Here is a 288,358-nt window from a genome sequence, read left to right as displayed (position 1 = left end):
ATCTGCTAAATGCATAACTGTAAATGTAAATGTAAATCTACTCTACCCTGCAGTAAAAATCAGTTTAAGCCAGGTTCCCCATACGATTCAAATGGTCTTCAGCTATAATTCTCCAAGCGCTTACAACCCCTCCAAAACCAGACTGGTAGACCAGTTAAGACCAACTAAATAGACTGGTGAGCAGGTTACTGCATACAGGATTACAAAGAGCTTCCAATAGCCTAGACCAGTTTGAACAAGACTTGATGTTGTAGTACGATATGTGCAGTGATGCTGTTTCGAGATGTTCCTGAATAATTAATTAATCTCTGTTTACGGGAATAACATTGCTTACCGTTTTAGATGTGGTATAAGGAGCTAAACAGGCCTGGAGTGAAGTTTTAGTTATCTGCTATTTGTATGTATGCATTCAACTGACTGACTTCCAAGAAGTTGGAACAAAAGTTTTGGCTCTTGGGTCTCACTGGGACACACTTTCTGCAGGCTGCAACAAAGCCAGGGGCAGGTGGAACATGAGGCTATTATTCCTGCTTTAGGGCCGGCCAAAAAAGTAATTAATAGGCACATGACAAAGACACGTAAATTAGGATGACTCCTTTACAAATGCAAAAGAGTGGCGTGTGCCTCACTTACCAGTCTTTGTGTCTGTGGGGGTGGTGGGGGTCATGTTTTGCTTACATTGTGAGGACCAAATGTCCCCTGCTGGATTGATGGATGGAACATGGTAGCTGGTTTGAACTGGAGCAACAACCACAAAACAACTACCTGAAGTCACCTGCATTGTGAGGACCAGCCCCATGATGAAGATGTCCCAAATAAATATAATAATTAAGTATTTTTCTGTGAGGGTTACTTAGATTAATGACACATATAGTTAAATCAATATATAAAAAAGTAAGGGTTGCGAGTTAACCACATTAATTCTTCCATTAATTCCATCTTCCTAGATGAAGGATTAAGTAATAAAATGATCTCAACAACTTCACGCGGTTTGAACTCAAGAGCACGAGCCGTGCTTTGTGTTGTTGATAGAGTGATATTTGAGTGAACACCCACGTGGGCTGTTTACAGTCAAGGCGCTTGCATCAGTGTAGTTTGCATACACCCGTGCCGCCATCCAATCAGAACCGGGCATGAGCGGAATGCCCGCCCACTGCCGAGAAACTCGGAAAATCTCGTATAAAACACGGCGAGCGCTTAACACGGCATCACAAGCCCACAGCTCACGGTAGAGAAAACGCACGCGAAACACGACCTAACGTGGATTTAAACAATGACTTTTGAAGAACTGAGTGGACAAGATAACGCAGCTGCTACTGGCGATAGGTGAGTTTCTTATTCAGTTGATGTTTTTTTCTTTTATCAAGTGAACACTACGTAAAGTATATGGACTAATGCGCCAGTTATGTTCTCCAGAATGCAGAGTGCAGGAACGGCTCTAGAGGAGCTTCTGGTCTCCGCTAAGAAGCAGGACTGCCTTACCGTTGGGGTGTATGAATCTGCACAAGTTATGAATGTGTAAGTTTCTGTTTATTTATCACTAAAAGTGTTGCTTTTAGTATGCATTAGGTCCTTAGACACTCAGAGGGTGGCATATGGAAATGGTTTTTAATTACCTAGTCTTCTTAATAATGAATAATTGGATGCATCCTTATGTATATATGCAAGCAGCACACTTGAACCGTTCCCTAATCAATTTATTTCTTTTATGCAATCTCAGTGACCCAGACAGTGTGGCTTTTTGCGTCCTGGCTACTGATGAGGAGTATGAATGGGACATCGCCTTGCAGATCCACTTCACTCTCATCCAAGCCTTCTGCTTCGACAACGACATCAACATTGTTCGTGTGAATGACATTGAACGTCTTGCTGACATTGTGGGCAGCGATCAGGATGAGGAACCTAAGGACGTACACTGCATGCTTGTAACGGTGAGTTGCTCAACTCTTTTCTGCATCTTAACCTACACTTTGTCAACGCCTACATTTGCACTGCATCTGCATGTCATACTAATATCGCTTCTTCTTTTTTTTTTTTTCAAAGAGCCCCAGTGCTGACTCGTGGAAAGATTCTGCTCTTGAGAGATTGGGCTTGTTCTGTGAAGAAAGCCGCAATGTCTACGAATGGGTGCCTACTATTACTCTGCCGGAGCGCTGATAGGAGATGGCTTTGGCACGTGAATGAAACCAGGAACAAGTCGAAGATATCCATCCTAAAGGGTACACCGGTGCAAAGCAAGAAAGCTTTGAGATATTGTCTGGATTACCCTCACAACTGGGAAGATAAAAGTGGACTGACCCAGCGTACAGGTTGGCCGTCCTGGAAAAGCTGATGTTCAGAATCTTTTTTTTGGACGAGCATGGAAAAGTCAAGTCTTCTGTGCCACTCAAGTCTGTTGTAGTGGAGCCAATAGGACAGAAAAGGACAGGTGGACTGTGAGAGCACGTTTATGAGATTGACGCCGAAGAAGAGCATTGGAATTGGTGTTCTTGAGGAAAGAGATGTGGATTTTAAAGAGGAACTATGTTTAAGTGACATTTTGAAGATGTTTTGAGGTTTATTGGGCACTTGGGATGTTGTTTAAAAAAAAATGACATGGACACTAATGTAACTTGTCTTTTGTGATATCCTGGGGGAAAAAAAGATGGATCTTCTTATGAAGTTGTGCTTTTTATCAAATATTTACAATGCAATGTAAAAATTGTGGTGAAGAAGCCACCATTTCTTCAATAAATGTTAAAAATAAATACCTTAAAAATGCAATTATGGTATGTTTCTTTTCAAAGTTGTCGGCTTTCAGCAATGTGTTTTATTTTCACCCAGTTACATCAGAGGATAGAGTTCAGGGCAGTTCAGTAACAGTCTACAAGAGAGAAAGAGAGGTTGCGAATGCACTAGAGAAACTGGCATCTCTCCAAGCTCTTCCTGACCTTTCACCACCCATGCACCAGCTGCTTTCTTTAAACAGCTTGCTCAACTGAAGGACCCCCTTTGCAATGGGGGACTGACTTCTCTCATGTGTAGGTTTTGCACCATCCATTTGGAGCAGAGGCAGGGTAGAGCCAGACCTGTTAAATGACTAATTGAGCTGAACTCACCAAACACAACAGTTGAAATTGAGCTGTATTGACAGTGAAGGTTACAATACAAGGGATGATTTTAAATATGCATTTTATATTGCATTAAATAAAATTATAAAATTTAATAATAAAAAACATTTTGCACAAGATGAAGTACATTAGCAGCAAGTTAGCAGGAATCCCATTTCCTAGATTTACTAAGTCAATTCAACTTATTCATTGTGTGCATATGGTTTGTGGTTTACTTGAGAAAGGGTGCTAAACTACCAGTAAGACAGATACTCATTTGTGGTTTGTTTGATCTCTAACTATGCTGTCCAATCAGCCTCATGCTCAGTCTTCCAAAGTTACATCACTCGAAATTTTCTGAACAGAAAGCTGCATGTGTTTAACAGCAAATACTTGCACCAGGTGTTGTATACTGATGGCAAATGCCTGAAGCATGTGTATCCAGACTTTTAGGTAGTGCCTGAAAAGTCTTTGTGCACTTGAAAGTCAACCGACAAGAAAGCTAAGCTCATGCACGCACAAAGCAACACACACCTGCTTTTGAAAACAAAGAACAGCAGACAGAGGTTTAACAAAGAGAATCTACACTCCCTTGGATAGTAATTGATCTTTGCAGTTTACTTTCATTAACTAATGACAGCTAATGCACTGAAGTCAAGAAACAGGGTACCATGGAGATCCCCTTTAGGTCATTCTAGTAACAAACACCCACAAACTTTTTCTTTGAAAGGAGTTTCACGTGCCTTGTTTCTACTCTAATACAACTTCAAATATCTTAATTGTGTAAGTGGGAATATTAAATATCACTGTGTGCATCCTAACTACATGAACCAGAGAGCAATTAAAAACCAATCAGACAGACAGTGAAAAATGGGCTGTTGTCTTTTTTATGACAGCTGTCCAAGTTTTCTCAGAAACAGACAGGCATTTCAAGAAAAAAAAATCTTTATGTATCTGTTTCAGAGGGGCAATTCATATTTTTCTGAACTGCTTTTTGTGGGGAGAGGACAGTATCTAATCTAGACTTCATTTCCTTTAAAATATCAGACAGATTTCACACCTTTTTTTTAATACATGTTGTAATATGTCTGCCTTCCTCTGTCTGGTCATTTGTTGCATTCATTGCATGACTTAAGCAACTCACACATCTGTCACCTGCTCAGTGGAGAGTGCACTGCATGTGACTAGCGACAGGCCCTCACATGCTCTCAATATGAAACGCATTTCTCATCATATTTCCGCCCAAAGCGTAGCGTTTTTCTCAGAGACCAAGAGACCTTCTGTGAAAACCACACAGTAAAGTTCCACAGTACTTTTCAGGAAATGTGAGTGAAAGGTCACCAAACTTCCCTGTGCACAAAGTGTGTTTCAGAGTTTCGGCATTAGACTACTCACCACCTTATAAGCAGCAATGAATTGTTGCTCCCCACCGATTAAAAATTTTGTCTTTTATTTTGTGTTCACAGGTGCACAAGGCTTCAAAACACAAAGAAAAAAACACTTCACCCTGAAAACCGCTTTGCAGCTGGCTTGATGTCTGCAGTGCACACACGTGTCCCTCCTTTGTAAGCCCTGCAGCTAGTGACTCAACCCAGACAGTAGTACTGGCATCTGTTAGCACTAACGCTCGCTCTGATCACCAGCCACAGACATAGTGTTCTTTGTGTCTAGTGAGTCAGGAACAACGAGATGTGAAAGTATGAAAGTTGATTTTGGGTTTGAGAGTAGACAACAGAGTAGAAAGTAGATATGAGAGTAGACATCAGCTTTTTCTGAAAGTGCTGTTTTGAACTTATCGGATTGTAGATCCCCTTCAGTGTTACATTTTCACCAATATGGTCATGATGGTAGACTAAAGGTAGCAAATGCAAAATTAGCAAAATGTCTGTAAAATTTTCACAAGAAAAAAAATTAGTTGTCTGTCCTCAATAATGTAGATGTATGAAACACAGCTTACACAGAATCACTATCAAACCAAGCAGCTTTCTGTTTGTCAATGTACTTATTTGTGTGACCAAATTAATCTGCTGCGAAATTTGCATGTGGAATTCTTTCACACTCACACAAATCTCTATTGAAATTTCTAGATTTTGCAAGTGCAAATTCGTAGAGTAACAGTAAATCTAACTACACTTTAATTCCTTGAGTTCAATGATTGTGTATGTGAACAAGCTCTTCAGAGTTATGGGCTGTTCACACAAAGGGTGATAAATATAACGATAATGTTTTAATTATTGTTCTGATTCTTTAAGAATAGGGCAGTCCACACCAAAACTATGATAAATGATGAAAACATTGACAGCCAATCAGAATTCTCCTGACTTTAAAAAGCTCAAGCATTTAAAGCTGCAGATGACAAAATGCACCATGTGCTTATATATAAACAGAACAATATTGTGCATTGGTGTGGATGCTAATATAATTATAATTATCTTTCCAGTTATCCTTCCTGGCATAGAAAAGAAAGTTGTTTTATTTTCCACAGAAGAAAGAATTTCACACAGGTTTTTTTGGGGGGGTGGGGGCTGTGAACTATCTCTTCACAGTTTTTAATATTGCGTACACTGAAGAATGTAGTGATTTGTGCATATTATACATTGTTGTGAAACAGATAAACAAACTGCATGCTCTTATTGAATAAGCGGTACTTTGTTCATTCTAAAGAAGTATGTGATCTCCCTGATTATGATTGGCCGCTCTTTATGTAACCTGTTCTGAACTCAGAGTACATGACCTAACAGGCCCAGAATAGCATTGTAGCGCCTGGGTATAGACACTACATTCAGGCCTGAACTGTGTGGTATGAGTGCAGGGCACACCAGGATATTCACGGGTCACATGCTGCTCAGATTGTTCTGCATTCCTTTTCATTGATCTACTATTAAGGCAGTACTGCAGGGTGGAAGACAACATCAAAGTTCCTGGCATTTTTAGGTTATCTTTTGTAGTCATGTGTCTGTGCTATGCTGTCATTGTGGGAGAGGCACGGTCACAAATTTGGCAGCACTGCTAATGTTCAAATATGATGCCTAAATATGTTGGTATAAGCATGTATGCCAGAAATTTGAGAATGCATATCTGACATCCACGAAATATCAGAATCAAATGCAGAACTGTACAAACACAAATAGTCTGTACAGACATGAAATGCAGTAGTTATGTTGTGATATTGGCACTATGTGCCTCTCCACATGCCTCAGATATCTGAAAGTCTGTGGCAGATGCCACTGCAGGTACAGCAGATTACCAAATGTGAGCTACATATGGAGTTTAAAGAAAAAACTCTCACATAGCTTTCATACAGAAATGCAAGAAATGTCTTCAGGATAATTCAGAGGCCGAGAAAGAGACATATGAGGTGAAATTCTTGAGGTGTTATTAGAGTGACTAAAGCTCTCAGGCACAATGATCTTTTGTTAGTTGAAGGTGCTGTATATAAGATTTTGACTCTACTACAGCATAAAAATACCATAATATGTTTGCAGATATTAAAGAAACATGCTAAGTTAACATACTTGTTTATCTGAAAAACAATGCTACAGTCAGTTATTCTCCTTTGAAAATGTGCGTTCGGGGCCAGAATGTCGTATTTGTTTTGGTTTGTGAAACCCGCCCACTGCCAATTTACCCAATTGTATTTCGGCATTCTGGGTTGCCAGTTGGCAGAAAATACAGCGTATTTCATTTCATTCATCGTCAAGTGTGCTTGTTCCTGTATGTGTCGTCAATCTGTCAACCTATGTGTGCGTCAAGTCTGAGGAGGAGATTCCAGGTGAAAAAAATCCTCTCCAAATATTTTGAATTTGGACTGCAATACCTCGTTCAACCACTCGGTGTTAATCCTATACAGCACCTTTAAACTATTATAAGCTATAAAGGTGCAGATATTAGCATCATTTTAGTGAAATTTCACAGGTACAAAATATCCAACATTGTTGCAATGTATTTCAGCCTCACACAAAACTCCTGACTGTGCAGATTCCTATTAAAATGACTGTATTTCTCCAAATTTCTCCCAAATAATTGTGAGACCTTAAAGCATTCACACTACACTTTGAGAATGCAAAATTTTGAGGAATGGACAATAATGCATGGTTTTGAGACACGCTGTTAAATAAGTACTTGACAGTGGACCATGGAAAGCAATGCAGTCGAAATGTTAAGAAATGTTCTACTTTATGCATATAAGGAGGGGATCGGCAGCAAATATCTAAGAATGTCTTGAGCAATTAGAATATGCAGATTGTGCTGGGGTTTCTACTATACTTATTGTGTATATCATATCATTTACACATTGGATGCATTTCAGTTGTTATTTGGGTGTTAAATATTACAGTTTGGATGCTTTGATTGCAAACAGACTTCAAAAATGTATTAAACTGACACTGAATCTTTACTATGGTCATTGCAGCGGAGGTGTTATAGCATTTTTCCACTGCAGTATAAATACACCATTAAGTGCAAATGCCTTTGATGTGAATGGTCACATAAGGAAGCAGAGAAAAGAGAAAGTGTCAGGATAAATTTAGGTGAAGAGTTTTTAGCAGCTGTGTTACCCAAACCATTCTGACTTACTCAGCTCATAGCAGCAGCACACTGTAAAATAGGAAACCGCTGGAGAAGCTCCAGGCATACTTTTAAAAAGGAGAGAGTCCATATCAGACAGATACCAAACATTAATGCAAAAAACTTCAAATACAAAGTTCCTTGAAAACATAATAGAATATTTGAGTCACATTTTTACAGTGATAGCATCTCCATCCAGCATGCTGTATTCTATGCAACAATTGATTGTTCCACTGCACAAACATATGCACACAAGAAAAAGTCCAGTCCGTCAGATAAGAGGAATATTTAACTTAACAATATTACAGTATCACTAACTGATTTCTAGTTCACTTGCTTCAGTGAAACAGATTAAAGGGCCTCTCCAATTCACAAGGGATAGTTCCCTAATCCAAAAGGATAAGATAGAACTGTCTTAGTGCAAGAAGCCATAGAGTTTAACAGGATTACACAGGGGTATCAAAGGAGTCTAGGAGTCCTCACTGACTCCAGATCTTTATGATGGTCTAAGCTCTATAAATGCACCTGCTTGTCATCAAAGACATTTGCTACATGACAAAGAGACAACAGAAAGACAAATACAGAGAAACCTTTTAACCTGTTAACTGTCACCCTGTACTGTTAAAAATTATTTAGGAAAAGTAATAAATTAATTTATGACAAGAGTGCACCCTCAAAAATCTACATCATAACAGGAGTTCTGACCTTGTCAAAAAAAAAAGTATTCTTCATTGCCTTTTTCTCTGTCACACTTTAGAAATAATCAGAAATGACTCACCTGTTGAGTTGAGTTGAATTAACTGAAAACTTAAAATCTCAAAATTCATTTTTTAAAACCCATTTTAAAATCAGACATTGCATTACCACGAAAATGGTACATCAATATCATGTTATAAAATGTTTTTGTTCATGAATTATAAAAATTTTAGTTTGGAAAGTGCACTTTCAAGTCTATGTTCAAAAATGTGAGTGACAGTTAAGGGGTTAACAGCTAGGCCATTGCAGTGTGATCAACCAAATGACATGATTCATAGGTCAAAACAAAAAGACTTACAGGTGACTTACATTCTTTTGATTTTATTCTGCACCTTTTGCACACAGTCAAGGGTACAGAGCACAAAGCAAACAAATAAAATAAAATGGGTCACAAAGAAAAAAGGGAGCATGACATTTTGAAGCTGCACAGTGTGGGATGGAAAAAGTTTTGTTTTCCTGACAGTTGGATCTGAAAGTTCAGGGTCACCAACTGATGCCCTTCACATGTCCAAACAAGAAGTAGTAAACAGTGAGACACTCAAAGCATGTTCTCTCACCCTCTCTTTCTCTCTTTCTCTCTCTCTCTCTCTCTCTCTCTCTCTCCTTTCCAGCAATGTCAGCAGTCTGGTACTGACATAGATCCAGCGCAGAGAGGTTCCCCTCCCTTTAGTTAGTAGCTGTGACATCCTACTACGACTAGTCAAACATAGATATTGCTGCATATGCTGTACAAAAGGTAACATACAACTACTTACCAGGCTTTTTGCGCACAATTTATTAGCACTGTTAATATTTTAATTAAACTTTTAAAATTTTAGCTTTTTAATTAGCAATTCCCAGTTTGTCTGATTTTTTTATAAATAGAAATAAAATAGAATATGCAAAATATGCATATGCAACTTATATAAATATGTAACGGTTCCCAGCTGCCCCCCGCCACCTCCAAAAAAAAGTAAATAAAAAAATAAAAATAATGCTAAGTAAATAAAAATTCATTTAAATAATAGAAATAATGTTTACAAAATTGACATTTACTAAAATGCAATGAATTAAAAATAACAAAATATAACAAACCAATAACAATTAATTCACAAATCCTATTCAACACACAATACTATGTTCTATTTACATGAAAGTTCAAAGTTCTAACATTTTTCAAGTTTCTTTGGTCTCTGAACAAAGTACACATGAATCATTAAGTATATTTATTTGATACTGCACCATCACATGCACAGGAAGAAATTTAGTTTAATATGCACTACCAATCAGATACTTTTTTTTCTGTACGTTTGAATCATAATGTATCTGATGCAACACCCTGCTTTCAGTAGCACATATTATACAGTATTTCACCCGATCTCATCATTCCTGCTTCCTCAAAGAACTCTGTAACCCTGGCAACAAGGATTCGCCCTATTACTTTCCTCTTGCCTTCACAAGACTCTCTCACCACCAAATAGCAAAACACAGCCCACTGTTGTTGAGTGGAGCCATGCTACTGCAGGAAAACAAAGCTAAGCTCTCCTTGTTTTGATGATGTTGCTTAATCTGTGTGGATGAGAGAGAGTCAAGGGAGGAGCTGCCAGCTGAGTGCTCATGGAGTTTTTACCAATCAGAAACCTGGATCCATTGCCTTGTTGGTGTATGGGCTGTTGCTGGTGGTAACAGAGCTCTGATTGGTTGTTGAAAGATTGCTCAACTGTGTCAAGAAAAGGAGTTTTGAACAGTTATTATTGTTTTGGATCAAAGAGGTGTTTTGATTAAGCTTGTTTTTTATTTGGCTCAAAAGGGGTGAGCAGAGTTTACCACCCCTGTGATGTCATTTGTGTTTATCATCTACCTTTTGCATTCTTGTGATCAGGTCCCATGTCAGATGAATCGCCTTTGATATCCTGAATAAACAGGGTCGTGCGCCACAGGTCAAATTGCAGTATTGATTTTGGATATCTCTCTCATTCTCAGTCTTCAAAGGTGTCTCTAAAACGGTCACTTTAAAAACATTTAACTTAGGTTAATGCATAACTTTGTGTATCTTTAGGACACAAAAACGTATAAATGACAACAGTCATGTTAGGGTTCAATACAGTTTTTTCTGGCTGCCAAAGTTCAAGGGCATTTAATGCATAAACTTAATCTTGTTTTCTCTGAGACAAAGCACACTGAAGATGAAGATGTCTTTGTCCTGAGATACACTGTTGCTTTGGAGACAGGCTAAGCTGTTAGCCAATCAGAGCTTAACTGTAGGACTGTTGCAACTTTTATTGTACCCCTCAGAGTACAGATCCTGCAGTACAGTAGTAGACATATTTAACATAGGGATAAGTTGAGGTAACTGTACAGTTTCTAATTTACTAGTCAATAACATTTAGGAAAGGTATATACTTTATCTCTGATATATTACAAAAAATTAATTATTTAAATCATGAATCATATTTGAATTTGATTTTATATTTGAAAATATATACCATATAAATTGTACACATTTTATTATATTTATTTTATATATATATATATATATATATATATATATATATATATATATATATATATATATATATATATATATATATATATATATATATATATATATAATAACAATTTAAACTTTTTTTGCATCAGCTACATTAGTTTCAGCTGTGAAGCATGTTTACAAAATGACATTATGAAAGCCTTGCAGGAAAAGTGCCATGTGACTCACAGTCTAGAGTCCACAAGTGGGAAGTCATTTTATAACTTTCCTTACACTTACACTTAGATAATGTACTTCACACTGAGTAAACTACAGGCTGTCATAATAACAGTAATGCCAACAACAACAACACCAAAAAAGCTGCACAAACTAGAATACTCCCTCAATATGTCAAAATCGCACAACAGCATTATAAACAACCCTACTGCTGCTCTGCAGTGCATGATGTTGTGAAGACGCAGGTGCTGCCATGTGTGTGAACGGAGATGTGTGGCCACACACTGCTTGTGTAAACAACGACCAGCACCCGGCTTTCAGACACACAGGATGCAGCTGGTAGAGCTGCACCTACTGAGACCTGCAACACCATGCAACTAAAAGAGACGGAGGAGAGTAAATGACAAAATGCAAGAGAGATGCATGAGAGGAAGTGGAAAGGTAAACGAGCTGCACTGTGGTAAAGTGATAGCCATCCTGGTTGCTGGGTAGAAGTGAAACTGTTTCATCAGCACACAGCTTGTAGTGGGGGGATATGCTCTAGCAGAGAAAGGGTGGGTTAGGCTTCCCCTGCTCCTTCCTCCAGAGCTAAAAGATGGAGCACAAAGGCTTTGCCTGTGCCTGAGGGTCTGCAGTGGGCTGTAATGTCCTCCAAATTAAAGAGCCTCTAGTGCCTCTGTGATGGAGGGGTGGGCTGAGAGGAATCCTCGGACCGTATTAATGGCTGTGGATGTGACTGTAAACCACAGTCTCTCTTATTTTATGCAGAAGCTCTATCAGCAAGAAATGAACACTAAGACAAAAGTGTGTTTTGTTACCATTATCTCTTCATTATTCCTACTATTTGAAACCTCTGGATTTTTAACTGACTTCCCACAACATTGTATAATGACATTCTTCTCAACTGTAGTATACAGAGTTATAATATTCAATTATATGCTCTCATTTTCTTCATTCTTCTATTATATTTGTTTGATATGTGAACCTTTATCTTCCATCCCAGGCCCTCCTCCCTTTGCACTCATTCACATTCATCCCTCCCTCCCTTCCTCCCTTCATGACATTTGGGGGTCCCCGGGAGAAGCAGATGGGGATACGGTTCCACTAACGTTAGTCTGGAGCCCGAGGGAGAGAATCCCCATTCAGACCCACACAGACAGTCTCCACTCAGAAAGGCTCTTCAAAAGGCACATCAAAAGCAAAACATATCTCTACCCACTTACATTTCACCTGTTTTAAACCTAAATACACACACACACACACACACACACACACACACACACACACACACACACACACACACACACTTTAAGCTTCCTGAATTTGGTGTGTTTTGGCTGTTAGATGCATGAATGACATCAAGGGCTGAATCACAGAACACAATGACTGATTTTATACCGCAATACACATTATTTATATTGGAAAATAATAATAATAATAATTTAATAGGCTTTTAATTCATGTTTTGGACTTTTTTCTAGTAAAAATATGTTAAAAAAATAAATAAATAAACTTAAAAAAATAAATAAAGAGAAGTACTGCATAATATGGTTAATACAGTAACACTTTTCATACATTGTATACTGAAAATAAGTCTTACTGTATACTTAATATCTTGTGCAGTCTTGCTTCTCAAATACATTTATCTTTTTTCATGAACTTCATATATTTAAACTAGAAAACAAGGCATAAATACTCACGTAGAATCAGATTTTTTGTTACAGTGCAGACTAAACAAGAATATACTGTACACTCTTATTGTTTTAATAGAAAATGATTTATTTATTATTTTATTTATTACTTTATTTTTGCAAATAAGCATGTTTCTCTATAGGAAGATTTTGAAGATTTCTAATTTATTTTAAGACAATTTTGTACCTAAAATTTAGTACACACACAATGTTGATAAAATCCATTCACACGTTAAAAATATATATATATATTTTTTTTGAAGTTGTACATTTTAGAGGAATATACTATTTCAGTCTTTCTACTTCAAAATTTGCTTTGTTAAATTTCCGTGTAATTAATTAAATTTACTTGCAAATTCTGAGTTAAAATTCTATACCAATTTCATTTTTAAGTACAGTTAGACATCTCCCTTTATATCCAGCGTTTTTGTTTGTTTGTTTGTTTACTGTTATAATATCCAGCTAGAGGGCAGAAATTCAACGAATACACATGTAAAAACTGTTTTTAAAACATTTTCACAAAGAAACTCTGTTGTCACGTCACAGATAATGTACATTAGCCACATTGCACATTATTAGCAAGGTGATCCTGTGCAGAAGGGACAATCTAGTGCCATACAATCATTACATGGATAAAGTACATGGATACACCAATTTCCCAACCACATGCCCCACAGCACTCTTTAACCCAGCAGCAGTATAACAGTATGTGTAGCTGGGTCTATCAGTGGCCTGCTTGATGAATGCTTTTCCAGGTGTCAAGTATTGCTGCAATGTGTATTGCAAACTGTTGCTGAAAAAGTGGACATTAAAGTGAATTTGGGTCCAGTGAGGGGCCTCTTGACCCTCCAGCTCTATTGTTCCTAATGAGTGTCAGATTGAGGGAACTGACAGCTGTGCTCGCTCGCTCTCTCTCTCTGATTCCCTCCTCCTCTCCTTTTCCTCGACAGCTGCCCTTGCCTCAGGCCTCGGTGGGTTTGGCTCATGTTAGCACGTGTCCAGTGGCTCCAAAGACAATGCATAGACCCCCCCCACCCCTGCCACATCTCTGGCTCTTTCTCTCCCTGGCTTGTGTGCCCAGCAGAGCAACAAAGACAGCCAGCCGGGCTCCCGTACTGATCCATAGAAATGCTTCAGCTAAAGATACATAGCAGGAAGGACAAAAGGAGCTGAAGCGGCAGTAGTCAGGGCTGATGCATCCAGATCAAGCCGTGTGCTGAAAGGTCTGGTGTGTGGCACAGTGGCAGCTGCTGCTCCTGCACAGGAAATCTGACTCTGCTTTCTTTCACTGACACATGGCTGGCTGGAGGAACAGGAGTGATACAGTGGTTTGGGAGGGGGAGAGACGTGTGCGTGGGTCTGCAGAGGGAAGAAAGGGCACACTTTGGCCCAAATAGCTGCTTTGCAAATGAATAGAAGGAGCTGGAGCACAGAATGAGACACTTTCACCACTCAAAGAGGGAAAGAAATCATGTGACATCCATCTCCATTGACTCTACACAAAAGAGGCTCAGTTAAGGGGTCTGCATTTGACATATTGATGTGACTTATACTGTTGTGCTTATTTACCATAGCAAGACAAATACAAATCATTCCTTTAAAAGGTAAAGTAAAGAAAAAATGTTAAATATGGGATGTATACAGTCTGCTGGTCATTATTGCAAAATAAATCCCCCATACATTTAGTAATATACAAAATTCATATTCATGTATTTTATAAACTATAATTAAATCAATTAAAATATCGTGAGAATATGTGACATGTGGACATTGAAACTTTACATGAAACTAGAACAGCTACTTTGCTTGAGGAGCAATGATTAAATACTCTATATTGTTAAGTGTTAATTTTAGTGGTTCAGTGGACACAAAGAAATTGACCAATCACAATCAAGTATTGCTGGAGAGCCATAGAATAAATAGCATTAACAAAGAGTCAGAGTCAACACCTTCTAACTTTGTGGCATTAAGTTTGAATCTCTGCTCTGTTAATATACTGGCTAGCTCTACAGTCAAGTGACAATCTATTTAACGGCTTAATTTGATTTGACTATTAAAATGAAATCTGCAATAACTGCCACATGCAGGGCTTGACTGTGTCTGCTCAATCGCTTTCTGCTTTGTGTAGTAATTAGAGGAGTTTACATTGTCAGACTGTGCAGTGATTAAATTACAATCACACCCTCTGTGGGGGCGTGTGGCGTGTGCTGGGGCAGATGGTTTTGCATGACCCAGAATGACTGGCCGTTGTGTGAGCTTCTGGGTCAGCCGTCATCTCAACAAAAGATTCATTTGGATGAAAACGAACAATCATCATGAACGAACACGTCTTGCAAAATGTTGCCTATTATATGCTCTTTTGTTACAATATGTGTCCGTTTTCACTGGCTGCCTTATTGTATCGTCCTTATGAGTAAAGTGTCCATGGCCAAGTGTGATTAGACAATTGTTAAGCAGGGTAATTGAAACCTAAATTTATGCATTGGTTCACTGTGATTATGGTAGTTTTGTGCAACTTTATTTAGAGTTATTGTTAAATGTATCTTATGCCAATAACTTGTAGATAAAATGTAACTTAGCTGTTCAGGCTTTGCTTTGCTCTGAATGGCAGCATGTCCTTTTGCTCTGAGGGCATAATGTTGGTGTAAGTCCAGTCATGATGAGATCACTGCCTAACCCACAGTGACACAATCTGTCAGTCTGCCACATTTACAATTAATGACTCACTGCCACAGTTAGATGCTCCAATAATTCAAATGTCGGTTGATTCTGGACTCCTGAAAAGAGTTCTTACATTGCTCAGTCAGGAAAAGAGGAGGAAATGGGGCTTAGAGGTTCATTTTAATGTCAGCTTTATTACACAGTTCTCTGGCATACTTGATTCTGATTGGTCAATAGTGCTATTCATTCAAACAGTCAAAATTAATACAAATATATTATATGACCACTAATAAATTGGTTTTAATGACACTAGTTCATAATTATTATTAGTATTATTAAAATGTAAATAATGATTAAATAATATATTTCAAAGACAAAATACTACAGATTGTTGTGTTCTTGTTTCTCTGGCACAAACTAATATATTTATATTTATATTTGACTGATTGATTGATAGTTCACATTCATTCATGTATTTATTTGGTATTATTTGTATCATTAGTAGGATAATGCACAGTCAGTTGGTTATTATTACTAAATAATATCTGGGTGACTGTATATTATCCATTACATATTAGATCATTTATATATTTGTATATTAAGCTTAGTACAAAATGCTATGAAATAAATCACACACCCAAAAGCGAATATGAATAGAAGTCTTTGTGTTGACATAACCTCATTTCTGTTAATAAGGGGAACTCTCTCAAGTTCCTCAAGAAGGATATCAAAGCAAGAATTAGAGAAGTTAAGTTTATAGGAAATATTCTAGCGTTTGATGTTACAGTTAATCCAGAGTTTGAAGCTCCCTCAAGAAACATAAGTGGTAATTTCCTTCCTCAGTGTTCAGAGAAAACCTGTTTACATTTATGCCCAGCACCTGCATGGGGCTGTACAGAGCTCATGCAGCCTGCGGTTATTCGCTGTGAGAGGGACTTCACTGCCAAGTTTCAACAGAAACAGTCATGCGTTCGCTACACATGTGGCAACACCTCTGAACTGTGTCGTAAAACGCTGAGATCTTCAGAAAAATTCTGTAAGGTACAGCAGTGACAAACAGGGGTTGTTTGGTGAATACTATCACTGGGAATTTTATGCTATCAAATCAGAGATAAGCAGGTCTTGTTTTTGCTCATCAGTGAGTGGCTGAGTGTAAATGATTACATCATCTTTTGTGTCTTCCTTTACACTAGAGCTGGAATGTGGCTAAAGGTCTTCAGCCGACCGTAGATCATCAAGCTGGAATGGGATACAGATAGTAATACTGAGGGCTCACTCATTTACTGCTATGTTTCCTATCATTCAGGATTGTTTATTTAATTAATTTGCAATTTAGTACGAAAAGAAAATTACTTTTACAAATACTGATTTAGCAGATAGTTCTAGCAAAAGCGACTAATTAAAATTATGCAAAAATATGTGCAAAAAAGATAATTAGTCAAGTGTGTTTTCTTTTTCTTAAAATATTAAAATAATAATATTTTTTATTGAAATTAGTTAATTTCATTGTTATTATTATTATTATTATTATTATTATTATTATTATTATTATTATTATTATTATTATTATTATTATTATTATTGCAATACATTTACGTTATTAAAATAACAACAAACCAATGCATGGTTATTTTATTCCAAGAATGTATAATTATAAAAAAATCTTTATAATAATTTATATTAAATGTTATTAAAATAATAATAATAATAATGTCTTACTATTTTTAGATTGCAGTAAATTACATTTACAATATTCAAATAACAACATGCATGATTATTATTTTGTTGCAAGTAATGCATAATTATAATATACTATTTATAATAATATATATAAAAAAATTAAAATGATAATAACAATATATTATTATAATTTTTATTGAAATAAGGTTATTGAAGCAGCAGCAGCAGTAATAATAATAATATTAATAATATTACTATGATTATATTGCAATAAATTGCATTTACATTATTAGAGTAATGATGATAATAATAATAAGAAGAATATATTACTATTATTACATTGCAGTAAATTGCATTTGCATTATTCAAATAACAACATGTATGATAATAGTAGTAAAATAATATATTACTGTGATTATATTGCAATAAATAGCATTTACTTTATTAGAGTAATAATAATAATAGTAATAAAAAAATATGTATGATGAATATTTTATTGTAATAAAATAACTAAAATAATACAATTATTATTTTATAATAATATAAAATAATAATATTAATAACAAAGTAGGATGATGAGGATAATGAAAATGATAAAGATGATGATGATTAGTATTACTGCATTAACATTATGTTGGAAACGAAAGACTTAGACCGGATTATACCAGCATGACTTTCCATGCTGGTTCATGCAGGTGGACCAGCATAGCAGTGCTTTTTCCAGCAAAAAGGTTAACTGGAAAAGTACATCTGCTAAAGCTGGTTGAACAAGAAGGTTGTGTTGGTCAAACTTAAAAAGCCTGGTTATGACACCAGCATCCAGGCACAGCATGGTGTTATTGTACTGATTTTGTGTTATGCTGGTCTGTTCAACAAAGCATGAACTTGCACTCAGCACTGTTAATTCTACATCAGGACAGTTTGTCCTCTAACAGCTGTCAGACGGAAATAACTACAGCTGGACTGTGACCTGTCACAAAAACACAAAGGTGTTTCACTGCTTTCCATGTACAGCAACCTGCTGTTTACCTGCGACACATGCTGCAGATTATTATCAGCGCTCCATGACAGATGCATTAACAGGAGACAAAGGGCACACTTCTGACATCCCAAACAAAGACAATTTGTTGAACTGAGTGACTGTTTATTGTCTACTCTGTTTACACCCATAACAGCACACAGTGCTCTGTGATTGAGATCAGAGCAAGTATCTACCTGCCTCTAGTATCTGATGAAGTCTGGACGGCTACCGCTTTCATTTACTGCAGTGAAAACACAATGGTCCTCTGTGTGTGTGTGTGTGTGTGTGTGTGTGTGTGTGTGTGTGTGTGTGTGTACATATACACTGAAAAAACATGCAGTGACTGCATTAAAAATGTTCTGTCCCACCCAATTTGTGTTTGAGATGGCAATCAGGAACACATTTTAAAAGAAATGTATAAATAATAACAGAAAAAAAAATCATTAAATATTTCAAAAGTATTTTCAAGAGTATTTTAAACAGTAATTTCCATTAATCTAAACTATATTTGCTTAAATAAATACAACAAAAAATATAATAATACTAAATATAGTATTGTATATATAATATATATATATGTATTTTATTTAGTTTTTTAAACAGTAATATATGATATAATATATATATATAATATATGTATATATAATATATATATATTTCCTTTTGTTATGTTGCTGCCTTATGTTAAACTGCTTTAAATTACCTTTTTTATACATCAATCTATACACCAAACACAATAATGGCAAAGCAAAAAAAAAAAAAAAGGTTTTTAATATCTTTTCCAATTTATTACAAATAAAAAAACTGAAATGGAAAGGCACACACATCTTAATTAAAGGTCTAACAGCTGATAATGCATATCAAAGCAAAAACCTAGCCCTGAGGTCAAAACACTGCCTGTAGAGTTCAGAAACAGGATTGCATCAAGCCACACATCTGGGGAAGAGTTCAGGCAAAAAATCTGCTACATTAAAGGTTCACAGAATCATGTAGACTCTGTTACCCTTAACTGAATAAGTTTGAAACAACCAGGACTCTTCTTAGAGCTGGCTTCCTGGCCAAACTGAGCAATTGATGGAGAAGGGCCTTGGTTAGACTGGTGACCAAGAACCTGATGGTCACTCTAGTTGAGATCCTTGATCATGTGTGGAGACAGAAGAAGAAGGAAAAATATCTCTGCAACACTCCACCGATCTGGGCTTTAAGGTGCTTTAGCAAGACTCAATCCTCTCCTCAATCCTCTCCCTTTTTTGACAAAAAAAAAACACCTAAAGGACCATCAGACTCTGGGAAACAAGATTATCTCGTCTGATGAACCTCAGTAGCACAAAAATTGAAGGAAGCCAGGCACTGCTCATCATCTGCAGAGTATCATCCCAAAAGTAGCAGCCTCTTTTTTTAGCGGCAGGGATTGAGGGACACATCAGAGTACAAGAAAAGCTCAATGCACCAAAATATTGAGATATTCTTTAATGAAAACCTAGTCCAGAGCATTCAAAACCTCAGACTGGGTAGAAAGTTCACCTTCCAACAGGACAGTGACCTTAAGCATAGCAGGAGTGGCTTAGACAACTCTGTGAATGTCCTTGAGTGGCCCAGCCACAGCCTGAGCTTGAACCCAATCAAATATTTCTGGACAAACCTGAAAATATGTCTGCCCCCATCCAAGCTGACAGAGCTTGAGAGGTGAAGAGGTGAGGAGAAGAACTGCCAAATGCTGATATGCAAAACTTGTCACATTATACCCAAAAAGACTCAAGGCTGTAATGGTGCTTCAGCTAAATACTGAGTTAAGGGTATGAATATTTATGCAATGTACTTATTTCAGTTTGTATATATATATAATATATATATATATATATATATATATATATATATATATATATATATATATACAAATTTATGAAGTTGTGACAATTCTGTTTTTGATTTCTCATGATGGTTTATGGAGTGTAAATTGATGCAACATAACAAAACGTGAAAAAAAATGTAGGGGTATGAATACTTTCGCAAGGTACTGTATATGTGTGTTTGTATTACTAACCATTTTAAATTATTAAAAGCAGCTTATTGTACTTAAGACTGGTAATAATTCACAATACAAAATAAATATTTATAGCTTTTAAAAACATAACAGGGACTTTGATTACTTCGATTTCCACTTTACAATTCAATATATTTTTTACCATTTACCTTAAACTTCATAAACCTTTAAGAAATGTAAATATTACATCTGATAACAATGGTGCTTGCATCGTCAAAATAAATAGACATATATACAGAAAAAATTGGTGGTCCAGTAAGGTATGAGAAGAAATGAGTCGTACAGAAACTTTTTGTTTTGAGCATGACAACCTGGAACTATTAATATCTACAATTGTGTCCACAGAAGATAAAAAACCTTAGAGTTAAAAAAAGGGTTAGTAATTGATGCCATCATTTCAGTTTAGAATGAAATGTCCCTTTAAGAGGGGCAAATTTAGTAATCCAAACATTAAAGGAGTCAATGACCAGTAAGCTCATGTAACCTGTAATGTTTACTATCTTTCATCATCGTCCCTAGGCAATGACTTGCAAATAAATTTTTCAAACAATATCAACTTTTATCATACAGTTATTAGTCCATGCAGAGAGACTCATCACCTTTTCTGTCAGCATGAACTCTTGGATTGTGTCATTCCTGAATATTTAGCTCTAAATGTGCAGGTCGACCTTCTTTCCACATCTCCCCGCTCACAAGTGCATGTGAAAGACAGTGAGACTCGGGTGTGGCATGATCTCTCAGTGGACTGATAGCACACGCACCTCTCCGTCCACTGTTTGGACTGCACAGAGTGGCGCGAGGTGAATTCAGAGAGAGGCGTGAAGCACAGCGAGGCAGGGACAGGGAAAATTTGCCCCTGTGTGTGAACAGTGAGCTGAAGGTGAGGGTTAATGAGTGATCGCTGTGTGACGGGAAGTGCTGCCTGTTTCTGCACAGTGCTCGGGTATCACAGCAGTGCTAGGAAAGTCCAGAGCTCTTAAAGGGAGCTGACTCATCATGCTGTCATTGCATTACACAAAGAGAGAGTGTGCGAGGTAAATCGAAAGAAAGAAAGAAAGAAAGAAAGAAAGAAAGAAAGAAAGAAAGAAAGAAAGAAAGAAAGAATGAAAGAAAGAAAGAAAGAAAGGAAAGAAAGAATGAAAAGGTGGGAAAGAAAGAAACAAGAAAAAGAGAAAGATGAAAGAAGAAAGATGGTGGGCAGAAACATAAAAAGAGCATGAATGAGTCTGTCTTTCTAGTGTTTGTCCACAGTGTTGAATGTCAATACAGTCATTTATTTTGAGACATAACTGTTGTAAGACATCTCTCTTTGAAGTCTTTGGAGAATAAAAGACAACTTAAGATCTGAAAACTCTTTGATCACACTTTTGAAGAACTTTTTCTTTGTGAGGAGATGATCGAGGTGCTTGAATCACTGATCTAATGTAATTATTGTCAATGCTAAAGGTGTTTAAAAGCTCTTGTGGCTGAAAGAGGGACGTTTCATGAGAGTCAGTTTCAAATGCAACAAGTCTCTTTTTGATATCAGTGACTGTAGAATATGACTCAGTCAATAGAGTCTTGAATCATATGAAGATACACACATATACAGAAGGCTATTATGTAATATTATATGTGCATTGTAAAATATAGCATTTTTATGGAAAAACTACAGTGAAAAAATGTATTACCGTTAACTGGTTTGCTGTTACTTTACTATATACAGTACAATATATCAAGTAATTTTCTGTAATATAAATAATTTATGAATTATTTCAGTACAAACAGCAAAAGCTATGAATTACAATTTACTGTTACAATTTACACTTACGGTAATTTTGTTTTTTACAAGTAAAGATATAAAATTAAAATAATTTGCAATATTTAAAGAAATTATGCAACATTTAATGTTTTTGAACAATGCGAAAAAAAGCCTGTAAAATATGTGTTAATATGAAGGAATTCCCTGCTTTATCCATATTTTGAATTTTGGACTGCATTGCATTGTATTTTAGGGTTAACTAAAATCTTTGGGGAAAAAAATATGAATAATGTTCTGGCAGAAAATTACCAGCACAGTTTGAATCTTATTATTTATGTATTTATTTATTTAAAAACAGTGTATTTCAAATACTGTATATGTGACACCAAAAATGTAATTGCATAAACCCTCAAAATGTACAGTCGCTATGATTAAAAATCTGTCCCCTCTCTGCAGAAACGCTGTAGCAAGTTATCTGACCCTTGACCCACTGTAAGTGTCAGCGCCACTGTCCATCCTCAGCCAGCTTGACATGATTAGACATATGTTAACCATCCCAGAGGACGGTTAGTGGGGCTGATGACCGTTTCTTACAGTCTGCCCTTGCCTGTATTTTTGCTTTAAGAGCCCTGGCAGCTGCCTTATGTGCATGAAATTTGAAATGGACAGGTAGCGCCACATGTTTGGGTCTGGAGTCAGCTCTCCTGTTACCAGCTGCACGCGACAGCTGCTGTAAAAGTGCTCCAGTTTCATGTGGGTTTATCGCAGTTTATGATGAACGTGCTGGACTCCACACTTGGCCCCTGTTTTGGATATTTATGAAAGACAGTTAAAATGCCAAGCACCAAGGCTGCAGGACAAAACAGTGACTGTTGAGCAAAAAGGTTTTCCGGTTTATGTAAAACAGGAATGCTTTTTTATCAGATCAAATCAAAGTTAAGAAATGTTACAGTAAACAAAACACAAAGACTCTTTTACTCTTTAAAAAGAGCTTTTTCTCTTCTAAGACTTGACTTGGGTTGGGTTTGTTGCAGGTAAAGACAGCCATCTTATCAAATGCTTAAAAATCTTATCAGATACTATAGGGATATTTTGAGGAATTTATATACAGTGGTTTATTCATGCCAACTAAACAATACAACCAGTCGAGCCAAAGGACTGGAGATAATGGTATAAAGTACAGTTGTTACATACTGTAAAGCCAAACAACGGACTCCACACATAAACCGAAATGTACCCGATATGGAACAGTGCTTATCTCTTGCAATACTTCCATATAACGTAAAATATGTTTTGAGTTTTGACAAAATTACATAGATTTCAAAGGATTGGGGTCTGTGAAATATTGTGAAAATATTTACATATTGCATGTAATATTATATACATATTGTGAAATATGTAATTTCCAATGTTTACAATGTAACATAACGGTTTTCATTTTAACATACTTTACTTGTTCTAGTGATGACAGTTGAATTGTCAGCAGAATGTTCAGCATTTTCTTCAGAAATCTTTCTAATATGCTGATTTGGTGCTCAAGAAACATTTCTTGTTATTATCAATGTTGAAAACAGTCATGGAGCTTAATATTTTCATTGAAACCATGGTACAATTATGCAACATCATGAATGTCTGTCAGTTTTGATCAATTTAATGCATCCTTACTGAAGAAAAGTATTAATTTATTTTAAAAAAATCTTACTGACCCCAAAACTTTAAACAGAAATATAGGAATGAAAAAAAAAAAGAATACAAGTAAAGTGAGACATTTTCTGATCATTTGATTTTTTAAATATCCTAAATGATTCTCAATATAACTGTAAACAGCACTACATACAAACAACAATGGAAGTGATATTAAAGACTAAAACAAAGTGACTTAAAATTTTCTAGTTGTATTCACCTATAAAAACGCTAAACATCATTTTGGGGCTTTGAAAGCTGCTGTTTTGCTGTTTGCTTTCCACACCCTCAGTGTCTTTTATGTCATGACCTCTGTGCTCGCCCACCTGACGGCCGTCTGAAGTCATGTTGTATAAGCAGAGTTACAAAAGTGATCTAGAAAGTGATGTTTGCACTTGATGTTTGTTATTGGGAGAGTTATGGTGAGGGTGGTTGTAATTGATGGTTTATTTTATTCCTCCTAATAATGAATCCTCCATAACTAGCTCAGTATTTTTAATGCATAAGTAAATGATTCCATATATGTTAGACCACAACAAAGATTTACATAAGCTCCTTTTGTCAGTTTTAGATTTATTACAACTGTTATTTTTTACATCATATGGGCTTGCAGGAGTATCAATGGTTTCCACAAAATTTTTGCTCTTCCTATGTTTGACAGCTGAGTCCTTTAGTCATGAATAACAAGACGCATTTATCTCAATTATCAACTGGAGTAAACAATCCCACACAAATATTCCACTCTTTATCTCTAACAGCCTGCATTACCTCACGTCATCAATTATGATTTTGCATGTTTCCTGTGTAGACCAAACTCCTCCGTTTATGATTTTTTGGTAGTTTGATGCAGCATGTTTGAATACATCAAGCTATTTATATCTGCTCAAGAAAGCTCCTTGGCCTTGCTCTAGTTATGTTTGAATAAGAGATGTGGGAAGCAAACTATTTCAAGATTTCAATAAATATATTACCTTGGTTATGAGTCCTCATTATTGTTTGGAACCTGTTGATAGGAAAAAGAAAGATGACGGTAAGTGGGGAACAATGTGGTCTTTATTTTTAGGAAGGTAAATGAGTTTTCATAATTCTATGTAAATATCCAATTTACTTCTCAAATTATGATTTAATGTTCTATCGGCAAGAACTTTGAAAGGGAAAAAAGTCACAGAGGCTTCATCTTTATGATGGTGGTAAATATTGCATCTACTTTTAGATTCTCACTCACAGTTACATGGAGTTCAAGAAGATTCAGCTCAACAATAGAGAACATGTTTTGATTCTAAAATCCTAGAAATGTGCAGAGGACGATGCATTTACTTTGGTTGCTTTCAGTTCAGTATGTTCAGAGATTTAGAGGCAAATGTTTTACAGTGCACAAAGACTTTGTGTCATTTTTCTAGAGATTTCTTAGGCACAGGTGAAAATTTTCTCATGAGCATGCAAAAGTTTCAGAGTTTCTTCTGCAAATGACACTATAGGGACTTTTTACTCTGGAAGCAGCATTACATAAAATTCCAAGTTCTGATATGAAACTCTAGATGGTGCAGGCTGATGGGTTGTTAATGCAAATTGATGATATTCACAGCGGTAAGCTACTTGGCAAAAGCTGATTGGTTTAGGTTGCAAATGTAGTCAATGAGCAATGAGCTTACTGCTTTACAGTTAAATATGTTAGCATTCACAAGAGCAGTTTGCAGCACGCTTTCAAAGTTCCTCTGAAACCCTCCACCTCCCCCAGCTCCACCTGTATAGATCTGCTGCGGGTTATTATATATGCTATTTGTGCAGCAGCTGTATGTCTTAAATATTCACAACACTGTATCTGCATATGCATTGGCAGTACCTGTACATGCTCTGCAGCAGCAGCAGCAATAATATACTAAACTACAGCAATAACCAACAGCAGCAGGAGCGTTGCAGATCTATTCCACCAAGATCAAATACATTAACACTGTCGTATCCATTACCATGCTAAAATCTTCTGAGAGTTGTCATGATACAACTTTTTTTTTAAATTGTTTGGATACATCTTGAATTAAGTACATTTTTATTACCACATAGGCCTTTTTCATCTTTTAGGCATATATGTAACAATTTTATTCAGGGGTGCACGATAAATATCCGCCAATAATTAATGCGCATCGCGTCAGTAAAGCCGGTTTGTGATTTCACATAGAGCAGCGTTTACTACATGGAGCCGTTGTTACCTGACAAGCTGCGCAAATCCACGCTGATAATAAACGCGGATTTGCGCAGCTTGTCAGTTAACAATGGCTCTGTATAGTAACAGCTGCTCTATGTGAAATCACACACCTGATGGAATTTACCGCTGATTAGATAACCGGCTTTACTGACGAGATGCGCATTAATTATTGGAGGATATTTATCATGCACCCCTAATTTTATTATTATACTTAAAGGCATAATTTGTCAATGAGGAAAGAAAAATAAACTAAATTCAAGATACTTCAAAGCAAGACGTAATACATGATATCTTACACCATATTGCTTCTCAAGTAAATTCATTTAGTAATATGAATTTTAAGATATTTTACTGGAAAACAACTGATTGGGAAAATGATTTTCTGCAGTGTTTAGAGTAGCGAGAGTAAGAAAGCCTAATCAAACACTCATTTGTCAGAGAAAAAAATCTGCTACTGGGCCATGAAACAAATATTCCTCTGTTTCAGCCTCATGCCTCATTCATTGAGAAGCCCAAATAGTATCTTCACTGTTTGTCCTGAAGGCTCTCTTGACGTAAAAAAAAAAAAAAGTCAGTATTTATGAAGCAGAGTGGGCAATGAGTGGACCTTTTCATCTCCACTGGGTATTCTTCTGTGGACGCATTCAGGGGGAGCAATTTTTGTTATGTGTGGAGATGAGAGGCATTTTGGATAACCTTATTCTCATGTACGCAAAAGAGCCAACAATGACGGAGATGTGCCCACACACGGATACACACTCATGCAGAGAGGGGAACCCTTTAGCTGTGTGACTACCTAGCTTGGATAATTCATGTTATTGACTTTTGTTTGCAGTAGCATGATGACTTGCTTTTTGCAGTCAATTTGACTGATGACACTATTACCACTACTAATCACCTTGAAGGGATACACTCACGTTTGTTTTCCTACCATTGTTGAGACTTGTTAAGAACTCTTATTGTTTTATTGTTTATTTTTTCATTGTCTATTGAACTATTATCCAAAATAAAACAGTTAAAAAAATTATGAATACATGTATGTTTATTAAGCCAATTTATATTTGTTCCCCAACACACATGAAAACCTAGAAAACTAGTTAGTTCTTACAGTTCTTAACTATTGAACTATAGTTGGTTGGTCTTGATGCAGGTTTTTCTGATGAAAAAGCAAAGCTTAAAGGTTTAAAATTGTGGGGAAAAAAATATTATACTGCGAAAAGTTGCATTGTACTGTATTATTGAATTTATTATCCTGCCAATACACATTTTACTTAATAATGTGGTTAATACCAGTTCAGTAACTGGCCCACTAAACTGTACTTCTGATATTTTCCAAAATTGTTATGTTTTGTCAATGCAAAAGCAAATTCATTTTTTACAGTCTGATTTTATTTTTTCAAATCTTCGTACACTGTTTGGGTCACGCACTTTATGTCCTCTGTAAAATCTGGGTCTAAAGCCAATCCACTGAGTTATACACATGTCCGAAATATGTTACAGATTGTTTGAAATGCACTGATATGCAAATATACAATAACAGATATAGTGCATTTATATACATGAATCTCACAAACAGATCCTGTGATGATCCTCCACACTCATAAACAAAACAGGAAGAACCAGGATGTTATTCCCGAGGCCTCCATCATCTTCCTCAAGGATTCCATGAGGATTAGTTGCATGATGCATGCCCATTATGTTGTTGCCAAGGAGAATCTGTCATAATCCTGAGCTATCCTCCTATAGTGATGGCCATCCATAAAGCTGGCGATCACAAGCTGCCACAAATTAAATAACATAAGTAGGACTTGCCTGTTTTGATTCTCTCTCTCTCTTTCTGACCGGCTCGCCCACTTCCTCATCCAGGTAGATGACAGTAGCACCCAGATGTGGAGATTAATACACAGACCACTGCATAAACAGCTGCTAATCTGTCATCTGGATTATGACGTAGAATCTAGAGAGGTTAACGAACACACAACAAAAAGAAAAGACAAAAGTCCTTCCCCCCTCCATTAAACCCAGTAAAACCAGGAGACAATTAACATGCCCTGAAACGAATCAAATCATTTTGCCATACCACCATACACAGATTATACATACTCAGTAAACAATATAGAAATCTTCTCATAATAAACAATGCATAAATACACAAACTAACATTTTAATAATGACATTACTTATAATAATTATATTTATAAGGAAAAATGGCTTTTTTGTTAATTAACATTAAACATTTTCTACACTCTCTTTAACACATTTTCTAGATAAAAAGATACTGTGTAAAAATCTGTGTTAGCAAGTAACAAACCATTTGAAAGGATGTTGTGTTTGGCTTTGTCCTGTGTTTGGAGCCCTCCGGTTACTGTAATTGTTATAACTGGACTGTTAATTTAGCCTCTGATTGTGTGTTTCCGACATCGCATCTGTTGGCGAATGAAAACATTAATTATTTATTCATAACATAATATGTAAATGGTTGATGTGTATTCACTGTGAAAGATCTAGACCCTCAGGGAAACAGTGTTTGGTCTCCTGTGATGTTTGATTGCTCTCATTAGACACAGATCAGGTTTGTTGTTACAGCAGATAATCAAGACTGAAGAAGCACACAGAGGGATTTTATGAAACCTAAAATGATCTAGCAACATCTAACAAAGTTTGAGACATGAAACCATCCGTATCCTTTCCACTGAGCCCACTAGAATAAAATTCTTAATTTTAATTGTATTATTTAAACCAACATACTGTATAAACGGTTTAAAATTTGGGGGTTGGTAAGGTTTTATTTTGTTTTGTTTTATTTTATTTGGAAATTTGTTTCTGAAACAAGAGAGCAAGGCAGCATTTATTTGATCAAAAATACAAAAATCTGTAATACTGTGATATATTTTAACAATTTGGAAGAAGTGTTTTCTGTTTTAAATTTTCTATTTTATTATGTTTTATACATACACACACACGCACGCACACACACACACAATTGCAGTATATATGTACACAAATAAGACAGCCCTGGGCAATTGGGCCACCCTATTGTTGAATCCTCGCTAGTTCAAATGAATGTCACACACACTAAAAGCCTCAGTCCTTAGGATTGAAAGTTCACGATCAAGAACAAAAGAGCTCTGTTGATGCTGTGGCACAGGCTGCTTAGAATCTGTTTTTCAGCCTTTGGACAAAACAAGAGAGCATAAATCTCTGGATGTAAACAAATGACGTTGCCTGTATATAAACTTGTCCATTTATGTGCCTTAAATTATTACTATTACAAATTTTGCAATGAATAGAAATTAATACTAATATGTATAAATAAGGGAGGCTAATATATATATATATATCAAATAGCACTGAATCTGAACAGCTGTGAAGAAAAAGAGTGATTCATTGTGGATTTTTGCCTTTGATCCAATTTTGAACATTAGTTTCAATATGTCAACAATGTTTTATTCGACCCACGTGGCCAACATTAATATGTGTGGTATCATAGAGATGGGTAAAGCCCACAGGGTATTCCCCTGGCCTGTTCAGTACCAGCGTCAGCACTGCTCAGTTCAGAGGCATGAGAGGAATGCTTTCCGATCCTGAGCTGGGGGCTGCCGACCCACTTGCATTCCGGCATGGAGCTGTCAGAATGCTGGACATCAGTGATGGAAGAGCTAAAGCATGCTACTTATTAATGCTGTCTGGTGTGCCAGTGCAAGATTAGATCACATTGAACTAGTTCTGGAAAACTATACCTGACTTTTAGGAGCTAGTTGTACTATTAACGTGTATTGGGGATGATAGGATGGACTAGAAACTGTTAACACGGGTTTTATGCTTCTCTCTTCACCTACTCCTTGTATTAAACAAGGGCGTTGGCCCAACACAAAGCCTGTGTCTTTAAGAGGGATTTGCATATCAGGTGGACCCCAACACAACACAAGTTAACAAATGAAACAGAGGTTTTAAAATTGCAGTTAATCCTTTTCAATGAAAACAACTGTGAAAAGATTAACAGCTTACAACAAAGCAAAAACAGATAAAGCTATGTCTCCTAATCTTGACAATATAGTATGCTTCCTCCAAAACGAACAAACAACAAAAAAAATTCAGTGCCTCTACTTAAAGTTTTTCTCACATAACACCATTGAGAAAAATGAAAAGCCAAAATGCAAAAAAAAAAAAAAAAAAACAGTTTTCCATTTTTATCTGAAAATGGTGTCGTGTAACTGGCCCTTTAAGAGACCTCTTTCAAAAACATGAAAAACCTCTTTCCAAACTCTGGCAGTGTATGTATATCCTACTGTATATTAGTCCATGCAGCACTCAATAATTAACTGCATTTAGGCGTCCTGAGCTGAATACTGTTTTACTACACTCTTATTTGCACAAATGTACAGTCTCTTTGTATTGAACTATGAAAGCACTGCTCTCTTTACACACTCACTAGGAAGAGTGATTACAGAACACACATGTACACATACACTGAAATAAATAGAGTGAGCAGCTGTGCTTTCACCTGTTCTTTAGATAAGGTGATCTCTAATGCATTAAACAGAAGGCTACTCTGGTGGTCTCCAGTGTGACACACTGACCTACATTCAGAATGAATTTAAATGTCACATTCTGACAAAATACAATGTACTGATAGCAAAAATGTCAAGGTCTAATCAAAGTGTTAATATTTAATACACAACTAAGCAGAGATGCATACAGTGTAAAAAAAAAATAATAATAATTAAAACAATTAAAATGACAGCACTTGTTAAATTTTCACAAAATAAATAGTCTAATGTGGAATAATAGATAATTAAAGTTACCATGCTATTTCAAGGTGGTTTAAAGATATGTATGCTTTTTTTAAAGGTAGGCCTATCATATATTATTTTGTTTGAAAAAAGTCTTTCCCTGAGTCGTACATGCAGGTGTTGATCATAGATCCTCTTCAATGCTAGCAAACAATATGATGCATTCCATGTTAGGTTTCAATAAACTTATTAATTTTACTTGGCTGGAACAGCAGCTACGCTAATTATGTCTCTATTTGTTTCTCTGCTTTGCCACGGGATTTACATCCCGTGGTAACTAGGATTTACACAAGCTCCAGTCTGGATCCAGAACACCTGAGAAGAGATGATACCAACCCCTCAGAGGACCTCAGATGATGCTAACCACATTTTGCTCTAAGTTTGATTGCTTAATTGCTGTTAATAGTGTTAATCTTCTGTTTGTTTACGTCTTTTATTGATTTTTCTGAACATTTCTGCCATATGCACATGAACTGACAGTCACCACTGATAAGCTACTACTAAATATTGTAGAAACTTAATTTTCTGTAAAGTTGCTTTGTAATGATTTGTATCGTAAAAAGCGCTATACAAATAAACTTGAATTGAATTGAATTGAATCAATAGACTGTACAAGTAAATAGTCCACTGTATTCAGTTTTTTATTCTTTGTGTTTGTCTCACGTGATAGTTTTACTAGGCTACGCAAGATGATTCAGTTTGTGCATGCTGTAAATGATTCAGACTGAATCTCGAACCTATTTAGACTGTTTTGCTATATGACCTTGGCTGCGTTTCCCGAGGATTTTACTCTTGGGAAATACAGACCTGGGCCCGTATGTATAAAACTTCTCAGAAATGCTCTTAAGAATAGTCTTAAACTTTGACTTGAGTGTCAAAAATTAAATAATGATAAAAAATTAACATTTATTAAATGAATATTAATTGTAAATTCATTTAACAGAACCAAGTCGAATGAATCATGCCGGACATTGCTTGTTCAGATTCTAAACAACCGACAGAAAACATGGAGCACTCAACATGATCACTGTCATACTGGCAGAAATACACCATTTATAATGAGCTGGGGGAACAAACAGGGAAAAACTCGAAACACAGAAATAAATAAACAAAAGGAGGAGGAGTATACTACCTAGAGAGAGCAATCTGTCCTGTTAGCATTCCACTAGCATATTTGCTTCATGAGAAGATTATTCAAATTATTTTGCAACAAGCTGAGCCGTAAAAGTCATGTGACTGATCACAAACTATTCTTTCTGCAGATGGTAAGTATATTTTATGCTGTTAAAGGTGCAAAGGGGAATATTTACAACAATCTATTTACAGAAATGCAATATAATATACATAACTATGTTTTTAGAGGTGTATAAAGACCTTTCTTAATGAACTGTTATGTTTTTATTACCTTAGATTGAGCTATATATATATATCTACATACACCGCGGGTCCCCTTACATGAAAGTCACCACCATGTTTCTACAGTAGCCCTAAACGGACAAAATGCTCTGCAGAGCATGTTTCGTCACTTTGTTGTTCTTGCGAATAAAACACTGACACTGTGATGAACAAGTACATTAACATTCGGTAACATCAATTTATTGAATAATTAAGTAAATATAATTCCTTGATTTACCTTTGTAAAGAAATATCATTGCTCTCTGCTGTCTTTACCGATGACATCTTTACCTGTGTCGGCCATCTTAGCTTCTCTAAGGGGAGGGGTGAGCGGGGGACTGAGCCGTTGGTTGCAATTCGCATCCTCACCGCTAGATGCCTCTAAAATCTACACACTGCACCTTTAATATTTCAGATATATGTTGTTTACCAGAATACATGCTGTTAATGAATTTGGAAACATGCATTTGTGTCACAACGTTAATGATTTAGTTAAAGCATCTAACTGAATCGTTCTTTTGAGTAAGTTGAACCGGTTCACAAAACTGAATCGATCCGACAACAACTCACCGATTCCATTCAACTGAGAAGGGGCCCTATTCTGAAAAAAAAACCAAGCACCGAAGCATGAGCTGATGGTAACCAGGGTTGGAATGAAACAAGGATTTTATACCAAAGAGGCAAAAAGTAAGTTTCTAAATTGAAAATGTACTAGAAATATGTTTATGACTTGTTTGTATGGCAGGTTTATCAATATGCACAATATGCATAATGAAAAAATATGATAATAATTTAAATTATTATAATATAATTATAAAATGTTATATCAATGTGCTTTTTTAATTTTTAGCACATATTATGCCACAACAAGATTTTTGGGACCATGTGATGACTACATCAAGACATAAAAGAGCGGCCTGCTTAAAGTTGTCTCTGTACATTACACTGAATTAAACACATACAAAATATGAGTTATGCATTCTCATTTGATTAAGACAGTTCAAATTAAAAATGTTCATATAACAAAATTCTAAACAATTGTTATGCTTTCAGTTGTAATGTATGGATTGTAAAAGCAGTTGCTGTGAGCTTTGTTCGTTCTGTACACTGTGCTCTCTCTTTCTCTCATTCTGTTGCCACAGCTGTCTGGCTGCCTACACTGTCTCACACCCTGCTATTTCCAGGCAAGACCTCTTCTGTATGGTGTACCTCCGTTGCCTACGGTTTGTTTGCTGTGTAAGCAGTGCACAGAGCCCTGAGGCCATTCAGAAGCATATGGGAGACAGAGTGGGAGGAGATGTGAAAGGGCAGATGTGAGGGGGGAGAGAGTTTAATGCGTTTAGCTCTAAGGACCGAACTCAGACAGTGTGTATCACCTGGTCTGTTTGATGTGGTTGACGCATAGACCAAAGAGCAATATTTCTTTAAAGTTTCGACTAGCCACAGAAGACAGGAAGGACATCGCCAAAGAAACTCGACCCACAGATGATGGAAAGAAGCCACAGAAATGACTTCTTCCTTTTCGTGATAGACAATCCCTCCTAGGTCTTTCTGCAGCCTACAGGTCTTTTTGATAGTAGAAAATAACGTACTCTGGTTGTTTCTCTTTGGTTCCTTGCTTGTCTTTTTTTAGACTAGCACAATATCTACTATATTATCTATGATATTTTTCCTGCAACATCCTTACATAGTTTCTGGGTAAATTTATGAACCCTAACACTTACTTATTGTCATTTAGAGTACATTTAGTGCTGCAAATCCAGGAATCCTTGGTAAACAAGTCCCACCTAGACAAAGCTGGAAAAGGATTGTGCAAATGTTTTAATGGCTCTTAATTGGCTTCTAACAAGAACTCCACCTTTTGCAAATATTGTTTTTTCAGTAATAACTCATGTAATGTGTTTTAAACTCAAGTTATAAGTCGACCATATTGGACTTAAATAATGCGTGGGTCATATGCAGATTCATTCAATTCGAATCAAATAATTTTGTTTTAAATTAAGCAATTCAAGTGGAACAATCAATGCATGCCAGAACTGCAAGCAGATTAAAAATCTAATTTTCTGTGAATTGCCTTTTTTCATTTCTGTTCAAGTTGTTTTGCAGGCTATTGCCATGCAAATATAAATTGTAATGCAAAGTATAAGAGCCCTAGGCATATAGACACAAATGAGACACAATAATTAGCAGACAGAATGAATAGAGAAAGAAATCTGAGATCTACTTTTGTACTTGCAAGGATTTTAGCACAGAGTGTCTACGCTTCTTTCTGCACATTCACAGTTACGAAGGGGAATTTGTCACTTAAGCTGAATTATCCAAAGCAGGCCAAATGTAGGTGACTGAGTATTTATACCAAGGGGATATTTTAGCCAGCTCTGCTTTATTTTTAGACAAAGCTATCTGAGCAACAATCACATGCCGTTGACACAGTCACACATACTGTTCAGAAACACAAGCATTTTGAAGCAAATCCACATGACGTCGATGTTGCCTTAAAAGGGAAATTTCCAGATTTAGAGTTCAGTCTGCTCAACAATGTTAGGTGTGAATTGAATTTTAATGCTTGATAAATGCTGGATATGTTCTGCTGTGGAACACATTGTTCTTGCACCGCATTACTTCGAAATAAAGAAATATTTTCTGAAGCACTGATTTTATGTAATCAGTAGGGTCTTTTTTTCTTTTTGCAAATTGAGAAAATGCACCAGCCAGAAATATTTCATACAGCCATTGAACGGTATTTTAGACTATTTTCAAATTTTTAGCAGTGCAGAAATAATAAATTAAGTGGCACCTTTGCCAAAAAGGGATGTTGTTCTTCATTTTTTTTCTTGGTGGCTTATTTGTGGCCAATATTTCACAAATGAGTCATTTTATAAACTTTATAAGCTTATCTTATAGATAAACATCTCGGAGGTGAAAGCTGTTTAAAGTCACAACAGTTTTCTTTAGTAGACAGTAGGATTTGTGTCTCTTACATGTGTGAGGGTCAGACCATCATTCTTACTTTAATCTACTAGGCTCAGATTATCATTCTTAGTATTATGTTGTTGCCAACACTTATTGGCTTGTTGTTAACACTTGAATGTGATTGGTCTCTATCGAGGTCCCAGTTTGTCAGTCACTGATGACGTAACGTCTCCGTTCCCTCCTTCAGGGAACTAGGGTTACATACATAACCAAGACGTTACTTTATTTAGTGATATTATTTGTGCAGTATACAACTAAATGTAAATGATTGGTCCGTCTCCCCTTATAATGTCTCTACAAGTGGCAGTATTTACTGCTTAGCCAGTTTTGCTTGTACTGGGCACTTAGTGATTGTTCATTTTGGATGCAAATAATCAGAACATTGTGCAGTTTTGTACATGCATGATGGAAACGGGTGAAAGTTTGTTGTAAGTGGATTAGGAAAGTTCATGGCTGTGTTTCATCATACACACTCTCTCTGAAGGCACAGATGAGATTAAACTCTGCTTTAGAGTTACTGGAAACAGCTGAACATGTATTTGCACATCATGTGTTCAGAATAGCTTGTGTTGCAACCTATACGCTCTGGATAGGCATTTACATACAGACTTTTTCTGCTCTTTTTGTCAGTAGGATTTCAGAGTCAGAAACCACAAAGGCCATATCATAGACAGTTCAGCTGTCCTTGTTTTAGTCTTGCAGCAGCAATCACAACAGATGAGTGTAGAGTGGAGTTAATATCAGGTCAAATGGTTCTTTCCAAAGTACTCTCACATAGTGAAGACTTCCCTTTGCAAACACGTGCAGACAGCAAGCATGAAAAGCCAATGTCACCAGACCAAAATAAGTTAGACCTTGCAAAGAAGACAGTGTTGATTTTTTATTAATTTTTTTACATTGCAAAGCTACAGAGGTTGCTTGCACTCTGCAAAACTAATTCCCTGGTATTTAATTGTGCAGCTCCTTTCCACTATTTTTACATTTAAATTACATTCTCTGTAATCTACACCACTCTGTGATTTTTAAAGAAATTAATACTTTTATTGCAAAAATGTATTAAATCAATCAAAAGTGACATTTAAGTCGTTTATAATGTGGTAAATTATTTCTATTTCAAATAAATGCTGTTCTTTCATTTCTTTTCATGAAAGAATCCTGAAAAAATGCATTATGGTTTTCACTAAAATATTAAGCATATCATATTAAAGGGTTAGTTCACCCAAATATTAAAATTATGTCATTAATGACTCACCCTCATGTCGTTCCAAACCCGTAAGACCTCCGTTCATCTTCAGAACACAGTATAAGATATTTTAGATTTAGTCCGAGAGCTTTCAGTCCCTCCATTGAGAATGTATGTAAGGTATACTGTCCACGTCCAGAAAGGTAATAAAAACATCATCAAAGTAGTCCATGTGACATCAGAGGGTCCGTTAGAATTTTTTGAAGCATCGAAAATACATTTTGGTCCAAAAAATAGCAAAAACTACGACTTTATTCAGCGTTCTCTTCTCTTCCGTGTCTGTTATGAGCGCGTTCACAATACTGCAGTTTAGTGATATCCGGTTCGCGAACGAATCACTCGATGTAACCGGATCTTCTTGAACCAGTTCACCAAATCGAACTGAAACGGTTCGCATCTCTAATACGCATTAATCCACAAATGATTTAAGCTGTTAACTTTTTTAATGTGGCTGACACTCCCTCTGAGTTCAAACAAACAAATATCCCGGAGTAATTCATTTACTCAAACAGTACACTGACTGAACTGCTGTGAACAGAGAGAACTGAAGATGAAACATCGAGCCGAGCCAGATAACGAACGAATGATTGACTCATTCTCGAGTCAAGAACCGTTTCTGTCGGACGCGTCCGATTCGAGAACCGAGGAGCTGATGATACTGCGCATGCGTGATTCAGACTGACACACAGCGCGTCTGAACCGAACTGGTTCTTTTGGTGATTGATTCTGAACTGATTACTAATGTTATGAGCGCGGGTAAACCGAAGGATTGAATCAAGGGCAGTCATCGCCAATGAAGTCATTACGTTGAGCGCAAAAGAACTGGTGACCGTTTTTTCTTCAACCAGTTTATTGAATCGAACTGTCTGAAAGAACCGGTTCGCGGAAAAGAACAGAACTTCCCATCACTACTAGTGATCCGAAAACCTATGCAACCGGTTCTTGACTCGAGAACGAGTCAATGTTTCGTTCGTTATCTGGCTCGGCATCTTCAGTTCTCTCTTCACAGCAGTTCAGTCAGTGTACTGTTTGAGTAATGAATTACTCCGGGATATTGGTTTATTTTGACTCAGAGGGAGTGTCAGCCACATTAAAAAAAGTTAACAGCTTAAGTCATTTGTGGATTAATGCTTATTGGAGACGCGAAAACCGTTTCAAACGATTCAGTTCGATTTGGTGAACTGGTTCAAGAAGATCCGGTTACAACGAGTGATTCGTTCGCGAACCGGATATCACTAAACTGCAGTATTGTGAACGCGCTCATAACAGACACGGAAGAGAAGAGAACGCTGAATAAAGTCGTAGTTTTTGCTATTTTTGGACCAAAATGTATTTTCGATGCTTCAAAAAATTCTAACGGACCCTCTGATGTCACATGGACTACTTTGATGATGTTTTTATTACCTTTCTGGACGTAGACAGATATACCGTACATACATTCTCAATGGAGGGACTGAAAGCTCTCGGACTAAATCTAAAATATCTTAAACTGTGTTCCGAAGATGAACGGAGGTCTTACGGGTTTGGAACGACGTGAGGGTGAGTCATTAATGACATAATTTTAATATTTGGGTGAACTAACCCTTTAACACTGAATAATAAGAAATGTTCCTTCAGCAGAAAATCAGCATATTAGAATATATTTTACATTTTAAAATGTTTTAAATAGGAAAAAAAGTAATTTTAATTGTAAAAAGTCAATATTTCAATATATTACTGTTTTAAAAACATTAAAAAAATCCTGCTGACCCCAAACGTTTTGAACAGTAGTCTAACTCTCACTTAGCGTTAATATAAAACACTATTAGATGCAAATAAGTAATTATTATCTTATCATCCATGCAGAATTGTAATCTCAGTGCATCTACAACTAATACAGAAATTCTATTATATATTTCTCTTATCAAACCTAAATTCATGCACTCTCTGCTAACTGTGCCAACTATACTCAATAGGGTTCAAAACAGCACAAAAAGATCTTGAAGAAACCTTAGGCACCTGGATTTCAAAATTTAGGTTAGAGATTGTGTTGTTGATACTGGGGCTGTACACAGCAAACTAGGGCTAAAAGAAAAACTGACTGGCCCACATTGATCAGAGGATACAACCATTTTTGTTATGTCCGCTGAGATGACAAAAGAACACATAGAAGTAAGTAGGTCAATACATAGCCGTTGCAGTGCATAACCTGGTACCAATGACCTCTTTCAACATTGTGCTGTGTAAGAAGTGGCCCACTTTTAGTGACAGCATGCAAGTCACATGTTAAGAAGACTAGGTTATGAAGAGAGAATAAAGAATGGAAGGTGTACAAAGCGAGAGAATGAAATAGGAAACGTGTTTCATTCACATCCACATCCACATCCGATTTTAATTCATATTCACAAAGATTTTAAAGGTGACACAGTTAAATGTGCTGACAGATTTTCAGGGTTCACATGTTTTCTTTTGTTATTAAGTATAAAAAGCTTATGCGTAGCATCTTTTGTAACTCTTTTTGATGACTTGACATTAATTGCAATTTGTCTTTACGAAGACAAGGCCCCAAAAGCACTTAAATTTAATTTTTTGGTGACCTATTGCAGACCCCCCCAACCATGACACGCTGAGGAAAAAAAATATTATAATTAATATTATAATAATAATATGCTGACCAAAAAATGTGTGTATGGAATAAGGATAAGCAATTTCTTTCAAAAACATTATATATACAGTGACCTCCGTAAGTATTGGAACAGTAAAGAGAAAATTGCTCTGTTTGCTGTGGAGTCAAGAAATCTATAAATATAAAAAAAAAGATGAATATGAGACAAAACTACAAATTGTCACATTTTATTATAAGCTGTTTCAACAAACACATACATATTTTAAGGACACATACATGTTTTACCAAATAAAAAGGGAAACACTTTTAAAGTTCATCTCACTATTTGATGTGAGCATAAGTATTGGGACAGTTGAACGTAAGGCTGATGCAATAGATTAAAAGCTATTAATTAGTTGCAGAACACTTGCGTGCAATCACAGCAGCGAGTCATCACCAGGCTCTTGGTCTCACCTTTTGAAATGCTTTTCCCCAGCCTTTAATGCAGCCAGTTCCAAGTGTTACTTGTTTTGGGAAGTGTCTGTCTTTAATCTCCTCTTCAGCTGGTGAAATTCATGTTCAATTGGATTTAAATCTGGAGATTGATTTGGGCAATCTAACACTTTCCATTTCTTTCCCCTGATAAACTCCTTGACTGAACTGGCAGGGTGTTTTGGGTCATTGTCCTGATCCAATATGAAGCGCTTTCTGATGAGTCTGGTGGCATTTTCTTGAATTTTGGTAGCCAAGATGGTTTTGTACCCTTCCAAACTCATTCTGCCATTGTCATCATACATTTAGTCATCATTAAAATTGAGAGGGCCTGTTCCAGAGACAGCCATGCATGCCCATGCCATGACACCACCTCCACCATGCTTTACAGATGAGGTTGTATGCTTATTCATTTGCAGTTCACTTTTTTCCACACTTTTGCTTTCCCATCACTTATATACAGGTTAATCTTTGTCTCATCGGTCCATAAACACAGTTCCAAAACTGCTTGCTCACCTTTGTGCTTTTTTGCAAACTCTAATCTTGCCTTTCTATTTTTGGTGCTGGTCAGAGGTTTGCATAAATTACATTTTAAGTTATGTTCAGATAGACATTAGACAAAAGTCTCCATTTACTCTTCTACTTCTCTCATTCCTGTCCACATTAAATAACTGAGATCTCTTTGTGAGTTCTTTTTTTTACAGGGTTACCTCCAGATGATTCTTACATATTACATCATATTGTGCAACATAAATTTTGATGTGTGTCAGGACTGAATTACAATTAACAGACATTGCATAATATACAATGACGACTGGAACAATTAAATTTCAGTGTTTAATTTTACTGTATCCATGATTGTGTAAGCCTGTGTACAACTGTATCCAGTGTTAGTTGTCAAGGAAAATCTGAATAAAGTAACACTGTAACTCTGTCCAGAGAGTTGCTATCCAAATCTAGATTTAGAAAAAAAACACCAAAGTCAGCTGAAAATACTACACTGAAAATGGATGAAGGAAATGAGTGAGATGACCTAGATAGATTTTTTTTGTTCAGTTGCATAAAATGATGACAGTGATTTCATTTTTAGTACTATGCAAGTATTGAAATGACAGAAATTAGCGAGTTAAATCTGCCTGAAACTAGATGTTTTTATGCATGTGCATGAAATTTATTTGCCTATTTTCGCAAAATTAACAGAACAAAAGAGCTAAAATATTGGTCCCTGAAACAAAAAGTGACTTATTTTAGCATGCCAGTTTGTATAGAAATACTTCCCATTGAAGTGTTTCTCTGGATATTGCATGAAAAAACTATTCCAGGACCTTGATGAGTACTTAAAGAAGATGCCAAAACAAGAACCCTCATTTTCAAAGCGTGCAGTTGCTAAGCATCTATTGAATAGAGCTGTAGATTTGTTTCAGTCGTGCTGGCTAATATCCTCGGTAGGATCTGAGGGAACAGGTGTAGGCCTCATCTCAGCCGCATTGAAGCAACTGCCTGTGGACCACAGAAACACACTCCTACTGGCTGTCAGGGAGATGAAATCAAACGTCTACTATTTCAAAGGATTAAAGTGCTCAGAAGGCACACTTACTCACACAAAGGGGACTACGGGGAATTCTGGGGCATTATTTTAAAGATGACTCTTTAACGGGCACAGCTGTCTCTGTCTACTCCTGATAAACCAGTGGAAAACATTTGTGTGAGGCATTCTGTCCTCGTTACAGCTGTGCAGCTGCAGCGTGCAGCACGCAAGGCATTCCAGGAATGGTTGGAATATCTGGTGGTTTTATTCTGGGGCCTTGAGTCAATCTCAGTGACTTGTTCATTGGCCCGAAGATTGAGAAACAAAACATTTGTTATAATTCATCACTGGATGAGCTGAAAAGAACATGATGTCATGCAAGCTTGTACTGCAGCTATTTATCTGACATGTGATGAACCCTTTCAAGATAATAAATTAAATATTAGATGTTATGTTTGTGTTTCATTTAAAAGGCCATTTAAACAATTTAAAAGGTGTTATAATTTGGAGTATTCCAATTGTGGGGTGAGATTAACATATGTTTGATGAAGCCAAGCTGCAATCGTATTATCTAGATCTGTTAGTCCAACTATGAATTTTTTTTTTTTTAAGATATTTTGCAAGGACATTTTTATTATTATTATTATTATTTTATGTCAATTAGGAGTTTTTAATTCAGAAATTTATTTACGTTTTTGGAGAGTTGCACCACATGACATTGTACAACCTGAACTAACCTTTGCATAAAAAGGGCAAATTTTCTGATATATTAAGAGACTTATTGACATTTACGCATCATCCTGAGTGTCTGCAGGAGTTCCTCTCTATGGTATCAGTTCCTGTTTTATGCCTTTGCAGGCTGGTTGGACCAAATGACCAAATTACTTAAAAATGGCAGACAAAAGTTTTTCAAATGTTAATAAGCAGTGTAGCAGATTGATTTTTTTTAAATAAGAAATATTAATAAAAGATCATCTCAAACTACTTCTTAATATTTTCTTTGAATTTTTCCCCCTTTTTATTGTGATATCAGGACAGTTTTATCAGGGTGTCATTTTTGACATGTCCCTTTTATGTCCCTCCAAAAATATCAAAATAACTTTTTTACAAAAAAACTCTTAGTCATTACAGGATATGTAATATGTTTGCACATACAACAGATTACAAAATAATCATTTTTATTTCAAATAAATAAATAGTGCAGAAATCAGCACCATGTCATTGACTGAAATTTGCATTGACTTTTAAAGTGCATGTAAACATATTCAAAGCAGTAAAGCATAATATCATTAAATGCATTTACTGTCCACTTTACCTATAATCACAAAGTCAGTGTCACTGGCATGCCCCATTTCTAAAAATACACTGTATTTTGGTCCCATCATGTGGTCAGTAGAATTCTGGAATGGACTGGTGAACGCTGATGAGGATTCTGGGAGTTTCCTAGTGCTCTGATCACTACTTTTTCACATGCAGGTTACAGACAGGTTTAGTGTAATGAGATAAAGGGCTATTTTTAGGACCTATATATCTGTTTAAGGGACAGGCTATTTTTAGTAAATCATTGGCTTGTGAGTTCTATCTTTAGGTCGTTCAGTTACCAATTGCAGGAACATTCCAGCCCGAAATATTTGTTCATGTCCCATGTGTACACACTAGGGTATTTATTTTAGCATCAAAGCGAGAAACAACCATATGGTCAGTGTTCATAAGCTGCCCTGAGGGAAACCGTCTTTTGAAGTAGCTTGCATTTTTTCTGCAGACTTCCTGTGAAGAGCAAAGTATTTTTGTATCATCTTCATATTTTATTTGTTTGTCTGGTCCATTGCAAGCAACTTTTAAAATAAACCTATGATAATACACATCACAACAACAATAGATTTGGCATTTTACAAACATTCCCATTCTCTGTGCGTTTTGCAGCTCTAGCTGCATTTTGCTGATCTGAGAGGAAGCTCTGCATGATCTGTAGAAAACAGTTGAGGTCTGCTGGAGGTGGTGCTGTGGTTAGGATGAGTGTGAAGGGGAAGCCCGTCATACTAATTGCAGCCACAGCTGAACCTGTCATATCTCACTTTTGATGCTGACATTCTTAAATGTCAGCTGAACTATTTTTCAATACATGAGCAAATTCCACAAACCCTGATAGATATCAAGAAGGAGCTCTGAATATGAATAACTACACCATACTCAGCAATAAAGTACCAAACAGTGCAAATAACAGATAAAAAGATAGTGATACCTGCCATAGCTCTGCAGGCCATGCATGATTTGAGGTCAGGTTGAGGACAGGGAAGCGTAACAGCAAAGGATCTAGGTTGCTAATACAAAAGTTGCAGGTTAAATCCCACATAGCACTTATCCTCAAATTACTCCAGGGAGGCTGTTCATGCTAGTGTCAGTTACTTGGGATAAAAGTGCATGTTAAATGCTTACTTATAAATGTTGACGCAGTTTCAATTAATGTAAACAGTTGCTAATTTAACATTTTAGTTTTTCTCAAAAAAAAAAAAAAGCTGTCACCAAGGCAGTACCCTATAAGGTTCAAAAGCTAAAATATATATTTTTGTACCTTAATTACTCCTAAATTGCACATATTAGTACCTTTTAAAAGGGTACCGCCTCAGTAATAGTTTTACATCTTTTTTTCTGAGAGTATACTTTTCTATGACCATAAGTTGTATCCCAACTACTAATATTAATACTTATATGTGAACCTGGACCACAAAACCAGTCATAAGGGTGAATTGTATAAATTTATACATCATACAGCTGAATAAATAGCTTTTCATTGATGTATTGTTTGTTAGGAAAGGACAATATTTTGCTGATACAAATATTTGAAAATCTGGAATCTGAGGGTGGGAAAAAATCTAAATATTGAGAAAATCGCCTTTAAAGTTGTCCAAATGAAGTTCTTAGTCGTGCATATTACTAATCAATATTTGAGTTGTGATATGTTTATGGTAGAAAATTTACAAAATATCTTCATGGAACATGATCTTTACTTAATATCTTAATGATTTTTGGCATAAAAGGAAAATCGATAATTTTGACCCATACAATGTATTGTTGGCTATTGCTACAAATATACCTTTGCTACTTATGACTGGTTTTGTGTTCTAGGATCACATATATGTTTTTCTACAATGTTGCTGTAATTTGTGATAAGTCTTAAATAGCAGATTTAAGGTCACAGGAAGATAATTCACCCAAAAATGACAATTCTGTCATTAAATTCTCACCCTCATGTTGTTCCAAACCCGTTAGACCTTTGTTCATCTTCCAAATGCAAATTAAGATATTTTTGATGAAATGCGAGAGCTTTCTGACCCCGAACAGACAGCAACGCAACTGACACATTCAAGGCCAAGAATGGTAGTAAGGACATGACTGATATGGAAGAGAAGAAACTGTGAATAAAGGTGTTATTTTTGTTTTCTTTGCTCACAGAAGTAGTATTGTAGCTTCATAAAATTAAAGTTGAACCACTGATGTCCCATGGACTATTTTATCCATGTCCTTACTACCTTTCTGGGCCTTGTAGTTACATTGCTGTCTGCAGGTTCAGAAAGCTCTCAGATTTCATCAAAAATATCCTAATTTGTGTTCCGAAGATGAATGAAGGTCTTGCAGCTTTGGAACGTCATGAGGGTGAGTAATTAAGGACAGACTTTTCATTTTTTTGTGAACAGTTCTTTTAATCATTTTCACTATTAGCAGTGACACATGTCTTAATGGGGGGTTGTGTAGGGTGAAATTAGGAGAGGACTGACTGGTCTTGTTGTCAAACTCCAAGGACCTTATGGCTCAGACAGGCTCCTACTTAGTAAAAAGGAAGGCCTTTGCTCTTATTAACAAAGATTTAATTTCATTAAGTGCAGCAGATGCCTAGATGGCAGTGTGATCAACAAGCTCCTTTGAGAAGTTCTGCTGTGACCAACAGATGTCTGTGCCCACAGCATTTGAAATAGGTCATATGTCCCCATTCCACTGGGTCAACAAAGGGCACTTGATTTTTTTTGCATGCACATACTTCTATGTTCTATTCACAAGCAAATTATTACAGTCACTATATATATTCACTATTAACTAGTTGCTTATTAGCGTGCATATTACTAGCATATTGGCTGTTTATTAGTAATTAACAAAGCACATATTAATGCCTTATTCTGCATGACCATATTATAGATCCCTTAACCCTAAACATAACCGCTATAACAACTGCCTTACTTACTATCAAATTAGGAGTTTACTGAGGAAAGATGCTTAGTTAATAGTGAATATGTGTTCCTTAATCCAAAATGTTAGCTGAGTTTTTTACACTTCTTGAAAGAAGAAGGGGGGAAAAAAACCCTGCTGGAATGCACCTACAAAAATAAAGCACTCATTTTTGCTGCTGCATCTTTCCTGATTTTAGTAAAGGTCTGCAAATGATTAAGAATAACCCCATTACAGAAATGTGAGTAAACACACACTATAAGGTGACATTTAGCTGTCTTGCATGCAAAACATCAAATGTAATAGAGCATGGTGATCATTCAACAACATACAGGGCTAACATTTCAAGAGAGTTTGCTGAACTTTATCTCACCACTCTTGATGTACACTGATAATAACAAGAAATGTTTATTAAGCACCAAATCAGCAATATTGGAATGATTTCTGAAGGATAATTTTACATTGAAGACTGGAGTAATAGATTAGTAATTATTTTTCAGCACCAATGCTAAAAAAATATACAGTTACCGAAAGAAAAAATACAGAAGTTCAGAGATAAAATTCAAGTTTTATCTGCTTGTTTCTCTATAGCATAAGGTCTGTAAGAGATCTAGGACATAACATTGCTGCAGTATTCACTTGCAGAAATGTATTATAGGGATTACTCCTCTCACAACAGGCATATATCTCTTACATTAAGAGTTAGGTAATCACATTTCTTTGAGAGGTCAATTCTCTCAACTTAAACTTGTTTTATTCAAAGGCTATTAGAATGCATTATTATTTCCAATGTTAATTTAAAGAAAATAAGCATGTACTTTTGCTTTTTGAAGTATAAGTCAAGATGTTGTAATGTTACTTATGCATTATTGTTGCACAACTGTGTTTTGATCTTGCTCCAGGTACAAAGAAAATCTCAGAAAACTAACTTCTCATATACTTATCAATGTGATAACCCATTTTGCAATTGCTTTGATATTTATTCTATTTTATCGTGAGTCAGTAAATGCCAGCTACAAATTTGTTTTCTGTACTTAGACCACAAGTCTGTGCGGTCTAACCAAAACCTTTACACATCAATGAGTCATCGGTTATGACAGTATGTAGGATTTTAACGATTGATGTTTGCCACCCGCACCGCCAGACACGATCATGTACAGTATGACAGTCAAGTCTTCCAGCATGCAGGCACTCTATCTTTGTGCTATTGAATGTAATAAAACAATGCTGAACTGGTGGAAGTTGGAGGGATGTTTAGGTGTATTGTTGCAAAGTGCATCTATTTTTATCAAATGCACAAGCTGCTGTATTGAGAATGCTGGATATCCTTCAAATATTATTGTGCATCACTAATAGTGCATAATACCCTATGACATTTGCAAAAGCAAGAGCAGATCAGTTGGCGGCACCTGGGAGAAATGTACTTTCGGGACTTTATAATGACTCATCAGAGTGAAATGTGTTAGCAGTATAAGAGCAGCACAAGGCCTGATCGTATTACCTTGCTCTAAGTAATTTCAGTGCATCAATTGTAAAGGTAGAGTGCTGTATCATAGCTGGACTGATCAAGTAGCGAGCAAAGAGATTCGGTTTGTCAGATCAGAAGACTTGTGATTCAATTAAAAGAAATACTTTATATTCACTTGCCCTTTCTTTCGTTGGTGAATTTAATACATATGACTACTTATGGGGTTTAAAAGTCACTTCATTTTCAGTAAAATTATCGGTTTGACTGCACTGACAGAACAAAACCTGAACTAAATTAAGCTGCATATTACAGTTCTTTCATAACAACTCTTAGAAGATTTTAGCATGGCAATGAATATGACAATGTTAATATATTTGATCTTGACGGAATAGATCTACTATGCTGCTGAATTGCCGCTGCTGTTGGTTATTGCTGTTTTTGTAGATTATTGCTGATTTTTTTTAGCTCTTGGGTTTGCTGAATTGTTGCAGCTCTTGGTTATTGCTGCTGCTGCTCAGTGAGTATTTAAGACATACTGCTGCTGCACATAAAGAATATATAATAACCTGCAGCAGATCTGTACAGGTGGAGCTGGGGAAGGTGGAGGGTTTCAGAGGAACTCTGAAGGCACGCTGCGAACTGCTCTAGTGAATGCTAACCAGCCATTTAAATGTTTAAATTTAAATTTAATGCTCTAGTGAATGCTAACCAGCCTCTTCTGTCAGCTTGTGCAACAAGTAGTTTAACACTGCTATATATGAATCAGTTTGCATTAAGCAACCATCCAAACCTCTGAAAGCACGCTGCGAATTGCTTTATTGTGTGGTGATGAGCTGTTTATATGTTTTGATTTGAATTTATATTTATAATGGTTTCATGTGTGAATTTTATTTATTGTGTTCTTCTGTAGAGCTGAACTGAATCAACACTGAACTGACTTAATCTGAATAATTTCGTTGATTCACGTGGTTAATAAACTAAACTGAATTAAAATTGAATTAACAATGTCTTTTTAGAGCTGCTTTATTGCTGAAATGGTATTCATTTCCAAATTGAAAAACTTAACATTAAATTTTATACAGTTATTTTCTTGTTTATTAATGTGAAACAACTGTATCATCTATAGTGTATAAAGCATCAAATAATTTTATTTGACTTGCATACAGTGTTAGTATATAATTACTTCTTGGAAAAAATGCAAAAAAAAATTAGGACCTTAGGCAGGACCCTGTTCTTCCCAGTGTTCCAATGAATTTATAAAGTTATAAAATAAATGTTATTTTACATTTTTTATCTTTAATGTGGAAAATGAAATGAATTTTAAGTGAATTTTAGTGTTTTAATCAATCTATCTATCGATTCTAATCCATTGTTTACTTTCTGTTAAATCTGCACAAATACCTTGTTTTAATGCAATGCTTGATTGACAGATAGCAGGCATTCATTACAGGACGTATCGGGATGGTTTAGTGTTTACACCAATCATTTTGATGCATTTTTAACAACCACAAATATGGTCTGAGTGACCTAACCACAAAACACCAGTGCTGTCTACTAGGGGCACTAGACACACAGTAATTGTTTCACAGAAAACCTGTGAAATAATCAGTTGTTTGTTGCACATATAACTGATGTGCTTTTATCCAGTTATTGACCTTTACTTTTGAGTAACACAATGAATGTTTTCACAGAGCAGCTAATAGGCCCTTCATGACATAGAACATGTTGGCAGGCTTGACTTGCCCTAAGAGCTGACAGATCAGTGGTCAAAGTCAGTGGAGGGTTAATGAGTAGGTTGAGGTTAAGTTTAGGGCTACTCTAAGGATTTGGTCAGTCTGCCCCTTGAACACCTCATGCCATAAAGAGCTAATGCATCTATTAGCCCTTAGCCAAAGGGGTTATTTGACCTGACCTTGTAGATGTAAATGTTTAAAAAAGGCCTGAAGACATATTTAGAGTAAAAAGACATTTTTGCAATGATCAAAGAATAAGAGTTTCCTTGAAAATAGGGCTTTGGTTCTGAAGAACATGACAGAATGACTCAGAGATGCTAAACCTGTATGTTAATGAGATGTGTGAGTGTGTGTATGTTGAGGAAGGAAGGGGTCTTTTCGGTGACAGGGTTCCCCTTAACATTATGGTTTCCTGTTTGTAAACGAGCAGATTTCTATACCACATTTTCCAGGAAAATGCAAACCTGTTAAATTCTCGTTTCTCACTTTGATCAGAAATGGCCCTGAGCTGAGAAATGAATCCACTATGGCCTGGGAAACCATTCAGCGATCAATATCTATTAGGGAATGGAGAAGTACAAACATTATCATCCCATTTGCCTGTAACCGTAAACTACTGTAGGCCATGTTTTAGATCCTAATACAAGAACAAGATTAATGCAGTCATTATCACTTGATATTTTTTCATTTGCAGAATGCAAATAAATGTATTCACATGATCCAGTCTGATGATCTTAGCAGACATGAATACAGGAACAGTCATAAAAATATCATAAAAGAGGCTTAAAATATATTTTTGGCTATTAGCAAAATCTATTTTTATCACTGTTTAAATTTATATTCCAAGCTAAATGGGAACAAGTGACAAAAAGCAGACATTTCTTCAAAAAATCGATGAAAATGGTGGTAAGTAGACAATAATTATGATCATTAAAAAGATGATGTTCTCTCTGTTCTTTCAGAAGATTTGTCCTTCAGCACTTCTCTTTTAGAAACAAAGCATGCTATTTTTATTTTTACGCTTATTGAAATTAAGAAAGAACATGATGTGCTTTTACTTTCTGCTTTTATTCTATATGTGTTTTGCAGGTTGTTTACATGGACAGAACTGGACTGTTGTGGTCAAAATGACATTATACTTACTTTAGGTCATACATTGCGTCATTATCTGTGGTAAATATAAGGGATTACTGATGCTAATGTAATGATGTTTACCACTGACTCAGATCATGGGGTTTCCTTATAGACAATACAATACAGCTCCATAGTAACAAAACCCAATACTGGCACAAGGGTTCCTCAGATGAACTCATTCTCAAATGACCATCTGCATTAAGTAACCATGTTTTTGGAGAGCAAAGTCACGCTGCACTCTTTTTCTCTCTTTCATGGTGACTCAACAGAGAATCAGCAGACTAATCGGATGTTTTAAAGAAGCAAAAATGTTGCAACATGCAGTTGTCATATGCATCACAATTTGTTTATATGCATTGCCATGGTTGTGGTGATAAAGTCAATGCATAAGATATCTGTAGAGACTGCTGTTTTCTCCTAAACAGAATTCAGTAAACAAAGGACGGCGTGGTTGTTGACTCTGAGTCATCCTTGCTCCTACACAGGATAGAGGGTGGGGAAAGTACCCATCTAAGGGGATTCAAATGTCTATAACCTGTTGACCAAGCAGGGATCAAGTTGACATCTATTGATTTACTCATGCAGAACTAAATCTATATAAAGCAGGGGGCTTTTCTAGGTGGATATAGTGATGGAACAGGGCCTCCCATAAAAATTAGTGTTGCATTTGAAGCCTCTAATGTGTAAAGAACCATTTTAATGTCATGTTTGCAGAATTTATGATGCTTGCATTGAAAAGCCATTAAAATAATTATTGCTGTACATTATTGAGTAATTTTACTTAATGCAGTAAGACCAAATAAAACTATATACTGCCTCACGCACACAAATCATTTGTCAGATAAAAGTCCAATATAAAAAAAGTTACAAATGCTGTCACTGGGATGTTGCCCTTTTAAAGATACACCTTTGTACCCCTAAAGGATGGATTTTAGTACCTTAAATTTACATATTTATACCTAAAGTGTGCGTATTGGTACCTTTTGAAAGTGTACAGTCCCAGTGACAGGAGTTTCAAACCTCCCACAAACCCCCACTGAAGGCCTTTTGTACTTACAGTATTAAATGTCATAGCATGGGACTCTCACAAAGGAAATATATTTGTATATATATTTAGAAGCATATTTAAACTATTCTACTGGTGTATTAGTGCATTACTGGCCCACATCAGCCCAGCCTTCCCACAAGCTGTCCCTGAGGAGCTTCTTTATAGCAGCGCTGCCCAGCATTTTCAACAATTTATGTAAGTTGTCTGTGGTACATAGAGAAGGGAAGTTATCGACTTAGACGTTAAGAGGAAGCATGTGAATTGCTGGAAATGATATTGGCCTTGTGAAATGACAATTTGAGATTCACAAAGTGTTCCTTTAAAATAAATTAAAATAAAAAAAATGTATTGCGCTTCCATGAGAAAAAGTCAAAAACATGTGTCCGTTAAGTTATTGTCAGATTTTGCTGTCTTGAATTGAAAATAGATTTGCAAATGGTAATGCATTACTTTACAATAAATTCTAATTTTTTCACTATTTTGGTTTCTTTATTCCCTCAAATTATTACCTTAAATCCATTTAAATTATTTTCTTCCTTCAAATAAAAAGAATAGAGAGGGAGAGAGAGAGAGAGAGAGAGAGAGAGAGAGAGACTTTTTTATTATTATTATACATTATAGGCCTGCAACAAAGTCTAGAAAGGGTTGTGCTTTAGAATATCCAATGGGGTAAGAGAAATGTTTCTGCTTGCATGATTTTTTTTCGGTATGAGGTTTTGCACTGCGTCTGCATAATTTGCATTATATTTTTCCCTCACTTAAAGACTAACAAAAGATAAAATGTTGCATTGGATGTAAAGGATTTTATACAGCAGTGTACAAACCAGAACATCATGAATTAGCACTGTAGCACTGATATGACTCTTTTGTCACCAAAGTTGTGGGATGACTTGTGCTTTAGCCATGCTTAGCCTACAGCACCTGGCGATCATGTGGGCTGGGATGTGTTTGGGCATGTGGTGCTTACAAAGACAACAGCAGCTCATCTCCCCCTTACAGCAGATGAATCATTTATGACTCATTCTGACTCATACCGAGAGTGTCTGTCTACCACCCTCTGCTGGGGTTACAGAGAAGCAGCATATGGATTGATAACAAAAGAAGCAAATATTTGAAAGTGTTTTTTCTTTTATTCTCATTCTTATTATAGTCTCTTATTATAAACATGTGATGCTGTTTCTCTCAGCATCTCTATCATAAACTTAAAATACAGTATTATCTTGTAAGGTGAATGCATTGTCTATTCACTGCATGAAGCATGGGAATGTGGTGCCATCTAGTGGAAAACCTGTCATGCGCAACTCTGCAAAAAACTAGGACATGTTTTACATGTATATGCATTTAAATTATGCATGAAAGTGGTTTTCATATGAGCAGGTTATCAAGGACATTAAGAGTTTCAGCTATGCCGAATAATTTCACTGGAAGCAAGGCAGTTACAGTACAGATGAAGATGAAGCCTTCCCGTTTATGTGAAGTTCTTCCAGAAGGCTGGCATATCAGTTCGCAATCCACATGCTTTCCCAGCAGAGCCCCCATTTATCACCCTGCCCACAGTCTGAAGTGCCTGGATGTTCGCTCAGCTTCCTGTTTCCCGGCAACAAGCATCTCAGTTCTGAGCCTCCACCTTTCTGCCTCCAGGAATTTTTTTTCATCTCCAACACAAGACATATTGCATAATAAAATATGCTGATATGCATGTTTTTATTTATTAAAAATATTTATCCATTTTTTAAAACCATTTTATTACCAAAATGTAATTGCATTGCTACTTGCCTTTCTAGGACTTTTATTGGATCATGTCAATAGTTTAAGACATTGATTAAGGCATCAAGTTCTATGTAAAAGAGACAAATGGACAATTGGACAATCCAAAACTATGGAGAGAACTGAGAAAACAATACAAATAAAAATCCCTCAGCAAACCTGTCCTAACAATGCAAAATGCATAGGAGTGAATATTTGATGCCTTGCATAGTAGGCCTATGTAGGCCTATGAGACAATGTAAAACGTTTAATGCATATTTGGGATAGGCCTTACAAAGTCTAGAAAGGGTTCAGCTTCAGAATATCCCATAGGGTAAGATGAACGTTTTTGCCTGCTTTCATGAGAATATAATAAAAAATGTAGCTAAATATAAATAGGCTTTAGGTGCAATATATCGCTTTTAATTGCTCTAAGGAGGAGGTCATCAGTATGAATTCAACTGCATTTGCCAGTTTAAATGTAGGCCTACATTTCTGGCAATCAATAATTATATGCACATATTTATAATGATCAGTAGTAATTGTATAAAAACGTAGACTGGTTGTGCAAACGTTGTTTTTCAGCGATCACGTGATTCATGCGTCAATAACTAAAACTGACGCCTGATCATCTTGAACGTAAGGAGCCCCGCACATGGCATGCTGGAAAAAAAATAGTAGGCTAAATCGTGCGCACGATTTAGCAAATCGAGGGAACGCAATAGTAATCGTGTGCATGTTTTAGTACATCGATGGAACGAATTAGTAAATCGTGCGCACAATTTATTTATTTTTTCTTGCATGTCATGTGCAGGGCTCCGTATGAACGCTCTTGTGTGCTTAGTTATACTAACCAGCAGATGTCGCTGCAGTAATATTTGTTAGGCTATTATTTTCACACAGCTGTATTGCAGCTTATTATTAGAGACATTTATTCCACGCCACTTGTCCGGCTGTTAGATCTTAATAGGTTTGTATGTTTGGTGTTGCACTGTAGATAAATCGTTAAGACACACTTGTTTCACTTAAAGATATTTAAAAGGCAACATTATATGCCTTTATATAGCCTATATGAAGAGAGTTGTTAGTGATGTCATAGGCTGGAAGATTCTGCAGGTCCAGGGGACACACATAATTTTGTTTTTTAAAAATGTAGGATCCGAGGAGCCAGGATTCATAGTCATGATCATTCACCTTGTCATTTAGCCTATATGTACTTATTCTATCAATGACAGTCAACAAAGTGGAAAAAAAAACAAACAAAACTTTATTTATCTTTAGCATACTTATAGCTTACCTTGACATACGCTTTATACTTGGTAAAGGCTGCAGTCAGCCATAATTTTTTATTTTTTTTTTAAAGTTCATCAATGAAAAAAGAACAGTTCAAACTCTCTATATTTAAAAATAAAGTTTTCATCTCTTGTAAGATGCAGTGACAGAGCTTTTACTTTTCTGTTGCTATTATTATTATGTAGAATTATCAGTCAAATGCATGAGTCATTAAGAACTTTTGGGAGTTTCATTTATTGACCATAGTACAGAAATAAAGCAACACTTGTCAACAGAACAAAACAGGTAATGAACAGTGTAAATAAATAAATAAAGGCCTAAAAAGTGACAACAGAAATAAACACAGTAACACTGACTATCTTTTAATCGCTGTAAGGTTTGTTGTGTGCATGCTGTTGATTACATTATCTAAAATGGTCTGTTTATAAATACGTTTTCCCTCAGCAATTTATTAAAGTGCTATATCTAACACAATCTTGCATACAATGGTGTTATACACCATTGCTTAAATATTTTTCACATTTTATATTTTTATATTGAAATATTACATTTCAAATATAGCCATCTAAGTTTTGTCAGCCATTTTAAATGATTAAAATAAGAATCGCATAATCTATATACATGTTTATCATTTTAACACAATATTTCAATAAATGTTTCAATTAAAATACCATGAGATCATAAGAACTTTACAATACCATGAAAAAATAAAAACACTCAAATAATACAGAAAATAATCTTTCATGTCAGATGAATAAATTAGTAAGTAATCTTATTTGTATGTCATGAAAATGTGCATAACTCAAAAGACAAATGTTTACTTGTCATGGAAAGTTAAAAGTTACATTTTCAGCCGATTTAACCATGTGAATAGATATAGTACTCCATGAATACAATACAGAAAGCAGTTGCCATGTACAATACAGTGAAATCTTCCAAGCAGTTTATTTGACTTTGTCTATAAAAATGTACCTGACATATGCTTTTGTCTGCCATACTAATCATCATCTGTGACTATAATTTATTGTAAAGAACTGACAAACCATTGCAAAATTTAAAGTGAATTAGCATTTTCCTTGCCAGCATGCATTTTCCATGCAAGTGAATTTTTATCCTCTCAAGGGGCTAAAGACAATGACTTTTAGACAATATTGTATTGCAAGGGAAAATGAGAATTACTCCAGAGCTTCTCCAAAGGTTCCTAATTGTTATATCCTCACTGCAAAACACTAGCACAAGAAATATAGTTATAAGCAGGCCCACACATAACTCACAGAAAGTTCAGCAACTTCCACAGAATTGGAACATCTGTCATTCACAAAGTTTTACACATCCTCCACTCCCCGTGTTTATTAAATACTTTAATTATTTTGCGCTATGCCTATAGAAGTGCATTACTCTCAGCTCCATTTAACACATTTTACCGTATTTAAATCCATACTGCAGAAAGATTTTGTCCCAAATATAAAAAAGGATTTTAAGACCAAGCATACTGTATGTGCTCATATCTTCTAATAAGTACTATACATAGCTTTTTACTCCATAAGCAACTGGTATTAATTCTAGGTTTTAGTGCCAGACGGAAAAACAATAAATATAGTCTCACTATTAAAATACATATCTAAAAACATTAGTCATTTAAGTTTTATTTTGTATAGGAAAAGCTTGATAATACTGGATGCATAGGGATTATATAATGTCATCTAGAAGGTGTGGTGCACCAACCCAATCAAGCATCCTTGGTTCAGACGCTGCCATGATCATACACATGAACTGCTTTCCGGTTCTCTTGTCAATGGGATAGATAGTGGTGGGGGTGAACCTTTTGTTGCTCTCAACAAACTCACAAAGCTGGTTGTATATTTGTGGAAACTCATGGCGAAGGAATACGCCCCGGGTACGAAGCTCTCTTTGAATATTAATGAAGCAAATCTCTCTTGCTTTCCTGCCCTCTTGGCCCTCCTTGTCAATGTCAGAGGTCCCAGGGGGTGGGGTGAGAATCAGAGTCTCCATTTCACATTCCTTTTTAAAGATTTTCTTATCTGGGCTTGAGGAGGCCAATGAGACCTTGGCATACTTGCGAACTGTTGGCATTTGTAATTTGGGTGAAGGAATTTTAGGCACTAGATCTCCAATAGCAATGGATACATTCAGTAGGAAACATTCAGTGGGGTCATATTCCTTGCCTGCATTCTGCAACTCTTTGCAGTATTGACCAAGGTTGTCCTTGAAACTGTCCAACTCTCGAAGGGACAGATATGTTGGAGAGATGGTAAGGCTGTCAAGACCAACTTGAATGAAGTTATCTGCACACCCAGGGTTTGGAAAACCCAAGAACAGAACTCCTCTCCCACGGGACAGATACCCTACCCTAGCAATACGTGAAAAAGCTTTATGAACATCAGAGTTCTCTCGACAATGTTTTAGTATGTGCCTGCAAACACTACTAATGCGGCCATAAAGACAGGTCTCTTTATGCGTGTCCCAGTCTTCTCGTCTGCAGTTTCTGGAGCAGTAGTAGGTGTAACAGCTGTGGCAAGACTTGAAGTACAAGCAAGCATTGAATGTAGTGTCTTTGCGTAAGCATTTCCTGTTGGAGCACACCATAGTGTCATCCTCATCTGCAATATGGTTCAAAGAGACATCCTCAACACTCCTCTGAAAACCTTCACAACCACTGTCTGGGTCTTTAAATGTGTCTGGGCTTGTCTTTGAAGAGTCTGTTTGTGTATTCAAGAGTCCTGAATCCTCTTGATCTACGTCCCGCTTCCCTTCTTCGGTCTCGTCATCTTGAATCAATTGTTTGAGCTGGTCTATCAGATCCTTACTTGGTCTCCTGCTATTTTGAGGCTTGTAATCAATGACTAGGTCAGCTAGCAGCTCATCAAGCTGTTCGAGGCTTTGCTGCAGGGAGTAATTAGTGTTCTTTCTCTCTGTGGATTCTGGTGGGTTTGCTGGTCTCTGTAAGTTTTGCAAGTTTGCAGTTTGACATCGCCCTGTATTTTGTGCATTCCAGCTGCTAGTTCCCCCATCTCTCTTGTTGCTATTTGCTGCACGAATGTCATTGTCAGTAATTGTAATCTCCGGGGTTACAAACCATTGTCCCTTCGCATTGTTTTGTCTGTCACCAGCACACTTTTCTAGACAGTTTTCAGAGAGGGACAAGGCAGCGTACCGTCTTGGTGAACTAGAAAGGTTCACAATAACCGGTTGTTGATTGTTATTCGAAGGAACTCCTGGCCTTCCGTGATTGAGAAGGTTCTCGTAACTCCTGCCTCGTGAAACCCCATGTTCTCTGTCCATATGAGGCATAATAATATTGTCCCAGGATTTTGAGTAGTTCCGGACATCTGCTCCTAAACGACTTGGCTCGGTAAAATCATTGGGATACCACGGGCTTATCGATGGCACTCGCTGAGGAGTGGCCTGTGAGGATGCGTACTGACTGGAATATGTAGCAATGCTTGACCGGTTCCAGTCATCTGAAAATACCTGGGACATGCGTGGCCGCCGCCGTCCCTCCGTATGATATGCTCTCATAGGAAAGTGTAAGTCTGCTGGGTACTGGCAAGGCCGTGTATAAAACATCTTTGAGGGCTCAGAGGGAAATGCATATGCTCTTGGATCCTCCTGAAAGTATGTTTCACTCTGAGGGGTGGATAAGAAGTATGGCCCTGGCTCACTCACTGAATACGGTCTACCGTAGAATGGATCCAAGGGTTCACGGTGGGAATCTGCATAGTATGAACGCACAGGCAAGGTATGAACCCAGCGAGTCCTTGGGTCGAGTACATACTGACTACTAATGGATGGATTTTGGCTGTTGCTGCTGTTAATACTGTACTGGTCATCCTGATAATATGTCCTACTGGGTGGGTGACCTGGATACCTGCAGGGATCATCCGTGTAGAAGAACTTGGTTGGGATGTTGGGATTAGACAAGGTTCTGTACTCCCTTGGGTCTCTAGGAGAAGTCCTTCCAAAAGGGATCTCTCCAGATTGAATGTGACTACCGGACAAGCTGTTGGGATATTGATATGCTTGCCTGTAGTCCATATTGTAACACTCACTGGGAGTAGGCGTTCTAGAGGTGGATATCTGACTTGGAAATGAGACGTTCCTGATCCCTGATGTCGAGGAAAGCTGCCAGGGAACATTACTTCTGTTAGTAGGCATCTTCCGTGCAGTGTGCTGGAGAACTGAGGCGTCTGGCTTTATATCAACACGGCACCTGACGTGGGGAGTGTTAGCTTGTTTCTGCTGTCTGCTCTCCTCAAAACAATCGGAAACATAGAGGGGTGTGTGGGGTTGTAACTTGATTGGATGTACCTCATTAACTAAAGCCCTGGTTGACTGGGAGGCTTCTCGATTTGGCAGACTTTCAGATCTCTTCTGGGGGTCCACTGGAGATCGACGCCTCGTGGTTGCAGTTGGAGAGACTGTGATGGGTACAGGAGTCAGGGTGGCTCGAACCCTTGGCGCACTTTTTGAGCGAGGCTTGACATGAACACTAGTCCTTGCTGCCTCGTTGCTCTTGTCTGTGCTGATTTGTTGATGGGAGAGTCTTGAGTTGAACAGATCTGGTGAGGAAAAACGTAAGTGTCCCTGCCGTCCAATGCCATTCCAAACAGCATCCTTACTTACTGTTTGCTGCTCAGACCTGTAAGGATACTCCATGGACAAGGAAAAGTCCTTTGGGTCATCCAGTGACTCAATGAAGTCAAAGCTACGGCAATGTCTTTTGTTAATGGTTTCAAAGTTTTGATCCAGTGGGCCAACCATTTGGGAATCACATTGCTTAGAAGATCCAGAATACTTTGAGAGCCCACAGTTAGGGACACTTTTTATGTCTTGATACAAAGTTGATGTTAATATGTCAGGGGGATCAGTTCGTGTCATCTTAAATGGACCCCTGTTATTTGGTATCCTCAGTTGGTGTCTCCTAGAGAGAATTAAAAAAGGCATTATTAGTTACACATTTTCTTTAATAAAAGTATTTAAATAGGTGAATATTATGGGTAAAGGATCCCATTTCAAGTCTGAAAACAACCAACTAATGCTTAGAAAAGATCATAATATATTAAAGCAAAGATGAAATGGAGTTTACAACTTCAATCAATGGGTTTGCAAGATGCTTCACAAATGATCTTGCTTTACAAGGCATTAATTGGGCCCCTATTATTTACTGTTAAGTACAAATGCACATGTAAAATATAGGCATCATTTACATATCTTCCAAAGTGAAAAGGACTAATGCCATGGCACTAAGACATGTTAGAGAAAGTACAGTAGATGAAGAACATGGCAAAGTTTGAAGGATATATGTATATAGATTATCTAAGTATTCTATCAGTTCATCATTTATATAAACCTGCATGTACCTTATATGTCTAAAAATGTATATTTATATAGCTACAGTAGTACTTATTTTGTGTGATATGATCATTTCTAAAGTTCAGTGAAAAAATATTAGAATATTCTCATAATCAGAATCAATGTGGATGTTGTCCTTTTGTTAAATGTCATATCACGCATAAACATCAGCCTGTGCAGAAAAATTGCAGAATGCTAAACAAATAAAACAACATTGAAAGGAAAAATCTGAATTAATTATGAAGATGAAGGCCTTGCAGCATCTCAGAAGAATAAATTAGTGTAAGAAAACTCCTTTCTCAGTGAAGAATAGAACATAAATTAAAATTTCCCCTCTTTCTCTCTGTTTGAGCTCTGGAAATAAAAAATATTTAAAAAAAGATTACAGATTTACATATCAATTAGAATTTTACTAATGTTATTAAGTTCTCAAACACATGATATAATGCCATTTTATATATTTGGGATCTCTCTGTTTTTGCACATAATAATCTTTTTTAAATGTGATTTTGAAATATAATATGAATTATGGAATAAAAATTCAAGTATTTAAAAAAAAATGTCTTTCAAATGTAATCATTTATTTCTATCAACATAGACTCTTTTTTAGCAACAAAAAAAAAAAAACACATATTCAGTTTTACCGCATCCTACTGCAACAGCCTTACTCCTGCCCATTAATAATAGTGCCACTCTGGTCTATGGGGAAATAAAATGAATAGACTGGAAATAAGGTTAAAAAAGGAGAGCACATAAACTAGTATATGTCAGATGCTAGTTTTACCATAGACAATAGATTTATTGCACATTACTCATTAAGAATAAAGAAAATCTGTTCTGATCCTGGAATTCAGGATTTAGCTGTGCCTTAGATTGCTTAAAAACACATAAGAACCATGCAAGTAATGCATCTGTGCACATTCTATATTTATGCTTGCTCTGATTTTCACTGTTCCTCAGTACTTTGCTCTCTTGAGCCTAGCTTCCATTGTCCTATTAAATATTTGCATTTCAGAACAAAGAATCATTCTGACTGTTTTTGTCTAAACCCTGTTTCTGTGTGTGACACTATTCAATTACACAATTTGTTTTTTCACTGAATGTTTACCAGTGGCCAAATTATATAACTTGTTATTTATCTAGCAGACAGCAAAATGTCCGCACATGTCTATCTGTGGACTGTATTAGGCTCAAAGCTTTGTATCATGGCTATACAAATTAAATTGTATTTACATAATATAAATGTTATTGTAATCAGTTGTTTATTTATCCCGAGATACAGTAGAACAGCTGTGCAACATTTGCCAAGGGTCAGGAGCTAATTTTGAGGTTATATAAAATGTTTGGCTTTTCAGGGATTTTTTAAAAGACAGTAGGAGCTACGGAGACCCAGTTACTGGCTACCTCCTTTCAGCCAACCCTGAAAACCATCTGTTCATCCTGCTGAGAGAGGACCGTCGAGCAGTCTAAACACACACACACTCACACCTTCACTCTTTTTTCTGGATTCATTTAGAATAGAATTAGATTCTTAATGTTTGAACATATTATTGCATTGTGAATGTTTTTTGCACTGACAATATTAAACCAAATATTTCATACATTGCAGGGCAAAGTAAAAGCACAGTAAAAAACATGTTGTAAATGCCAGGGGTAGCACGATTAATCGTATTGCAATCGTGTTCATGATTTCAGCTTCTCTTGCTTAATTAAACAAAACTGTCTGTGATATTTGCCCACTGGTTATTTATCATGAAAAGGTTTCATTTTCATTTGACATTTGGATTGGTAACAAGACTCTTCCAGCTTTCATGCTTACGGTTGCCAAATTTTGAAAATCTAAATCCCCAATCAGAGTTTTTGCCTTAAATAGATATATTTTCTGCCTAGAGTTCCCAAACTGGCTCAAAATTATAGATTTTTCTTTTATGCCAAAAATCATTAGGATATTAAGCAAAGATCATGTTCCATAAAAGATATTTCCTACCTTTCCTATATCCTACCGTAAATATATCAAAACTTAATTTTTGATTAGTAAAACACATTGCTAGGGACTTTAAAAGTGATTTTCTCAATATTTAGATTTTTTTGCACCCTCAGATTCCAGGTTTTTGTCCTCATTGTCCTAACAAACCATACATCAGTGGAAAGCTTATTTATTCAGCTTTCAGATGATGTATAAATCTAAACCCTTATGACTGGTTTTGTGTTCGGGGGGGGTCACAAATAATTGCACTGCACTGTATCCAACAATAAATATTAACATAAACTGGCATGAGTATTTTTGTGCATCCTAAGGGATGGACTGAGTCACAATATCTGTAGACATTGGTAACTCCTCATCTCAGAAGATCTCCGGTAGACATTACCACTTGGACATAAAGGGTGATAAAACTCCAGTGGAGCTCAGATCAGATCTGCTGCAGCTCTGTGACTGATGCAGCTGGGACTAGATGACTTCCACGACTATTGTATTACATGTCTGCTGGGAACAATTTTTGGGGCATAAACAAAAATTGCACTTTGAAGTGCACTAAGCACTTCATCTACATTTAGAAGCATTTCTTCCCGTGTCCCTGCAGCCAGGGGTGAACAGCCTCATGTGTTTGGTTGATAACCCATAACTACTTTGTGTCTCAAAATCTTAGATGCCATTAGGACTGCTCCATTTACCAATTGTTAAAGAGAGCTGAATCGCACATTTTAAAAGCTATTTATAAAACACTGTCACTCCTGGCAAATGCTTACGAATCAGGTTCCTTTGGGCTGCCATTTTCACTGGTTCTGTTTCTAGCTGACTAAGGGTATAAGTGTCCTCTTGGTGAGCTAATATCTGCCCACCACTTCTCACAGTCCGTCTCCTTCGCTCTTAACACTGTAGATCACAAAAAGATAAGTAACATAAAAGCTGATGCTGATAAGCTTGGTGTTTATGCAAAAAAGGTCAACATATCAAATGTAATGAAATAAAATATTACTGTATCACCCCTGTTTGACCCACCTCTCTGTACTGTATTAGATTACACTGAATCACCCAGAATAAAAAGATATTTTCCTTCGGGTCAGCAAATGCTTTTTGCCCATCTAACTAGCATTTAGCAATAATTTAGAAGGGCGCAATTATTTAAAAGGAAAGTTCCACAAATAGAAATATAATGAGGACAGAAAATAGTGCATGAGAGAGAGTTTTGAGTGCACTGTCATTTTTCTTTTAGATTAAAACATTACAAAGCAAAACATGTCCATCTTGGGCAAGGTGGATGTTAATAATTCCCTTCTTCCTTTATGCAAGGTGGCCGACCAGCAGGCGTTTTCACAGCTAGCAGCAGAGCCAGTACCTGTGACTGAGACCTGACTGCTCTAGCACAGTCCATCACCACCTGTCTTACACTTCCGTCACAGTCTGCCAAGACTAGCTTCCTCTCACTTCTTAACCAGCATTCAATCTCGAAAACAACCACTTATAGGAAGTACGAAGTATGCACTATACATTTGTAAGCGAAGGTATGTAAGTTCACCAGAGTGCAATGCCAGGTGCACACTGTACAATTTTGGAACCATTTGCAAATCCGATAAGATTCCTTTGATCCTAGGCCCAAATCTGTAGCTAGTTTGACATGTTCACCGACAATCAATTAATGACCACTGCGATTGATTTTTACCTTTAATGATTCTTCGAAATTCTGCCACTGTCAGAAGTTTTGAGTCATTTTTCTGCGGTGTGGCTTCTCTTACAGCAACCATCAAATCAAGAATCATAAGGAGAACAGAACCTAATGACGCAAATAGTGCAGCAACAACAAACCACTACTTGTTCCAAACACATCGTCTTTAGTTTTGATGAACTGATTCACGAATTGATGATGGAAAACTCCAGTGTTTTTCCTGCAACTGTAAAATAATGCAGAATCACATCTGAAGTGACTCATTAGTGTTCACTGGATATGACGGGTCAGTTACAGACATTGCAAGTAATGCAAAAATATCTTCAAGATACATTCTGACTCCAAGACAGCAGAAAGTGTTAGCAGCAGTAGTTAATCTCACATGATGCCTATCTCCTTAAATACACAACCCATTCCTCAAACAAGCTTGCAGAGTGAGGTTTTTTTTGGCCGGATATGAGGCAAAGAGGCTATATTTGGACACAATGGATAACGAGAAAGATGCATCTGAGTATCTCAGTGAAAGCAGCCCAGCTGGATGATTCTGTAGAGTTTGGAGATTTGGAGGTGAAATTTATTTTCTTTTCCAACAAGAAAGCTCAAAGGATTTTTAGAGGAACTGAAAGTCTGAGCTATTATACCGACCTATAAATCATGTCAGCCTCTTATTTTATAAGGTCATGACTCATGAGACAAACTATGTGGAAACTAAAGGTTTTTCTTCAGTTCTCTTTTCAACTGTAAACATAATGTCTTCATTCAGCACATTTATTGTCCTTTTAAACTGCCCCTTTATTTTCCTCTTAAACTGGACACCAAAGTTAGATTGCTCCCATTACAATTATTTTTGCAACTGGCTAATTCAGAAGCACATGAGATGAAATTATAGCTAGAACACCAAATACAGACCATTTAAGTGTATGTTTTTAATATTTTAAGTATTGTAAATTTTCAGTCATGATGTGTACCACCTGGGGGCACTCCATCATTGTATTTGTTTTACTGTTTATTGTTTTATATTGTTAATCTTCTAAAGCTAATGGATATAAAAAACACTCTGGAAACACATTGCTAACAATTACACTTCTTATTAAGTTAAATCAATAAGAGCAACAGCACAATCCCTTTAGCCCTTGAGGGGGTGATTGTCCTTAGCATTTCAATATTAAGGAAATCATGCATGTCCCTAGTCAGCAATTATACTATCTAAAACATAAGGAAAAAACATTTTTAACTTCAGTTTCCCGTATGGATTGCAGAAAAGTTATCTAAGTGGTTCAGTAATATAATACAAGCATTTTTCCTCTCTCTTCTCCAAGCCATTACATTTAGAACAACAGGTGCAACCCTATTGCTGCAGTGTATAAAGTGACTCTAATGTGGGTTTCAGCATTTATGGTTTTAATATATGTATATATAGTTTTAGACGAAATACAACATGCTAAAGCATAAGATTTGTCAACTTCCCAAAAGTAAGTCCTACTGTTAAATGTATAGCTGCATTTCACCATACATGCGTAGCAAACTTACTCCTCCCTAAACCTTCTCCGGACAAACACACATACCACATGCTCTGTCGCCTGGATACCTAGCAAAACCACAAAGTCAACTATGCACAACCTACTGACTTGCAAAGCAACCTGATTTACAAGGTCGCCACAATGCGTAACGCGTAGTATCAACATCCTTCTCGATCTCTGATTAGGTCGTTAATGAATCTGACTAACACTGATGAACATGTCGTGGATTTACTGCGAAAGTGCATCTCGAAAATGAAACATCTGCCCATCGCACCAGAATGTAATACAAAAGCACACTTTGTTCTCATTTATTGCTGCGGCACGAGCACCGCACTACCGAGCATCTCTCGTAAAATGACCTGATGTCTTTCGGCGCAACATACATCAGTAGGCTACTTTAAACTCAAAGCTACTGCGACCGTATCGGTCTTAAGACAATTACAGTCTTACGAATCCTTACTAAGACACAAGTTTAGTTTTCTCAGTGTATTTCAAGCTTTTAGGAGTGTGCGCATTTTTCTTACCGTCTTCGTCCATAGTTAAGATCCTCAGGATGCTATCACTGACAGAGATTATGTGGTCTCCATGTCATATTAGATGTTGTAAGGTGGGCTGCATCAAACTCCTTAAGTATTGTTGTTCGCCCACGGGTCTCGGGGGCGTACTGAGACGAGGGGGTGTGACCGCATCCCTCGCGCGTTGCGTTTCTTGCGTGAGATGCGCAGTGACTGCGCATGCGTGCGGCGTTGGGTGCGCGCTTGCGCCTGTGTTTGTGATGAGCACGAATCTCATGCTGAATAGACATATGCGATGGCACAGCTTTGAGACGTGATTTTAATTATGAACGTGTCATGTCTTGCTGGTAGGCTCCAGTAGTTATTCAGTTTAAGAAGACGATTTTTATTATATTCATTCATTCATTTCCCTTATGATCAAAAACAAAATTATTCTTAATGTAAATATTTTGAAAATAATGTTTGTTTCTATTTTATGACCCTCTATTTAAATAAATAAATAAATAAATAAATAAAACTATTATTTTGTAGTAATGTTGTGGCAAAGTAGGCAACCTCCAAGGTCAAAGTTACACCTGATTTTCCCACTAAACTGAAGTTATTTATTCACTTTTATTTTTTTAATCATATGTGTTGTTGGTGTTGCACTGTTCAATGTTTATGTGAATATATATTTTCTTGATCTCTCTTATTTGGTTTGAATTATTAATATTTTGCACATTCTGCAAGGGGTATGTAAACTTATGAGCACAACTGTGTGTGTGTGTGTGTGTGTGTGTGTGTGTGTGTGTGTGTGTGTGTGTGTGTGTGTGTGTATATATATACAGTATATATCTATCTATCTATCAATCTATCTATCTATCTATCTATCTATCTAAGTTTATATATATATTCATATATATAATATATATGATATAATAATATATATATAACAAGGTGTTTTCAGATGCTGTTGATGTGAAAATAGCTAATATTTATGATAATAAAAGAACAAGGTGCTAAAAATGCTAATAAATAATATTAAATATATATGTTTTAATAATGTAAAATATTAAACAATTTTTAAGGAACAAAAGTGAACAAAAAACTGTAAGTTGGAATTCACTTTGTTCTTTTTTTCTTTTCTTTTCTTTTCTTTTCTTTTCTTTTTTTTTTTTCTTGAGAATGACCCATCCCATAATAATGATTTTGTTGGGCAAACTAACCTCAGCATTTCCTTCCTTTCTAAGAATAGAACTTTACTTGGACTGTCGACCTGCCTGTTTATTCAATTGTCTTAAAACAAAAGTGCACAATAGCACAGTACAGCTTAAGGGATCAAGTGAGACATAGATGGCATTGATGTTCGCATTAGTTTAATCAATGGCTGATTTTGTGTGCTGTTTAATCAATTATAAAAAATAAATAAATAATTAAATAAAAATAAAAAAAGCATGTTCTGTACATATACTGAACCATGGCCCACTGAATGAGGACAGCAGCTTACTAGAATCCTGAGTAACCTGCACATTTGCTGTGAGCCATGGGAGCAAGCCATACAAGACCAGGCTTGTTGGTCAATTAAATAGCATTATTGTAGCCGTAAATCCAGCTGTTCGACTCCTGCAGAGTGAAACTTTAATTGCTTTATATTTTGGTTGTGTACATCCTGCAACTTTAAAATGACTGACAGATTTGTAATGTGGTGAACTGTTCTATTGGAGCAATTGCATTCCTTCCTAATGCAGTGAAAAATGTATTTGATAAGCACTATTTTCCCAGACTGTCATTGCCATTACAGTGCAAAACACTGCTGACAGCTGACATGTTATTGTTTTTTGTCTTATTATCTATTTTCCTCCATGGTCTCTATTGCATTTGTGTGCTGAGGTGTGACTCAGCCTCTGTTCTTTGTCTCAAGGCTTCTTTCTTTTTTTATTTCTTTTTTCATACTATGAAAAGACAGCCTCATCTTTATTCTATTTTTTTGAATAAACATAATAAAAGGAGAAACAGAGAGCACAATGTAGTAGCATTAAATTATATTAAATACACTGTCACTGTGTACATTAAAAATTGTATAAAAAATGTTGCATAAAAGTCTGACAATTGGTTAATTTTATGCTACCTTTATACAATATAGAAAGAATATTATATTGTTCAGGATGATGTATATATTTGTACTATAAAATATTGTAGAACGTGTTTTTCAGTGGTAAACATTAAAATAGATTTTAATATTTATAAGGAATGTATATAGATTTAACAAGGTAATACGTTTACTTTTAATTTTGTTTTTATATAATTTAAGACAGGTCATTCCCAAAATTCCCTGTGTGAACCTTAACTGAATTGAAATGTTTTAATGTTGGGTTTTTTTATGTTATTAAGTTAGTGTTAATTGCATTATTTTAGTGTGTTTTGTGTTTGTGCCAAAGTGTAACTGAGACTTTTCCAAAAAGGCGGTTTTTTGAAGGATGGTGCGATTAAAAACTATATTTGAGATGACAACAAACCTACAGCCTGTAAATATCGATTTGTCTGGGAGTAATATCACACAGGTTCTGCTTACAAGTCCTGCCAGGAAACAAAGCCATGTTAACAAGTCATACAATGAGCTAATCCCATTTCCAGAATCTACAGGATTAGTGGCATCACATCTTTGAAAGATATTCTGAGTTTTGCTTGAGGCACTTAGATATTACACAGATATGACCTAGTATAAGTGCTTGTTTTCTGTGTCCTGCAGCGTATAGAAAAGCTTGCCCTTGTGTTTTTCAGTTTTGAATGTTCATTTTTTCTCCAGTAGGGCTCACTGAGTGAGATATATAACTCATAATATCAGTGCTTTAGTCATCTTAATGATAACTCTCTTAGCTCTTATGACCCTTCAGCTGTACTGTAGCTAATCGAGGCCACAACTACACCTGAGCCCCCCACCCCCTTCTCTCTCTCCCCCGCTCTTTCTCTGTGCCTTCTCTTTCTGTCCGAGCTGAATTTATGGTTCTGTCCTACTGATTTCAACCTCATTACTGTGTCACCAGTAAGATCACATGACAGTGTCTGTGGAAGAGGTACATTTTGGAAAGCACAGGAGAAATGAATTGGCAGAGACAAGACTGCTGAGCTAAGGGCTGCCATGTTCATCATATCTTATAGCCGGAAAGATGTTTGGAAAGGGCACTGAGGATATAAAGGCTTTTAGTAGTCTGAAGGTGACTATGAAGAGTTTATAAGGATGTAAACTTGATTTAAACAACAAGCTAGTGTTTTACAGGCTTATTGGTGAGTGGTGTTCTTAAGCACAATACTAAGCAGAATCCAGGTTAAAGAGCAAAGCAGCCATTTGTAACTTGATTGTGCGAGGCTTCCGTTGTCATTCACTTACAGTTATTTTAGCTATACAAAAACAGTCTGTTATACTGCTTTATTTTACAAACAAGTATTTGTTATCATATTGTTTTAATTTGTATCATAAATACATTGATTTGTAACGTTAAAGGGATAGTTCACCCGCCTTTTGTGCGAAAAACAAAACAAAAATATCAACTGTATTCAACAATTTCTTTTTTTTCATGTCAGAATTTGATGTGCATTCACGATTGATGCAGGAGCCAGCATTCTGACGTAGAACCCAGATGTGCTGTGTCTTGTTTACAAGCAGAGGAATGCACATGCATGTTTCGTGGTACTGTCGTGAATTTGCATCGAAGACATGGAAGAGAATAAATTATTCAGTAAAGTTGTTATTTATTGTTTTCTTTGTGCACAAAAAGTATTCTCGTAGCTTCATAACATTATGGTTGGACCACTGATGTCACATGGACTATTTTAACAATGTCCTTACTACGTTTCTGGGCTTTGAAACTGGTAGCTGCATTGCTGTCTATGCAGGGTCAGAAAGCTCTTGGATTTCATCAAAAATATCTTAATTTGTGTTCCAAAGATGAACAAAGGTCTTACAGGTTTGGAATGACGTGAGGGTGAGTAATTAATGACAATTAATGATAATTTTCATTTTTGGGTGAACTATCCCATTAATAGATTTACTGCACCTTGTTATTCTTCTAGTTATTTATCTATAGCAGCTAATGAATAAGAAGTCTTTTAAAAGAAAGCACATTTAACGAAAACAGCTTACTTCTGCTTTGCAAAATCAGATGGGCATGCTTCAGTAGTAGAACGACACTAACCATAAGCTTGTCCGCTTGTCAGTGTTTGTGCATTCAGTATGTGCATTGTATGCAACATGCGCCAGTAGGTGACGGTAAGTGACTGTCTTTATGAGCAAGTCATTGAGTGATACACTCAACTTACTTGTTTAAACACATTGATTAATTCAGGACATAAGTGACGATCAGGGCTGTATTCCACTTGTTTTTTTGTTTTTTTAATACCCTTCCCTCCCACTTCCCGCCATCTCGTTCACTTGGATGTACGTCAGTGTACTGGTGGAAACTGGTGGAATTATTTGGGGTGGGGGTAACCGCAATTAAACATGATCTGTGGTGACATAAATGGACTTTCCCGAAGTGTGCATATGAAGTAGACTCCCTTGGTCAAAATCGAGGAGTCGAGAGTCTATCCATATAAACTTCCCTCGTTCACTTAAGTGGAACCCACTTCAAAATGACAGCTGGGATTCCCCTGAGGGGAAGTGCCTAAGGAAGTTTGCAAGTGTGTTTCTAAAAGTGAAGTGAAATGCAGCCCTTTAGATTCTTTGAATCATTCAACCGATTCAAAAACACTGATTCATTCAGGAATGAAATGCATGTAATGAAAAGTAGGATATTGTTTATGCTTATAAATATTAATACATATCACTAGTTTATATTGTATAATTTATTTTTTATTAAATGATTCTGGCTTGAGTACTTCATAGTCCTTTTTCAAATACTTTGTTTTGCTTTAAATACAAGTTTGTATGATTCATTTGGGAGCTGCTGGTTTGGTTAAAGGCTCTTGCTGACTATTTTTTAAATCCCTATGGAGAAAACGAATAGAAGAAAAATATTTCCAGAAGCAAGTTTGTTGAGGAAGTGGGCGGTGACTGTTGAACTCCAAAGCATACATTTCACATGCAGTAATAATACACTGTTCATACTGTAGGCTACTATGCCTCTGTCCTTCTCTGTTATAGCGAGAACTCATCGCTGTTATTGGCATGGCAACCCAGCTTCCTGTTGGTTTAGCCTGCCCACCATCTGTCTGCTTCAATATAGATTTGAAATGATGCAGCATGACAGGAGCTGTGCCCATAATGCACAAGGTGTGAGGACCCAGGGCCCTGCCACAGAGCCATGAAGAGAAGCTCAGCTACAGATTTTGATCTTTCAAGGCATGAATGATGCAACTCCTTCCAAGGAGCACGCAGGCATTAGAGGCCGTCCATCAGCCGCATGCTAGCAGGTGTCTCCGCTGCTCCAGAGACTCTTAGGAGGAAGAGGAAGATCAATGTCCTGGCTGCAAATCCTGCTCTTGTTGATAAGAGGCCTGTACTACAGAGGATCGATCAGGTTTACACCATTAGAGTGTTTGAAACAAAGTCAACAGCCACTTGAACAGCTTCTAACTGACTGATACATAATCTTTTTGAGTAAACAAGATATCTTATGATAGAACGATTCATTTAACCACAGCAAATGAGGCAAACCAATATAATAGTTTGGTCAATAATGTGAATTCATTTAATTTAAAAATGCAATTCATGCCTTCAGTGATTTCAACCTCTTCAATGATGAGCTTGTTTAACAGTTCTGCTTTAAAATTTATTTGGCTATTTATTTTAAATTTTTTATGATATCATAATGAATCCGGTCTTGTCACTGTCATTCTGTTGCACTGTGGAGCTTCTGTCACTAAAACAAATTCCTTGTATGTGTAAACATACCTGGCAATAAAGCTCATTCTGTTTCTGATTCTGATTCTGATTCTGAAAAAATATAATACAGGAAATTTGAACACAAGTCAATACATTTCTTTAAAAATCAGATAATTTGATCTTCTTATGACAACGCAAGGCGAGTTCATGTCGTAAAATGCAACTTAATGATATTCATGAATTTAAACATTTAATTATATTTTTTAATATATATATATATATCTTTTTTTTATTTTCCTTTACATTTTTGGAAATAACCCTAAAGATGTAAACAGTAAATCTTTTATTTTGTTCCTGTCATTGACTCAAACTGACTGATTAAAAAAATGTAGTTGATTGCTATGCTGTTTTATATAACAATAAATATGCATGTAAGTCAAGTAGTGTGCATTCATATTTACTCCCATGTTTGAGCAACCGTAACATGATTTATTAACAAAGAATACATGGTCCACATACAGTTTGATCTAATAATCAGACTGCAGCTCCATCCTTCTGACAAGAACAGTAATTACTGCCATTTACCACTTTCATAAGCAGTCACTTAATCACCTAACAGCTGTACATGCAAAATCACAGAAAGATCCAGATGATCTGGAATTATAACGTACTGCTAGTGAAGAGCAGCCAGTGATGCCTTGAGGGGTTTTGCATATATTGATTTTTCATCCTTCTCATGCTGAGTCATCATGTTCAAGCCTGTTGATCTGTTTATCTCTGATTATGAAGAATGCTATTTAACCACATTCCCACCTGTTGAGGTCAATAACCTGTTCCGGTAACATTTTCAAGTGACATAACAAAATTTCACCTTCATTATTTTAATGGGCACATTATACACTTTAAAAAATGTATCTGCTTTTGATTCTTTGCTTTTTGTGCTCTATAAAATATTATAATGCAATATATGCCTAGCTGCAACTTTGCTAAAAGACAAGCTGTTTTTTTAAGGGGAGCTCTTGCTGGGTGCAGACATCACAAGGGCATTTGCTAATGACTACCTTGTGTAAAAGCGAGGTGCATGAAAGTAGTAAAAAAAGAATAGTGCTGACAAGTTTCCTCCTTTTCTCAGCTGATGATTTTCTGCATGACGTCTAATATGAGATTTTATTATACAACATATGATGTTATAAATCTGTACATAATAACCTAATTGACTATCCTTGCTGAATGAGAACAGCATGCTGTAAATGACATGTTTTATTTAAATTTGATGCTTTTTCCTTCTGCATCTGCAACGCCATTATGGAAGAGAAGGAACAGGGAAAGTGCATTAGAGTGGGACAACAGAAAGCAGAATGTGTTCAAGTAAAGGTTAGGTACTGCGCTAAAATGAAGGGACTCACTGGGGACTTTGTTGTGCAGCATTTCATTAGCATGTTTTTTACACTCCTTTCTTCTGGGCAACCTTTGCACAGCAAGTAAAATACCGTAAAATTTCATTTAAAATGATCAAGGCATGTTTTTTTCACAAAGAAGAAACATTCTCATTTAGTTAACCATTAAATGAACAAAATGAAGAATCATATTTAAAGGGATAGTTCACCCAAAAATGAAAATTTGATGTTTATCTGCTTACCCCCAGGGCATCCAAGATGTAGGTGACTTTGTTTCTTCAGTAGAACACAAATGATGATTTTTAACTCCAACCGTGAGTTAAAATGAGGATGTTTTTGGTGTAAAAATCTTGATAATATAAATGGTCCTCAGAGAACTGTACAAAATAAAAAAAATTAAAAAGCAGTAAAATGCCTGTGGGATTTTTGAGTGGTATATAATGCACAAAAATTCAGTTCAAGTTCAATGCAACTATATGTGTATAGCGTTTTTTTCAATACAAATCTTTGCAAAGCAACTTTATAGAAAACTAAGTTTCTACAAAATTTAGTAGTGACTGTCAGTTTATGTGCATATGGAAAAATAAATTAAAGACGTAATCAAACATTGCAAACATTGCATTACAAATGATGCATTACAAATGATGAACACTATTAACAGCAATTATTATATGATGCAATCAAACTTGTAGCAAAATTTGAGGGGTTGGCATCATCTCTTTTCAGGTGTTCTGGATCCAGACTGAAGCTTGTGTAAATCCTAGTTACCACGGGGTGTAAATCCTGTGGCAAAACAGAGTAACAAATACATAATATAAACAGACATAATTAGCATAGCTGCTGTTCCAACCAAGTGAAATGAATTAGTTTAACCCAAGTTAAAGAATAATAATGCGCATTTGAAAAAAAAAATCAAATGAGAGTTTTAAATGATTTCATTGCAATTGACAATTTGAAATGATTCACAGAAATTAATCATATGTAAGAACTCTTTTATGTCTATCTATATAACTATATAGCTAGCTAGATCCATCACTCTCATATTTGTGGTTTTCAGGAAATTTGGTTCACCAGTGAGTCTTTGCTGAAAGCATAAAGGCTTACTGAAGCCTGAAAGTTAGAATCTGCAGCCCTTAATGAACGCGACCTCTGTCTATGGTGATGCTTGGTGAAATATCTTGCCAGGGTGACTTGGCAAATGGACAGAGGGCGGGATTGTTTTTCCTATCCCTCATTCTTTTGCCGAAAAGTCAGTGATGGTCAAAGTCCTTTTCTTGTTCACCCAGAGTTTGGCTATGTTTTTGGCATCTTGCTCTTACTCAAGTAATATCAACTGAGCTGCAGATGGTGAAGAGAAATCCTGGTGCTAAAAATCTATAAAGAAAATGATCTTTAAGGGTCAAAACATTCAAATGAATGTAATCCAGACAACGCAAAATCAAACACCAATCTCCTACCTCTTGATGAGGAATGCCTGCAGTATCCATGGTTACCTCAACTACGCAAAAGCCAAAAATTGCAATGTAGATAGTGTTTTTTCTAAGGCTGAGAAATGGCATGCTGAGGGCAGCTCTCCATGGAGACCAAGTAAACCGACGTTATGGACATAAGATGAATGGAAGGTGGTGATAGCTTGACAGTTCAGAGAGTTCTGTGTTCATTTAAATCCAGAAATGCTGTAAGACCCCTCTGCTTGTCAGAGAGAGAAGAATCTCCATTTATTTCCTCCACTCACACTCTCACCCACACTTTACATCATGAAAGGCCAATGAGGCTGGCTGGCAGTAACTGGATTTATGAACTAAAGTAATGATACTGCAAGTAATAGAGTTGCATAAATCATTCTGTACTGTAAACCATCCACTGACCCAGACTGGGCGATTTAGTTAAACAACATTATACTGCAATATTTCTTAGTCTTCTGACAATATATTCGATACATGTTCAAAAAGTTTAATGTAAGTAAAATACCTAAAAATAAGCAATATTTTCAATGCATATATTAAAATTTTTTCATTTATTTTAATTTTATTTATTTATTTATTTATCTTATTTTATTTATTTATTTTTTGTGTGTGTGGGGGGGGGGGGGGTAATGTTTTGATAGTGTTATTAAAGACCAGCGCCCATTGCATAAAATGGTTAATCTTACCAGTCAATGATAAACGTTTTTTTTTTTACACCATATAGTGTAAGCATGTTAGAAGTGAAGTGTTGATTTTTCTTTTTTCTGTTAATAATTTACATTTCACTATAGTACAATCCTGGAACATGGGTGCTATAGATATGATCATGATTTCTAATTGCTTCTAAAAAAAAAAATGAATTTATGACAACACAATAATATACTGGCAACATGAAAAATTTGACCCATTTACAAAAAGGTCAATGACATCAGCATTTTTCACCAAGTCATTTTTCTTCTATAATATTAAGATTTTTGAGAAAAACACAATATCGCTGTCCCTTGTTTAATGTTCCCTTTTACGACCCTTGCTTAGTGAAACAAAAGTTGTTATCTTTAAGGTCAAAGTCTCCTAATGTATGTGTGTACCACCTATACACCGACAACCGCACAACTTACTTAATACAAGAATAATTTATACATACACATTTATATCAAACAAAAAGAGCTAAACGTCTGATTTTGCATTGGAATCAGTCTCTGAAAATGACTCATTTACACAATGTTCAGTATTACATAATGTTGTGTAAAATATTGTCCACATATAGCCTATGTGTGTGCTGAAAAATCAAATGTAGTGGGCTGTTCCAGGGCACATACATTTATGACAGCTCTAATCTTCATGAATAGGCGTATATTGAGTTCATGTTATATTGTTAACATATGTACTGTTTTCAGGTATCTGCTTCCTCAGTTATACCTGTTCTGTAAGACAATTTTGCTATATTGTGACAAAAGGTACTGTGTCTATTTTTCATCTTATTTTATTATTTTCTATTTGCTGGGAATGGTCAAAGCAACTATGATATTTTAGCTCTTTGTTGAATTTGCTGTTTTGTGACAAGTGCAGGATTTCTTTAACATTTGATAAATCATCAAGAGCTTGGTATGCTGATTTCAGAAGTGTAATTTTTCTGTTGTGGTGGTGCTGGCTCTAACAGAGATCATATTTAAATTATGACCGATGACAAGTTCATATGCCATATATGTCACTACTGCTAAATACTTTAATTGCTAACAAATGCTTCATTAGAGCAGAACACCTAACTGTATTATTTGGTGTAAATTTAATGTTTACATTTAAATGTATAAAATGTATAAAGACCCAGATTAAATCATTGATTGAATATTGTCATTTCAATTCATCTTTCGCAGAATCTGAACTGAGGGAGCAGAAAATATGCAGAATTCTAATTTAAACATGATGTCTAATTAAAATGAACTGAAATTCAAATAACTGTAATCTTAACTAGAAAAGGAAAAAATATCAAGGCAACCTTACAGTATTTAAAAGTTCTTAAAGAAAGTTTAAAAAGCATTAGTTTAGGCATTATGGACAGAATTCATAGATGTAACAGTTTACACATTTCTGACATTCATCTTTGCTTTACTCTACAGGCAATAAAGGGCAGATGGATAACAGCACATTTAAAATACTTCTTGCTCTAACATGTATCTCTCTTACTTCAACACTGATTTTGGCATACAAGAGTAGTTATCCTCTTTTCCAATATATGACTACTTCCTATAATTCACAAAAAATCCCAGATGTTTCAAATTCGACAATGCTCATCAAAGACTCAGAGTATGCCTTCTGTAATACATGTAAAATCACAGAGCCTTTAAATTTGATAACACCCATCAAAGACTCAAAGCATTTCATGGTGTCTGCGTTTATCGACCACAGACTGGATGGGGCCATTCGAGTCATCAGCATAATCAACAGAAACAGTCTTCAGCCGCTTTACTGTGTTTACTGCAGCGCTGAACAAGTCTGCAAAACTGTTCACACTGAGGTCCAGATACACAGAGACCATTTTGGCTTTCAGTTTCACGTCTCAGATGTGATCTGTAAAGGCAGGCACACGCAAAATGCAACACATGTCCTTATATCAACTAAACATTCAGATAACAGTACTACTGAGTATCTGCCAATAAAAAACCGTGTCAGAATTAACACTTTTAAGTATAACTTTACCGTTTGCATCTCCAACCTTTTTGGAAACTACAACAATGTACTGCAGTTTGCTCAAACGATGGAAATGTACAAGCTTCTGGGAGTACAGCATGTGGTCATCTATAAAACTAATTCTGGACCAGACTTGGAAAAGCTCTTAAAACATTATGAAACAGAGGGGATACTGGAGATCGTCCCATGGCCTATCGACCAGTTTCTGAACCCTTCTTCAGGCTGGAACTTCAAGGAGCACAAGGGTGACGTCCATTATTATGTTCAGTTAGTAACACTCAACGAGTGCATTTACAGGCACATGTACCAGTCAAAGTACATCCTCCTGAATGACATTGATGAAATCATCATGCCTTACAAACACACCAGTTTACCATCTCTAATGGAGGACCTCCAGTCTGCTTATCCCAGAGTAAGTGTTTTCCTTTTTGAGAGCCACATTTTTCCCACAACACAGTTTGAGGAGAGTGGAAAGTTCAAACGAGGAGAATGGAATAATATTCCTGGTGTTAACATCATGGAGCACATTTACAGAGAACCTGATCGAAAGAACATTTACAATCCCACAAAGATGATTGTCAACCCAAGGAAGGTGCAGCAAACCTCAGTACATACCACATTGCAAAACTATGGATATATTCACCGTGTAGCATTTCATGTGTCTAGGATGGTGCATGTGAGAGAACCAATGCAGGTGAATCTTTCTAAAGAGCAACTGTTTGTGGACAAAAGAGTGTGGGACTTTGAGCAAAAACTGATACCGAATGTTGACCGGACTTTGAAGCTTTCAGGTTTGTTAAGGCCTCACTGATGACATGATTTTATTCGAAGTATGCAGATGTGAGAAATCTGACATCTGAAAAATAAAGAATGCCTTTTGAGAAATATAATGTTATCCAAAATGATTGCTAAACTGATTTAGTCCAAGGTAAAGTTAAAAAGGTCGAGCATTGTCCACAAAAAATACTGTACTGTACAGCTGATGTCTCTGGCCCGATTTCATTTGTACTCAGCAAATTAACTTCCATTTTTAACTCAGCCTTTTCTTGTGGAGTTGTTCTCAGGAAAGTTACATTTATTTTGTGTTTAATCTACTTGATATAATTTTTGTTAATTATAAAATTGTTTTAATACTTTAGAGTTTTTTCATTACATTTAATATGAGCAGTATTTACATTAAAGAAATGGTTGTATGTTGACCATGTGTTTAAATGTGTTTTTATTTTATTCATGTTGAGATTAAAAATCACAACGCAAACTTCAAATTACTCTACATCAGAAAAAATTTACAATCTATAATCTGTGCACATACAGTGTAACAGGCATAACATTTACATAATGATGTTCACAATAGATATGTGCCTCTGTAGGTTTTAAGAATTCAGTATTGTTAACATGTAGATTTGAAGGAGCATGTGCTAAATATACAGATCCCACTCTCTTTTCCTCCTCGTCATTATCCTCTTCTTGGCAGGTTTAAATCTGCACCATTAGTCTAGTCTGAATAAATGACAGTCACATATTGCATGTTACATAAAAGCAGTTACAAGTAGCCATTGCACAGTGCTTAGATGATCTATGAACACACCAACTGTCTCTCAATATGGAATAATTCACTACAGTACAGATGTAATGCGGTTCTGATCTACTAAAGCAGCACAACTATAAGCCAGCCCCTTATAATAATCCAAATCTCAAGTAATCACATTACATGTGTTAAGCCTTGGCATTAACATTTCTTATGCCCTGTCTTACAAAAGCCATGACTGTCTTCTTTCAGGCATTTTAATAACTTAGCATCTTGACAGGGTAAAATGCGATTTCCCTTCAGCCGTGTTTTTTGCTTTGGTCTTAGTTTAGCACTTTTGGATCTGATAACTTGCCCTAACAGCTGGAAGTTATTGCTCCACCATAAAAAAGTTAATCTTTTAATAATAGGAAGTGCTTGTGTTCCCTTTTAACACAACTTTTAAAAGGTTTAATTCATAGTCCAGATGAATGGAAAGGGTAAACAGAAACAAAAATTGATCTGCCTTCTAATTAAAATCGACCTCATCTTCTCCCACTTCCTGGAGCACACAGTTAGTTTTCTTGTCATTTATGAGGCTCAGAATTGAGCAAGACTATTGGCTGTTTGGGATTTACAATAATTGCTGGGCTGCTTTCAGACTTGCTGTTATGAGTTTAAAACAACGATTCTTTTAATTGGAAATTGAGAGATGGTCATTTGTTTAAGAGAAATACATGAGAATAGACACCACTGATGAGAAACCCCAGAACTCAAATGGGTTTGTGATGTTTACAGCAGTCAACAAAGGTTGTGACCTTTGAGCAATGTAATTATGAGCTCACAGCTCACTGCAGTGAGTGACAGTCCTCTTATGGTGCTCAGTTTCCTAATTTCAAAGGAGACAGCGCCTGTGAGACAACAGCACAGATGGGGCCTATGTGCTACCAGTATTGTTTTCACATCAGGGTCTAATAAAGCCTTGCATGCTGATGTAAAACACAGTGTCATACAATCTTAGCTTCTTTTTACCACTCAAAGTTATGCTCAACATCATAGTATCTCCCTTGCCACAGGCTTATTCTGATTGCATGAACAGTATGACAGTTGTGTGCATAATGGCACTCGGCAGCAGAGTAGTCCAGACACTGAATGGAAGAGATGTCTCTGCTTGATTGCATTACATGATTTGTGCTTAGACATATAAAGAGCCTTTCAGCAAAAAAAGACAGCTTTAGTTCAATATCAATGAACAAATGTCACAGACCACTACAAATCAATGCTTTGATTATGAGTAGATTGTATAAAAGTAAACAAATGATTTGCAGTTGCTGAGTAGAAGCTTTGTTAAAAAAAAAATGTGTGTGTGGGGGGGGGGGGGGGGTATAAAAATGGCTTTGAAAGCAAGAATGCCTGTTAATAAATCTAGCTATATCATGCCTTTGACAGCAGTGATGTACTAACAGCTACTCTGTTGTACTGTATTCACCAACAAAAGCAGAGCTCCCCATTCTTTGTGGAGTCTGACGTTTATGACACAATAAATTATATAAATAGCCAAGAACTACCAAACTGAACCTCCTTCCAGCACATGAATCGCATGTTCTTCACTAAAACAGCCTGTGAATTAATTCTGTTGGCTTACATTTATGTTAAAATATGAAGTTAAGAATGCAAATTAATCATCTGTTGTTTATTAATACAGCATGAGCCGAGTTATGTAGTCATGTAGCCTATTACACAGCAGATCTCATTGTCCTAAAACAGATCATAAATTGGAGAATGGTGCTCAAAAATATTGCCGACATGCGCCACACTGTGGTCACACTGAGTTCCAGCTTCTCTTGCACTTGCGTTTTGTAGGCCTACATTACAATGCGAGTGTAACTTAAATCTACATGTATCAAAATGGAGCTGGAGTTTTTGAACCGATTAAAAAGTTTTATTTGGATTTTTAATTCCGTTTTAATTTCATTAGCGCATTTTCCTGACGAGATTGCGCTAATCATGAGTCACGTTCGAAGTTGTCACAAAATGCCGATAAAAACTTGTGACAGACAGAATATTTTATATAAAACCTTAACACCGACACTGCTTCTGAATCAGCTGTGAACGCTTGCTGCGTGACTTCAGCGGCAAAATGTATCAACTGCAAAGCGTCCAGTGTGTAAACAATATGACAGACGTCACTGTATAGAAGAAGGGCATGTAACTCGTGCACTTAAGTGTTTTGACGGCCTAGGATAATTTTCGGTGTTCCTTTTGGTCATTATGGCCTTTCATTACATGGAAAAGAGCGACCAGGAAATTCTGTAAAAATGTATTAAGAAATCCTAAAGTCGTGAAAGAAACAATGAGGGTGAGTAAATGTTGACAATTTTATTTTGTGAGTGAACTATTAGTTGTGCCATATGTTTTTACGTAGCTTGACAACCAAATGGTAGACTAGCCAAATATAGCTGTTCACAAGGGATAAGAGGGGAAATGATGTTGTTGCAAAATGTGAGAGTTAATTATGGCGTGTTCATGCCGTGTCATAAAAATGAAAACAAAAAACGCAGGACCGTTTCAACTTACCGAATCATTCAGACAAGCTACTGAATCAACTCACTGAATGAATTCCATGTCAATGAAGTTCTGGATGGGCAGGCGAATTATTGAAACATCTTTAGTTAACTTCAATAGACATTAGGATATTTGACAATATACACTGAAAATGAAAAATGTTAACAAATGCATTTGGCCTATATATTTCTCAAATTTGTTGTGCATCTCAAGATCGGTATTGATTGGCGTAATTATTTATTGTGATTTTTAAGTTGATATTTTCATTAATATTATCAGATAGAGCTGCTCATTGGAGTCTTTTATTATATTGCTGTAATGGGACTCTCACAATAAGTCTCAATTCACTGTGAAGCACTGCCGCCATTTATGATTAACATTCCAAACAGAGGCTGTTAACATAAGAGAAAAGAGATACATATTTATTTGATAGACTTTATTGATTATGTGCACATTTTAGCATAGTAATTTGACACCATTATTAAGCTACATTGAAGATCACATCAAAGTTGCATTTGTTTGTGTAATACTACACAATGTTTAACAATATTTCTCATTTCAATAGAATTTAAGACTATAATTCTATATATTTATGATTCAGTTTTATATCTTCCTTTCTTTATACAATTGGCAGGCATGAACAGACAATACAATTCACTGAGAATCAAACAGTCAAACCTATTTAGAAATGATGACCCATTTGAATAAATTTTTTTTAAAGGCGATAATTCCTCTCAATAGGCTATATAAATAAGAAAGTACACAAATGTAAATATGCCAAAAAACTTAAACCAAATCATGTAGTACAAACCTCAGGCATGGTTTCCATAAGTACTGCAACATTCAAATAAATTACTGAAATTTCATTTGCCTCCAAAACTTGATTGCATCAGTGATACAGTTATTCCTTAGACATTTATTAAAGCCATCATTTAACATACATATCTATCCTAACTGTTAAAAACATGAACCACATAGAAGAGCACTGAAAGTTTGCCTGAGCCACAACAATATCATGGAGGACCATCTATAGATAATCACATATGTGAACCAGTCAAGCCACTTACAATCATATCAATGGACACACTGAAGATGAGTTTTAACAACTGCATTTGTCACAAAATGGGTCAAATAAAGAACACAGACCTGTTAGGTTTAGTTTACAGTGGAGATATTGCACAACCTATATCACTGATTGAAGTAAAATCCTGTCTTACACAAGACCCACAACGATCACCTTTTGAGGATCAAATCAAATACAGGACGTTTGCATCGTTTGTTGAGTTAAGATCTGAACAACACTTCTATTTGGTTTAGACAGTTTACGGTACCACATTACATTATACATATATATACACATTAACACACACCATTTGTCACAAGAGGATCACTATGAAAAAACACAACAGGCTGGTGAGCGGGAAAGCAGGGGAGGTTTCGGGATTGGGTCAGGACTCCTTGACTAAATATATTGCCTAAAACACACCAGTACTGGGATGTTTTATCCTCACTTGTGGAAGACACTGCCAGTTCAGCTCTAAACTCCTTGAGTATGGCGAGAAGTTTCAGGAGTAGTTGGTTTAAGGATCCACATTGTGTAACTGGGATCACACTGGGACATACTAAATGCAGTTTAGTCTAAAACCCAACATGTGAAGAGCATCTCCTCGAAAGGTGATCTTTCAGTGAAGACGTTTGCTGCTGATGGCATCCTTGGCTTTGTATTTTGGCTTTGCGTTTTCATAGGGCCCAAGTGTAATGAACAAGCAGTTCCAAACACCTACATGCTCATCCAAGCATGCAAAACATACCTTCTCTTGATGCAACAAATCTTCCTGAGCTTTCAACCATCTTGTATGTTCTCAAGTGTTACAGTATTAGTGTGCAAACATGTTTATGTAGCAATCGAATACATTCGACAGATTCCTCCATTTACTGGCCTTCGCAATCAGTAACTCTCTACAGTAATGGGTTGGAAGACCTGATCACCGACGCTAGGTCATTGTGTCTTTCTCTTCAGGACATCCCTGAGACATATGTGATTGCACAACACCAATCTCTTTTTGTATGCCTATCTGGCTAAGGCATATTCAACACGTCGGAAGGTGTACCATTGTGTGTGTTTTGTCAGGAAAAGGGACGTCAGGGAAGCAGCGACAGCTTGCTCACGAAAATGAAACAACGTTTTCACTACAACTACCTTATCTAGGTGCAACGACACGACACAAAGCAAGACCACCCACATTGTGCAACTATGTTCTCCTTAAGTGACATGCAAGTATCGCAAGTGGCTAGCACTAACAGCCACGGGGGTAAGTTTCGATGATGGAAGCTTGTGCAAAATTTTAACAACGCCACAATGGGTCATCATTGCAAAATCCTAAATCCTGCTCAAGCATGTAAAATACGGAACGATACACCATTCGGTTACAGTACAATGTGTCGCGTGGTCAAATCATTAGATGGTGCCCCTTATTGTAACAGAACATGCTTCAAACAATTAGCAGACATACTTCAGATATCATATATCTGAGAGAGCATGGCGGTGGATGGTTTTACAACAAAATGTCCACCAAAACTTTTCATTTTCAAAAAGGATCTAGGATTATAAGTTAATAATATGAGACTGGAATGAATAGGCAAAAGTTAGCACGTGTGCTAAGTGTATGCGGGTCCAGTCACTGTGTAGGTAGTGTAAAAGGGTGCATGTGAGTGTTTCTGTGTGTGGTATTTTATTTTCACACCTCCCTCCATTGGTTGGACTCGAAAAACTGGGAATGTGTCTAAAGAATTCAGTTGTGTTAAAAGATCTAACTGCAGTAATGCTGTGATTTCTCACTTCATACTGCAGTCTTTATTAGTGCAGGCAGTGTTTTATTAATGTCGCATTGCAAATTGACGTGCACAGATCTGATGTGCACTGCAATGTGTGATATAATTGGTCCTTTCTGTGTACACTTGACGAATGTCTGTGTTTGCATGTTTTTTTTTAGAAAGACTCCATAACCTCTCTGTCTATGTGTGTTTGTGTGTCTCTCTCTCTCTCTCTCTCTCTCTCTCTCTCTCTCTCTCTGTGTGTGTGTGTGTGTGTGTGTGTGTGTGTGTGGTGTGTGTGTGTGTGTGTGTGTGTGTGTGTGTGTGTGTGTGTGTGTGTGTGTGTGGGGTGTGTGTGTGTGTGTGTGTGTGTGTGTGTGTGTGTGTGTGTGTTTATTCCACGGAGAAGAGGCTTGCAAAGGATTTCCGAAGGTTGCGGATGGTCTCAGCCTTGGCTTCGTCCTGACTAGGACTTTGGTGCTGGGCGGCCGGCGTTTCTGGAATGTTGAATGTATTGGTAAGAGACTGGGATTTGCTACAAAGAGAAGAAGTGGCAATAGAGGAGAGGAAGAGGCTATTAAAGTCATGCAGCAAACCCATGGAGATGGCTGTATAAAGGTATGGCAGAAAAAAAAATAAGCCGTGTGAGAGAGAGTGAGAATGAAATTCAAAAGCTTTCTTTTGTGTCATTCATTTAAGCATTCATGACTCAAGTGCAATGTTTACTTCAACCTTTGGACTTATGAGAAATGGCATCTCTGGATGTAGAGACATGCACTGTACTCTGCGTCATTGTTTATTCTGGGCCACTATTCCTAAATAAAGAACCAAGTGCAAAGGCACATCTCTTGAACATAAATAAATAGTATGTTTGTTTGTTTTTTTTGGAAGAATCAGTTTTATATTGTATTAGTCACCTTAGAACTTAATTGAGGAATAGTGGGAATAAGATGATCACATTCATACTTGCTGACAATCGCTTGACAGTGAAAATAGATCAAATGCAGATTTCCATTCAGAAAAATGCAATTTCCACAATCAAGTGCATGAATGGTTTAGGTGTAAGACTGAAGGAAGCCATCTTTGGCATGCAAAATACCAGATCATCTAGTGTGCATTCTGTATCTCCATTGTTTTAATTAGGCGTCTGCCTATATGTATAAGCCACATTTATCATTATCACCATCATTGTCAAATGTCATTATTATCATCACTATTATCAAAATCTGTTTATAACTATTTAAAGTCATTAAAGTCATCATAGTATGCTTTACAGAATCTATTCAGGAGCTTTTGGATGTGTTTATCCATTCATTTCCTGCTCATCTGTTGCATAGTTGGTAGTAGTTAATATACCCATGTCCAAAATATGGAAAATATACTAGAAATGTATTAGATTATAGTGTATTTTGTTGTTGTTGTTGTTGTTGTTGTTGTTTTTTGTGGAGTGGGGGATGCTTTAGCTAAATAAAATACATATGATTTCAGGCAATTTTCCATTAGGCTTTATCCAATTTTTTAAGCTTGTCCAATTCCTATTTTGAAAAAGAAAGATATTGTGATGGCTGTGTGAATTAGTAAGAACAACACAGGGTATAATTAATTTAAATGCATAGTAAACTAACATTTTAAAATACACCCCCCCACACCACCAACCGCAAAAAACATTACCAAATCCTTGTTACATACGGATCCCAAACTTTTGAACAGCAGTGTAAGAAAACAGACCCACTCAAATTATACCCATATTATTTGAGTATAGAACAGAATCAAATTCAGAGCTTGTGAATCAAAATCAAACCGGGAGGTCTGTGTTTATAACCTATACAGCATTTGCCCCAATAGGTTTACACTAATTCACACATTCACTGTCAATTGGTACCATCAACTTTTCATGTGATTTCAGAATTTTACAATGTAGCAGAGGAGAATGGCCACCATCTATCTGATGTAGTAATTTGCGTAGGTGATGAAACATCATCAATAAATGGAAAAACATGTCCAGATGCTTATGAATCATAAAAACCTTCACATCCAGTCAACTAAACATACAAATATGGTAGAGGACAAAAAACATCTTACTTAAGCTGCGGCGATCCACTCAGAGCTGGGTGATCAGGACTTGGTTTCTGTGGAGGTGTGGGTTTCTGCTGCAAGGGAGGTCGTGCACCTCCTGGACCTCCCTGGCCCTGTGCAGTAGGCCGTGGTTGCTGAGTGGTAGGAGGGCGGGGACTGCCCTGCTGTTGTGGGGCTGGTTGAGGGGGGTCCTGGGTCGGCTGTGACCCACCCTGGGTAGGCTGCCTGGTTGGCTGGCCTTGTCTTGGCTGTTGAGGCCTCTGCTGAGGCTGGCCAGCTGGTTTGGGACCCTGGCCACCAGTTTGAGGCCTCTGTGACTGCTGTTGCGGACCACCTTGCTGGGGCCTCGGTGACTGAGGAGATCCACCTGGGCCACGCTGGGTGGGACCCTGTGCTGTGGGGGGCCTCTGCTGACCTGCGGCCCCTTGACTGGCTTGTCGCTGTGGGGGTTGATTGGGCCGGGTTTGTTGGGCAGGGGGGTTCTGGGCATTAGGACTGGTCACAGACTGGGTTTGGGCAGGGGGCTGGCCCTGGGGAGAGGGGCGCTGTTGTGGTGGGGCTCCTTGACGGGCAGCAGTAGTGCTAGCAGCTGCTTGTTGTGGACCTCCTAAAAACAGAGCTTATTTTTACTGTGTAAACAAGCTGTAATATAAGCACAAACTATTAAACACAATCTATTAACCCTTTTATATAGTTCTCCAGAGATCTATTGGTTTTTAGAAATATATCTGTCTTAATTTACTCACACTCATGTCATTCCAAACCTGTATGACTTCCTTTTTCTGTTTGCTGAATGTCTAAAGTCTCTATTTTGCATACAGTAAAAGTAATTTGTAATTTTGACCATAAAGGCCCATTCACATCAAGAAGGAAGCTTGTCACGAAATTTGTTGCGAGAAAACATTTTAATTTGATTCAACAGCTGTTAAGACATCAGTTCAGAGCAACACAAACACTTGTGTACCGTCATGAGAAATTTTTTATTTTATTACAGATAAGTATTTGACTTCTAAAAATTGGCCAATCAGTAACATTTGCGCTATTGGTCATGCCTAGAGATGTTGATGTAAAATGACTTTGTGGTGCTCAAAAACAGGGTATCTTGCTAAGCAACCATGAATAATAGAGGAAGAATCTGGAATTGGCAGTGAAGATGAATATTGAGCAGCTGAAGTCTTTTGGTGTTGGCAATTAATACAAAAATAGGATTAACTAAAGTCAGAATAAACAAAGAAAAAATTTACTTTGTTAGAGCACATTACAATTCTTGTGATGAGCAATTAACCTGTGAAAGTTTGTTTTCGTAATCTTTTGTCAAAATCTAAAAATTCTGGAATGCCATTACTTCTTTGATGATGTCAGTTGAACAGGCCCTAAATCATTTTAAAAAGTACTTTAAGCCACCCACAAGCTATATTTCAAGATATTGTTCAAGGCTTGTGTGATAAACAGATCAAAGGTGAATGTGTTATTCACTAAAAATGTTTCCTACTAAGATTAGCAACCAATAATATCTAGCATCAATTATGTCAGACCTGTTGCAGTGTATCTTCATATGGCATATTTGAAAGCTATGGGGTGGAGAAAGATTTTGAATAATGATGTTTATTTATTTAGCTTATTCCCCTATAAAACTATTGTATGGTTTCATAAGATTTCTAATCAGTTGTATGTTCATGGTATCTTCATGGTGCCCTTTTGTGGTACAGAATGACCATTTAGGAGTTTGGCAGTAAAAAAACACTGTTTACTTTCATAGTTTGTAAAATCACAGCTTAAAGGGTTAGTTCACCCAAAAATGAAAATTAACCCATAAATTACTCACCCTCAAGTCATCCTAGGTGTTAAAGTCGGAGTTATATTAAAAATTGCCTGTAGTGAATAGATGCGTTTTTGCCCAGAACTGCTTCCGTGTACAACTGTCGGCGCAAGCTACATTAAAGTGATAATTACGTTTTGAATATGGATATTTTTCTTACAAAAAGTCGTGGGGTAGTGTCGTGGGGAAGTCATGGGGTAGTGGTTAGAGAGTTTGACTCTTAACCCTAAAGTTGTGGGTTCGAGTCTCGGGCCAGCAACACCACGACTGAGGTGCCCTTGAGCAAGGCACCAAACCATAAATGGCTGCCCACTGCTCCGGGTGTCTGTTCATGGTGTGTGTGTGTTCACTGCTGTGTGTGTGCACTTTGGATGGGTTAAATGCAGAGCACGAATTCTGAGTATGGGTCACCATACTTGGCTGTATGTTATATCACTCACTTAAAAATGCAACGATCCGCTACATGAGGCCTTTGTTCACCCCCCCCCCCCCCCCCCCCCCCCCCCCAAAAAAAAATATTTTTATGGATGGGCGCTTTTTATTTAACTTCTTTTGGACTGATGCATTAAACAGCTTGAAAGATCAAAAACCATTTTTTATATAACTCCAACTGGATTCATCTGAAAGAAGAATGTGGTATACATCTAGGATGACTTGAGGGTGAGTAATTTATGGGCTAATTTTCATTTTTTGGTGAACTAACCCTTTAAGCATTTTTCCGAATATCTCATTATGTGTTCAACACAAGCAAGAAAGTCATACAAAATGTGAAGGTGAGTTGATAAATGAATTTGTATTATTGAATTATGCCTAAAAGGTTGGCTTATTATTGCAGTGTAATCCCTTACCCTGTGGAGGGGGGCGCTGTTGTGCCTGGGGGGCTCTTGACTGAGAGATGGGTTGAGGTGAAACAGCTGGGCCCTAAAATACACAACAAACATAGGAGGGCAGTGTATATTAGAAACCAAACCACACGAAACAGAATGCTGGCCTATACAAATTTCAGTGCAAGTTTTAGTATTTTTAGAAACACTAGTAAATTTTTTTGGGTCACTTTTTTGTCATTAAAAAAAACTTCCCACCACCTGTAAGCTCAAAAAGTGCTGAGCATCACTGTAGAAACATAAATAAATAGCTGATGCCAACAAAAGTACAGCCATTAATCTTCAGGCAATTAGTTTAGCACAAATGTGGAGGGAATTAAACCAAGCGATTTGATGCAGAGGTGATGAGAGATGATGTCTGAGTCTTTAGCTTAATCATTAAAGGCATTTCTCACTCTCATTCTCTCCCATCTGTGTGGCTATGAATCATTACAATCACAGCTTTGGGAATAATGGAGGATAGCAGTCTCGGCACTGCAATCAAAAAGGATCTCAGACTCATGCTGTGACTTCAAGTTTTGCATATTTCTACTGAACAAATTGACAATAAATACTGTCTGGTGGGAGGAAACTACACCGTTTTATTATATTATTCAGCAGCATTGCACTACTTAATGTTACATAAGCAGAAATTACAGTTTTTATATGAATGCTTTTTGGTCAGATATGCTATCAAGCAGTAGCGATATTTTGAGTGACCAACCGAACTGCTCATTAAAATTTGATCTTTGATTTTGCATGGAGTAAAGCTTTTTAATATCACATGAGTATATACAACTTTTATTCCTTCTCACACAAATGATGATTACGGGGCAGATTATGGATTCAGATTTTGCACTGTTCCTTGCAGAAAAACGCTTTTGCTGTAGTGCATGATTGGTAAATGAATTCATCTTGACATTTGCATCACATAACCAGCTCCATATGCATGGATTTTCTGATGTAGTAAACTTGCTCAGCAGCTCACCTGGTACAGCATTGCACTTGCTCCCGTGACACACGACGAGTTACAATAAAAGAGCTCAGAGACTTGTGGAAGCAAGCTAAAATTGCATGGTTGTTTCAGCAAATGCATTATTTATCTCACGTTTGTTTAGTTATTTTGTTATCTGACATTTAATTTCTCAAATGCTGTATTACGTATAACAACATTGTAACAAAACGTTGTCTGATTCACATTCATCTGTTGCAGTTAATACTGCACATGCTTTTAGAGCCACTCACATTTCACTCAGAAACAAAGCATATAAGAAGCAACGCAATATCATTTTGCAGAAATATCACCACAGACACGTTCTTGTTTTCAAGCCTAGGTTGAGAATATATGAGGAAGTTTTGAAGTGAGCGTGTTAACCTGAGAATGGACTGGAGTGGGAGCTGAAGTGCGTGGCACAGTCTGGTTCATTTTAGCCACAGCAAGATCAGCTATTAGAGCCCGGTCCTCATCCTGCTGGTCTCCTATGAGAGGCATTGAGCAGCCCACGACCTAATAGACACACACACACACACACAAACACACAGATACATACACTCACACACACAGACACACACACACACACACACACACACACACACACACACACACACACACACACACACAGTGTTTGCCCAGGGCATTAAGGATATTTCAAAGAGCTTTTTTAAAAATTGATTGTTTTTGCAGATGTTGTTACCTCTGTGATGTAATCTCGACCGTCTTTACCATGCAATGCCTCTACAGCGCATATATCAAGACCTCCGAAAACCTCAGAGCATACGTCCACCCACATGCGATACCTGCAGGGAAAATCAAATGATGACCTTCATTCCTGCATTCCACTAAAAGCATCCACCCACACTGTTGCCCATAGTAAACAAGGGAATCAGGATTACTGTAGAGCAAGACTTAATTTTTGGCTTAGTATCATCGACTGCTTTGATTGAAAATCCTCTTGCAAACTGAACTCTGTTTTTTTTTTTTTCAAAATAAATCAGTTTCAAGAAAAATATGTGGTACTTCTTCAGTGTAGGCTTTTCCTGAAAAACAATTCCATCATCAATAATATCATTAGTTTAGTTTTTTTATCTGTTACTGACTTTACTATGATAATTAGGGCTGCAGAATTTATTGAAATAAAACCAAAATTGTGATATGGCTTCATTAACTGAATGCATGCAAGTCATATTTAATAATAAAATATTCATATTTAAAATCACAAATGTTTTGGCCAAATTATGTAGCAAGAAGCAAACAAGGAGCTTAATTTGAACTAAACTTTTAACTTAATTAAATAATTTTTTTCTGCATTCTAACTAAAATTGAATGTCATAAATGACTGACTTTACATACTTCAACATACAAATTATTTCAGTAAATACATTGCAATTTTCAGCATTGAGTGAATTACTAATGAATTAATAAGTATATTATTATTATATTCAACATTTCTCTCACTTCATCCAACCTCTTCAATAAAAAAGTGATGCTGTCTAAGAATTTGAATGAAATTAGGTATTTTACATGAAGAGTGGCATGTCCTATAGTGCAATCTACTAAGGCAGCTCACAAGGTTTTGGAAAATAATTATGCAAAATATGTCATTTTTAGATGAGGGAACATCTAATAAGGTTATCTGCTGCCATGTTATAGGAACCGTATAATATGCCTTGTGTCGTGAAAGAAGGAAGATCCTATAAGATGTGTGTACCTGTCAGACATGGCCACCTGCTCTAACATGGCTGATCCAGTGTTGGTCTTCCAGTTGCCTGATATAGATGTCCTCCTGTCCAATAATACAACAGCAGGTATTACACAGTGTTTTACACTCAGTTCCAGTGATATTGTTAGAGGCATAGATTCCATCATGTCATATTGACATGAAAATACTGCTATGGTTTTAGTCTCTTACATGTAGGCCTTGTAATTGTCACCGATTTTCTGGATTCGGATGTCATATTTGGCGTCAATAAAAGGCTCAGATGTGGCATAGGTCTTTGTCAAAGCTACAACACTAGCAATGTCTTGGAAATCATATTGATTGTCCACTTTGACCTGTACAGAGAATTTGAATTGCACTGATATATATTGATATAATCACAAAAAGACCAAACAATTCACACAATAATATATATAGGCTAGGACTTTTTACTTAGTTTAATGAATGACATTGTATCATATATTTTAAAAATAGTAATTGACAGGAATGTCTAAGAAAGGGTTTCAATCATACCTTTCCCATGCCAGAGTGAGCATGACCCATCTTCACTACCACAGGAAAGCCAGGTGTGGTGATCTAATGACAAAAGAGATATATAAAGAAAACAATAGAACACTTGTAACGTTACATTTCTATTTCAAATAAATGTTGTTTTGAATGTTCTATTCATCAAAGAATCCTAAAAGTTTCACAAAAAAATATTTAGCCACACATCCGTTTTCATAATATTAAGAAATGTTTCTCAGCATATTACAAAGATTTCTGAAGGATCATGTGACACTAAAGACTAGAGCAATGGCTGCTGAAAATTTAGCTTTGCGTCACAAGAATGAAATACATTTTAAAATATATTAAAACAGAAAAGAGTTATTTTAAATTGTAATAAAATTTTACTATTTTTACTGTATTTTTAATCAAATAAATGAATTCCTTCAAACCAAACCCAAACATCTGAACAGTAGCATGTGTTTATGTGTATACATATAAATATAGAATTCTGTACATGCCATTACTCAACCATGTTTTATTGCAAATGTTAATGCACAATATTGGCATGATATTTTTCTTATATGAATGATTGATTTAACAGAAATTGACACCAACAACAAGTTGCTTTTGTCTGAATTGGTTATTAATAGGAGATGTTGTATTTGCAGTCTCAGTGGTGCTTGATAGGCATCTTCTTTATATTGCTGCAGTAATTGAAATGCGAGAGCAAAATCTTTCTGCTCAGGGACAAAATAAGACCACAGAATTAGGCCTGAGTCTGCTGCACTTTATCTTAGAAAAGGGCCAGTGAGAGAGGAAAATGTTCTGGCAAAGAGTGTGTCTGGGATCATTTATTTGTGAAGATGTCTGCAGTGGAGGAATAGGAGGAGGTGGTGGCACTGCAGCAAGCCTCCCCTCTCCTTTTAAAACCTGAACTATGTCTATAAGAACTGTGATGTACCACACAATTAAACTAGTCTGGAGTTTATGAAATTTCCAGTCTAGACAGGGCTATAACTATGCTAAGTTGAGTGGAGCAGTGCTAAACTGGGGCACTGAATATGCATGAGTCTTTTATGTTTTACAGTTTACTGCATCCAGGCACCGCTGTCCCTGCCACAGATGGGAGCTTTGTGCGGGGTCCAGTGGGACCATCTAGACCCCTATAGCTCAGGGTTTACTGGTGAGGAGGGCCAGGAGAGAGACAGGGACAGATGGTTAAACACTCACCATCTCCTTGTGGTTGGGGTAATAAACCTGGTCGATCAGTGGGAACTCCTCTGGACCCAACTGCTTGTACAATCTGGACAACTGAGCGAACTGATAGATGCGTGGCGACCCGCACACAGACATACATATATACACAAACATAGAGACATCTTTTATGCAGCAATAGTTACAGACATTCAATGGTACAATTGTATGAAAGCTCTTTTGATAATGCTCTTCTCTCTTCTGAGAAACATGGAAGCAGGGTTCCTACACTTTTCATTTTGATGTTTGACAAATTAATTATTTGGTCTGATTTGTAAAGCAGCTTGACGTTATTCATTGAAAAAAAAAAATTTGATAATTATATTTTTATATATATATATATATATATATATATATTTATTTTTGTATTTTTTTTTCTCACTATACAACATAACAAGCTTTAATCTTTTTTGTTTTAGACGAGAGCTTGTAAATTGAATAAAGAAATGCAGAAATTGTATAAAATTTTATGGGAACACTTAAATCCTTTATATATAATGCATTATAAAAAGTAGCTTTAATGCTTTAATTATGCCTTGTAATGTACCTTATGATGTATTTATAGTTGCATTATCTCATGAATAATTATAACCACAGTTATAATACAACATAATACTTATCTATTCATTGTTACCCTTTTAGAAAGTAAAACAAAAGACAAACAAACTTTCAAATATTATAATGCATTTTTACTTTGGTTAAAATTATTTATGAAATATGTAATTACAACATATATAATCCATACCTTTATAATGCTTTAAGTAAAGTTTTACCAATTTGATTCATTTCCTTGATTTGGAAAACACTATTTTCCTTTACTATGGGAATACGAAAATGTGTAATTTTTTTAATGCATGGAAGCATATTTAAAATTTATTATTCATTTAATAAGAGCATCCCTAATTAGCTGATCGGTATGGATTGATGTATGCAGTGCTCACCACCCATGGTTTGTCACAGAAGTTGTAGACCGAGTGAAGGGAGTTGACACTGGGCAGACCAGCATACTGAAGTCCAATCACAATGTTTCTGTGGTCGCCATTCTTGGCCATACTGAAAGCATGCTGTCGCACCAGCACAAAATCTGGCTTGAAACACCTAAATGACCACAGGAATGTTAGTAATCATTGTAAGTAATTATACTGTGTTTAATCAAAGCAAATCTATTTATTTATATAGTATATATACACAGAAGTATATGCAATTCATATATGTTCTTCAAATAAATCGTCTGGATTGCTGCTCTGAATATTTCTAACATACATTAATTGTTTGCTGAATTAATCAACAAAGTAAGCCCATTGAATTACATGTTTTCTATGTGCAAAAGAAAAACATTCTTGAAGATTTCTAAAACAGATGTGAAACCTACTTTGTGATTTTGTTGCCATTGCGGATGGCCTCAATGTCCACGCTGTAGCTTCCTGTTGCATGAGCCACCAGATTAACCTCAGAGAAGTCAGCTTGAAAATCAATGAAAATCACCAGATGGAGTGAAAGGATCAATGCATGTGATCAGTAAAGTGGTTTTGTCAAAGCATTTATACTAAAACAGCACCTGAGGCATGTGATGGGTTGCCAGTGTGGTTATGTTAAAACTATAAAAACTGCTTTTTAAAGCATACCATCAATATTTCCTTTTAAGACAGGGTTTTTAACTGAAATGTCATTTAAAAGTTCAAATCACAAAATTGGAATTATCAAAAGGCGTATTGAATCCTTGTGACTGGTATTCCAGAATGTTGCCAAAGTCTCACATAAATCCCTAGATTATTGTGTACTAATTACTAGTATTACATATAAAAATCTAACCAAACAAAAAATCAAGCAGTTGTTCAAAAACAAAATGTTTCTTCTGGTCGAAATTACTTTTGGCTTATTGTAAGCTGCTACAAAATCTGTCTCGTCCATGACTAATTATTTTAAAGGATATTATTCATTGACACAACCGATTAATTTTCTTTTATCCCTGTCTATAATAGATTAGATCTTACATTTTTATTACTAGAGACTGCTTTGATATATTGCCCCATCCCTTTTCACAAACACAAACAAATGCCACTGAAGAAATGACAGACTCAATATTACAATTGCAACTCAGAGTGATAACAGTAATCTCTAGCCAGTTGATGTGTTTTGGTAAGTCTGACATCTAATTCATTACACTGGCACATTGTTGAGTTGTACTGCTCTGTTAGTTTGGAAGAATAAAAAAAAAAGTCTCACCTGTTCTACTTTGATGTCAAATTCACCATGAACCTTCTTGCCTTTGAACACCTTTGCCCTGAAGAAATAAAGATGAAAAAGAAAGAATATTTTTGCACTTGTGATTCATAGTTAACAAAAACACTTAAACTGTGTCCAAACTAGATTATGCAACTGTGAAATAGTGTGAAAATCGTGTATTTCAAGTATTCATCAAGCATGAATTGTTAAGTGAAGATGAGCAGTTTTGTTTCAGTGTCTGTAACTGTGATTTCATACAGCAAACATAATAATACAATTTTAATATTTATATATGCTTCTATTACACTTGTAACTGTAAATCCATTGTTTTTACACCACGACTTTTCATCTCAGAATGCGATATCATGTTTTCAGTCACTAAATAAAATAATTAGATGGATGGATGGAATGTTGCCTCCACTGAAAGGTTTATAGAGTGCATATGAAATTAACTTTGTTGGTGTTGTTTTGGTTTTAATATTCCAGTAAATGTGTCACAAGCACTCGTGGGAAACAGTGAGAGCACCATTTGGGGTTCCTCAGATCCCCATACCAGAGGAAACTACTGGAGAACCTCCAGACATCCTTGCAAAAAGGACAGTCCTCTGAGGAACCCATTAGTACTCTACACTGTCAAGAAGAGCTCTACACTGTCAGTCCCATTATAAATGAAAAGGCTTGCTCTTGAAATATATTTATCAAAAAACATATAAATTCTTGAGTATACATTATACAATAGGACATCTGAGCCATCCTGAAAGCGGTTCCTATAACTTCTCCAGAGAGCTTCACCTGTGAAAACTCCAAAATTACCTCAATTACCTTGTCTTTTTCAAAGACTTTGTGTTAACACTATTTTTTTTTCCACACGCACAGCCGGTCTACTTTTAAATCCATTACGCAGAACCTTTTAATCTGAACTGAAAAGCTAATGTAATATACTTTGCCGTAGGGTCTTCTCCATTAACTGGCCCAGACTGAATTGTGAAATGCGCACAAACACACGCGCGGGCACACCCACAACTAGCGGGGCGCGCGTGCCAGAAAGGCCCATAGACTAATGAGTCACGACATTTGGATAGTGACTGTTTTTGGCCTGTATTAGCACGAGCTACACATCAGGTGCGAGTCTGAAACGTGAAACAAACACTCGAAAAATCTGTTCATAAAGTCCAAGTCATACATTCAAAATCCAAAGGATCGTATGCGTCTTACCAGTCTGTCTGCTGGTCATCAATGACCAGGAGGATCTTGGCGTTGCTCGAACCGATTCCTCTCTCGGTGGCCTCGTTAAAGGTAGCGGCGGCTGCGGCGGTGGTCTGTTTGACGGCGTTGGAAATGGAGGAAAAGAAGCCGGCGCCGGTAGACTGGCTGGGGGGTGGACGCCTCTCTTGAGAGCCCGGCGAGAGCACCGGGGCTGGGCTCTGCTGCGGCGGATCGGGCCGCTGTAAATCGCTCATGTAGCCATTGGGCAAGTTGGACATGAAATTACTGTCCGATAGTCGACGTCGCAGGTAATTCATAGTGAAGATGAAAAGGGATGCGACGGTAAATTATTTCCCTGTAGGTTTTGACGGCCAAAAAAAAAAAAAAAAAAATTCCGAGACGAATGGAAAACCGATCAAGTATCTGATATCTAGGATGCAACCGAGCGTTTCAGTTTAAAACGAGAGGCGAAAACGAGTCGATACGCAATTCTCCAGGGTGCACCTCGAAGCAAAGGTCGTGCTTCACAACATGCAAAGATGCACTGCAACAAATGAAAGAAACCAAATCAACGCTTTAATAAAATCACGATTAAATATGCATAAATAAATTCTCGTAATTAGCGTGATTGATTGATTGATTGACTTACATCACTCGTTCAACAATTGGCATAAGATTTCATTCTGCTTCCATTGATGTTGAAGATGTTTAGGTCCTATTTCACGGGCGTAGAGAAATACACACGTAACGAAGAGGCACTTGTTAAAAGTGTGCTCGCTCGGTAACGGTAGTAATTGTCATAAATGAAATTCGGTGAGGCAAAATATACGGCCAGATTCTCCGCAATCCAGTTGGGGTATCGGAGGATGCAGGGATTGCATCACTCGTGCCATCCAATCCTAGTAATCCGCCCAGTGTTTTCCCCTTGTCATTTTTTCTGACCCATCGTCAGTTTTTCCCGTTGCGCACGTTCTTTACGCAGGGGACAGGTCGGGGATGTATTGTTTAGATGCGTAAAAAGATGAATGGAGAGGAGAGACGTATTTGACATGTGCTTGTGTTCATTTTAAGAAAGCGAGAGACATCGATTGAACATCACTGACAGTGGGTGGTGCTGCCTAGTGATTGAAGAGCTTGTAACTAAAAGGTTGTAGGTTCAGACTCTGCAGGTGGCAATCCTTGAACTGTCACCATGGTGCCCTTGAGCAACACACCTAAACCCAGGTTGTACCTTAGGGACTGCCCTTGTACATTGTAGGGTTGCTGTAAGGGTCTTTAAAGAAAAATCTCAGATAAATGACAATTAATTACAGGAGTGTATTATATTAGAAATAATAACTTGTACAAAACAATTTAGTTAATAGTGATGTTGGAGCAGTGTTAGAAATGAATGGTTATTTAATAATTAAAGGGCACTTTTTGTACCTTGGGATTTATTTTAAGGGACACTTGGGTATAGAATATAATGTATTGAAATACATCATTTATGAAAAGCTAAGGTGGGTTTTCAGTACTCTGAACAGTGACTGTGGAAATACTCCTTCCTGTCTGTGTTTTCAGCACCCTGGACAGTGACTGTGGAAATACTCCTTCCTGTCTGTGTTTTCAGCACCCTGGACAGTGACTGTGGAAATACTCCTTCCTGTCTGTGTTTTCAGCACCCTGGACAGGGAATCTATATGTTTTTGATGTTGCTGTTAATGGGAAGACTGTCACTGGCTGTCACACTTTTTGCTCCAGTGAAAATGTCTCTTTGAAAGTCAACAGGGTTTATGCACACCAAACTTTTTTATTCTGTAAAACAGGTAATGTCGCTTCCAGTTCAGGGCCCGTATTCATGAAAAATTTTAATGCTAAGAGTTGCTCCTAGTAACCAAATTCTAAGAAAATTCTTTGAAATGTGGGTGTTTCCTCTTAAAATTAAGTAAAAGAAAAAAGTTATTCAGAAAGCATAACCCTTTTAACCCTTAAAATAGGTCTTAAGGTCCAAAATTGTTAGGAGTACAGACAAGGACTTTTAAGAGGCTTAAGAGTTTCTTTAGCAGTGGAGAAAATGGATGAAACATGAAGAGGGAGAAGAAATGTGTTGCACACAATGCATGACAGGGAGTTAATAAGATGCTACACATTAGATGGTGCAGGGATCATGTTTGTGACCGATCTTATTAGAGACACGCTAACATCTCAGACACCACACAGAAATGCCATAGTGCCAGAAATGGAAGTAATCACTACATTAACTACATTAACATATTTGACAACTGGAAAAATGAGAGAAGGAAAAATTACGCCTGTAATTTCAAAGTGAAGGCTTATAATAAACCCTACTCCTAAAAGCGCTTTTTTATTTCCTTCTTGGACAACCAACCAATCACAGTCTTCAAAAGACTGTGTCACAGCTAGCAACGGGGTCAGCCCCGCCTCCTCACTAAGATCAATGTTTTTGTCTTTTCCTCGCTCAGAGTTACTCTCAGATTGGTCCTGAATCACTTTTAAGCTAAGACTCCTAGTTACAAATTTTTAAGCTTAATTAGGAGCTCTCTGAGAGGATTCTTAGACTCTTTAAGAATACTTTTGTATGTGCTTTGCTAAATATCAAGCTTTTTTTACTCAAAGGAGATACCTGAAGATGATCATAACTGATGTCCATTACATATGCAGATTTATATCTAAAAGTTTTTTTTGTGTGTGTGTGTGTGTTCCTCACTAACATTTGGATATTAAACTTTAATAAAAGGGCAGCAATTAAACTCTGTTAACACTTTCTCTGACACGCGGATGCAATTGGGACCTGTTTTTGAGTTTGGTCGGGTGATGCTCTACTGTGAAGTATTTAATTTTTTTATAGTTTGGTAAGTTGATGTTATAATGTAATTATATTTTTATATATTTATATAATTTAAAGTCAGCATCTTATTTTTTTTTTTTTTAATTATTATGTCATAGCATAAATGTCATAACACAAACTTAATCTTCCTGGTGAAATGACAGTCCTCTCTCTGGTGACATATACTGGATTTCTCCAATCATTTAGTCTGCTAAAACCCCACCCCTTTCTTACAATTACCTGCAGGCTGGCATTCAGATATTTATGATAAATATCCTTGTCCTGAGCACACAGTTCAAGCCTTTAAATCAAATGTATTTTCATGTATACTTCTTATATACTTGACTCTTGTATGTCAGTGTTTTATTGTATTTAGAGCTATTATGAAACATAATGAAATAGAATTCATAAAAATTATTTTACACCGTTTTGAATTAATCATTTGAAATCAATATGCAAAAACACTTCTAGTGAAAACATTTATTTGTGTAAATAACTGGCCATTTGACTCGAATGGTACTGAAATAAGTGTGTGTGACAAGTAGCCCCTGTCTCCCATGTGAAGTAATTTATCAGGAAATGGACTGACATCCAAATGGAGGAACATAATGTTTACAGGCTCCACCCAGTGCAACACAACACATTAACAACACATTCACTGCCTTTTTGTTTGTGTGACTCTGAAAAGATATATGCATTTGAATTTTCAACCATTTCATATTCATTGATTTTGTCACTTGTAAAGGTTCTTAAGCATAATTGCTATGGCCATTTCAGTTTGATCATGAAATTGGACCTCAGACAGAGAGAAAGACCCAGTCAATAAACAAAGCATTGCTCACATGCTTTACTTGAGTGGTGAATCATTTACACCCACATTAGCACAAAATGGAGGTGTGGGCAGCAGCAGACACCTTCAGGCACACAATGCAATCTGAGATTTGACAATCTGAGAGCTATTTTACCCCAGAGCTTTACAGTGGGACTGCAGTCTATAATTCTAATGTCTTTCCCCATCCCTTCTGAACATCTCTGTAATGAGGGGAATTTTATTTATTTTTTTCTAATGAAAACTAAAAAGAATTAATAGAGAGCAAAGCACACTCTTGAAAAATGTACATGTTTAATATTTATTTTCTGTTTGGAAATATGATAGACCACAATTTCCTTTTAATACATGTAAGGTTCTCAAACTGAAATATAACTTGTATTTATTTTTTATTGTTTTTTTTTTGTTTTTGTTTTTGTTTTTTTGTAAGCAACATTACTTTATATAAAATATAAAGTATAAATAATAACTATAAATTATTATAACAAATATAATTTATATAGGCTATGATATATATTTTTTTTCCACATATACCACCATTCAAAAGTAATGTTTAAACATTAATGTTTTTCTGTTTAATGTTTTTCTTATTCAATAGTAATTACTCCAGTCTTCAGTTTCATGATCATTCAGAAATCATTCTAATATGTTTAAAAAACATTTCTTATTATCAATATTGAAAACAGTTGTGTTGCTGAATGTTTTGTGGAAACTATGATACTTTTTTTCAGGATTCTTTGAGGAACAGAAAGTTTAAAAGAACAACATTTATTTGACATAGAAATCTTTTGTAACCAGGTTTTTACTGTTACTTTTTATCAGTTTAATGCATCCTTTCTGAATGAAAGTATTAATTCCTTTTAAAAGTAAGAATCATACATACTCCAAATCTTTGAATGGTAGTGTACATCAAATCCAGTTACCATTTTAATGTTGTTGCAGCATGTTATGCTGGCTGTATTTGCTATGTACATGGTATACAGATTTTGTATTGTTGCTTTTCTCAGGCTAGTTTCTAGGTTTTATTACAGTAGCACTGAAACACACACAAAAACGAGCTCACACTCTGCAGTGATATAAAACTCAATCATTCTAGACCACATCCTCCTTCCCTTGTTAGTGGATTCTCAGGGAGTTGATTTACAGATGTCCCTTTCCCTTGAGAACAGTTGTTATTCTCCAGCAGGAACCAGTTGCTCAAGTCTCTCCATACAGTGCACAGTATGTCTGACATGAATTAAAGGGAATTGCCACTTCTGGTGTTGACCCTAATTCTGAGCTATTACATTAACAAAGAGAGCTAATACCCTCCTTCACAAAGCTGTTCCATTAGTGAATGAGCAAAAGTATTCATAAACAAACATGTGAATGGTTCAGACAGTCGGTGCCATTCAAAACAACAGACACCTATACACCTAACATACATATGGTAAACAGCCATCAAGCTGCAAATATTTGACTATTTGTTAAAATACTGGTTATTCTGCAAAGGCTGTCTGAGTTTATGTAAATATATAAATAAAAATGATCATAGTAAAAATGAGTTATAGATGAAATTAACTAGTAAACAAATAAATATCCAATTAAATAAATTCCTTCATAATTTAGTGCTGGGCAACAATTCATCGTGATTTATCGCATCCAAAATAAAATTTTTGTTTATAATATGTGTGTGTGTGTGTGTGTGTGTGTGTGTGCTGTGTATTCTTATTATGTATATATAACACACACATACAGTTGGCCTTTATATTTTTTAAATATCTATATGTGTTTACATGTATATATTTATATTCATATAATTTATATTATATATAAAAAATAAATATACACAGTACACACACATATTATAATGTACACAAAAACTTTTATTTTGGATGCAATTACTCATGATTGCCCAGCACTAGAAAAAAAGTCATTCTCTTAAAAAAAAAATGAAATAATTGCTAATAATAGTTATTTGACTACAGTTCCTAAACGACATGATGGAAGTGTGAAATCATGCTACATTTTTTAGAAACTGAAAATGATGGCCATTATCAGAGCCAGACAAATAAATCCTAAAATAAATGATATTGTGGCATAGTGGATATGCTAGCCTATAGGTTTGTAATGTAGACAAATAATCATTGTTGAATTAAATGTAGTAGGCTATCTTTGCAGCTGGTAAGAACAAACATTGTATTGTGTCTTCACCTAAAACCTACTTGCTTCAGTCCACAGTTTTTTAATCTGCCCTGAAAACGACAACAACATCAAGCCAAAAACCGTTAAGTGCTCTACCTGTTCTGAGGGCATTTCTTCTTCTCTGCACTAAACACACTCTTTAGTATCTCAAAAGAAGCACAGATACCAAAACTGAGATAATATTGTGGATATTTCTGCTTTAGACGGTGAATTCACATGGTGTCGTACCGCAGGAATGATTTGCCATTCCAGATTTATACCGCAAGAGGTCGCGCTTCCGCTTCCCACGTGACGCGCCTCCAAACAACAGCCAAATTGCTTGTTTGCTGTGTGCAAAGCTCTGCACTTCATTCAGTCGACACAAATATAATCAAACGTCTCATTTTGGCCTGTCACTGTATTTTCAGATATATACATAACCTTCCATAAGCAGCGAAATTATGTCTTGTTTAACCAAATTGGAAGTTTCGGCGCTTGAATGATTGTGAGAAACTTTTCTCACTGGTTTATAGAGACACATCTGCACTGTGTGTGGCATCCTGGGAAATGGGGTTATAAAATAGATGACAATCCAATAATGATAGGGAGTAAGTACAGTAAATATTTACAGTAGTTGATTACAGTGTTAATTCGCAGGTACAGTGAGAGACGATCAATCACAGGACAGTCACAGACAATGTTACAAAATAAACGGCGCATGAGTAAGAGTTTTGAGAAAGTGCTTGCACTGTTCAAATGGTTTTCTTTCAGGAAGAAAATTATCTGTATTAAGTGTACCCGTGTTACCTCTTCTATTAAAGAAGCGGTTATATTTAAAGGTCATCCTTATGTAGAGCAGTAGTGCTCACTTGTAACACTATGATGGCTTCCCTGTAATGCAAATGGGATTAACTGTGTGTCCAGAGGGAGTGTGTTTCAGTCATGTATGTAAGCATTTGTGGCTTTAGCATGCTCAGGCAGGATCACGCTGTACAAAGCCCTCTTCAGCACTCTGAAGTCTTTGTCTTTCTGCCAAAAAAGAAATAGGAGAAACAGATCTGTGGAAAGAAAAGGCCCAATGCATAAAGGTTGGGAACTGACAGCATAACTGCATGTATGGGCAAGATGGTGGAATGACTGCAGCTCAGGTGGGCTAAACACTTTGAAAAATGCAGTCGGGTGAGATTTTAGATTAGGGCAAGGGGAGGGGCTGTCGACAGGTGCTGACTCCTAGAAAGGAAACAAAAGACAGAGCAAGACTTGTTTGTGGATTCTAAAAGGATCCAGGGAAGGAAAAGTGGGATGGTGAAGTTTTAAAAGGATTTACAGTTCTATTGGTTTTAAATCTAGTATTTAGTGTTTTTATAATGCCTTTTTTGTATTCTTCATTACGAATCATATTTCCGGCATTATAGTTTGAGTAAGAAGTTTAACTGAAAAATAAATCATATGAATAATATTTCAAACTATTTTAGTATTTGGTTTGTTTTTGCTTTAACGACTGTATGTATGAAGTTGTTCTTCAGTATGGTTTAAGATGATCTAAAGATCACCTTGAACTTTTTTTTTTTGGGGGGGGGGGGGGGGGTTGAGTCCACCAGATCAGTGTCACAAATTTGATTTCATTTTGAATTAATTAGTTAATATTAAATATGTTTTATTTTTCTTGAATTGCACCATTTAAAATATTTTCGAAATCATAAAATGTTTTGTTTATTTTTAAATCGTAGATTAGAATTCCATATTAAAATATACAGTAACATTCAAGAAAAGGATCCTTCAGAATCCTGAAAAAAAAAATGCTTTCAACATTGATAATAATAAGAACTATTTCTTGTGCAGCAAATCAGCATATAAGTAGATTGGAGTAATGGCTGCTAAAAAATTTTTTTTTAAAAATTAACTATGTCATTACAGGAATAAATTGCATTTAGAAAGAGTTTATTTTACATTTTGATTAAATATCTTGATTTTACTGTATTTTTGATCAAATAAACGCAGCCTTGATGAGCATTATAGAGTCAAAAACATTAAAATCTAAAAATACAGTTATACAAAATACATTATAAAAAATTTAGTATTTTGTACAAAATACATTATTCAATGAAAAATACCAACCCCCAATCCTTTGAACAGTGTATTGACTTTTTAATAAGATTTAATTGCATCCTATATTATATTTTTCCAAACTTATGTCTAAACTTAATATTTGTGTACAGTTGTTCTTATAGTCTATCTGTTTGTAAATGTAGTCTAATAAAGAAGTAGTCAATGCAAATTTTAAGTGTGTAATGCCAGGAAATGTGTTTCTCAAGAACAGTGATAATATAACAAGGAAACCATTCATGTCTCTGCCCGGCTGCCCTGGCATGTTGATACTTGGAGAAGAGGGTAGATCCACATTACCACCTGAATGTTTTATTTTGAGTTGTCCGTCACCTGAAATAATTCAATAAGACCACATGTACAGTCCCTGTAATACACACCTCTATATCTAAATGTGAACATCTCATCCATGATTGGGTTTATATATGTGATGATATGTTTCATTATAAATGTTTAAACTAATATATACCTTTTTTATTTTGCTTTTTTATTTGCAATTTGATTTTAACTATCACTTTTAGCTCATGTTGGGGGTGTTATGGTGGGGTGGGGGTGATAGACAGCAGGCAATTCACAGCTTCTCGTTTGTCTCCTCCCATCAGGCACCTGTGGAGGTAGGTCGCCTCATGCAGACAAAAGCAGAGGGAGGGGCTGGCCTTCAAACAGCCAATAAGAAGCCAGAGAGCCATGATCATGGAAAGCGCAGAGCACTTGAGCTCAGTGACAATTCAAAGCTGAGTGAGGATCGATTCTGCCACTCACAACTCAACCTGTTAAGGAGCATTGCACTGCTTAGAAAACCCTGAAGATTAGGAATGGCGGTCACTAACTTACACTACATCACCCGGATGAGCAGTGGCTTCAAAGTGTACATCTTAGAAGGTAATTATTACGTTTTATATTTTAATACCTGTTTAAACTATGAGTTACATTATGTGTGTATGTTTTCTGCATTGTTTATTTTAATACCAGTTTAAACCAAGAATTACATTGTGTGTGCATTGCGTATTTTAAAACAATAATCATTATTATTAGAATAAATGCACAGTGTAGCATGAATATACACTATACAACTGGAATTTATACTGTCTAGTCTTTTTAAAATGTGTTTTTGGTGATGTTATACATGTTGATTTATTCATGTTGCTTATTTTTATATAAAAATATAAGTGTAAACAATCCAAAAATTGATCTTTAAATATTTGAAAGGATTTAAAATACGAAAAGAGGCTGAGAAACCCCTTTAACTACCGGCAAAATTATGATGCTCTTATTTTGAAGGTTAGTTGAGTAGAGTTTAGATGAAGACGTGCTTGATGTGTGTTTTAAACTGCAAATGAAAGAGATAAGAAAAAGCATGTGGGTCTGTTTTTTTTGTCTTTAATCTCCCCTTGAAAAATATCCCTCCCTGAGGCACTAAAAATCAGTCATCAGTCAAGGTTTAAGGTGTGGTTTACACCCAGTCCCCCATCCTCTGTCATGCAGAGTCAACCTGCCCTGTCACAGTCCACTGCTTAGGAGATCTGTGAGTGTGTGTAAGTGAAAGAGGCTTCTGCCAACAATGCCCCCTCATCGCCCAAGCCATTTGAGCATTTAGTAAACGTTATCCGCTTGAAGTCTGATAGCGCCTAACGCTACACTTCATTCATGCAGTGGTAAAATACCTCAGATGTTAATCAGCGATCAAATCAACACGGGTCCTGACTGGTCTAATATGCTGTTGATTTGATGTCCACAGCCCATGATCTTGTTTTTCCTACTTTCTAAAAGTTAAGAGTCAAATAATTGGTGTAGCAGATGTTCAAGTATAAAATCTTACATTGATTGTTGTATATGACTCATTAGAGGTGACTTACTGTGAAGGTGCATATAGTTACTGTAAAGTTACTGTTAGTCACTATCAGTTGCAAATCTCTAACCTTTTTCTAGAGTGAATCAAAAGGATGTTGTGAAATCTCTCATTTCATAACAGTTAATATTAGGGGTCAAGAGCAGTTTTTAAGGCAATGTTCATGTTTCACACAATGCAATGGACATGTAAACTAATTCTGGTTCAAAACCTTGTAAATGAAAAATGTTTCAAATGTAAAAAAAAAAAGAGAGAGAGAGAGAGAGACAGGCATATTTTTAATATGGATATTTATTTAATTATTATTTTTTTAACTAACATTTGACTGGAGTATTCAGGATTGTACATATAGGCCTGCATGTATATAATTATATATATATATGGGTGGAAGGCATTTTGTTTTAGTTCTTTAATTATGTTACATTCTGTGTCTTTTTTATTATTCACTGTTCATCATTTTACAAAAAGTTCAAATCCATCATAACTGATCATTTTGAGACTAAAAATTGTCAGTGAGCTATTAATGAGCTTTAAAACCATTATCAGTTGTAGCATGTAGCAGATTGTGAACCGTGAGACCTTTGCATGACACTGTTTGTGATATTAGCATGTGAATGGTGATGTGTATGTCAGTTTGGATTAGTCTGTTAACTATCGTTATGTTGGGTAAACATGCTGTGAGCCACATGCCTTAACCCACAAAGCCTGTTTTGCCCCTCAAAGCAGTATGAACAACAAGTGATATCCTCATTTGTTCACTGATGTCGTTTTTTTGGCTCGTATGTTTTCCAAATTTGAATGACATTTACCGTTAGCGGTGAATCAGCTGGGTAGTTCTACAGTAATGCTCACAGAGCCAGTTGATCTTGCTCTGCCACTTAACAGAGTTTACATTTAACGGTGGCCCAACAACGTTTTTTCCCACAATTAAGATACACACGCGGTGATGCAATTCCAAGGATTAAGAGTCAGTTGTTTACTTGTTTGCCACACCTTTTCACAAGTAAGGGAATCGGTGACTGGCAATGACCGTGTGAGCACCCCGCAGCGATGTCATTTATCATATCTGAAGTCACACGGGCATGTGTTCATCTTTTCACAGGACATCCCAATCTGAGGAGTGAAGACCGATTTCGCCACATGACCAGCGACAGGGTGCGGATGCGCCCTGCACATCCCATGAAGCACAAACACAGTTCAGAGAGAGGACGGACACTTGAAGAGAGGTAATGGACCGTGTACCATCCGACATGGAACCAGTACCCAGTAGAATAATACGGACAAAGCAGAAATTATTTTGCTCATTTTATTTTTTTACTTTCTGTTTCAGAAGAGAGAGGGCCCTCAGCAAGAGCCTGGCCAACAGTGCCCGCAGATCATCTGGGTTCAGTATTCCTGAAAGCCCCACATCCACATGGAGCCCAACGGCCAGCCCCACTCACCTGATCCCCAGCCCAGTGTACTCCACCCCAGTCATGGACGAGCCTTTGGCTCTAATTAAGAAACCGCGCCCAGAACCAGAGAAAACAGAGAGCCAAAACAAAACCACAACTGTCAGACAAATACAGGTGATTGCTACTACTGTTAAATCAACTGAGCTAATGGCGTCCTTTAAATTAAAATGCAATGTTCATTAATGATATTTAGCAGCATTAGTAGTAGTAGTAGTTGTTGTTTTTTGTATTTAAACCATTTAAATAAAAATTAAGTAAGATGAATGACTGAAAAACACACACTCTAAAAATTAATGATATTTAGCAGCATTGGTATTGGTAGTATATGGACAAACCCAGCGACTGGGTTGTTTTCAACCAACAGTTGGGTTAAATGTTTAACCCGACCGCTGGGTCAAAACAACTCAGTCGCTGGGTTTGTCCATATTTTACCCAGCAGGAATCATGTAAAAATTATATAAATGTAATATCTGATTTTTAGATGTTTTTAAATAACACCATAATTTAACTAATATTTAATTTAAGATAATTATATGTATAAATCAATATCTTAATAAGCATTAATAAGCATTATATGTGAAATAATATAATAAAATACCATTTTATTATCATTATTAATAAACACAACTAATTAAAAAATATAAATAAGATTTGTTATACAAATAACCATATATAATATTAAATATTAACTATAATAGACACAAAAATTCTAAATATTAAACATTTTATATATGAGATAGAAATATATGTAGATCTTGTATACATAATCCATGGAATAATGTTGTACCAAAATCTGTGAATATTTCCAGACATTAGCCAAACAGTGTTCTTGCTGCAGTGTTCAAAGCTGGATAATAATCCATAATAAAAAAAGACCAATTTGTGGCTGTTCCATCCTCAGCAATATGTGCTGCTGACTGAACACGTTCGGTGTATTATACTATCCTCTTCTTAGAGTCTATCCTGAGGCCACTGCAGTCTTCATCCTCATTCACTATCTATGAGACACAACAGAATGCAGAAAGGCACTTTTGTGTTCCTGAGAGAGTGGCTCTTTAGAGTGCGGACAGGCCTCTGCCTGTCTCAGATATGCAATCCAGCCGGATTCAGGGAGAAAATGTGAGCAATGGGTGGAGGAATGTTGTCAACAAGTCTCAACACACCAGTGCTGTTGTTGACCTGCTAGTGGCATCAGGGCTGAGGGAGAAATAGTCTAGAACCACCAACCACAAACATAACTGACCATCTTGTCCAGTCAGTTTCCTATTTTCCATCAGTTTTATTCATTAGCCATTCCAAAACTGTGTTACAGATGGATGGATGGGAAAAAAAAGTACTGCGACAAAGATTTACTGACCTTTGTTGTCTTTTTCAGATACGGCCTTCTGTCATCACCTGTGTTTCCTCTGCAACAAGGTCTACAAAAAAAGACTGCTGCAATCACCCCACTAGTAAGTAAAAAGCTGCAAAAGTGCTTGGCACTCCTCCTTTAACATGTCCGTGCAGATCAGAATGAATAGTTTTTGAACATCATCATCTGATTCTGTCTCTCTACAGTTGTTACCCAGCACAGTTATGACCACGTTGAAGAGCATTTCCAGAGGAGCCTCGGGATGAACTACCACAGATCCGCCTCCATCAGCGTGTCTGTAGATGACCACTTTGCCAAAGCACTGGGAGATAAATGGCTCCAGCTCAAAGCTTCGTCCTCCTCCTGCCATTCATCCTCTTCCTCGTCCTCCTCATCTCCACCCAGCAGTCCGACCTTCATCCACTCTCCCGGCTACAGCCAGAGTCCCAAAAGAGCTCGCAAAGATTCAGTCAGTCCTACCACGACCACACCAAACCTATGGTCTGATAAATGAAGAAGAGAGCAGAATTAGATGTAGATATAACCAAATGGACTCAAGTTGCATGTGTAGGCCCATGCGTTTCTGCTGTAAAAAGCCAAAGGGAGATCAATTGATGTGTTGTAAAAGTTGTCATGAGCAGATGAGGAATTGTTAAAAGGGAGATTTTCAAAGTCTGACCTTTTTCGGACCATTTCATGGTAGCTAAGCATTGTTGGAGTTGGCTTTTGTCATTGGTTTTGTGGGTGCCATTGGTTTTTATGTGTTGACTGTGATTGCACTGATTATTACTAGTAACATTTCATCGTCTGTTGTAAGCTTTCCTCTGATAATATGTGCATATTTATAATAGGCAGTGTACCAGGATCTTGTAACCTAAAAGGAGCACTGAGCAAAACAGACCAAAAATTACTAGGTCGGAAAGTTTCATGTTTTTAATTGAAAACAAATGCTTGAAGAAAAGAGGAGGGTAACTGTTTGGCATCTCTGTATAGGCTACTGCTGTTCATTTCAATCCCTGTGTAAATTTCAAGCTTTTATACTATTGTACATATTTGTAATAAACACATTTTTTTAAATGAATAAGTTGTATTTTTTTTTTAAACAAACACTTGTAAAAATGGATAAAAATCTAAATATATTTTTACAAATATTTACATTGCTAGGCTTGTTGTGAACAAATAATCCAGATACATGTTTAAACGTGGGAAGCAAGGACACACTAAATTTGATATTTTTTACAAAATATATTGAATAAATATTGATTTCTTGAGCACAAAATCAGTATATTAGAATGATTTCTGAAGGATTATGTGACACTGAAGACTGGAGTAATGGGGCTGAAAATTCAGCTTTGTGTCACAAGAATAAATTTATTTTTCAAAGTATTTTAAAATATATTTTTTATTATAATAATTCACAGTATTATAGATTTTACTGTATTTTCGATCAAATAAATGCAGGCTTCTTTCAAAAACATTAACAGTAGCCTACATTTTAACAGTAAGCTACTCCAACGTACGTTATATATTTGTCTTTCTAATCTCTCATCAAACTTGTAGTAATAACTTGCTCTGCCACTTTTAATAATCAAATGAATTCATGATGGTTAAACTGCTGTTTCATTACCCCACAGAAAGTAATTTGAGCTCTTCAGATATCTTAAAAGGCAAACAAAAAATACACAGTTATGCGCTTCCAGTTGAATTCTGTCAGCAAGCGAACAATGTTATGGGTCAACCTATTTCTGAATAATCAACATTTCTATATGCACAGAGCTAACAGGCTAATGAAGTAGATTGACATTCAGTTATCAATATGTCTTTCACATATTGATTGTTTCACTCCATCAAACATCAGCTTTCATGCTAAATGGCCTTAGACTTGAAAGGGTCATACAGTAGTTTATTTATTTTTTCTTCATTAAAAATCAATAGATGAGATGTTGTATGTTTATGTAAATGATCGTTATGGGAGGGTAAAATTAGTCAGAACACCGTGTCATCTTTTCAGAGGCCATATTCAAGCACTTGCCAGCAGCTAAATCGCAAATAGATTTGACCTTCTTAGATTGTTTATGATAAATAGGAAACAGTTGGAAAACAACTTCCATGCCTGATAAAAAAAAAAAGATCAACTGCTGGTTGTTTGAGATGCAAAACTTGTCAATCACAAGATCAGGTTCAAGATGCTGAGAAACAGGTTTGAATGAAGATTTGCTGGCACAAAAGCACAGTAAAAGCCATTGAACAGAGTTCAAAGAAGTCTTGTTGCCAAAAGCCCTGCCTTCTATACTCTGTTGCAGGCTTGACTGGCCTCATACAGGGGAGAGTCTAGTGTTTCTCAGAGAACAAAATGTGATTCATGCTCAGTGGCTTATATCTCAAGGTGTTGCAGTAACATGATGTCCTTGTGGAATGTGGACACCTCAAGGCAGCTTTAAGTCACATGAAAGGTTAGTATAGATGACATCATTGTCTAGCAGAGCAGATCCATACAAAATATAACCAGCAAGATTAACAATACTATCAACATTATGCTACTTTGTTTTTATTGTACTTGCATACTTTTATGCCACCTATGTGCACATAATAGTTGTTACATTTAGAATATGTTTAAAAAATTACAATTAGTTCACATGCATGTACCTAACTGTACCTAAGAAGGAGCATTATATGTGTTACAGTATTTATCAAACATTAGTTATTAACTGTTCATTGTTAAATCATATTACCACAGGTTCATTAAATAATATTAACAGATAGGCTTCAACTTTTTATTTTAAAAATATATTAGTAAATGTTAAATTATATATTTACTGTGTTTATGTTTATGTTTCCTTTTAGAATCCATGTTGTCTCAGGTGTCTTTCCTACAATCCATCACGAGAAATAAAAATAGAAACCTGAAAAACCTGACAGGGAGACAACTGTTGACAGACAGTAAGATGATACCAAACATTATTGCAATTAATGCAGATATTTCAGAAAAAATTGGTATTGGACGGGTTGATGAAAACTGTTTGAGTTCATATTGAAATCTTAGAATTTGATTGCAGACTTCTGAGTACAATGTGAGATATTGTTGACACGTCTGCTAAAACTCTAGGGGAGACATGTCAGATTACAGGGTCTTTTTCTCTGGAGAAAATTTAGGAAAAACCTTAGCAAAATGCTCCATTTAATCTCATTGCAGTTTTGGAGGAACATTCTCCTTTCCTATTGGATATTTAGTATATGAAGTGTGCCATGAGTCATGGTATGAATGAGCTTTTGAATGAGAATGAATCCTCTGTTTTGTGCATAACTAATCAACTCCAATAGAAGATTCAACTCTTAATTTTAATTAAGAGGTGAACATTTGTCACTGTAGGTAGCATCATCATGCCCTTTCTGCAGCTGAAGGTCTAAACATGCATTTATGCTGTCATTTTCCCTCTGTTATCGTGCATGTCAGCTCTGCTGTAATTGAGCCCCATCCCTCAGGCTACACATACTGTGGCTTGTCGTGGGGTGTTCTGATAATTCTTCAAGTCAAAGGGAGGAGGGTGGGGGTCTGCGTTGGTCGCTCTGAATTCTGAATATCATCCTTCAACAATAATCATGGTTTGAATCAGCATTTAAAATGGATCAAAAGTTTTCATGAGGTTTTCAGAGGAGAAGCAGGTTTTTAAAAGGCCGCACCCTCCTATCCATGTCAAAGCATGTGTTGAAACAGATCCCTTCTGACATCAGTCATTGCCTTACTTTTTATATTCCTTTCAAAACTAGGGTGGTACCCTAAAGAAGTGTACTAAAATAGCAAAAAACTAACTCACATTTTCCAGTGCAATGTGAAAAATAATTGTACACAAATTTTAGGTCCAGTCATGGAATCTGATGGACCCTTTTCACATTTCTGAAGTTCCGCTTCGCTCCAATTGCAAAAGAAAAATACATTTTCCAAAAAAGGAAAAATAGAGAGAATATGGTTATGTCAAATGTTGAATCTGTCCCAGCCATTGTATTAGAAACACCCTCACAACAGTGTTTAATGACTGTTAAGTTAATATTAAAAGTAAAAGTAATAAATTATAGTGTTGTAAATGTACATTAATTAAACACACACACACACACACACACACACAAACACATACACATACTTTGCTAGATTTACAATGTTAATACATATGCTATTTAAAATTAATATATACTTGTATTTTGGATTAAATGTCACATGCATAAACTTCATAAATGCATGTTTATTAATAAAACATTGTGTGTTGACTATTGACCATTTTAGAGATTATTTGAATAAAAAAATATTTTAAAAGTTTGTTAGCTCTACAAAATCTTTGATCTTTTTAAAGTCTTGTCCTGGAACTTGCATTTATTTATTTTTTTACTTACTTGCTTATTTCTGTGGATTAGTATTGGTATTTTTCAATGAATCTTTTTGCAGGTTACCTGGATACATCAGCTGGCAACAAGTGACTCTCTTTATGACCGAGTCATTGAATTAATCATTCAAGCACACTGATTCACTCAGGAACACCAGTAGATGATGTGTTTTGTTGCTCGGAGACGATCGAAAATTCTATTTTGGCTTCGATTAAAACGGTTTTAGATGGCGCATTGTAAGTATTGTGTCGAAAATGTAAGTTACACAATATTAACTTCTTGTTTATTGAACTGCTGTATAAAACGATATTACACTAGCACGCGATCTATCCTATGTTTACATACAGACTCTACAATTACACTTTTTCTTGTGATATGGAGATTCTTTTTTTCAGTTGTATAGACACTTAGATATATTTAATAGTCACACCAGAACATACAAGTGATATTTAAACTTAAGTGTCCAAATTTCACTTAGCATAAAAGCAAGTCCTCGGTTATTTTTATTTATTTTTTGGACTTTGGAGAGAAAGTTGAAAGTCCAAGCCTTCTGATTGATGCAGACTCGACCTTTATGTGTTGTGCAGCACTCCCTGCATTATTCCAGTAATTAAGTGTTCATGCTTCTGAGTCACTTCCGTAGGATTACAGTTCAAAAGACATTCAACCAATCCTTTACATTCCCGCCTTTACAGGTCTGACAGACAGGTAAGTCAGCACCAGCACAGTCTGTGACACATCAACTGTCTGCAACTCTTCAGTTCTCCCTGTTTCTCAGGCTTGGCTGCGTTGAGGCCAGGCAACATATGTGTGATTAATTCACTTTAGGAAAATGTTTGTGGACTAGTCATTTTACTGTTTTCTTTTTTCATATCACTCTTCGCCTTTTCTTCAGGGCAGCACAAGCTGAGGCTGTAGTCAGGGATTTTTTGGGGGATTTGAAAGCGTACCATACAGGCCACAGCAAGCCTTTTAGGTCACACACACACACAACATATGCACAAATACACACGCAGACATTCCTCACTTCTGAGAAAATTGCTTTGAGTGATCCTACCGATCCTGTTTGGCAAGGGAATGGAGGGAGGGTAGGGGTGGATGAAGGAACGACAGATGGAGGAAAAAATGAGGAGAGATGTACTGATAGACAGCATGTTCCTTGTGAACTACTTTTAAGGGGTTTATTTGCATGTTGAATCAGGTTTTTTAACTGTTACGGTTCAGTTTTGTTTTACCATGGAAAAAATCTCTATATGCCGTTAGTTATTTTGAGAATCTAATGAGGAAATAATGGGAAAAAATAAACCTGAGGAAATGAATATACAAGGTTCCCCCTTTGCTTGAGAATTAGGCTATGGCACTATTTTGCTATAATTTGTAAAGAATAGGCATATTTTCATTTGAATAAGTGCTTATTATTTGAAGTAGATTACATGGATAAAGACATGGAATATAGTTCAGAGAGCATATAAAAGCCTGAAAGAGAAATCAGGATATAAACTTTGAACACAGATTAGCTATAGGTCTAATATTGTACCCTACGACTAAATTATTGCATTTATGCAAATATAAGTACAGGTAATTGGATAGGAATTATATAATTCATTAAGAAGGTGGAAAATAAAAGTAGAGGGAAAACTAAAGTCTTTCTTTTTTCTCCTTTGTTATCATTTATTAATTATGTAAGACTGAATATTAAAACGTCATATTATTAAAAAAGAATATTACAAATAATATATATATATATATATATATATATATATATATATATATATATATAATATTAAATGCACAATAAATTGTTTGATGATGAAAGAGTGCAATCTAAATCGAAAATAAAACATGAACAAACTGTTTTTTTTTTTATTCTATCATGTTGGGGACTTTCCACTGAAAATTGTTCCATTGTTTTTATACTGAACTACTGATATTTCTATACCTAACCTTCACAAACATTTGTTGAAGCATTTTCCTCATAGGGACTGCTGGTCCCCACAACGTGGGTGATTTCAGGTTTTACTGACCTTATGTTTGTTGGCCTTATTTTACTGTTTCACCTCTATTTTAAAAATAGCACAGGTAGTAGATTCAAAGAAGCAGAGGTAAAATAATTAGTAATGAATTTGTGTTTTACTGGCATCTAGTGGCAAGGTATTTGTAATGCACAGCTTTTCAGTGTAATCGCCTAAAGCTGAAATCCAAAGTGTCATACACTGGTAAACAGTTGGGAATTTTAGTGAGTGGCATTATGGTTAAATATTTGGTATGGTAACTGAAAGGTTAGAGGTTAAATAATCTATAGCCATCACCAAAGTAGCAATGCAAATGCTGCAAAAAAAGAAAGTCAGCTAAAACTGATAATTAGTCATTATAAGCAATGAGTAAATGTCTGTCATCAGTAAATTGATATAAGTCTATGATTTAGTTAATAAACTGTCACTTACTTTTTGCAGAACCAAGAGTAAAGCCATTCATTAAACAGCTATTGGTGGTCAATATCCAATAATCTGTTGCAAAAATGCTTTTGTGCATTGGTAACAAACTGAGCCTACTAGTATTTTAAGTCAATATTTTCATGTTTTTTATAATTCCAGTTATCCTGCTGTGAAAATATTACTGACAGAAATGGCTTGAATGCTTTCAGGGGTCATGTTTGAAAAGATTTCTGAATAGATTTGTTGATGGGAGATGTTGGCAGCAGAGACTCTAGGGAATGGGTTTGCTTTGCCTAAGGCAAGCACTAACATGTTCCTGGCTTATGATTGCAAACCAGTGTAAACTATTGTTAAAATAGACTTGTTTATGTGTGGGAAAGATTCTCCCCTACTGTTCTTTTCACTGTGATTCTCATGTCTTAATGAAATGAAGTTGAAGCAATACTGGCTGTTTCGGTCTTTCATAATTGAACGTCTGCAGATTCATGTTAACAAGATGTCTAGGTAAAAGAACATGAAAAACAACTAACACTATCTATTTAGTTGTCACTGTGAAATGAAAAAGCCTGAATGATTATACTGAACAGCACCAAGCACATAAATAAATGAAACCTCCCACTTAGGTAACCTGTCATTGTTCCCTATAATGCAAAGATTGATTTAGATAGACGCCAATGTGTTCTTGTCTTTGTGTTTACGATTCAGGCCTCCCACAGCTCTTCACATGTCATTATCTGTTATTTCATAAGTGATGTTTTCAGTAGAGGCGGAAAGTATTTCAAAATAATCTTTTATTTACCCTTTCACATAATATTTAACATTTCTCATTCGTTTTTAGCTACCTATTGTTCACTTTATTTGTATAATTACAGTAACGGGCTTTGTAAAATTGCATGTAATTGGTGGTTATTTTGGGTGTGGTGATTTGTTCAGTCAGTGTGTCAATGTCGTTTTGGGCAATTGCGTTGTGTCAATAATCAGGCTTTCTGAGTCACATTCAAACCTCCTGTACAACAGCCTTATCACTTTGCATCTGTATTTCCTTGACACACAATAAAAATATAAATGGGCATAATATTTTAAATGAAACAAGCAATTTATCTTAAGCAATTTTTTCCCCAGCAGGCAGAAAAGTGTTGTAATGATTATTGATGATTTTAAAAGATTGGTAAAGGCCACTGAAGAAATACTGTTGATTATGTTAGTATAATACTTATTTCTAAAATAAAAAAGAATATATTATGCTTCATGTTTTATTACATTAAATAAATACAACCATGTGTAAAAATGTTATATTTTAAATTAAGAAATACATGAGACCAGCATTTTACCAGACATATTTCGGTAAATGTTTGAACTTTCAGTCTGTGATTTGACACTGAAGTGCAAACATGTATCATTGTATTTACATAGAGGTTCTCTAAAACACCATCTTTAAAAATCGTAATCATTGTTTTAAAAAAAATGATTGTAAACAGTTTACAGTACATTATCATTAGTGCATTTATTTCTTTAGGACATCTGTTATTATGCTTGCATTATTATGCAACAATTTCTAAACAGGTTTTCTCTCAGATTCTCAAATTTTCGTCCTCCCATCATGCATTGCGTAGTGCCTCCCATTCAGTGTTTGTTTATGTTATGTATATGTATGTATGTATATATTATATTATATTTATATATTTCCTTTTACCTTTTACAAGCAATATTCTATCATGATTCACTGAGCTGCACATTTATTTCTAAAGCACAGCGGTTTACATATAGTGGCACATTCTTCTGCATTTTTATCCAGTGACCTATATATCTGAGGGAAAAAAAAAACTGTTTTGGGATTGGTGCAGAGCAGACTGGGCTTCAGAGATCTATGTCACCCAGTTCAGCAGCATTCAGCGGATCAGTAAGAAAACAGTTTATTTTAGCATCTTCCTGCTCTGCATCAGACTGCTAACCTATTAGTGGAGCAGCTGAGCAGCCTGCAGACACATGTGGGTGAGACGCGCGACAAAACCAAACTATTTAGTCTGAAGATTCCTTTCCTGTTTTCCTACGCTTCGAGTTTAAATACAGGTTTAAGCGTGCAGTTTGGGGAAAAACAGAGCTGCCACCGTGTGCCTGAGAGGATGAAAATCACTTTTCATTTTACTGTATGTTCCCAGAGAGAGTTAAAATGAGCAGGTTATCTGTTTTCTAAAACCAGAGGCAAATATTATGTTTGAAAACTGCTTAGTAGGAGTAAGTTCAAAATGTCAAGGCTGATTTCACAAGACTGACTGCCAGGTTAAATGTTAAGCAACATCAGCCATTCTCTGAATTAAAAAGAAGAGTGACAAACCTGCCATTTCAGACAAATACAACAACAGGCTCATTTCATTTTGGTCTGGCTATGATCCAGAACCTTCTGTATTTCACATCGAGCTGCCTGTGGTCTCGACTGAGGTCAGTGTGTGTGGAAACAAAAAAGTCCTGTAGAGAAAATTCCTCACTATCCTGTGATTGAACTAACATGAAATTGAAAGACAACATGGGGCTTATAGGTATATTTTTATAAAGTATTGTTCAAATGTTTGGGGTTTGTTACAAAAAAGAATAAATGTTTACAACAAATGCTGTTTTTTAACATTGTATTAATCAGTGAATACTGGAAAGAAATATTATGAATGTGAATATTTTGACATTGATAATAATAAGACATTTTTGTTTAGTAGCAAATTAACGTTCAACATTTTGAGCAGTAGTTTTGTCTTTATGGTAGACGGAACACTTATATTGCTAGAAAGATAACTTAAATTTAAACAAAATAAATAAAATAGCTTAAGTCATCTTAAACATTTTAGTAGCAGAAGTGATGTCCTCAGGGTCAGCATCATCATATATCTGCAGTCTATGACTGTAAGCCTTTAATAGGCAGTGATGGGTAGTAACTGATTACATGTCATCTGATTTATGTAATCAGATTACAAAAATTAAGTACTTGTAATAAGATTATATTACATTTTAGCATAACCCTAATCAGACTACATTTGCTTTTTTATTGATTCCATGATTAAATAATATTCTCATGGTCACATGACATGCAGGTAAACCAGGTATAGGTTTTGTTACATGTTACACGTTACATGTACTTGCTGTTAAAATAAAAATGAATTATGCATAATTGCGTGCAAGTAATCCTAACCCTAACCATATAGTAAGTACATGTAGTTAATTAATATTAAATGTATAATTGCACTGTAACAAGGACACCTTAATATGAAGTGTAACCCAGGTATAAAATAGTTTTTGTATTTTTTATATATATATTTTTTTTTTGCATTTAAATTTAGTCATTTTTTAATAATGATTGTTGTCATTTTAAAAAGATTTATCTTAATTTTACATTTTTATGATTTAATAAATTATTGGCTTTTGTTAAATACGTTTTTATTCAGTCATCGAATAACTTAATAATAATAAGTTCCAGGATTACTTATATGCACATAATAAACAAACTTAAATAAACAAAATAAATAGCTTTTCATTCAGCTCGAAAACCCGCTGCAGTTCCTTCACAAAGCCCAGTTTGGGAAACCTCAATTTAAATGATGTTTAATGCACTTCATGTTGTTACTAACAACAAATTGAATATATTTTCTTTCTTTTTGTATTTTTATTTAAATATGGTACAAGATTATGTAAATCAATGTGCTAAATGAGTTAGGTCACAAGTAATCTAAAAGTAATCAAAAATAGTCTGATTACATGAAATGTGTAATGTAATGGATTATATTACTAACTAAAATTTTTGTCATGCAATTTGGAATCAGTAATAGACTACAGTTTGTAAATAATCTACCCAGCACTATTAATAGCCATAATTTAATTAAGATGCTTCACCCTATTATATTTTCCCCTGGTTTGTCACATTTAAATTATGTTTCAAAAGAGACAATTTGATTAAGGTTTTTAAATCTATTATATTTTCCCCTGGTTTGTCACATTTAAATTATGTTTCAAAAGAGACACTATTATATTTTCCCCTGGTTTGTCACATTTAAATTATGTTTCAAAAGAGACAATAACCAGTTTTGTTAAAGTTGCTGATGGTAGATATGTGTCATGGAAAAAAATGGATGTTCATTAGTGACTGATAATGGAAACAGACATGTTCATAAGTGTTGAACTAATAACTGATTAGAGATTGGTAAATGTGTTATGAATATTTCTCATAAAGAATGAGGGCATGTTAATAAGAACAATTAGGTGATATATATACAGCAATGAGACTAATAGTACATAATTATTGTGCTCTTTTTTTAAAAGTACATTTATTCGCTTTTTACAGCCTTCTTAATGCTTTTAGAATTTTTTTTTTTTTAAACAATTTTTGTTTTCCAGACCTGCTATATTAAGAGGCGTCTGTGAATGAGCTCTTGTAAAACACAAAGTTATGTAATATTTATTTATTTTACAGCCCATTGCTATTGTATTATACATAGGTAAATGGTCATGTTTCATACAGAAAACTAACACAGAGGCACACATGTCTACATGAGGGCACACATGACGTAATATTAAGTACAACTATTTGGTGCAAACTTCTGGCTAACCATTAAAAGTCTTTGCCTTTCACAGAAGTCTCATGATCCTCTGGAGGTGTGGTTCTCTTCGCTCTCCCCTCCTTCTCTAGTAATTATATATAACAGACCAGACTGAGCTACAGTTAGTAGAGTTGTGGAGTTAAAGGCTAAGAAAGCTTTCAGGGTCATATTTACCTTGTGTGTTTTACACAGGAACTGAGCGTTCGGTTATCAGTCATTTTATTGATAACACAACCGATCAAGCAGAAGTCATTCAACGCATTTGGTGAGTACTCTTTTAAGTTTCTTTTAGGTTTTATCTGACAGTTTGTGTTGGGTTGCAATAGAGTCCAGCACTATTTATTCAGTGGTGTATTTTAACTTCAGGGCAAAGTTGATAGGATGTTTGTAGTTTTATAAATCATTCATTTTCATTCATGTCAGCTCACAAGAGCCTGATGAATTGTATAATGTGGGTCTTGAGACTTAAATGTAGGCCATCAACTGTCCATGCATAATATCACTCAGACCTGAAAATTAACAAATTCTAATTATAGTGTATTCTTGTGCATGTAAATGTGACAAGGGACCATCATAAAGCAGCAGGTCTTCTGTGCAAAGTCAAAACATACACCTGTTGTTATATAATAATAAGTAATTCAACAAGTCATTCATCTACTTCTCAAAGAAGCATTTGCTTAAGTGTTAATATGAAGCTGAAGTTTGTACGTCTCCCTTGATCCTCTGATGTCTGAAAGCACTTATGTAATACTCTGTGTTACAAAGTTGCCATCAAAGTATCAAAAGTATTTCCAGGCACATAATCAAATAGCATGCTTAATGAAGCATTATTAAGCCTCTTTATTCCTAATGAATATGGCACTTTGTTTTGGAAATTCCTTACTTGACTACTTACACTGGCACGCAGTAGAGCTTAATGTCTCTTCAAAAGTTTTTTTTAAAAAACCATGATTATTTTTATGGTAGATAAATAATATGCTGTGTTACCAGATTTTTAATTAAAATCATCAGAACTTTGTTTAGCACCACACTGTCTTTGTTGGTTAACCCCATTAGCCACATGATTGAGGCTGAACTACTACATAATAGTAAGATGTTGCTGCTAATGTAAATGTTATAATTATCATATATCTGTATCATAGATCTGTACCATCCCTCCCCCAACAAATATCTAAATCAAGGCATATAAAAGCAGTGTGGTTTACTTTAATTGTGTGTTTCTGTTTTGTGCTTTTTTATAGTCGGAACTTAAAGTCTCTAATTCATCCAAATGTCTCATTCTTTTCCAGAATGTACCGTCAATCACTACTAAGATCTAGTCCACAATGGATGTCTCCGTCTGTGTAGCCACCCAAAGCCAATGCAAAGACTTTACCCTTATTAGTATATGTAGCTAACAGTTGCTTTTTACTTTCTGCTACTGTCACTTTTGTTTGTAGAAATAGACAAGGTGTAGACTGTTCGATTCTTTACTTGTCTTCTAATTACTTTGGATATTTATATATTTATTAAGAAGAAATACCTCAATAATCCAACCCAGTTTGATTCACAATAGGCCAGGAGTGCAGTTACTCTCCAGCAATGGAATCCACTACACTAGCATCCCTAGCAACTGTTACAATGCTAACAGCTGCCTCACAGACAGACATGTCTGGTGTTCTCTGGCTGCTGGTGCTAGGCTTCGTCATCGCTTTTATCCTGGCGTTCTCTGTGGGCGCCAACGATGTAGCTAATTCCTTCGGTACAGCAGTGGGTTCTGGGGTAGTGACTCTGCGCCAGGCCTGCATCCTGGCCACCATCTTTGAGACAGTGGGTGCCATACTTTTGGGGGCCAAAGTCAGTGAGACTATCCGTTCGGGTATCATCGATGTTCACATGTACAACGGCTCAGAGGCTGTGCTGATGGCTGGCTCCGTTAGCGCCATGTTTGGTGAGTACATACTTGATTTAAAGTGATAGTTCACCCCCAAAATCATTTCCCTCTTGTTGTTCTAAACAAGTATGACTTTATTTCTTCTGTGGACCATAAAAGAAGATATTTTTGCACCCAATGGGTTGTTTTAAATCCCATTGGTTTCCATTGCTATCTTTCTCCTTCAAATCCTTCTTTCACTCAAAGCCAGTACATATTTGAACACATCCAAAATGTCCATCATAGTCACACAGGAGATTCAGCAGAATCCAGTAAATTGCGAGCATGTCACCTAAGTGGAAGTTTATCACATTATCGTGACTTGTGTTGGTCAAGTCGAAAGCTTACAGTATGTTTGTTTTTGTCCTTTTACAGGATCTGCTGTTTGGCAGCTTGTAGCTTCGTTCTTGAAACTCCCCATCTCTGGGACACACTGCATTGTGGGCGCCACAATTGGCTTTTCCATGGTTGCTAGGGGTCACCAGGGGGTCAAATGGCTGGAGTTGCTTCGCATTGGTATGTGAAACTGAGTATTTTTGAGATTTTGCATAAGTGTGCTTAGTCAGATTTTATTTTATTTTTTCCTGAAGAATGAAAAGAGAATATTTTCCCATGTGACCCCAGAAATAGTAAGCGGAAAGACCACCAGCATGATTTAATGCAGATTTCTTAGTTTTATTATTTTTTCACATGAGATCTATTTATAGTAGAGAACATTTTGGAATATACAGACAGGAAACATAGTCACATGCTTATCCCTGGTGACTTGTTGGATGTTTGTTGATTAAGAAAAGAGAGAAGAACATCACTGTTTAGATGTTACATTATTCTTATTTGTGTAACCTGTTGATATATGTGTTCCAGTTGCCTCTTGGTTTCTTTCACCTCTTCTCTCCGGCATCATGTCTGCTATTCTCTTCTACTTTGTCCGCAAGTTCATCTTGAATAAGGTAAAAGGCAAATCTGAGCTTACCTGTAACATAATATGCCATTGTCTGTTTTGGTACTTTTTAATCTCTTGTTGTTGTCAATAAAGAAAGAACATATGCTTTCTACCATGTGCTAAATGGCAATATTTCCATGTGCTCCAGGAGGATCCAGTGCCCAATGGTTTAAGAGCATTACCAGTTTTCTATGCTGTTACTATGGGAATCAATCTGTTCTCCATCATGTTTACTGGAGCACCAAGTAAGCATTTTTCTTCTCTAAGTAATTTATTTCATTTAATTTTTTTATACTGAATTAGAATTTTTAAAGAAATATATACTTTAAAATATTTAGATCAGTATTTTCTTTATATTTGAATATTTATGAACTGATTTTCCTGTCTCTAAATATAACTAAAAGGACATTATGTCAGATTTAGCCTTTTGAGGAACATTTTGTTCCAAAATTATGATCACACATCATGTCATGATCACATGTATGCATACAGGACCCGTCCCTTATTTATCATTAATTAACACACTGTTAATTTTCATTCATGTTCACAAACACATACACAGTCTGGTGGGTTAAACACAGCACTCAATATTGCTAATGATTATAGCTATTTGAAAATGTGTAACTGTCTGTACAGTTTGTTGTATATGAAATATAATTGTGGCCCAAGTCCAACAATCTGTACCCATAAGCAAACTTCAGTGGGATCATGATGTTCTGAAGATAAAAAAGCCACTGTGAACCAACAGTTGACCTAGAGTCTGTGTACTAATCAGCGCACCACAGGACCGCCCTCTTCCTGGTTATCTATTGAGCCATGCACATGACCATGTTCGATACCGTTAGGGGTTCTGTTCTTTCAAAGGAACTGAAAATTAACTTAGCCATAAGTTATAATGATAAAAAAGAAACTTCTACAGTATAACCTCCCATTTCACCCTAATTTTAAACAGAAATATTTTGTAACCGTTTGCTTATCTCACTGCAGTGTTTTGTCAACACATTACCTTACAACAGACTTAATTCTGGAGGGACACGCAACATGCTATCATTGTCATGCTCTCACACTCGTCCACAAGTTACTTTCTTTCATTAACAAATGTTTGATCCCCCTTTTTAAAAAGATTATTTGTATTTAGGATTGAGTATTCACACAGTTTTGCTTTTGATCCAAGTTTGAAGTTACGCTAATGCTAATTTGCTAATTAGAGAAACCCAGTATGTTTTCAGGAGGAATGTAGGACTTTTCAGTATGAGAATGTAGAATATGCAGCACTGTTTAGCACTATGACATGTAAAGTTTTCATCTCATTCTTCTCTGTGTTCTACAGTGTTGGGATTTGATAGGATACCATGGTGGGGTACTCTGCTGATCTCACTGGGCTTTGCCCTACTTACTGCTGCGGTGGTCTGGTTCATTGTCTGTCCACAGTTAAAGAAGAAGATTAAAAGTAAATATTTATTTATATACTCTTTTTACTTCAGTATTCATTTTAAAATGGCAAAGCATGGAATTCTGGGTAGCTCTTTGCAATGTAATTGAAACCATTCAAAAGTTTAATTCAGTAAAGATGCATTAAATAGATTGAAACCATTCAAAAGTTTAATTCAGTAAAGATGCATTAAATAGACCATATATATATATATTAAACAACATTGATAATAAGAATACTATATATATATATATATATATTATATATATATATATATATAGATATATAATATATAATATATATATATATATATATATATTTCTTAAACAACATTGATAAATAAGTAGAAGCCTTGGACAGCCCCCACAATGATGCAATAAAATATCTTTGTAAATGTCTCTAATAAACTACCAAATTGACTTTGCATGCATTTGGATCTGTCCTGTTAATATACTTATTTCTGTAATTATTTCCACTTTTTTAGGTCAGAATATTGGAGACACTAGTGGAACACAGCTGATTGAGAAGAAACCATGCTCAAACGGTCCCATGGCCCATCCGGCCCTACCTCGAAGTTACTCTCCTGTTCCACAGACACCCCCTGCTGACTGCAACAAGGTGGCCTTTGACATCGGAGGTTCAGCAGAAACCGACCTGGACAATAAAGATTTTGACACCAAAGATTTGGATTGCACTCACGGTCAGCCTCTTGAAATGATAAATACACTAAATGAACTGTATGTGTTTTAATGGACTGATTCTCTTTTGACTAAATTACTAATTCTTTAATCTACAATTTTGGTCATCCATTGTAGCTTTAAATGGCAGTGCTGGAATTGCTGTCCCAGATTTGAACGGAAGCCAGTTTCACACCGTACACAAAGATTCTGGAATCTACAAGGATCTACTTCACAAACTTCACCTGGCTAAGGTGGGCGAATGCATGGGAGAGACCGGAGACAAACCCATCCGCCGCAACAACAGTTATACTTCTTACACCATGGCCATCTACGGAATACACGGGTCGTTGAAGGAGGGTGAGGGAGGTGGACTGGATGGAGAGAAAAGGCGCTCGCGGTACGACAGCTATAACAGTTACTGCACTGCGGTGGCTGATGGAGAAGATGCTGCAGGAGACAGTGCGCTGGCAGTGGAGATGGGAGACGAGACCATCAGAGGAGACTCACTGGAAGAGGAAATAGATGAGCTTGAGATAGACAAGCCAGAGGTGTCCATGCTCTTCCAGTTCCTGCAGATTCTCACTGCCTGCTTTGGATCGTTTGCTCATGGGGGAAATGATGTTAGGTATGAGAGACATAATAAACCTTTTTTTCTTATTTTGTCCATAATAATTTAAATTAAAACTGAACTACAACTAAATTTAAATTGCACCGCATTATAATATAGAGTATGAAAAATGGATATTCATTTTGTGTCAACACATTTTTAGTGTAAAACTTCTCTAAATGTAAAAATACAGTAAATGAGCAGCACACCTAAATATTGAATGTCAGCCTATAACTGATATGGGACAGATACACTTTTTAAAGAATGTAATATTTTTAATCAGTAAGGATGCATTATATTAAGTCACTGTAAAGACATTTATAATGTTACAAAAGATTTCTATTTCAAATCTTTTCTGCTCTTTTAAACTTTCTTTTCATCTAAGAATTCCTATACAAATGTAAAACTGTTTCCACAAAAATATTAGGCAGTGGAACTGTTCTCAAAATTAACAATTAATTTTTTTTTTTTTTTTTTTTCTTGAGCACCAATTCAGCATTTACAGAATAATTTATGGCATTAAAGTCTGGAGTAATGGCTGCTAAAAAAAATTCCGATTTGCATCACAGAAATAAATTAAATTTCAAAATATATTAAGATAAGCACAAAATTACTGTTTTTACTGTTTATTTATCAAAAAAATGTAGCATTGGTGAGTATAAGTGACTTGTTTCAAAAACATAACAAAGGGTTTCTTACCAACGCTTAAAGTATACATGGTAGTGTATATCTTGCATTTCTAACCTTTTTTCCACATTGTTTTATAATGACGACAGTGCTAATCTATAACTGATAGCATTACCCATCATTCCTCTCTTACAGTAATGCGATTGGCCCTCTCGTTGCACTCTGGCTGATCTATGAAAGCGCTTCTGTAGCACCCACTGCTCCCACACCAATCTGGTTGCTCCTGTATGGAGGAGTGGGTATCTGTACAGGGCTCTGGATTTGGGGTCGGCGGGTCATACAAACAATGGGCAAAGATCTGACTCCCATCACTCCCTCCAGGTAACAAGCAGCTAAAACCCATGACATTTCGTACCTCCTCTAAGCAGAAACTGATAAGAGCGCTTATTTGTGGGATCAGGCTTTATAGTTCAGTTTTATCATCGTGGTTCTCATGAGGCTTAAGGGCCGGTTCCCACTTTCTTATCTCTGTTGACTGTGCAGTGTAAACAAACAGTTTAACAACACTCTGTCTCATAGAAATTCCCTCAAGCACCACAGCAGTAAAGAAGATTTGTCTCGTCTTTAGTATTATGACATTTTGACAATGCTGCAGTACTTTTTCCATTCAAACGGTCCTTTGCTGTGTTTAAAGATGCTTATAGAGCTTATTATAATCATCATGTCTGTCTCGCAGCGGATTTAGCATTGAGCTCGCCTCTGCTGTAACTGTGGTTGTCGCTTCCAACATCGGACTCCCAGTCAGCACCACTCATTGCAAGGTGGGTTACTTACTAGTTGATTAATCTATACAGTTATCATTTGTAATAACAAACATCCAGTTCTATTATCTTCTTTGTTTGTGTGTTTATGAACAGGTTGGATCAGTGGTGTCAGTTGGCTGGCTCCGCTCCAGGAAGGCCGTTGATTGGCATCTGTTCCGGAATATCTTTATCGCTTGGTTTGTGACCGTGCCAATTTCTGGTCTTATCAGTGCTGCTATAATGGCACTCTTCTATTATGTTATATTGCCTCTGACCTAATGTTTTATGTTAAACCATTTACCCCTTGTAAATACTTACACGTTTGGGCCTCAACTGTGGAATGCCCCTTCATCTTGTCCCATCATATGTACTGTACATAGCAAATCAAAGACTGTGCATGTTTGCACATCACACTCATACTCTGTGATTTTTGTACATGTTTAAGGTGCTTAATAGTGTTAGGAAATAATTTTGTTGCCATAAAATGTGTGAGATATGTAGTATAACAATGTTTATTTAGTTTTTGGGCCTCACATATATGTTTGTAAAGAAAAATATTGTTAGTTTGGTTTGTATTAATTTAATTTTTAATTTTGATGTGAATGTGTATTATGTGATGTGTGGGGGTATTTTATTAATAAAAAAATATGTGTACTTGCATGACATTTGAAATAAATCTGCTATTTCTGCTGACATTTGCATGTTTATTTCCACCTGTAAATAAACCACAGTTTTTACAAAACAGTCTAAATTATGCATTTTTATCTAAAACTGTGTGAGACCTGTTTTCAATACAGTATTAAATTCAAAGGGTAATCCATGTTTATTAAAGCAAGTGTTTTTAAGAAAAGTATACTGAGAAAAATAAAAGCATCCCATATAATGGAGATCTGTGATTGGTACATTTATCAAAAAAAAATAATATATTAGACAAGTAACATAATTTAGTACTCAATACTCAGTCTATGGACATGCGCTGCTATCTTTCCCTGATAAATGTTGAAATAAGAAATTACTGTATATATGAAGTTACTGTAAACCAAATAATGGCAGTAACATAACTTATGTATTCATCTTCTGTTGAATGAGATTGCTGAAATGTACACGTACAATGTACAATGCCATCATTTCAATGAATGAGAACTTGCAGTCTTACATGCCCTTTGATATGCTTAGATATACATACCATAGATATATAGCCTTAATAAAGTATATTAAACACAATGTTTTAAGAACAATTTCTATAGCCTTTATCATTTACAAAAATATACATGCTTATTTTTTCCATTCTTAAAATCAAAATTTTGCTCCAGCTCTAGTCAACTTGTGGGGGGATCTGTAGATATTGTGCCTTTCACGACGTTTTTTGGTACCTCAGACAGGCTTATAATGTTGCCTTTTCAACAAAATCTGTTACAAACAATTCTAAGCGTCTCAAATAAATTCCATTCCTATCTAAAGGAGGCAGCATTTTTCACGCACTGCACAGAGGAGCCTGCGAACCCGGAAGCGGAAATAACATCAAGCTGCGTCTTGAAACCGCCGTGCGTGTTTCAGATGTATGGTGGTTCAGTTTCGGAAATAAAGAAAAGAGTTAACTTTTCAAAGTGTGTTATTAGTGTGGTGTGCACGTAATTCGTGCACACTAAGCTAGTGTTTGCATAACTAGAAACATACATGAGTGCTGTCTAGTTTATTTAGCTGTTTGTCTCTCCTCTAGCACCGGCTTTGCTGGTTGATAAATAATATTTTTATTTTGAGCGCATTTATAGAAATAAAAAGTCATGGCGGATGTTACTGCACGTAGTTTGCAGTATGAATACAAAGCGGTAAGAGTCTTATAAGATTTGTTATATCCTTTATTTAACGAATTTGATATGTTATGAAGCTAGTTCTTATTTAGCGCCCTGAAGCGGTGTGTTTTGGTGTGCACGTGTTGAGCTGCGTAACTAGATAGCATGTTTGGACAACAAATTTGTAGTAAATGCTTAATTTACTTTTGAATTAAGTAGTCTTTTAGCAGAATTTGAGCGCATAAATCACGATCGGGCTTGTGATGTTTACAAATGCCGTCTAGGTAGGCAGTCACTGGGATTTGAAACACAGCCGTTGAACCGATCGTGAGTGTGTGTGTTTTCTCCGCAGAACTCCAACTTGGTGTTGCAAGCGGACAGATCTCTGATCGACCGCACCCGCAGAGATGAGCCCACCGGAGAGGTGCTGTCTCTGGTCGGCAAACTGCAGGGAACAAAAATGGGAGACAGGAGTCAGAGAACCAAACCTCAGATGCTGGAGGAGAGGAGAGCAAAGTGAGTCTGATGTATTGTTTACTTGCATTCGTTCCTTCATTCATTCGTGTCATAGTATTTGAAACTTAAAAAAAAAAAAACTATTGCATGATGCAGGAGAGGACAGAGAGACGAGGACAGATATGACATAAACAAGATGAGGGGCCTCACACTGCTGTCTGAGGGGATTGATGAGATGGTGGGCATCGTATACAAGCCCAAGACCAAAGAGACAAGAGAAACATATGAAATTCTCCTCAGCTTCATTCAGGCAGCCCTTGGAGATCAGGTAAGATCACTGCACCTGTTTATGTGTTATGTATATCATTTGTAAATTTTTACTTTACTAGTGCTTTTTTATGTTAGGGATGATAACCAATAAAATATTCTGCCAATATAAAAAGTTGTTTTGTCTAGAAATAAATTAAAATGATGCACAGCAGCTGGCACACATTAATTTTCACAAAGTCTGCTGCCTCAGTTTTTATGATGGCAATTTGCATATAGTCCAGAATGTTATGAAGAGTGATCAGATGAATTGCAATTAATGGCAAAGTCTCTCTTTGTCATGAAAATTAACTTGATCCCAAAAACATTTCCACTGTATTACAGCCTTGCCACAAAAGGACCAGCTGACATCATGTCAGTGATTCTCTCTATAACACAGGTGAGCGTTTTGATGAGCACAAGGCTAGAGATCACGCTGTCATGTTGACTGAGTTAGAATAACAGACTGGAAGCTTTAAAAGGAGGGTGGTGCTTGAAATCATTGTTCTTCCTCTGTTAACTATTGTTACCTGCAAGGAAACATGTGCATTTACCATTGCTTTGCACAAAAAGGAGTTAACAGGCAAGTATAATGCTGCTAATAAAACTGCACCTAAATCAATCATTTATGGAATCTGGAATAAAGCTTGTCCGGAGAAGAAAAGGTGAGCGCTTCCATCAGTCCTGTGTCATGCCAACAGTAAAGCATCCTGACACCATTCATGTGTGGAGTTGCTTCTCAGCTAAGGGAGTGGGCTCAATCACAAGAACACAGCCATAAATAAAGAATGTTACAAAACATCCTCCGAGAGCAACTTCTCCCAACCATCCAAGAACAGTTTGGTGATGAAAAATGACTTTTCCAGCATGCTGGAGCACCTTGCCTTAAGGCAGAAGTGATAACTTAAGTGGCTCGGGGAACAAAACATCGAAATTTTGAGTCCATGACCAGGAAACTCCCCAAACCTTAATTCCATTGAGAACTTGTGGTCAATCCTCAAGAGGCGGGTGGACAAACAAAAACCCACAAATTCTGACAAACTCCAAGCATTGATTATGCAAGAATGAGCTGCCATCAGTCAGGACGTGGCCCAGAAGTTGATTGACTGCATGCCAGGGTGAATTGCAGAGGTCTTGAAAAAAGAAGTGTCAACACTGCAAATACAATAAGTCTTTGCATAAACTTATTGTAATTGTCAATAAAAGCCTTTGACACTTATGGAATTCTTGTAATTATACTTCAGTATACCATAGTAACATCTGACAAAAATATTTAAAAACACTGTAGCAGCAGACTTTGTGAAAATTAATATTTGTGTCATTCTCAAAACTTTTGGCCATTGCTGTACAATATGAAAAATGGACATTCTCTGATATTGATATTGAGTCATTGTGCTAGATTTGCTAAGATTATATTTAAATGTGTTACTAAATTATAGTGTTGTTTAAATTGTTGTCCAAAAGTTTGGTATCGCTAAGTTTTCATACTTTTATTTCATTAAGGACACATTAATTGAATTGGCAGTTAAAATATGTAGAATGTTACAAAAATAATGATTTCAAATAAATGCTGTTTGTTTGTTTTTTTTACTTTCTGTTCATCAAATAATCATTAAACTATCACTTTCCACAAAATTTTCATCTGCACTGCTGTTTTTGACATTGATAATAAGGAATGGGTTTTTTTTTTGAGTACCAAAGAAGCAAATTAGATTGATTTCTGAAGGATTATGTGACACTGAAGACTGGAGGAATGGCTGCTTAAAATTCATCTTCACATCACAGGAATAAATTGCTTTTCAAAATAGGTATTTTAAATTGTAATATTTTACAGTACTACAAATAAATGAGCATTGCTGAGCATAAGAGTTATTTTAAAAACATTAGAAAACCTTACCGACCCCAAACTTTTGAACTGAAAGTTTTTTTTAATGATTTTTTAATCATGAGTGTAAACAGAACCATTGAGTCGTCACTGGTTAACATTGTTTCAACATGTTATGGTGTTGTGAATCCACAAAAACATTCTCTTTGTCAGTTGGCTATTAAAGAACAATTCATTGTCTGATAAATGTGGTGTAATTTTTATAGGATTAGATTAAATTAGGTTAAAGTGCCAAATCATAAATTGCTGCTCTTTTTCTATCCTTTAAGCCAAGGGATATCCTTTGTGGAGCTGCAGATGAGGTGTTGGCTGTGCTGAAGAATGACAAGATGAGAGACAAAGAGAGGAGGAGGGAGGTGGAGCAGTTGCTGGGGCCTGCTGACGACACACGCTACCACGTCCTGGTCAACCTGGGCAAGAAGATCTCTGACTATGGTGGAGACAAAGAGCTTCAAAATATGGGTAAATAATTTAGATCCAATCTGAGTCCAAACTCTTTTCATCATGATGTGCAGCTAGGTCACACCTCTCTTCTCTTTTGCAGATGATAACATTGATGAAACCTATGGAGTCAATGTGCAGTTTGAGTCTGATGAAGAGGTGAGCTTCTACGTGCTGGATGTTAGTGCTCTGATTGTTTTTTTTTAGTTCTTGAGGTGACACCAGTATGTATTTGTTTATGTGTAGGAGGGCGACGAGGACCAGTACGGAGAGGTTCGGGAGGAAGGCTCTGATGACAGTGAGGGAGAGGAGGCAGATGAGAGCAGCACCCTGACTGCTAATGTAAGTCACATGTCACACGTGTTTCTGCACACATGGTCATAGAGCACTGGTTCTCAACATGGAGTCTGGGACCTATTAGGGCCAAATTCCAGGGTTGTCTCAATTATTTTTGAAAATTATTTTAACCTCTTAACTGTCACACGTTCTCTCTGTAGGACGCCTGCGTTTACTTCACTATATAACAATTAAATCCTTATCTAATCATGACACACTATATATCGTTGGAAAGGTCTAAGACTCCTAAATAGATATTTTACCACAGTTTTTTGTTAAAAATTATGTAGGAAAAGTAATAGATTAATTTATGACAAGTGCACCTTCTCTATCACACTTTAGAAATCATCAGAAATTATAAATCAATTGAAAACTTAAAATCTCAAAATTCATCCTTTGAAAACCAATTTAAAATCAGTCAATTCATTACGATGAAAATGGTGCATCAAAAACATGTTACAAAATGTTTTCATTCGTGAATTATAAAAATTTAAGTTTGGATCATGCACTTTCACGTCTATGTTCAGAAATGTCAGTGACAGTTAAGGGGTTAAGTTCATTTATTTTGATTTAGTATTTAGGTTAATTTATTTTAAATTAAAATGTACAACATGAATCTGATCTCATATTTTGAGTTCATTTTATTACAGCTGAAGTCTAATAGGGACATTAGCTTGCATAAGAGGGTCTTAGATTATTGTCTTCAACAAAGTGGGGGATCTGGAGTTGAAAATGGTTAAGAACCACTCAAAGTCAGAGTCAAAAATCCAGCCTAACATGTTCTTGTCTTTAGCTGGGAAACACAGGCGATGTAATGATGACCAAAAAGAAGGATCTTCACCCCCGAGACATTGATGCCTTCTGGCTTCAGCGACAACTCAGCCGATTCTACAATGATGCCATCGTGTCTCAGAAGAAAGCAGATGAGGTCTTGGAAATCCTTAAGGTAGGGGTTTCTCACATTCTTGGAGACTGAGAGATTTGTGTGTATGTCTTCCTGTGTGGCTGATTCATTCCTGTCTTTGGTTAGACTGCCAGTGACAACAGAGAGTGTGAGAACCAGTTGGTGCTGCTTTTGGGCTTCAACACATTTGACTTCATTAAGGTGCTCCGCCAGCACAGGCGAATGAGTAAGTAGATCACAATAGTCAGGACTGTGATTTCTGAGATTATGCTTCCAATAGTGGAAATGTGAGCAGTTTACAAGATTTTAAAAAGCATTGTTCTTCTCTTCTTGTCATATCCAGTCCTGTACTGCACCATGTTGGCTAGTGCCCAAAGTGAGGCTGAGAAGGAGAAAATCATGAATAAAATGGAAGCTGATCAGGATCTTTCCAAAGTTCTTTACCAGCTGCAAGAGACTGAGAAAGAGGACATCATCAGGGTCAGAACCTCCCTTCCTTATTTAGTTGGTTTAGTTGAGAGAGTTTGAGATTTTAGCTATTTCAAGAAGGATAACCTTTTGTAAGCCTATGATCTTTTGTTTCTTTGCAGGAGGAGCGATCTCGCCGGGAGAGAGTAAGAAAGTCTCGTGTGGATGATCTGGAGTCTATGGACATTGATCATGGAGAGGTAAATGACTTTTTTTTTTTTTTTTTTTTTTTTTTTTTTTTTAAAGCTACATACTACTTTTACCTACATCTAGTACTTCAGGCCAGTGTTATATTTTTGCTGTGTTGTTTGTCTCTAGGCTGTGACCTCGAGGCAACTACTAGATCTGGAAGACCTGGCCTTCTCTCAGGGCAGTCACTTCATGGCCAACAAGCGTTGTCAGCTGCCTGACGGCTCCTTCCGCAAACAGAGGAAGGGTTACGAGGAGGTCCATGTGCCCGCTCTCAAACCCAAAGCCTTTGGTGATGATGAGGTATTTTCCTCTATTTTGTGATGCATTTTCTTCAATTATTATTTATTTCTGGTTGTTTGGTTATTACATCAAATTACCACACAAGAATACACAGCCGTTCAAAAGTTTGAGCTTGGTAAGATTTTAATGTTTTTGAGAGAAATCTCTTTTGCTTAAAGTTAAAATGGTTAACTTTTTTCATTTTTTATATATTTGGGTAATTTATTCTTGTGATGGCAAAGCTGAATTTTCAACAGCAATTACTGCAGTCACGAATGTCACATGATCCTTCAAAAATCATTCTAATATGCTGATTTGCTGCTCAAAAACATTTCCTATCAATGTTAAAACAGTGGTACTGCTTAGTATTTTGTGGAAACCGTGATTCATTTTTCAGGATTCTTTGATGAATAGAAAGAACAGCATTTATTTGCATATTTTATAAATAAAATATATAATATAAAAAATAATAAATATGACATTTTTGATCAATTTAATGCATATTTGCTGAATAAGTGTTCATTTCTTTCAAAATATATTTTTTTCAGTGATCCCAAACATTTGAACACTAATGCAAATAGCAATGTATTATGAATTACTGGTTTGTTGCATGTAATGTATGTATTTTCACTAGTGTCTTAAAAGGATTCTCTCATTTTCTCTCTCAGACATTGGTGGCTATTGAGAAGCTGCCCAAATATGCACAAGCTGGGTTCGAAGGCTTGAAAACCTTGAATCGCATACAGAGTAAACTCTTCAAAACTACACTGGAGACAGATGAAAACCTGCTGGTTTGCGCTCCAACGGTTAGTCTACCGATAAAGGCGCAGGCTAAAATTTAACATCTCCATTAAAATCACAATGTGCCACATATGATGCACAATAGACCTTAACTTGAATTAGCTTTAAGATTTTTACCCTAAAGGAGACTCCCTCTTTTTCTTTGCCCTGTAGGGTGCTGGCAAAACGAATGTTGCTCTCATGGCAATGCTCAGAGAGATCGGAAAGCATATCAACATTTTTTTTTTTTTTAAGATTTTCAGATATGTGCTTCTGTCAAAAACGGAACAAAACACGGGGGGGATATCTGTTTGATATCTGACACGATCGCGCGCAGCAGTGCAAAGTTGATTCTGTGCTTGCTTGATCTAATATAATATATATATATTTTTTGAAAGTGCTTAAATTAAATTTTTTTGTCGATTTAAGTAGCAAATGAGAATAGCTAAAATCAATGCATATATTTTGAGACAAAGGTCTTCTTTATGATTTTTGATTATGATAATTAAAGCAACGCTTTTTAAATGAAAGAATATGTAAATGTATGGTATTTGGGGTAAAAAGTGCCTCCGCTGTAGCGTGATTAACATGATAATTAATAGACTGCTGACTTTTCCATTTGTTGACATGATATGGTTAGATTCAGATGCTAAATACCATATTATGTTGGGTGTCCTTCTTGGAGATAATCACCATGTTTAGAATAAAACCATCATATTTAAAAACATGATATTAATAATGTTTAAGCGCCGCGCGCTTCACATGGATGTTTATATATCTATAGCGTGTGGGCGTAGTGATGCGCGGGTTACCCGCGGGTCGGGTTGGGGCGGGTAAAGAAATTGTAACTTTATTTGCAGGGCGTGTTGGGGCGGGTCATTAAAAACAAAACAACAACAACAAAAAACATATTGTAGTGTTGGGCGATATGGTAATTTTTCAAATCAGATCAGATCAACGATACACGATATTATCGTGCATGGGTGGAGCAAGAGAGAGACTCTTTGTTCTTGTCATAGCATAACTATTTGGTGTTTTAAACCGCGCAGGTGCCCGAGAGAGAGCCGGAATCACCAATAATAAAAAAAATAAATACTTTCAAACATACTGATAAACTAACGTTAAATATAAAAATACTGTATTTAAAACGGCTAGTTCATATGTAGTCTGATGCAACTGTCATATCGCGCGTCCTGTGACAAATTTGCCGCATTTGCGCACGGAAGTTATCAGTCTAAATGTTCTGCAAAGTCAGTCAACGGTGAAAATCAATAGTAGATTTCATTTGAAGTCCAACAATTTAACACTAATATTGGACATAAACAAACACGTTAAATATAAAGTAGGCTATTCAAAACAGGTAAGATCATATATTTGAAGGTAGTGTTGAATTGAACCAACGCTATCTCACGACCAATTCGTACGTATTTTACGAGGTGGCTAATTCGTACGAATTTGTACGACCTCACTCGTACGATTTCATACGATTTGCCTAGACCCCAGTGACGGGTAGGTTTAGGGGCGGGGTTTGGTGTAGGTAATTCGTACAAATTCATACGAATGTGCAACTCGTAAAATACGTACGATTTGGCAAAAATCGTATGAATTTGTACGAATTAGCCACCTCGTAAAATATGTACGAATTGCCGTGAGATCGGGCTGATTGGACTGATGCATCAGTCATACAGCGCTCCGGACCGCGCGCCTCATGACGAGCTCGACGCACCGCCACAGAAACAAGAATGAGATGCATTCTAACATAACTGTGGCATTAAACTCAGTTAGTGAGGGCTCGTTTAAAATATTACACATATATAGACCGTTCGGATTACTTGTTAAAGTGCAATGAAAAACCTCATATCTGCAGACGATGTACGACGTCTGTTTGTGGATAGAGACTTCACCGGCTACATGCGCTAATCCTCGCGCGTGTGTGTGTGTGTGTGTGAGAAATGCGGTGCTGAAGTGAAATAGCTGGGCAGTTTGATAGCTGAATCATAATAGGCTGCCTCATAACCTGCGGGTTGGGTTGGGGCGGGTAAGGAAATTTTACTTTATTTGCGGGGATGGGTTGTGGCGGGCCAAATAATTTCATTAAAGCGGGACCCGCGGGTTGGAAAAAACCCCGACCCACGCATCAGTATTGGGCGTGGTCGCATAGAGTTAGTGAAGGGAGATGTAAAAGACTGGACATCGCGTTGGTTTCATATGGATTACTTTATTACTTAATATTTGTTGTCGATAAGACTTGCTTAGTTTAAAAGTAAACATGTCAAGATTTCTATAAAAATATCTCTCATATCTCTTTGTAGAGTATTTGTTAAGTTTCAGTCCATTTTAATAACGTATTTCTAAATGAAGATCACGCCGACAAAGGCTGCAGACAGCGCACTCTGTTTGTTTTCTTTATTTTATAAATGCCCAAAGTTTTCTTCTTATGTGTGTATACAAATAAAAGTTGACCCTTTACAGATTCTATTGATGTATTGCTCTTACCTGTACGATCAAAACTGAAAGTGTAATTTAAGTTATTTTCGGCGATATGCCACAAAGCGCCTATATGCAGACTGAACAAAAAATAATTTATATTTTTCAAAATGTGCAGAAAATAGCACAAACTCTGCTAAAGTGAATGTTTTGAACAAGTATTAACTTAAACATAAAAAAAAAAAAAAAAAAAAAAAACATTATTTTAGCTTAAGGTATTGTATCTATGGGCCTTTTACCCCGTGCTGGGGCGCCTCTTCCCCCGTGTTGGGTAAAAGGCTCCTCTTGCCACCTCATACATTTATAGGATTTTTAAACAAAACAAATAACTTGAATTGTTTATTTTCACACAAAATCAGTTGCTCCGTTAATAGTCAGTACAAACATATTTTTGTATTTATTATTTTGTATGTATTATTTTGAAATATAACATATTTTAGGCGCAGTGAATAGCACAGTTTTTCTTAAGGTGTGCCTTTAGCCCCGTTGTACCCTACCTCCCACGTTCCTGCAATGTGTGTCCTGCTCCCGTATATGGCATATAATTTTCGCACATCAATGAGCCGCTATCAATATGCGGTGTATTTAAATAGGCAAATCTCGTGGTAGCGGGGGTTTTACCCTAACCGGAGATTTGCGTCCCGCGGGAACCCAATCCCAAAGTCTAGCGCATTAACCTATGGAGAAGCAGTGCTAACTAGGTTATCAGTCTCAATGCCGGGAAACTGCAAATTCAATGGGATTTACAATAAAAAGAGATTTATAAAATAATTTTAATAAATGTTATCACAACATTTAGCAGCTTTTTATTAATTAAAAAATTGAGACATTCTTAATTTAAAAACTCTTAAATTTTGTACAAGAACTACAGCAAAAACCAGTGTAATGCATTTTTTTTTATCAATATTTCAGAAACTGCATTTGAATATTAGCAGTATTGAATTTAATGGATTTCAAGTCCTTTAAACACGACTGTCTAAAACGGTTTTAAATTAGGTAGTACATAAGGACGTTCATGATGTTATGTGCTTGTTTGAATTTTCAAAGTGTGCTTGATAAAATGGTACTTTAAAAATGCCTTGAAAGTCCTGGAATCTGGGTATGACTGGAATGCAACACAGAGAAGAAGGCTATCAAGCGCTTCCAGATTATGAATGAGATTGTCTATGAGAAGATCATGGAACATGCTGGAAAGAATCAGGTGAAGCTGAACACAATAACTACAGTAGACAACATTTGAAGTGGATCAAAAAGGTTCATCAAAGTTGTCCTAAGACAAGAATGCATTTTGATTTTAGGACAACTTTGATGAAAGGCTTTGATCCTCTTCAAATGTTAACTAGTGTAACTAACTAGTTCTTTTCAAATGTATCCGACCATTTGTTCAGGCACCCTTCTGTTTCCTGATCATTTATTTTCCTTATGGTTTTCATTTTTTTGTTATGTTGACTGGTGTAGAGCAGTGCAAGGTTAGCTCACAACTAACACAAAAGTGCTGCACATCAGATACAACCTCAAACTGATTTACACTTGAAACAAGACCTACATAGAATCTGAAAAGTTTTTTTTAAACATTTTGGCTCATGTATCGTCTTATTAAACAGAATATGATGCTAAACTATTAGTCTGAATTAATTATAATTGCATAAATTATAACTTGTAATATAAATGTATAAATTGTAGCGATTTTATGGCTGCAAAAATAAATGATAATTTATAATAAATAACAATTAGTTAATTATTTTATTATTAAATAATTAATAATAAATTAATTACAGAAATAATGGCAATAATTTCAAGCCAGTTTTAAAGATTCCCCTTGTCTGCTAAATTATTGTTTAATTAACATTTAATCCCAACCCAAACTCACACCAATGTTCGTGCTGTGATTATGTCCAACATTTCACCAAATATATTTTGTAGATTTTATTTATTTTTTTTCTCTGAAATTAGTATTATTAAATGGCCCCAGCTTCATGGTCTGGACACACATTTATTGTTTACCATTTGCTTTCTTTGTTGACAGAACCTTGAGCTGAAGGATCTATTGCCATATGGTTTTGCTATTCACCATGCTGGAATGACCAGAGTGGACAGAACGTTGGTAGAGGATCTGTTTGCTGACCGTCACATTCAGGTTAGTTTGTGACATTCAGCAATTTCAAGAATGTTCTGAAACGGAGAGCATTGAACCGTGAATGTGTGTTTTGTAGGTATTGGTGTCTACAGCCACTCTGGCCTGGGGTGTGAACTTGCCAGCGCACACTGTCATCATCAAAGGCACACAGGTGTACAGTCCAGAGAAAGGCAGATGGACAGAGCTGGGAGCCTTGGATATCCTACAGGTCAGTAGTATTTCTACACATATTTTGTGCTGTGAGTTAAATGGACCACAAGTAATGACTTGACTCCCGCTCAACCTTTGTGATGCAGATGCTGGGTCGTGCTGGCAGGCCGCAGTATGACTCTAAGGGAGAGGGTATTCTGATAACTTCCCATGGAGAGCTGCAGTATTACCTGTCCCTGCTCAATCAGCAGCTGCCCATCGAGAGCCAGATGGTGGCCAAACTACCCGACATGCTCAATGCAGAGATCGTGTTGGGCAATGTGCAGAATGCCAAGGTGAGGTTTAAATGTATAGCTAATAGTCAGCTAATTGTAATTATGTGTGGGATATATGTAGTATTGCACATGCCTATTATTAGTATTCCTCTATAAGCATCTGTTGCTTTGTTTTGTTACTGTTTTCAGGATGCTGTAAATTGGCTGGGTTACACATACCTTTATGTTCGATTGTTGCGGAACCCCACACTATATGGTGTCTCCCATGACGACCGCAGCATTGACCCCCTACTAGAGCGACGCAGGATGGATCTAGTGCACACAGCAGCCACCGTCTTGGAGAAGAACAACTTGGTCAAATATGACAAGAGATCTGGCAACTTTCAGGTACACAGTTTGCCATATTAACCTACTTTTCTAAGCAGCTCTGGGAATGTCTAGATTATTTATATGAACAATCAATTCTGAGATTGTACTGGCTTGAAATACCCAACCCAGCGTAATGGATTTCAGCACGGCTGCCTGAACGCATTGATTAACTTTTAAATGACAGCAACAGATGTTGTTTAAATGCTATTTAATTTGTTCTGTTGTAGGTGACAGACCTGGGCCGCATTGCCAGTCATTTCTACATCACCCACGAGTCCATAATGACTTACAACCAGCTGCTGAAGCCTACACTGAGTGAGATCGAGCTCTTCAGGGTGTTCTCGCTCTCATCTGAGTTCAGAAACATCACCGTCAGAGAGGTATGTGCCTTATCTAATTAAACCAGCTGAAACATATGAACAAAACTCTGCCGTCAGGATCTAAGCTACATGCTTGTAATGTTCTGAATGACAGGAAGAAAAACTGGAGCTTCAGAAACTGCTGGAGAGAGTCCCTATTCCAGTAAAGGAAAGCATTGAAGAACCCAGTGCAAAGGTAAATGCATTTTAGAGTATAATGTCAAATACAGATATGCATGTGATTGTCTCTCTTTAATTGAGTGTTATATCTGTTTCTCAGATTAATGTGCTGCTGCAGGCATATATCTCTCAGCTCAAACTGGAGGGCTTTGCTCTCATGGCTGATATGGTCTATGTGACGCAGGTTAGTGACATCATCCTATCTTATGTAGAGCCCTAACCGAGCAACCTTCAGTTGAATCTCTTTAAAGTCAGAGAATATGTATACATTTTCTGTATTCATGTTCTGTTTGATTATACAGAGCGCTGGCAGACTGATGAGGGCCATCTTTGAGATTGTCCTGAGCAGAGGCTGGGCCCAACTCACCGACAAGACTTTGAACCTTTGCAAGATGATCGACAAAAGGATGTGAGCTGTCATGATGCTGCTGGTTTTTGCCGCTTGTACAATGTATTATTTATTATCCAATGTGATGTTCATGCTGTTGGCTTTTTCCTTTAAGGTGGCAGTCGATGTCTCCCTTGCGTCAGTTCCGCAAGCTTCCAGAGGAGGTCATCAAAAAGATTGAGAAGAAGAACTTTCCCTTCGAACGCCTCTATGATCTGAACCACAATGAAATTGGTGAATAGTGGTTATGAATACATTGTGCTGGTCAAGTATTGTCTATTAAAGTGGCATTTTATGTAATTGTCTCATGATTACTCTTTCAGGTGAGTTGATCCGCATGCCAAAGATGGGGAAGACCATTCATAAGTACGTCCATCAGTTCCCAAAGCTGGACCTGGCAGTTCATCTGCAGCCAATCACACGCTCCACTCTGAAAGTGGAGCTCACCATCACACCAGATTTCCAGTGGGATGACAAGGTCAGTCTTAAAAAGATCAGTAAATGACTAATAATAATAATGAGTTTTATTAATACAAGAAATTTGTATATTGTATATAATTTGTAATATTTAACGTTTTATATGTTTATTTTATACAACATTTTAATAAAATGAGCCGTTTTTTCCCCCAGTATTTTGACATCGAGCTAGCAAATAAATGTCTGCTTCTTTCAGATACACGGCTCATCTGAGGCATTCTGGATCTTAGTAGAGGATGTGGACAGTGAGGTCGTTCTTCATTATGAGTACTTCCTCCTGAAGGCCAAGTACGCTCAGGATGAGCATCTTGTGACTTTCTTTGTGCCCGTGTTTGAGCCGCTGCCACCACAGTACTTCATTCGTATAGCTTCAGACCGTTGGCTGTGTAAGTTTGCAACTTAATACTGCAGTATTGAATATTTAAAATACTAATTCAGTATGGCGTTTATGTAGTGACCAAAATTTGTAAGGATAATGAAGCATTAGAGGTATTGGGGAATTCTAAAGATTTTTCTCTCTCTCTTTTTCAAGCATGTGAGACACAACTTCCTGTTTCATTCCGTCACCTGATCCTGCCTGAGAAATATCCTCCCCCAACTGAGCTGCTGGACCTGCAGCCATTGCCCGTGTCCGCTCTGAGAAATGCAGCCTTCGAGAGGCTCTACCAGAACTTTCCCTTTTTCAACCCAATCCAGACCCAAGGTACCTGCCTTTATAGACCATCCACAACACACTACATATTGGACTGAGACTTTATTTTGACTTTAAATGTGAACTATTCTTGTTTTCCTCAGTGTTCAATGCATTGTACAACAGCGATGATAATGTCTTTGTTGGCGCCCCCACTGGCAGCGGGAAGACCATATGTGCTGAGTTTGCAATACTTAGGATGCTCCTACACAATTCTGAGGGCCGCTGTGTCTACATCACACCCATGGAGGCTCTGGCTGAACAGGTAAGTCCATAAATATCTGCCTTTATGCGAAATGTCTTAATATAAATCTTTACGTAAGCTTCAAGAAATGCTTCGACATGAGGAGTTAAATGTCATGATTAAGACATAATTTTTTGTGCAGGTCTTTATTGACTGGCACCAGAAGTTCCAGGAGACTTTAAATAAGAAGGTCGTCCTGCTCACTGGTGAGACGAGCACTGACCTCAAGCTGCTGGGTAAAGGTGACATCATCGTCAGCACCCCAGACAAGTGGGACATCTTGTCCCGTCGCTGGAAACAGAGGAAGAACGTGCAGAACGTTAGTCTCTTCATTGTAGACGAGATTCATCTCATTGGAGGTGACAATGGAGTAAGTGTTTGTTTACTCTGGTTTCTAAACGATGATAATTAGCTGTTAAATCATCAGAGATCATTTGTTTTGGTTTATTTCTAATTTTCTGTCTCTTGTAGCCTGTGTTGGAGGTGATTTGCTCCAGGATGAGGTACATCTCCTCTCAGATTGAGCGGCCCATCCGTATCGTGGCCCTCAGCTCCTCTCTGTCTAATGCTAAAGATGTGGCCCACTGGCTTGGCTGCAGCACTACAGCCACCTTCAACTTCCACCCCAATGTGAGGCCGGTTCCTCTTGAGCTTCACATTCAGGTTGGTCTGAAGCTCTTTGTAACTTAATTTCATGTTTAGGCACAATCCTAACCTTGTTACATTTGGTGAAGTTTTATTTAATCCTCCTCACTATTTCCCCCCCCCCTCCTCAGGGCTTCAATGTGAGTCACACACAGTCTCGTCTGCTGTCCATGGCTAAACCAGTGTATCACGCCATAATGAAACATTCCCCATCCAAACCAGTGCTGGTCTTTGTGCCATCAAGGCGCCAGACTCGTCTCACCGCTATTGATATCCTCACCTTCTGTGCTGCAGACGTGGTCCCACAAAGGTGCTCAGAGAAGATCTGTATCACATGTATTAGACACTAGCTTTTTATACTGAGTGACATTAGGCATCTGACCTGTCCTTATTTTTATTCCTGCAGGTTCCTGCACTCAACTGAGAAGGACCTGGCTCCATTCATGGAGAATCTCTCTGATGTTACACTGAAGGAGACCCTCTCTAATGGGGTAGGGTACCTTCACGAGGGCCTTTCACCTACAGAGCGCAGGATTGTGGAGCATCTCTTCACCTCTGGTAAGACTCATAAAACCTAATGTTTTGAAAAACGAGTATAATTTGTTTGGAAACCTTCCAGAGTAATACAGATGTTGTTTTGTTAGAACATTAAAATAAAAAAATTTAAAAAAAAATTATAATTTTTTTTTAAATCAATAGAGTTAATACTGGTAATTCTCAGATTATTTGTTCTTAATTTCATATAGTGATGAATTATATATTGAAAAAAATAATGAATATTGATAAAAATATTTTCTTAGATCACACTGGTTTTGCTGTAGTTCATGTGTAATTTGAAATTTCATTTTTTTTATGGGGTAGATGCAGTAATAACTTGTAATAACAAAACATTCAGAATTGAAAATGTTTGCTCGTTCACTCATTAATGAAGTTATTAATCACAAAGTATGGTTTTAGTTAAAAAATACATAAGTTATAACCGTTTCTAGGCTTATATTCCACCAGGTTCAAAGGGACCCAGGAATGCTAATATCATATTTAATTTTTGAATGAATTGAGGTTTATTGAACTTTTGATTAAGGTGTGTTTGAGCTAAAAAGTGTTGCCCCTTCTGCTCTCTTGTACCAGGTGCCATTCAGGTGATGGTGGCTTCTCGCTCTCTCTGCTGGGGCACCAATATTTCTGCCCACCTGGTGATTGTCATGGACACGCAGTACTACAACGGGAAAATCCATGCGTAAGTATTTTCTCATCCTTAGTGGGCTCAAATGATTAATGTCACCACCAGTATTTACTCTTTGCGTGTGTATTTAATCCACGTGAAATCTTTCTCCAATTAGATATGTGGACTACCCAATCTATGATGTGCTCCAGATGGTTGGAAAGGCTAACCGTCCTCTCCAGGACGACGAGGGTCGCTGTGTGATCATGTGTCAAGGGTCAAAAAAGGTAAAGCTTACTCTAATCTACACATTTTCTTGAATTAATATCACCAGTGTTTGTTCCCTTTTCAAAACTTTGAACATCCTTGTTCTTTAGGACTTCTTCAAGAAGTTCCTCTACGAGCCTCTGCCTGTGGAGTCTCACCTGGACCACTGTCTTCACGACCATTTCAATGCTGAGATCGTCACCAAGACTGTGGAGAACAAGCAGGATGCTGTAGACTACATGACATGGACGTTCCTGTATCGCCGCATGACCCAAAACCCCAACTACTACAACCTGCAGGGTGAGGAACCACAATCCTTCAAATGCCCACAATTTTCACTACAGCAGGACAAATGGTTCGACATTCAAAATCTAGACTTTATGCTACAAAATGTACAATTTGTTGCAACAGGAATGCATGTAAAAATAGTCAAGCAACAGTGAAATTGTAGCATTTATTTAATGAATCAAAGACTAAAATCTCTTCGTTTTACAGGTATGTCTCATCGCCACCTGTCAGATCATCTGTCTGAACTGGTGGAAAACACCTTGCAAGATCTGGAGCAGTCCAAGTGTATCAGCATCGAGGATGAGATGGATGTGGCACCTCTGAATCTGGGCATGATCGCAGCCTATTACTACATTAACTACACCACCATTGGTGAGGACTCTCTTTATTTAACACACTTCATTGAAGTCAGGATGAAATAAGTAGCGACATATCTTTTCTCCTTTGTGAAATGTAAATGAATGTAATGGTTTATTGAAAAAGGATGTAGCGTGGACACTTAGTTCTATCCATCAGTAAATTTCCATTTCATACCGACTTCAAACACAGTCACTAAGCATCAAATGTGCTTCTTGATTGTCTTGGCACATATGTCTCATCTGATGCAACTGTTTTCTGTGCCCTCTCTCTAGAGCTGTTTAGTATGTCCCTGAACGCCAAGACAAAGGTCCGTGGCCTCATCGAGATCATCTCTAATGCTGCGGAGTATAAAAACATTCCTATCAGGCACCATGAAGACACCCTGCTGCGGCAGGTAAATCAAAACGCACTTTCCTTTTTTGACTGAGTGTAATATGAATTATTGAAAAGACTGACTGCATCAGAGCTCTGTTTAACAACTCTGACTTTTTCAGCTGGCTCAGAAAGTTCCTCACAAACTGAACAACCCCAAGTTCAACGACCCGCATGTGAAGACCAACCTGCTGCTCCAGGCTCATCTGTCCCGCATGCAGCTGAGCGCTGAGCTCCAGTCAGATACTGAGGAGATCCTCAGCAAGGTAAGGGGCAACACTAGTGAATCTCTTTTGCAGCTCAACTAAAAGCATTTTAGTGGCCCCATTGCATACACATTTTAATTCATAATTAAAGGCATAATTTTTTTTTTTTGTATGTACAGTGAAGGCCAAAACTGTTAGAACACTGACAGATCTGAAAAATTTACCTTTTTTGCCTCCAAAACATGATTTAATTTTATAATGTTTATGAAACATTTAGATGGTTGCTCTGAGCACAACAAATATCAGATGAAGTGGGTTGTACTGTTTTTATCCACTTTTAACTTGAATATTTGGTATGTCCAGCTTTTGCATCAATTACAGCAGCACATCTCTCTGGCATAGTGTCAATATATTTCCTGAGAACTTCAACACTAATGTTATCACATGCCTTCTGCAACTCAAGCCAAAGGCTTTATTGAATGTACAATAGATCTGTTCAGTTTATTTTCCAACTCGCCCCAAATTTGCTCGATGGGGTTGAGCTCTGCATTTTGAGGGGGTCAGTCCATCATTTTCAGTGTTCCAGCAGATTTCTTCCGTCGCAGGTCGTTCCGGCAATTGTTCGTTTTATGGGTATTGTAATGGCCAATTCAACAAAAACAACTGAAACCTCTTAAATATGCCAAGTGTTCTAACGATTTTGGCCACCACTTTATTTGTTTTTGAATGTATAGATTTCCATTTTTAGTTAATATATTTACATTTATTTCATATACCTGTCAAATGTTAGTTTATATGTTATTGAAAGCATAACATATTGAGCACAAGAGACTTTTTAAAAACATTAAACATGATATTAAACAAGCTTCAACTTAACGTGTATAAATAAAAAAAAATTCATCAAATGACCACACAACAGCTTTTGGCTTATCTTTCTTTCATCATCTTTAATTGGAGGGTTCAATGTAATTTTCAAATGAATGTTTCCTCAGTCTTTCTTCTCTTCTCTTGCCCGTGTTTTCAGGCTGTGCGGCTGATCCAGGCGTGTGTGGATGTGCTCTCCAGTAACGGCTGGTTGAGTCCGGCGCTGGCTGCTATGGAGCTGGCTCAGATGGTGACACAAGCCATGTGGTCCAAAGACTCGTACCTCAAACAGCTACCCCACTTCACTTCTGAACACATCAAGCGCTGCACGGACAAGGTGAGAACTGGGTCTGAATGGGTTGAGGATCATCTGAACACTGAACGTCAGCTTTTGGCTGTCTGTCTTATTTCTGTTGTGTTGACGTGTATAGGGTGTGGAGAGCATCTTCGACATCATGGAGATGGAAGATGAGGACCGCACTGGTCTTCTGCAGCTTACAGATGTACAAATGGCAGATGTGGCACGATTCTGTAACCGCTATCCCAACATTGAGCTGTCGTATGAAGTGGCTGACAAAGACAACATCAAGAGGTACGAACTCAACTCGGAATGCAGAAGGCTTCAGTTGAAAATGTGAAACCTTGTGTGGGCGCACAGTAATCATTTATACCATTAATCACATTGCTGAAGGTATTAATTGATCTTCTTGTGCTCATAGTGGAAGTCCAGTGGTCGTCCAAGTGCAGTTGGAGCGAGAAGAGGAAGTTACAGGTCCTGTCATTGCCCCTCTGTTCCCTCAGGTGAGTGTCTATTTCTCTTCTATTATTTTTTTATATTTTCTTTAAAATGTTTTGGGTTGGTAAGATTTTTTAAAAAATTTAAAAAAAATATAATGATAACCCAGGCTGCATTTATTTGATCTAAAATACAGGAAAAAAAAAAAACCTATCATGAAATATTACTGCAACTTAAAATAAATATTTTCTGTTTAAATGTATTTTAAAATGTATGAATTTTCTGCAGCTGTTTGCAGTTTTCGGTGTTACATGATCCTTCAGAAATCATTCTAATATGCTTATTTACTGCTCAAGACACTTCTTAATGTTGTTACAACAGTTGTGCTGCTTAATATTATTGTGGAAGCTGTGATTAATTTTTTTTTTTTCAGGATTATTTGATGAACAGCATTTATTTGAAATAGAAGTATTAAAAAAAAATCTAAAAGTCTTTATTATGACTCAATTTAATCCGTCTTTGCTAAATAAAAGTTAATTTCTTTAAAAAAAAAAAAAAAAACGTAATGACTCCAATCTTACAATAAGATCAACTGATGAGATGAGATTATTTTATAGAAATATATACTTCATGACATTTTGTTTGTTTTGTGCAGAAACGTGAAGAAGGCTGGTGGGTTGTTATTGGAGACCCCAAATCGAACAGTCTTATCTCAATCAAGAGACTAACTCTTCAACAGAAGGCTAAGGTCAGTCCTGCAGTAGTGTTATTCCTGTGTAGTATTTAACAAAGTCTTGTGAGAACTGTTAATGACTTGGGCTCTGTTTTCATCCCTCAGGTGAAACTTGACTTTGTGGCACCTATTGTAGGTGTGCACAACTACACACTGTACTTCATGAGCGATGCTTACATGGGCTGTGACCAGGAATACAAGTTCAGCATGGATGTTAAAGAAGCAGACAGTGAGGGGGAAAGTGACAGTGATTAATTCCAGATTAGTTATAATGAACGGTTGTACTGTCATGTGAAAGCAGTTTGTGTTTTTATATATATTTTTTTAAGGAATATTGTGACTGTTTAATAAATTGTGATTTAAATAAAGAAACATGTACATTGGAGATTTTTTTTTTTTTCCCACTTTTTTTTTTATTAAAAGATCATCAGAAGAAATCACTGGGGTCATTTAAAGTCTTAGAATAACTGCATTAAAGAAAGGGCTCATTCTTGGTCTGTTTAGATGTGGGGATTTAGTGAGCTTGTTAAAGCAGAGTCTCCAAACACATTGGTGTATGAAGCCTTGAGGTAGTGGACGTAGTTCTGCAGGCTGCGGTTGGCGCTGTTTACTTGCTCCAACTGGTTCTTCATGTCCTGAAGCTTGCACTGAAATCGCTTCTCCATCTGAAAAATTAAACATAAACTGCTTCTTAAACGTGCTAATGCAAGTGCATATATGATTTGACATGTAGGGAAAAAGCGAAGCATCAGCAGCATGACCACAAATCACTGACTCTTAATGACTTTTCAAGTGGTTCATGTTTACTGGATAATGAGTTTTAGAATTTTGTAAAGATCGATGGGCTTGAATTTCCATCTGTATATCAAATACCAAGTTTTTGTAATTATACTCATTGGTGACATTTCTCTCAATAATAAAGCAGTTATCACATTGGCGTTTGCTTGTTTCAGTCTACAAAGATTGATACCTAGCAGCTTAAATATTTTAGAGAATTTTTTTAACTGCCCATGATGTTCCAAAATTTCTAGAGGGAAATACAATTAAAAAACAAAAAAGCAGCAACTCTAAAAACTTGCCTCATAGACTTCTATTATGAATGTTTCTACAGAGCCTCTAAAGGGTCATGGTGATGGAAAAAGTGACGAGAGGGAAAATATATTTCAATGCTTTTGCATTCTCTTACAGAAGTATCGGATTTCCTCGACTCGCAAAAGCACTGACATGATTTTTCCTCCACCCACTTCATTTTATGTCCATCACCAGCTTTGCGTTCACTCACAAAGTTTCTCAGGAGAACACAAAACTCTTGGTAGAAAGTGGAAACATTTTCTGTTAATGCAAAGCTTCTTAGGGCAAATGCAAAAAGCATTGAAATGACTTTTTTTTTCTCCTGTCTATCGCCATGTCCCTTTAGACACACCATACGTTTTGGTCATGTTGGTTTATTTTAAGCCAAACTGAACCACAGCTCAAAATGATTTACTCTTACTATTCACAGAGAATTTTACAGTATAATCATTTGATGATTTTTGTTTTCGTGGAGCTTAAGTTTCGTGCAATGGAAAGTTTCAGAGCTCATAGTCTGCCAGCGAACACTTACATCCTCTTTGCTGCGGCGCAGCTGACCCAGCTCATTTTTAGCCAGACTCAGCTGACTCTCCAAATCCAGCATTTTAGACTGAGCTGAGCGTTCTTTGGACAGCACCCGCTCCAGGCTCTGGTCCACCTGTGAACAAAGACTCATGTATACACTAACCTCACACAGGTGCAACATCTGTAGCATCAAAAAGAATTTGCTGTGGACTGTGACCTGTCTCTGCGCCTCCTCCCTGGCCTGCTCCAGCTGTCTGTAGAGGGAGTCACACTCTCGGCTCCTCTCCTCCAGACGCAGCTGCGTGTTGTGGATGGTCTCTTCATGCTTAGCAACGACCTGAAGCAGATCCCTGTTCTGAGTGCTCACATCCTCCATCTTCCTGTGTGAACCAAGAAGAGAGAATGATACAGAAAACTGTTGAAGCTTCAGAATGAAATTTAAATGGGAATTTTTCATCATTTTGATTTCATGAGGTTTTTTAAAAAATAAAATCTATTATATTATTACAGCAGATGTGCAGGAGACCTTTCAGTGCCTTCCATGGAGCGTTTCAACTGCATGTTTTCTTCAAGTAGAAATAAGTTCTTCTCCTGGAGATTCTCTATTTTACAACTCTGCTGCTCCATCTACATACAAACAAGAAAATACATCATGAAATGCAAACCCCTTCTGATTTCACTGTAAACATGAATAAACACGCATGATCACCTTGACTCTGAGCTCAGACAGAGTGCTGTTGTGCTCTGTGTTTCTCCTTTCCTGGATGTGCATGTTCTCTCTGGCCTCCCTGAGCTCGTTCTCCAAGCGCCTCAGAGCTTCACGCAGCATCTCCATTTCCTTCACCCGAGCATGGAGCTGCTTGCGGCTCTGTTCCACCTCTCTTTCCATCTCCTCGCGGTCACTCTGTGCTTCCTTCTCCACCATCTCCAGCCTCAAAGTGTACTCCTCTGACTCCAAACGTGTCTTTTGCAACTGCAAGAATTATGAAGGGTTAGTGTACTACGACTCAGTGAAGATGGATTGTAATGTGAGTTATGTTAAAAGCACCTGACTCTTGTAACCCTCCACCAGGCTCTCAAAGTCTCTGAGAGAAATCTTCAGCTGCTGCACTTCCGTCTGAGACAAAGACAGTCTGTCCTCTGTGGCTGACAGAGTGCTCTTAAAGAGGAGACATGCAAGATAATGCACAAAAATCTAAATCAGAGCTTAAATGGTCTTGGAGGAATAAGAAAAGTCCAGATCTAGATAAGATTTTATTAGATTTCTTGCCTTGAGTCTCTGGTTTTCCAGTCTGGTGGCCGTGTTCTCTGAGGTGTAGAAGTGCAGACGGCTGAGAAGCCCCTCTCTCTCTGCGCAGGACTTCTCCTCACAACTGCGCAGATGTTCGCTCAACTCAATGAGGCGACTGCAAAGAGAAGTCTACAATCACCATCCACTGTGAGCTCCTCAAAATATGACAACTGGGTTAATATCAGGAAACTTTAAAAAAAAAATTATATTGAGTTTATATTTCAATCCTCAAAAGAAAAAATAACTTAAAAGAAATAAGAAATTTAGAATTAAGAACCATTTTAATCCTCAAAAAAGTAGTTGGGGGGGTGCCTTGGTGTCGTGGTATGTGATTGTGTTATTGTGTTTTATGGGTTTATGAGATTAGAACAGTAGTGCAGACCTTTTTTTTTTTTTTTTGGACATTGTATGACTTGTACATTGTCTTAGCAGGGTTTATGAGATTCATCCATAATTCAGACTAAAAATAATAAATCATAGAGGTGAAGACTAGGCTGAGCTTCAGTGAACACTTAGAACAAGTGAAGAAAGAGTCTCTGACTTATTTAAGGTGGTGATCTCCAACTCCAGCTGGCTTTTCTCTCTATTCTGTTTGGAGTAACGCTGCCGCAGCTCCTCAGCAGCGGAGAGAGCCTCTGCTAACTGAGCCTCCTGAGGAGATGACACAAACTGTGAATTGTGTGGATGTGACAGAAGTGAGTTAGTTGAATAAGTGAGTTAGCAGTGCCATATTAAAAAAGGACATTTTGAAAATTATTTAATCAATTAGCCCTTTGTAAACCATGAAAGTCTACAAAATATTTTTATGAATTTTATGAAACCCTGTAGCACAGTTCATGTATTGTTCTTCTGTCCAGTACCTTGTCCAGGAGTTCTGCAGAGAGCTGTGCAGCTGTATTCACACTTTGTTCAGCCTGTTTCTTCTGCTCCTCCAAGGTCTGTTTGTGGACGTCTCTGTCTCCTTCACGATGCTGCTTCAGCTCTCTCATCTGCTCCAGCAGACCTTGCACCTCCTCCTGCTGATGCTGCAGTGTCTCCTCCAGCCTCTGTGCCACAGTACAGTACAGACTTACATGATGTACCACTTTATGTCAATGAAAACCATGACTAAGGTAAAACTAGGCTTACTTGAATCTGAGCCCCCAGCCGGTTATTCTCAGCTTCTTTCTTGTGCAGCTGATTCTGCAAGCGACTGCGGGTGGATTCAAGAACCTTTGACAGCTCTCCTGCAGTCCTCAGATGATCCTGATGACAATCACAAAACATTTCCTTCAACACTGGAGCTAATCTGATGCATATTCACTATATGCAAGTATTTAGAAATGCCGAATAGGCAATAAAACATTCAGCAGAAGAATCTTATGCAAATGAATAGAAAATAAGGCAGTTAGTGGGATATCATTATTACCTTTTCATTTTCCAAATTCTCAGCCATCTCATTGGCCTCTCTGTCCCTGTGGTTGAGTTTAGTCTCAAGCTTCTAAAAGAGAAGGTAAAACATTATAACCATTTAAAATAAATGTTTTTTTTTTTGTTTTAATGTATTCTAAAACGTCCTTTTTTTCCTGTGATGGCAAAGCTGAATCTTCAGCAGCCATTACTCTATACTTTATTGTTAAATGGTTATTGATATGTTATTCTAATATGCTGATTTGGTCCCTGGAAACATTTTGAATTATTATCAATGTTGAAAACAGCTGTGCTGCTGATTCTTTGAAGATTAAAAGTTTTAAAAAGTTCAGGATTTCTTTTTACAAACAAGTCTTCACACCGTCACTTTAGATAAATTTAACGCATACTTTTGGAATAATATGTATGTGTATCAAGCTCACAACATTGTTATATATACATAAATATATAGAGAGATAGAGTTAGATTACAAACCCTTTTCTCAGCCTCAGATTCAGCAAGTTTTCTCATTAGCATCTCCTTCTCATCAGACAACCTCAGTGCATCTGTCTGTGGTGGAAAAAAGTGCATATACGCAATACTGCAGAAGCAACAGCCAACCTAAACATGAGACAATTTTAGTTAGGAAGTTATTTTACCTCCCGTCCATGCTGTTCCCTCAAAAGCCGTCTGAGAGTGCGGTTTGTCTCCACAAACGTGTCCAACTTTTGCTCTAGTAGATCATGTTGACGCCCCAACTGATCAGACTGCGTCTTTGACTGTTTTTTGTCCTGAATGCACAAAGTGATTTTTTTATTATTATTACTATTCAAGAGAAATTATTTCAGAGGTAACTGAAAAGTTTAGAGTTTTGCAAACCTTCTTAAGTTTGCCCACAGTTTCCCTCAGTGCTGTCACATGTTTGGCTACAGCCTGGCCGTCTATCTCAGCTTCCACCAGTTTCCTCAGCAGAGTTTCTATCTCCTGATGGGGAGGTCCTATTTCTGATCTATCCGAATAATTCACACATTTTAAGCATTTGGTCACAACAACCCTTAAAACGAAGTTAATGTGTCAGAAAGAACTATACCTCACATGTCCAGACTCAGCCTGCGTCCCGTCTACAGAGCTACGCAGGTCTGCATTCTCACGCTTTGACCTCCTCAAGTACTTGCTGGCTTCTTCAAGTCTTTCCTCGCGCTGATCAATCAAACGCCGACAGGCGCTCAACTGCTGTGACTGGTGCTTTAAGTGGTCCTCTGCCTCCCGTAACTTCACCTGTGAAGATTTAGACATTCAAATCCACAATGTTGCACGATGAATTGTGAATCCATCTTATAGTCATGATTATGTACAACCCATACCTCACTTTTTATACAGTCAACCTCTGACATTAGACTTTCAATTTTTCTCTCATATTTGTCGATTACTCCTCTTGCATCATCCTCTTCACTGGACAGGTCAGTGAGCTGCAGAGGAGGTGAAGAAGGGTCAGTGGCCCGTCCCGGGGTGATCTCTAAGCAGCGAGTAGCCCCCTGATGGAAATTTTTATTAAAGTACAGTCACAATTTTTGATTGGAATGGTCAGTTAAACAAGAACCTGATGGAAATTTTTATTAAAGTACAGCGTCTTGAAGCCTTTCCGGGAGGAACCCAGGGAGCTCTGACCTTTACACTCGCAGTGGATCGTAAATTACTCACTTTCCCCTGTAACATAAAGAGATGTGATGGGTGATTTCACTGTCTCACTAAATCACTGTAATGGTAAACAGCATCCATTCTGACCTGGCTTTTCTGTGGACTCTTCTTCAGGTGGACATGCACAGATGTTGAGTCTGGGACATGAACATGGACGGGCGGCGAGGAGGACCGTGTTTTCATCCCTTTAATTCAGTAGGGCGATCTTTATTTGTCTTAAGAATATGAGAAAGTTCACCAGACGTGTATAAAATTGGACGAAAAATAAAACATAAGTGTTATTAATCATACTTGCATATCTTTTAAACAAAATGACTATTAGTTCTGTGTTTTTGCTACTAATCTTTTCTGTTTATACACTGCGTATTTATACGACCAGTTAAATAATCCTGATCGATGAAAACTTATGTACTTTAAACGATTAATGCGATATGAATAAAAATACAACTAACCTTGATACAAGTATGCAACGTTGCGTCCCCTGTGTGATGTTGTGTTTGCAGTACCCGGTAGACTTTCGCATGGACAACAATAGCCGCCAATCGGAGACGAGTCTGACGCGCTAAATCCCGCCCTCGCGCCTCTGTTTTGCTTCTGATTGGCTGGTTCGAAACTACAGCGACAAAGATTTGAAAAGTGTTTAACGCCCAATGAACTGAAGCTGATTAGGTTTCTATGCCAACGACGCGTTGCTATGTGCCTCCTATTCCAACCTTTGTCCGTGGAATTTTCTCATTTTCTCTAGACATTTTATTCACAATTAGTTGTGGTGACATTAGAATGAACAACGTGTATTTTAATTTGTAGGAGAGTCATATCCAACATGCGTTCGCTTTATTATTTCGAGAAAAACACGAGTAACCAGCTGACAACCATCTGATTGAGATTTGTACTTTATTTCATTGCCACAAAATGGATCACTTTTGTCAAATCAATATATGATGCATAGGCAAAAGTTCTTGGTTAACTGGACACTCCAAATGTCCGAAGCAGCTTTCACATTTAAACCATTACTCCGTAAGATCACATTTTAAGTTAAACCCCTTGAAATCCCAAGGTTGAAAGGCATTAATATGAACATTAAGTGAACCGCAGATTTTAAAGTCACTGCAACCTCAGACTGGACACTTGTGAACCAGAGAACAGTAATGCAAACTGAGGTAGACGTAAGCATGTTTCAGGGCTGAGCTCATCGTGATGAGAGGGCCAGCACTTCAAGAGGACAAAAGGAACAAAACAGATTCAAAAGAAGAAGAAAGAGTAACTTGTGGAAAGAAAGTAACCGTCATTTGCTGAAAAAGTGACTAAATTACCAGATTATAAATTTGTCAGTAACATGTTGTCAAGCTACAAACTTGTTCAGAGAGATGGAAAAAATTGGATGGTTTCAAAACAATCCCTCTAAAACCCCCTCACAATGTCTATAGATTATATGATGTTGTTTTACTTTAAATAGCATTTGCTTAAAGTTGCACTTTGCTGTAAAGTAAAAGAAAACACTATGAGAAATACAGAAATCCAGTTTAGTTGCTAAACAAATTATAGGGGGAACAGCATTTTTTTTTTTTTTTTAATCTCTTCGAATCAAATTCTTAGCTCCGTGATTACAGTCCGAGCAAAGGAAGAATGGAAGCCAGCTAAATAACTGAACAAAAATTTGTCTTTTAAGATTTGCAAAACCAGTAGACTACCATTAGATGGCATCAAGCCTGTTTTTTAAAGCTGTGCTGTGGTATCAAGTGCTTCAAGTTGGTCCAGCGATGACAGAAGCTTTGATTTTATGACTCTTGTTGTGTGGCCTTCTGCATACGTCGATACCAGTTCTTCACCTTGGTATGTTCCATCATTTCATCAAATGCCTGAAGGCCCTCCATAACCCTCAGAACACCAAACACGGCCTGTGTTGAAAACACACGGTATAAGAATGTATTTCCCACCATACCACAGTTAATTAAACATGCTAGTAATGAAGAATCAGAAATAATCCAATTCATATCCCTCAAGCAATTGTGACACTGAGAAAAATAAACACTACCATTCAAAAGTTTGGGGTCCAAAAAAAAATTTTTTATATAATGTTACAAGACATTTCTATTTCAAATAAATGCTGTTCTTTAAACTTTATTTATGGTCATAAAAATATTACGCAGTACAACTTTTTCAACATTGGCTGCTGAATAAATGGCTGCTGAAAATTCAGCTTTGTCATCAAGGGTATAAATTACATTTTAAAATATATATATAAAAAAAAAAAACTATTTACACTGTAATAAAATTTTATATTACTGTTTTTACTTTATTTGAGATCAAATAAAGTAAGCCTTTGTGAAAAAGAGACTTCTTTCAACAACAAAATAAAAATCTTACAGACCCAAACTTTACAATGGTAGTGTATTTATGTATAATTTTAGACTTAGAGAAAAACACACACCAGATCTGCAAGGTTGGGTTGATCGCCTCCCATAAATTTCTTGTTTTTTCCGATGGCCAACACCCAATCATTGACGGCCTTGTAGAGATCCTGTCTCACGTCATCTTGCAGATGGTGTCTGTGTAGTATGATGAGGTTAAACTTTATTATCTAAACATTTTTAACAAATATCTTTTATGTATTATTTAAAATGCTTAAAAACATACCTATTTTTCAGTCTCTTTGAAATGATCCACATGGCTGCAGCTCCAAAATACTTAGCAAAGAATCCCTCAAATGTGCCAAATTTGCCTTCTCGCACTATGTAATCAAAGGATGCAAGGGCTTCAGTCGGCGTGCGGTAAACATTTGGGGAAATTAGGTGCACCAGCCACTCATCTGCCCATTTCCGCCATTTAATCTCCTCTCTGGGCAAAAATTGTTAATCCAATAATTATGTTTGACGATGCAAATTCACTTAAAAAAAGGATAATAAAGAAATCACTTTCAGACTGATTTGCTTTACTTTCTGGTGTCTTTTCCAGGATATAGACGATCAGCGTCTGTGTCTCGCACCATGACCCAGTACTTATTGCCAAACTCTATCACGTCTTTTCCTCTGTCATTTTTTGCCTTCATCTCAGGATAAAAACTGAGAATCTCAGATATTGTTTTTTCCCTGAAAGAAGCAGTGAACAAACAATCAAAATTAGCATTATATTTACATTTATTTGCCTAAAGCAAAGCAACTAGTACAAAACTGAACACAGTGCTCAAAAGTTCCCAATCATCCCCCTCCAACTTCAGGAAAACATCAAATTGTCAATTTCCAATCAATACTGTGAACAAAACATTGTTTATTGTCACTTTTCATTGAGCTTTCTGAAGAATAATCATACTTTGGGGCGTCCATGGTCATGTGGTCACTTTATTTTAAGGTCCAATTCTTGCTTTTAACAAACCTACGACTTTTGCCTTGATGAACTCCTTATTTGCCGCTTATTAGTTAATAAGGTAGTTGTTAAAATTATGTATTGGGTAGGATTAGGGATGTAGAATATGGTCACGCAGAATGTGCTTTATAAGTACTAATAACAGCCAATATGTTAATAATAGGCATGCTAATATGCAACTAGTTAATAGTGAGAATTTGTCTCTGTACTAAAGTGTTAACAAAAGCATTTCTAAATTACTATATTACACAAACATAGCAAATGTTTATGCAACAAATAAAGTCATTAAAACCGCTTAAATGTTAACACGAACATTCATATAAAAAGATCATCAAGCAGAAAATACTCACCTGCTGACCAGGTATGTCTTCAAAACACTTATTATTACAGAAGAATCATTGAGTTGCTATTGAGATATAAACAAAGAGAGTGACTTGATGAGCTGAAGCATCATATATCAGAAAGATGATATCGATCATCATCGGAAAGATGCGAATAGCTCTTACCAATGTCCCGTTCACCATCAGGATGGGAACTTTTCTGTAAGTGGACCACTTGATCTCCTGTCGCATGACGGGATTGACCTCCACAATTTCATATGGCAGACCATGATAATCCAGGAAGGCTCGCACCTTGCTGCAAAACGGACAGGTCTTATACTGATACAGAGTCAACTTCAGATCCGTCCCCAGCTCAGGTGCCTATTCAAAACAAGTTCATAAAACCATGGTGAGCAAACAACCCCAACACTAGGGGGAACATTTTAACACTCTCATCCAAAACTGTGAGTATATATATAAATACATCTGATTTTTCCTCTGCAAGGTGACGCTGAAGTGTGAGTTTGACGGTCTGGTACAAGCCGAAACCACCACCGAGCAAGAAGGCGCATCCCAGGACTCTCCCACTGCCACGCACCGGCGCAGAGAGCAACGTTCTAGCTCTAAATCCTGCTCCGCCGGTACCGTAAGCCCTTGCTTGGCATCTCATGGAGATTTTCGGCACTAATGCTGCGGTGTTTGTTACACGGCATGTCGGCGTGTCTAAAACTAACCGGGCGACCTTACTGAGCGCTCTTGCACAGGCCGCCGCCATCATGGTTTTACATAAACTCCCACGAGTCTACGGCAAGCGCAATAAACAAATACTACACGCTATCAGCCGTTTTCTGGGAGAACGTTTACTCCCTCCAGGGGGCGCGAGGGGCTCCAAAACCGAATCCCGAATTTAAAATATTTTCTTTACAAAAGTATAATAGTTTTATAATATTTAATAGCTTTTATATATTAAATTATTTGAAATACAAATAAAAAATATGCTTCAATAATCTCTACCAAAGAACGTGATCCTAGCAGCGCGGAGAAAAATAACAGGTCACGTGTGCACGGCATTGAGAACCCTATTAAAATAAGCAGATAAAATAAATATTTGAGTACCATCGAATACGAGGAAACATCTGGGCATCTTATGTCTACATACTTTTCCTAATTTCGCTGTTTAGTATCAATTGACCATACCATTTTCATCTGTTTTTGAACTTAACTTGTGAGTGGCAAGACATACCCTATTCTAGTTATTTATTTATTTATTTATTTGTTTGTTTGCATAGCAGACTAAATCATATGTTGTTGTTATTAGGGATAATATTCATAGAACAAAATTTTCTGGGCCAAGGACTATGTTAGGTTCATCTTAATAGCAGTTGCTTAAAACCCTTGATTAGTTCCATTTACTTGTTAAAGTTGCTCCAAGTTTTGTGTCATTTAAAAAAATATGAAAATTTCATTTTAATCCTTAAAGAAATAGAAAAAGTAATGCTTAAAACCCTTGAATTGTATAAACCCATTATTTCATGATTTAATTTTTAAACCTTTTATTGATTAGCCAGATTCTACATATCCTGTAACATGAAAACAGAGAAATAGCTATCATACACCCTGTTACAGATACAATTGAGAAAATATATACAACAATATTACTTAAAACCCTTGAATAGCTATTTCATGATTTTAAGAACCCTGTTAGCTGGGTTAGGATAATGGGAAAACTTTGACCCTTTGGACTAAACCGTTTCACCAGCAGGAGGCCTAGTAGCAATTTTAACATTTCTTTTCATGCATTTTACCAACAAATTATTATGATTTAGAAGAATAAGTCACATTTGATCACTGTTTATCAGTGTTGGGGAAAGTTACTTTTAAAAGTAATGCCTTACAATATTGCGTTATTCCCTAAAAAAGTAACTAATTACGTTACTTAGTTACTTTTTATGGAAAGTAATGTGTTGCATTACTTTTGCGTTACTTTCACGTTACTTTTTTAAATACGAGCAGGGCTTGATTGTTTTTAATATAAGAAGTTCTATTTATAGCAAATGTAAAAGCCCTTTCACACCAAAAAGTGTAATGAATAAACCTCAGGCTGAAGGAAAAGTAAATTCATGTATGTACAGTAGAACACAGGAGAAGAAGGTTCAACACTCTTCAGCAATAAAAAAAAAAAAAAAATCAATGAGGCACAATTGTTAGTTTATCTAAAGTCATTTTTGATTATTAGTATGGTTGAACTGGATCATTAAAGGTCAGCAGCAAAGACACTGTTAATAAAATGGGATTAGATACATTTGTGTTATTTAATATATTTAATTATTGCATTTAATTATCGTCATATTCTGAGTTTGCATTTCACTGTTTTGATTAATTTTGATGAATACTAAATCTGTTTTTTTTTTTTTTTTTTTTTTTTGTGAGTGGGATGAATTAATGCACATTCACATTTAGTCTAGAACTACAGTAACATCATGTTCACACAGCGCACACAACGCCTCCGTACTTCCGATTTCTCCCAATATGGGAACAGAAGACTTGTCAGTCAAACAATGGGAATACAAAGTAACTGGCGTTACTTTTTTGAAAAAGTAACTCAGATATTTTCTTGTAAATTAAAAAGTAATGTGTTACTTTACTAGTTACTTGAAAAAAGTAATCTGATTACGTAACTCGCGTTACTTGTAATGCATTACCCCCAACACTGCTGTTTATTCTTTCTTTATTTTTCTCAGTCATTATGTGTCATACATTGTGTGTGTATGTGTTTCTCTCTCTCTCTCTCTCTCTCTCTCTCTCTCTCTCTGTGTGTGTGTGTGTGTGTGTGTGTGTGTCTGTGTGTGTGTTCTGTACTGATATGGAAACTGGCAAAAGGAAAATGTTCTGTGTCAGGAAAAGGGGAACTCAGAATTGTTTAACTGATGTTATAAACAGGAAAAAAGGAAAAGCTTTTAAGAATGTGTAGACAGTTGTTTACAGCATGTTATGATCGACGAGTCGTTGCACAATAAAGAGGATCCAGAATTTCTGTGGCATCCTCTTTGGCAATAGCATGTGTATCTGTCACCATATGTCTCATTGGTCTTCCAGTTAGAGGTCTAACAGTTACAGCTATTGCCACTGGCATATATTACTTTAATTCCACATAACAGATTCATCTTGCATGACTTGTGACTAATAACATTTTGAATGTCTAGAAAGGATACATATTTAAATCATTCTTAACAGTACAGTAGCTGTCTTCAAGCTGTTAAAATAGTCTGCTTTAACATGTGGTTGTTGAGGTACAGCCCTTGGAAAATGTTATTTTGAGAGAGAAGTTTCCCATCTACGTGTAACGTTTCTTCATGATTCCATGCCAGTCTCCTGAGGCAGAGTGGAACATTGAAGTGAACGGCTCCAACAGTTCCTCTCCAATACCACCCTGTCCTGTCTTTGTGTGGAGTTGGATCTCTGCGTGTGTTCAGACAGAAGCTGTGCTTCCTTCCCTACCTCTTATTCTACAACACACAGTTCTTATTTAGAAAGTGTTTATAGAAGCAGGACTTCCTTAACACAACTGTTCTGCAGGGTGTTCAGCAATTGTTTTGCGATCTCAATAATTTTTGTGAGAAAATTAAATAATGGATTAAACAAAAATACAATAGGTTCACTTCAACTGAAGCTAAATGCTTCAAAGTCTCTTCTACAATAAAATGTAAATTTTAAATGATTTGCAATGCAAACATCACATTGCATGATAGAAATTAGAGATGCACTATATATTGGCTCTATAGTGATTATTGGCTTGTATTAGAGATTTTTTAATCTATCCATATAGACTACGTATTGTACACTATTCATAAGTTTGGAGTCTGTACGAATGTTTAATGTTTTATGTCTTATGCTTACCAAGACTGCATTTATATGATCAAAAACACAATAAAAGAATAATATTATTATAATTTAAATAAGGTTTTTGATTCTTTGATGACTATAAAGTTCAAACAAACACTATTTATTGCATCCTTGCTGAATAAAAGTATTAATTACTTTAAAAATCTTACTGACCCTAAACATCTCAACAGATATTTAATTGTGCATGCTCTTTTTTACATTAAGATTACCTTTACTCTCATCTATCACACGTTAATTTTGATATGTTTACGTATTAACAATATAATCTTTATCAAATCTCAAAATGAATATCTATTTTTCATACTGTAAATTATAATGTTGGTATGCCTAAATTCGCTCATAGCATAAAGCAATTGATTATTTTTTATTAAGATGTTGTATTACGTTTAACATCTCCTTGGTCTGTGTTTGAAGTTTGAACCGTTAAAGCCATCATACGTGAGAGGTAGTGTTTCAACAATCCATGTGTTCACAAGAAAACTTGCACATGTCTGGACGTGAATGGAATGACACGAATGCAGTCAAGACATGTTAGTGCATATTCTAAATGTCACCAGACAGACTACAGAATGCAACTGAAGTGATATAGAAACTTCTTTTTTTGCACACGTCTTTGTGGTGAATATGGTGCTCTTGTGCAAATACAGTGGCCTCTGTGGACTTCATTGCAGTTCCTCTAGGCATCTCTTTTCAAAGGTTGAGCGTTTGCTGTCTCCATGGCAACCACATCTCTCTATGGCTGCGTAGGATATCCTCTGCATTTCAAAACAGTTCCCACAGTCTGTGCTTTTATAATAGATTGCCACCTCCCTGTGGTCCTCAACTATGCCTGCCATTAGATAATCGTCACATGCAACCCTCAGATATCGAACTGTGTGCTATCCGGGGTTATGCTTTTTTATCCTGTTGCATGACGGATGTGTGCATTTGTCTGCATCCGTTAACTCGCGCAGAATACAAGACAAATATCTCATATACTGTTATGGTTAAGGTTGTTTTAGAGTAGGACAGTTGTTTGTGGTCGAAAAGCTTCGTGACCTAGATTTAATGATAGGACATTGCAATTTTTTCAACTCTTTAATGGATCTGAGTGTATGTCGGCCATTTATATGTGTGTGTGTGTGTTGTAGGATCCAGACCCAGACTCCCAGCTGCACAGGTCACTGGGCAGACTGGTCACGCGAGTGAGAACACACTCTGGGCACTTTGTTTGTTGCTCGAACAAAATGCACAGAGCACATGAGCCAGAAAGCACTTTTCCACTGGTGAAGCGCTCTCAGATACACAAACACAGGGTCTCTAAGGGGCACGTCAGGGGAAAAGCACAGCAGAAAACAGAAAACACCCGGCCAAACATGTCTATATCTTCATGAGGAGTGTGTGAGCAACAGCTGTGGACTGTATGCAGTGCCTTAAGAGGGAGGGAGAGAGACACTGTTCTGCAGAGACGCTGCATTTTAAAGCAAGATCTACCTGCATACCTACGTCGCATGTATGGGTGTGGGTCTTTACATGGTTAGGAGATTGTTAGAGAGTGAGACAATGTGCAAAAGGAAGCACTGGGAGGAGGTCGAGTCGTTCAGATTTCTTACCGTCTCCTGATGCGAGAGAAGTAGATGACAGCTGAGTGTTAGTGACAGCTGCAGCAAGTTCCTGTTTGTGTTGCGTGTAACTATTGAAGAGAAATACACAGAGAGAGGCGAGTAGTTTTTGTGTGCGAAAGAGACAGCGCCTGTGCACTCCCTCTTGAAAGGGAGAGAGAGAGAGAGAGAGAGAGAGGAAGGGAGGGAGTTGTGTATCAATGAGAGAGCAGACAAGGGGGAGCAGCATTCCTCTAATATGAAGCAGGCGCCTGGACAGCAGCCTGCACTCTCTCCATCGGGTAAGATGGAGCCCAAATCTCTGTTCAGCCTGCATAAAGCCCTGGCTCAGCCTGTGAAGATGTGCATGTTTGATTTCCCTGTCTCCATCCTGGATGATCTGGTAAGAGAGAGACTGCAGTCGTTTCATTTTGATTCATCTGGTGCGAGTTGGTGTGTGTGTGTGTGTGTGTATGTGTGCATGTGTTTTAATTTAGTAAAAGTATGTGCTCACCCTTTGGCTGTATTCTACTGTTTTCATGCATGCTGGATAATAGCCAGTGACGTTGTGTTTTCATGGTAAAAGCATGTCAGTTCTTGCTGTTCCCGGTCTAGAAACAGGTTACAACTAATCAATAACAGCGTCTGGAGTTAGTTATGAATGTCTTATGCTCAACAGTGAGCTCTACTTTTGGCATACTGAACAGGATGTTGTTGCTATGCTGCCCGTGGCTGTTTTTTTTTTTCTTTCTGTGGCACATTTCGGCCAGAGATGTTCAAGAATGATGTGTAACTTTTTCTAAGTGGCAGGTGTTTTTATGTGTCAGCACTTCTGCAGGTGTGAGTATGCATCTAGGTTACTGAGCCCTTCTTTATCGCATATTATATGGTCCACTTCAGTACTGCACTGGAACTGCTTCAACTTTTATGAGTCAACCTGAAATGGATGTGATCCACTCTTGGTCATGTGGGTTTTGTTTTGGATTTGTTTGAGTAAATGTCAATGAAATGTTAGAAAAAGCAGCTGGGTCATGACATAATGCTCATGTTTGTCCACATATATTTATTCATATAAAATATGATAAAATGCACGTCATACTAAAGGGACTTCATGTAGGATGAGCATGTTTCAAATTAAAAAATTTAAATTCATTATATATATATATATATATATATATATATATATATATATATATATATATATATATATATATATATATATATATATACACACTGTATATCAGGGTGATATAACTGTAAATAACACACTTCTTGAAAATAAATCATTAATAAGTAGTTTGGCATCTTTTATTATAATCTCATAGAAAAAAAGCCATGACTTTTGTAAAAAAAAAAATATATATATATTAAAAAAAGCTAACTTTTTATTTGAATTATTACTTTTAGAAATAATAGTTTACATGTGTGTGCTCAAAGTGCAAGGAAAATATTGCTTATGTTACTGAATTAATTCAGTTTAAAAATAGTATAGTTTTTAAAGGTTTTTAACATGACTTGACACTTGTGTTTTGAGCTATTGATTTTTATAAGAATGTTTCCTTTTCATTATCATGGACACTCTTATACTGTATGTCATTGACCAATTCTAAACAAAGTCATAATTTGTCTCAGTAAACACCTTAAATTGATCTCCATTGATTTCAGATCTTAATAAACTCACTAAACTAAAGATTCATGCACATGGCATGGCACAACACTTTTTTTTTTATTAATGATTACAATCTTTTCAGCTGCAATGTTTGATGACAGTGGTATCAGATTCACTTGTATCCATGGCTCAGCCAGTAACTGACTGTACTTATTTGTGACTGGACAAGGCTTTTGATATAGCTTCTTATTTGGCCTCAGTGGTGAGGAGAAAGTACTTTTAAATGCCAAGTTCTGAGTGTCAAAGCATCTTAGAATTGTAATGGAGCTCCAGAGAATACAGCAGGGTAATAAACTGAGCCACAGAATGGTGTTTCTGTGGCACTCAAGAAAGGAAAGTATGTGAGCTCTCAGTGTGAAAAAGAATCTGAGGTTTACATACTACATTGGGTCAGTGAATTAAGTTCTTGACCTATTTTTGAAAAGAAACTTGGTGACTTTCAATACTTATAACTGTTGTTTTTGTTTGGATTGCACTCCCAAGAAGTGTTTTACACTGGCCTGTTATAGCAACATCATTGTTTTAAGCCACATAGATATGCACTGACAAGGTCTGGCCTCTTGAACATGTGTATGTGGTCTGTGTTTGTGGGTCAGGTTTTGTCTAGACCTTTGACAGTCCATACTGCAGCTTATCCTGCTATACCTAAAAAATTTAAAAAAAAAACTCTAAATAGCCTTTAAAGTGTTTATTCATTTAGTGATTATTTTCACTATTTCTTATCAGTCTGGTACCTTGACTTTGTTTGACTTTTTTTTTTATACCTGTGCGAAATCAGACTACATCAAATATGAACAGTATTGTAGTAATAATAAATTGAATCTAAAATAAGTAGTTTTTGTAACTGGGTAAAAGAACTTGCTTTGGTGGAGCTAGTATTAAAGGAAACCGTAAGGGAAAATGATACGTTTTTACAATGAAATCCTGTGAACACCTGAAATTGCTCTTACGCATGATTTGATTTCTTGTTGGAACAGAAAGTTGTCACACAGGTTTTTAGGTTTGTTTGATTGCTTCATTTTCTATTTCATTTTGTGTGGGAATTCTACTGAATTCCCAGAGCAGCCTGTGCATCATAGCCAATGCAAATGATTTCAGAGTAACCTTGAGCGTGTAAATAGAAGAGCTTATGACAAAAACCTCAGCAAGCATTGTAGTGTTCAGACGGTTGAGAGAGTGAGAGTTCTGTTGCGCGTTCCCTGCGTATTGATACAGCTGTTTGCGTCCACACGTGTCGGACAGGGCCAGTGTTTTGGGGTCAGCGAATGGCGAAGGAATATTTTGCGCTTCCTATCTATCACAAGATTGAGGATCTCTTGCAGTTGACACTAAAAAGTCTGAATTGAGAAGGTGATGTGTTGGAAAGACAGGTTTGATCAACTTGTTCAACTGATATGCTGGTGCGGCTTGGGCTGTGTGTACATGAATGGAGCTTTGTACTGTGATTTGGAAAGTTTAGAGGAAAGAAAACAGGTAAGAAACATTTATTTCCTCTAATAGTCTAAAAATGTAGTTCATCTTACCAGATCTGGTTTAAACAGTTATATTAATGTACATAAAATGAATTTTTTCTTCATTTTAGTTCTTCTTAAGATAGTGGGCTATTATTATAAAGAAATCTGTTCAAGTCGGTCAGACTACAGTTTGAAATGTCCTTAAGGCAGTAGTGTTTGTGTGTGGGTGTGAATGGATACCAACGAGTGACAAGCAGCTTCCTGCTCATTTTAAACCAATCTTGGCTGTGTTAGTATCTTTCAGGTGCTTTCTACAGCCTGAGAAGTGCATACCTTAGGTCATTCTTTAGCCTGACATAGTAAAGAAAAAGAAAGAAAGAACAACATCAAGAAGTCAAATTTTCAAAACATTCTAATTAATCAGTCAGAAATGATGTTATACTTCAGCTTTATGGAGTTGTAAGCTCCTCAAAATCAATAAAACATTCTCAATTGCTTTCCCCTCATAAGTTACCACTTTGTAATAGTGTATCTGGTTATAATATAAGTATGCAGAAAAGGGAAAAAATGTTTCAGGCTCATTACATTTGTTCCTATTTGAAGTTGTGCACTCTCAAAATACATGTGTCCTTTATCAGGATAACACATGGCTTGTTAGGAGGGGAGACTGGGTTCAGGTTGAATATTGTTTGCTAACACTAGAACACGAGAACTCTGATGGCCTTGATAACCGATAGTAGGAAGGCTAATAGAAAAGTTCTGTAGCCCTGTTTAAGTGTCCAGTGGAAAGGGGCTTCCAGATCCTATAATCACCTTTTGATATGTCTGGGCCAAATGAGAAGAGTGATCAAATGAAGCTTCTCCAAAGATTTATAAACCATGCTGGTGCTGTAAGAGAACAACAAGCTGTTATCTGTCAATCTCAGCAGAGAGCAGCGCAAATAGTGGTTGTGCAATTGAGTTCCAGAGATAGCCTAAGTATACATGTTACAGCAATCCCAAACTTTTGGTGTTATGGGTCATTATTTCTGTTAAAGAAAAATATTCCTGGTCATTTAGGTCCATATTAGGGGTGTGACGAGACACTTATCCCACGAGAGGAGACGAGGCACGAGACTAGTTCATGAGAACAAGACGAGACAAGATTTTTAGACTTTTTTAAAGAAATCCTCAATGACTCAGTATATAGGGGAAAATGGTATTTTATTCAACTGAAAAACACAAAATACAAAAAATGTTTTTTTGCATTTTGAAATCAACTTGTGCTTTATGAAATTAAACTTCTATTATATATCTACATAATATAATATATATATATTATATGCAGCAATAAACAACATGCAAACTAGAGCTGCACGATTCTGGATAAATTGAGAATCATGTTTTTTTTATATAAATTGGAGATCACGATTCTCTCACGATTCTGAAGAAAAAAAGATTAGAAAACTATGTTTTTTTAGGAGATCTAGTTTTGGTTTTGACAAAATGTTCACTGCTTAAGTCTTTCAAAAATATATTAATTTGAGCAAAATAAAAAATAAAAAAAATGAAGGAGTCAGTGTCTCAGTTCATAAAGACTTGTTTCGCTATTGGAATCTCCTGAATGAATGATTCAATGATTAAATACTTTTTTTAAACGGGTAGTTGTCGCCACCTCCTGGCGGAAGAGTATAAGCGTTACAACACATACACGTGTTAAGATACTTTAGTTTTGAACGCTATTGTACAGAATAAGTGTTTATGCCCAAACTATAAACTTTTATCTCAGTACTAAGGTAAATTAAATATCTGTAACACAGAAATAATGATGTGTGGTTGAAAAGACTATTTGTGTTGCTCTTTCTGGATTAGCAGCAGCCTGAATGATTCATTGATATGGCCAGAGACAAAACGTGCTTCTCACACTCCACTGACACGCGTGATGTGAAATAGTTGTAATTGACATAGCTGAATCGTTGTCTTTCAGGAATAAGATTGCATGTGTGTTTGAATTGAGATCGTGATCTTTAAACATTAATTGTGCAGCTCTAATGTAAACTGTAAATTGTTTTGCGAGGATATCGTCACGTTCTCGCGGGACACATCCGTACCTCGAGATCTCGTCACATTCCTAATATTTGTGAAATACAGGTGCTTCTCAATAAATTAGAACGTCGTGGAAAAGTTCATTTATTTCAGTAATTCAACTCAAATTGTGAAACTCGTGTATTAAATAAATTAAATGCACACAGACTGAAGTAGTTTAAGTCTTTGGTTCTTTTAATTGTGATGATTTGGGCTCACATCTAACAAAAACCCAACAAATAAAAAACTCTAAACTCAACAAATTAGAATACTTCATAAGACCAATAAAAAAAACATTTTTAGTGAATTGTTGGCCTTCTGGAAAGAATGTTAATTTACTGTACATGTAGTCAATACTTGGTAGGTGCTCCTTTTGCTTTAATTACTGCCTCAATTCGGCGTGGCATGGAGGTGATCAGTTTGTGGCACTGCTGAGGTGGTATGGAAGCCCAGGTTTCTTTGACAGTGGCCTTCAGCTCATCTGCATTTTTTGGTCTCTTGTTTCTCATTTTCCTCTTGATAATACCCCATAGATTCTCTCTGGGGTTCAGGTTTGCTGGCCAGTCAAGCACACCAACACCATGGTCATTTAACCAACTTTTGGTGTTTTTGGCAGTGTGTGCAGGTGCCAAATCCTGCTGGAAAATGAAATCAGCATCTTCAAAAAGCTGGTCAGCAGAAGGAAGCATGAAGTGCTCCAAAATTTCTTGTTAAATGGGTGCAGTGACTTTGGTTTTCAAAAAACACAATGGACCAACACCAGCAGATGACATTGCACCCCAAATCATCACAGACTGTGGAAACTTAACACTGGACTTCAAGCAACTTGAGCTATGAGCTTCTCCACCCTTCCTCCAGACTCTAGGACCTTTGTTTCCAAATGAAATACAAAACTTGCTCTCATCTGAAAAGAGGACTTTGGACCATTGGGCAACAGTCCAGTTCTTCTTCTTCTTAGCCCAGGTAAGACGCCTCTGAGTGGCTTAACAAGAGGAATATGACAACTGTAGCCAAATTTCTTGACACATCTGTGTGTGGTGGCTCTTGATGCCTTGATCCCAGCCTCAGTCCATTCCTTGTGAAGTTCACTCAAATTCTTGAATCGATTTTGCTTGACAATCCTCATAAAGCTGCGGTTCTGTTGGTTGGTTGTGCATCTTTTTCTTCCACACTTTTTCCTTCCACTCAACTTTCTGTTAACATGCTTGGATACAGCACTCTGTGATCAGCCAGCTTCTTTGGCAATGAATGTTTGTGTCTTACCCTCCTTGTGAAGGGTGTCCATGATTGTGTTCTGGACAACTGTCAGATCAGCAGTCTTCCCCATGATTGTGTAGTGAACCAAACTGAGAGACCATTTTGAAGGCTCAGGAAACCTTTGCAGGTGTTTTGAGTTGATTGGCTGGTTGGCATGTCACTATATTTTAATTTTTTGAGATGGTGAATTGGTGGGTTTTTGTTAAATGTGAGCCAAAATCATCACAATTAAAAGAACCAAAGACTTAAACATCTTCAGTCTGTGTGCATTAAATTAATTTAATATACCAGTTTCACAATTTGAGTTGAATTACTGAAATAAATTAACTTTTCCACAATAGTCTAATTCATTGAGATGCACCTGTATTACAATTTCAAATATTTTTTTTTTTTAAATTTGAATATATTTGAAAATGTAATTTATTCCTGTGATGGCAAAGCTGAATTTTCAGCAGCCATTACTCTAGTCTTCAGGCTCACATGATCTTTCAGAAATAACTATGTTGTTTTGTTGTTCAAGAAATATTTATTTTCAGTATTGAAAACTGCTGTGCTGTGTCATATTTTTGTGGAACCATGGTACATTTTTTAGGATTATTTGATGAATAGAAGTTGAAAAGAACAGCATTTATTTGGAACAGAAATATTTTGTAATGTGATAGATTTATATTTTTGCAGAATAAAAGAAAAAAACCTACTCACCCCAAACCAAACTTTTGAATGGTAGTGTACATTAATAGTACAGCTGAAAATGCTGTTATGTAGTTATTGTTCAATTCTAAGGAAAACATTTTACTGAGAAAAGTACAAAATGCATTAAATGCAGTATAACATGACACTGGATTGAGAGTTCACAGAGCGCCTGAATAAATAAACTGTATGATGTGCATTAATGTGAATTCTGTGCTCTTGTTCTGATGCATAGAAAACTTACAGTATAATAACTCTGTGTGATTGCTCTGCATGGCAGCTGAGCATAACTAACAACTGTTTCAATTCAACAAGAGATCCCAGGGTTATTCACATCCAGTTCAGTTTGTGCTGCCTTGAATTATGGCTGCAAATCTATTATCAGAAGTAGTCACAGGAAACATCAGTAAAAGCTTATGTGAATCCTAATTAAAGCTTAAAGTAATTGCAGAGTAGTTGAGTTTAAGGTGCAAACATTTTTACACTTAGCTAGCTCTTATTCATCCCAATAATACCGGCAGTTTTGTACTTTATACTGACACCTATAGGCCCGACTGCTCTATGGATATTGAGTTTGTTATATTGTTTGCTTCATTTTGTTGAGGTGTAATGTTTATGCTTTGTAAAGTGCCGCAAATACTGGCTATACATTTTATTGTTGCAACTATAATCAGTACTAAACAATTGCATGACATGGATGGTCATGACATGATAGCGACTTACTCCATGGAATTAATAGCTTTTTCTAGAAGATTGTTTTCTCAGGGTTCACCCAAAAATGTAAATTCAGTAAATAATTACTCACCTTCATATTGTTCTAAACCCATAAGGCATTCATATTGATGAAATTCGTGCATCTGCAACGTAAAAAATTAAGACTTTACTCAACAATTTCTTCTCTTCCCTGTCAGTCTTCGACACGCATTCACGAGAGTGCACAAGGCACTGTTGAATAAAGTCTATATTTTTGATTTCTTCCTGAACAAAAAGTATTCTCGTAGCTTCATAGAATCACAGTTAAACCACTTTTGTTATATGTACTATTTTAATGATGTCCTTATATACCCTTCTGGGCCTTGAACGTGGTAGTTGCATTGCTCTCTATGTAGGGTCAGAAAGCTCTAAGATTTCATCAAAAATATCTTAACTTGTGTTCTGAAGATGAACGAGTAATTAATGACAGAATTTTGATTTTTGGGTGAACTATCCCTTTAATCTGGTACATCACTCCATCAAAGTATTTATTATTTGCAAATATATTTATATATTCAGTGCACCCTATTTCAGTGCAGGTCACAGCTTCCAGCACAGAGACGTAGCATTTTCCTTCACTTAGACAGCTGTCTAGATTTCACGATGTAATCATAATGGTTACCTCAGGGAAAACACCATCCTCCCCAGCAGGTGCCTCAGACAGCTGCTGCTCTTTCTCGCAAAAACACTGTTCCTCTGGAGGGTTTCAATTTCCTTAGGAGCTTTATGTCAGTGCTGCAGTCATCCCCGAGAGAACAAGTTAGCAGTATTTTCCAACAGAGGGCGCTATTAGTATACAAAGGGTTTTGTTTTGTTTTTAACTGGTATTTTTTTACTATCTATCTATCTATCTGTCTATCTATCTATCTATCTATCTATCTATCTATCTATCTATCTATCTGTCTGTCTATCTATCTATCTGTCTGTCTATCTGTCTATCTATCTGTCTATCTGTCTATCACCTTTTTATTTTAAATTGATTCATTTACAACAAAACAAAGCTGTACAATATGCTGAATAGTCATTTACGAAAGACAATGAACAACTGCTTTAAAAAGTTATTTTCTTTAAAATAAATACATTTTTATTGTTTTGTTTAGAATAGATATTCCTCATAGTGCCACAAAGCCTGGATCATCTGTAGACAATATAAGTGTTAAATGCACCGATTATTTTTGTTGTTTTTATAAGTATTATTATTTAATTATTGAGTCACTTTAACTCATTTGAGCAAATCCTTTTTATTCACAAATACCTTTAATGTTTAAGCCATAAACTAAATAATGAATCATACAATAGTTTAGCATAACTGTTTCAATTGTTTTCGTTTATTTTTGGCATATGAAGTTACAATCAAGCGATTAAAATATTTTTAGTAGCTCACAGCAGAGTTTCCCGGAACTTGACGTCACGATTTTAGTCATGGAAGGGGCGGGGCCACACGCGCGCTCGGGGGGTTGAATTTGCGCAAGGGGCGGGGCCTAGCGGCTCAGGGTATTCCCTTCAGCCAAACTCGCACAGACATACACTCGTTGCTACAGCAGAAGTCTGGGTGACAGGATATGGAGTCAGTTATAAAATAATACATCGTAAACAGAGGTGAAGTCTTTTAGTAATGGTCTACATTATGGGGATGCAGTCGGACGCCCTCGGTGTCAAACCCACGTCCCTGGACGAGCTGTTTGAGTCCAGCACATGGAAAATTAAAAACATTTGGGATGGGGTGAAGCTGGAGATCGCACCCGGAGATGGATGTCCGGTGGTCTTAAATAGTTTTACGCATTTGGACCCTGACCTGCCTGTCCTGGAGGTAATACACAGATTTAAACTAACTTATTTCCATTATCTATGTATGTATAGAGAGAGAGAGAGAAAGAGGTAGACACATACATACAATGTGTGTGCGTGTAGATAGATAACTCCCACAATATCAGTACAATACACTACAAAATATATATATAAAAAAACTGACAGTATAGTATTTAGAAATATTATTTTACTTAGTTAGAAATGACATTTTGTGCGTATTTCTGCTTTGAAATTCATGTGTTTATGATATAAGTTTGTATATATATATATATATATATATATATATATATATATTAGGTTTCTTTCACTGTTTTATTTCTAGACATTTCATTTCAGCACATTGTTTGTAGCTATAGATTGCTGTGCTGGCATGAGTGTTTTTGTTGTACTTTGCCAGTGTTTCTCTCTTTTATAACTGTTTGCACATCTGCCACCTCAGTTACAAATTCTGCTGGTTTTATATGATCTTTTTCTTGTAGCTATATGTCTTACACGTTCTTGAGACTGCCAAGATAAATACGACAAGGCAGTGTAAATGCATTGAACAGAATCTCTTGTTCTCGATGGCCTACATAAAGTAAATCAAAACTCCACCATGATCTTGGCAAGAGCGCTGTTTTCCTCTTATTCACTCCGTCTCCAACTTTCCCCTCTCTAATTCTCCTCAGGAAAGGCCATGGAAATCAAACAGTCAAATGAGAATCTCCTTCCCTTCCCTTTAGGTATTAAATGAAAACACAGCCTTTAGTTAAGGACGTGGAAAGAAATGCTGTAATATGGTATTTATTATCTAGGAATTTTGCTGGCCTGTTAATACAATCCAATGTTATTGATGTCCTGTTATTTCTATAGTTTGTTTGTGATGAGATTGCCCACACTAGTGCAGATATGTTAGCTGAGAATGAATGATTATATTTGAGAACCTCTTATTTAATACATGACAATGCATTTACTTGTCAGTTGTGATTAAAGACTTTCATTATTGATTTCCTATTCGTGACTTCTCAAGCTCTCCAGCGCAAAATGTTTTTCTTGAACACGAGGAAATTATTTTATCACCATGGCAGTCACACATTTTTTGTGGTTGCTAGGCTGTTACGCTAAACCTGTGATATCTGACTTTGGTTTGTGAACAACATGTCCTTTTTTATCTTGCATTTCAATGGCAACAGCACATTGTTGTGACTTAAACAGCAATTCACACCAAAACTTGTTTACGACGTTGAAGCTTTACTCCAGTCACACGCAAAAAGAAGGTTCCAGTGTGTTACCAGCTGCTGAACTTCACTGGACTAAACCTAATCTGCTCTCATTACACAATTAGTAATGGTTAAATCTCCCATTCCACCCACTAGAGCCTCTTCCTTTGTGGGTGCATTTGCTTTGACTTGTGGGTGCTGTTTGTTTTCCTTCCTCATTACAAAAATCAAAATTTCTTTTCCATCCATTTTAATGTGAAAATGGTTGACTCCTCTACTTACAGATGTCCAAAAAGTTGGCTCTAGGTTAAGCATAAGTGATGGATGAAGTAACTTTGCTGTAAATCCTTCTCTATTATCTCTGTCTCTCTCATCTTCTTTCATTTATGGCATATGTTGTAAAAACGGCACTGCAATCACTTATCTCTGTTTTTATAGTGATTCAAGGCAGCCGATGGCTAGGCAAGAGCTCAGAATTGGATACATCAGCTCTAAAGATTGAAACCAAATCAGCCAGATGTAAAAGTACCCTTGTATAATAGATCATTACAAGCTCAGAACATAGATCAGCTAATCTCTTAACGTAACAGCTGCCATAAAGCAGTGTAAGGTCTTGTGTGAGAGCACTTTAATGCTGTTATTGTCGAAAAATGAGTGGGTGAATTTGTTACGATCAACTTGAAAGAGACAGTTTGTTTACTCTAAAATGCGCCTCTGCACATTAGCTTGATTTGAGCAACAGAAGCTAACTCTGGGAAAATAATTGTTTATATATTTTATAATCTTGACAGGCTTAAAAATATATGTGTTTTAGATTTTTAAATATGGTCCAAGATACTGTCAGCTTGTAAAGAAAATAATATACAACATACACTGCTGATCAAAACTTTGGGATCAGTAAGATTTTTTTTTTATGTTTTTGAAAGACACTGCATTTACTTACTACCATAATATTGTGAAATATTATTACAGTTTAAAATAACAGATTCCTGTTTTTAGAATTTTTTCAGCATCAATTACTCATGTTTGCTCCATCACTCCAGTTCAGTGTCTCATTATCCTTCAGAAATCATTTTAATATGCTGATTTGCTGCTCAAGAACCATTTCTTCTTCTTCTTCTTCTTCTTCTTATTGTTATTATTAGAGTCTTTGATGAATATAAGTTTCAAAAGAATAGTATTTATTTGCAAGAGAAATCTTTTTCTACATTATAAATACTTTTACTGTCACTTTCGATCAGTTATTCAAAAAAAAAGTGCAAACTCCACTGTTTGTAAAGGTTCTTTGATTGTTTACCAGTGAACAGCGGTCATAGAATTGACTGGCACTTTTGTCACGGGGTTTTCACTTTAATACATTTTGTCATTGTTCTACTGTGTTTGTTAAAAGTGTTTACAAATTCTGCATTTTTCTTAAAGAGGCCTTTGTGTGATAGATTGAATTGGGAATGTCATAATGGGGCCAGCAGAGCTGAGCTTTGTATAATGAGGAGAACAGACAGGGGTTACATTGACACATACAGAGATGCTTTTGTCGTGAAAGATCTCTTGAATGGAAAGAGAGGGATGAGAGGGAGGAATAGTGGGATGGCAATGAAGAGAAAACAAGGATGTGAGAGGCAGGAAAGGGGAAAGTAATAGGAATACGTAGGTGTGCATTGATGTATTTAAACAATTGTACAAGGCGTTAAATATAAATACTTAATACGCCACTGTTAAATCAGGTTTGTTAGGTTAAATTTAGAAAAGCAGCTCAACTAGTAGAGCATATAGTGCTACGGATGCCAAGGTCATGAGTTCAGTTCCCAGGGAACACACACATGCTGATAAATTGTGTAGCTTAAATGCACTGTAAATCACTTTAAATAAATGGTTTAAATGGTACATATGTTGTTTTTCATATAGAATGTAGACAAATACATGCAATGTGCGGAAATGATCTGCTCTCAGAATAGTATCATGCATTCCTTATATCTTCATCTGCGATATACCAGAGCCAGACAGCAACCGCACTCAGCAGTTCCGAGCCGCACTCCGGCAGAGTCGGGTAAATCTTTTTCCAAGGCTTATATTGAAGAATTCCTTCCTTAGCTCTGCTAATCTCATTTTGAAGTGCTGGAACAGATTTCACAAAAACCTTGGCACAACCAAAACACAGGCAAAAAAGCAACAGCAGCTTCCAGTTATTATTAACAACATCCAAGCCAAAAATTTTTTAAAAATAAATATAAGCTCATCTGAGGTTAATGATTATAATTAGCTCAGTGATTTTTCCCCCCATTGTTTTGGTGAAAGTTGATGCTCAGTAAAAACTGTAATATTACAGATACTTTTTAAATTAACGTTTTCCAATATAAAGTAATGTTTTTCTCTCGTAAGAGATTTAAAAATGTCATTTATTTTTGTGATGGCAAACTTGAATTTTCAGCTGCCTTTATTGTAGTCTTTAGTGTCACATGATCCTTCAGAAATCATTATTGTGAAAATCATGACACATTTTTTTCAGGATTCTTTGATAAAAAGAAAAGCATTAATTTGAAATACACTTTTGTGTAACAATGTAATAATCTTTACAGTCTCTTGACAGTAAATTTAATGCATCCTTGCTAAAAAAAAAGAAAACATTAGTATAATCTTTTAAACGCTATTGTATTTGAAGAATAAACCTGGAGTTTTAGTATTCCAACTGCATGGCAAGTTTATACCAACTGTCACATTATTTATCTCTTACTTTGAACACAATAAGCCATGGTTTGAAGTCAGAAGTCTTCAGCAGGTGATAAAAAAAAGAAAAGGTTGGAAACTTCCAGAATAAGGCGGATAAGAAGATAAATCACCTTTTCACCTTTCTCTGCCTTTTTTCCACTGTAGATGTTTGCAGCAGTGACTCTATGCTGAGGTTTAATGTGCTGTAACCAAGTGTGCTGAAAAACCTATTGAGCAATGCCAAAATACACAGACCGCAGCTTCGCTCTGCATATCCAGTCTCTCTCTAGGTTAATAACTCGTACAGGACTGTGAATCTTGAGAGAACATATGAAACTTAATCCTCACGGCACACATAAGCATTATTTTGCTCCTGAGCCATTACTAAAAGAAAAGAGATTTGGTCGGAGCTCACAGTGGCTTAAGCTGTTATCTGTTCAAGACATTTATAAATATTGTATTACGAGATAAAATCATTCCCAGAGACAATATTTGTCACAGCTATGTGTCCTACCCAGCCAAGGCAATAAAAGCAAACATGTGCTGAGGTATTTAGACAATGTTATGACACATAATAAAAATATGAATGAATGTAAGCCTTTTGAAGCCAGGCGTATTAATGATCAGCAGGAGGACCGGCAGATTGATCACTGCTGCTTTAAATTCCTTTCATCTGACCTCATCTATTTACTTTCTCACTTTCCGTGCAGAATGTGTTTTTGCATTATGCAGTTTTTTCAGTTTTACACCAGACGGACAGCGGTTTTGCAGTTTTTCGGCATTTCACGCCATGAGCAGCACATTCGCACAACATTCGCACAACACTTTCCTGTTTAAAAACAGCTAGTTTTGCATTCAAAAAGATGCATTTTTAAAATTGGACTACTTTCAACTTAATAAAACTAAACTAAAACTAAATAAAATGTCTTGTGTGAGTATGCCATGATAAACCAAGCTATCAAAAACACAGCCTGTTGATATCTATTTTTAATATAATCTTGTTTTTCCTGACGTGAATAAGTTAAAGAGGACACGTAATAGGGCTTGTCCTCTAACATCTTTTAACTCCTCCCTGATTTTGACAGGAGGAATTCTGCATTGTTTTCGTGTTTTCTTAACATTGTTTGTGAAGGATGCAGCTGTCTAGGAAGCTGTTACGCAGTAACTTTTTAGCGCTTTTTGTCTTTTCACAGGAAACCCTGTGGCTTTAGTGGATCAGAGGCAGTCGAGGGGTTCACAGATCAGAGTAAATGCATTCTGTCAGGCTTTTTTGTGACTGTTATCACCTCATACTATTTTAAACAAATGTATTTAGGTAAAATGCAAACCTGTGATTAGTGATAAACGATATTCTTTCACCATATAAACATTTGTTACGCTTTCTCTGACTATCTGTAAAGGTGAGGTGGATTTTCCCTTAGAAAGTACAGCTGAGTGTAGAGACGGACCTTTATAGTGCTCTGGTGTTGTGTCAGGCAGGCCCCCCTTTTTCAGGCCTGTTTGGGTTATCCTACAGTTGCCCATCCGTTTTAACCGGAGTCAGAGGGACTTTCCAAAGTGTGTGTGAATTTTTGTTTTTGTTTCGCTTTATTGTTTTGCTGAGGTGGTCTACTTTCCCTTTTCTGTATTTACTTGCACCAAGATAATCTCATAATATAATATAATGTTGTAATATAATATAATATAATGTAATATAGATGTAAGGTGGTTTACTTCTCCTTTTGTTCATGTCTTCATTTACTTACACCATGTCCATCTTTAAATTTAATATAATATTATGGCCACTCATCCAAGGTGTTTCTTTGCCTACAGCCTTGGATGGATTGATAATATAAGTCTATATCCACTTTTTCTTCATTTACTTCATCTTTAAATAAAATATAATATAATATAATTTAATATTATATAACATAAATTGCTGAAATACTCTGAGATATCCATTGTTGTTTGTAATCATCAGAGGCAAATTGTCTCGCATCTACATCTTGTGTGTTTTACAGGTTTGTGTAACATATCTGAAACCGAAAGAAGCGTTGTTCCTTTTTTTGCCTATTAATGTACTTCCACAATACCACGGCAACGATATTTGACAGAAACTGTTATGTGGCATGCATGTTTGTGTGTTTGTTACCATAGCTACTCCTGGACAGAGCCCTGGGGTTGGGTTATCTGTTTAAGCAGTCATCTCCTGGCTGTTCTATGTCCATGCACTGACTCACACCCACACTTACACAGGATACACCCTCACACGATTGGCTCACTGCCTAAGGCAAAGCTTACGGTCACTTCCCACAGTTCCCTGGGATTTCCCTCTTACTTTCCATAATGACGTCAGGTACAGTACTTGAGTTAGTTGCAAATTACTGACTGCAAACTTTCTCAGTTTAGCATTATATTATATGAGATCCCTACTGAATTAAAGAGTACAGTTATATTTTTAGTTTTCATAATCATTTATGTCAATCGTTGTTGGTCAGAGAGTGAATTTAGACTTAAATGAAAATTTTTAAACCATTTGTTTGCAGAATACATCAGTCACAGGTGATCCATTTCAATAGGTGTCTGTGTCTAGCGAAAGGTGCTAAGTGCACATTTAAGATGTGGCATTAAAGGGCTGGGTTAGCCATGTGACAGTGGCTGATAAAGAGCCACAGTCTTGGTCTTGTGTGCACGGTGTTAAGGCTGTGTGTGGATTAATGAAATGAGCAGTAATCCCCAACTCACCCTAAAAGCCCCGGCTGTGCTAGAACTGTATGACCTTGTAAATTCACCAAATAAATGCAGTGAGAAGAATAGCACTTGTAAAATAATCAGTCATCTTTGCTGCCATTAGTTATGTCAAGATGCTCTGTGTGAGACTGAATGGTTAAATTGTACTTCTGTATCACTGATAAGCTACTACTAAATATTGTAGAAACGTAATTTTCTGTAAAGTTGCTTTGCAATGATTTGTATCGTAAAAAGCGCTATACAAATAAACTTGAATTGAATTGAATTGAATATTGACTTATTATCACATGACACTCTGGAATACTTGATTCTGATTGGTTAGTCACATTCGTCAATGAAATATGTTTTGCATAATGACCACAAAATTGTATATTTAACCATTTTCTGCAATAAATATAATGTCAGGAATACTCAACCCTTTTCTTTATCTGTAGAGCTCAGTTCAGGAGATCGGAGAGGAAGTAGAAGACGGAGCCATCTATACCATCACACTCCGAAAGGTGCAGCTCCACCAGACGGCTAGTAAGGGGCAGCGATGGCTGGGCGTGGAGACAGACTCTGCACTCAGTTTGTATGAGACATGCAAGGGTCGGACCATTAAGGCTGGCACACTGGAGAAACTAGTGGAGTACATGGTTTCGGCTTTCAGAGGAAAGGACTATACATACGTCACTATTTTCCTCTGCACCTACCGAGCTTTTGCCACCACCAAACAAGTGCTGGACCTGCTGCTGAACAGGTAAACAAGCCATCAACCCCAAGTACTTTTGGAAATATTAAAACATACACTATTATTTTACTTAAAATGCATTCTTATCTATGTAAGGTATGCCAAACTGCATGATCAGCCAGTCTCAGGCAAGCCAAAACTCTTCTCAGAGGACCACACAGAGCTTAAAAAGTAAGTATTTACAGCGTTCAACTGAACCCAATTAATTTGGCTGCTGTTAAAAGAGAATTTGTGATTTTTTATAATTACCATATTATAGTTACCATAGCAGACAATAATTATGTTTTGTTATTATTGGTTGTACTGTATATTGTTATATCCTATACCACCTAATCGTGATTTAATATAATTATTGGTATCGCACAGAATTTTTATATTGATGCATTCTTATTTTTATGTGCATGGCAGTACTGTCTCATCTATCCTGGGTGCATGGCTGGATCAGTACTCTGAGGATTTCTGGAGCCCTCCCGACCACGAATGCTTGCAGAGCCTCATATCCTACTTGCAAATGAACTTCTCTGGATCAGACCTCGAGAGACGAGCCCGTAACCTGATGGAACACTTCCAGCATCGGCAACACACCGAGGTTGAGCTTGAAGGTACTGATGATGAAGTAACCCACTGAATCTCATATTAAAGGCTAAACAACTGAAAAGCAGTCTTCCAAACTGATTGTTTGACAACTTGCCTCTTCTTTGCAGGTGATCTGTGCACCTGCCCCTTTGCTACACCAGAGGAGAGCAGCTTGGATGATGAATTCTCTCCCTCACACTTCATGTCCTTCAGTCCTGCCCTAGTCGCTGAGCAGTTAACAGTCATGGATGCGGTAAGAGTTAAAAAATGGTCAATCTTTCAAAAGTTTAAGCAATCTTATTCGGTGATGAGTTAGTAGTTGTGGATTTGGTAAGAGTTAAAAAATGGTCAATGGTCAATCTTTCAAAAGTTTAAGCAATCAAGGACATTGCTTTATGGGGACTGTTTATGCACAAAGTATATGTTAGTCAGCAAGTTTTGAAGAATTTACAGATTAAAGTCAGCTGAGAGAATTAAACCTGAGGAAATTATTTACTCAAGTCATTACATGCCGTAAATGTAAATAAAGTTGTCCTGCAAAAACATTCTCAAGGCTGGTGAATGCAATTGAACATTGTTTTTTACAGGAGCTGTTTAAGAGGGTGGTTCCATACCATTGTTTGGGTGGCATATGGTCCCAGCGAGATAAGAAGGGCAAAGAGCACCTAGCACCCACCATCCGTGCCACTGTTTCTCAGTTCAACAGTGTGACCAACTGTGTGATTGCCACCTGCCTGGATAACAGGTCTCTCAGACCCTTTCAAAGAGCGAAACGCATTGAACACTGGATAGAAGTGGCCAGGGTGAGGCACTATTTTAACTGTTTTTTTTTTTCATGGAATATAGTCAGAGGCACAAAATGCAACATACTCTTTTACCTACATTTTTGCAAAACTCCAAAATCATAAATTTCACTAATTATGACTCATTTTCACTCAGTCCCATTGCATGGTACTATGTTATGCTCTTTTATCATAGTACATAATTTGTAAACTAATACATTATGACATTTTCATCACATAGCCAGCTACATGGCTTTTCTGACATAGTTGCCATAGGGATGTTTTTCCAATGAGCTTGGGTTGCAAAAATGGGGTATGCACTGCATGGTGGTGCAACTCCAAAAGGGACAGCAAAATCATATCGAAGAAGCAACTCAAATGGTGAACCACAATTTTAAATGCTAAACCTAGGAATGCCCTAGTGACCACATTACAATGCTTTGAAAACACCTAACTACCACATATAAATTCCCTAAAAACACCCAAGGCAAGTTAGCATTATTGTAGCAAGTTTAGGCATGGGCCAATGGTTTTGCTTTATTATAGGAACACGAGACTTTGTTTATATAGGGCATAATTTTATTCTCAAGCAGTCCGTAAGTGTTGTAGTTCATGAACATCTTTTTGTTTGTCTTGACATCAGAAATGCCGTATCCTGAAGAGCTTCTCTTCTCTGAAAGCCATCCTGTCCGCCTTGCAGAGTAATGCCATCCATAGACTGAGGAGGACCTGGGATGATGTGTCCCGGTAAGAGTTTGAATGGATTTTTGTCAGTAATGATTGGCCAGAGTTGAGGATAATACTTTAGCATTAGCATTAGCCAATGATTAATAGTAGCATTCTTTGTGCTACCTGCTTATATGTTCAGTCATACAAACCTTTAGTTAAAGCTCAACATTTTTTATGAAACAATGAGCAAAAAATAAGAATGCTAGTTAATTACAGTGTTTGGATTTCATGTAGCTGTAGCTGTTTGTGACTTGACCAGTTTTCTTCTGCTTACAGGGAAAGCTATCGCACTTTCCAGGAGTTGTCTGAAATTTTCTCAGATGACAATAATTATTCCCTCAGCAGAGAGCTTCTCATTAAGGTGAGTAAAATGGTTGTTGAAGGGGTCCACGTGTGTTTTGCACACAATTGTTCCCAAAACATTCCCCCACACACACGTTCCAATTGGGTGAAATTACACCATGAAATAAATAGATCAGAATAATACTGTTTTGATCAGTTTACTATTTGCAATGGTGACTATTCACTATTTTTTATAGTGTGTTTTTGGTTAATTAATATTAAAGGGTCAGTTTGACCCTCAAACATCATTATAATTATTAATAGTATATGGAACTTAAAACAATTTTAAAAAATCATATTGTCCCCGTTTTTTGTTTTTTTTAAATATCATAACAATTCATTCAGTGATATCTTGATGACTGAACTAGTAAATGTTTCTATTTAAAAAAATCTAGTCACGTTGCAAGTCACATGTTCAAACCCCCAGCGTTTTTCAAATTTCTAAAAGTGCACTGTAAGCCACCATGTTCTCTGTATCTGTTGTTGGGGGAAGACAGGATGTGGTTATGTCAGACTGTCATCCACAGGAAAGTTTAGTGACTTACCAGTCTTTTCATTGCCTGTAAAACCATATATGTTTCTATAGCAGCCACAGGGTAAACAGAAAAGCTGTATTCAATTGCATAGTATGTGCGGCCTGCTGGCCCAACGTCCTGCTTTCTATGGCCTGCTGAGTTTTGTTGAGTACAGCGTCAAATGCCTTTGTTGCACTTTTCACTAGTTGGCATGCTTCTGCATTTGATAGACGTCTTGAAAAGAATCCATTAGTGTTAAAAGCATTATGCAACTTTGAACAGTGAATTTTGCACAGTAATTTTGTCCTCAGCTCTGCGGTTAGTCATGCATGTTGTGTAAGATAAGACTCGTTTTCAGAGAATATATACACCATATACTATTTTTTATACCATATTACCATTGTTTACGCAACTGAATAAGTAATTTTTAAGGAAATAATACTTTTATTGAGTAAAGATGCATTAAATTCATCAAAAGTGACAGTAAAGAAGACATGTATAATGTAACAAAAGGTTTCCCTGAAAAAAAAAATTCTGAAAAAAGTATTGTGGTTTAAATTATGAATAAATTAATCATTTTTTGCAATGATAATTATTAGGAATTTTTAGGAATGTTAATATTTGTATATTTTAAAGAAAGTTTTGATTTATGAAGGATCAATTTTCCTATTTTTGCCATCACAGGAATAAATTAAAATATATTGAAATAGAAATTATTTTAAATTGTAATAATTCTCAATGTTTCTGTTTTTACTGTATTTTTGATCAGATAAATGCAACCTTGGTCAGCAAAAGAGACTTAAAAATCTTACAAACCCCAAACTTTTGAACAGTAGTGTACATTCTCTGAAAATCAGTCTTACACAACTTCACTTATAATCAAGTAAACCGATCTTGTTTTAACAAAACAAAACAAAAACTAAAAGACAAAAACACTGAAATGTTACAATGTTTTGTTAGTGAAATTGACTTGTTGTGGCAACCTAACGTTCCATGACACACAAATGTGACTCACGAAGATTAAGAATAGGTTCAGTTGAACTGATGTTATCTAGAAATCTTAACCGCAGAAGTGACTTCTGAAACTTGCCTTGAAAATAGCTGTCCTACGATAGAGGGAAACCAAGCATGACGAAAGCTTTCCTTTATGTACATTCAACATTAGAGAGCAAACTAGAGCAGAACATCGGAAAGCATCCTTGGAATGTGTGCTGAATTAGGGAGCTTGGTAGATTGTGTCATTTGAGTTGGTTTTTTTGATTTGTTAGTGGGTTTTTTGTATGTGCTGATAGGGGCTTGTGTACGTCCAGATAAGGCTTCCCCAGGGTGTTGGCTGGCTCTATCACTAAACACCATGCAGTCAAACTCACGTTCATCCTGCGTCATGGTATATGATGACAGTGCAGTCTTAAGATTTTACTTTGACAGGCTTATCTGCCTTCAGGTTATACCGCTGCTAATACTGCGTCAATGTAAATGCTTTCCCTTTTAAGACCCAAATTGATTTGAAACTGATGTCTCCACAGGAGGGCACCTCCAAATCTGCCATCGTCGAGATTAACCACAAAGGAGCCCAGAGAAGACACCAGCAGCAAAGAGACATGGTATATACAGAAATAAATGGCACATAATTTCAGTTGAACTTGATATTTATTGAGCAACAGTGCCCTCTTATGGTCAAAAGGGGGCAGAAATTCTATTTGTAGGGTTTACAAGAAACTGTCCTGAATGGAATTGTAAACTGTATGTTTATTTATTTGTTTATTTAGTGTCTTTCTTCTTCTTCCTGTTGTTTAGGGTGTTGTACAAGGAACTATTCCATACCTGGGCACTTTTCTGACTGATCTAGTCATGTTGGATACTGCTATGAAAGACCATCTTGAGGTGAGAGTTCAGTGGAGCTATGTAATATTTTCAGTAATTAGGAAATATACTAATATATATAATTTATTTATTTATTTATTTTATATCTTTCAGGTAGGGCTGATCAACTTTGAGAAGAGAAGGAAGGTGAGTCACAGAGGAACAATATTGGAATGTATTTAAAAAAATTAATTTCCAGTAAATAAACGATAAACATTGACAGCCAATCAGTTTAATGATCTCACAGATTTAACACTGCACATGACATAACTGTGCACACTTATAATAAACAGAATGTTATTGCCTGTTGGTGTGTGCACAAATATGTGACTCTGTAGCACAAAACCAGTCGTAAATAGCACAAGTATATTTTAGCAATAGCCAACAATACATTGTATGGCTCAAAATGATCAATTTTTATTTTATGCCAAAAATCATTAGGATATTAAGTAAAGATCATGTTTTATGAAGATATTTTGTAAATGTCCTACCATAGATTTAATATCAAAACGTAATTTTTGATTAGTAATATGCATTGCTAAGAACGTCATCTGGACAACTTTAAAGGCGATTTTCTCAATAGCCAAATATTGTCCTATCCTAACAGGTTTATTTATTTATTTGCTTATTCATTCAGCTTTCAGATGATGTATAAATCTCAATTTAAAAAAAAAAAATGTACCCTTATGACTGGTTTTTGTGGTCCAGGGTCACATGTAGTTATCATCATTCTTGGCCTTAAGAGGAACACTTTTAATGAAAAATCTCAATAAATAAATACACTAGTAAACAAAATGAATAAAAGTAAATAAATTAAGTGAATTGTTTTTGTTTATTTCTTTAGGAATTTGAAGTGATTGCTCAGATCAAGTTGCTGCAACTGACATGCAATTATTACAACTTCACCAAAAACCAGCGCTTCATTGAATGGTTCAAGAGGGTGGAGAGACTTACAGAGACTGAGAGGTGAGAAAGACAAAATATGAATATATAAGATACAAATATGATTGAAACAAATGATTTGAGAGATAATAATGTAAGCTATTTTATGTATTAAATATCTGCGGTTTCTTTTCTATTTCAGCTACTCTATGTCCTGTGATATCGAGCCGCCATCTGAGTCAGTGTGCAAAAAGAACGGGGGCATCATCAAACGCATGAGCGAGGAGTCGGGTTACAGCAGCGCAGGGACGTCACACTCCAAGTCCTTTGAGCAGCCGCGCTTAAGCCAGTTCAAAGACAGCTTCAAAGATGGAGCAGATTCCCTCAGCCTCACCTCAGCGGGATCCAGCGGCTCAGACGCAGAGGAGACGAGTCTCAGTCTGCTGAACTCCCCAGAAACAGGAAGTCAAAGAGTAAGGCCATATTGTTTATCTACAGACCTAATAGTATGCCTAGCAAACATTGTTTAGACTTAAAATTTGGCTATTGCTGGCAGTGATACAATATATACCATACCATTGTTATTGGTCAAGATTAAAGATTTTTTCATGTATAAATCTCAATTTCAAAAAATTGACCCTTATGACTGGTTTTGTGGTCCGTGTCACATATAATAGTTTACTAATAGTTTTTTTTTTTTTTTTTTTTTTTATTAATAATTATAATATTTTTTATAATTTTATAATATTTATGTGTGTGTTTTGTGTGTGTTTGTTTTTCTTTTTATTAATATTGATTGTGTATTTGTATTAATCTGACTACTGAATCTTTCTCCAGACATCCACACCAACTGTTCAACATTCTACATCAATCTCAGATACAGGGGAGCTTGCTTCTGATTCCTCTTCCAAGGTATTTGCATCTTCTTGAGCATGTTTGTGATTTAAATTGAAATATAATACTTGCATTTATGAGCTTTAAAAATATTCATTAATTTCTGTGTTTTCCAGCTTTGGGAGTTGTCCACTCCTTCATCTTTGGAGGCCTCCGGTTCAGGCTTGGGTTTGGAGTCTGGCTGCAGCAGCAGCTCCACCTCCTCTTCTTCATCCTCAGTCTCCACCTCCACAGGGCAGACCTTCCATTTTCACAAACGTTCGGTCTCTGGTGTCTCTGAGTACTCGTCTCTCTCCCTGCCGCTGCACAACCAGCAGGTGAACGACTGCTGCATCATCAGAGTCAGCCTTGACACGGACAACGGCAACATGTACAAGAGCATCCTGGTGAGTGAGAGACATTATGGGAGATAGACAGAGATAAATAATGAAGAAAAGATGGTGAGGTAGTAGGTAAATTCATCTTGATGATTGTGTTTTGCAGGTCACTAGTCAAGACAAAACCCCGGGTGTCATTAGGAAAGCCATGGCCAAGCACAACCTGGACGAGGACAGGTCAGAAGACTATGAGCTGTTACAGAGGGTCTCCAAGCATAAAGGTAAAAACCTGAAACAGGAAGTTGGGGCTGGAAATATCGAAGAGCTCGTTCTTTTAAGGGATATATAGAGATAAATGATCAGCAATAGCAATATCGCCAATAGCCTTTAACAGTCTGTCAAAATCTTGATTTGCTCATTGCTATTGCTAGATGATGGCAGGTTGTATTTATCAGACAAAAAATTCTAGTTTCCAGAAAAAATAAAGGCTGTAATTTCAAATGTACTGTATATGTATCAGATAAATGTTTAGTTACCTTTTTAGAGTGCATTACAATTTAAATAGTCTTAAATCTAATACACATGCACTAAAAGCTGCAAAGCTCCAGTTCTAATTTTGACAGTATTTTCAATTCCCGGTTAAGCTTGTTTTCTAACCTTAATTTTTTTTCCCTCTACAGAACTTAAAATCCCAGATAATGGAAACGTTTTCTACGCCATGAACTCATCTGCCGACTACGACTTCTTGCTGCGAAAGCGTGGCACCCCCAAAACCTGCCGCTCGAAGAGCTCGCCGAGCCTGACTCTACCACGCATGAAGCAGAAAGGGTTCAAAATACCCAAGAGCTTCTTCTGAAAGCACTCTGCCGAGTTCGGCAAGCCTGAAGCTGAGACACTTTATTAACACCGACAGTGTTATCTGGATCTTTTATCCAATGGATTAATTCCATTATTGAGCTGCTCATTTCTTGCAGGAAGCTGTCCCTGTGTTTCCTGTCCCTACAGACTATGTGACAGGCACAGGAGGACCACTGTGGTTCTTACAAGGTTTGCCTTAAGACTGCACATAAGAGGCACACTGTGTGGGAAGCATTTACCAGATGCAGTCTTTCACGCATGAGCACACTAAACAAAGACATTTCAAGCACTTTAGACAGGTCCTAAAGGGCAGGAGAGTAGTGATGTGGTCCTTGGTCCTTTTCGAATTCAAAGTGGATTTTCTATTGATTCATCTTCAAACAGAATCTCCCTTTTGGACTCAAAATTTGCTATAACAGTCTCGCAGTATAGCTACAGTATTACATGTACAGTAAAACCATGTAAATTGTATAGTCTTTTGTTGCTTTTTGTTCTTTTACATGGCTGTTTTGACTATTGCTGCTGCCAGTTTTCCTGTAGATGATTACAACTGAAACTAACCTTTCAGGCAATAATCGGATCACTCAAGACTGAAAGATTCTCTTTTGACTGCTAACTGACTTGGTTAAAGTCACATTTGAGCATGAGGAGATGACAGGTCTGAGCTGCAGGACTTACACTGTTATTTATGGTTATTAAATAACCATAAATAATATTACTTATGCTTATTAGTGTAAAGAAATGCAAATGTTGCTAAGTCTTAGAAATATATTAATGCCAAAGCCGTTCTCTTTTATTTGCAGCTGGCCTCTCTCTGTGATTTACATTATAACGCTGTAACTCTACAGAAAGGCTTTTTTGTACCAAACACTGTGAGTGGCTTCACCCTGCTAAGCCTTTTTACATTGTGAATTAAATCCATGAGTGCTTTCTTACCATGTGATCTAATATGATGAGCAGAATATTTGAGGGGATGTTGTTCGTATCAGGAGAGATTTCAGATGTGAATGTTAGTGTGTGTGTTTTCATTTGAGAGAAATGATAAAGAGGAATTTAAATTGAAATATAATGAAAGAAATACACCATGGTTTCCGGGTTTTTTTTTTTTTTTTTTTTTTTTGCTACTATGACAACTATATAGCTGAACTGGAACAAAATATAGATTGTGCATAATTTATGATTTATAAAAAGATCAAAATGCATGGAGAAAATATATGCCAATATACCAATTTCACTGTTAAAATGTCTTCTTGACAAATATGCTATCAGGAAACTACAACCATGAAGTGAAATACTCCTACCGACAGCTTGTCATTCAACACATGTGCCATATTCAGACTTCATTTTGTATGTTTTTGTCCCCTTTTTACCTTTTGTATGTCTGAATCTAACTCTGAATGCTAATGTCAAAGTTTGAATGTTGAATTCCAGTTTGTGCCATTGCCCCATTTTTATTTATTTCCAAGTTTGTAATTGTTTTATTTATAATTTTATTGTTGTGAAGATAATTAATAGATGTACCTTTGTATGTACAGACAAGCACTACATTTTTTAAGAACTTACAATTAAATGTTGAGGGTGCCGAGACCCCAGAACTTGAGCTTCTGTTTTTTTTTTATTTTTTATTTCACCTACACAAGCCACATGGCAAACAATGTTGCTGTAAACACTTTTTCTATGAAATTTAGATCCCTCAACTATAGAAAATATCAGACAACCAAATACTGCATCAGTAATAAACATTAAAACAGGTAGAATTTATAAATAAACATGGGTATAAATTAATTTAAATTACATTAAATGTTAAAGTGGTAAATGTTTATAAATCCATTCCTTTCATTCTTTCTTATTTATTATACTAAAATTAAAAATACATCCAGGGTAAACATTAGGATAAACAAAATGAGCATAAACAAACAAATAAATAATATATATAAAGAAATAACTTTAAATCACAACAAATTAGTAACAAATTTACACCCTTCTTATTTTTCAAACATAAAGCTGTTTTTAGATATTGTTGAATTAAGAGAACTGAGGAGAACAAGGTCTCAGGCAATCTGCGTCCATAATCGGAAAAACTTGTTTTATAATTATTATTTTGTGGTCATTAATACAATAGGAACAATAATAAACACTAAAGAATGTCATGAAAATATTTAACCCAATGCAACAAGCAAATAACTACATTACATCTGCTTTTAAGGCTTGGAGCTTGCTTTCACTGCTTCAGCACAACGGCCAAACTTTCCAGAGGATGAATGTTTTTCGGGGATTATGCTGAGGGTTTTGAGGTATCTGTTTTTTTTAGATGGAGGTGTGTAAGACAGGGGAAGGGTGTCATCGTGAGGGGTATGACGCCTTACATCCTCCAAAAGGTCATTCAGTCGAAAGGTCAAGGAGTCCAGAAATGGCTCATCCTGTAGATGGTAAGTGAGATCTGAAATTTCACGCAGTAAGCTCTCACACCTTTGCCTTTTCTTTGTCTTGCTGGAGTTTCTGGGAGGATTGCTGATGTCTTTGTGAAGAATGATGTGGTCACTGGGAGGGGTGCTGCTAGTGTCCACTGGCTCACGAACCTAAAGTGATCAATAATATCAGATGTCCTTTATGGAATGGTTGTAAGTTAACTATTTGATAGGGATGTAACGATAAACCGCGAGCCAGTTGAAAATCTATTCAAATATGTGACAATTCAAATCGTTTAAGATCCCAAACAAATTGTGATACAACTGACCGATGCAAAGACCCTCCCACTCTTAGTTACTGTTGCTATGTCCGACAAGCTTTGATACCAGCCATGGCGCTACCACTGTCAGTTCGTGCACTCACTGGGAAATAATGAATAACTTCTGGAAAAATTACGTGTTGATTTCAGAGAGATGCAGACAGAAAGGTCTAGCCTGGGTGCCAGCCCGAACCCCACCCACAACATTTTTGGACGGGAAGTCTGCCTAGAATATGAGTATGATGAAGTCAGGCTAAGAAAGGTCTGCAATATGCATTCGAGGGATATATTAAGGATGTGAACGTGACTCGAAATGAATTAAACAAAATAAAGATTGAAAACAGAACTTCCGCATCACCTGGTGATTGAGACCAAGGATAATTAAGGAGCAACACTGTTCCTGTAAAGCTGGGTACATATCTCTTTATTCACTATTACAATCACACAAGTGGTACGCAGGTGCACACCGCGCATTTGCGTAGCGACATGATTGACAGTTGTTAATGCACAATCACCGTTTTAAGATCGACAAACTGTAATACTGTGTAAGCTTTCAAATCAAACTGAACACTGAACAATGACACTCTTTAATCGGCACGGCAGTCCATATACGGAGAAATGTTACGTTTAAACTTGCCGGCAACCCGCCAAAATAAAAGCTTGCTGATTTTAAATTTGAAAATGATGAATATTTATATATATATAGTGAATAGCATTTTATTTTTAAGCTCACTATAACATAATAGTATTCGTATTTAATACTCCCTTTTTATTTTAAATATAACAGTATTATCACTAGTGCTGTCAAACGATTAATCGCAATTAATCACATCCAAAATAAAAGTTTTTGTTTACATAATATGCGTGTAAACTGTGTATATTTATTATGTATATATAAATACAAACACATGCATGTATACATTTAAGAAAAATATGATATGTTTATAGGACTGCACGATTAATCGAATGCAATTGTCATGCGCATTTTGTTAGTAAAGCCGGTTCTGTAATCAGCAGTAAATCATCATCACGTGCTTTCAGACAAAGCAGCATTTACTACACAGAGCCATAGTTCACTGACTAGTTATTGCGCGATTATGAAATCGAAGAAATCATTTGCGATAATGACAGCTGTTTGCATAGCTTCAGTGAACTACGACTCTGTGTAGTAAATGCTGCTTCATCTGAAAGCATTTGAAAATACCACATTTAATACCATATTTTTACTCCAAACTCACTTCATGACGTCAGTCGAGTGTATGAAATAAATACTTCTGTGAGATGATGTGGCTTCTTACACAAAAAAAGGCACACAACATATTTCATAGTATTCTATGCAGCAGTAATAAAGGCATTGCATTATAAATATACTTTATTATAATGAAAATTATAATACACTCAGATAACCATATATTGTGTGTTTATTAGTCACGCTGAATCAATGAAAGCAGTTAAATCTTCTGTTTATTCAGCTACTGCTGTAGGGATTTCCTGGGTTGCTTCTGCGAGGCATATTTGGAGTTTCAGTGCGAGAACGCAACTTTGGATAGAGATATTCGGCTGATCACAGAATCGTGCTTCACTGAAAGATACTCATGACAATCGCAGCTTCTGTCGAATCGCGATCTTGATTCCATTTCGATTTATTGTTCAGCCCTATATGTTTATATATTAAATATATTTATATATAATATAAAATATAAGAATATAAATATACAAATGTATATATATATATATGTGTGTGTGTGTGTGTGTGTGAATATTTCAAAATATACATTGTATGTGTGTGTATTTATATATACATAATAAATATACACAGTACACACACATATATTATGTAAATAAAAACTTTTATTTTGGATGTGATTAATCCTTTGACAGTACTAATTATCACACTTTATTATTTTGTTTATTTAAACAAATTTTATTTAAACCTAAATAAATAAAGTGCAAAAATATTTTCACTATTATTAATTAATTTTTATAGTTATATTTATTTGGTCACAAAGTGTGAGGACCAAACCAAATCTCCAGGTTCTCTTATGAGAACCAGGCTGAAAAACTTATGTACACCCCTAATGTCTGCTAGTTCCACAGGTTTCTGCGCCCATGTCATTGGTCTTACCTATACCCAGGCCAGGACCTCTGTAAAGGGCAAAATATTAGCAGTATCTCAGCCCAGTCCTCCATAAGCCTGCCTCAACAGTGGCATAAGCCAAGAGGCAGAAAAATAAAACCACTGCCCGTAACAGCTGTTGTAGTGGCGAAGGCAAACCAGAAACGGAAACCCATCTTCTGTCACTACAGCAATGGCAGGCGAGTTGTTTTTACGCTTTATAAATAAGGATAGAAATACCAAATATGATAAACTATGTAATTTACTGTAGCATAGGCGTACCAGTAATCTGGATTTTTATGACACGTAGATGTGAATTTTGTATATTGCAGAGCTTTGTCTAAAGTCACAAATGAGGATTTAGAGTTATTGAGAGGATTGACAGGGACACCTATGAGCTACATAGCAAACAGGCCACTAATAGATGTAGCAGTAGGTCAGGAAAAGTACCCTCTTGTAAGTAGTTTGAGCTACCAGGTAAAGCAGTGGTACAGATTAAACTTAATACGGATTAAGATTAATTTATTATCCTTTTATTATAGATTCCTTTTATTTGTGTTACTAACTTATTTGATTTGGGGTTTGTTTTAAAATAGAAATTTAGTTTTGTCATATTTTAATTTCACAAAGAACGTGCAGCAATCGCCTAATAAAATTAAACCTTTTTACTGTATAGTGTCTTAAAAAATTTTGTTAAAAGAAATTTAATCCTGAAATCAAAATCGTGAATTGAATCGACTCATGAGTTGAGTGAATCATTACATCCCTACTCTTTGACTATGTAATTCATCATGTAAACAGATCTCCTGAAAATAAATGCTGACCTCTCCTACCACAGGATGGTTTTTGTGCTCCTCGATCGCTGGGAAGCAGGCAACAAATTGCTCCTCAAGCTTCACTGCTGATGGGTTTTTTGTTAAGGCATGTCTCAGACACCCAGCGCTCTCCTTCCTCTGTTTATGAATGTCATTTAGGTATCTGAAAAAACATATAATACCAATTCATTCTCTTACTTGTAGGCACCTATACTTATTTTGATTTCCCCTTTACACTGACACTGTGCTGTCTTTCTCCCTCACTCTGTGACATTTGTTTTCTTCACATATATAACATTACTGATGTATTCATTACACATGCAACACACAAGCTGCATTACATACTTTATTGACATTCCTCCATACATTTAATTTTACTATAAAGTTACATTTTGCTTTAGAACCTAGATTTTGTTGTTGGTTCCCGTAATTATGTTACAGAGTAGAACGAGCCAGTTGTAACAATATTTATAGTCAAATATTTAGCTCAGTCACTGAATAAATATAAATATACACCTTGTAATCAGGGAATCTGATTAGATGAACCACATATATTCTGGCTGGACAGTCCAATTTCTTCGAGTCTTGAAGACGTCGCCTCTCTTCATAACAATGGTCTGAGTGGTCATCAAGCTAAAGACAATACACAGTTCGACATTCCATTTGTGTTGCTATTTAGCTCCCGTATTTGTTGAAGAGGATAACATTTTTTCAGATTCGATTAGATTCAACTTTATTGTCATTGCACATGTAAGGTACAAGGCAACGAAATGCAGTTAGCATCTAACCAGAAGTGCAATAAGCAGTAAGTACAGGATATACAGTGTCTACAATATGTTACAAATGTACAATAAATATACAGATAAGGCAGTACTGTGGACATAATTTACAGATTTTTAAATACTACCAGCATGATATTCAGATAGGTGTACTATGAACATACTATACAGATGGATTATATAATAAGTGTATGTACACTATAAGCAGAAACTATGAACATCATTTACATTAAACATTAAAAAAAAGTGCATAGAAAATATTCCAGTGTGCAAACGGATTATTCAGTATTCTGTATGAATGAACAGATAGTAGTGCAAGTAATAACAAGTGTAACTGGTTTTTGTTGTTGTATTATATATGTAGTGGATGTTGTTGTGTGGTGTTTTTTGTGTTTTTTGTGTGTTGGTCAGAGGGCAGAATTCAGTAATGAGACAGCTGTAGGGAAAAAGCTGTTCCTGAGTCTGCTGGTCCTTGTCCGGAGGCTCCTGAAGCGCCTCCCGGGGGGCAGGAGGTTAAACAGTGGTCAGGGTGGTCAGGGTGAGAGGAGTCCTTAAGAATGCTGCGAGCTCGACGTAGACAGCGTATGAAGTAACCTAGCACAAAGGCTTTTCAATAAGCTACTTCTGACTCTCCACATAATATGAGACCTTGGGCTACAAAACCAGTCGTAAGTAGCACGTGTATATTTGTAGCAATAGCCAACAATCCATTGATGGGTCAAAATAAAAGATTTTTCTTTTATGCCAAAAATCATTAGGATATTAAGTAAAAATCATGTTCCATTAAGATATTTGTAAATTACCTGCCATAAAAAAATATCAAAACTTAATTATTAATATGCATTGCTAAGGACTTCATTTGGACAACTTTAAAGGCGATTTTCTCAATATTTTGATTTTTTTGCACCCTCAGAGACCAGATTTTAAAATATTTGTATATCGGCCAAATATTGTCACATCCTTGTCCTATTTGTATTATTGGAAAGATTATTTATTCAGCTTTCAGATTATTTATAAATCTCAATTAAAAAAAAAAAATGACCCCATAACTGGTTTTGTGGTCCAAGGTTACATATGTGTGAGGCAAAGTGCATGCAGGCCAGGGTAACGGTTTATGGACATACCAGTTGTAGCTGTCTTGTCAGTTTTTCATGTTTGTGCTTGTCTACCCCTTGGTGACAGGAGTAGACCCTCCTCCCAACCACCATGAAGGGAATCCCGTCAAAAGGAACATACTGGAGTTTCCACTTAATTTTTTTAGATAAGGGTTTGGGGTCTGTACAAGTAAGTTAACTAAGTTACAGTAAATCCCTAGCTTTGGGAAACACACCAAATAAATCCTGAATTAAATCTCACCGTCCACACCAAAAGCTTTGTCTTTCGTCCAAACGATGAACTTTGTCATCGTGTCCTCCTCGAACCCCCTAAGTTTACGATCAAAACACCCCTTTGAGGGGAATCGTTGACAACAACCGTTTGGCATTTCGCAGCGAGTTAGCAAGGATTGCGTCACTTCCGCCTGTAGCTGTATCCATCCTAGCCACTTCCGGCGCTCCGCTAATACGCGTGTCCAAAGGAACGGGTCGCGCTAACGTTCAACATGGCGCTAAGCAAAACATACGGACAGAAACCTATTAAATTCCAACTGGAGGAGGATGGAGAATTTTACATGATTGGATCAGAGGTGTGCAATTTAACGCACTGATCTTTTTTACGAGGATTTATGTTTGTATAAACCGCATATTGTTTTGCGTTGAGTGCTAATACATTAGCTAGCTAGCTAAGATTGTTGTCATTTGGGATAAGATGTCTAACTGATTGATGAATCATGGAAAAGAATCAGTCCTGGCGTTTTACACATCAAGTATACGGCTATCCTTAATGTGTAGTTGTGTTATTACACGATGCGAGTTTAACAGAGATAACGTTAAAGAGTGCAGTCACTGACAGAACTACGATTAACGGTAATTGTTTAGTCAGTCTTATATCATTTTACATTATATGTGTGTTTTAAGTGGGGAATTTCTTGCGTATGTTCAGAGGGTCCTTATATAAGCGCTACCCATCACTCTCGAGAAGACTAGCGACAGTAGAAGAGAGAAAGAAGATCGTAGCATCGTCTCACGGTAAGTCTGGTATTCACACACAAAAGGGTTAGAGTAAGCTGGAAGTGGCACTTTCTGTCTTACAGTATAAGCAATGTTTTTGTTAGATCACGGTTACACCACTTTAGCCACCAGTGTGACGCTGCTGAAGGCCTCAGAAGTAGAGGAGATATTTGAGGGACATGACGAGAAGTACAAGGCCGTGTCCATCAGCACTGAACCTCCAGCCTATCTCAGGTTAACCATTTCTCACCTTTGATAAAGAAAATACATTCACACTTGCTTCCTGTTTGAACATGGCCATTACAAAGGATTCTTATTCGTAATTGAAATGGAAACCGTTACATTTCTATTTGAGTGATTACACTACTTAGTAGACGTAAGGCCTGTTCACACCAGGAACGATAAACATAACCATAACTAGATTAGCACACACACCATTGATAACCTTCTGTTTATAATTAGGTTATTTTTTGTGCAGCTGTAGTTGTTGCATGTCAGCACATCTGCTTATTTAACCTGTGTGTGTTTTTGTTTTTTTTTGTTTTTAACAGGGAGCAGAAAGCCAAGAGAAACAGTCAGTGGGTGCCCACTCTTCCCAACAGTTCCCATCACTTGGACGCTGTGCCTTGCTCCACCACCATTAACCGCAATCGAATGGGACGTGACAAAAAAAGGACCTTCCCGCTCTGGTGAAATTTTTCTCTCTCTCTTTATTTTATTTAAATAATCTTTCAATTTCAGATTGAGCTGAGTATCACAGTTCATAAAGTGAGTGAAATTCATCAGTTTTTGACAGCAAATGTGAAAACGTGAAGACTCACTCCTGTATTGTGTTTTCATGTCTGCTTAAAGTGACAGTCCACCCCCCCCACACACACACACATACAGTGCTGGACATGGTGTGAAGAGCTGGGAAATAGGCAATATTTCTTTAATACAGCTTCCAACTTGCTTTGAATAGATTCATACAACTTTTGAATAGTCTCCAGTTGAATGTTGCCTATCAAAACATCTGCCATTTGCTTGAGAAATTTTTGAGGAGGAAATCTGCTTCTCTTTTTTTCTCATCAAAAACGGCCGCACAGTGAGTTGTCTGGCAAGAGCAGCTGTTTATCTTGGTGCTGTCCAGGTTTCATGATCATCATGACACCATATTTTTCGCATTGGTTTGTCTGTGATTAAAGTTGTAGCAATTGTAGCTCTTTCATGGATGTTGTCTTTTGAAGCTCTTTGTGTTCAGTTTTTTGTGGAAACAGGGACTTTAGGGTGAATATTGAGGTTTTCTGTCACTTTTGCTGCAATAGTTCTGTGTTGTTTGTACACAATCCTTCTTCTTAGTGTTTGACGGCCCCTATCATTTACTTTCGGTTTTTGCCCACTATTCTTTTTCACTGCTGAAGTCTTGCCATTCTTTGTGTACACAGTCATAATTGTAAAGACTATTGTTTTAAACAGTTGAGACATAACGGTTACAGACATTCCTTGCTAAATGGGCTTGCATGATTTTACACTGCTTATAATACACTGATATTAAACCTACAGAATATTTTCACAAAAAGATAAAAAAAAAAATTTTTTTTTTTTTTTTTTTTTTACTGTAGTCTATACAAGTCATGTATCACATTGTTTTGTTCTACCCCTGTATATAATTTAGCTGGTTTCATTTTTTTTACACCCTGGATGTGTCTTATTACAGCTTTGATGATCATGACCCTGCGGTCATCCATGAGAACGCCACTCAGCCTGAGATCCTGGTGCCCATCCGACTGGACATGGAGATTGACGGGCAGAAGCTGCGTGATGCTTTCACATGGAACATGAATGGTAGACTCCCCTACACACTTCCTGAGCAGCATCCACTGAAGTTATTTTTGAATGTTTTTTATTCTGCATTACACAATAGCTTGAACTCTCTTTTTTTTCCCTTTAACCTTAAAGAGAAGCTAATGACTCCGGAGATGTTTGCTGAAATCCTTTGTGATGATCTGGATCTGAGCCCACTGACCTTTGTTCCAGCCATTGCCTCGGCCATCAGACAGCAGATCGAGTCCTACCCCACAGACAGCATACTGGATGAGCAGATGGACCAGAGAGTCATCATCAAGGTACATGCGCCATTCTGTCCTTGATTTCAATAAAACTATCTTTAAACATCAGATCTTATTATTCAATTAATTTGATTATCTGGTGGTACGCATGAAAACACAAGCATGAAAATAGCAGTATCATTATTTTGTTTATTTTTTCAGCTGAATGAAGATAGATTATCATGATTTTTGGATTGCTCTTGTTTTTATCCATGTAGTTAAACATCCATGTTGGGAATATATCTCTGGTAGACCAGTTTGAATGGGACATGTCTGAGAAGGAGAACTCTCCTGAGAAGTTTGCTCTGAAGCTGTGCTCTGAACTGGGCTTGGGAGGAGAGTTTGTCACCACTATCGCATACAGCATACGCGGCCAGCTCAGCTGGCATCAGAGGACCTACGCCTTCAGGTTCAGACTCGTGCGCACACACACTCAAATCCTTTATTAAAGGACACTTTATCACAGTCCAGGCCGAATATAAATCCTTTTAAAGCTTTTTCAGAGATAAAATGTGGTAAAAAGTGAAGCGTTAGTCCATTATTAAATTGCTGCATGTTGATTGTCTCCATGTGGTTACAAAGAAATGTTTAGAGTTTCATTTATATGCTAAAGAGCAAAGGAAGTCTTCACAACTTGAACTTGCAAACAAATGTGAACTTTCTCTAAGTTGGACATCTTTTCAGGCTGTGTCTGATGTCTAGAACATTACAAAACTCATCAAAAAGGTCATGGCCTTCCTCTGGGAGGAAGATGTAAATTTAGCTGAGTTTTGTGCAACTACTAAAAAAAAAAAGATCTGGCTCAAATGAACAATTTGTCTTTTGTAGTGAGAACCCTCTTCCCACGGTGGAGATTGCCATCCGGAACACAGGTGATGCTGACCAGTGGTGTCCACTGCTTGAGACACTGACAGATGCTGAGATGGAGAAGAAGATCAGGGACCAGGACAGAAACACAAGGTAAGAGAATTAACTTCCTTACTTAAACTACCATTTTGCCCCATAGCAGATGTGTACCAACTAGAGAGACAAGCCATATGTCAATGACAAACGAGTAGTTCTCTAAGACCGACAATAGCAGTACTTTGTACAGATTTTCAGTTGGAGATTTTGGAGGTGTTGTGACTCATATCAAACCTTTTCTGTTTCAGGCGAATGAGACGACTTGCGAACACGGCCCCAGCATGGTGAAAATATCAGCTCCCTCCCACAACCATGTAAATCTGAAGAGGCAAATACCAATAGAGCCCACAACAACAACCCAGCGTTACTGACATAAAAACATAGAGACATTCCACTGGCCAGTCCAGATCCAGTCCCTCCAGATCAGAGTAACATACTGTAAACTAAAGTAACATCTGTTCCTGTCTGGCCTAGTCAAAGCCTGTGTCATGACCTGCCCCCGTTTCCAGTCTCTTGTCTTGAAATGTTAAGAATATTTTATGGTATCTTTATTTGTCTTGTTTTGTGTTTGTGTATAGATGCCATTTTGTAAACATAATGTGCTTTTAAATAAAATTAAGATTAAGAAAATCTCTGTTAGAATGCTTTTTGTTCCCAAAACTTGCAAGGACAGTCCCGATGGGCCAAGTGTCTTAAGAAATAAGAGTCTCAGTATTGTGTTCTGAACTAGCAAACTAGTCACTCGAGTGTTGTAGATATGGGTATAAAAATATGAGCCATATTTTTATTTGCAAAACAGAAATATCCAACAAACAATCCAATGGCAAATACAATACAAAAGAAAACGACAGTTTTTAGGAAATGTTATCTTTATGTGGAGCACAAATTCTTCCAGACAATCCGTCTTTCAGTTTCAGTGCATACAAGCTCTTTGTTTTTTGCAGTGGTACTAACAAAACGCCAACGGCTTGAAAACGCATAGTCTGCAGTTCAATTTTGGCATTTCAGATAGTCGGCACATTTGTGAATGTGTCCACCTGCCTCGCCGCTGACTGTGTTGTGGGAAAAGAGATATGTCACAGTATTGTACCCAAGAAAATACCCTCTTGTGGAGTTCACACGCACTCCAAAACGATGGATTAAAGTATGGGAGACTGAATGGATCCTCTTTCAACTTCAATCCTGCCAGCCACCACTGGTTTGGAATATTCATTAAATAGAAGTTGTTGAGAAAACAGCAATTGTTTCAAACCATGTGGTGTGAAGTAAAACAGAAAGGCATTGTTCCTTCAGAACAAAATAACAAAGGAAAACTGTTTGTGATGTGCATGGCGCTGAATGCAAAATCTGGATCTATTTATTTTGTACACAAAGGCACTAAGGTGGCCATAGTCTCCAACTTTCCTGGATCCACAGTGGACTGTATACTAAACCCCTTTATCAAGGAGTGTCTTCCGTTACACAGTCAGAACTTGACATGCAGACATAAACTTCCCCAACTAAAACAAGGAGGACTTTAAAAGCATGACAAGATTTATTGCTGTCTTTGAAACCTTCAGTTTTCTTCTCCTTGAAGATCCTCATCATTTTGACCTTGGCCAGCATCTTCTACACCTTGTCCATTCAGGGATATCCCACTCTGGTCTTCCGGAAGAGGGGCGTAATTCGGATCTTCTTGAGGCATGTCAAACAAAACTCGACTGCAAAACATTAATATATATTTCTGATTTAGTTTTCTGTGTAGAAGGCAAACAAATGATAAAAATAAAAATATTTTAAATATTTATAGGCATACTCACAAAATTCCAGGAGTGGCAAGAAGCTTTCTGCCTCCAGGCTGGTTAGGAAATACATCCTCCAGGAAGTAATAGATGTGTCCTACACCTATCCCTATATATACACACAAACATTCATACATGACTTACTTACTTATTTTTATTTTTTTAAGAAAAAAAAATATATATATATATTCAGCAAGAACACACTGATCAATTGATCAAGTTATTTTAAATAAATGCATTTTTTTTATCATTGTAGAAGTCACAAAAATATATAATCACTTTTCAACTCTGATAATAAAAAGAAAATGTTTCTTGATCACCAAATCAGCATATTCAAATGATTTCTGAATTATCGTGAAATCATATCGTTATTATTACGTGACACTTAAAGACTGGAGCAATGGCTGCTAAACATTCAGCTTTGCAACAAAGAAATAAATTACATTTTAAAATATATCCAAAGGGAATACAGTTATTTTAAACTGTAATAAAATTTCACAATATGTCAAAACTGCATTATGTAATGTTTATGCAAAGTCAGTTCTTCTTTCATGAGCATTTCAGGACAAAAGTTAACATACCGAGGAGATCAATAACAATGGAGTTGCCCAGTAACAGCGAGAATCCCATGAGCACCCAGGGAAGGAATGGGGCCTGGAAGTTGAGCAGGCCAAAGAAGTTCATGCGGACATAAGGGTTCCTTCTACTCCAGACATAAACCAGCATTATAGTGAAAGCCTGTCCTAAAAAGAACAGGTTGGCAAATAGACCAAAGAGCTATAGACATTAGAGTTAAAGAAATAAAAAAGAGAGAAGACTGAAATAGAACTAAAACTTAATTTATCACTATGAATAAACAACATAAAAGAATGAAATGTTCCTTATGAATACACATTGACAACCTATGATACATGGTTTGGTGAAGAGATGCATTCTTGGCTGTTGTTAAAGTGATGGATGCTGAAGGATACAGTCATAAGAACACCACCGAACAGGAACATATAGACAAAATCTGCCGTTCGACCACGGAAAGAACCTTCCTCCAGCATTCGACAGTAACGATATCTGCTCAGTCAAGGGCATAAACTCAGAAGACCTACAGCACAGCTGCATACGAGCCAAATGACTGTTATGCAAAGCAAACACACTGTGAAACTCTGAGAATGTGTTTTTGTGTGCACACTTCCTCAACATTTTACAGACAGTCAACAGCGAGAAAAGGATACAGAAAAATCATATTGAACAAGAAGCTGAATCCAAGAGGTCCAAAAAACAAGAAGTTTGTGATCAGTCGCCATACCTGCAAAGAGAAAGAGAGGAAACATAAATGTAAAAGTCGAAATAAAAGATTGAATAGAGTTGATTCAATTCAAGTTTTCAAGTTGATGAAGTGGTTGTGATAAATACAACGTTTCAATGATAATAGGGTACTAACCTGGTATTTCTTTAATATCAAGTCAGGGTTAAAATAGAGTTGAAACGGTGTGATGAACTCCAATTGCTGTAATAAAAAATAAAAATAAAAAGTCAAGCTTTTCTGGTGACCATGAAAAATGAACCTATTTTAGACTGTTCCTCTACGTTCCATTACTCTTAATAAGTGTGATTATTGGGTAGTTAACTGACAAGCTATCCTTCATATAAAATATATTATGTTTAACACATGGCATTCTATGACCTTATTAACTGTGAAGCTGTTTATAATATTTGCACTTTTAAAAATGTATTTGTCACACTGCAGTAAAAGATACAGCACAAAAAAATACAATACACAATACAATTATATAAAATATACACAAAATATATATATTTTTTACATTATATACTAAAATCAATTCTTGATTTTGAAATATAATTACACACAAACAAAATTATTTGTTCATAATTATGTTGGTTATTTAAGCATTTACACTGACACTGAATGTTGAATGCGGGGAAGATAACAATTGTGAAGACATATTGACTTCAGTATGTGATGATGATTCTATATTTATCTTGCAGTGTCAGTCCAGTATCAGGTATACTGTCTGTATCCTGGTGTACTCACCACAGCTGCAGTTGTCAGGACGCATGCGGTAGTATATGCTCGCGTGACGGCTGGGATCTGCATGTACTCCTGAGTGACGCTGTTTGCCATGATTTTTCTTCGGCGTATTAATAAACTCTTCCGCACACTTTCACTGTGTATCCGTGTGGTCACTTATCCCACAATACATTTCAGTACACTGACGCTGACCAACGATCGATCGGTTCACTGTGGATGGGCTTTACACCTCAGTAGATCCATGTCCACGTTCAGTGCTGGTTTCAGTCTGATTTTTTTAATGGTTCATAATGTTTGCGTTTGGATATAAGAGTTTTAATGGGGGCGGAGTGTGTCGCTTCGCTTCAGCACCTCAACGTGGAGGTTCGTGGACCAATAAGATTGCACGGTTCCACTGACGTCATGAAAGTCACATTGGCGTAAAAGTAACTGATGTAATTTGTTTTAGAAATTGTATAAATTATAAATATTTAAGTTTTTTCCAGTTTTTAATTCGTTTTATATTCTTTAATCTTCTAAGATCTGATAAAAGATATTAGAAGAATTATTATATATTATAAAAACCGCTGGCCACCATGACTTCTTTCTCATAGTTTTTTCTTTCTTTCTTTCTTTCTTTCTTTCTTTCTTCATAAGTGAATGGATAAGCGGATCACACATAAAGGAATTTAGGAGATATTTTAATTGTACCAAAATACAACACACATTTTATTAAAGTATTTACATAGTTAATATGAAAAGCCACAGAAAACAGTATAAGAACTACAAAAAAAAAATAGAGAAAATATAGAAAAAAAAGTACACAGATGATGTGAAGGAAAAATATGCCAAGATGATCTATTGTAGTATATTAAAAACAAAACAAACAAAAAAAATTTAAAACATTGTCAGTGTCCTGCACTGAAGAGCGTTAGTTAGCCTGTTACAGTCTCAATATTATAAACAAATGATTACGTGTCAAGAGTTTGTGTGTTCTTAAAAACATCCTTCCCCTATGCAAAATTAGGAGAAAAAACATTTTGAATGAGAAACCTAATCTCTAAAATAGGTTTTTCGTGTGTTATTAATCAATACAAACTGCACAGTTTAAGTTACAGTACAACTTGCAGCGAATCATAAAACTTTGAGTGTTACGGACATTGCAACTTCTGCAAAGATCCCTGACAAATGTTTGAGCACCTTGTTTAGCACCTTAACAACAGGGTATTTGTGTCTCTTTACACAGTGGTTTCTTGATAATACAACAAATACAGACATAGCTGCACGTGGTTCATAAAGCTCAGATGTGCAAGATTTCCTGAGAAGAAATTAGATTAATCAGACATTTCTTTGAGGTGAAAGGAAGAGAAATGCCTGGGGAACAAGAACTTAGGTTACATAGTACAGTTCCTCGTCATGAAAAAGTAGGAATATACACTGTGTGCTTTAGACCAGGGTGTGAGAAGTTGTTGTAAGAGACAGAAGAGTTTCCTGAGGGTTTATGGCATGCTACATCCAAAGAAGTCTGCACCAACATAGCGTGGGTAACCTTCCAAAACCTTACGGTGAACTGAATCAAACTTCCAGTACTGTCGGTGACGGATGAAGACAACAAAGCCTGTGGAGTACACAACAGTTTGTGAGAAAATGAATTAATGGGAAACCCTTCATAAACCAATGTATTAATATTGCAGAATATTGCACAACTACATACTTAGTAATTATAAATCAGAAATATGAGTGTGCACAAATGTGTGGTAACAAAACAACTCAAACTTGACTCAAAACTAATGTCACTGACTATTGCTGCTGAAATATCGCCCTCTTCTGTCAGAGGTCTGTCACGTCACACTCACCAATTAAAATTGGCAGAACAGTGACAGATCAGATCAAAAAAGATTCTCAAACTTTGTGAACATGACCTACTCCATCTTTTTCTGTCACTTTGACTCATAAAAACATTTAGTGTTTATCCACTAAAAAAGTCTCAGTTATTTAGGCCTACTACTGTATGTTGTGGTCAGAGTGACTTAAAATGATGCAGCAGGACACACGTTCATGTGCGGGTTCAAATAGAAATAGATCTACATTCCAAAAACACAGACTTTTCTGAGATGTAGACACTGACAAAAATAATATTTGGGAGGGATTTTGTCAAGAATGACAATATATTTAAGACAAGTGTATTTTGTGTTGGTATCATGGCTGGTTTAGGCCTGTTGACTAGAAAAGTTGTTCATATTCTTTATATTCTGTGTGGTGGTCAGTCCACAGCAGTGACTTTTCCATGTAATGGATATTTGCCACCTTAAATTGATTTCCACTGTCTTCCATTATAAGGTTATTTTTTCAAACCTTATTAGATGTATGCATCACCTTTTATGTCAGATTCTTATATTTCATCGATAAATTCGATAAGAAAAATAAGACACAAATCGGTGGTTATGAATCAATGAAATTAGTATCAACAATCCATCTATGCACTGCAGGGGTGGCACAATATTTGGATCTGAAGTAGCACTTAGATGTATTTACAAAGAATGCTTAAAGCAGCTTAAAAATGCATTTACACTGCAATTAAAAGTGCATAAATAATTATAAGTATTTATAATAATTATTTAATTATTTAAAAAAAAAACGTTTTTATATTTAAATATATATATATATATATATATATATATATATATATATATATATATATATATATATATATATATATATATATATATATTAAGTTTACTTAAAATATTAAATATTAACTACAATATTTCAATATTAACTAAAACGGCCAGTAGGTGGAGACAAGTCTCTTAATATTTTGTTGATACTGATTTCATTTTATTCATAACCACTGATTTGTCTTATTCTTCTGATTGAATTTGTTCATGAAATATAAGTATTTGGCATAAAAGATGATGCACACATCTAATAAGGTACTATTAATAAACTTTATAATGGAAATCAATTTAAGTCTCTTACTATTAGTCACTAATCACATTCAGAAAAGAAAAAGTGACATAACCTGATTTCTTTCATATTAATATTAGAATATCTATTGAGCTGGAAGTACCATGCGCATCCTGAAAGGCGGCGTCAATCTCATCAGGGATGCCCGGCCAGTCCTGCTGGATTCTGCGTAGGAAGGTCGTGTCCACTCTGTTCTCTTGGGAATCCAAGCGCCAGTAGTTTCCTGATTTGAAGAAGTACGTACGGTAGCCGTGGTGCTCCTTTAAGCGCAGTGCAGCCTGAATGTCCGTGACAGGAAGTCCTATAGTCTGCAGAGGGTCCGGTCCTTTTATCTTGTGTTCTGCATCAAACACCCAGTAGTTGGAACCTAACAGAGGACATAACGGAAAAAGCACATATGAGTAAAGAGAAACTGTCACTTTATTCTTGTGTTATTTGTAAAATAACAGGTGGTTTGAAGGTAAAAGAGGATATGAGTGAAAAATATTATTACTTACTTATAAGGCCCTTAATGGCTTAGCTCCTGCGTACCTAACTAGTCTTCTACCACGCTACAAATCCATCACGCTCCCTAAGGTCACAAAACGCTGGACTTTTGATAGTACCTAGGATAGCAAAGTCCACTAAAGGAGGTAGAGCTTTTTCGCATTTGGCTCCCAAACTCTGGAATAGCCTTCCTGATAATCTTCGGGGCTCAGACACACTCTCTCTGTTTAAATCTAGATTAAAAAACACACCTCTTTGGCCAAGCATTCAATAATGCATCTCATAATTTTGGACTGCAGTTATATCTGATCAAATGTGCATTATTATTCTTTAGCTTGGGTTAAACAAATTAATTTTACTTGGCTGGAACAGCAGCTACGCTAATTATGTCTCTATTTGTTTCTCTGCTTTGCCACGGGATTTACATCCCGTGGTAACTAGGATTTACACAAGCTCCAGTCTGGATCCAGAACACCTGAGAAGAGATGATGCCAGCCCCTCAGAGGACCTCAGATGATGCTAACCCAGAGACAACATACAGAACTACCACATTTTGCTATAAGTTTGATTGCATAATTGCTGTTAATAGTGTTAATCGTCTGTTTGTTTACGTCTTTTTATTGATTTTTCTGAACATTTCTGCTATATGCACATGAACTGACAGTCACCACTGATAAGCTACTACTAAATATTGTAGAAACTTAATTTTCTGTAAAGTTGCTTTGTAATGATTTTGTATCGTAAAAAGCGCTATACAAATAAACTTGAATTGAATTGAATTGAATTATTAGTAAATGTCGCTATACAAATCTTATTTGTTATCGATTTGCAAATTCACTGCATGTTGGTAAAACAAAGGCAAATAATGATAAGACTCCATCGGAAGAATTTGTCTAAAATTACACTATTTAATACTACACTGAATTAAACATTTGTTCAGTGTATTAATTTATGGTATGTATTAGTCTATCTGCATGTTCAAAGTCAGCATGAAATAGAAATACACATATTTTTCAGCCTTTGAATGATACACAGTATTCTAAGATGGCTTAATTATTTTTTTTAAACAGCCGTTAGCATATAACTCAGTATAAAGAGCACTGAAAGACAGTAAACAGTCCTAATTGGTATACAGATCAAAATGTTTAGACTATTTATGGCCTTAAATAAGCTGTTTTAATACTTTTTAAGGTTTCACAAACACCTTTTGTCTATAAAATTAACTTGAGTGATTATCCCTCTAGTGGTAAAAAGATAAAGTACATTTAAATCAACATACCACATGTCTGACTCACTGAACCGATGCTATTACTGTTTTAAATGCAGAGTAAAGTTTAACCCAAATTTTCAATCTTTAAATTGTACATTTCATTCTGTGAAATTCACAAGTACCATCATAGCTACAATAACCACCTAGTACAGTAGTTTAGGTACTGCACTGCACAACACAACACATGTATTTTTCTGTTTTTGTTAGTAGCGTGTGTTCTGAGTGCTCGTGTTTAATCATGCCCAGCATTAGAGGCACAAAGAAGGATGCATTAGATATGGGTCAAGGGGAAGTACTGCACCACCCATCACCATAGATATGTATATAACCAGGCCTGTCTGATCCTGTGCTGCAACCACAAATCACCACAGTCAGCCACCGGTGCTGAACTCACCCACCTTCAAAGAACCAGATATTGCCCTTTTTGTCTTCATAGGCGGCGCCTATTTTCTCTGGAATGCCCCTCCAGTGTCGAGAGGCCAGGGCAGGGTATCCCGCCTGCAGACGGCCCTCCCTGATGCGCCAGGCATAGCTGGCCTTGAAGAAGAACAATTCCCCACGGATTACAGACACAGCATCGAAGTCTGTGTGACAAGCGTTAGGCTACAAACAGTGACAGCGAGAGGAGATGGGATAACGAGAGTGAGAATGAAGGGAATACATAGATAAACTAATATAAAATATGTGATGTTTTAGGAATATTTTGGGTTTAATACAATAATAGTTATAACAAAATACAATTGTAATATAATTGTAACATTAATAATGATTACCACTAAAAAAAAAAAAAAAAAAAAAATGAATTGCCTTTTCTTAAAAAAAGAGAGAGAGAGGGAAAAAAAATTAATTGTTATTTTTTTGTGGTAATCAACATTACAGTAAAAATCCTGTTGACGTTGCCATTTAAATTCTTTTAAATGTGTCATTTTGCCAGTGTTTAAATGTTCAGGGACTCACTGCACTGGTGATTATCTCATTGGTTTCCAAAGGGATTTGGAGTGGGGCTTGCGGCCGGGAGCCATAGAGGTATTGAATCCCTTTCTTGTCATCCTCACTGAGTTGGAGAGGATAAGAGAAGCTGTAAAATGGTGACATTATGGCTCCAGGCTCCAGAGAATGCTGCAGTCCCAGGACATGACCAAACTCATGTGCTGCCACCTGAAGGAGATCAGTTCCTGTAGTATGACATTTAAAATTAGGCTTTTTCAGACAAATATGAGTTGACTTTTATATCTGATCTCAAGGAATGCCTGTCAGTTGGTTTGTTGTGATCTGATTGCTCAGACAGGGTCTGGTGGATCTACATTGGTTACTGTAGTACATTGGTTAATGATGTAAGCGTCAACGCAATAACAGGAGACTTTCTCATTCAACAGCTGAGTAGCTGTCAGTGTGGAATGAGAGGACGGAAAACCAGACATCTTGCCTCTGCTCGTGTCTTTGATGACATCTCACCGTGAACTTAAAAGGTGGATTGAGCAACCTTACAAAATAACACACACTTTGTATGATGTCATGCATTTATATGATAAAAACAGATATGAATCTCTCTAATCAGTTTAATCGGTCAAATCTTATACAGATGTGAACTGGGTTTGAGATTGGAGCCTGGAGATTGGAACCTTTCCGCATCTAAACTTTCCAGGGAAATTTTTCCAGGATTCGTTCTCAACAATGCATGATATATGTATCAGAGATTTACAGTTTTCCAAGTGAGTGGCAGGCAGTGAAGCAGTAAGTTGTATCTTTACATACAACTTACCAAGTTCATTGCCCACCGTCCAGGATTCATCATAATCAAAATGAATGTCTCCCTCCCGGTGTGTCCTTGGGAAAAAAGCATGAGCCAGGATCCCACCGGGGCCATCAAAGGGCAAATTATCCCCATGCCAGTACCTAATATGGGAAACACAGACATATATACTGTATGTGTGCTATCTGGGATCTTTGGATTACAGTAGGACTATTGCATAAAAATAAACAATTATGTTAAAGCACTAGATTCCCCATTTATATATATATGACTGGAACTATATACAGTGTTAATTGTTTTCCGCCATATCAGTGGTCAAGATAAAGGTGGTCACCCCTCATGGTGGCTGCTATATTGTACTTTACTGTACTGGACTACCACTCAAAAGTTAAGTCTGTAAGATTTTCTAAATTAATACTTTTATTAAATAAGGATGCACTGACCAGAAGCGATAGTAAATAAATTTGTAATTTTACACAAGATTTCTTTTTTTAAATAAATGCTGTTCTTACTATTCACCAAAGAATCCTGGAAAAAAAATGTATCAGGGTTTTCACAAAAATATCAAGCAGCTTAACTGTTTTCAACATTTATAATATAAGAAATGTGACCCTGGACCAAAAAAAAAAAAAAAACAGTCATAAGTAGCATGGATATATTTGTAGCAATAGCCAACAATACATTGTATGGGTCAAAATTATCGATTTTTCTTTTAGGCCTAAAATCATTAGGATATTAGGTAAAGATCATGTTCGATGAAGACATTTTGTAAATTTCCTACCGTAAATATATCAAAACTTAATTTTTGATTAGTAATAATATGCGTTGCTAAGGACTTCATTTGAAAAACTTTAAAAGCGATTTTCTCAATATTTAGAATTTTTGCACCCTCAGATTCCAGATTTTCAAATAGTTGTATCTCGGCCAAATATTGTCTTATCCTAACAATCCAAACATCAATGGAATTATTTTCAGATTTGATGTATAAATCTCAATTTAAAAAAATTGACCCTTATGACTGGTTTGGTGGTCTAGGGTCACAAATGTTTCTTGAGCACCAAATCAGCATATTAGAATGATTTCTGAAACATCATGTGACACTGAAGATTGGAATAATGGCTGAAAATTTTCAGTTTTGCCATTACAGGAATAAATTACATTTTAAAATACATACAAATAGAACACATTTACTAATAATATTTCAAATTTTACTGTATTTGTATTTCAAATAAATGAAGCTTTGGTGAGCATAAAAAAATCAAACCAACATACCGTAGTATATTTTATACCTCATTATACTATATTCTATTGCACTCTACTGTATTATACTACATTGTACCATTCTTTATGTGCAAGACCTGTACAAGATAAATCAGGGAGGAGGATGACAAATACACCTGTGAAGAGGGTATTTCAGAAACAACTATTACTGAGACTATGATTACGAAATTCACCAGACTACTGTCATATCAGTTGTTTAGGAAGATGAACAGGAGCCAGAGACCAAAAGCTTTAAATTACTTAATGCACTTTTAAACTGCTTCACTCTGCTATACCTATGCATAATGAGACATGATTTTTTTTTTTTTATTATTTTTTTTTTTTTACCTTGTGAAGTCAATGACTATGTCGGCCTCTTGGTTGATGACCTCAGTGAAGGTGAGGGGCGTGACGTCACTCCAAATCTTGAGAGCTTCCCGTAAAACCTGTCTCACTTTATCCTTATTCATCTGCCACGGGAATCGCTGGATTCTGAATACACATGGGCACAGTCATACTCAAAGTTTATCAACAAAACACACATGATCACGTTTGCATACACACATTGTGTTACAGACCACCAGCCTTTCACTTTTGGACCACCAACCGACATAAACCCACATCAGAGACCACCAGTGACCATAGGCATTTGTCTGGTGAGCATGTCAAATGATCTCATAATGTGCTCTGAATGGTTGTTATATGAGCATAATGAAACTGTGGTTTCAGTTGTATTATGTATGTAGCTTAATGACCCACTTCTCTGACAGGAGCAGAACTCACCCCGCAGGGATCATGTAACCTCAGACAAGTATCAGACTGTTCTGGATCTTCATTTAAATTTTGGGCATGATTAACCTTTCATTATATTCATTTGCACAAAGGTGAGCACTTAATTAAGCATTCTTCAAATATTTATGTCGAACAGCACTAATAATCCACATAGCTCAAGTTAAGAGGAACTTAAGCTGTTTCTACTTGTATCAGAAATTATTTAGAAATGCGCATTTTAATAACAGAAGCCAAGCTTTATCAGAGGGCCCACACACCTGTCTGTGTTTAGGAATGTGTCTTGATTCAGTCCCTCAAGCTTAAGATTTTTGATACCATTTCGAATGCTTGTGTCTTTGTGAGATGGATCCTTTTCACAATTCCAAGGTTCTCAAAAGTCAAACTCAGAACTCGTCATAGTTGACTACACTTCTATAGTGGTGAATGAAACTACAATAAATATACTTTTTGCTTTCCCATTTGCTTTAATTGCATAGGAAAAAACTCGACAATATTGTTTCAATGACTTTCCAAAAGAGAAACAAAACATAGTGAGATTGATTATGAGGTTGAGAAGACAGAAAGATGTCAGATTTGCTGTAATTTCCTCAGTCGTTGTGTAGAAACACCTTCACATCAGCGTAAACTAGTTTTCTGTAAATGAATGCCAAGGTAATTTAACATACAGTATACACACGCACACAAACTTTCTGTCAAAAAATGTAAACATCTCGTTTATCTTATAATTCCCCATTCTAATCTACAATGCATGCCTTTGTACTAGTATTCAGCCATGAAAATGGTACACAAAAAACAACTGAGAGCAAGAAGAGCACAGAAAGAAAAGTGTGTATCCTGCATCTTCAACCGGATGCATCCACACCGTGCTGCCTGTGAAAAGATTCCTGTACAAATGTGGCTGATTGCTACTCTCTCAGAGACGGCCCTTTTCTCCCTCATAGGTCTGATCATAAAGCCCCTGCATTCCTCCTTACAAAAAACTGCCTGCTGTAAGCGCGATCAGAACAGAGATAGAAAGTGCTATCAGCACACAAACATTATCGTTCGTTCATATAGTGAATAAGGACAAAAATGACCCTTTTGTTACGATGAAAACAGACAGGCTCTGTACCACTGAAAAGATCTTGATCTAAGATCTAAGCTTACACACTAAAATCACACAGTTGGTTTATAGGTTAATAGGAAGTTAATTATTCATGAGATATCTTGTAAATTTAATCAGGTGAATGCACAGTGTATGTTGTAATTGTTACAGCAGATTACAAATAATAAGAAAAATAATCAGGAGGAAAATAATGCAGCCGACTGAAAAGAGCATGGAGGAAGTTTTTTTAACTTATTCAGTCAAACTTACAAATACAGATTATTTGTAGCACAATTAAAAAAAAATTCAGTCTTTTTGACATGACCAAACTGAAAGTGCCTCCAATAATTGAAAATAGAGGAGGCTCATTAGGAAAATGGTGGATATATTTCTTAGAATTAAAATGAATGATCTTGTTTTCCTTGTACACCTTACTTGTAAGTGAGGTCAGTTTTTGGCCAGCGTCCTCCAAAAATCACAAAGCGTTTCTGTCGGGGTGACTGCTGAGATGCACCTCCCTCTGGTCGGGGTAGTCTGGGACGCCACAGCGTGGTGGACCTGCACCCCGGAGCTGTTCCTGAGTTGGGTGTTGAGCTGTGGCTCATCTTTTGCAGTGCTTGAGGTTTGAATGCGTCCTGAGGGTCTCTCCTCTTTTCAGCGCGGGAATGAGGAATCTGTGACAAACCCTGTGATGGAAAGACGGAAGACATGCATGAAATCAACTGCAACAATCGACACTAATTTGCTAAAGAAATACTCATGTTAATAGCTAGTGCTCATGCTAATATCGGTTAGCTAGTTAGTTAGTTAGCATAACTACACCATTATTACTGATGAAAATTCAGTTTTGCCATCACAAGAATAAATCACACTTTAAAATACTTTAAAATAGAAAATAGGTGTTTTAAACTGTAACAATATTTCACAATATTATAGTTTTTACTGTATTTTTTGATCAATTAAATGCAGCATGTTTTTACTGTATTTTTTGATCAATTAAATGCAGCATTGGTGAGCATGAGAGACATCTTTCAAAAACAATCCTAAACGACCCCAAAAATTTGAACAATGATGTATATATTTTGAAAATTATGAACGAAAAAATTTGTTTGAACAGTATGAGAGACATCTTTCAAAAATCCCTAAACGACCCCAAAAATTTGAACAGTACTGTATATTAAAATAAAATATTAAAAAAATTGCCAGAAATTAGATAAATGCAGTACTGTATATTAAAATAAATTGCCAGAAATTGTTCATGACATTTATTTAAATGAAAGTCTGTTTGTTAATGAACATAAATAAAAACAAACAAGCCAAACCGCTCTAATCTGATACAAAAAGCTTACTGTGGGATATGAATGCGGATGGACTGCTTAGTGTCCCTAAACATTCTTTGGAGGAAATGGTTGTTCATTAACATGGGCGTTAAAGACAGAGAAAAATGCAGTGGGCAGCGTTGTGGCGCTTTCAGGCAGAATTATGAGCATTTACAGCTGCTTTAAACTTCAGGATGTTTCGTCTTTTATTTACAGTGCTCACCTTTTACCCACTTACAGAAAAATGTCTAAATACTATATTTACATGAAATCAACATTTAGTTCAAAAAGCTAAATTATAGCTAAATATATTCAGATTTGAAGAATTTACAACAAGCTGGTATATTGTGATATGCAAATTTGAAAGTTATCCTAATGTCTTCCTTTGGACTAAGAGGGAAACTGGTTTACAACCGTTTTGACTGGTTTACAACATATTATAAAATGTTTAGGATTTTTGCAAAGAAACAGCAAACAGGCTAAACGTTTTCCCCTCAGTGACCCCGTGTCTCTCTCCCAGGGACGGCGGCACAGCGGTGACTCCTCATGCGTGAGGCAGAGCTGCTATATTGGAGACAAAGCCCAGCAGGAACTGTGGAATGTGCCCTGGTCTCTCAGTGAGACTTTCTACCAGCATGCATTGCTGATTTCCAACATGTGCACGTAGACAGTTCAAGTTCATTAAATATATATATAGATAAAGATAAGAAAACTTTTAGTTCAAAACACATAAGCCAAGTTATTAGAAATGTACTCTTTGTATTTATGTTGGTGTCATATGGTTTTGCAAAACATTTATAGCTTTTTCAACAAAATTTATGTTTACAGTTACAGTATATTGTTCATATGTATCATAAAGCAAAAAACATTTTGTTAACATTTTGAATGTCAGGGAACACACCTTAATCATTATTAACGCATTGTTTTAATTATTCTTTTCAAGTTTCTTTTTTTTTTACAAATATGATAAATAATATATTTACAAATTATCTCTTTTTTGGGGAGTTGCACCACATGACATTTTAGTCTTGAATCCTCGTACTCAAAATTATCTAATATTTTAAAGGGATAGTTCACCCAAAAATGAAAATTCTGTCATTATTACTCACCCACATGTCCATGTGACATCAGTGGTTGTCAGAAAGCTGTTGGATTTCATCAAAAATATCTTACTTTGTGTTCTGAAGATGAACAAAGGGCTTACATTTTGGAATGACATGAGGGGGAGTAATTTATGGCAGAATTTTCATTTTTGGGTGAACGATCCTTTTAAGTGACACGTTGACCTAGAAGGCATAATTTCCGGATTTATCCTTTTTTCCCCCTGCATGTTTCTGCTTGTTGGTTTGATTAAGTGTTTTAAATGTTTAATAAGCAATGACACAGTCAAAGCAGGTTCTTACTATATTCATAAATTTTTTTTTTTGATTAAAAATAAACAATTGTACCAAACTATTACAAAGGTTTTTTAATGCATAAATTAAAATCAGGCCCCTCGTACAGCTCATGAAACATCAATATAAGCACTTTCACTGTACAGCTTAATCTAATCTCATGAACCAATCTGGATATAAAATGTTTATGAAATTCAAACCAGATGCTTGAATAAATTTCATTTGTTTATATCACCATAACATTCAACTGCATCGTGACTCCTGACCTATGAGTGGGCGAGATCTGCCATTATCCTGAAATAACACACACATTCCACTTCTGGCAAACACAAAGATGAGGTGCTGTTTGCATTTTTTTTCATACGATGCAAGTTTCAAGAACTACAGTTCAAAGCATATATTTGACCCACTTGTAAAAAAAAAAATGGAGGGCAAGTTAGGACACATTTAGCTATACTATGCAGGGGGGAATGAAGTCAATACAATATGTTGCTATTTCTTATGTGTGTGTGTAATAATCTATGGAGAAAGCATTTCCCAAGGTGTCTTGATGTTCTGCCAAAACGCAATCCCCAAAGTTTAAGCAGTTTATTTCATTAAACGTCTGAGGAGATTAAAGCAGCAAAATTGCAATACACAAAATAGAAATCAAGGTTGCAGTATGCACTGATAAAAAGCCTGGAGGTAGTGGCATGATGTGGAAAGGAATGCTATGGGGTTTTTTCTGCTGATACTGGACGCAAGATCAGAGTGAATTTTGAAATAAGTGTGAGAATGTAGCTGTCCACTTTTATCAGCACTGTTTAAATGAACTGTCTGACCCTAAAGCTATTGAAAATACCTTTTTAGAGTGGGATCAAAATTCTGGGTCAGTGCTTAATAGGTTCACAGACATCAGACAGGGAGAGAAAAAAATTGTCTCAGTGAGTTTGAAAGCTAGCCAACAATGCTTTCTGATTCATTTTTTAATGCTGGAAATATTCTGAGTCAGCGTTTTGCCTGTATTTTGACATAATTTATGTTTCAGATAAGCCCCCAGACAAAGTCAAAAGTTAGAAAAGCTGCTGTTGCTTTTCATGTGTGGTTAAATTCACTAGTTGGATCTGTGCTTGAGCCTCACTCTCATACAACACTGCCTGTCCCAGCATAGAGCTCCCACGTCCCCCCGCCTCTCTCTCGTGTTAACACATGCTTTCAGCTTCCACAGAGGAAATCCTGATAAGAGGTCCTGGCATGGTGCATCTGAGAGCTGTGTTTGCCCCTATGTGCTTTACTTCAGAACCCTGTCCAAAAGTAAAAACACCAGCAGACTTCCAGATTCACTGAGTTCAGGCTAATGATATCTGAATTGTTGAGAAACAGTGGCCTTTGTTTGGCAAGATTGACAAGAAAGAGTGAATACGGGACCATTATGTTGCAAAAAATGTCAGGTACTCGTGTTGCATAACAGATGAATTGTCAGGATTTTTATCCTTGCTTTCAACAAACTCAACTGAGAGTTCAAGCCATTTTCAGTAACAAAACAGTTATTTAAGGCTTAACTTTATGGAATACTTTCACCTATTCCATATGCCAATACAGAACTGTAAATAGACCAATTTGCAGGTTGATTTTTCAAACATGTGAAAGGCAGTTCTGTTGAGCTATCAAAACATTTATATTTTTTTATTCAAGGAATATTCTTTGTGCTACCCTGTCAGATTTGCTATAACATAATTCAACAGCAAACAATGCTACCTATCAGATTTTGCTTCCAGCATGATATTAATGTGGTGTGAGGCTTCATTAATGTGTACACCTACCCTAACCCTAAACCTACCCTTGCATTATTAAAGGTCAATTGGCAGCAATTGTGACAAATTAATTTCTACATTTTCCTCATTCTCTTTACAAAAAGCAAAAATATGAGTTACAGTGAAGCACTTACACTGGAAGTGAATTGGGCCAAGACATAAACATCAAAATACTCACTGGGTGCATCCAAATTCACATACTGTTTCAAGAATAGTATAAATCTGGAAATACTACTGTGTTCAATTTATTTTTTACTGTATAATAAAGGAGTAGCCTATGCATATTTGGATGCACAGCCACTTTTCACAGTATAGTTACACGATGCAAACTACATGTTTAATTTTATTCAAAAAAATCACTGACTAATTTTTTTTTTTTTTTTTTTTACTTTTTTGAGTTTAACGAACACCAAACTTTAGTGACTAGTACCTTGAAAATTACACACACATTAAGACACATCTAAATCAACACATGAAGCAAGATTATTTCAGGACCAACTGAGTAAAGGTCTCCATGAAATGATAAACAGGGATTAGTATACTTTTAAGTAAAAGCATCATGCATGTTGCAATATTGTTTGATTTAGTAAGATAGTTGTTGACCCCTCCTCTTTCTACATTTATCAAGTGCTTAAACAAGTCTTCTGACCCTAAAAAAAAAAAACATTCTGAATGGGTAGAGTGCAGGATCAAAGATCTGGGTCACTGTCCAATCTGGTTTACAGACATCAGACAGGAAGAGAAAAAAGAAAAGCTAATCCTAACACCAACATATCACAACTCTACATGACAAGATAAATGAAGCTTTAAAAGATTACCATTTGAACAAATATTCACAGGTAAATCCCCTAAAATCTGCAGCTGACTTGGGAGTGATGAGTGGTCCAGTGCAGGACTAAAGGAGACTTTCATGGAAGCTTTCAGTGATAAGCTCCTAGATACAGTGTATGCACCAGTGCTCATGTTAAACTTTATCCCAGCAGCTCAAGTCCTCAGTCTACCAGCAGTGGTAAATGTTTCAAGTTTGGATCAATGCTTGAAGGACTTTGGCACTTGGCTTATTCCCATAAACCCATTTTTTCCCTCTCCCACACACACACATATTCCTGCTCTGACACATCTAAGAAATCATGAAACTGATCATGCTTTCCTTGAATGACCCTGTCAAAATCTTAGCAGGGGCATTTCCCAACCAGTTAAGGTGAGTGAATCACCTGACCCAATAACCTTGAACTGCTAGACTCTGAAACACAATGTTGTTTGTGATGGAAACGCTGTTTGGGTTACAGGTGAATTCACTCATACTTCAGACTGAGGTCGTATTACAGAAACTTCCAATTTTAAAGCTACAATATGAAAACCTCCAGCGTTTTTTGTTTTTTGTGTAATTATGTGAGTTTGGCTTTTGCTATTCTATTAGGTGTGTACCGGTGTACCTAGAAAAAGTCATTAACGACATCTGAATTCCCACTCTTTTCCTCGAAATAGATAAAAACGTATATATCAAAAAAAAAAAAAAAAAGCATATAAGCCAGACCAGACAAACCTTTTCTTTATTTATGGGCATGACGTGAACACATAGGCTAAGGAAAAATGGCAAAAGTATACAATTTCCTGTACATGCAGTGACTTCTCATGATTAGCCTACTAAACAGATAAGCATCAGTATCTTAAGCACTTACATTCGCTGAATTTGATCATAAATAGCCTACTTGTATTTACAGAAGTTTTATTAAACTCAATATTATAAACCTTACACCAAAATACAGCTGACAAATTTTTTTTCGCAAAAAATGAAAACAATATTAAATAAGCACCTACAGATACAATAAAACTGCTATTATACAGCACAGTCCCAGTACAGGAGTGTATTAACCAGTCTTTTTTTTTGTTTTTTTCAGACTTTTTTCCCCAATATTTCCCAATCATTTTGATGTTTTCTTGTGGCTCAATAAACTAGCAAATAATGCTTAACCACTGTGTTGACAACCTTTATGCATTTTTTATGCTTCCCATATTCAGGTATTCAACCTTTACTAAAGTTAATTGAAAATTACATGACTCAAGTGGTGTAAATATTAAGCTGCATATATTAACCTCAAATAAATGGCATGAATGAACTGAGTGTCCTAAAGCCTCCTCCTTTGCTCCCGGTGACCGGGTCAAATGTGAAAATGAGATGGGTATGTGAAAATAATAAAAATAAACAAGCATTGTCACAGTTGACAAACTACATAATCTATTCTCTTTTTGCAGTGGACGTGCCTGGGAACAAGGGGCCAAAATAATCATAACAGGAAAAAGGACTGTGAGCAGACTATCACATTCCCTAAATTCTCTCTACAGTAGGCTTTGCATCTGTGTGTGAGAGGGAGTGAGGGAGTGTGTGTCCCTCCAGATGGCACAGAAAAGACAAACTTGCCCATGCCTGTGCAATCCCTCACTCTTTTGTCATCGCTGAGAGAACAAACTGTCAACATTATATATAAGTTTTACAACTGAGTCATCAAAAACACAACACTAAAATCTATTCTTCAGATCACAGGAATGTGATGACAGGTTAGGTCATTTTAATAAACAAATAAACACTTCAAATATAGGGCATAAACAGAAAACCCTAAAAAAAGGTAAGCCTATATTTTGAGTTGAAAAAATACATTTATCAAGCGCATTTAGTGGCAGTTAAACAGTTAAATGAGATAAAACAGTAAGCCTGTAAGTATATTTTGAGTTGAAAAAATACATTTATCAAGCGCATTTAGTGGCAGTTAAACAGTTAAATGAGATAAAGTTGCTCTGGTAAGCATCATTAAACTTGAATCATAAAAAAGCGAACAAACCCAGATGAAACTGACAGGTTCTGGCTCGTAATTCTAGGCTTCAGACGCTGTTTTACAATTTTTGATTAATGATGATGGCCCAGTATAAATAAGAGTCTGGTGCCAACAATCATAGCAAGACACAACTCATGCTTTCTTTGCTTTCTTCATGTTGATCTATTTGTATTTGCCATGTAGCATGAAAGTAAAAATAAAAATCATTTATTAAACATTTTAAAGTAAAATTCAAACTTTAAACTTTTGTGGCAAGTTACAACTTAAGAGCAGTTAATATAAAATAACCACTTACTAAACAGAAGCCTACGGTTTTCAAGAGCTAGAATCAAACAATGCATCAAATGTATGCATTAATAAACTCACCGGAGGCGCTTTGTGCTTTATGAGTCCTGGTCCCTCATGTAGAGGCATGCATCTCGCGGTCAGGAGCACATGCAGAGCGAAAGCGCCTGACAGAAGCCCGGAGACCCGCATCCTCCTCCTGTATCCTCGAGCTCCGCAGCTGGAAGTGGAAGTGCCTGAGAAGGTTGTGGTGCAAGCTCGCGCGATGCCTGTGGACGACTGCTCTTATTTATATGCAATTATTTCTTTGTTCTCTTTCCTCAAATACACCGCTTTTTTTTCTTATGGGCTGGAGTGACAATATTGCCTGGTCTCACCACGTGACTCTTTTTTTTTCTTCTGTACAGAGCGAATCAACTGAGCTCTATGGGACACTCATTATAAAATACAGCCTAGTCTAGAGTGTAGAAAAACGACCTAATTTTGTGAGATCTCGACAACCTCCTAATTTAATTTCCAACTGGCCTTATTAATACAGAAATTTGCATGTTCTATAAATGTTTGACATTTTTGATAAAGCTACAAGGGCATTACGTAATTTAATAAAAAAAATAAACGCAGCTTGTACTGTTAATGAGAAAAAATCGTGTTATGAAATTTTAACAATTACAAAGGAAATTACATTTCATTTTTTTCCACACACACCCACATATTTAATTGATTTGTTTCATAAATTGTATTGACAGCTTTAAAATATGAGACAATGTTTCAGGAGTTTAAAATAGAATAGAACACGATTATTCGATAACTGGTTTATTTTCTATTTAGGTTTATTTACATGCTTTATTTTATAATAGTGTGAAGGTTTTTTTCCCAAGTGGGTTAAAGGTTTGAAATATTGCATAAAATACATTTGACTGAAATGCCTGTATTGAAACATTTTGCATTCAACCTGTGATAAAACTTCATGGACTTTTTCATTAACTGTTCCCTCCTGGTGGTCCCTCCTGCCCAACTCAATCCAAGCACCTGAGTCCTTAATCATTTTCAATAGACGGCTGAAAATACATCTCTTTCATCTTCATTTGACCCTCTAACTCTAGCACTCTGTATTCTATTCTAACTGCTTGTTTTATTTAAAAAGAAAAGAGCCTTTAACACTGGCATTCTTTATTCTTTCCCTATTCTTTCTACTTATTTTCTTTTTATTTATTATAAATAATGACCTTCTAATACAAGCATTATCTATAATTTTTCTGTTCTATTGACTTGTTTTATTTTTTATTTAGAAATGAACCTCTAACACTAGCATTCCCTATTCTTTTTCTGTTCTATCTACTTGTTTTCTTTCAGATGCACACTTCAAAATCTCTCCCCAAATAGGTCATTCGGTACGTTTCGCCTACTGTTTTATGAATTTATGAATTCGGAAAAACTACTCTTTTTAAAACTTTTGGTTTTACATTCACTTGTGGTCAGATTTTGATCAGGTGAGATAATGGGATGCAAGTTTTGATTTTCTGGGCTTCCTCTTTTTCCTCTCCAACCCATTGGAAATTGTCCACCATGAGCTCATCCACATATGCAGGTGAATTACTAAATAGTATGCCTAAAGTAGTATTTGATGTCAGATGGAGCCTCTCACACTTGAATGAACTGTAGTATAACAGTTCATTCAGATTCAGTTTTTAGTAAATTACAGAAGATTAAACTCAATATTCTATATTTTTCAGATTTTTTAATGGAAAAACTGGTTCAAACTCAACTCAGAGGTTTCTATTTCCCTGCATCCCACTAGAAAGAAACCCCTTTCAAATGATAATAGAGAGAAACCTACTCTTAGCTACAGGCAAAATCATACTTTGATTGCATTCATTATTTTTTGTAACGTACTTAATTTTACATTCAACACCTCATTGAAGAATACTATGAAATCACACCATGCATTACTACTAACCACAAAAAAAAAGAAAAAAAAATAATTTTAGTTTACATGACAACAAGCCAATATAATATGTTTTACCTAAAAAAAGAAACCCAGGCTTTTGAATTCTGTTTACAGAAATGTTGAAAAGACCACAGATCAGCACAATACAAATCACAAATATGAAGAACATGTTTAGTCAATCTTTCAAATCGGTCATTACAGATTAATAGGTTACATTATGAAAAGTGCTTATGTATGTCTAAGTTAATGTTTGAATTGCCTTTACTCTGTATGGGAGTGTATCAAAAATGCAGGTGCAGGAGAGCACAAAAACTAATGAGGCTTCATTTACTTTTAATGCCCCACCATGAGCCTCAGATGTTATTTTTCCCTCCCCTGGTAAGCCTCTTGGACTAAGGGCTCATAGCTTTGTCACTACGTCAGCCTACAATGCTTATGTCAGCACAACATTATCATCTTTGTTAAAGAAAGCTGGAAAACATATTCACTTACTCATATGGCCACATGAATGATGCAGTGATATGATAAGGTCATATAGGTGTATATATGCTTTTGATGTGGTTAACCCCAGGAAAGTTCACCTGCATAGATGCGGATGAGCTCATGAGAATTTCCCCAAATGAGTTGGAGAGGAAAACAAGAAGCCCAGATAATCATAACTTGCATCCCATTATCTCGCCTGATCAAAATCTATCCTCAAGGTAATGTAAAACCACAAGGATGATGGGATGGAACTTTTTACCAATTAGATTAACATTACTAAACATCAGTTGTTTAGCCTAAATACAATCAGTTGAATATATTTTACCAGCTGCATACAGCTCAAATTCTCCAAAATGGCGCTTAGCTGATGTGGAGTGACACAGAGGAGACAAATTGTTGAATAAAGTTGTTATTTTTGTTTTATTCGCATACAAAAAGTATTCTCGTCGCTTCATAATGTTATCGGTTGAACCACTGATGGCAGATAGACTATTCTGACGATGTATTTCATACTTTTCTGGACCTTGCCAGTGTAATTTACTTGACAGTCTATGGGACAGACACAAGCCTCCAGGTTTTCATCCAAAATATCTTAAATTGTGTTCCGAAGACGAACAAAACTTTTACGGGTTTGGAACGACATGGGGGTAAGTGATTAATGAGAAAATTTTCATTTTGAGGTGGAGTATCCCTTCAACTAACATTAACTTGTTTATGTTTTTTCATTTTGGTGTGTGGTTTCCCTTCAACTAACTATGAGAACATTTCAAGGCTCATTGAAGTAAATATTATCAAATTGAATGAGAATCAAATTCTTAAGTGATTTATGATTTATTTTTTGTTTTTAGGTGGTTTATAAGTTGTGTTATAATTAACTTGTTTATTTTTCCTTAAAAAGGCATATACAATTTTTTTTCTTTGGGTTTGTTTAGAAAATGCATCACCAAATCAAGAACAAGCATTGCATGCCTCTCAGAGCAATAAAAAAGTGAATCTGTTAATACCATCTTACATCTATAGGAGAGAACATGGAGAAACAATCTCAGCCAGACTTTTACACAGACCGTTTAGTACTTATCTGCTATAATCTGGAACCACATGCCTTTTTAAATTCAAACCAGACTCTGAGTGAAGTCTTGCTGGGAGCCTCAGCAGGAAAAACCCACTGGCCTCACCAGAACCATTATATTTATTCTTCCAAACCACAAGCGTTCTTTATTTAATTCTCTTTGGAGTTTGATGGGGCTTTGGTGGATGATCAAACACCTAAACACAGAAAACAATGAAGAGTTAAATATGGTATTTGAAATTTGGGTTTGTGATTTCAATATGCAGTGTAATATGGTGTAAAGGTGTGTCAGTATACCATTACTGCATATGTATCAAAGAGTATATGCATCTCAATATTGTACTTTTCCTCTGAAACAACACAAAACCAATAAAAACCCACCCTTTTAAAATCCAAAGTGTGCACTTACAGCCTCACCTCACTGAGAAGGTCAACTCCAAAGCACACTAGAATGACCTCTGAGTTTGAATGCCTAGCAGTAATATAGGGCAAATGAGGAGAGGATGTAAGGACTTTAGGTTGTATTGTGAGTTTGAGTGGATGGTGTTAATATTGGTTTTATGAGGAGTGGTTGTCCTTGATGGTATAGCACTCCTTTGATGCTATAGAGCTGAAGGATTTTCTCCAGAAGGTGCTGCTGGACTGACATGAGTCAATTTTTTATTTTGTGAAAAGAAAAAGTGTTCTTGCGCCATCATGTGGCATATTTTTTTGACCTGTCATTATAAGTGCACATGGTACTTTAAACATGGAGGTTTTTTTTTTTATAAATGTATATAAAGTAAAATAAACAGTCAGATCTAAAACAGAAAAATCTGAATTTTACGATATTTCAAAATTTCAAATTCTTTTTTATTTTTATTTTTTTGTAAAGCATTTGATGCTGGAAAGATGCCTGTAAAATAAGAGCCTATAAGCATAAAAGTGCTGCATGTTTACATTGCTGAAATTAGGCTACATTAATAGGAGAAAATACATGTAATGGCGGGCAAAAAGACTATTTATTTAATTACTGAAGGCGATTACTGAAAACATGAGATAAATCTAAAATATAAGCAGCCTATAAAATTCTCTCTAATTTTTGGTAGCCTATATATATTAGCGCTCTTAAAATATTATGGTAAATGCAAATTACTACTTTGATTATATGTTAAGTGATTAATAATCAACTAAAGAAACTAGCCTACTCATAAGAGTTGGCAAGATTCACGGATGGGGTGAATTTGAATGGACTTTAGCATATTACAGCAATCTTTCTTGACGCAAACCCCCTAAAAAGCACACACAATCGAGTTAACCATTATATTTGCTGGAAAAGGTGCACGTATTAGCAATATATTAAGTTTCTACTCAGTTTCTTTACAATGTGTTATTCCGCTCTCGTCCCTTCACGACATCTCAGACATATTCCTCATGACATGCAGACAAGTTATTCTCAGCTCTTGCCATTTGTCTTTGATCATAACGTCAAAAGCTTATAATTAGATATACGAAGCCGACAGCCACAACATGGTAACCTAATTTTAGGTTGTCGCAAGAACATTGTACCATTGACCCATGGAGGGCGGAGTATAAATACAGAACATATGAGAAGTCTGGCGAATCGCTCATCTTGGACACTTCTCATCCAAAATGCCACTGGAACTGTATCTCGATTTGCATTCCCAGCCATGCCGCTCCGTCTTCCTATTTGCCCAGATAAATAAAATTCCATTTGAATTCAAAGCGGTGGATTTATCTGCAGGTGATTTTTGTTTTATTTTTATGTAGCTGTTTTATGGAATTGTGCATGTAATCTTGGTAATCTGCAGTTGTAACCTTTAGCTGTTTCACCTGATCTAAACCTAATGTGTTTAACCTTGATCATGTTTTTTTTTTTTATAACTTTAGACACAGTTTGAAGTAAAATTTTTATTCCATTGTGAAAAAGTTTAGCATTTTCTGCATTAGTCATCAGACCTATATTTTATTTTCTCTGTGCTCTAAAGGTGAACAATATGGAGAGGAATTTGGTAAGGTCAGCATCATAAGGAGAGTTCCTGTCCTCAAAGATGGAGACTTTATTCTAACAGAGAGGTATGTTGTTACCCTGATTTACATTTGATACGTATTTAGATTTTGTAAGAGACAAAGTAAGACTGTATACTTTCTATATAGTATAGCTATACTGCAGTACTTGGCAGCAAAACATCACACTCCTGACAACTGGTATCCAACTGACCTGCAGAAGCGTGCACGAGTCGACGAGTTTCTCTCCTGGCAGCACACGAACATAAGAACTCATGGGTCAAAGGTCTTCTGGTTCAGGGTAAGAATTGCTTTATTAAACATTAAACCAATCATTTGTTGTGTATGTGTGTACCGAGTAAACTGTGATTATGCAAGCTTTCTTTTAGCTGTTTTTTTTACTCTCTTTAATGCATGCATTATCCACAGTCAAACTAATATTTCCCAATTCTAGGGAGTCATGCCTGCAGTCACTGGGGCCCCAGTGCCTAAGGAGAAGATGGATGCTGCCGTGGAGGACCTCAACGCATCTTTGAAAACCTTTGAGGACAAGTTTCTGCAGAGCAGGCCCTTTATAATTGGAGATAAAATATCTCTGGCTGATCTTGTAGCCATCGTGGAGATAATGCAGGTACATTTTGTGCATTTGATTTCTTAGACCAAGTGCTTTACTTAAACATGACATATTTACCCATTCTGTTTGTGTGTCTTGAAGCCGGTCGGTACAGGTCTAGATGTGTTTCAAGGCAGACCTGCTCTGAGTGCATGGAGAGACAGAGTTAAGAAGGAGATCGGTGTGGAAGTCTTCGATGAAGCCCATAAGGTTATCATGAATGTTGATACATTGGCACAAACCTTTGAGAACAAAGGTTTACCAGAGTTTCTCAAGCTAAAGATACAGAGAATGTTTAACTGAGTCTGTTTGCATGGTCTAATAATCTAGTATTAAACAATATCTTTCTTCAAGTTATTGTGCAGTAATAATGACACGGCTTAGAAAATATTATAGTATTGAAATCATCGTATTCAAAATAAAAACATTATAATAAAATTATGCCTAAATGTATGCATTTGTAAGATTTACAGTGCATATATTATGTTGTGTGTTGCCTTGAATGGTGAAATACCAAAATCTCAAAAAATCACATTTAAACAATATACATTTAAAATGAGCAAAAACTCTTACATGAACTGTCCAATAAATATTATTTCTTATGCTCAGATTGTCAGGCTTGTGTTGTGTTTTGTTCCCCATGTGCTCCCTGTGTCCCAGTGTTTAGCCGTTGTTTTTGGTTAATTTCCTGTCTTCATTATTTCATTGAGTTCATTAGTTTCCAACTGTGTTTGATTTGATTCGTGTGTTTACTTTACTCCCTCATAATGTCTTGTATTTAAAGTGTAGGCTGTGAGTTACTTCTTTGATGAGTCTGAATGTCGTTACCTGTTTCCTCTGTGTTTTCCTGGTTCCATGTTAAAAAATAAAAGTATGCGTCATCGTAAATTCCCCTCTGTCTTCTCGCTCCTCCCCCAAGTGAGCGTGACACAGATAGCCTTAAAGCATAGATTTTAGGCTGGTAAAGCCTAAATGCATGTGCAGTCCCAAACTTGAGTTATAATTTATTTTTAGGAGTCCTTGTTACAGTATAATTATACATTTAAGTACTGAGTAATATTAATTAACTGCATATACTAACTATATGGTTAGGGTTAGGATTAGGGTTTGGTTTACTTGCATTTAACTATGCATAATTTATTGTTATTTTATAATTGTTATTATTATATATTGTTATTAAATATTGCTGTTATTATATAAAATAAAGTGTTACCCAAACTTGTAACAGCAATTGCAGTATAAGTATGAAATATGAGTAATATATATATAGTCTTTAGCTATTTTCAGTTGTTCAGGAACATAATTTTTTATTGATATTTTTCACAGTTCAGTAAAATATGATTACATGTCTGTCAACATAGATCACAAGACAAAAAAAAGGTTTTATTATCACAGCAAAGATATATTCATTACTCTACATAATGTGACTAGAAAAAAAAATATTTGAATAAATTATTAAACAAATACTAACTTGATTCTAGTTATGTAACCCGACTGCAAAAGAAAACATAAATATTTTAAGAGTTGGTGACATCATAAAATGTGAATCTAACAAAAACTTTTGTAGAAATTTAAAAAATTAAGCATGAAGGTCCATGCCTAAACATAACTACATTATCAGATCATACAAAAACATAAGAGTGAGATTCAAACAAATTAGCCACCAAATCACCAAAATATAAAAATAGTTAAGAATTGCTATGAATCTGTGTTGACTGACTATTCAGCAAACTGTAGTATTAAGTCAATCAATTAGTAACAGTTACAAGTTTTTTATTTAGCAGATGATTTCATATAAAAGTGACTAAATCTTAATTTTATGTTTGTGTTATTACTTACTATTACTTTATTTTTAAGTGACTAAAAACATTAAGTGTTTGATTTTAAGAATTCAAGTCCCTGAAGTAAACTTTTTATCATATCAAACATCCTCTGTCACAACTGTCTGGCTTCTGCTACCTTGTTCCTCTGCCTTCCTACAGCAGAACAGACTCCAGAGCTTCTCTTTCAGATACCTGTTTGAAGCTGTCAGAAGGAGAGAAGTCATGCCACTATAAAAACTAAAGGCACTGGCTAAGATGTGGTAGGTGATAGGTTGCCCGATTAACCTTATAATGATAAACAAAGCCACGATACACAGAGTGGACATATAAACTCCCACCAGGGAGACGGTGATCTTGCACACCAGGAGGTACGAGTCAGATCCCTGCACCTGGGTCTGGTTCTTCTTGAGAGCCAGCGTGTGGGCGCATAGATGAACCACCATTCTGATAGAGGTGGGCAGCATGATCATCAGAGGGATCGGGCAGAGGAGGCAAATAATTGCAGCAGCGTATGCGTTTGCATTCATCTGTATAGTGAAGGAGGGCATTGGACACGTCAAGTTGCCGATGTCATTCACATTGTAATTTTTTTCCATTGAATCTGCAGCGTCGAGTGAGAACATAGGAAAGAACAACAAGGAGGATAACACACAGCTCAGCAGCACTGCAGCATTGATCACAGAGGAGATGTTCCTCTTCAGTGCTCGGAAGCACTCAGAAGAGAAATTCACAACTTTGATGCAGTAGAAGAGACTCAGCCATGCAATGGCCCAGAAGCTGATGAAGCTGCAACTCATCATTAGATATATTTCAGTCCGAATAGATAAAGGATATGGCCTGATGCACCAAATCAGGGAATTCTGAAAGACACCAACTACCATTGCAAAGGTGGCGAGTACCAAGATAATGTTGTTGATGGAGATGACGTTTAGGATCAAACCGACAGTCTGAATGCTCCTTGTCTTCACTTGCTGTTGTATAGTAAAAATAAGGTTAAATATGTTTCCAGAAGTACCAACTATCAGAAGTGCGACAAAAAAAAGAACTTGCCCAACGAGGGTCATGATGGTGCTCTTCAGAGAGGGAAGCACACAAAGTAGAGTCCTGCACTGATGTGAGGTTTGGTGAGATGTGCATTGTCTTATGTAGAAACAGGGACTCAATCTCTTATGCAAAGTGACTTTGTGTGGGTGAATCAGAGTAGGCTTTGTTCAAAGCTGAAAACACAAATTAGGTAAAATGAGAGAAATGCACCATGTTTACTACAGTTCAGATCACACAAACCTAGGGAAAACAAGATCATTTGTGAATTTACTATATTATCTCTATTTTTCACTTATGGTGAATATAAAGCTCATGCGTGTCACTTATACACGACTGCAATTGTTGTCATATGTATATGTAACAATCAGTATTGAATGTTCATGTAATCAGTGTGCAGAATTTGCCTATTCAAATATTGTTTGTTTGCTATTTAGACATAGTTGGAATCATGTTGGATAAAATGCAATCTGTACAATTTTACTATGCAAATATCCTAAGATGTGGGGACTTAACTTTTCCACTCTCAAGTTTCTCCATTGTCATGCACAGGATAATGGTTGGAGTATTTTGATGAAACATAAAAAAGAAACTCAGAATTTAACCTTCTGTGCATGGTGTTAAATAAACTAAATTAGGTTTGGCCTTTATAATGTAAATTCATAGCAAATTCACATTCAGATACCGTTCAAATTTTTTAAATTGTTTTCAAAGAAATTAATTATTTCAGCAAAGATGGGTTAAACTGATCAAAAGTGACATTGCAGATATTTATAATGTTATGAAAGATTTTCAAATAAAACTTTATATTAATCAAAGAATACTGAAAAGAATACATAACAAAAATATGAAGAAACACAACTGTTTTTTAAGCAGCAAATCAGCATATTAGAATGATTTCTAAAGGATCATGTGACACTAAAGAGTAATGGCTGCTGAAAATTCAGCTTTGCCAGGAATTGCATTATTTTAAATTTCACAGTATTACTGTTGTACTGCATTGTTGTTCATATAAATGAGCCTGCATAAGAGACTTTTTTCAAAAATATAAATTTTTTAATTTAAAAAAAATCTTATTTTAGGCAGGAATAATCCTTGTATTTATGACGTCCTTCTTGACGTTGTCAAAGAATGAACTTGAAATGTTTTGTTTTTGGGGCCACTGTGAATGGTATGAAAATATAATAAAAATATTTTAAATATAAAGGCCTATTATATATACATAAATTGAAATATATACATTATCATTTAAAATAATGAAAAATATAACTTTTCATCTTACAAGTTAAAATTAAAAAAGAGAAAGAATGGAATTCCGCCGTAGGAAAAAAAAATAGCCTAGTTGTTTAAAATGTACAGTAAAAAATTAGAATATCATGAAAAAGGTAAATTTTTTTGTCACTCATTTCAGAAAGTGAAACCCATATATTATATAGATTAATTACACATAGAGTGAAATATTTCAAGCCTTTATTTCTTGAAATTTTGATGATTATGGCTTACAGATAATGAAAACCCAAAATTCAGTGTCTCAGAAAATTAGAATATTGTGAAAAAGTTCAATATTGGAAAGTCATGGTGTCACACCCTAATCAGCTAATTACCTCAAAACACCTGCAAAGGTTTCCCGAGCCTTTAAATGGTCTCTCAGTCTGGGTCAGTAGGCTACACAATCATGAGGAAGACTGCTGACTTGACAGATGTCCAGAAGACAGTCATTGACAAATGTCGCATTCCTCAATGTCAATCCACTCCTGAACCAGAGACAACGTCAGAAGCCTCTTACCTGGGCTGTGGAGAAAAAGAACTAGACTGTTGCTTAGTGGCCCAAAGTCCTCTTTTCAGATGAAAGTAAATTTTGCATTTCATTTGGAAATCAAGGTCCCAGAGTCTGGAGGAAGAGTGGAGAGGCACAGAAACCATGTTGCTTGAAGTCCAGTGTGAAGTTTCCACAGTCAGTGATGATTTGGGCTGCCATGTCATCTGCTGGTGTTGGTCCACTGTGTTTTCTGAAGTCCACAGTCAATGCAGCCATCTACCAGGTAATTTAAGAGCACTTCATGCTTCCTTCTGCTGCAGCTTTATGGACATGCTGATTTCATTTTCCAGCAGGACTTGGCACCTGCCCACACTGCCAAAAGTACCAAAAGCTGGTTCAATGACCATGGTGTTACTGTGCTTGATTGGCCAGCAAACTCGCCTGACCTGAACCCCAAAGAGAATCTACGGGGTATTGTCAAGAGGAAAATGAGAGACGCCAGACCCAACAATGCAGATGACCTGAAGACCACTATCAAATCAACCTGGGCTTCCATAACACCTGAGCAGGGCCACAGGCTGATTGCCTCCATGCCACACCGCATTGATGCAGTAATTCATGCAAAAGGAGGCCCAACCAAGTACTGAGTGCATAGAAATGAACATACTTTTCAGAAGCATGACGTTTCTGTTTAAAATATCAATTTTTTTTATTGATCTTATGTAATATTCAAATTTTCTGAGACACTGAATTTTTGGTTTTTATTATCTGTAAGCCATAATCATCAAAATTTCAAGAAATTAAGGCTTGAAATATTTCACTCTATGTGTAATGAACTTATATAATATAAGGGTATCACTTTCTGAAATGAGTGACAAAAATATTTTCATGATATTCTAATTTTTTTAGATGTACCTGTATTTAAAATAATGTTAAAGACAGAGAAGGCATGATTCCAAGATGAAAGTGGATATAATGTAGCCTCATAAATTTTGAATTCGTTAGTCTCAGTGAACAGTCTTTCTCCGTCCGTCCCAAGAAAGAGAGTGGCAAATAGGTTAACTGTCTTCCGAAAGACCATGTGACCTCCTCCTCCTGCGCAGCGCGAGCTCAGCACAGCACAGCTTGCACCCGCACGCAGTCATCGTGCCCTGAGTGTTTACAAGTCACCGCCATGCCTTGCACTTTGCTGAACCTCTGTGAATATGACACGCAAAAACTCGTCAAAATCAAGAGCGTCAGACTTGGGTCGCTGAAATGGACATTAAACGGAGTTATCTTGATGTTCATTTGGTAAGTGTTTGTGTCATTTGTTTCTTGCATGTCGCCCCCGCATCATTTAACAAAAGCTCATTCATGTACAATCACTGCCAGTGAGTCATTTACACGTGATATTATGTGTTTACATGTAGCCTGCTGACCAACGTAGATTCTTGATTCGAAGTATCAAGTTAATGTAATGTCTTTACTTTCCAGTATCATGATGTTATGGAATAAAGAATATCAAGAGTATGATCTTGTAGTGAGTTCTGTTACCACAAAGGTTAAAGGAGTGGCAAAGGTAACTATACCAGACATTGGAGAAGTTGTGTGGGATGTTGTGGACTACAGCGGACCATATCAGGTAACAGTACACCATTTATTATTATTATTTTTCATGCCACAAAAACAGATATATGCTCATTCCAGTGACTCTTAAAAACGAGGTAGTAAGTTAAGATAATAAGTCAAACAAATAAAAGTAATAACGTTGTTCTTGTTTTGTTTTGTCAGGGAAGAAACTCCTTTTTTGTGGCGACAAATGTCATTGTAACAAAGAACCAAAAACAAGGTAAATGCCCCGAGGTAAGTGCAGCTATTCTAATTTCAGTTTATTTGGTAATACAATAAAAAATGTTTCTTAAGCATTAAAAAATGCTCTTTTTGTGTGTGTTTCATTAACCAATACCATTTTAAACCAAATATAATCCATTCAACAGATGGTTTTATGTTCCCACTTCAGGTTCTACCACATGGGAAACTGTGTCGAACAGATAAAGACTGTGAGAAAGGGTTTTCTGACCAACGTAGCCATGGTAATGTTATATAAAGAAACAATTTTAAGTCATACAGCTTGAGAGGAAGTATTTCGATGTCAGACCAATCTTATTTTGATATGAAATTAAATGTTGAATTGTTTTAATATTCGAATAACACTACCCAAGCTGTATTTTATTTCATTGAAAATTGTTATTGGATATTTTTGCATGATCTGAGGTTTGTTCCTGTGTGTTTGTTTTTAGGTGTTCAAACGGGTGCCTGTGTGAAGTTAGATGTACTAAAGAAAACATGTGAAATTACAGCTTGGTGCCCCATCGAGAAGAAGAGGAATCCCAGGTGCTGCAACGTGATTTATATTAATTTAATTTATATTATTTAATTTATATTAAAGAGATAGTTTTAATATAACATTTTGTCATCATTTACTTATTCTTGTGTCGTTCCAAACCTGTATGTAACACATGCAGATATTATGTTAGTATAAAAATGTTTTTGTCCATATAATGAAAGTCAGCGAAGTCTCAAATGACTTTCATTGTATGTTCCAAAGAAACCTGAGACATTTTTCATTATAAATAAGAAAGTCATGCTGGTTTGGAATGACATGAAGTTGAGTAAATGATGTTGAATATTATTTTTTTGGTGAACTGTACCAGTTTCATGCCAGTATTTTTTCATAATTGAAAATTTCATAGGATTGACTCTTGATTGACTGCATTCTGTTGTTTGTTAATTAAGATTTAAACTTACTGTGACAGCAAACCTATTTGGCAATAGAAAACAGCTCATCATCAGCTATGCTGCAAAATGAATTAAAAACAGTTGACACTGCAGTTCAAAGCTACCAATGCCACCAAAGAGACATTTGAGGAATCTGTTTGAGGAAGTTGCAGTTTTATATGAACAGAGATTTCGGTGAACGGAAGTTTTTTTATGTCAGGTTTTCATTTCTGTTTCCCCAGGCCTGCTCTTTTGGCATCTGCAGAAAATTTCACTGTGATGATCAAGAATAACATCAGATTTCCAGCATTTAATTACATAAGGTAGTACACAAGTTTCATAGTTACAAATGCTATTATATTTACTGTACAAATGTTGGTGCACTAACATACTTAATGGGTTCCACTGTATTAAGGTGTCCTTGTTACAGTGTAATTATACATTTAGGTACTGAGTAATATGAATTAACTACATGTACTTACTATATTGTTAGGGTTAGGATTAGGGTTTGGTTTAGGGTTACTTGCATGTAATTATGCATAATTTATTGTTATTATAATAGTAAGTGCATGTAACATGTAACAAGGACACCTTAAAATAAAGTGTGAACTGTTAGCAGTAACAATAACAATATAGCCTGAACCCACCCAGAGAACTCCCCCTATCCCTAGTATGGGATGAGAATAGATTAAAGGGTTTCTCCACCCCAAAATGAAACTTTTGTCATTAATCACTCACCCCCATGTTGTTCCAAACCCATAAAACCTTTGTTCGTCTTCGGAACACAATTTAAGATGTTTTGAATGAAAACCGGGAGGCTTGTGACTGTCCCATAGACTGCCAAATAACTTGCACCGTTAAGGTCCAGAAATGTATGTAAGACATCGTCAGAATAGTCCATCTGCCATCAGTGGTTCAATCTGAATTTTATGAAGTGATAAGAATACTTTTTGTAAGCGAAGAAAACAAAAAAAACGTATCACTTACAAAAAGTATTCTCGTCGATTCATAAAATTCAGATTGAACCACTGATGGCAGATGGACTATTCCGAAGATGTCTTTCATACTTTTCTGGACCTTGACATTGTAATTTACTTGGCAGTTAATGGGACACTCATAAGCCTCCCAGTTTTCATGGGGGTAAGTGATTAATGACAAAATTCTCATTTTGGGGTGGAGTAACCCTTTAAAAGTGAGGAGTTGGGGTGGAGGAGGGATGCCGTGTGTGTGTTTTTATTTATATATATATATATATATATATATGTATTGTGCTAGTTAGGATGATTAGCTAAACGAATAACACCTGTGCCAAATTGGTTGATTATCTGATCATGCTCCTCCCAAACCTTGTTAATAAAACATCCTTAAATGCAGAAGGAAGCTCCGTATATTCAGTATTCAAAAACTGATAATACAATCATCCATTTATGTTTTTCTCTTAGAAGAAACATCCTGTCTGAAATGAAAGACACTGAACTTAAAGGTTGCATTTATAACCGTTACAAAAATCCATACTGCCCCATTTTCCGTTTGGGAGACATTGTGAGTGAGGCCAAAGAGAAGTTTTCAGAGATAGCAGTGGAGGTAAAACCTTTCTTTCCAAGCACATTGGGACATACACTACCAGTCAAAAGTTTGGGATCTGTAAGATTATTAATGTTTTTTAAAGACGTTTATTCTGCTCATCAAGGATGCGTTTATTTGATTAAAAAAAAACGAAAAAAAAAAAACGGTAATATTGTGAAATATTATTACTATTTAAAATAAAGATTTTATTACTATTACTTTTTTACTTTTTATTCATCAGAGTATTCTGAATTTAAGTCTTTAGTGTCTTATGATCTTTCAGAAATCATTCCAATACAGTATGCTGATTTGGAGCTCAAGAAACATTTCTTATTATTATCAATGTTGAAGACCATTGTGCTGCTTAATATAGGCTATTGTGGAATCAGTGATCTGTTATTTTCATATAAAGTTCGAAAGAACAGCATTTATTTAAAATGGACGTCTTCTGTAACATTATGAATGTCTTTACTGTCATTTTTGATTAGTTTAATGCATTTTTGCTGAATAAGAGTATTAATTTCTTTAAATAAAAATCTTACTGACCACAAAAATTTGAACAATAGTGTGTTTGTGTAATTTAGTTGCAAAGTAGGCTAGTAAATTGTTGTCAGTTTTTACATTGCTGGTAGTATCCGCTCCACAGGGTGGTGTGATCGGGATCCAGATCAACTGGGACTGTGACCTGAACCACATCTTTCACAGCTGTCTGCCCAAATACTCATTCCGTCGCTTGGATGAAAAAGAAAGCAACCGAACCTTGTACCCTGGGCTCAATTTCAGGTGTGAACAGCTTAAATCATATTGAAAATATGTAAACTCTGTGATATTTAAATTCATTATTTCGTGTAGATTTGCAAGATACTCTACAGTGAATGGTGAGCAGCAGAGAACGCTCTTTAAAATGTATGGGATTAGGTTTGATGTGATGGTGTTTGGGAAGGTGAGATTATATTATAATATATTGTCATTCCTTTGCATGTTAACTTTAGCATATAAAAGGTTCTCTAAATTCTTCGCAGGCTGGAAAGTTCAGCATCATTCAGCTAATCATCTACATTGGATCTACGCTCTCGTATTACGCTCTTGTGAGTAACCCTTAAACACTCAGCAAGTCAGAAAAGTGTTTGAAGTAATGAAATGTTTACCATTGAGTTTGTCTTTAGACAACACTATTCCTGGACTGGCTTATTGGGACTGGCTGTTACTCAAAAGAGGCAAAACAGAACTACACTGAGAGGAAGTTTGAGGCCATACAGGACCGAGAAGAGGTGAACACACCTTAGAAACTAAAAAACTAAACTGTGTGCAGTTTTTTTTTTTTTTTATCATTGTTAATGCTTTACACAGGCTAAATATAGCTTAAACTGATATTCTGTATACATGAATATAGCATTTAGTGTTGTGTTTGTTGCAGTGCTTCCTTTGTGTGTCATTTGTGGATGAGGATCAGTTAAGGGTGGTGAAAAAATCCAGAAAGAAAAGACTACAGGAGACAAAACCCCTTTCCTTACACCAGCGCAAAGTAAGCCGAGTTCCTCATATTATATTGTCCCATACTTGCCAGTTAATTAATACTTGTTATTAAACATTCAAAAAAGCATTTTGTATTTTCTAAAGCTGAATTAAAGGATTAGATCACTCAGAAAGAAAGTTCTGTCGTCATTTACTCATCTTCATGTCATTCCTTGCTTTCTTCTGCAGAACACAATGAATTCAATACAATGGCAGTATATCCTGACTCACTTTTACACTGATAAAGCACCCAGAAGTGTCAGCAAACACTGTGGCTCACTAATCATTTCTCAAGTCCTCAGATTGCTTTTGGTGAAAAGCACCCTGATATTTAAATAATGATATTGTAAAATCATAAATGGCAATAAATATTTTGATTGGAAAGACATCTTTTAGAATGGTTTGCCACCATTATTTTTCTGGTAAAATTGTGAAAATGGTCAGAAACTTACCATTTTTTGCTAACATACGTGTGTTAACAATATGCGTGTTTTATGAGTGTTTTAAGAGTCAATATGTACTGACATTGTATGAAATTCATTAAATTATTTTCTAACAGTGTTAGGTTAATTAGTTAATGATTTAATGATAAGATAATGAGAGTTAATGATGACTTTCATTTTCATCAATGAATTTTAATATTTGGTCAGACTGATTTTGTTATGCATTATATGGTATTGCATTAAGTAAAAAAAAAAATGTTTAATTTAAAATTATTTATTAAAGTAGGTTTATTTATTTTTTTATGTTTTATCAGTTAACATTTTATATAATTTCAAATCATGATTTTTTTGGTTTCAGCAAACTGTAATAACCCTGGTCTGTTCTCTTTCAGAATGATTTGGCGAGCATGAAGACTCTGATGAGTGTTCTGCAGTGCTGTCAAAGCAGAAGTGAACCTTTACAGAACAGCCAGAGTGGTGAGCTAAAAGTGGATGAAAACCTTCCCAGAAGTCACAGAAGCAGACAAAGCACTGACACGCCATTACTGGAGATGCCACACTCTGGGTGTCCAGCCTGGTGTCAGTGTGGCTGCTGCCGGCCTTCCGACTCCTTGCAGGAGCAGCTATGCTGTCGGTCGAGGAAAGGACGCTGCATAACCTCCTCCCCGCTCTTTTCAACACTGGTTGTCAGTCGTTCCGTCCTGGAGACCACTTTGTTCTATGTGGATCCCCTAGCGGAGCTGCGTGAGCATACTCAGCTGCGCCGTGGGGCCTATGCTCAATTCATTAGATGGCGCTTTGGTGACAGCACACCTAGAGATGCTGTTCCAGTAATACCCAGTTGCTGTATATGGAGGATAAGAGCAGAATACCCCAGCCCTGATGGGAAATACAGTGGCCTTAGACTCTATCAGGCCGTACCGTCTCAGACAGACTTCAATAGATAAGACTTTATTCAATTTATGATTAGACATTCAATCATAAATGGCAATGCCGAAAACTAATGATATAAACCACAATCAATAATACAGAATATGATTAGTGATTTTAAAAAATTTCAACCAGTAAAGCAACCAAATTATGTATCTCATTAACCACAAAAAAATGCTGTCAGTATGTTTTTACTAACACAGATGCCTTTGAACTTAAATGAAGAGGCCAAGCATGTACAGCCAACCTGATTTCCCAATCATTTTAAGTGTGATTAAACACTGATACACTCACAAACTAATGAATAAAAATTATATTATATTCAAATGTGATGGAAAAACAAAGGTTAGTATACATTACCATTCAAACATTTGTGGTCAGTTTTTTTTTTTTAAAGGGAAAAAAAAAGCATATGAAAAAGTTATATTTGAAATGTATAGTAGAAAACAGTTATTTTATATTGTGATAATATTTACTGTATATTTTATCAAATAAATGCAGGAATGTTGACTAAGAGACTTCTCTAAACAAGTTTACCAGCCTCAAACTTTTGGAGTAGTGTATATATTGGATATATACAAGAACATATTGAGTTTTACTGGTTTTAAGAGCGATGAAAGTGTTCAGCTCACTCCATCATGGAGTCCCATATGAGATTGTCTCCATGGAGCTCTATAACAGTATAAAATATAATTTTTATAAGAAGTAAAATTTTGTGTACATTTAAAAAGAAAAAAAAAACATTTTTAACTTACCAGTGGCACACTATCACCGTTTTGGTTTAAGTGAATAAATTTATGTTTGGCATAGAGGTCACGGTCCTTCATACAAGTAAGCATGACCCAGTCACAAACAGCAGTCACCTGGAGAAGTTCAGGAACAACATGATAAGTATTGAGCCAAAGGCATTTTACTCAAATAGGTGTCTTTGGGAAAAAAAGGAAAAAACAAAAAAAAAACAGCTTACCAAACTAAGAAAGGAAAGCGTGGCACCAAGATTGACAATAGTGGGCACAATATTGAATTTACCAGCCTGCAGAGACCATTAGAGATTAACTGATAATGAAAATCAAATAAATAGATGCTAGTTATTATTTTTTTATTAGTAGACTAGTAGACAAACCATCCCAAACACAATGACATCAAAGCGGATTCCAAAGGCCTTTATCAATGTCCGTGTTTCAGTGCTTTCATTGGTTTTATAATATTTTGCAAATCTGTGGGAAAGAACAAATTTGTTACCCTCTAGCTTTACAATCAAAAATCAAAAAAGTTAAACTGCATTTACCGGAAATTGTAGCCAGGGGCAACATTATTTTCAGGATTTTTGTTGTCCAGTCTGCTAAAAGAATACTTGGGAATGCAGAAACGTTCTGGGAAGTCCAAGTCACAATTCCAGTCAATGAAAATCCCAATAATACCACCTCAACATTAAAACACACTGTCAACTACAGTACTTCTATAAATATAAATGTAAGTAACATACTAATCTAAATACACTACACTTCAAAAGTTCAAGGTCAAAAATATACAAAAACAATATTTTTACTATTTAATAACTATTTTCAGTATTTAAATATTTTAAAATGTAATTTATTCCTGTGATGGCAAAGCTGAATTTTCAGTTTCACATGATCCATCAGAAATTATTCTAATATGCTGATTTGATGCTCAAGAAACATTTATTGTAAGTGTTGTTTTGTATCAATGAAACAAAAATCTTTTATAACATTATAAATGTCTTTGCTGTCACTTGTGATAAATTTAATGCATCCTTGCTGCATAAGTATTCATTTAAACATTTTTGACAGTTTGTGTATATATATATATATATATATATATATATATATATATATATATATATATATAATACAGATATACAGCTTTATTGAAGATACAGACTTTAAGAGCCATGACGTTGAAGTCCTCTCCTGCCTCAGTTACCATGTCCCCCAGACGAAAAATAGGACAGTGTGGGTCTGTTTTACGATCAAACGTACAGTTTTTTAAGTATGTGGAGTTGATGTGATGCAGAATGTTTCGCCTAGAAATAACACAAAACAATAAATTCACTAGCACACTAACATTTGGAATTCCAGTCAATGAATTCTAAATGCAGACTAAAATGCATGAACTTACTTTCTAAATTTGAACTTCGGATATTGTACATTGTTTTTGATGAGCACTGTAAAGTCCTCTGCTGCACCTAGAAGAGCAGGTCTGTAAAATCACAGACTATATTAATATTCATAGTTTCAATTGAGCAAAGGTCATCAAACTTGCCCACTTTTGCTAAAGACACTCACTTTGGAATGACGGTGTCATTTTCAAGCGGACACCATGCCTGCACCTCACAGGTTTTGATCGTATCAGAGTACTGCACACAACGTCCAGTCTGAACACCTAAGAGGAGGAACACAGTTCAGCCACTGACTTACAGCTTACATCAGAAACAATGTGAATTATTACGCAGTACTGTTGAGAGAACATAAACGCATACCATTGCCATGGACTTCACTGTATCCCTCTTTGCAGTCGCTGTCAGATTCACACTTAGTGACTTCACTCGGAATCTGTAAAAATGAATCATTTGTTATCCAACATGCAACGTTCTCTTCTTGTGTGAAAATGGACAAAACATATGGAAGTGTTCCATCGTACCTCAGGACACTTGCTTTGTCTCTGGCCTAGAGTCGGAATCACATTTGTTAACACAAAGAAAGTGTTTTCTCCCTACCAAATGAATAAAAACAAGGCTGATTGAATCTGGAATTCATTTCTACAAAAAGCATATGGACAAACAAAACAACTCTGAGAGAAACTATTCTGCTGGGTTTCTGTCAATCAAATGTAGATACCTGGGGTGGGATAACATATTCAGGTACGTCCCAAACATGAACCCCCGTAGCGGATGAATTGGTCCAAATATTTCCTTTCACCTTTGTGCTGACCGAGCTGATCACGGAGTCTGTGTCCTGGTAAGCGCGCTGAACCCAGCAGACATATCTTTACAGTATAATGCAGATATGGAGTTAGGCTAAACCATCAGGACTGCATTACATTCCAAGAGCACAACACGCTTAAACATGGGTGTAAAAGCACATACATTTATTGTAACAACAACAACTAAAAAAACTTTATTCTCAGTCACTAAGTTATTTATTTAGCCTAGACCAGAAATGGAAAACGGTTGGTTTTTAAATACCTTTACCTCAGGCTTTTTTAAGCTTTAATTACACTCTTATTCAAAGAGTCTTGAATTAGATGAATACAAGCAGATGCAATCAATATTTCTTCCAAAGTTCAAATGCTGTATGTTGTTGTAAAAATTTACTCACACAGCAACATAGGCGATGATCAAAAACTGGATCAGTCTGAAAAGGGCTCCCACACCTTTGTTATTAATAACCAGCATAACATTGGTTTCATAACCAAAGAGACATTGGAGGCAAATACTGCAGCAGTTTTTACAGCCCATTCCTGAAGAAATGTCCACTATGAACCGCAGTACTTGATGTAAGGTCAGAACACTCTGTGTCAGCCTGTAGTACATCTACTACACTTTTCAATAGAATTTACATAAGCTTTGCATGTAATTTCTTATCATGCAGGATTAATGAAAGTATTAAGATATGCACTGCCAGCCTCCTGCAGACATTTGGTTAAACATCTGTTAGGTACCCAATAACATTTGTACTCCTCACATTTGCAAGCCAGTATCTATAACCATGTGAAAGTCATGTAAATCAAGTGGTTGAACACCCTCAGTCATGACCAGCAGCTCAATGGCTATAATTATTTAAGAAAATACATTAGTGGTCTCACTGTATTTGTTTCACTGTAGTGTCTTGTAATGGCTGCTGATATAGAAAGAACTATAAAAAATAAAATAAACACCAGAAAAACTCACAGAATCAGGAAAAATAGCAAAATCACCCATTTATTTCCCAAAGCATAAAATGAACTTTATAAAATACATCAGACCAAAATGTAAAAAAATAAAATAAAAAGAAGTTATCAACATAAAACTAGCGTCTCTTCTGGAACACGTTCCCTCGTCCCGGTCCTCCCCGGCCACGGCCTCTGGCAGCCACTGTGAAAACATTAATGCAAACTTAGTTTGATCGCTGTTTCAGTATCATCTTTATAAAAACAATATAAATCACTAATGTCACATTAATTCTCTAGTTTGATGTCAGACATGTGGGCTAGAGGAAAGAGGCTGTATATACCTTGGGCTTTGAGAATAGCTGCTTTTCCTCGACCTGCACCAGCAGCCTGATTTTTGTTCTTCATACTCTTTAACATAGGAGCATTTTTCAGCATGTCAGGAAGGATGAGGAACCTGATCTTACTGCCACGAATATACACCTGCTCCAGCTGAGATACACGGCCGTCCCTGTATGTGACTGTGATGTTTGGCATCTGGAGGACAGTTTAGAGAAAAAAAAGATAAAAACACCCTTTTCAACAAGAGACTGGTGTACTTTTGTACAAACCATGCACACGGGGCATAGCTTCTGGGTATGCAGGTGCATATGGGTCCTGGCGTATTGGGGGCCCGCCGAGCCGAGGGGGAACCTTTAATTGAAATGAGGGAACGAATAGAGCCCTGCACAGGTTCAGAATTCTCAGCCCGAGTCTGACCCGAGCCCGTGTCTTTTTTTCTCTCTCTCTTCTCCTTTATACAGCTGCTGTTGCAGCAAATAGGTTACTCCAGTATTGTTTTTTTAATGGCAAAATGGTTATATTTATTTTCGTTTCTTTAAGTTAATTTAGAAAATATGTTTGGAACATTTTATGTTTGTTAAATTCAATTTGTTTCTTTATAAAAGTAACGACCAAGCGGCCAGCAGCTGACTGAGTTGAGCAAATGTTTGATCAATTTAGGGGTTGGGGGGGGCGTACAAATTTGTTGCATATATACATATACATATACACACGCGCGCACGCGCGCGCGCACACACACAAATACATACAATGCAAGTACTGATAAGATAACTAAAAAAATAATTACATTAATAGACTTCTATGAGGAAATAATTAAAGAGACTTTCAGAAGATTAGTTTGCAGGAGAAATCTTAGTACCTGGCAGTTCATGTTGTCCTCAGCCTCGATCAGTTTGCCCCTGTAAACCTCCCCAGTGTTGGTTTCACAGGTGACTATGTGTCCCTCTGCTTCATGAAGAACTTTGATGGGCACTCCAATCGACATCTTAACAAACTATCTGTCAACTTTAAGAGAGAGAAATTAAGACGCCGCAGAGGACAAATAACTTCGATAAAAGATAAGTCTTTGCTTTCCGAGAAGGTGAAAACTAATGAAATGAATGGGTCAGACGGATCTTAACGCAAGTTTGTAAGCGAAATAAGCAAAATAAAAACACACGCATAACAAGAAGTAATAATTTAACAATAAACCTACAAATAAACGCAGACAGACACGACCCAGTTTTATCTTTCTTGAAGAAATTGATAAAAACTCACCCAAACGTGCACCGAACGACCACAGCCAGTTTTGTCTTCGGTGTTCAAATAGAATTTCCGGGGATTTTATTCTACTGGAGACACGTACTGCCACCTACCGGACTGAATGACACAACATCCAAACGGTAAAACCACGTAAAAAAAAAAAGAGATTTTACCTGATTTTTTTTGGGTAAATTTGTGATTAAATGAGTTCTTTCTATCACTAGGTATTTAGATATTAGTAAAAAGCCCTATAAGCATAGCAAATGAAACAATTCCTAAAAATTGCAATAGAATGAACCAAATTTAATCACAAATTTACTCTGCGCTTAAATGTAATAATAATACATTATATTAATAAAATTACTTGTATTTACTATATATATATATTTAAACAGAATTTTCACAAAAAATCTATAAATATTCTAGTTCGTCACTTTTTTGTCGAATCGAGGTGGAGTTGTACTGTCTTTTCTCGTCTTGCCAGCAGGGGGCGCAGTTCCGTGTGTTTTCAATGCGCCGACCCTCCCTGTGGTTCGGATTGACACAGAGGAAGTGAAACATTCATCCCTAGAAATGACCGCAAGGCGTGGGCTAAACGAGTCGTGTTTGTAACTGTTTCGCCGCTTTTCATTAACAGTCATTAAACAGCTTTCATTGAGCTGAAGATGGACAGATTTTAGCGAGTCCTATGTGGAGGACAAGAGGGCAACAGCTGTCCGGCTAACGTTAACCTAGCTAGCAGACAATCTTCATGATTCAAGCCCAGCTATTAAACATCACTGAAACACAACAACACAGAGAGACACACACCGGCTGCATCATGAACGGTGAGTTTGGGATAAATGAGGTTTAAACGGAAACGTCTTAGATGGCTGGAAACTGTGTGTAAAGTAACTAGCATTATAATCAATCGTGACCCTTCTCTAATATACAAAATACTCAACCCGGATATATTGAATTTAAAAGAACAGTTCATATATTATCCTCATGCTGCTTGTGTATAACTTTTCCAAGTTGTTATCACTCTCTTTTACCTGTTTATATTTTTTTTCTATTTTATATGCATAAAATACAACATAATGGTTTTATATAAGTTACCTCAGTTCACAACCAAAACTAATTTATCTTCAATACAACTTAATAATGCAACTTGGGTTGATGTGAACGCTGCTCAGTGACATTACCAGCTTCCTGTCTGACCTTGTTTTGCCAGATGATGTGATGTTAAACGTACCGGTCATCCGGCAGCTGTACCACTGGGATTGTGGCTTGGCCTGTTCGAGAATGGTACTAGAGTAAGTATGAATCCTCAGTGAGGTATTATGCACAGTTACGCTCATGGTAAATATTTAAACTCTTGTTTTTGTGCACAGGTATTTACATCCAGTAAGTGAGGAGGAATTTCAGAGAGCGTGTTTGGACTTGGAGTTTACGGAGAGCGTGTGGACTATTGACCTGGCTTATCTCATGTGTAAGCTGGGGGTCAGACACTGCTTCTGCACACAGACGCTCGGTGTGGACAAGGGCTTCAGGAACCAGGTGCCATCTGTTTTTCAAATCATGTGATACAGTCTTGATCACTGCAGATATAGTACCAGCTAAGTGTCACATACACCGCAGGAAAGAATGGATGTTTCAGTCCATTTTTCCAAGAAAATAGCATTAGTCAGGGCCGTTTTAACATTCATGTAAATAATATTCTTGATTTTATTTATGATTGAAGAGCTGAAATTTTAATCAAAGGATCATTTCGGACTCGAGAGTGTTCACCTGTGCATCTGAATAATTTTTCCATTTCTTGTGTTCTTCTGCATTTAGTCTTTCTACAAAAAGCATTTTGAGACGGAAGAGGACAGGGTGAATGAACTTTTTCTGAAGGCTGAAAGCAACGGAGTCCTGGTGAAAAAATGGTGAGGTTTCCCACACTTAACACATTTTTTCTTGTTTTTCTTTGTGCCGGTTAAAATCGTAATAGAAAATTTGGATATATAAAAAGAATTTCCATGCTTGAAAAATAATGGAAATGAATACAGTTGTTAAAAAAAAAAAAAAAAACATATTTAATGTGTATATAAAAAAAATAATAATAATAATCATATTATAAAGACTAAACTAAAAACATTCTATGCAGTAAAAAGGCACAACTAGAAAAGTCATGGAAACTAGTTGGTCAAAAAGCCATGCACAATATTGAACTTTTGGAAGTTATTACTATTGGCAATATTGTATATTTAATTATGCATAGCTCCTTTTTTTAAAATTAGATTTTTAGATTTAACTTGTTATCTTTAAAAAAAAAAGCTTTTATTAAATGCAAATTACATTGCTTTGAACACACACATTTTTATCAGTTTATGCACACTGTGGGAATCTAATCCATGCCCTTTGTGTTGTTAGTGCCATGCTCTACTGATTGGACTACATGGATGCTTAAAATATATTGAAAATCATAGTTTTTATGTTTGTTTGTTTTTTTTAAATTTAGACAAAACGGTGTCAAATTTAATAGTTGAGGGTATATAGTTCCAGTTTTGTTCACAAGTTTTCATTTCGAGATTATATCAAAACATATTCCAGTAAGATGAAACTCCTGTGCTGTGCATGAAGAAATCTGATCACATCTTGCTCTTGTAGCTCTGTTACGGTTCAGGAGATCCAGAGCCACCTGGAGCAGGGTCATGTGGCCATCGTGCTGGTCAATGCAGTGGTGCTGGTGTGTGAGCTGTGCGCCACACCTGTCAAATACTGCTGTTTCCTCCCTGTGGGTCAGAAGTGCTTTTGCAGGAAGCCAGATTACCAGGGCCACTTTGTAGTGGTGTGTGGATTTAACCAGAAAACTGGCAGCATCTTCTACAACAACCCCGCCTACTCGGACCGTATGTATTGTGAAGTTTTGACATTATTCTTAAAGACAGCACAAGCACACTGTTAATGCAAAACATCTAATAACACACACACACATAGGGTTTAAATGGTTAAATACATAATTATATTAATGAATATTAATTCAAATATTTAAATAAAAATACTTGGATACTTTTAATATTTTTTTGATTTTACATTTTCAAATACTTTTTTAAAGGCTACTTACATCTTACACCCAATAGCCTTATTTATTATAGTGTGTATTATGTTTTTTTTTTCATTAATAGTTACACCAAAAATGAAAATTTGCTAAAAAATGTACTCCGGCCATCCATGATGTAGATTGTTTGTTTCTTCATCAGAATAGATTTGGAGAAGTTTAGCATTACAGCACTTGCTTATCAATGGATCCTCTGCAGTGAATGGGTGCCGTCAGAATAAGAGTCTGAACAGCTGATTAAAAACATCACAATAATCCACGAGTAATACTCTATTCCACAAACAAACATTTTGTTAAATAAAAAGCTGAGTGTTTGTATGAAACCATTCCATCATTAAAGGCATTTTAACTTTAAACAGACTGGAGTCGTATGGATTATTATGTTTTTATCAGCGGTTTAGACTCTCATTCTGACGGCACCCATTCACTGCAGAGGATCCATTGATAAGCAAGTGATGTAATGCTAAATTTCTCCAACTCTGCTGAAGAAACAAACTCATGTACGTCTCAGTTGGTCTTAGAGTGTGTAAGTTTTCAGGAAATATTCATTTATGAGTAAAGTTTTTCTAATGATAATACAGAATCTTACACATTAAAATACATGCCCATATCTTTGATTGACAGGTGTGTGCTGCACAAGCTTTAGTAATTTCGAGGAGGCCAGAAGAAGCTACGGAACTGATGAGGATATTCTGTTCATCTACAAAGACGGCTGATTCTTGACAGCTTCTGAACGAATAAACATTCAAAACACCTTTTGCATCCACTGTGGTTGGCTGGGTAGCATTTTTGCCAACAGGAACCAGTGCTGCTGGCCAGTAGCAGGTAGTGTCACCTCTGGCTATGGTCTTCATTAGAGCTATAGCATCGCACAAAGCATTACTATGGTGCTACATTGGCCACAGAATGAAATATTCACACAAAAAGGAAAGGGAAATGCTATGTATATATAACTCATCATTATTGTGACTTATATTTTTATTTATAGCTCATATATAGTCTCTGCCACTGTAAGAGGTGGTGGAGGAGTGTACATAATGTTTTTCCATTCATGTAAAGATAGAGACTTTGTGTTTGTTCAGGGTAACCTTGCAAAATCATGGGGTTGTGTTGATTTTTCATTTTATTATTTTTCTCTCGGAAGCCATTTAACACAATGAAAGGTTTCAATTATTGTAAAAGAGAAAAGCTGTTTTTAAAAACTCAGGTAAGATTTGATAAATCCAGCATGTTAAATTATATCCCACTGTCGGGGAAAAAAGTTTCATAGGTGCAATACGTGTGGATTCACTTCTCCAGGGGTTTCCTCGAGAACAAAATCACCTGGACGTCTGTCAGAACCTCATGTAGAGTAGCAGGAGAGCATTTGGTTGCATTGTGGGTGACTCTGAACTGCGAACCGTGATAATAAAGTACATTTTAAACTCGCTCATAACACTAGAACAGTATTAGACCTGTTTCTGTGTAATTTACTGTATAACATTGTTTAAGTCTCATGATTAAATTGTGTTGGCGTAATTCATAGTAACTACACTCGGTAAATTCCTCCGAGAGAGAACAGGAACACTAGGGTTAGAGTTTTACTGTTTGAACACAGTGTTGTGAACGCTTTGCTGTTTGCTATCTTGTAAACACACTACGTCTGCTCAGTGGCTCAAATGGTTCAATTGTCGATGGTTTGTGACACAATGGCTGACAAATGAAATGCTTGCACTGTTATTCCACCAGCCATAATTATGTTATTTAATCTTTGATCATTCAGGTTAAATGTTATTTTGTTTTTTCTTTGATTTTTAAGACATCAGGTCCAATTACATCAGCTTGTGCTTTTTTTTTTAAGAACATAAGGAATGTTGATATGGCAAACTTTATTTTTATGAAATATATAGTTGCATTTCAGAAATTAATAAAAGTTGGATTTGTATTTTATTCAAATGCATCCTTCCATTATTGACCTTAAAAATTGATAAATTATGTAAGTTATTTTGTGAAATTCAAGTAGAGGTACAAGGACTTATCCCTAATACATAACGTGGTTCTCCTGCATGTGCCAAGCATGGCTTTCAACTGAAAGTGCGGTTCCTCTCAAGAGATTTTGGCACTCATGTTTTCCTGATCAGCTCACTCCTTAATGTTGGGTTTGAAGTCATGCTGGATGGCTTTCTTGAGCTCCTCTGCGTACATTTCATACCTCCCAGTCATCTACGGAGAGATTCACATGTGAATGCCATGCAGATGCTACCAGAAACAAACCTTATTGACTATTTAACCTCTCTCTGATGAAATGTAAAGCTGAATGTGTAGTGATAGTGATTATTATTATTATTTTTTTTTTTTTATCCCACCTTGAAATTCCACTTGTCTGCAACTTGGCGATTTAGGTTCAAGTCCATCTCTGTCACCAGCAGGCCATCACGAGTTCTGGATAATCCTGGGGATCTGCTGCCATCAGGTGCAGCTACATAGCTGGAGCCATAAAAATGGCCAAAGTCATGGTGCGCTACGGATGACACAAACCAGAAATCATACACAAAATGCACACTACCATTTAAAAGTTTGTGAACTGTAAGATTTTTTTAAAAAAAAAAGTCTTCTATCCTTGCCAATAAGAAATCTTTCTAATATGCTGATTTGGCGCTTAACCCTTGTGCTCTGTTCGTTCGGGTGACACTCAAGCTGTTTGGGGTCTCCCCAGGCAACAAAATGTAATTTTCTTACATTTTTTTTTATTTTAACAAATGTATTTTTACTCTGTTTAGAAATGCTTTTTCCCTCCACATTTGTGCAGATTTTGAAAGATTTATACATTTATACAAATGTATATCTTTTATACAAAGATTTTTTTTTTATTTTAATAAATTTATTTTTACTTTTTTTTTAATAAGTTTTTCTATAAAAAGTTTTTTATGTAAAATTAATTTTATAAAACACCCACATTTCTCTTTTTAATTCATGAGGATAACCTGGACAATGTGTCATAGTTTAATGGCAAATTGTTTCCATCTATTTGAAAACAAACACTCTTAAAATAATAATTATAAAAAAAAAAAAAATGAAATTTTAACTACAGCCACCCGATGGCCATAGAGCAGTGGTTCTCAAACCTGTCCTAGAGTACCCCCAGCCCTGCACATTTTGTATGTCTCCCTCATCTATCACACATCATCAACTCAGTGAAGACTGCAAGACCTGAGGTGGGTGTGTCAGATATAGGGAGACATACAAAACGTGCAGTGCTGGGGGTACTTCATGGAGAGGTTTGAAAACCACTGCTCTCTAGAACATTACTCAATGGCTCATTTTGCCTTTTCCAAATAGGTATAGATATTTTCACAAGTTTTTTTTGTTATCGGATTAATGTCAAGTGACTACCAAATCATTATTGCAATAATATAAAATGACTCTTTGTCGAAGTTTAGCATTTTTTTGTACTGAAATAGCATTTTTTTTTTTGCAGTTATGACGCATGATTACAGTCAAACCTGCATGTGGTGTTATATATGTATTAGTGTGTGTATAGGTGTGTGTTCGCATTTATTCTCCATCGTGGATGTGCTGTGGTGTCCTTCCATCATTTCTGTGTGTGTTCTGTGTTGTAGCTGATTTTTATTTGACAAATTATGAAAGAGAGAGCCACCCATGTCATGTCAATTTTTAATTTCTTACGAGTGGGTTTTAAGGGTTTGGGGCGTTGGGGGCTGGGGCGTTGATTGTGTGTGTTTTTCCTCTATCGTGTATGTGCTGTGGTGTCACCCCTTCTGATTTTGTGTGTTGTCTGCATTGTAACTGCCATTTTTGACAAATTATGTAACAAAATATCAATATTTTTATAGTCTTCAGTTGATATATATGGATGACTTTTGGGGGGTGGGGGGAGTGTGTGTGCGAGAGTAATCGTTCCCTATTGATACTTCACTTGTATTGTGTCTGCTAAGGGGATGGGGATAACTACTTTTTTTCAGTTGACTGAAGCCCTTTACAATAACGCAGTGTAACTGTATGGCCACTGGTTTGTGCAGTTTATAAAAAATTAACCAATGGCTTGGCAGCAGAGCTGCACGAGTCTATGGCGACGAAGCCCGCCAGATCCCACCAGAATGGGCGGGGCCATCTGGCTATACAAGCGGGCATATCACCATAGGATCCTCAGATTTATTCTTCTTGAGAACGATGACGAGCTTCACTGATACTTTGAGACTTGAAGCTTCACTGTGGAAATGCCTCACAGCGGATAAAGAACCCTCTCTGCTCGGCTGATCTCATGGCTTCCATAGCTGCCTTCAGTGCTTGCAGCAGCAAATCACTAAAAGAGCTTTAAAAGAACAAGTTTTAGCGGTGTTGTTGCAAATGCCACGCTGTCGAGCCCTGCACAATGCTGATAGTTACGGCAAGTGCATCTCATGCTTGGGGAAATCCCATGCGGAGGATGCACTCAAAGAGACGGAATGTCCTCATTGTGAGGATATGAGTTTCTCCTCTCTGTGCTCGCGGTTAGCTTTCTTTTCAGAAAGCGACTCTGCCCCTCACGCCCTCCCATTTTCTTCCTCCCCAGGAACCTTTGAGGAAAAAACAGCGGGGCAGAGGACCCTCGGTGCCTGGAGACGAGCAAGCTCACGCCGGCCCCACCCCGCGTGCCTCACTCTCTCTTCATAGAGAGGCTTCCCCCGTCCTCTTCTCCCAGCCAGGCCAGCATCCCTCTGAGACTGCGAGCAACCTGGTCTCGTTTGGTGGGACTGAGTGTGACATGCTGGACTACATGGTGGAGTTGTCAGGCTCTACCAACGACCCCGCTGTCTGCGGAGCCCATCGATCCCAAGCCAAGCATGAACGCCGAGCTATTCCGTGTCTTGTCTGGGACTAGAGTGGTCACCTCCAGAATAGCCAACTTGCAGCCGCTTGGATGAGTGGTTCTTGCCGGGGTGCCATCAGGCCCCTCATCAACGAGTGTCACCATTCTTCCTGGAACTTCACAACGAACTCACCAGATTGTGGCACGCCCCCTACTTGGCCTGCCTGATGCCTCCCCTGAACGAGTCTGTGACCATGCATCTATGCCTGCCCACGGCTATCGGCTGGAAGGCAAAGGTCGCTCAGCCGTACAAACGGTGCAGAATGACTTCAGCCCTTGCTGGATGGGCCTACTCATCTGCTGGACAGGCGGCCTCTGCACTTCACTCTTTGACAGTCTTACAGGTCTATCAGGCCAAACTCCTCCACTGCCTGGATGAGTTTGGCCTGGACCTCGCAGCTTTTAAGGAGCTGCGCAGCGCGATCGTCCTGGCTTTACATGCCACCAAAACCATGTCCCAGGCAATAGGCAGGTCTATGGCCAGCCTGGTGGTGTTAGAGGGCCACCTATGGCTGATGCTGACGGAGATCAAGGATATGGACAAGGTCCCCTTCCTGGACTCCCTGGTCTCCCCCACTGGTCTATTCTGACCCGCGGTTGAGGAATTCGCTGAACACTTCACTGCTGCACAGAAGTCGTCCCAGGCTATGCAACACTTACTTCTGAAGTGTACGGCTGCTCCTAGTTGCCCCAGGTCAGCACCGATTCAGCAGCCCGCAAAACCTGCGCTTCCAGCTGCCCAGAAAGCTCCCAAGCCTGAGCCTCGTCAGTGGCAGGCATTATCCTTTTCCTAAGTGTCAGGGACCCTGGCCCAATTTAGCGCTGGACCCGGCGCCTCAGGCATCCTCCCGATCGGTGGGACAGGAAGAGGAGGGGGCCAAGTCTTATTGCAGCTGGACCACCCCCCAAGCAGCCTCTGTTGTGACTCCAAGCACCCCGTTCAGTTCCAGGTGCTGATGGCAGTGTGTTTGTAGTCAATTCTGTTGTGAACACTGGGCCTGTTCAAAAAGCGCCCACACAACCAGCCGCTGTTACAGCGGGAAAAACAAAACACAAACATTTTCAAAAAGAGAGCAAATTTTCTTTTACACTTATCACGAGTGTCGGGTCCCTGCAAGGCGATCTACCACCCGATCTTACCTGATCTGATATCAGCCTAGAAAATCGCAACTTTTCATTTTCCGTCGGTTTTAGTACACGATGTAACTACAGAAGAGTCAAGTTTTAAATAGGAAAAATATCGAAACTCTTTGTTCATTTTTGAGTGAGATGCTAACGGTCTAATCAGATTCAATGATCTATGCTAAGCTAACCTGAAAGTGCTACCGCCAGACCCGGAGATCAGCTGAATGGATTCGAAAATGGTAAAACTCAACTGTTTAACTCTAGGGGAGTTGGAAAATTAGCCTATTTTCAAAAATAGTGGAGTGTTTCTTTAAGGCAAGTTCAAACACGAGTTGTTCCTCTAGCATTGCACAGCGGTTTTGTACTAGTTCTCCATAGCATCTTACCAGACGCAGTATGAGTGAAGTATTGATAGGGAATGTACTCGGTTACTAACGTAACCTCGATTCCTTGAGATATGGGAATGAGTACTGCATAACTAGCCATGCTATGTAGGTGCACGACTCGGTCATCGCTTCAGTCGAAGTAACCGGAGGATCCTATGGCTATATGCCCACTTATATAGCCAGTGGATTTATTTTATTTATTGATTTTATTTGACAAATTAAAAAGTAAAGGTATCGATTTTATCGTTTCCCCATTCATTTCAATGTGGTTTACTTGTTTTATTTGACATGTTAAGTGTTATTTTTTTTTATTTTATCATTTAACCATTTATTAGTCCAGTTACAGTTTTTATTTGTAGAGCTACCAAGTGTTGACAACAGTACAAAGTCTCATGCCATTTAGATAAAGGGAACTTTTTATTTTTTATTTTATCAAACAACATTTGGGGTCTCAAAAGACCCCGAACAGTGCACAAGGGTTAAGAAACATTACTATGTTAAAAACAGTTGTAATGCCTATTAATATTTTTGTGGAATCTACAATACTTTTTTATATTATATATATATATATATATATATATATATATATATATATATATATATATATATATATATATATATATATATATAAATAAATGTATTTACTGTCATTTTCGATAATTTAATATTAATTTCTTTAAAAAATATTACTGTCGCCAAAATTTAAATGCCCGTTTATTCATTTTTTTTCATTCGCTTTGGTACTATTTTCACAAGCAACTGTTACATTTTCAAAACTCTCAGTACTAATATCACAACAGATCATCAAAAATGCTTTTTTCAAACATTTCAGCGTATTTTTAATTGTCTTAGTACAATACACACAATCACATTGTATCCTTTTCACTACACAAAATACTTTTTTCATCTATATAAATGTTTTATTCACAGTAACTGCCTTTCATAAAGCTCTTACTATCAAACTTTTCATTTGCATGTCTTCTCACATTCAGCTATTATTTAATCTAACTCAATGGTTAATCAGTGAATCATTTAGTGTATATGTAGATATCTATAAATATAGATTCAATAGATAATAGTTTCTAAAGAACTTGTTTGCAATCCAGGGGAAAAACCAAATGTAATTAATTATTTTTTGCACTATAAGTGACTTATCTTAGATGATAACCACTATTTTGTACCTGTATGTGTGGTTCAGTTAAACCCTATATTATGGGGGATAAATTATTCCCACAAACATGGCAATATCTGAAATCCTTGTCCTTGTGGGAGACTTTTTTTTAATGAGAAAAAACAATTTTCGTAAGAGTAGGTTTAGGAGTAGTGTTAGTGTAGAGGGATAGAATATTTGTACAATATAAAATCCATTGGTCCTATGGCTTGTCACCATAATGACAGGAATACCTGTGTGTGTGAGTGTGTGTGTGCCAAACCATATTTTGGGGACAAATTGGCACCTAGAAGTGAGCAAAACCTAACAAAACCTTAAAAAACCTGTAAATGCAAATCAACATTTGATGTCAAATTGTCCATCCTGGCATACATTATTTTGTTTGTTTTAACATTTTATCTGTCAATTTTTATCCATGCCATGTCACTGTATTTATTTGTTCCAACAGGGTTGCAAAAGATGCAAACCTCATAGAAAATGAACTGTAAAATGAAACCTCATATCATATCTAGTTGCATCACCTGAGGCTGATTTTCAACATTTTCTGTAGGGTGAGCACCTCATTTCACTGATCATTTGTTGTTGTTTTTTAAATAAGTGTAGACTGTATTTTGTACCCTATTCATGGACAAATGCCCCTCATATATGTTTGTGGCTTATGTCTGTGTGACCCAAGTCACACCCAGGCTTCACATGTAAAACAGCAAAGGGGGATTTTGCGTTCAGGTTGAAGGCTTATGCAACAGTAATGAGGGCTGAAAGCGAGAACAGAGCCTGACAGACTAGAGCTTTAGGAACACGACACCTCTGAACAAGTTCCCTTGTCCTCAGCCCGCCACCGATACAGATACTAGATTGACAGACAGATACGCTGACACAGAGACATTAAGCTCTTGGACATTAAGCTCAGGTGGACTCAAATATGTATACAGATGGGAATGATCTTTAGGTTTTGATCCATATTTAATTTTCAGGCCGATAGTGCCATTTGCTGTATGAATGACTTACAAGAAATGTTTCCATTACATTTTTAGGTTCATTAAAAGTGAAATGTGCAATTATCTGGGATATTCATATTAACATTCATCGTAATATGCAATCTGTAAGTAACCAATTTGTACTTTAAACATTGGCTGAACCAATGGCATGATTTTGGGGCGTGGCTATCTGTTTGCTTGACTAATGGAAGACAAGGAATCCTGTACACAGTTCAAAGACAAGGAATTATGTACACAGTTCAAAAATTTGGGGTAGGTATTTTTTTTCTTTAATTACGTATTGAATTAAAACTACAGTAAAAACAGTAAAACTGTGAAATATTGTTACAATTTACAATATTTTTGTACTGTATTACACATAAAAATTTAATTTTTTCCTGTGGTGACAAAACTGAAATTCAGCAGCCATTACTTTAGTCTTCAGTGTCACATGATCCTTCATTATCATTCTATTATGCTGATTTGCCACTCAAGAAACATTTTTATTATTATCGATGTTGAAAACAGAAAACTTTTTTTATGGAAGCTGTAATATATTTTTTTTTTTTTTCTGAATTCCTGGATGAACGGAAATCAGTTATTCAAAATAGAAATCTTTTGTAATATTATAAATGTCTTTACTGTCACTTTTGATCAATTTAATGCTGAATAAAAGTATTAATTTCTTTTTTTTTAAATCTTACTGACCCCAACTGTACATATATGACTAAAGGACCTTTTGGCCTTTACCTTTGTGCAAGTCACAAGCAAGAGGAAACAAGTTTACATACACAAATACATGCACATGCTTACAATAAATGGATAAATACCTTTCTTTCCATCTCCAGATGTGAACTCATTCTTGAAATACTCCTGGAAAAGACAGATCTATATCAAGACTCAAAAATACCCAGAAATCAGCAGTAGAGGGCAGAAGAAAACACTTATCTGAACCTCCAATGCTTTCATATGTGAGGCACATGGGCACTGCATAACAGACTGTCGAAATAACTCCAATTTAAGCCCGTTTAAAGATAATTGGTTTACTGTATCTACCTCTGAGAATAAAAGTCATCCCTCTGAGACATTATAACCACTAACAGAGACCAGACTCCACAGAACCACAGAAAAAAAAGCAAGCACTCAACTTGTTTTTTCATCTGTGTAACATTATTTGCAGTTTGGCTTATAATCCAGTTTAAATTATTAGCATGTGCTTATCTAATCATATTAGTTCATATATAGTTTACCTTAGGTGTGGTTGTGAACTTGTGATATTATCACAGTATAAACAGTGCATAGTTGGGGCAAGCAGGAAATTTCCTGAGAATCTCTGTGTATGTTTTAGACTCGAGCACCTACTGGATAATTTATGTGATTTTTAAGAATGTTAAAATAATTTGGCACAGTTATTGGACAACAGGTGGCACATACTGTTCCCACACGGTTGATGGCACAGGTGAAGCAGTGGTTTGCGATGGCAGCATTTCTGGCCTCAATCGGCCACATTGGTTCACTGTAACACAAAACCAGCATCAGCATGATGGAATACGGGCTCTGCGTCATTCCCATAAGACAGGAGTACAACACAATACCTCAGCAATCCAACTGTGGCCGAAGGGTTAAAGATGATCTCAGCCCCATGTATGCTGTACATTAACCAGTTGAGAGGATGGTGTCGGCCGTAGCAGATGTTAACAGCAATCTTTCCAAACTGTGTCTGGAATACAGGGTGGCCGGTGTTCCCTTCCATGTAATATGTTGACTGGAGAAGGATGTAGTTACATTTTTAATCAAGTTTGAGTTCAATTCAATTTTAGCTTTTCAAACCAAAACAATTCAAGTTAAAAGTAAAGAATTTACCCAAAAATGGCCATCCAAGATGTAGATGAGTTTATTTCTTCATGTGATCATATTTGGAGAAACTTAGCATAACATCACTTTCTTACCAATGGATCCTTTGCAGTGAATGGGTGCCGTCAGAAAGAGCGTCCAAACAGCTGATAAGAACATAACAATAATACACTAACTATCCACATGTCTCAAGTCCATCAATTAACATCTTATGAAGAAAAAAAATTGAATATCCATATGAAACAAATCCATCCTTGAGGCATTTTAAGTTTAAAACATCTTGTATTTTGGCCAGAAGCAACGTTTTTAAGTTAAAAACATCTCGGATGGATTTGTTTATTAAAACATGCAGCCAGGTTGGACTCTCATTCTGATGGTACCCATTCACTGCAGATGATCCATTGATGAGCAAGTGATGTAATTTCTTCAAATCTGTTCCAATTTAGAAACAAAAAGAAGCAAATTTTTATTTTTTATTGAACTATCCCTTTAAGATCTACTACTATTCTTGTTGCAGTGCACAGATCACAAATCTGTGCACTTCAATAAAAGATAGTAGTTAATATCCCACATGGGATACAGCATTATAAACAGGAATTTTGAACTGATGTTGCCATAAATTAAACAACATTAACAAGACCACCATCATAAAAAATTATGGGCAAGGCCACCCATAGTGGTTTGGATGTAACATTGCATCTTGAATGGTTTAAAAAGACCTTTAAAGACCTTTGCACTGTAGTGGATGACATGCATCAAAAGGTCAATGCTCTAAAAGTTCCCACATACACCCATATTTGCCATATCTACAGATCTAAATGGGATAATGTATGGAGCAGAGATGAGGATAATTTGAGTTAGATTATGCAGCAAAAGGGCACTGATACCTGAGTGTTGCATGTGTGCCGCAAATGTTTTATTATTTTCTTTAATACAACAGATATTTCCAGAATTTGAATTTGATTGACCATGCAGTAATCAAAGTGCTGATGTAATAAGATTGTGAAAGATATATATGGCTGATAAAATATACAATCAGTCTGTGCGTTAGTGGTGGGGATATTTCTAATTTATTGAACAATTATGTTTTATTTATTGAATAATTGTACAAAATCATTATCAGCAGGAATATCTATAGCACATTAGTCTTGAACTACACATGATCATCTTCACCAACAGTTAATCTGACTAGGTTTAAAATGATCTTTTATCAAAAAAAATGACATGCAAAACCATTTTAAATTTACAATTTTTGTCACTCTCAGAATATTCTTCCAAACAATTTAACTTTTGAAAATGAATAATTGAAACTATCAGTGTAAGGTGAGAATGGCAGATATTTTTATACTAAGCATTGCTGAATAATGAATAATAATTATTTTAGAACTATTAAATAATTAAGTTGATTAGTCCTAGAAACGTGTTTGTCTTTCAAACATATTGGTGATCTTTTTCATTCATTTTAACATGATGAATAAGGAGAGAGTAATAAATGGCTTCTTCAGAACAATTTTGACACAATCTGTTTGTTGGAACAGTAGGAAGGTGGTTATAGATTATCATCGGTATATGTGATATCTGTGCATCTGAGAAAATTAAGACATAATATACAGTATGTTGTATTTTAGATTGTGGCCATAGTTTGTGATGTTAGTGTAAATTCATGCAATTGCTGCAGCATGGAAATTCATGCAGGGCTGAGCTGGATTCTCAGAAGAGTTTCTGTTTAAACCTTTTCCAACACTGATATTTATCAGCATAGATGGCAGCAAAATTCTCCTTAATTTTACTGAAACCAACAGAACTGAGCCCTCTTCTGCCATCTGGTTCCTGCAGGTAAACTCATACTTGTTGTTCCAGGAAAAGAAAGTGGGCACATTTCCTGAATTGAGCATTATCACAGTGTGGAATGGATCAAAGGGACAACATGAAACTGATCAACCACTTAGAGGGCCCACAGATCATGTATTGCAGATACACACACATGTTGGTTTTTATGGTTTATGAGGACTCTCCATGGGCATAATGGTTTTTCTACTGTACAAACTGTATTTTCTATCGCCCTACACCTAAACCTACCCCTTACAAGGAACTTTGTGCATTTTTAGATTAAAAAAAAAAACAACAACAACTAATTCTTAAAGATTTATAAGCCTTTCGAATTATGGGGACACTTGTCCTCATAAATCTCCTTCTAGCTGTAATACCTCTGTCATACACGTCATTATACAAATTTGTGTCCTCATAAACCACATAAACACACACACACACACACACACACACACACACTCGTTTAACCTGAAAAATTGTGAAAAATGACACGGACCATGCTGGTTCAAAATGTGGGCATTTTGTGTCACTTAAACCTGAAAATAAAGTTTTACGATTCTGAAAAACATAATACATTGTTACAACATAAAATGAATAAGGGATATGTCAGACTCAGCACTATTTCTAGGTCACTATTCAAATAAGTAATTATGTAACTTTGTTCAGACAGTCAGAAGTCTTGTTTCCACTGGAGCTCAAGATGCTCGAGATCAAGAATTCTGGAGAACATGATATTCAGGTTTTACACAAACTTGTGGAGTTCATGCAGCTTGAGTGCTGCTGTCATTCAAGCAAAAGCACATTTTGATGTTCATGGTTCATCGTTTTTGTATTAAATACTAGAGGTCCAAAGTTTGGAATAATTTCAAAATAAGATTTTATTAGATTTAATAATATAAGATTTTAAATAACAGATGTTTCGGCTGTTGAAACTGTTTTATTAAAAATATTTTAAATATAATTTATTCCTGTGATGACAAAGCTGAATTTTCAGCAGCCATTACTCCAGTCTTCAGTGTCACATGATCTCTCAGAAAGATTTAATATGCTGATTTGCTGCTCAAGAAACATTTCTTATTACTATCGATGTTGTTGCTTCATTCAAACATTTGGGGTAAGCTTTTTAATTTAGCAAAGGACATATTAAATTGATCAAAAGTGACAGTAAAGGATTATAATGTTGCAAAACAGTAAATGCTATTCTTTTGAACTTTATATTCATCAAATAAAATGTATCATGATTTCCAAAATAAATAAATAAATAAATAAATAAATAAATAAATAAATAAATAAATTAAGCAGCAAAAATAGTTTTCAACTAGGGATGTCAAATTTCGATTATTTCCATGATCGATCGTCGTTTAAATTAACGATCAATTAATCGATTAATCGTTAACCATAATGCTGCAAAATGCGTCTATTGCAGGCACGCAGTCACCGGCATGACAGGATGTGCAAAAGCCACACACACACACACACAAACAAAACGCTTTCTCACTTGAATTAGAGGGGTTTTAGTCTGAATAAAATGCTAGTAGCAGGACTGTAAAATGAATAGATGTGATTATGATCATTTGATAAAATGAAGAGAGCGCGCCATAGTTTTGAGATCATTTTAGTTTGTTGACTGTTTCCCTGCACGGAGAACCGCTGAATGCGCCTCTTTAAATGGTTTTGTGGTGCTCATTGTTGTATTTTAAAACACAATTGCAATGTTTTCAACTGACATTATGGTATTTAAAATAAATGGTATTTAAAATAAAATTATCCCAAACGAAACTGTGGCGGCGCGTGTGGGCTGCGCTGAGTGCGCAGTAAGTGAACTACAGCGCTGCTGCACCAAAACACGCTGTTGCTCACATGAATTTGATCCTGCTGGATTCTGTACTAGAAATTTTTGCGTTCCGTTAGGCCCTATTTGTTTTTAAATATCCGGCATACAGTGCATTAGATCGTGACAGTGCATGCGTGCGTGCATATGAGGACGAGCGAGCGTGGCTTTGGCTAGATTTATTTGGAGGTTAGCCTAATGCTCATGTCGCATTCGGCACAAATCCAAATGTTTCCATATTCGCAATGTATTTGAATGTTAAACTATTATTTATAATGTAAACTAGGCTTTTACTTCACACGCATTCGCATATAGACGGAAAAGATCATCCTCTTCATATGAACAAAAAACGTCCTTGGGGGTCTATTTAAACTGACCAGTGTAACCTTTTAAATGTTTAGTTGAATATTTTATTTTGATAATGAACAGACTGCGATGTAAGTTTGAATCGCTAGAATATACGTGTGCAGCAGGCTCCGGCGCGATCGAAACAGCTGAGACATTAAAAAAAACATTTTCCGCAAAAGTGTTTACTTTCAATTGTGCGCACACAATAAAAACAGAAGATTTGTGCTCTTGTAAAATAAAGCAAACAAACAGAATTCGTTGTCATCCTTTTTCTTTTCTTTCCGTGAACTTTTGGAGCGCCGCCACACTTCTGTTTTAAATCCGTTATCTTAATTATTTAAGTCGGATATATTGCGCATATTAAAAAAAAAAAAATTATGAAAACAAATTGTGATTTTTATGTTGGGCCTATTACTAAGGCTACACAGGCTATACATTTTCCTTAAAGCATCCCATTTTGTCCCAGGGCTTGAGAACCTGTGCCCTAGTTACTGTAGGTCCATGCAGAAACTTGTGAACGATGCTCGGCGTCACCGTTTAGTGACATCAGCTGAACGCTCCGGAAAAACGTATAGTACGTCATATTGTCTGTGTCGGTCACACAGCGCCTATTAATCGCTGTTTTGAATCCAGCAATTATTTATTTACAAATTAAAGCTCTGGTTATGACAAGTGTGGTACCTATAAAAGCTTTGTTTATAAGAGGAATAATAGGAAACTCTTAGATCGCGACCATGCCTCTGGATGCGCTCAAGCCTTCATTTACGCGGCTTTGTTCTGGTTTGCCGGTTAGTCACGAATTTCCACAAATTCAATAACATATAGGCATTGTTTCTTTTCCTAAATCTTCACAGTCTAACCCTCTAATTTCGCAGGTTTATTTTATTATCTTTCACTTTTAATCACTTTTTTCGCATCTCTTACTGTGGTAAACACGGGAAGGGAAATTAAAGATTTCAAGAATTAAGAATTCGTTCGATTTATTAATTTGTTCCCTTATTTCATGGGTTATTTAGGGAACAAAATTAATGAAACATGGAAAGTTGCCACAAATTAATAAGTCATAGGAACGAATTAACAGGTTGTAGGAATGAATAGACTACCTGTCCTGTGTCGCAGCCCTGCAAAGCGCACGATATGAAACAGTTATCTGATGAAATGATTAGTTACTACATTTCTATTGCTTTTTATGTTGAAGAACTTATGTTATTTCTATTTTAATGTACTTTAAAGTTTAAATCACATTAAAAGCTTAATTTATTTTGTACATTGTGAATGAATGATGGTGCGTTTATACGGTCTCCGTCACTCACAGCCGCTAGCACGTGTTTTGCGCATGAGCCGCACGCAGCCCAACATTAAATCGGTTAACCGACCATCGACAGCCTTAATCGATTGCATCTCTTATCGACAATTAATCGATCATCGATTAATCGTTGACATCCCTATTTTCAACACTGATAATAATAAGAACCATTGTTAATAATTGAGTACCAACAATAACAGATACTAACTGAGCACAAAATCAGAATATAAGGATGATTTCTGAAAAATCATGTGACACTTAAGACTGAAGTAATGGCTGATGAAAATTCAGCTTTGCCATGACAGGAATAAACACAATATTACCGTTTTATTGTATTTTAATCATATAAATGCAGCCTTGGTAAGTATAAGAGACTTCTTTCAAAAACACAAAAAAATTTGTATGGTTTTTTTTTATTCTACAAATGCAAAAACATTTTCATCTTAAACTTTTGGACTGCACTGTATCAATATTTAATTTACTGTGCAAATAAACTCATGTTAGCTTAATGTAAACAAGTGATGCCACTGTATTAATCTCAATATAGAGTGTCACTGTAGCTGTGTTCTTTCACACTGACAGTTGTTTGACTGTTATGCAGAGGGTGACACCGACCTCGTTGAAGTCTCCCACACGGGGAATGTGATTCTTCCGTGATTTGCCTAGAACATTGCCATTATTGGACACGACCACTGCAGTGTTCCACAATGTTCCACCGTGGATCTCATCTCTCTCCAAAATGGGTGACACCACCACCATGTTGTATTTTTTGGCCAGCTACAAAATGAAAATCAAGCACATGTGGTATCAGCATTAGAAGTAACGAACATAACATTAGAAGCACATGACATTTTTAACCTGAGCTTACTTTTCCTTGCTGTAAAAAGCCAAAATTATTTATCTTTGATTGAGTAATTAGTGTGTGTTTTATTTTTTTATATATTTTTATTGTGCATGATGTTTGCACAACATGAGTCTGATTTGTTGGATGAAATGTTTTCAAATATTAAAAAGCCATAAGTTTTGAAAAATATTATTAAAATGTAAAAAATATTTTAACATTTATAATAAAAACAAAAAATATATAGTTTTCTTTTTCAGAATTTCATTTTTTTCCCAGTAAGGCTTTTTACAGGAAAGTCATTTTTTAAAACAATCATCACAGAAGAAGTATATTCAAATCATTTTATGTATGATGAACTGTAATTTAATGTATTTTGAAAAAATGAATAAACCTAGACATTTGTGTATAATCTCTAGTGGTCTTGAAGAATCTGCATGATGAAGAATTACACTGAACAGGAAAGCACTAAAAGACCAAAACATTGCTTAAATGAATAATACAGCACTTATTGGTTCTAGAAATGTCATTGTAGAACATATTCGCGAAAGCATAGATGCAGTTTCTCTGTAAACGGTCAAAGGCCACGTAATTCCTCATAGTTCAGTGTCAGAAGATTCCAGAGTTACATGCTGCAGTGCTCACTGGCCTGGTGGTCAGTATGTCCCCGTCCCCTCTGTGGGCTTAACCTCTTGCTACATCCATTAACAAGTCACCAGCCTCAAAGCAGCTGCACAGCACTACACCAGTTAAAACAAACATGCATTATATCAAAATGAACTCCCTTTGCAATGGGCACAAGGGAATCAAACCATTCAGTCCTTGCTTACACACAGCCTCATCTTGAGTTTGAGAAGCAAACAAATAATCAATTAGTTGACTAAGGTTAAATATCTGACTAAAGACTGAGGTGATGCTTTATAGAAAAGGATGATCGTAACTTTTACAGGAAGTCATCCATTTATTTAACTCTTACCTGAATACAAAAGCGTGTGGTGAGCCCATCCTCAGCTGATTCGGCAAACTCTGTCCAGGGCTCCCTCTCTCGTGTGCAAAATGCAAAAGGCATTGCTATGGATGGAGAACACAGGGGAAAAAAATAATGCTTTCCCTGAAAGAATGTAGTATTACCAGAACTGATTTTTATTTATGAGAGTTCAAACTATCGAAATTGCCTCTCCTTGGTGTCCAATAAAACTTTGTTTTGCTTGCTGAGAGGGAGGATGAGGAGTATAGTGGATAAGTTTATGGTCGTATTTTTCATTAGCAGTTGTTGTTTTGTTTAGAGCAGGACGAAATGATTATTTGTTTACATGACATTTTTAAATGAATACTATCAAAGCAAAGATGCTTCATAGATTTGCAAGGAAACACAGGAAGTCAGAGCTCAGGGGTCAAAGGTTTACGTGGGGTGGTGGTTAAGGGGGTTGAAGCCTGGGCAAAGAGACCTGTTGAGACCCAGAAGAACTGAATGAACTTTGGGATGCCTGGAGAGTTTATAATTGGAGCATGAGACTCCCTTTCATCAGCTTGCATCCCTACAGCACGCCACGGCCAACACAAACAAACAAACTGCGAGCGCAGCTGAAACTTCGTCACAACCGTCCTGCTGCGCTCTGCTGATGTCTTCACGGGCATGTTACGTCACTGCAGGCCAAGAAGTCTTCCGATCCATATGCTCATAAATAAGCTCAGTAATTACTTAAAGGACAACAGGAAATGGATATAGAGAGCCATGGAATAAAAAAGGGTTTACATAATATATGTGTGTGCGCTGTGTATATATAACACACACATACATGTATATATTTATGAAATATTTACATGTATTTATATATATATATATATATATAATATATATATATATATATTCATTCATATTTATTTCATATATAAATATACATAACATATTCTGCTTAAATATATACATGCATGTATGTGTGTGTACATTTAATCATTTAGCAGACACTTTTATCCAAATAAATATACACAGCTTACACACATATATTATGTAAACACAAATTTTTTATCTTGGATGCGATTAATCACGATTAATCAATTTGACCGCACTAATATATAACCATTTATTTAATACCATTTATGAATAATTTAATGTCCATATATACGCACACACATTTTAAAACTGTATACATTCATATAATTTCAAACCTAACAGGATGTTTAATAAAATCAGTATTTTCTGTCAATTAGGAATGTTGTGAAAATGAATAAATAAATAATTACATTTTGGTGGACAATTACGTAATATAAAAATACCTTGAAAAGTTTTGCTTGTTAATATTGTTAAGTGTGGTCTGATTAATTAAAACACCCAACAATAATAAGGTTGACCAATAAAAAAAACATAACAATATGCAAGTATTAAACAAAATAGATGCAATATACTTCATATGACACCCGAGAGCTGTATATATTCCTGCTACAGTTGGAGAGTGATGGATTCAGTGGAAAGAGAGTTAGATGCATGCATGTGTTTGTGTGCTTTTGTGTACTCACTCCAGGCTTCCTGGAAGCACACGATATTGACCCCACACATGGCCGCCACCTCCACCATCTCCCCCACGCGCTTGTGCAGAGCTGTGATCTGTGGAAGCAAAATGAGAATACTGAGCCAACAGTGTGATGAACTCAAATGGATAATACATACATGGATTTTGTTTTAGTATATGTACATATGGGTCTATCAGAACCAAAATATGTCAGCTGGCCCTTATATGTTCTTTGTTCTCTCACCTGTTCAAGTACAGGAGCATCAGTGGGTAGGACTATCTTGTTCTGAATGAGTCCCACGTGGACAGTTCTGGGTGGTCTGAGCTGCTCTGGAGAAGCCTCAAACACATAACCCTTCAGATCAAAATCTTGCTCCTCTGCTGCATCTATTGCACTCTGGGGAAGATTCAGGTTCCTGAAAGGCATTATAAATTTAAATGTCAAACACTCAATAACTTCTATAATCAAACAAATTGATTACAGATCAATTTGCAATCTGCAGCATGGAACAACCTGCTGGTTCGTCTGGCTAGAGGAGAACTGGCCCCCCGACTGAACCTGGTTTCTCCCAAGGTTCCTTGCTGCCTCTGGCTTGCTTAGTTGGGGAAACTTATTTTCCAGTGATATCGTCGACTTGATTGCACAGATACTATTTAAACTGAACTGAGCTGGATGATGACATCACTGAACTCAATGATGAACTGCCTTTAACTGAAAATTGAATGTTTACTATTGACCTTTTGCATTAATGACACACTATTTTCCAATTTAATAGCCTACTGTAAAGCTGCTTTGACACAATCTGTATTGTTAAAAGCGCTATATAAATAAAGGTGACTTGACTTGACAAATAGGGAAGAGCAGCGATTATTGTAATGGTCTGGGATACATTTGTTTTTCAGTTAAGGTCGTATGAAACAATGGACCAGCGTATGAAGTATGTACAGAGAACAGACAAACATTATTTCCATTACCAGCAGTGCTATGTACCCTTGCGAAAATTAACCGTGGTGTTATTATAGTAAAAGAGTAGTAACCATGATTTTTTTTGGCATATTAATTAGCATTTTAATAACCACAATTTTACTACAAATACCATGGTTAAACTATTAGTGTAGCAATACCATGGTTAAACTATGTAGTTTATTTGTGGTTACCACGGTTTAACTGGGGTTTTTTTCGTAGTAAAACCATGGTTAATTTCATAAGTGTTGATTTTAAACTAGATTTCTCTGTCTATTTAAAAGTGTTTTTAGGATTTACTAAGTATATCTGAGGCAAAAATTTTCTGAATAAGTTAAAATAATAGGTTTGCGAAAATGAATGAGAAAATGAAACCAAGGAAAAGGTTAAGTCTACTTTTACTCTATTTGTGGGACATCTATGGGAATTATATCGTCATATACAGTTAGAGCATGTCAGATTTTACGTCAAACTCACATCGTTGACGTCAACGACATTCCCAGAGACCCCTTTGTGGCCAAAGTCCACCATAAATCATTTACTCAGTTTCAACCTAGATGTAGTTACGAAAATAAACTTCTATAAGAGCTCGCTTACATTTGGACAAGTGTTAACCGCTTTGAACCTGTTAATCTCCTTAATTCTTTCAGATTTAGGGTAACCTAGCCTAGTTTCACTGTACAGCATATTCATATAAAACTGAAGTCAGTCGTTATCTGTGTGCACTGCTGCTGCAGCTCCCTCCAGTAACTGAGCTCTGGGGTTTGTAGTCTTCGTCTAGTGAATGCGCGTTCGTGACTTACTTCAGTTGTTTACCGAACAGCAGTCTTCTGACTTCTGTGAGTTCAGCCTCAGGTAAACATGTCTCCAGAACCTTCTCTAGCGATTCAAAGTCTTTCCCAGACATTTTGAGCTGTCTTCCTCGTGCTCAGTTCGCAGACAGAGTGAAGTCGCATTACTTTTTAACTAGCACAAGTTCAGCTCTTGTGCAAGGTTCACCACAGAGAGTCCAAGTGAACTCTATATGATTTGTTGTTAGCATTCATGCATTACCAAGTCAAGACAGAACAATTTTCAGACGAAATGTATGACCTGCAGGCTTTTTGGTTGGAGTAATTTCTGCAGCTGTGCTGTAACACGTTTACTACAGCCCTAATTCATTGCGACTGCACACCACATGACCATTTTAAACTAACGTAGGAATGCTGAAAAAGAAATAGTGATTTTAAAAAAAAACCTTAAAAACATTTTCTTACACAGTAGTTCAATTTAACCTGTCTCTTCATATTTAATTAAACAATGGACAAATAATAATAATAATATATCTTCTAATAAACAGGTTTGACTACTTTAGTAATTTCCATGAGTACAAATCTTAATGTTTAAGCATATAATGATATTCTAGGGAATTGTGTGCTTCTAATTTATAGCAATAGTTTGGACAGGAGCCTTTTCTATTCTAACATGACAATGCCTCTGTGTATAAGGCAAGGTTCAAAAATAAGTGATTGATTTCAGCCAGTGATAAAGAATGATAAAGTCAGGTCCTAATCCCAGCTGATCACCCCTGATGTGACTTTAAATGCTGACCATGAGCCAAAAACTCATCACCAAACACCAACGACTTGTACATACACTATATGGACAAAAGTATTGGGACATCCCCTTCTTTGGAACAAAAAAAGGCACTTCCAAAACTGTGGCAACAAGATGGAAACATAATTAATGTATTTAAAAATTGTATTTCCATCTCTGTTGCAACAGTTTTGAAAGATACCCATATGTACAAGCCATTGGTGTTTAGTGATGAGTTTTCGACTCTTCATATCAAGTCACACCAGAGATATTCAGCTGGGATTAGGACTTGGCTTCTTCCACACTGACTCAACATTGACATTTCTTTTTGAACCTTGCCTTATACACACAGAGGCATTGTCATGTTTAAATAGAAAAGGTTCCTGTCCAAACTCTTGCTATAAAATTAGAAGCACACAATTCCCTAGAATATCATTATGCTTAAACATTAAGATTTGTACTCATGGAATTTACCAAAGTAGTCAAACCTGTCCATTAGAAGGGGGTGTCCCAATACCTTTGGCTATATAAAATGTAATTCATTTCTCCAGTCTTCAAGTCCTACAGGAGTCATACAATGAATTCTATAAATAAAATATTAACAATATGTTAAAGAACACAGGGAAAGAGAAGGGACTCTTCAGCTCTGAGGTGTTGTGATGGCTTTCTTAAAGGTGATAGCAGCTTTGATGCGGTTTTGACTTACTCCTCCTCTTTTTGATGCCCCACCCCTTTTGTCCCTCTCCTTTGAAGGATTTGACAGTTTTCTCACAATCTCTAAATTTAGCAGAAAAACAGATTAGATTAAATAGAGAACCTACTATGTAATATCCATAACAAAAATGCTATATTTCTGCTAGTGAACATGTCAGTTTAATTTTTATTAGATTTGTGGGAAATTCCTTTTAAAGAACAATGAGTGTTTTTCTTGATATCAAATTCTTCCTTTTTAATAAATTATAGGTGAACAAATGAGAACTAGAAGCATTGCCTGCTAGCTCAGGGAAACTTGTCCCAAAGTCAAACACTGCAGTATACTTTGGACCTTCACTGCATTCACCTCCTGCACAAGGGAACATACAAAGCTGTTTTTACTGATTTACCATAGTTGTTGTGGTATCTGCTGTACTTGAAGTAGGTGAGGGCAAACTCATGTGATGCATGTAATGGAATATAGCTCTCTCTCCTTTAGCAAACTGCTGACGAGGTCGGTGCTCTGTGCTCTCTCTGCCAAGTTCACCAGGTCTCCCATCCTGTCCATCAAGTCCACAGTCTCTACAGAGAACAGTTCTTTTATTTAGATCACCTTCACTGAGTCTGTTCAGCTTCAAATTAACAGCTTGTAGCTTAGCAAGTGTGTTTCTGATTTTAAGTGTTACTTGGAGTTGAACAACCCCCAGACCCTAAGAATAAAACTTCACTGTGTTTTTTTTAAAAAAGAATTCAGCTTTGCCATCACAGGAATACATTTTTAAATATCTTGCTATTTCACAATATTACTGTTAAATGCAGCCTTGGTGAGCATAAGAAACTTCCCTCAAAAGCACTCAAAATTGTATAGTTTGTATGTATGGTAATATGAAATATATATATATATATATATATATATATATATATATAATATATATATATATATATATATATACAGTACAGGTCCAAAAGTATGGAAACATTACTATTTTTAATGTTTTTGAAAGAAGTTTCTTCTGCTCATCAATCCTGCATTTATTTTATCAAAAATACAGAGAAAAAATGTAATATTGTGATATATTATTACAATTTAAAATAATTGTTTTTAAATTTATTATACTTTAAATTATCATTTATTTCTGTGATGCAAAGCTGAATTTTTTAGGATCATTATCACATGATCCTTTAGAAATCATTCTAATATGATGATTCATTATCAAAGTTGGAAACAGTTCTGCTGCTTAATATTTTTTCAGAACATGTGATACTTTTTTTAGGATACTTTGATGAATAAAAAGTAAAAAAAAAAAGAAAAAAAAAAAAAAAAAAAGAAGCTATGTTTTTAAAAATATAAATATTTTGTAATAACAATAGCCATTACACTACTGGTTAGTAATTTGGGGTCAGTAATTTTTTTTTCTTTCTTTTTTTTAAATAAAATCAATACTTTATTCAGCAAGGATGTTGTTAAATTGATAAAAAGTGATAGTAAAGAAAAATATATTATTAGAATATATATTATTAGAATTTTTTTTTATTTTGAATAAATGCAGTTCTTTTAAACCTTTTATTCATCAAATATATTAGACAGCAGAACTGTTTCCAACACTCATAATAAATCAGAATATTAGAATGATTTCTAAATGATCATGTGATAGACTGGATGTTACATGTGACACTGAAGGCTGGAGTAATGATGCTGAAAATTCAGCTATGCATCACAGGAATAAATTATTTTTTTCAAAGTATATTCAAATAGAAAACTATTATTTTAAGTTGTAATAATATTTCACAATATTACTGTTTTTTTATGTATTTTTTATCAAACAAATGCAGGCTTGATGAGCAGAAGAAACTTCTTTCAAAAACATTAAAAATAGTAATGTTTCCAAACTTTTGGTCTGTACTGTATATATATATAAATTATCCTGTACTTACCACCAAATATCACAGTAATGAACAACTCAGTCTTAAGATGTGTTTACTGTCTCAGCAGCATGCAGTAATAAATGTGTCTGTTCACACAGTAGGAAAATAAAAGGTAGTTAAATGTTGTTGACGACAACCATACCTAGAGACAAAGCCCCAGTTTAAGAGGAATTCTATACAGTTCTACAGGACTGAATGAAATTGGCAGACTAGACTCAATGTATTTAGAATATCATCCTGCTGTGCCACCACTGAACTATGGATGAACTCCCCTCCTGGCCTAGAATCTGCATTACATAAACAGCAGCATATTGCCAGGCTACATTTTTCACTCACTACTCACTGTTTTTTTTTCTGTCTCTCTCTCTGTAACCCCTTTGAAAAGAGAAGAGAGAAAGAACTCTTTTTTTAATGAAGCAGACCAGTCTGATTTGTCTCCATGGAGTTAGTAAACAGACAGACAGGTTCTTTGATACTTGAAGTACTTATCCGGGACATCTATAGTTGAGTGGGGAACAGATCTATAGTCTTTTTCCCATGACTTTAAACGCAACAGTAAGAGAACAGCACAAGTCCGTCCCAGTTGTGGCTATTTTAGTACTAACTTGGGAAAAAACCATGTGCCATAAGAAATGAGTCTTGAATGACTAAGAGGTAAGCAAACTTCATTCATTTAAATGTCTGATGAAGTTTTGTCCCTGCACTTTAAACCACATGAATCGAAGGTTCATTTTGGAAGTAAATTATAAAGATAATGTAATATATATATATATATATATATATATATACTATATATATATATATATTATATATATATATATATATTAGTATGTATGTATATATGTATATATATATATATATGTATATATATATATGATATAGATGTATATATATATATATATATGTATATATATATATATATATATATATGTATATATGGATATATATATATATAATATATATATATATATATATATATATGTGTGTGTGTGTGTGTGTATATACGGGGGAATATATTAGACTCATACATCGAAGCCATGCCTAGCATCCCATACATCTCCATATACATATACATATATATATATAAGGATACTCTGCTATATGCGTATACAGACATATATAGTATATATATAGCTCTTTCATATATATTATCAACGGTAATACATACATTATATACATACAATATATACATATACTTTTATAAATAAATTGCTTATACATTTATAATAAAAATTATATTTTATAATGTAATAACAAATAACTATTTTTTTCTATTACATAAATGCTGTTATTTTGAACTTTCCATTCATTAAAAAACAAATGTATCAAGTTTCTACAAAAATATTAGGCTGCACAAATATGATAATCAAAAATATTTCTTAAGCAGCAAATCAGCATATTAGAATGATTTGTGAAAGATCATGTGACACTGAAGACTGGAGTAACTGCTGCTGAAAATTCAGCTCTGCCATCACAAGAATAAAGCACATTTTAAAATATATTCAAATAGAAAACTGTTACTTAAAACTGTTATTATATTTCACAATATTTCCATTTAAATGTATTTTGATCAAATGAAGAAAAAAACATAAAAAACTACTTTTAAACAAATGCATGATAAAAACACCCAGTTGTATCATAAAATATATTAGTTTACATTGATTTTTTTCCCACCACACTTTTACAATTAATTAAAATTATAATTAAAATATATTTTAAGTCATCTTGATTGGGAGCTGAGGAGCTCTAGTGGGCCCCAGGCCCTCTGGTTGAGAACCGCTGTTTTAAAGCACCATTGCTGATACACAATCTTGTAAATCTTGCCAGAATAACAGGCGATGAGACAGAGACAGCAACTCCATGACAACACAGGCTTGAGCAGTCAGAACCTCAAATGTGTGTAAACATCATCAGCTTCAACATCAGGTCTTTTCCACAAATGTAGATGTGACATGAAGCCCTCTACAACCTTTATGTCAAAGATTAGACCAATCAGCCTGTTTGCTTAGCTCAATAAAACCTAGATGTCTGCCAAGGGTTACCTGTTTTATAAATATAGGGGAGACTTGATATACACTTGTCATCTTTTGACATATGAAACAAATATATAAGTGCGCTAATTAATAATACAATTTATATATATTTCATTAATAAGAACAGACTATAATATAAAATTAAATGAAAGAAGTGTGTTACAATTTACTATTTACTGAAAAATAAGTCATATTAACCCACTGTATCTTAAATAAAGGCATACCTCAAAATAGCCACTTTAATATTTTAATATCCAATGATGTTGCTTAAGTTTTTTTTTTTTTTTTTTTGTATAGGCCTATGTTTCAAATTCTTTTAGATGTCAGGCATCATATGCATTCAAAAAGCAAAAGTCTATTTCTATTTTTGCAGAAGACAACTGTTCTAGAGGTAACTACATTTTTTTAAAATATAATATTTATTATATTATTTAAATATATTTTTTCAAATACATAATCAACTGATGAGTCAAGAGCAGTCTTTAACCAAACTTTAATGAAATGTACAGAGAGCCACGCCTATATTAACATAGGTTGTTCATGTTAGCCTAATTTTTTATCAATAACCTAGAGATAAAATGTAAGTTTAAATTTGCAGTTATCTGAACTTTAGACAGAAGTCCGGGAAAGGTCCATGAGCCAGAACTCGAACTCGGGATGCCCGAAGTGCAATGACAGTATATGTCGGCGCACTGCCCATGGCTATCGGCGCTGACACAAATTGCTATTGTTGGTAAGATGATCCAAAAGCTCCGCTGGCACTGGCAGACATGGAGACCAGCCCAGGAGTCATAATCAGAGTTCATTAGGAAGATGGGTGTGTGAATACTGCATTTTTAGATGTGGAACACGGGTTCATTCAACATCCTTTTGTGTCAACACACAATGAGCTTTTGTTTGAAATAACTCGAGCAGGATTACTGTAAATGTTTGTGTGTGTGTAAAATTCTTTGAAGAGGAAAATCTGTTGGCTCAGGAGCTTTTCAGCAGTTTTTTATCATGTGTGATGTAAAATAGTAGTCTGTCTGCATACAATTTAATCTGAATCAGGTGTGTTTGAAGGAGGAAGATCTCTGTACCCAGATTTGTATATCTGTATATCATATGTGGAGCTCGATTCAGAAGAATGATAATGCTACCCTAAAATAGGCTACTCTAGAAATCTCTTGAGATGCACTAGTGCACCCTTCAACCTGGAATCTTTTGGGACTTTGGGAACGGTCTGGGAAAGATACAATGTTAGGATTCATAAGAGCCTTCAGCGTGCGATCAAGCATCTCCTGGGATGACCACTTAATGTCTCCATGTCTGGAGACTCCTTCTTTTGAAGGAAAATCACAAATCATTTTATAGCCTACACTTAAGCTATATCACACTTAAACCAAGTTGTTTACTGATAGTTTTTATATTTAATATCAAAGCAATATTATGAGCAATAGTATTTAATATATACAACCGTTCAGTAAACATTAAAGGGATTGTATTAATGATCATACATAATTTATTATTCTAAGTGAATGTAAATTCCTACAAATACCTTCTTAACATTTTTTGGTTTTTGGATGACAATTTAAGATATTTTGGATGAAAACCTGAAGGCTTGTGACTGTCCCATTGACTGCCAAGTAACTTACAATGTCAAGGTCCAAAAAAGTATGAAAAGCGTCGTCAGAATAGTCCATCTGCCATCAGTGGTTCAACCGTAACATCATGACGCAACGAGAATACTTTTTGTAAGCAAAGAAAACAAAAATAACAACTTTATTCAACAATTCCTTTGTCAACAATCATAGAGAACATGAGCTGAACGCAGGCAGCGTACGCTCTTCTGTGTCAGCCGCGCCACATGGATGCGCAGTTTTCTTTCAAATCAAAGTGTAAATTCATGTAAAAAACGTATCCTTGTGGTGCGGCAGACACAGAAGAGGCCTGCGCTTACGCTGCCTGCAGTTCAGTTGAATAAATCATGTTTCTCCAAAATTTGGCTTCATAAAGCTTACAGTTACCGTGATGGCGGGACTATTCTGACGAGTCTTCCACTTTTTGGAGACAAATTGTTGAATACAGTCAAGTCATTGGTTTGTTTTAACAAACTTTGTTTTATTACGTCATATCGCATAAAAAAGTATTCATCGTGGAGTCGCTTCATAGACATTACCCCACGGTTGAACCACTGATGGCAGATGGACTTAAAGTTCTGACGAGTACTTCCATACTTTTTGGACTGCTTGACACAAGGTGAAACAAAGATACCGTGGTGCAAAACCCACTCACGAAAAAAGAAAGCTGTTTTGTTTACAACTGTGATGACGAGTGCTTACCAGGATCAACTAAACACTGGATTTTCAAAAGTATGTGAAATATTTAAAGTTCGCGGCATAAAATCTTTAAAATATGTCCGAGAGTTTTACACACCGGTCTGTAATTGTGGCGACATTTCCACACCTCGAAACGTGATGATGAATAAAACGAACTGTGATTGGTTGTTTGACATGTCAGTCAAACGGCCTCATGGGCAGGCCTTGGCCAGTGAAAGCTGCCATGAATTCCTACGCAAGACTAGGGGTGGAGTAACCCTTTAAGTTTGAGTAGCTTACAGAATATTTTCCATTTCTTTGTCTGTTCTTTCTAAACATCATCAAAAATAGTTTCAAACACAGTCACAACATCGCTCGTCAGGTGTTTTGTCACAGAATGAATCAGTGTTTGTGAATGAATCACTTGAGTGAATGATTCATTGACTCACTCATAAAGAGTCACCTGTCGCCCCCATGACGTATCGATGTAACCTGTAGAAAAATCCCCACAATGCACAGAGTGACCAGAATTAACAGTTGCAACTAACAGTTCAACAAGGAAAAGTAGAGGACAGAAAGAAAGAAATAGTAGAGTTTATATAAAGATTTCTGTTCTAGCTGCTGGTATTCTCTCATGACAATACTTGTCTGGTGTGAGAAATTATGATTAGGACGCAATAGGATATTACAGTAACATAATTTATTACACAAACTCTGTTAACTATATTATCTTTACAGACCTCTTATAATCAGGGATCTGTATGTGATCAAACAGGTTATTTGACAACAGCACTTCATGTGCAGCTGAGTAATGGCAATTTATTGATGTGGTGGGGAAAATGTGTCCACGTTGCTGTTTCTGTGGCACAGTACTGATGATCTGATCTCATACAGATGTACGCTATTTATGAGGCAGAAAGAACTGGAACAAAACTCAAGCAATGGGTTGACATGAAATAACGTTTCATGAATTGTGCCAGAGCATTACAATATATTCTTGTTTCAAAAGAGTGATCTTTAATTTAGATAATCTTACCACAAATTCGAATAAAATAAGGCAGCAAAAATAGTTGTAGTTTAAACAAATGGTCAGTGAAATGAGGTGCTTAACCTTCAGGAAATGTTGATTGTCTTGTGCAATTTTCTGTTAATTTTATGAGATTTGCAAATTTTGCAACCCTTTTACTAACTTTGTCTTAAAACAGTTATTATGAAAAGTTGCAGTCAATAAGGCCAAAATAACAATTTTAAGTGAACAGGCATTCAATGTGTTTACAATTAGCTACTTTTATGCTAGGCTACATTTATATGAGATCTATAACTTATCTAATAGTTCTCAAAACGAAAAGCATGGGATGTGTGCCCTTAATGCAATAAAAACCAAAATAATGGGACTCAAAAATGCATCCTTTTTGTGGAAAGTACCTCATAGAAAACCACAGAGTCAAAGAGTAACACTGCTTAAAACTTTTCATAGAGCCTACAAAATATGCAGCCAAAATACATGGCATGAGTTGCAATGCTGCATGCATATGTTGGCTTTATGAAATCTTGCTGACTAACATTCAATTAACATGCTCGCCCAGTTCCCAGGTAGAAATCAACTAACAAATCAGTTGTCTGTGGGTATTCGTGCATGTAGAAGTTTGGGTTTATGTTTGTGTTGCAGTGCAGATGCTGAGTGATTGAAGAAAATAATCAGCAAGTGCTCCCAAGTCTCACTGCAAACCATTAAGAACTGTTTTGAAAATGCTTTTTAAATTCCTAAATTTGAATTAAAGAAGCACACAGAATTTAGAATTGTAATTAAAATTTGGATTTATGAAAGTAGAATTAAAATGTAAGTGCAGTTCAGACATCTTACACACACACTGCTCTAAATTTAATCAATAATGTTTACCTTATGGACCATGGTGGAAGAACATTTATCTCCAACCTAATATATAAACATACCATATAATCAACTGATTCAAATGTTTCAATATTTATTTTATAATGTTATGTTGCAAAATGTAATGGACATTTGACATGACTCAAATGCCCATTATAAATAAAATAGTTTTTAATTTCTTTGTTAATTGTTGAGGTTATTGAATTTAATTAGGAGAAATATATCTAAACTGTTTTACTGTTCTAATTTTGGGAATACTCAGATTAATTAATTAATTAATATATTTATTTTGTACTGAAAAAAATCCAATTCAACATCCTGTGACCAATTCCAACAGGATTTTTAGAATTCACAATTTTTACGACTGAAAAAAGAACTGATATTCATTTTTGATGCTCTTTAATATGTTTACATTATAATTACAGTCATTACAATATCAAACATATTCAGTTCTGAGCTGCTTCTGCCATGTCAAGTCCTTAAAAAAGCAGAAATACATACTTTGTATTTCATATTTTAGCCCATAATTTTTTTTTGAAGCAGATATATATTTTTAGTATATATTTTTGAGTGTGTTTTTTTTATTGTGAAATCTGTGTGTTTTAAACAGTGTGGTGTTTTTTGTTGGTGAGGTGATTTCAACATAAAGCAGCGAGGATGGATCCTTCCCATTCGTAATGTCAAGTACGGTATGCTTCTTGCATGCAACGCCTTCATTATTCCCAGTGAGCAGCGACTCTGGATGCCTCAGTCCCAGATGTCTGTGAGAATTAGTGAGTTCCATAGGCTGGTTATCTAATACAGAGTTTTCCGTCATAACAGGTCTGTGTGTGTGGCCAGGTTCAGCACTTTCACAGCTGCTGGTGGTGCTGCTCTGTTCGGTGTAGAGGTCTCGCACCAGGCCGTTGACTTTAATCCGGAGCGAATCTGCCACCCTCGTTCGGGTTGAGGTACGGGTGCTTCCGTTGCAAGAAAGAGGCTCTTGTCTACCCAAAATGTGATAGCGTACAATCTTCCGAAAAGTGTATCTGAATTCACGTATGCGGTAGGCGTAAATGAACGGGTTCACGACTGAGTTTGCGTGCGAGAGAATTATAGCAAGGTACATGACAAGAACCGGCGGCCGTTCACACTTCGGACAAAACAGAGTGAAACAGTTTATGATGTGCAGCGGCAACCAGCAAACTGCGAACAGGCCAACGATAATCGCCAGAGATTTTGCAGCGTGGACCTCTTTCTGCAGGGTGGAGCGGGACTTGAGCTCGTAGGGTACGGCTTTGGACTCAATGCATTTGAGTTGGTGGCGTGCGGCCATGAAGATCCGTAGGTAAATGGCCAGCATGAGGAGCAAAGGCAGCAGCACGCAGGCGAAGAAATTGAAGTAAACCATGTAGTCCATGACCACCACCTCCTCGAACAAACACTCCATCATACCGGGTGGACAGGTGCTGTTGAGGGCCTCTTCTGAGCGGGCTTTGTGCCAGCCTAACATTGGTGTTAGACCGATGATAACCGACAGAACCCAGCAGATGGCTATGATGCATCTGGCACGCTGCCCAGTTACTAGGCTGTTGTATCTGGAAGAGAGAGAGATAATCATGTTTTTCAAATTCCCCAGCCATAACTGTTTGTTCCAGTTTGTCTAGACTGCACATCTAAAAGGTCCAAAGTACTAACAAAAGTAAGCAAATGACAGCATGGCTAGAAACCTAGACATCTCTTTAAAAGTGCACTCACGTCATGCTGGAATTATGTAATTATGATTCCAATAAGTAATAATCTTTTGCATCTGTCAAACTGTATCTCATAATTTCTCACAGTTGCTGTCATTTAATGTAATTGTGACTAGCTGTTATAATTAACTTTTTATATCTCAAAACTGCGATTTTATTTCCTGTAATTGTGACTAGTTCTTATAAATGTGACCTTTTATATCTCAGAATTATGACTTTATACAACTTTATATATCTCACAATGTAACTATTTCTATATTTGGACTTTATTTTACCTACAGTAGTTGCCATTTTATTCATCATAATTGCGACTAGTTCTCACAATTGTCTTTATATCTTACAATTATAATTTTGTTTCTTGCAATTTTATTTGCAACTAGTTCTCACATTTCTGACTTTGTCTTACAATTACAATTTTTTCTCATAAATTGCGACAAGTTCTCACAATTCTGGCTTTGAATCTCCCAGTTAAGATTTTATATTTCACAATTGCATCTAGCTTTCATAATTGTGAATTGTGACTTTGCAAAATTGCGACATATCTCAATTGTGACTTCCTATCTCACAATGTAACATATGTATCTCATAATTCATAAATGTATCTCATAATTACATAAGTCGAAAACTGGGTTCCATTTACTTGACCATTGTGATGGCATATAAAAACAGCTTGTACACTAGTGGGTTTCTTTATTTCTTTCACAAATACTTTTTTATCATAGAAATTAATACTAATATAACTCAAAGTAAAATCTCGTAATTATGGTAATTTGGATACAACGTGAACATTAGAACAACCCTGATGCAACCACAGTGCTAATGATCCTAGCATTCATTCACAGTATTTCCAGCAAATTCTCCCACTGGAGCAAATTAGAAGAAAGAATGTGCTCAGAAATGTCAGTGTTTGGAACAGAAATCTATTTTGAGAGTCTCTTTTTGGGCCAGTGTGGGAGAACAGCTGAGTTCCTTGGCCTCTATTCGTCTCATTCTCCAGATGTGGAAGTTCAGTGAGCCACACAGAGAAAACATCCCCGTTCCCCCACCCAAAACCTGTTGACAGGACGGGGACGCACACGCAGTCTATCACACATCTCATTGAAACCAGCTGAACTGACCATTCCAAAACACAAGAGATACTATTATCCCAACATTACCTCAATCTCCATTAGCATGTTAGCTGCTCATTATGAAGTGTAAAGAGGTTATGGAACAAAACTGACATCTGATAAAAGACTTATGACTGACAAAAAAACAGAAGTGGATGCTTGCTTAGGAAATCAAAACATTCCAGAGTAAATCAGATTTATGAGAGTTTATGCTCAAAGACAGCCTCAAAATCAAGAGTTTAGGCCTTGCTATGTTCTTAAATCATTTTCACCCAAATGGCCAAGAATCTTGTTGGAAAGACAGTGTGTCCCATTACTGGGACATAAAGTGTTAAAAAAGGCAAGGTCTGTCCCGACAAATGGGAACAGTGCCATGTGTGGTTAATTCTTGAAAAGACCAACTTAAACCAGCATAAATCTCCAGGCTGGCTGGTTTCAAGGTCTGTCCCTCAATACTTGTTAAAAAAATAAATAAATAAATATTTAATTTGCTGTACTTAAGATAGTTTCTCAGCCTGGTCTTTGGGGTAATCACTTAAACCAGAATAAATCTCCATACTGGTCCAGGCTGGTTTTCTTGCTGAAATAAAATACATCTTAAGCCAGTCTAAGTTACTGTAATTTGCTGGTCTTAGCTGGTTTCCCAGCCTTGTTTTAGAGGAGTTTTGATCACTTTTCAACTGTAGGCCTGCTTAAGACCTGCTTAAACCAGTAAAATTAGATTTTAAGTGCGCACTTTCAGTGGGATTATGCTGGTCTAGCTGGTTTGAGGTTTCAAAAAATGCTGGTCAACCAGAAAGCAGAATGCTGGTTAAGCTAGTTAAGGAGTTTAGTGGGGAGTTCAGCATCCAAAACATAAGTTGAAAAGGCAAACAAGGTAGTCAAAACGATTTATCTTTAAGGCCAAAACTATTTAGAAGAGGTGAAGCATTATTCTACAAAATGTAACAATAAACATCTTCAACAAACATGCCTTTAAGATTAAGAGAAACAACCTCCCTGAAATATGATCAATGTACTGTACAAAGATCCATGTTCGGACAGCAACACCCTTCACTCACCTTAGCGGGATCTTGATAGCAATGTAGCGGTCAATGGCAATGGCTAGAAGACTAAATATGGAGCTCTGGGTCAGCACTAGGACGAAGCAGGCGATGAACAGACAACCGTAGAAATTGGCACAGAAACCAGTGCTAATCACGATGGAGAAGGGAATGGCCAGCACACCCACTGCGATGTCCGCCACGGCCAGCGAAACAACAAAGAAGTTGGTGATGCTCTGGAGGTTGCTGTTGAGGCCCACTGCCCAGCAGACCAACACGTTGCCCAGGACCGAGAGCAGGGCAATCAGCAGCTCCAGAATCACGTACGACACGTCAAAGACATTGTTCAGCATGGTGAGCTTGCTGGGCAGAAAGGATGATGCGTCGCCTCAATGTCCATAGCTGCAGCTCCACGCAACAGCCACCTCACGAGGCCTATGTCAGCCTTACCAGAAGACCAATAATCAAGTGTTACCTTGTTAAAAACGTTCCAGATTGCTGAATCGCCAATTAAAAATAAAAACTTGGTAAATATTTTATTTTAGTATCCACAGACATTTCTTTTCAGATTTTTTATAGAGATTTGGTATTAAATAAAATTAATGAAAATCCATTATGATCCCATGTCATGGCGTTAGATGTGATGGTCCAGTCTGCGTTCCATGTGTTGCTTGCCCGTCTTTCTATAACATTTAGTATTCCACTGCATTCCCTGGAGAAAAAAGAAAGGAAATGATGTTATCGACTGGGAAGCAAGCCTCTGAAGTGATGGACTGAATAAAAACAGATAAAGTAATAATTTTTGAATTTTACTCCAAAAATTAACACACAATTGATTTAATTACTAATTACAAAGAAATGGCAAGTGACACATTGAATTAAAAGCATTTTCTTGTAAAACATATTCCAAGATTCTGTTATTTACAACTTTGAAAATTCATTTTTTTAATGTGTACATGACTGAGAAATGCTTCATGCTCTAATCGTAAAGCATTTCATGATTGATGACAATAAGGTTGATGTTTAATCTGAGGAAAGAAAGAGATTAGTCAACCATTTTAAGTTACTGTTGACACTGACAACAATAAGGGGTTTTAAGTAAACAATACAGAGTGCACAGAAGCACAGCGTGTAACAGAACAGCAGAATATTGAGCTTTTCCAGACGCAAAGCCCTTTCTTGTAAACACAAATGGCAAGCTAATACTTAGAAAAACATATGAGAAAACAAAGGAAACTTGAAGTGGATATTCTTTATCTCAGACTTTACATTTACCAGACACACCAGTGATGGCCAGAAGCTCTTTCCTTTTGTTTTACTATTTATGGGAAGTCATTCTAAAGCCCTTAACTGGGAGTCTGAGCTATTTACCCTTGAGTGTTCCCACACAGCTGCAGAGATCCTCACCGAGGTTATCCACCTCTGGAAGACATGAGAAAACAGCTGTTCTGCCACTTTATTTATTTATTGCTTTTCTTAAACATTTATCTGGCCTTTACAAATCAAAATAATACAAGCCTTTTAATTATTAATTATTATTATTATTATAATTATTTTTAATTGCATTTTTAATTAGAATTTATATATTAAATATTGCTATTGTTAGACATTTACAGGTGGTAGGAGGGATGGGGGAAGCATAATGTCATTCTAGAGTGAATTCTATTGGCAAAAATATTGAGAAAAAAAATTTTAATTCTGGTGCACCCCTGCACACAAGATAAGTCATAAATGTTTTGTTTTTTTATGGAAGAGAAAGATTTTTATTTGATTTTATTATTATTATTATTATTATTATTATTATTATTATTATTATTATTATTATTATTATTATTATTATAAGGGATGCACTGAAATTAAAATTCTGGGCTGAAACCGAAAATCCTTTGTAATGATTATTTATTGTTTTATTAAATAATATAAAGTAATTTTGTAAGACTTTTAAAATTTAACTCAATTTTAATGATACTGAATTTAAAAAACACAAGCCAATAAAATAACCACACTTTTACTGAAAGTAACAATAAAACTGGACAGAATTTATATTAATATTGGTAACAATTTACAATAAGGTTCATTCATTAACATTAGTTAACTACTTTAGTTAACATGAACTAAGAATGAACAATAGTTCTTCAGCATTTAATAATCAAGATTCAAGATTTTTATTCGTCATATACACAATTATATAGAGCATATATAACCAGCAGTGAAATGTGAGTGTTAATCTTAGTTAATGTTAATTTCAACATTTACTAATGTATTATTAAAATCAACAGTTGTACTTGTTAACCGTTAATGCACTCTGAATGAACATGAACTAACTGTGAACAACTGTATTCTCATTAACTACCATTAAGAAAAACTGTTCATTGTTTATGTTATTTAATACATTAACTAACATTAACTAATAGAACCTTATTGCACAGTGTTACCTTAATATTAAATATCAATATATTATTTTTATTAACTTCTATGTAACAGAATCAGATATCAGTTTTTTATTTTATTTTTTTGACTAATTATTCAAATAATGTATAGTCATACAAAGCTGTTATTATCAGAGCATAGCGTCACTGAAGGTAGCATTATTTTACCAGCGTTGCCCAGTACAGCTGTACTAGCCTACACCATGTTACAGGACAGTAGTGCTACTGCAAACAGGAGCAAGTATACTGTATAAAAATTTCGGTCAGAGCGGACTTTGCTTTTTCGGTCAGCATGACCGGAATACTGAGCAGAGCATCAAACCGCGCAGTGACACGGACTGGAGAGTGAAACCTGGAGATGGTCCTCACTGCACAACACAAGATCCAGGGGGCGTGGTTAGATCCAGATTCAACTCCTCCCACCTTACATATACCTAAACCTACCCGTCTCCACCCCCTGATCCCTAAACCCACCCACCACCACCCCTAAACCTACCCATCTCCACCCCTAAACCTACCAATCTCCATTCCCCAGATGGGGATCCAACCACGCCTCCTAGATCTTGTGTTCTGCAGTGAGGGGCTACTGGAAACCTGCGCGCTGAACACTACCAGGCTGGGCGCAGCGTGCCATATATTTTATTATATGTAGCCTATATTTTCAGCCGCTGAAAATTCGATGCATCCCTAATTAGGGGGCAAGCACTGAAGGTGCGATGGAACCTATTGTCTCCGTTGGCGTTCTTTTTCTTCTTCTTCCGCTATTGAGTCAATGGCAGCCCATAGAACCGCTTGCGGGAAAATTGTGAAATTTGGCACACTGATAGAGGACAGTGTAAACATTAACCATAGTAAATTTGAAGTCTCTAACTCAAACTCTCTAGCGCCACCAATTGTCCAAATTGTCACTCATGTTTATGCTAATCATTTTTGAACCGTAAACTACAGAAGGAAAAGGTTCATGCCGAGTCGAATGAACTCCAAAATTCAAAAATCGTAAGTTTTAGTTTTTTCGCTATTTTCAATTGTTCGAAAAACCTACTTTTTTAAACTAATCCTAGGCCGTTGCGCAGTTATTTTTTTAAAAATGAAAATTAAAACAGATCATCTTCAGACCATGCTGGCAAAAAGTTATGGAATTCAAGTTGATTTTTCCAACCGTTCTCAAATAACACACCTACTGGACATGAGATATGAAAAATGCATATTTTTGCTTATAAATTCTGAATGCTTTGGCCAAAAATCTAAATTTTTCCATGTCAGCTATTTTGGGCGTCGGCCATTTTGAATTATGTAGTAAAATGCGGTATTTTACGAACGCACTGACGTATCGTCACAAAACTTAGTATGGGTCATCAGCACGATGCCCTGAAGGAGTCTGAGAAGTTTCCAGCAAAATCGAGTATTAACATGCTTATAACTTTGGGTGTGGTCAACTAATTTTCATGGGAGTCACCTTTTTAGACTCCTGAGTCTAAATCAAGTCCAGCAATACCAAACATGCCAGGTTTTGCCTCATGGTTTGTGCAACGTTGCATTTTAGCACTTAAAAAACATTTGCCAATATCTTAGAAACCATTAATCCGATCGACATGAAACCACCATAGAAAATTCGGAAATATAGCATGCCGGCAATATACCAATGCCCAATTGCCAGAATTTTGATAGTAAATTGTTTGAATTTTTCTACTAAGTCGGCAGTCAGTCAATTTTTCTGTTCTCATATATAAAAATGTCTATAACTCCTAAACAAAATTAGATATTTTGACCAAATTTGACACCAATTTGATATGTATGGGTACAATCTAAGGACACACAAAAAAATTAGGTGGGATTGTGCCTCTTGGTGGTGCTATAAATTGAACAAAACATGAAATTGCCATTGACTACAATAGAATATTATAATATAAAATGCTATATTTCACAAATGCATTGGTGTACCATTACGAAACTTTTTATGTACCATTGAGACTATGACTTAAAAGTACTCAAATAGTTTTGATGACATTTCAAATAAATGCTAATAGCTTTCTGTGAATTTTGCCTATTGTAATGAGACTTGTATCAATAGATTCCTTGAGTCGTGCTGAGAACAGTGATACCAATGTTGCCATAGTCAGCAAAACTTCCTGTCCGCCATTTTGATTTTCTTAAAAAAATCAACTTTTTGAACTCCTCCTAGACCGTTGGTCTGATTTTCACCAAAATCGAATCATATCATCTTTAGACCATGCTGACAAAATGTTATGGATTTTGTGTCGATAGACAAAAGCGTTTTCGCATATCACAGCAAAGAATTTGAGGCATGATGCCAAAATGACACTTGAGGCTCTATCTCTGCAATGCTTTGGCATATTGACACCAAACTTTGTGTGTGCCATTGTCACCTCACACAGAACACACCATATCGATTTGATAACAGCGTCACCTATTGGTCAAACGTGATAAGCCAATAAATCATGTTAACAAAGTTTGTATTCATGATTTTAACTTTTCTTGATTTTATTTTATTTTTTTTTATTACTCGTTGCATTTGGTCTGATGCTTCATGCATAGCTCCTCAATTTGCCTCTGGAGTGCTTGGCCCCGTAATTACTGCTTGCAACTATATTTGTTATTATCATTATTGTTTGTGAACTTTTAGGAGCACATTATTACACAGATGACCTCAAAGCTGATATATATGGACTATAAACCACATGGGGTCTTTAACATGCAGTAAAGTATTTGCAACACAATGTCTCCTGAGATCCACAGTTTAATTTCTTAAAACAAGATTCTGCCTGAAAAAAAAGGAACAAAAATGAAAAGAATGCGAATAGGTGACTGTCATAAATAAGAATTGAAATTGGGGGAGGAGAAAATGATTGTAGCAAACAGGTGAGAAAACAGTAAACTAGTCAATCTTGATGCCCAGCCTCACAGGCATTGATATGAATCTTTGAGAGTTTATGGGGATGACAATGGGACAACAGAAAAACGGGTCTCCACAACACTGGATGAACCCTTTGATCAGTTTCCCAAAGTACTCTTCTGGTTTCAGTGCTTTGTGTTTACATAGAAGACAATGTTTAAGCTACTAGACAGATTGTGACAACCTGTGCCAACACCAGACTCAACAGTGGACCCTTGTGGATGCATGATGGAAAACATCATACATTCATCTATCATTTACCACAGTCTCAAACTATATCTGGCTCAGAATCCGGTTCATTCCTCATACTGCTGACATCCCTAACTAAATCAAACCCAAAATATCACGGTTTGATAGCAAACCAATTCAAACTCTGCAAATGAAACAGTAGGGCTAGCACAGAACAAACAGATGTACTTCAGCTGTGTGTGAATGATGGTTTTATAGTTGTTTTACTCTTCTTTTACCTCGGCTGATTGATAGGCTCATAAAATGAAAAATTTTCAGTTGAAAATCTGTTTTGATTCTTATATTCTATGATTTATTTGCTGTTATGAAGTTAAGGGCACAATGTGGCTATATATATATATATATAAAAAAAAAAAATCAATATATTAATACATAAGATATAAAAAACTACACTTTTTTTCTTGCCAGTTCTCCAGCATCAGCAAGAATTGTAAACCCTTTTATGAATGTCAGAAGTAAAGGTAAAAAAAAAGAAAAGAAAAAAAAAATGAAATTCTTAAAACTACACTGACATCTACAAAAAATAGCTGTCAAAACACTTCAAACACATCTACACAGAAAATCCTTTATAAAGACTTGCACTTGCACTATGGCAAGCTTGGAAAAGGTTTAACATTAATTAAATGGTATCTATAAATATGCATCAGTTATCAAATAGGTTCAATAGTATTGGTTTTGATTTCACTAGTAATCATGCATTATCAAATAGTGACTAGTATTGGTTTTGATTTCACTAGTAATCATGCATTACTTTTTTTTTTTTTCATTGTATTATTTGGGGAGCTGTTCAGATTTAAACAATACACTATCCCAATAATTATAGTATCTTTTGCAGGTTTACTAGTACTTATTTATTTCCTACTACTACCTATTTATCAGACTGGAATACAGTATCTAGCATCTATACCAGTTAATATCAGCGATATACAGAAATATACAATGTCTAAAAAAAAAGTTAAATGATGGTTAACTTTTAACAATATAAAGTGCTGAATAAAAAAAGTTAACATATTTAAAAGAACAATATAACACTGCGAGTGGACACATAGATACCTTGCTGGTGTTTGATGCCGAGTGTTAACTTTTGGCCGATTTTGCTGTGTACTTCAGGAAAAAGTGTGATGCATGGTTCATTTACAGATTACACATTAACAACTGGAATGCATAAACAGAAATGTCTTGTCTAATAGTGTCTAACAAGTTATAGTAAAACTGGAATAGATTTAAGTAACTAGTGACTAGAAATAAATTAAGTAGAGATATGTATGAATAAACACCTAATTAAATATATTAGTCACTACTGAAATAAGTATTAGCATCTAAAGAATAGTTACTAGCTGTGAAGTAATATGCCATTACTTACTAGAATAGAAAATAATGGTTTTTTAAGAAGTATTGTATGTTATAAAATAGTGTTTTTTTTGATGATTTATTTTGTTGTAATTGGTGGTTTTTTGTTTTCAAAGTTTGCGCTGAAAACATAGCCTACATTTAATATACAATGGGCCTACATAATTTAATAGTACTGTATATTAATTATAATTTTTAAAGGCCGTTTTTAAATCACACGTCTGTAACTGGATTCGTTCTTACATTATTTGTTTTGAGGCTAAAATATTTTGATGCTTGTAGAACTGGGCACAACGTGCGTTTTAACATTTAAAAACAATTTAACCTAAATGATTCGCTTCAGTATTAAAAATGCACTTAAACCGTGCACAAATTGTTTAATTCACATATAGGTAATGAAACAAATTCAATTCAATCGAAACCCCGCGGGCTCTATC

General features: G+C 36.3%; 22 protein-coding genes across 26 annotated transcripts; 10 read left to right on the top strand and 12 right to left on the bottom strand.

The window, feature by feature from the left end:
* Nucleotides 1–1,171: 1,171 nt before the first annotated feature.
* gadd45ga (growth arrest and DNA-damage-inducible, gamma a) lies at nt 1,172–2,763 on the top strand. Its single transcript, XM_019108936.2, has 4 exons — nt 1,172–1,326; nt 1,417–1,518; nt 1,721–1,931; nt 2,044–2,763. Exons 1-4 carry the CDS (start codon nt 1,274–1,276, stop codon nt 2,155–2,157), a joined length of 480 nt encoding a protein of 159 aa, XP_018964481.1. The 5' UTR covers nt 1,172–1,273; the 3' UTR covers nt 2,158–2,763.
* Nucleotides 2,764–53,687: 50,924 nt separating this feature from the next.
* Nucleotides 53,688–64,761, bottom strand: LOC109095253 (apical junction component 1 homolog). The gene is made up of 2 exons (XM_042729940.1): nt 64,555–64,761; nt 53,688–58,414 (listed from the first exon to the last, which is right to left on the bottom strand). The coding sequence occupies exon 2, from the start codon at nt 58,369–58,371 to the stop codon at nt 55,162–55,164; it is 3,210 nt and encodes a 1,069-aa protein (XP_042585874.1). The 5' UTR covers nt 58,372–58,414; nt 64,555–64,761; the 3' UTR covers nt 53,688–55,161.
* A 10,481-nt stretch (nt 64,762–75,242) lies between these two features.
* Nucleotides 75,243–77,169, top strand: LOC109094856 (glycosyltransferase family 92 protein C33H5.2-like). Its single transcript, XM_019108548.2, has one exon. It carries the CDS (start codon nt 75,340–75,342, stop codon nt 76,705–76,707), a length of 1,368 nt encoding a protein of 455 aa, XP_018964093.2. The 5' UTR covers nt 75,243–75,339; the 3' UTR covers nt 76,708–77,169.
* A 3,220-nt stretch (nt 77,170–80,389) lies between these two features.
* LOC109095254 (synapsin-1-like) lies at nt 80,390–96,443 on the bottom strand. Of its 2 annotated transcripts, XM_042729937.1 has the most exons (15): nt 96,082–96,443; nt 95,442–95,976; nt 94,227–94,284; nt 93,373–93,464; nt 92,942–93,098; nt 91,977–92,066; nt 90,771–90,833; nt 90,450–90,592; nt 90,249–90,323; nt 89,235–89,337; nt 88,916–89,047; nt 87,526–87,598; nt 84,865–85,465; nt 83,157–83,317; nt 80,390–83,074 (listed from the first exon to the last, which is right to left on the bottom strand). In XM_042729937.1, exons 2-14 carry the CDS (start codon nt 95,747–95,749, stop codon nt 83,176–83,178), a joined length of 2,037 nt encoding a protein of 678 aa, XP_042585871.1. In that variant the 5' UTR covers nt 95,750–95,976; nt 96,082–96,443; the 3' UTR covers nt 80,390–83,074; nt 83,157–83,175. The 2 variants fall into 2 exon arrangements, with proteins under 2 accessions (XP_042585871.1, XP_042585872.1); XM_042729938.1 differs by lacking the exon at nt 80,390–83,074 and having other exon boundaries at nt 83,139–83,279; nt 96,082–96,439.
* LOC122138250 (transcription cofactor vestigial-like protein 4) lies at nt 83,268–109,092 on the top strand. Its single transcript, XM_042729939.1, has 6 exons — nt 83,268–83,400; nt 103,960–104,239; nt 106,309–106,432; nt 106,537–106,774; nt 108,036–108,111; nt 108,218–109,092. Exons 2-6 carry the CDS (start codon nt 104,173–104,175, stop codon nt 108,523–108,525), a joined length of 813 nt encoding a protein of 270 aa, XP_042585873.1. The 5' UTR covers nt 83,268–83,400; nt 103,960–104,172; the 3' UTR covers nt 108,526–109,092.
* A 10,342-nt stretch (nt 109,093–119,434) lies between these two features.
* On the top strand, nt 119,435–126,973 carry LOC109084263 (sodium-dependent phosphate transporter 1-A-like). The gene is made up of 11 exons (XM_042729935.1): nt 119,435–119,668; nt 120,693–121,333; nt 121,691–121,831; nt 122,180–122,265; nt 122,407–122,503; nt 123,589–123,708; nt 124,175–124,390; nt 124,506–124,995; nt 125,800–125,985; nt 126,341–126,425; nt 126,522–126,973. The coding sequence occupies exons 2-11, from the start codon at nt 120,985–120,987 to the stop codon at nt 126,684–126,686; spliced, it is 1,935 nt and encodes a 644-aa protein (XP_042585869.1). The 5' UTR covers nt 119,435–119,668; nt 120,693–120,984; the 3' UTR covers nt 126,687–126,973.
* Nucleotides 126,974–127,909: 936 nt separating this feature from the next.
* LOC109084233 (U5 small nuclear ribonucleoprotein 200 kDa helicase-like) lies at nt 127,910–148,022 on the top strand. Its single transcript, XM_042730419.1, has 42 exons — nt 127,910–128,236; nt 128,553–128,716; nt 128,813–128,984; nt 131,117–131,309; nt 131,392–131,447; nt 131,535–131,630; nt 132,418–132,570; nt 132,655–132,754; nt 132,872–133,008; nt 133,119–133,196; nt 133,315–133,488; nt 134,136–134,273; nt 134,422–134,514; nt 138,198–138,203; nt 138,761–138,871; nt 138,948–139,079; nt 139,168–139,356; nt 139,486–139,683; nt 139,893–140,045; nt 140,140–140,220; nt 140,305–140,388; nt 140,507–140,613; nt 140,708–140,826; nt 140,916–141,070; nt 141,266–141,455; nt 141,602–141,772; nt 141,865–142,025; nt 142,147–142,374; nt 142,476–142,667; nt 142,781–142,959; nt 143,056–143,207; nt 143,778–143,886; nt 143,990–144,098; nt 144,189–144,378; nt 144,574–144,738; nt 144,999–145,120; nt 145,221–145,364; nt 146,329–146,505; nt 146,600–146,760; nt 146,888–146,969; nt 147,560–147,652; nt 147,743–148,022. Exons 1-42 carry the CDS (start codon nt 128,192–128,194, stop codon nt 147,890–147,892), a joined length of 5,709 nt encoding a protein of 1,902 aa, XP_042586353.1. The 5' UTR covers nt 127,910–128,191; the 3' UTR covers nt 147,893–148,022.
* Nucleotides 148,003–154,341, bottom strand: odf2b (outer dense fiber of sperm tails 2b). Its single transcript, XM_042729934.1, has 19 exons — nt 154,064–154,341; nt 153,699–153,826; nt 153,533–153,620; nt 153,278–153,459; nt 153,004–153,191; nt 152,793–152,922; nt 152,573–152,704; nt 152,409–152,483; nt 151,933–152,004; nt 151,653–151,769; nt 151,385–151,570; nt 151,066–151,175; nt 150,504–150,639; nt 150,282–150,392; nt 149,943–150,206; nt 149,760–149,860; nt 149,451–149,613; nt 149,241–149,366; nt 148,003–148,302 (listed from the first exon to the last, which is right to left on the bottom strand). Exons 2-19 carry the CDS (start codon nt 153,792–153,794, stop codon nt 148,138–148,140), a joined length of 2,442 nt encoding a protein of 813 aa, XP_042585868.1. The 5' UTR covers nt 153,795–153,826; nt 154,064–154,341; the 3' UTR covers nt 148,003–148,137.
* Nucleotides 154,342–154,488: 147 nt separating this feature from the next.
* On the bottom strand, nt 154,489–158,116 carry LOC109057486 (prostaglandin E synthase 2). Its single transcript, XM_042729933.1, has 7 exons — nt 157,779–158,116; nt 157,481–157,675; nt 157,325–157,380; nt 156,548–156,700; nt 156,249–156,449; nt 156,043–156,160; nt 154,489–155,509 (listed from the first exon to the last, which is right to left on the bottom strand). Exons 1-7 carry the CDS (start codon nt 158,070–158,072, stop codon nt 155,390–155,392), a joined length of 1,137 nt encoding a protein of 378 aa, XP_042585867.1. The 5' UTR covers nt 158,073–158,116; the 3' UTR covers nt 154,489–155,389.
* Nucleotides 158,117–162,624: 4,508 nt separating this feature from the next.
* On the top strand, nt 162,625–189,196 carry LOC109084264 (ral guanine nucleotide dissociation stimulator-like). 3 transcript variants are annotated; one of them, XM_042729928.1, is made up of 17 exons: nt 162,625–163,180; nt 179,543–179,847; nt 179,935–180,009; nt 180,247–180,440; nt 180,543–180,667; nt 181,002–181,217; nt 181,840–181,943; nt 182,202–182,286; nt 184,309–184,386; nt 184,580–184,666; nt 184,760–184,792; nt 185,490–185,611; nt 185,730–186,000; nt 186,365–186,439; nt 186,538–186,807; nt 186,905–187,019; nt 187,419–189,196. In XM_042729928.1, the coding sequence occupies exons 1-17, from the start codon at nt 163,037–163,039 to the stop codon at nt 187,592–187,594; spliced, it is 2,475 nt and encodes an 824-aa protein (XP_042585862.1). In that variant the 5' UTR covers nt 162,625–163,036; the 3' UTR covers nt 187,595–189,196. The 3 variants fall into 3 exon arrangements, with proteins under 3 accessions (XP_042585862.1, XP_042585863.1, XP_042585861.1); XM_042729929.1 differs by lacking the exon at nt 162,625–163,180 and adding an exon at nt 165,491–165,919; XM_042729927.1 differs by lacking the exon at nt 162,625–163,180 and adding an exon at nt 172,168–172,474.
* si:dkey-31c13.1 (uncharacterized protein LOC100002197 homolog) lies at nt 188,500–195,566 on the bottom strand. The gene is made up of 5 exons (XM_042729932.1): nt 195,391–195,566; nt 195,159–195,310; nt 193,770–193,888; nt 193,265–193,418; nt 188,500–190,175 (listed from the first exon to the last, which is right to left on the bottom strand). The coding sequence occupies exons 1-5, from the start codon at nt 195,515–195,517 to the stop codon at nt 189,798–189,800; spliced, it is 930 nt and encodes a 309-aa protein (XP_042585866.1). The 5' UTR covers nt 195,518–195,566; the 3' UTR covers nt 188,500–189,797.
* smarcb1a (SWI/SNF related, matrix associated, actin dependent regulator of chromatin, subfamily b, member 1a) lies at nt 195,566–199,762 on the top strand. 2 transcript variants are annotated; one of them, XM_042729931.1, is made up of 9 exons: nt 195,566–195,718; nt 196,049–196,160; nt 196,268–196,376; nt 196,694–196,831; nt 197,839–197,966; nt 198,081–198,247; nt 198,448–198,638; nt 199,058–199,189; nt 199,381–199,762. In XM_042729931.1, exons 1-9 carry the CDS (start codon nt 195,635–195,637, stop codon nt 199,418–199,420), a joined length of 1,101 nt encoding a protein of 366 aa, XP_042585865.1. In that variant the 5' UTR covers nt 195,566–195,634; the 3' UTR covers nt 199,421–199,762. The 2 variants fall into 2 exon arrangements, with proteins under 2 accessions (XP_042585865.1, XP_042585864.1); XM_042729930.1 differs by having other exon boundaries at nt 196,247–196,376.
* Nucleotides 199,763–199,888: 126 nt separating this feature from the next.
* Nucleotides 199,889–203,314, bottom strand: derl3 (derlin 3). Its single transcript, XM_019118250.2, has 7 exons — nt 202,961–203,314; nt 202,349–202,414; nt 202,140–202,213; nt 201,885–201,978; nt 201,495–201,690; nt 200,932–201,022; nt 199,889–200,832 (listed from the first exon to the last, which is right to left on the bottom strand). Exons 1-7 carry the CDS (start codon nt 203,048–203,050, stop codon nt 200,688–200,690), a joined length of 756 nt encoding a protein of 251 aa, XP_018973795.2. The 5' UTR covers nt 203,051–203,314; the 3' UTR covers nt 199,889–200,687.
* A 319-nt stretch (nt 203,315–203,633) lies between these two features.
* Nucleotides 203,634–220,597, bottom strand: mmp11a (matrix metallopeptidase 11a). The gene is given in 11 exon segments (XM_042729926.1): nt 203,634–204,554; nt 206,007–206,270; nt 208,058–208,262; nt 208,617–208,834; nt 209,422–209,555; nt 211,021–211,164; nt 212,984–213,051; nt 213,054–213,118; nt 213,121–213,162; nt 213,165–213,234; nt 220,255–220,597. Coding segments are annotated over 11 exon segments (1,440 nt in total). The 5' UTR covers nt 220,366–220,597; the 3' UTR covers nt 203,634–204,435.
* A 4,653-nt stretch (nt 220,598–225,250) lies between these two features.
* On the top strand, nt 225,251–226,901 carry gstt1a (glutathione S-transferase theta 1a). Its single transcript, XM_019121853.2, has 5 exons — nt 225,251–225,417; nt 225,662–225,749; nt 225,831–225,981; nt 226,135–226,311; nt 226,396–226,901. The coding sequence occupies exons 1-5, from the start codon at nt 225,306–225,308 to the stop codon at nt 226,594–226,596; spliced, it is 729 nt and encodes a 242-aa protein (XP_018977398.1). The 5' UTR covers nt 225,251–225,305; the 3' UTR covers nt 226,597–226,901.
* Nucleotides 226,902–227,818: 917 nt separating this feature from the next.
* LOC109109357 (taste receptor type 2 member 30-like) lies at nt 227,819–229,327 on the bottom strand. Its single transcript, XM_019122487.2, has one exon. It carries the CDS (start codon nt 229,178–229,180, stop codon nt 228,215–228,217), a length of 966 nt encoding a protein of 321 aa, XP_018978032.1. The 5' UTR covers nt 229,181–229,327; the 3' UTR covers nt 227,819–228,214.
* A 2,693-nt stretch (nt 229,328–232,020) lies between these two features.
* p2rx7 (purinergic receptor P2X, ligand-gated ion channel, 7) lies at nt 232,021–238,486 on the top strand. Its single transcript, XM_042729923.1, has 13 exons — nt 232,021–232,209; nt 232,393–232,540; nt 232,690–232,761; nt 232,919–232,991; nt 233,199–233,292; nt 233,919–233,999; nt 235,119–235,260; nt 235,889–236,025; nt 236,095–236,185; nt 236,265–236,330; nt 236,409–236,513; nt 236,660–236,767; nt 237,593–238,486. The coding sequence occupies exons 1-13, from the start codon at nt 232,091–232,093 to the stop codon at nt 238,145–238,147; spliced, it is 1,791 nt and encodes a 596-aa protein (XP_042585857.1). The 5' UTR covers nt 232,021–232,090; the 3' UTR covers nt 238,148–238,486.
* p2rx4b (purinergic receptor P2X, ligand-gated ion channel, 4b) lies at nt 238,136–241,974 on the bottom strand. The gene is given in 12 exon segments (XM_042729924.1): nt 238,136–238,802; nt 238,886–238,993; nt 239,098–239,163; nt 239,254–239,347; nt 239,419–239,578; nt 240,029–240,174; nt 240,270–240,350; nt 240,437–240,533; nt 240,631–240,703; nt 240,792–240,863; nt 240,989–241,136; nt 241,469–241,974. Coding segments are annotated over 12 exon segments (1,296 nt in total). The 5' UTR covers nt 241,684–241,974; the 3' UTR covers nt 238,136–238,766.
* A 70-nt stretch (nt 241,975–242,044) lies between these two features.
* On the bottom strand, nt 242,045–243,754 carry LOC109109358 (small nuclear ribonucleoprotein Sm D3). The gene is made up of 4 exons (XM_019122488.2): nt 243,618–243,754; nt 243,220–243,365; nt 242,363–242,555; nt 242,045–242,223 (listed from the first exon to the last, which is right to left on the bottom strand). The coding sequence occupies exons 2-4, from the start codon at nt 243,343–243,345 to the stop codon at nt 242,159–242,161; spliced, it is 384 nt and encodes a 127-aa protein (XP_018978033.2). The 5' UTR covers nt 243,346–243,365; nt 243,618–243,754; the 3' UTR covers nt 242,045–242,158.
* A 313-nt stretch (nt 243,755–244,067) lies between these two features.
* Nucleotides 244,068–247,442, top strand: gucd1 (guanylyl cyclase domain containing 1). The gene is made up of 6 exons (XM_019121855.2): nt 244,068–244,429; nt 244,816–244,897; nt 244,976–245,141; nt 245,421–245,512; nt 246,237–246,478; nt 247,312–247,442. The coding sequence occupies exons 1-6, from the start codon at nt 244,354–244,356 to the stop codon at nt 247,401–247,403; spliced, it is 750 nt and encodes a 249-aa protein (XP_018977400.1). The 5' UTR covers nt 244,068–244,353; the 3' UTR covers nt 247,404–247,442.
* A 1,098-nt stretch (nt 247,443–248,540) lies between these two features.
* On the bottom strand, nt 248,541–267,842 carry LOC109108749 (ureidopropionase, beta). The gene is made up of 10 exons (XM_019121854.2): nt 267,483–267,842; nt 265,960–266,131; nt 265,723–265,810; nt 264,182–264,276; nt 262,980–263,141; nt 256,791–256,960; nt 256,630–256,711; nt 256,026–256,068; nt 249,033–249,187; nt 248,541–248,889 (listed from the first exon to the last, which is right to left on the bottom strand). The coding sequence occupies exons 1-10, from the start codon at nt 267,584–267,586 to the stop codon at nt 248,809–248,811; spliced, it is 1,152 nt and encodes a 383-aa protein (XP_018977399.1). The 5' UTR covers nt 267,587–267,842; the 3' UTR covers nt 248,541–248,808.
* Nucleotides 267,843–268,894: 1,052 nt separating this feature from the next.
* Nucleotides 268,895–281,547, bottom strand: LOC109108751 (adenosine receptor A2b-like). Its single transcript, XM_042730418.1, has 5 exons — nt 280,998–281,547; nt 277,703–278,671; nt 269,384–269,529; nt 269,246–269,317; nt 268,895–269,031 (listed from the first exon to the last, which is right to left on the bottom strand). Exons 1-5 carry the CDS (start codon nt 281,330–281,332, stop codon nt 268,895–268,897), a joined length of 1,659 nt encoding a protein of 552 aa, XP_042586352.1. The 5' UTR covers nt 281,333–281,547.
* Nucleotides 281,548–288,358: the final 6,811 nt, after the last annotated feature.

Source organism: Cyprinus carpio, chromosome B8 (genome assembly GCF_018340385.1).
Source record: "Cyprinus carpio isolate SPL01 chromosome B8, ASM1834038v1, whole genome shotgun sequence".
Lineage (NCBI taxonomy): Eukaryota > Metazoa > Chordata > Actinopteri > Cypriniformes > Cyprinidae > Cyprinus > Cyprinus carpio.
This window is presented reverse-complemented; position numbering and strand designations above follow the sequence as displayed.

Bases quoted from the DNA above. Each gene is read 5' to 3' on its own strand.
- gadd45ga (XM_019108936.2), top strand. From the start codon at position 1,274: ATGACTTTTGAAGAACTGAGTGGACAAGATAACGCAGCTGCTACTGGC. The intron at 1,327-1,416 runs GTGAGTTTCTTA...TATGTTCTCCAG, and splicing joins GCAGCTGCTACTGGCGATAG to AATGCAGAGTGCAGGAACGG. The intron at 1,932-2,043 runs GTGAGTTGCTCA...TTTTTTTCAAAG, and splicing joins TACACTGCATGCTTGTAACG to AGCCCCAGTGCTGACTCGTG.
- LOC109095253 (XM_042729940.1), bottom strand. From the start codon at position 58,371: ATGACACGAACTGATCCCCCTGACATATTAACATCAACTTTGTATCAA.
- LOC109094856 (XM_019108548.2), top strand. From the start codon at position 75,340: ATGGATAACAGCACATTTAAAATACTTCTTGCTCTAACATGTATCTCT.
- LOC109095254 (XM_042729937.1), bottom strand. From the start codon at position 95,749: ATGAATTACCTGCGACGTCGACTATCGGACAGTAATTTCATGTCCAAC. The intron at 90,834-91,976 runs GTGAGTGTTTAA...TTTTGTCATTAG, and splicing joins ACCCCAACCACAAGGAGATG to ATCACCACACCTGGCTTTCC. The intron at 87,599-88,915 runs GTTAACACGCTC...TGTGTATTTTAG, and splicing joins CCACTCCAGTCCATTCTCAG to GGCCCAGCTGTTTCACCTCA.
- LOC122138250 (XM_042729939.1), top strand. From the start codon at position 104,173: ATGGCGGTCACTAACTTACACTACATCACCCGGATGAGCAGTGGCTTC. The intron at 106,433-106,536 runs GTAATGGACCGT...TTTCTGTTTCAG, and splicing joins GGACGGACACTTGAAGAGAG to AAGAGAGAGGGCCCTCAGCA. The intron at 106,775-108,035 runs GTGATTGCTACT...TGTCTTTTTCAG, and splicing joins CAACTGTCAGACAAATACAG to ATACGGCCTTCTGTCATCAC.
- LOC109084263 (XM_042729935.1), top strand. From the start codon at position 120,985: ATGGAATCCACTACACTAGCATCCCTAGCAACTGTTACAATGCTAACA. The intron at 121,832-122,179 runs GTATGTGAAACT...TATGTGTTCCAG, and splicing joins GCTGGAGTTGCTTCGCATTG to TTGCCTCTTGGTTTCTTTCA. The intron at 122,266-122,406 runs GTAAAAGGCAAA...CATGTGCTCCAG, and splicing joins GCAAGTTCATCTTGAATAAG to GAGGATCCAGTGCCCAATGG.
- LOC109084233 (XM_042730419.1), top strand. From the start codon at position 128,192: ATGGCGGATGTTACTGCACGTAGTTTGCAGTATGAATACAAAGCG. The intron at 128,717-128,812 runs GTGAGTCTGATG...TGCATGATGCAG, and splicing joins CTGGAGGAGAGGAGAGCAAA to GAGAGGACAGAGAGACGAGG. The intron at 144,379-144,573 runs GTGAGGAACCAC...TTCGTTTTACAG, and splicing joins CAACTACTACAACCTGCAGG to GTATGTCTCATCGCCACCTG.
- odf2b (XM_042729934.1), bottom strand. From the start codon at position 153,794: ATGAAAACACGGTCCTCCTCGCCGCCCGTCCATGTTCATGTCCCAGAC. The intron at 152,484-152,572 runs GTAAAATAACTT...TTTCCACCACAG, and splicing joins GGGAACAGCATGGACGGGAG to ACAGATGCACTGAGGTTGTC. The intron at 151,571-151,652 runs GTAAGCCTAGTT...ACTGTGGCACAG, and splicing joins GGCTGGGGGCTCAGATTCAA to AGGCTGGAGGAGACACTGCA.
- LOC109057486 (XM_042729933.1), bottom strand. From the start codon at position 158,072: ATGATGGCGGCGGCCTGTGCAAGAGCGCTCAGTAAGGTCGCCCGGTTA. The intron at 157,381-157,480 runs GTAAGAGCTATT...ATATCTCAATAG, and splicing joins TGATGGTGAACGGGACATTG to CAACTCAATGATTCTTCTGT. The intron at 156,450-156,547 runs GTAAAGCAAATC...ATTTTTGCCCAG, and splicing joins CCTGGAAAAGACACCAGAAA to AGAGGAGATTAAATGGCGGA.
- LOC109084264 (XM_042729927.1), top strand. From the start codon at position 172,280: ATGGTCTACATTATGGGGATGCAGTCGGACGCCCTCGGTGTCAAACCC. The intron at 184,667-184,759 runs GTGAGAGTTCAG...TATATCTTTCAG, and splicing joins CTATGAAAGACCATCTTGAG to GTAGGGCTGATCAACTTTGA. The intron at 185,612-185,729 runs GTGAGAAAGACA...TTTCTATTTCAG, and splicing joins AGACTTACAGAGACTGAGAG to CTACTCTATGTCCTGTGATA.
- si:dkey-31c13.1 (XM_042729932.1), bottom strand. From the start codon at position 195,517: ATGCCAAACGGTTGTTGTCAACGATTCCCCTCAAAGGGGTGTTTTGAT. The intron at 193,889-195,158 runs GTATGTCCATAA...TATTGTCTTTAG, and splicing joins TGACAAGACAGCTACAACTG to CTTGATGACCACTCAGACCA. The intron at 190,176-193,264 runs GTCAGCATTTAT...TGATCACTTTAG, and splicing joins ACCATCCTGTGGTAGGAGAG to GTTCGTGAGCCAGTGGACAC.
- smarcb1a (XM_042729930.1), top strand. From the start codon at position 195,635: ATGGCGCTAAGCAAAACATACGGACAGAAACCTATTAAATTCCAACTG. The intron at 196,161-196,246 runs GTAAGTCTGGTA...TGTTTTTGTTAG, and splicing joins GATCGTAGCATCGTCTCACG to ATCACGGTTACACCACTTTA. The intron at 199,190-199,380 runs GTAAGAGAATTA...TTTCTGTTTCAG, and splicing joins GACCAGGACAGAAACACAAG to GCGAATGAGACGACTTGCGA.
- derl3 (XM_019118250.2), bottom strand. From the start codon at position 203,050: ATGGCAAACAGCGTCACTCAGGAGTACATGCAGATCCCAGCCGTCACG. The intron at 201,023-201,494 runs GTATGTTAACTT...GTGTATATATAG, and splicing joins CATTGTTATTGATCTCCTCG to GGATAGGTGTAGGACACATC. The intron at 200,833-200,931 runs GTGAGTATGCCT...AATGTTTTGCAG, and splicing joins CTTGCCACTCCTGGAATTTT to TCGAGTTTTGTTTGACATGC.
- gstt1a (XM_019121853.2), top strand. From the start codon at position 225,306: ATGCCACTGGAACTGTATCTCGATTTGCATTCCCAGCCATGCCGCTCC. The intron at 225,750-225,830 runs GTATGTTGTTAC...CTTTCTATATAG, and splicing joins GACTTTATTCTAACAGAGAG to TATAGCTATACTGCAGTACT. The intron at 225,982-226,134 runs GTAAGAATTGCT...TCCCAATTCTAG, and splicing joins CAAAGGTCTTCTGGTTCAGG to GGAGTCATGCCTGCAGTCAC.
- LOC109109357 (XM_019122487.2), bottom strand. From the start codon at position 229,180: ATGACCCTCGTTGGGCAAGTTCTTTTTTTTGTCGCACTTCTGATAGTT.
- p2rx7 (XM_042729923.1), top strand. From the start codon at position 232,091: ATGCCTTGCACTTTGCTGAACCTCTGTGAATATGACACGCAAAAACTC. The intron at 232,541-232,689 runs GTAACAGTACAC...TTGTTTTGTCAG, and splicing joins ACTACAGCGGACCATATCAG to GGAAGAAACTCCTTTTTTGT. The intron at 236,768-237,592 runs GTAAGCCGAGTT...GTTCTCTTTCAG, and splicing joins TTTCCTTACACCAGCGCAAA to AATGATTTGGCGAGCATGAA.
- LOC109109358 (XM_019122488.2), bottom strand. From the start codon at position 243,345: ATGTCGATTGGAGTGCCCATCAAAGTTCTTCATGAAGCAGAGGGACAC. The intron at 242,556-243,219 runs GTACTAAGATTT...ACTGTCCTCCAG, and splicing joins AGGACAACATGAACTGCCAG to ATGCCAAACATCACAGTCAC. The intron at 242,224-242,362 runs GTATATACAGCC...ATGTTTTCACAG, and splicing joins AGCTATTCTCAAAGCCCAAG to TGGCTGCCAGAGGCCGTGGC.
- gucd1 (XM_019121855.2), top strand. From the start codon at position 244,354: ATGATTCAAGCCCAGCTATTAAACATCACTGAAACACAACAACACAGA. The intron at 244,898-244,975 runs GTAAGTATGAAT...TTTTGTGCACAG, and splicing joins TGTTCGAGAATGGTACTAGA to GTATTTACATCCAGTAAGTG. The intron at 245,142-245,420 runs GTGCCATCTGTT...TTCTGCATTTAG, and splicing joins ACAAGGGCTTCAGGAACCAG to TCTTTCTACAAAAAGCATTT.
- LOC109108749 (XM_019121854.2), bottom strand. From the start codon at position 267,586: ATGTCTGGGAAAGACTTTGAATCGCTAGAGAAGGTTCTGGAGACATGT. The intron at 265,811-265,959 runs GTGAGAGAACAA...TTGCTTCCACAG, and splicing joins ATGCTCCTGTACTTGAACAG to ATCACAGCTCTGCACAAGCG. The intron at 264,277-265,722 runs GTGAGTACACAA...CTCCATCCATAG, and splicing joins GTGCTTCCAGGAAGCCTGGA to CAATGCCTTTTGCATTTTGC.
- LOC109108751 (XM_042730418.1), bottom strand. From the start codon at position 281,332: ATGCTGAACAATGTCTTTGACGTGTCGTACGTGATTCTGGAGCTGCTG. The intron at 269,530-277,702 runs GTTTAAAACACA...TGTTCTCTGTAG, and splicing joins CCAACAAAAAACACCACACT to AGACTGTGGACTTGATGGAC. The intron at 269,032-269,245 runs GCAATGCTTCTA...TGCTAAATTTAG, and splicing joins AAGTTTCCCTGAGCTAGCAG to AGATTGTGAGAAAACTGTCA.